The sequence below is a fragment of the Manihot esculenta genome, chromosome 1, assembly GCF_001659605.2.
Source record: "Manihot esculenta cultivar AM560-2 chromosome 1, M.esculenta_v8, whole genome shotgun sequence".
NCBI classification, from domain to species: domain Eukaryota; kingdom Viridiplantae; phylum Streptophyta; class Magnoliopsida; order Malpighiales; family Euphorbiaceae; genus Manihot; species Manihot esculenta.
In genome coordinates this window covers 31,261,040-31,530,715 of record NC_035161.2, presented here as the reverse complement: position 1 = coordinate 31,530,715, position 269,676 = coordinate 31,261,040, and the positions used below count along the sequence as shown (strand labels likewise).

General features: G+C 33.1%; 28 protein-coding genes and 1 non-coding gene across 50 annotated transcripts; 14 read left to right on the top strand and 15 right to left on the bottom strand.

Moving 5' to 3' along the window:
- Nucleotides 1–4,065: 4,065 nt before the first annotated feature.
- Nucleotides 4,066–5,772, top strand: LOC110621537 (transcription factor MYB20). Its single transcript, XM_021765814.2, has 3 exons — nt 4,066–4,339; nt 4,426–4,555; nt 4,897–5,772. The coding sequence occupies exons 1-3, from the start codon at nt 4,207–4,209 to the stop codon at nt 5,537–5,539; spliced, it is 906 nt and encodes a 301-aa protein (XP_021621506.1). The 5' UTR covers nt 4,066–4,206; the 3' UTR covers nt 5,540–5,772.
- Nucleotides 5,773–24,497: 18,725 nt separating this feature from the next.
- LOC110599820 lies at nt 24,498–27,875 on the top strand. Of its 2 annotated transcripts, XM_021736402.2 has the most exons (5): nt 24,498–25,606; nt 25,729–25,787; nt 25,875–26,003; nt 26,268–26,403; nt 26,991–27,875. In XM_021736402.2, exons 1-5 carry the CDS (start codon nt 24,920–24,922, stop codon nt 27,306–27,308), a joined length of 1,329 nt encoding a protein of 442 aa, XP_021592094.1. In that variant the 5' UTR covers nt 24,498–24,919; the 3' UTR covers nt 27,309–27,875. The 2 variants fall into 2 exon arrangements, with proteins under 2 accessions (XP_021592094.1, XP_043813483.1); XM_043957548.1 differs by having other exon boundaries at nt 24,500–25,606; nt 26,268–27,132.
- A 134-nt stretch (nt 27,876–28,009) lies between these two features.
- Nucleotides 28,010–31,351, bottom strand: LOC110599827 (THO complex subunit 4D). 3 transcript variants are annotated; one of them, XM_021736415.2, is made up of 7 exons: nt 31,061–31,350; nt 29,499–30,362; nt 29,172–29,392; nt 29,025–29,093; nt 28,738–28,925; nt 28,482–28,535; nt 28,010–28,322 (listed from the first exon to the last, which is right to left on the bottom strand). In XM_021736415.2, the coding sequence occupies exons 3-7, from the start codon at nt 29,376–29,378 to the stop codon at nt 28,169–28,171; spliced, it is 672 nt and encodes a 223-aa protein (XP_021592107.1). In that variant the 5' UTR covers nt 29,379–29,392; nt 29,499–30,362; nt 31,061–31,350; the 3' UTR covers nt 28,010–28,168. The 3 variants fall into 3 exon arrangements, 2 of the variants coding, with proteins under 2 accessions (XP_021592107.1, XP_021592102.1); XM_021736410.2 differs by having other exon boundaries at nt 29,172–29,315; nt 30,124–30,362; nt 31,061–31,349; XR_006351031.1 differs by having other exon boundaries at nt 28,152–28,322; nt 28,394–28,535; nt 29,172–29,315; nt 30,124–30,362; nt 31,061–31,351.
- Nucleotides 31,352–33,250: 1,899 nt separating this feature from the next.
- LOC110599809 (psbQ-like protein 3, chloroplastic) lies at nt 33,251–34,333 on the bottom strand. Its single transcript, XM_021736390.2, has 2 exons — nt 33,771–34,333; nt 33,251–33,482 (listed from the first exon to the last, which is right to left on the bottom strand). The coding sequence occupies exons 1-2, from the start codon at nt 34,224–34,226 to the stop codon at nt 33,387–33,389; spliced, it is 552 nt and encodes a 183-aa protein (XP_021592082.1). The 5' UTR covers nt 34,227–34,333; the 3' UTR covers nt 33,251–33,386.
- A 32-nt stretch (nt 34,334–34,365) lies between these two features.
- Nucleotides 34,366–44,743, top strand: LOC110599798 (DNA repair protein RAD4). 2 transcript variants are annotated; one of them, XM_021736378.2, is made up of 13 exons: nt 34,366–34,523; nt 34,679–35,064; nt 35,165–35,257; nt 35,689–35,781; nt 35,884–35,985; nt 37,216–37,265; nt 38,596–39,363; nt 41,801–41,904; nt 42,053–42,177; nt 42,258–42,452; nt 42,557–42,709; nt 43,448–43,657; nt 44,037–44,743. In XM_021736378.2, exons 2-13 carry the CDS (start codon nt 34,711–34,713, stop codon nt 44,424–44,426), a joined length of 2,637 nt encoding a protein of 878 aa, XP_021592070.1. In that variant the 5' UTR covers nt 34,366–34,523; nt 34,679–34,710; the 3' UTR covers nt 44,427–44,743. The 2 variants fall into 2 exon arrangements, with proteins under 2 accessions (XP_021592070.1, XP_021592062.1); XM_021736370.2 differs by having other exon boundaries at nt 42,044–42,177.
- Nucleotides 44,744–45,694: 951 nt separating this feature from the next.
- LOC110622630 (HMG-Y-related protein B) lies at nt 45,695–46,754 on the bottom strand. Of its 2 annotated transcripts, none has more exons than XM_021767217.2 (2): nt 46,594–46,754; nt 45,695–46,428 (listed from the first exon to the last, which is right to left on the bottom strand). In XM_021767217.2, exons 1-2 carry the CDS (start codon nt 46,642–46,644, stop codon nt 45,919–45,921), a joined length of 561 nt encoding a protein of 186 aa, XP_021622909.1. In that variant the 5' UTR covers nt 46,645–46,754; the 3' UTR covers nt 45,695–45,918. The 2 variants fall into 2 exon arrangements, with proteins under 2 accessions (XP_021622909.1, XP_021622916.1); XM_021767224.2 differs by having other exon boundaries at nt 45,695–46,514; nt 46,594–46,749.
- Nucleotides 46,755–48,394: 1,640 nt separating this feature from the next.
- On the top strand, nt 48,395–50,356 carry LOC110599788 (galactose mutarotase). Its single transcript, XM_021736361.2, has 5 exons — nt 48,395–48,667; nt 48,772–48,821; nt 49,029–49,155; nt 49,401–49,505; nt 49,587–50,356. Exons 1-5 carry the CDS (start codon nt 48,553–48,555, stop codon nt 50,210–50,212), a joined length of 1,023 nt encoding a protein of 340 aa, XP_021592053.1. The 5' UTR covers nt 48,395–48,552; the 3' UTR covers nt 50,213–50,356.
- On the bottom strand, nt 50,290–54,374 carry LOC110599766 (myosin-binding protein 2). Of its 5 annotated transcripts, none has more exons than XM_043957530.1 (4): nt 52,813–54,374; nt 52,459–52,677; nt 50,908–52,382; nt 50,290–50,826 (listed from the first exon to the last, which is right to left on the bottom strand). In XM_043957530.1, exons 1-3 carry the CDS (start codon nt 54,044–54,046, stop codon nt 50,944–50,946), a joined length of 2,892 nt encoding a protein of 963 aa, XP_043813465.1. In that variant the 5' UTR covers nt 54,047–54,374; the 3' UTR covers nt 50,290–50,826; nt 50,908–50,943. The 5 variants fall into 5 exon arrangements, with proteins under 5 accessions (XP_043813465.1, XP_043813470.1, XP_043813466.1 ...); XM_043957535.1 differs by having other exon boundaries at nt 50,290–50,808; nt 52,459–52,617; nt 52,813–54,370; XM_043957531.1 differs by having other exon boundaries at nt 50,290–50,808; nt 52,459–52,671; nt 52,813–54,369.
- A 2,567-nt stretch (nt 54,375–56,941) lies between these two features.
- Nucleotides 56,942–66,300, bottom strand: LOC110599752 (senescence-associated protein AAF, chlorolplastic). 4 transcript variants are annotated; one of them, XR_006351019.1, is made up of 13 exons: nt 64,224–64,617; nt 62,888–63,040; nt 62,539–62,612; nt 62,014–62,090; nt 61,862–61,933; nt 59,325–59,393; nt 59,065–59,111; nt 58,803–58,932; nt 58,651–58,719; nt 58,451–58,554; nt 58,231–58,376; nt 57,819–57,894; nt 56,942–57,744 (listed from the first exon to the last, which is right to left on the bottom strand). XR_006351019.1 is itself a non-coding variant. In XM_021736327.2 (13 exons), exons 2-13 carry the CDS (start codon nt 64,565–64,567, stop codon nt 57,574–57,576), a joined length of 1,386 nt encoding a protein of 461 aa, XP_021592019.1. In that variant the 5' UTR covers nt 64,568–64,617; nt 66,145–66,300; the 3' UTR covers nt 56,942–57,573. The 4 variants fall into 4 exon arrangements, 2 of the variants coding, with proteins under 2 accessions (XP_021592019.1, XP_021592023.1); XR_006351020.1 differs by having other exon boundaries at nt 58,231–58,336; XM_021736327.2 differs by lacking the exon at nt 58,231–58,376 and adding an exon at nt 66,145–66,300.
- Nucleotides 66,301–68,230: 1,930 nt separating this feature from the next.
- LOC110615990 (protein RSI-1) lies at nt 68,231–69,028 on the bottom strand. The gene is made up of 3 exons (XM_021758280.2): nt 68,693–69,028; nt 68,571–68,592; nt 68,231–68,483 (listed from the first exon to the last, which is right to left on the bottom strand). Exons 1-3 carry the CDS (start codon nt 68,771–68,773, stop codon nt 68,302–68,304), a joined length of 285 nt encoding a protein of 94 aa, XP_021613972.1. The 5' UTR covers nt 68,774–69,028; the 3' UTR covers nt 68,231–68,301.
- Nucleotides 69,029–69,644: 616 nt separating this feature from the next.
- Nucleotides 69,645–73,671, bottom strand: LOC110615972 (probable transcription factor At5g28040). Of its 2 annotated transcripts, XM_021758250.2 has the most exons (2): nt 72,687–73,671; nt 69,645–69,818 (listed from the first exon to the last, which is right to left on the bottom strand). In XM_021758250.2, the coding sequence occupies exons 1-2, from the start codon at nt 73,643–73,645 to the stop codon at nt 69,689–69,691; spliced, it is 1,089 nt and encodes a 362-aa protein (XP_021613942.1). In that variant the 5' UTR covers nt 73,646–73,671; the 3' UTR covers nt 69,645–69,688. The 2 variants fall into 2 exon arrangements, with proteins under 2 accessions (XP_021613942.1, XP_021613958.1); XM_021758266.2 differs by lacking the exon at nt 69,645–69,818 and having other exon boundaries at nt 72,457–73,670.
- Nucleotides 73,672–86,198: 12,527 nt separating this feature from the next.
- On the top strand, nt 86,199–87,720 carry LOC110620911 (geranylgeranyl pyrophosphate synthase 7, chloroplastic). Its single transcript, XM_021764861.2, has one exon. The coding sequence runs from the start codon at nt 86,396–86,398 to the stop codon at nt 87,515–87,517; it is 1,122 nt and encodes a 373-aa protein (XP_021620553.1). The 5' UTR covers nt 86,199–86,395; the 3' UTR covers nt 87,518–87,720.
- Nucleotides 87,721–91,834: 4,114 nt separating this feature from the next.
- LOC110601236 (glutathione S-transferase DHAR3, chloroplastic) lies at nt 91,835–96,196 on the bottom strand. Its single transcript, XM_021738300.2, has 6 exons — nt 95,861–96,196; nt 95,147–95,237; nt 94,785–94,928; nt 93,672–93,789; nt 92,828–92,968; nt 91,835–92,151 (listed from the first exon to the last, which is right to left on the bottom strand). The coding sequence occupies exons 1-6, from the start codon at nt 96,096–96,098 to the stop codon at nt 92,065–92,067; spliced, it is 819 nt and encodes a 272-aa protein (XP_021593992.1). The 5' UTR covers nt 96,099–96,196; the 3' UTR covers nt 91,835–92,064.
- Nucleotides 96,197–126,369: 30,173 nt separating this feature from the next.
- On the top strand, nt 126,370–135,155 carry LOC110629882 (transcription factor MYB90). The gene is made up of 3 exons (XM_043950672.1): nt 126,370–126,502; nt 131,084–131,213; nt 134,397–135,155. The coding sequence occupies exons 1-3, from the start codon at nt 126,385–126,387 to the stop codon at nt 134,866–134,868; spliced, it is 720 nt and encodes a 239-aa protein (XP_043806607.1). The 5' UTR covers nt 126,370–126,384; the 3' UTR covers nt 134,869–135,155.
- A 2,448-nt stretch (nt 135,156–137,603) lies between these two features.
- LOC110614165 lies at nt 137,604–138,795 on the bottom strand. Its single transcript, XM_021755658.2, has 2 exons — nt 138,200–138,795; nt 137,604–137,844 (listed from the first exon to the last, which is right to left on the bottom strand). Exons 1-2 carry the CDS (start codon nt 138,459–138,461, stop codon nt 137,651–137,653), a joined length of 456 nt encoding a protein of 151 aa, XP_021611350.1. The 5' UTR covers nt 138,462–138,795; the 3' UTR covers nt 137,604–137,650.
- A 6,227-nt stretch (nt 138,796–145,022) lies between these two features.
- LOC110619472 (protein C2-DOMAIN ABA-RELATED 4) lies at nt 145,023–146,502 on the top strand. Its single transcript, XM_021762948.2, has 3 exons — nt 145,023–145,260; nt 145,791–145,886; nt 146,026–146,502. The coding sequence occupies exons 1-3, from the start codon at nt 145,150–145,152 to the stop codon at nt 146,314–146,316; spliced, it is 498 nt and encodes a 165-aa protein (XP_021618640.1). The 5' UTR covers nt 145,023–145,149; the 3' UTR covers nt 146,317–146,502.
- Nucleotides 146,503–147,779: 1,277 nt separating this feature from the next.
- On the top strand, nt 147,780–150,196 carry LOC110623713 (GDP-L-galactose phosphorylase 1). Its single transcript, XM_021768743.2, has 5 exons — nt 147,780–148,436; nt 148,580–149,007; nt 149,104–149,289; nt 149,390–149,650; nt 149,737–150,196. Exons 1-5 carry the CDS (start codon nt 148,322–148,324, stop codon nt 150,058–150,060), a joined length of 1,314 nt encoding a protein of 437 aa, XP_021624435.1. The 5' UTR covers nt 147,780–148,321; the 3' UTR covers nt 150,061–150,196.
- Nucleotides 150,197–155,414: 5,218 nt separating this feature from the next.
- On the bottom strand, nt 155,415–156,229 carry LOC110617801 (probable calcium-binding protein CML23). Its single transcript, XM_021760808.2, has one exon. The coding sequence runs from the start codon at nt 156,135–156,137 to the stop codon at nt 155,646–155,648; it is 492 nt and encodes a 163-aa protein (XP_021616500.1). The 5' UTR covers nt 156,138–156,229; the 3' UTR covers nt 155,415–155,645.
- Nucleotides 156,230–161,010: 4,781 nt separating this feature from the next.
- LOC110599718 (probable fructokinase-6, chloroplastic) lies at nt 161,011–165,664 on the top strand. The gene is made up of 7 exons (XM_021736272.2): nt 161,011–161,509; nt 162,880–163,088; nt 163,492–163,704; nt 163,823–164,020; nt 164,148–164,285; nt 164,922–165,038; nt 165,282–165,664. The coding sequence occupies exons 1-7, from the start codon at nt 161,368–161,370 to the stop codon at nt 165,414–165,416; spliced, it is 1,152 nt and encodes a 383-aa protein (XP_021591964.1). The 5' UTR covers nt 161,011–161,367; the 3' UTR covers nt 165,417–165,664.
- Nucleotides 165,665–165,814: 150 nt separating this feature from the next.
- On the top strand, nt 165,815–166,827 carry LOC110599724 (polcalcin Ole e 3). Its single transcript, XM_021736283.2, has one exon. The coding sequence runs from the start codon at nt 166,355–166,357 to the stop codon at nt 166,607–166,609; it is 255 nt and encodes an 84-aa protein (XP_021591975.1). The 5' UTR covers nt 165,815–166,354; the 3' UTR covers nt 166,610–166,827.
- Nucleotides 166,828–166,965: 138 nt separating this feature from the next.
- On the bottom strand, nt 166,966–171,211 carry LOC110599713 (probable serine/threonine-protein kinase PBL7). Its single transcript, XM_021736257.2, has 6 exons — nt 170,089–171,211; nt 169,742–169,999; nt 169,482–169,654; nt 169,315–169,394; nt 169,062–169,209; nt 166,966–167,645 (listed from the first exon to the last, which is right to left on the bottom strand). The coding sequence occupies exons 1-6, from the start codon at nt 170,624–170,626 to the stop codon at nt 167,301–167,303; spliced, it is 1,542 nt and encodes a 513-aa protein (XP_021591949.1). The 5' UTR covers nt 170,627–171,211; the 3' UTR covers nt 166,966–167,300.
- A 1,738-nt stretch (nt 171,212–172,949) lies between these two features.
- LOC110618443 (40S ribosomal protein S19-3) lies at nt 172,950–175,438 on the bottom strand. Its single transcript, XM_021761577.2, has 4 exons — nt 175,210–175,438; nt 174,298–174,388; nt 173,970–174,153; nt 172,950–173,220 (listed from the first exon to the last, which is right to left on the bottom strand). The coding sequence occupies exons 1-4, from the start codon at nt 175,291–175,293 to the stop codon at nt 173,148–173,150; spliced, it is 432 nt and encodes a 143-aa protein (XP_021617269.1). The 5' UTR covers nt 175,294–175,438; the 3' UTR covers nt 172,950–173,147.
- Nucleotides 175,439–177,746: 2,308 nt separating this feature from the next.
- On the bottom strand, nt 177,747–177,820 carry TRNAN-GUU. Its single transcript has one exon. It is a non-coding gene; the product is annotated as a tRNA-Asn (tRNA).
- A 989-nt stretch (nt 177,821–178,809) lies between these two features.
- Nucleotides 178,810–180,570, bottom strand: LOC110599704 (pentatricopeptide repeat-containing protein At1g77360, mitochondrial). The gene has a single exon (XM_021736244.2). The coding sequence runs from the start codon at nt 180,451–180,453 to the stop codon at nt 178,927–178,929; it is 1,527 nt and encodes a 508-aa protein (XP_021591936.1). The 5' UTR covers nt 180,454–180,570; the 3' UTR covers nt 178,810–178,926.
- Nucleotides 180,571–185,586: 5,016 nt separating this feature from the next.
- On the top strand, nt 185,587–192,297 carry LOC110599688 (double-stranded RNA-binding protein 4). Of its 3 annotated transcripts, XM_021736227.2 has the most exons (6): nt 185,587–185,846; nt 187,203–187,327; nt 189,533–189,795; nt 190,836–191,046; nt 191,139–191,526; nt 192,031–192,297. In XM_021736227.2, exons 3-6 carry the CDS (start codon nt 189,547–189,549, stop codon nt 192,086–192,088), a joined length of 906 nt encoding a protein of 301 aa, XP_021591919.1. In that variant the 5' UTR covers nt 185,587–185,846; nt 187,203–187,327; nt 189,533–189,546; the 3' UTR covers nt 192,089–192,297. The 3 variants fall into 3 exon arrangements, with proteins under 3 accessions (XP_021591919.1, XP_021591926.1, XP_021591909.1); XM_021736234.2 differs by lacking the exon at nt 187,203–187,327 and having other exon boundaries at nt 185,587–185,910; XM_021736217.2 differs by lacking the exon at nt 187,203–187,327 and having other exon boundaries at nt 185,588–185,846.
- A 1,021-nt stretch (nt 192,298–193,318) lies between these two features.
- Nucleotides 193,319–218,259, top strand: LOC110599660 (protease Do-like 7). Of its 3 annotated transcripts, none has more exons than XM_021736176.2 (25): nt 193,319–193,333; nt 194,119–194,527; nt 196,393–196,463; nt 197,422–197,556; nt 198,955–199,013; nt 200,709–200,745; nt 202,206–202,340; nt 206,218–206,307; nt 206,944–207,009; nt 207,206–207,262; nt 207,360–207,425; nt 208,407–208,514; nt 210,163–210,243; nt 210,382–210,431; nt 211,496–211,661; nt 211,976–212,488; nt 213,095–213,277; nt 213,356–213,461; nt 214,529–214,696; nt 214,778–214,863; nt 214,931–215,146; nt 216,060–216,275; nt 216,427–216,584; nt 217,154–217,265; nt 217,884–218,259. In XM_021736176.2, the coding sequence occupies exons 2-25, from the start codon at nt 194,236–194,238 to the stop codon at nt 218,046–218,048; spliced, it is 3,336 nt and encodes a 1,111-aa protein (XP_021591868.1). In that variant the 5' UTR covers nt 193,319–193,333; nt 194,119–194,235; the 3' UTR covers nt 218,049–218,259. The 3 variants fall into 3 exon arrangements, 2 of the variants coding, with proteins under 2 accessions (XP_021591868.1, XP_021591859.1); XR_002485593.2 differs by lacking the exon at nt 193,319–193,333 and adding an exon at nt 216,766–216,901 and having other exon boundaries at nt 194,055–194,527; nt 217,884–217,935; XM_021736167.2 differs by lacking the exon at nt 193,319–193,333 and having other exon boundaries at nt 194,057–194,527.
- A 335-nt stretch (nt 218,260–218,594) lies between these two features.
- On the top strand, nt 218,595–248,446 carry LOC110599646 (protease Do-like 7). 5 transcript variants are annotated; one of them, XM_021736142.2, is made up of 24 exons: nt 218,602–219,137; nt 220,757–220,827; nt 226,577–226,711; nt 228,577–228,635; nt 229,131–229,167; nt 229,725–229,850; nt 231,481–231,570; nt 235,801–235,866; nt 235,966–236,022; nt 236,104–236,169; nt 236,416–236,523; nt 239,555–239,635; nt 240,081–240,130; nt 240,717–240,882; nt 241,251–241,766; nt 241,946–242,128; nt 242,205–242,310; nt 242,921–243,091; nt 243,171–243,250; nt 243,459–243,686; nt 244,356–244,571; nt 244,685–244,842; nt 247,582–247,693; nt 247,861–248,446. In XM_021736142.2, the coding sequence occupies exons 1-24, from the start codon at nt 218,849–218,851 to the stop codon at nt 248,023–248,025; spliced, it is 3,336 nt and encodes a 1,111-aa protein (XP_021591834.1). In that variant the 5' UTR covers nt 218,602–218,848; the 3' UTR covers nt 248,026–248,446. The 5 variants fall into 5 exon arrangements, with proteins under 5 accessions (XP_043813411.1, XP_043813409.1, XP_021591834.1 ...); XM_021736149.2 differs by having other exon boundaries at nt 219,071–219,137; nt 226,577–226,703; XM_021736157.2 differs by lacking the exons at nt 218,602–219,137; nt 220,757–220,827 and adding an exon at nt 220,862–221,010 and having other exon boundaries at nt 226,577–226,703.
- A 13,997-nt stretch (nt 248,447–262,443) lies between these two features.
- Nucleotides 262,444–264,060, top strand: LOC110601877. The gene has a single exon (XM_021739260.2). It carries the CDS (start codon nt 263,405–263,407, stop codon nt 263,861–263,863), a length of 459 nt encoding a protein of 152 aa, XP_021594952.1. The 5' UTR covers nt 262,444–263,404; the 3' UTR covers nt 263,864–264,060.
- A 312-nt stretch (nt 264,061–264,372) lies between these two features.
- Nucleotides 264,373–266,343, bottom strand: LOC110619256 (uncharacterized protein At1g66480). The gene is made up of 2 exons (XM_021762569.2): nt 265,695–266,343; nt 264,373–264,799 (listed from the first exon to the last, which is right to left on the bottom strand). The coding sequence occupies exons 1-2, from the start codon at nt 266,289–266,291 to the stop codon at nt 264,740–264,742; spliced, it is 657 nt and encodes a 218-aa protein (XP_021618261.1). The 5' UTR covers nt 266,292–266,343; the 3' UTR covers nt 264,373–264,739.
- Nucleotides 266,344–269,676: the final 3,333 nt, after the last annotated feature.

Genomic DNA, 269,676 nt, shown 5'->3' with positions numbered 1-269,676 from the left:
AGCTGTCTATTTTTACGCCATTATCTCATGGATCCTATCTTGGTCTTACTTCTCTTATAGGCAGGAATAAGAGACATATTTTTGTTTTTTCTAAAAGATCGTATTTGGAAATATTTAAAAAGTTGAAATCAGTAGCCTAATCCATTTCTACCTATTATATGAGTGTATTTTTTATTCCTCCTTCTATTTGTGATGAGCTATAGAAAATGATGAATTCCTTTTTATAGGGTAATGGGTCTACTGAAATAAAAAGGATTCATTAGTTATCATGGGATCGCATGTGTAATTCTAAAACTGAGAGTAGTATGAGTTTTCGAAATTTACATGCTTTCAACATAACTATGTAGACTAAGCAATGTTGGCGATTAATTATAGACCCTCAATCTCTTCTAGCTCAGGTATTCAAAGCTAAATATTATCTTGCTGGGTCGTTTATGACGGCTATGTTGAGCCATAATCCAAGTTATGCATGGAGGAGCAGAGCAAGATTACTATGTTGCATAATTCATTCATGGAGATTATGGCTAAGTGTTGTGCTCTCTTATGGGCAATATGGGATAATAGGAATAAGCATTTTTAGAATCATTGCACCTTATCACCACTTCAAGTAGTTAGTTGGTCATCATCTGTCCTTAAAAAATGACTTAATGCTCGAGTTTCTAGTTTTGATCCTGCTAATGTTTTACAAGTCAGTCAAGCTCCTGTGAAATGGAGTAGGTTGCCCGTGGGTTTTTGCAAGTGTAACGTGGATGCTTCTATATTTTATGTTAATCGTTTGATGTCTTTTGGAGCTATTATAAGGAATGAAACATGTGCATTTATAATAGGTTACTTTGGCATTTTAATGGATGTATTTTCTGCATTAGTGGCCAAATCATTAGCTATGAGAGAAGTTCTATCTTGGTTGTTAACCCAATGCCTTTCATCTGTGCTGATAGAAATTAATTTAAAATTTTTATGAGATACTCTTAATTTACAGGGTACTGATTGTTTAGAGACTGATTTTATTATTTTTTATTGTAAAACCTTTTTAGACTAAAATTCTAAAATTTTCATTCGTTGAATCAGTAGGCAAGCTAATATGGTGGCTCATATGTTAGTTAGAATCTATTGCTAGTCCTACTTCACGAAATTTTCTTTGAAGTTCTTATGATGAACTTTTAATTGTCCATCACTGAATGTTTTTTTCTGAAAAAAAAATAATTGATTTAAATTAACTTATTTATTTTATATCTAATATCCTTCATTAATTTTAACAAAATTCATATTAAAAACAATTACTAATAAATATTATATAAACAACATTACTTATTTATTAATGTGGGGAGTGGATGTTTATCTCTTCAATTAAAATAAATAAATAAAACTTAACTAAATGAGACAAAAACAATGAGCCGAATGGCACGACATCATATTATAAATAGAATAGAGTTTAAATCTTCTTTGTAATTTTTTCACATGTCAAAACAAATTTATTGTGATATTTTTAATATAATAAAAAAGTAATATTTTTTAACTATTTAATTTCAAACTAGCCATTTTTCTAATTTAATATTATTTTAAAATTTTTTAATACTTTTGATTAAAATAATAAATAAATAAATTTTGAATACAAAAATTAAGAAAAATCCATAACTCGGAAAATTCAACAAGAAGACAATCCAAATACCAACAATCTTATCTAGGAATTGTTTTTTCAAGAAAAATCAAACATGCCAAGACAAAGAAAATTTAATGGAAGACTTAGAAAGTTTAAAATTAATTCAACTTTTTTTTTTTCGAAAAATTAATTTAACTATTAAATATCCTCAATCTTTTAGATTGTATGTATAAATTAAAAATAAGTTAAAATTTCAGTCTTTTCATCTTGCGACATGCATAGGTCAAAGTGATCTTAAAATTAATATACAGAGAAATAATTTATTTAATATATAATTTTAATTCCCATTAAATATTTAATTCATTTATTTTAATAGTAATTAGTTATTTTGTTAGTCAATATTTAACTATTATTATAAGTAATTTTTTATATTTATTTTTTCAATATTTTAAATAATAATATTTTAATCGAGTGAATAATTTAAAATATATATAAAATAATATTATAATAAATTGGAAATTTTCAATGTCAATATCCTTTTAAAATGAAAATTTTGATAGAAGTTCAATTTGATTAGTTTTATTGTTTGAAATTAATAAAGTATATTTTTTAATTTTAAAAACTTACTTTAAAAATTGAACATAAATAACTTTACAATAATTTATTTTTTCAGACGTGGCAACATAAACGAAAGAACACTAAAAAAAATAAAAATATACCAATGAAATATTCCATCGATAAAAATAAAAATTTCATCTGTAAAAAGAAAGTTAACGTTAAAATTATTTTAAAAAATTATATTACCGACGAGAAACTTTAGTCAGTAAATCTATTTATTATTTTGGAAAATAAATTTATAATTCGATCGTATTATTTATTTAAATATTTTAATTTTTAATTTAAATTATTAAAGAATACCAATGACATACGGTGTGTATTAGTCGATGACATTATATTTTATATATATGCACACGTGTGTATGTGTACATGTATGTTCTAATGCATGAGATATTTATTTGTTTATATGAGGATATATATATATTTTCATAATTTTTTATATTTAGATATTTAATAAAATTATTTCATTAATTAAAATAATTAAATGTTTTGAGAATAGAAAATTAATTATTTTATCAAAAAATTCATCAATTTATTTTAAATATTTATATTTATTTAATTTTATAATTTTAATTATACATTATTATTTAGTATATATAAATTTAGATATTTATATTATTTAATTTTTATGATTAAAAGTAAAAGAAATTGACTAATATTTTTTTAATAAATTATTAAATAATTTAATTTTATAAAATAAAGAGATAATTATTCGAATAATTTTAATATAAAAATAAATTAGTAAACTCTTTTTAAAATTTAAGAACTTAATAATAATTCTCTCATCAAAAATTACAACTTTAAATACTACTTTTACGGTGATCACTTTATTTATGTATTATTTTTAATTTAAAATTTTATTTTTAATTTTTAAAATTTTAATTTTAAATATTTTATTTTTTTAAGTATTTATAAGATAAATTATTTATTTATTATTTAATTATTTTTATTAAAAAGTTATAGTTATGTTTATTTTATGTTAAATTATTTAAATAAATAGAAATAAATTCTAAATTATTTAAATTAAAAAAACTCTAAAATAGATAAATTTATTTAATTTATAATATTATTTGATTATTTTAAATTTAACGTGAAAATCTTATTTTTAATATTTATATGAATAAATAAAATTAAACATCTCATTAAAAAGATAAAATTAAACCTTCTGAATTTAATTTTTAAATCCGTCACTATACTATATTACCTCTTTATATTTTCTGGTGAACTCTTTTCTCTTTGCTCATCATCCATCAGATAGTCCAATTCCAGACCCCGAACAAGACGCGCATGAGCTTTTTTTTTTTTTTTTTTTTCTTTATTGACTTGATTTTATTTTGCATGCAATTAAACCTTAAAAATAAATTTATATATAAAAAAAATTGACTTGATTTTTTTTCTTCTTTTCTTTAAACCGCGTGAACTGCTTAGATATTTTTCTGGTATTTGATTTAGCATTTGAAAAAAAAATTGTAATATTGTTGGTTTCTAATAAAAATATGTTTTCTAATAATATTTAAAATTTGCATTAATATCAAAAACTTGAAAATCTTTTAATAAAAATATGTTTTCTAATAATATTTAAAATAATATTTTTCTTGAAACTTTTCTAACTTAAGCATAATGGGAAATGTATACCAAGTATTTGGCATGCGAGTGGAGTGGGGTGGAGTAGTAGTAATCACACGCTTCTATCTAAAGCAAAGAAAGGTTGATGAGCTGGCGCTTTCTGAAGAACACCCAGCCACAAAATCGACACTTTTTTTTTTCTTTAAAATAAGCAAATTAATATTCATTTTTTACAATTTTTTTAAAATAAATAGTATATATTTAGATGAGAAATGATGATTGTCCATGAAGAGGGCTGAATTTATATATAAGTAGGTAGGCAGTGACCATAATTCTACTCTCTATCTTTCAACAATCAAGTCTCTTCTCTTCCCATTAGCTTCATTCCTCGGTTTTTAGGAAATTTTTGGTGTTTGAGGAAGATGGGTAGGCAACCATGCTGTGACAAAGTTGGGTTGAAGAAGGGTCCATGGACAGCAGAGGAGGACAACAAACTCATCAACTTCATCCTCACCAATGGCCAATGCTGCTGGAGAGCTCTGCCTAAGCTTGCAGGTTTCTTCAACTCTTCTTTACTTTTGCTGCAAACAAACAAATTGGAACTTCGTTTGCTAATGGTTAATGGGTTGGTGTGGTTTCAGGATTGTTAAGGTGTGGGAAAAGTTGCAGGCTAAGATGGACCAACTATTTAAGGCCGGATTTGAAGAGAGGTCTTTTATCAGAATACGAAGAGAAAATGGTCGTTGATCTCCATGCTCAACTTGGAAACAGGTTCTTCCTTTTTTCTTCTGTTTCGAACTTCAATTCAATCTTCTGCCCTTCACTTTTGTCATCACTTATTTATTTCATTACAAGAATTGTTTTTAATTTCCTAGCCCCTTAGAAATATTTAGATGTGTCTTGTTTTCCAAGCTCTGGACATACTTCTGCAAAATGGACCATTATAGCTAGTGGCTATAATACAAGCTAGCCCCTCTTCTTTGAGGTGGTCCCAAAAGTCCCAACATCATGAATTTACCCAAAGGGTAGAGTTTTTATTTTAAAAGTATATATATGAATTTTGTTAATGATAGTGGAGAAGTTTAAAGGCTAATTTTCTTGCATGTTGGCAGATGGTCCAGGATTGCATCTCATCTACCAGGAAGAACAGATAATGAAATCAAGAATCACTGGAATACCCACATCAAGAAAAAGCTTAGAAAATTGGGCATTGATCCTCTCACCCACAAGCCACTCCCCGCCACTGAAACACCACCTCAAGAACAACAACAAGCCATGGCTGAATTACAGCAGAACAAAGAAACAAAAACATCTGCAGAATCAAGGATTACTGAAGAGGAAACTTTAGAGGAGGATAAAAGAATGACAAGCACATTTGAGACAATAGAGCCAACGAATAATAGTTTTTGCGTTGATGAAGTTCCCTTAATTGAACCCCATGAAATGTTGGTCCCTTGTACTGCTGCGTCTTCTTCATCAACAACAACGACGTCTTCATCTTCATCATCCTCCCATGGCTCAAACAATAACTTGTTCCTTGAAGGCTTTCAATTCGCAGATTTTGAGTGGCCTGATAATGCTATTGATGACTTGTGGGGTGATGACTTAAGTAGCAGTTGGGATTTGTTAATTAACGATGCTGATTCTGACAGAAAACAACTACATTCTCATGAGCTTCATCATCATCATGCTCTTATCAATCAGTGTTCAAAGATGGTTTTTGATCAAGATTCTTGGACTCATGGTATCTCGTAATTTCAAAAAAGAAAAAACAGAAAAAAAAAAAAAAAAGCTTGTGGGGCTTACTTGACACTTATAGCTTGTTTGTTAGTTGCTTCAGAGAAGATATAATAAATCAAAGGATCAGGGAAATTCCGAGCTTTGATTCCTTTTTTCTTTGCTTTGCTCATTATGGGGGAAAATATAATAAAAATGTGAAGGTGAAAACATGGGATTTTGTACATGAATTATATAATTTTCGTCTTATGTAACATGGGATTTTTTATGATTTTTTTTTTAAATAATTAAATCAACAAAAATAGTTATATATTTAAAATTATAATTTATTTTATAAAATAATAACAAAACACCTTTCATAGAAAAATATGAAAACAACATAGACAAACAGGGAAGAAGGCATCCCCACGAATACACTAATTAATTTTAGATAAAGAAATTTTTTCTAAAAAAAATAAAGTCCTTGTAGAAAATTTTTGATATATGCACTTTATAGAAAGAGAAAAACATCACTAAGGAATAGAATAGTTAAATTTATAATATATGAATATTGTAGTAAAAATTAATTAAATAAAGGACTGAGATAAACAATTTCTAATTTACGATGGAAGAAAAAAAAAAAAAAAAAAAAAAAGGAAACACACTAATCATGGGATGTTTGGCAATTAAAATGTGAACCTTCGACCTTTAAATTTAGTCGGCAAGCTTTTGCTTGTCTGATTCTGAATTTTCAACTGAAAATTAAGTTGCCATTGATTTTTTTTTTTTTCACTTTTTTAATTTGATAGTGCAAGAACATCTGGATGCAATCATGTGATTCAAATAATCAACAGGAATTTTTCTCTAAAAAATTTGAATATGTAATAATTAATCCACGTCTGTCAACGTTAAATATAAAATAAAACATTAAATAAAAAAGAAATATTTATTAAAACAGTATCATAGCTATTTTCTTTTAAATGCTAATTAATATATATAATATTCATTTAAAAATATATCTTATATTATCATATTTTTCATAACATATATGATCATAAAATTTTATTTATTAATAAGTATCAATCAATTTTTTTAAAAAAATCACTAATTAACTATATTTTCATACGATATAAAAATAAAATATATATTTTTACTTTTTTTAAAATTATTTAAAATTGAATTAAAATTTGAAATTACAAATTCAAACTTGAATGGAGTGAGTTACACTAAAAGTCCAGTAATAGTAATAAATGTTATATAAGGTGAAATGTGAAATTGTTGGCTTCACTTGGCAAGAATACCAAACATTGCTTTGTCGTGTAAGCTAAAACCGTAGGCTAATAGTAACAATGACATTACTCCAACCGTATATACATACGATTACGTAATTTCTTTTGGGCCACGCCACGTTGCTTATTACTGTTTTTTACATCCTAAATGGAATTATTTTGTTTAGTTACAACAAATCACTCAAATCGCGTTTATATATGGTAATGTTTTTCATATAAAAGTTTTTATATTTATTTTTTATTAGTATTTTAGAGCGAATTAAATTTCATTTATTTATTAATATAATATTTAAAAATTGATATAACTTCACCTTTTATAAAAGTATACTAATGTGGTATATTTATTTATTTAATTTTATGACGTATATATGAAATCATCAGGACAGAATTTGATTTTTTTTAATAAAAAAAAAATCCCGAACAGAGTCAACGAGAGCCTCTCAATCTTTCGAGAAGGTCAACGCGGACAAGTCTACAAAATCGTGACAACTTGAAATTGATCGGTAACCGTTACCGTATATTCGGTTTGAAATTGTAGGCAGGAAATTAAACTCTAAATATATTTAAATATTATTTTAGTAAAATGCGTTTGAAAATTATGCATACATACTCCCGTATAAATATACGCGGTTATTTGGTTTCTTTTTCCTCCATTTTTCAATGGAGAAAATGGATTAATTTTATAGAATAATTTTTTATATTTAAAATATTCAGATTATATTTAATAAGCTATAATATAATCTAATAAAAATTAAATTAATATTATAATTAAATTTGATTCGAAGATTAAATATTAATCATTTAAAAAATTATAAAAATATAAAATAATGTGAAACAATTGATTTTTTTAATATTTGTATGAGTATTATTTTATTATATTACCCATTTCCATTGCCATTCCTAAACTGTTACGCTGCAATGAAGAAATAAAAGAAAAAGTTAGGTCTTTTCCTTTGTGAAAGACCACCAAAAACGCGGTTAGAACATTACCAGTGCCTGTAATATGAAATTGTATAATAAAACATATATTATATAAAAATTTTAAAAAATAAATTAATTAGTATATAAAATAAAATTAAATATTAATCAATTCTTAATTTGATTGGCTAAGAGCTATATCCTTGATCTTAGGATTTTAGATTTAATTTTCTTTTAGAATGTACTGTTTATTAAAATTTTTAAATGTTAAAAAAAAATACTAACAGATTTAATATTATTGTAATAAGTATATTTGAATAAACGAGTTTTTAAATTTTACTCTTTTAATTTTTAATTTTTATAAATTAAAAATTAAAAGAAAAAAAATTAGTGGATTGAAATCTAGGGAAGTCATTTATGTGGATCAGTGTGAAACCATGAAGTTCCGACCTTATCTTGGAAATAATTTGCTATCCAGTCTTTAACTTTGTCCACCCTTCACACACTCTCTCTCTCTCTTTTATCTTCTTATTTTTTAGAGCATTTTACTATTTATTATTTTTATTTTAATAATATAATTTATTATTTTTTTATATTTAAATTATAAAAATTTATTAACAATAGGTTTTTTTATTGATCATAGAAACTACAAGTTTAAAATAATAGTAAAATTTCAATGGATAGAAATGATGCTTTTGAATTATGAAATGAATTGATTATTCAATTTTAATTATATATTTAATTTAGGACAGGAAACAAAATGGGAAAATGGGAGACAATGCCATCTAGAATCTTTAGACCATTAAACCTATGTTTTTTTTTTCTTTGTAAAATAAATAAAAATTTGAACTTCTTCCTCTTTTTAATAATTTTCTACGTATGAAAAGAATCTATGATATATTTATTAAAAGACTAAGACTTGCCGCTTTTAAAGAATTAGCATAAATGATATATGTTTATTCTCCCCAAATTCAAATTTTAAATATAAAATATTTTTAAAATTTAAAAAGAATGTATGCTTAAGGCTATTAATTCATTTATTCTTAACTTCTTTGCGTAAATGAAACCAATTAAAATACTAAAATGTTGTGAATATTAAAAATCCTTTATTAATAAAAACATATTTTAAGAAAAATATATGCTAAAACTAATTATCATTAAAATAAAAAATAAATAATGGAATTATTGGCCACGAAATTTAATATAATCTATATTATATATAAAAGTGAGAAGAGGAGAATAATGGAATTGCTCATAATACCTTAAATCTTTAAATTATTTATAATCATATTTAATTATTTAAATAGTTGATAATTTTATTTTTTAAAATTTAATTTTTTAAATAAATGATAATATTATACTTTATTTTAATTTTAATTAGTTAAAGGAAAATCTTTAAAAGATATATAAAATTTAATAATATTAAAATTTTTAAAATAAGGATATAATTATATGATAATTTTATTATTTAATTATATATATAAATATTATATATATATATAGTATATGTAAATTAGTATAAATTATTTAATATTATGCTATAATATGTGTAACAGCCCGCTTACCGGACCATCATCGGCATTAGAATCCAGATCGGCTTAAGGCCGCCGGGACCCGTAGTAAGCCTACTGTCAACTCTGTGTACCTGATAAATCCCATACATGATCATACTTAAGCTTAAAACCGTTACTTACTCTTCTTTTTTTTTTTTTTTTCTTTGTTTGACTATCTTTTCTTTTCTTATCAACTAAGCCTGGACTATGCATGCTCTGTCTGTATGCACTCGAAGAGTGATACCTGCTATGGTACCATACAGTAACTACAGAGATAGAAAGACTACCATGCACCAAGCCTAGCGCATCATAACAACATTATCTCAATCATACAATGATCATGTGCAAAGGGATAAACATACACTAGGGCCAAGCACAATTCTATAACTCAATACATAACTTGTTATTACATCATTTCTATACATTACATAAACTCTGTACTGTACATCATTATCATGTCCACTATTCTATACTATTACATATGCCTTTACCCTTGCTTTCTCTTTCTCTTTCTCTTCTCTGAGGCCCTGAAAAATGGGGTTAAGGAGAGGGATGAGCTGCTAAAGCCCAGTGAGCGGAATCTATAAAAAATCACATTTAAAACATGCTATCATATGATGCATCACTGCACAAACATTTCACATCTCGGATTGGACATGATCCCAAAACTCCCTCTGTCAGTGCCCGGCCCCCAAAGGAGCTCACACAGGTCTTTCACTAACTACTCATGGTGCCCGACCCTATAAGGGCTCTCACAGGACTCATCCAAGGTAAATGCCCGGCCCCAAAGGAGCTCACACAGGACATACAATAATGATAGACTTATGGGCTATTGAGATCGCCTCGGTCCAATCCACATATACAAGTAATAATGCAATGCATCAACTTGATGAATACTAATGCAAAGCATCCTACATACACATGGCATAATGATGCATGAATCATGCTAAAACAGTTCTTAACTTTTAAAATAAAGTTCTGTTCCACCCACCTCTGTCAACTGCTGAGCAGTCTCTGTAACTCTAACTCTGTGGGCCTCCTTGGTCTCTCGGGTCCGCACCTACACAGGTGGACTCAAATGAGGACCAAACTTACTTAAACATAACTCTTAATATCTCCCCAAAACCCCTCTAAAACATCATAGGCATGCATGGAAAAATGGGCAAAAGAAGGCTGGACTGGGCACTTTCGGCGGCCGAAACCCCTCTCCAGAGACGAAACTCAGGCATGTTCAGCGGCACCTTCGGCGGCCGAAAGTCTCGTCCAGAGACGAAACTCATGCACTTTCGGCGGCCGAACTCCCTCTTTCGGCGGCCGAAAGCCCCTTTCTCACCCAAAAGCCTAGCTTTCGGGGGCAAAGTTTGGCAGCCGAAACTGCCTCCACAAGGGGTTCGGCGGCCGAACCTTACTTCGGCGGCCGAACCTGGATTCTCCAGAAAGGCAGAATCCGAGCACAACTCATGCTCTCAGCCTCCACATCCTATCAAACACCCATAACATGCATACCAACACTTCTCAACTAACATATAACATAACTCATGCATATAGAGGCCTAAAAACTAGTTCAAGCCCCAAAAACAACAACAAAACGCATATGATCAACATATGCTCAAACTCATGCTTATACCCCAAAACATGCCATAAAACTCTCTTAAAACTTCTAAAACTTGCTTTAAACATAAGGGGAGGTGAGGATCCATGCTTACCTCTTGAAGACCTAGAGGATTGATGATCCAAGCTTGGAGATGGGGAAAAACTCAATCAAACTCTCCAAGTGCTCAACTTTGCTTCCTTTTGCTCAAATCTCTAAAACAAAGCTCAAATCAAGTTAAAACATGCAGGATTTGAGAAAAACATGAGAAATCACACCAAGGAGAGCTTGAACCTACCTTTGACCCAAAAACAGAGTGTTTCACACTCAAGTCTCGGGCAAAAGGGCTTTTGTAGTGACCAACCGACTCTTCCTTCGGCGGCCTAACGTGCATGCGAAACCATGCAACTTTCGGCGGCCGAACTTCACCTTCGGCGGCCGAACCTGACTTTTGTCCCCTTGGCCTTTTCCTTTCAAAACTCAATTTTCTTAACTCAAAACATGCAAACATGATAAAAACACTTTAAAAACCATCTTAAAAACCTTTCTCATACCCTTAGGGCAAGCTCCGACATCCTCGAATCCCGACTTCCAACGAAAAATCCGCCGGAACGTAGGAATTCCGATACCGGGGTCTAGCCGGGTATTACATTCTCCCCCCCTTAAGAACATTCGTCCCCGAATGTTCCTCTCTAACTCAAACAGAGGAAAAATATAACATAAAGCACATAAAGAATAAAAGAAGCTAACACTAACCTCAAAAGAGATGGGGGTACTGTTGGAGCATAGACTCCCGTGTCTCCCAGGTGCACTCTTCTATGTTATGGTGGTTCCAGAGGACTTTCACCATCGGGATCTCCTTGTTCCTTAGCTTTCTGATCTGGGTGTCAATGATCCGTACTGGCTGCTCTACATAGGTGAGATCTCCTAGGATCTCCACATCTGGTTCACTGAGAACCTTACTCGGATCTGACACAAACTTTCGTAGCATAGAAACATGGAAGACTGGATGGATTCTTTCCATAGACATAGGCAAATCAAGCTTATACGACACATTTCCGACCTTCTGTACAATCTCAAAAGGTCCAATGTACCGCGGAGCCAACTTACCTTTCCTCCCAAAACGAACCACCCCTTTCATTGGAGACACTTTCAACAAGACCAGATCCCCCTCCTCAAACTCTATGTGCTTTCTGCGAACGTCTGCATAGCTCTTCTGCCGACTAACAGCAGTCTTGAGCCTCTCTCTGATGATGGGCACCACCCTGTTCGTGATCTCTACTAATTCAGGCCCTGCTAGGGACCTTTCTCCAACCTCTTCCCAACAAACTGGTGACCTGCACTTCCTCCCATACAGAGCTTCATATGGGGCCATCCCTATGCTAGCATGATGACTATTGTTGTAGGCAAACTCCACTAAGGGTAGATGCTGCCTCCAAGATCCGCCAAAATCTAGCACACACATTCGAAGCATATCTTCTATGGTTTGGATGGTCCTCTCTGACTGTCCGTCAGTCAGTGGATGGAAAGCAGTGCTGAAGTCGAATCTTGTGCCCATAGCCTCTTGCAGACTTCGCCAAAACCTGGAGGTAAACTGGGGTCCTCTGTCAGACACTATAGAAACAGGAGCCCCATGTAACCTCACAACTTCCTCAACATATACCTGCGCTAGCTTGTCCACAGAGTAGCCACTCCTGACAGGAATGAAGTGAGCAGATTTAGTCAGTCTATCCACAATCACCCATATGGAGTCTAGTCTGTTGGACGTCGCCAGTAACCCCACTACAAAATCCATGGCTATGTTCTCCCATTTCCATTCTGGAATCGGCAGTGGGTTAAGCATTCCAGCTGGCTTCTGATGCTCTAGCTTCACCCTTTGACATATCTCGCAGGCTGACACAAACTGTGCCACTTCTCTCTTCATTGCTGGCCACCAATACACTCTCTTCAGATCTTGATACATCTTGGTGGCTCCAGGGTGAATGCTATATCTCGCATTATGAGCTTCCCTCATAATGTCTCCTTTCAAACTGATGTCGTCTGGTACACATAGTCTATGCCCGTAGCGGAGAATCCCTTGGTTGTCGAATCTGAACTCTTCGCTCTTGCCTGACTGAACAGTCCTGGCAATCTTGACCAACTCTGGATCCTCATGTTGTTTCTGAGCCACCTGCTCCAGAAACACGGGTGTAACTTTCATCTGTGCAATCAAAGCACCTGTACCAGTTAACTCTAACTGTAGCCCTTCCTCAACTAACCTGTAGAAGTCCTTCACCACCGGCCTCCTCTCTGCTGTAATGTGAGATAAACTGCCTAGTGATTTCCGGCTCAAGGCATCGGCTACAACATTTGCCTTTCCCGGATGATACTGGATCCTGCAATCATAATCACTAAGCAATTCCACCCACCGTCTCTGCCTCAAATTTAACTCCCTCTGACTCAGGATGTGCTGTAGGCTCTTATGATCTGTAAAGATCTCACATTTCACCCCATAGAGGTAATGCCTCCACATCTTGAGTGCAAAGATAACAGCTGCCATCTCAAGATCGTGTGTTGGATAGTTCAGCTCGTGCTTCTTCAGCTGTCTAGAAGCATAAGCTATTACTCTGTCAGTCTGCATTAACACACAACCTAATCCCACTCGGGACACATCACAGAACACTGTGAAGTCTTCATCACTAGTAGGCAGAGCTAACACCGGTGCTGAAGTTAATCTTCTCTTTAGCTCTTCGAAACTCTCTTCACATTGGTCAGACCATGTGAATCTCTGGTTCTTTCTGGTTAATCTGGTCATAGGAGCCGCTATCTTAGAGAAGTCCTGAATGAACCTCCTGTAGTAGCCTGCCAAACCCAAAAAACTCTTGACCTCTGTCACTGTGGTGGGTCTAGGCCAATTGGCTACAGCTTCTATCTTCTTGGGGTCCACTGCTATACCTTGATCTGACACTACATGCCCCAAGAATGAAATGCTCCTTAGCCAGAACTCACACTTGGAGAACTTGGCATATAAACCATGCTCTCTCAAGGTTTGCAGGACTATCCTCAGATGATGGGCATGCTCCTCTGCATTCCTGGAATACACCAAGATATCATCTATGAAGACAATAACAAAGTGATCCAGGTACTCTCTGAAAACTCGGTTCATGAGATCCATGAATGCTGCAGGGGCGTTAGTCAACCCGAACGGCATCACTAAGAACTCATAATGCCCATATCTGGTCCTGAAAGCTGTCTTAGGTACATCCTCTTCCCTGATTCTCAGCTGATGATAGCCCGATCTCAGATCTATCTTAGAAAAACAACCTGCTCCTGCTAGCTGGTCGAATAGATCATCGATCCTGGGTAGAGGATACTTATTCTTGGTAGTGACTTTGTTCAACTGCCTGTAGTCGACACAAAGTCTAAGGGATCCATCCTTCTTTCTGACAAACAACACTGGAGCACCCTAGGGTGAGGTACTTGGACGGATGAAACCCTTATCTACCAACTCCTGTAGCTGCTCTTTCAACTCTTTTAGCTCTGCTGGTGCCATCCTGTAGGGAGGAATAGAGATCGGTCTGGTACCAGGCACTAACTCTATCTCGAACTCTATTTCCCTATCAGATGGTAGTCCTGGAAGCTCATCTGGAAACACATCTGGAAACTCTCTGACTACGGGCACTGAACTGGGGTCCCTAACCTGACTGTCTAGCTCTCTCACATGAGCTAGATACCCCTGACATCCCCTCCTGAGCAACCTACGAGCCTGTAGGGCTGATATCAGACCTCTAGGCGTGCCCCTCCTGTCTCCTCTGAAGACAAACTCAGATCCATCCTCATCTCTGAACTTAACTACCTTGTCTCTGCAGTCCAAGGTAGCACCATATGCAGATAGCCAATCCATCCCTAGAATGACATCAAAATCTGTCAACTCTAGAACCACAAGGTCAGCTGGAAGGCATCTACCATCTATAAACACTGGACTATGTCGACAGACTGTCTCTGCCAACGATGGATCACACTTAGGGCCACTGACCCATAGGGGACACTCTAACCCAGACGTCATCAAACCCACTCTCTCTATGGCTCTGGGAGCAACAAAGGAATGTGAAGCACCAGGGTCTAACAAAGCATACACCTCAGAACACCCAATGAGGAGATTACCTGACACCACGGTGTTAGAAGTGTTTGCCTCCTGCTGTGTCATCGTGAAAATCCGCGCCGGAGCTGACGGACCTCCACCTCGGGGACCCGCAGATGAAGAGGCTGACCCTCTCCCTCTGCCTCTGCCCTGCGTCATAACTGAAACTGGTGGCTGTGGCATGCTAGCTGGAGCTGTCTGCTGGGATGGTGCCGTGAAAGATGCCTGAGGGCACTCACGAGCCATGTGTCCCTCCTGGCCGCACCTATAACATCCTGTAATCCCAAAGCGACAAACTCCTCTGTGCGCTTTACCGCACCTACTACACACTGGAACCTCTGAGCTTGAACTCATGCCACTGCCCAATCCCAGACCTGCTTTAATCTTGTTCCAGAACTTATTCTTCCTCGACTTCTGCGTGGAAACACTCCACTTCTTACCACTGGAAGTTGCTGCACCCTGTGAAGAGGGATCTGACTTACCCCTACCTGGGGTCTTAGAACCAGAAGACTGTGCCGGCTGCTGTTTCACTGTACCCTGTATAATGGCACTCGCCTCCATTCTCCGTGCTAAATCCACCACGGTGTGGAAACTCTCCCTCTCGGCTGCATGGATCAAGGAGGAATACCTGGAATGCAGTTTCATAGCATACCTCCTGGCCTTTTTCTGTTCAGTATCATAGGCCTGTCCTGCATACCACAGCAACTCTATAAACCTATCAGTAAACTCATCAATACTCATATCCTCTGTCTGCTTGAGCTGCTCAAACTCTATCATCTTTAGCTCTTTCGAACTATCTGGGAATGCCCATCCGGCAAACTCATTAGCAAACTCCTCCCAAGACATGTTATCCAACCTAGGGTCCACATAGACGCCAAACCATTCCTTTGCCTTCTTACATTTTAAAGTGAACCCTGCCATCTGAATGGCTCTGGTATCATCTGCCCCTAGCTCATCTGCTATCATCTTGACTGCTTTAATGTACTCAAACGGATCATCTCCGGATTGATACTTAGGAGCATCTAACTTTAGGTAATCAGTCATCTTTACCCTGCTCCTCACAGATGGGCCAGGTTGAGGTGTTTGGATAACTGGGGCTTCTGGTTGTACCACTGGTGGTGGTGGGGGAGGTGCAGAACTCTCTGGTGTAGAGTATGCTGGACTGGGGTAAAAAGGTGAGGGTGGATACATGGGATATGGTGGATATGGGGGGTAATACGGTGGATAAGGCATATATGTGGGATATGGGTGAAAACTAGGATAATCCGATGTACCTCCCATCGAATATCCTGGGCCCTGTGGGTAGGGCTGATAGTGGGGTGGATAACCATACCCCGAGGCCTGACCGCCTCCCTGTGATGATCCCACATCCTCCTCTGTAGTGCCAACACCTAACCCTCCATCCCTTCTTGGATCCACATCCATCTCTTCCCTTGTATCACTAGATCTTCTTCTCTGTTCTGGCTCCCTCCTGCTTTCATCAAAAGACCTTCTAGGGTCCCTTGATGATCTTTCTCTGCCTGCCCTTTGGGACATAGCTCTTGGCAAAGCAGGGGGACGCCCTTCCATACCCTCATTCTCGGGCGGAGCTCCAGTCAATCTAGCTGATCGACGGGTTCCTCTCATCTTAGCTTCTGAAAACATAACATGAACTTTAGCATCATAGGATCCATGTAACAACATGAACACTCAACTCATAGCATAGCATATCATAGCATAGCATTAAATGCACATGCATAAAATCATGGCATTACACATCAAGACAGGACTCAACATCCTATCCTAGTGGACATGATCTTCCTATTGTGCTTGCCCTCTAACACAACCTCTTTCCGATGTGAGATATCTCTAATCCCTGAGCCTCTTAGCTTAGCACACCGTACTCTAGAGGCCCTATGCTCTGATACCAATCTGTAACAGCCCGCTTACCGGACCATCACCGGCACTAGAATCCAGATCGGCTTAAGGCCGCCGGGACCCGTAGTAAGCCTACTGTCAACTCTGTGTACCTGATAAATCCCATACATGATCATACTTAAGCTTAAAACTGTTACTTACTCTTCCTTTTTTTTTTTTTTTCTTTGTTTGACTATCTTTTCTTTTCTCATCAACTAAGCCTGGACTATGCATGCTCTGTCTGTATGCACTCGAAGAGTGATACCTGCTATGGTACCATACAGTAACTACAGAGATAGAAAGACTACCATGCACCAAGCCTAGCGCATCATAACAACATTATCTCAATCATACAATGATCATGTGCAAAGGGATAAACATACACTAGGGCCAAGCACAATTCTATAACTCAATACATAACTTGTTATTACATCATTTCTATACATTACATAAACTCTGTACTGTACATCATTATCATGTCCACTATTCTATACTATTACATATGCCTTTACCCTTGCTTTCTCTTTCTCTTTCTCTTCTCTGAGGCCCTGAAAAATGGGGTTAGGGAGAGGGATGAGCTGCTAAAGCCCAGTGAGCGGAATCTATAAAAAATCACATTTAAAACATGCTATCATATGATGCATCACTGCACAAACATTTCACATCTCGGATTGGACATGATCCCAAAACTCCCTCTGTCAGTGCCCGGCCCCCAAAGGAGCTCACACAGGTCTTTCACTAACTACTCATGGTGCCCGACCCTATAAGGGCTCTCACAGGACTCATCCAAGGTAAATGCCCGGCCCCAAAGGAGCTCACACAGGACATACAATAATGACAGACTTATGGGCTATTGAGATCGCCTCGGTCCAATCCACATATACAAGTAATAATGCAATGCATCAACTTGATGAATACTAATGCAAAGCATCCTACATACACATGGCATAATGATGCATGAATCATGCTAAAACAGTTCTTAACTTTTAAAATAAAGTTCTGTTCCACTCACCTTTGTCAACTGCTGAGCAGTCTCTGTAACTCTAACTCTGTGGGCCTCCTTGGTCTCTCGGGTCCGCACCTACACAGGTGGACTCAAATGAGGACCAAACTTACTTAAACATAACTCTTAATATCTCCCCAAAACCCCTCTAAAACATCATAGGCATGCATGGAAAAATGGGCAAAAGAAGGCTGGACTGGGCACTTTCGGCGGCACTTTCGGCGGCCGAAACCCCTCTCCAGAGACGAAACTCAGGCATGTTCAGCGGCACCTTCGGCGGCCGAAAGTCTCGTCCAGAGACGAAACTCATGCACTTTCGGCGGCCGAACTCCCTCTTTCGGAGGCCGAAAGCCCCTTTCTCACCCAAAAGCCTAGCTTTCGGGGGCAAAGTTTGGCAGCCGAAACTGCCTCCACAAGGGGTTCGGCGGCCGAACCTTACTTCGGCGGCCGAACCTGGATTCTCCAGAAAGGCAGAATCCGAGCACAACTCATGCTCTCAGCCTCCACATCCTATCAAACACCCATAACATGCATACCAACACTTCTCAACTAACATATAACATAACTCATGCATATAGAGGCCTAAAAACTAGTTCAAGCCCCAAAAACAACAACAAAACGCATATGATCAACATATGCTCAAACTCATGCTTATACCCCAAAACATGCCATAAAACTCTCTTAAAACTTCTAAAACTTGCTTTAAACATAAGGGGAGGTGAGGATCCATGCTTACCTCTTGAAGACCTAGAGGATTGATGATCCAAGCTTGGAGATGGGGAAAAACTCAATCAAACTCTCCAAGTGCTCAACTTTGCTTCCTTTTGCTCAAATCTCTAAAACAAAGCTCAAATCAAGTTAAAACATGCAGGATTTGAGAAAAATATGAGAAATCACACCAAGGAGAGCTTGAACCTACCTTTGACCCAAAAACAGAGTGTTTCACACTCAAGTCTCGGGCAAAAGGGCTTTTGTAGTGACCAACCGACTCTTCCTTCGGCGGCCTAACGTGCATGCGAAACCATGCAACTTTCGGCGGCCGAACTTCACCTTCGGCGGCCGAACCTGACTTTTGTCCCCTTGGCCTTTTCCTTTCAAAACTCAATTTTCTTAACTCAAAACATGCAAACATGATAAAAACACTTTAAAAACCATCTTAAAAACCTTTCTCATACCCTTAGGGCAAGCTCCGACATCCTCGAATCCCGACTTCCAACGGAAAATCCGCCGGAACGTAGGAATTCCGATACCGGGGTCTAGCCGGGTATTACAATATGATAATTATAAAGTTATATCATATAATAAAATTAATGTAAAAATAAATTTTTAAATATTTATAAAAGTGTGAAATTAAATATTTTTGTAAATATATATGGATATGGTTTATTTATTAATAATTAATTAACTAAATAAATAATGATATTATTGTCATATTGTATAGGTATAAATTTGATAATTGTAGTTAGATTTTTAATTTAATTAGTTAAAATATTTTCTATTTTAATGTTAACTTTCTTTTATTAAAAAATATAATTTTGATTAATTAAATATATAATTTTATTATTAAAAAGAATTTTTGCATAATCAATAAATATATATCTCTTTATAAGTAACGTTTTCTCTTTTAAAATTAAAAAATATATTTTTCATTAATTACCTTATTGCATAAATTTAAAAATATTAATAATATTATTAATAGAGCTATATACAATTAACAATTTTAAGAATTTCTATATAAATTTTTTTTATAAATTATATAGTTAATAATTATAAAATTAATTCATTTAATATTTATTTTTAATTTGTCTATGATTCATTATATTTATTTAGAGCAAAAAATATTTATAATATAAATAAAAGTGAGATAAATATCTATTACTATTATTTTTAAAAAAATTATGAAATTTATTTTTTTTAATTATAATAACATTTAAAAATTTTAATTAGACTATTATTTAGTAGTAATAAATTTAATAATATCAAAGTTACCTTTTATTATCATGTGAAGTATTTTAAAACATAATTATATAATAATTAGAAATTGAAAATCGCTAAAATGATAAATTGTTATTTAATATAAATTAATTTAAAATAATTATATTTATATTGATTTTTATTTTGAGGAATGGATGAGATAAGTACATGAAATTAAAATTAAGATATAAAAATCTAAAAATATTTAAATAAATAGTTATCAAAATTAAGATTGAATTAATAATAATTTAATGATATATATATTTAAAATAATAAAATTTTTAAAATAATATTCTTTTGATTCTATATGAACTGTTTAGGGACTCATAATTTTTTAATTTTTGCTGACATGCATTATATTTTAATTTAGATTATTTATATATTATTAATTTTAATAAAAATATAATTTTTGATAAATATTTTAATTTTAAATTAAAAATTAAATCATTATAAAAAATATAAATAAATTGATAATATAAAATTATTAGATAATATGTTGTTTTTTTAATTATCAATTATTATGTTTGAATATTAAAGTGAAAAATTAATACTAATTATAAATAAATATTTAAATTTATGAAATTAAAATTATATAATCTATATAGATATTGTTTTTAAAATTATTAAAAATTATATTTAAATTTTAAAGGGGATGACAATTTAACCAAACTTATAAGATAAAAATTATGAATTATTAAAGTGATAATTTGATAATATAAAAAATATATATATATATATATATATATTTTATTTAAAATAATTATTAGAATAGTAATTTTTTTAGAGTTACAGAACTGAACCGAAGCAAATGGAGTGATTGGATTGGTTACTGGAGCGGTTACCGACACCATCCCCTCCCCCTCTTTTCAGTGGAATTTTTGGGGGGCCATTCTCTTCTTCTGTCCATTTTTATATATTTGCCTTTTTTTTTGTTTTCTTGCCCATCATTTAATCCTATGAATCAATGCTTCCATTGAGTGCATTTTCAATTATTCATTTCATTGCCCTTCTTCTTCTTCTAAATAACATGCATAAAAAATCCATCTCTGCCCACTTGACATGTCATCATATGGCAATGCTTTTGTCATCTCACATAAAAAATATTGATTCCTATGGATGACTATGTAAATTCTATTACATAAATTAAAAATTATTTGTTTTTATAATGGCCCATCTCACCATTTTTTTGTGTGTTTGTTGGGGGTGGAAGCCTTATCTTGTGTAACCATAAAAGCTGTGCTTTTCATAGAAATTCTTTCTTAAATTGTGCATTTTGGGTTATCAGAATCATTAATGAAAGGAAGAAGTCACTTTTTGGACCATGGAGGCTGCACCACCCTACACAGTCCACATCACCATCATCATTTCCTTTTCCTTTTTTTTTATTATTATTTTTTTTAAAGGAATTACTGTAGCTTACGAGTCTTTTCAGCTTGTTGAAGATGTATAAACAGGTTCCTTTTTGGGCGTGTTTGAAAACTTGGTCACCCCTTGTTCTCTTTTGCCTTCCTAATTATTATTGTGGACACTTTTATTTTTTAAAAAAATCTAAGGAATTCTACCATTATCTTATGTTTAGTAACCAAATGGAATTTCTACTCTTTCAAGTTTTGTAAAGCACTGCTAGTTTCTAAACTTCACATAATTACCAGGTAAAACAATAGTTTATTTCAATCCTAATTCGTCTGTATTTCTATCTTTGATAATAAAAAATAAAAAATAAAAATTGATATAATCGAATGAAAACAGTGAGATCACTATTTAAAGGTAATAACGTTTATTTAATAATTAGAAAATAACAACAAATACACAACTCATTATTCTATTCATATGTTCTTTTTTCTCAACATTTAGATCGGTACTAATTTAAAGGATTTGAAAATAAAAATTAAGATTTTATACTTTACGAGTTTTAGTTTATTTATTAATTTATTAAATTTGAATAAATTTTAATATTTAAAATTTTTAATTATGAATCAATAATCTGTAATTTATATTAACAGTTGCATAATAAGGTATAAAATAGCATTATACAAAAAGGTATAAAGATGAAGCAAAACCACAACAGTAATACAAAGGGGAAAGAAGGTTAAATAGCAGTGCTGCAATAAAGGATGAGAAGTTAGTAAGAATCTAAAGCAAAAAGTCAGTAAGAATCTAAAACAAAAAGACAGAAAATATTGTGAAAAGACAGAAAAAAAAAGTATAAAGACTACATAAAATCAATTTAGAAGGCAATCATACAGATAAAAGAATGATACTTGCTATTTATAGGTAAAATGAAATCCGCAAATTTGGAGCCTGTTAATCGCAGTAATATCCTATTAAATTTAGAAAAATAATTAATAAAGCGCAGAGTATAATGTATAAAGATAAAAGCTAAGTATGTAATTAAAAAAGAAAATGAATTGATATTAAATGATCAATTAACAATTAAATCTATTAAAAGAACTAATAATGTTCTGAAGAAGTATTAAAAAAGCAGTTAGATATCACGTTTAATAAACCACCAATAAATAATTAAAGCATCAAATAATTAAAGCCAAGTAAATTAAAAATTAATAAGATAAAGTCAAATTTCGAACACAAGTCACATGTGGAACTGCTTACAAAACAGAGTACTGATGCATAGAGACATTCGTGGAACAAATAGAGTCCAGTCAACGCTAACATTATATAGATCCATATATAAGAATACTTGGCCACTAAAAATAAAAAGAAATTCTAACTGCACCACTCAGCACACAACCATGCAAATAATTTTTCTGAAAAAAAGACAGTGATCTAAGGGATAACAATGGTAAAAAGAGAAAGACAACATCGTTCGAGCGGCCAAAGTAAAAAAAAATAAAAAGGACTAAAATACGTGACCATTAAAATGCGGAATAGATTAAGTGTTCAGTCAACATGAATTAAGACGCATGTAAGACAATGTATGGTCATTATGGTGCAAGAATCACTAGGGATTAAGAAGAGACAATAGTGAGAGAATACGTAGGAAAAACTAACGGTAGAAACGAAGACCCGTGAACAGCCACGCCCTCACAAACGGACGGCAGTGCATTGATGGGGAGAAGAGAGAAATAAGGCACAGGCTGAAAGCTGTGGCGGTGAGTAAGAAAGGGGTTTTAGAGGACGCAACGTTGAGATATTATGGAAGAGAACGCCTGATGAACAGACACATGCAAAGACGGTACTATCCTATGGGAGCGACAGGGGAGCGACCAAAGGATGACAATGCATTGACAAGAGAAGAGATAAACAATGGTAAAATAGTTAGACGTAGTCTCTCCATGAAACAGTGTCATTTTATTGCGGAGATAGATTGATAAATTGAGCAAGAAACATTGTTTATGGGCGAACAGAAGAGAAATTAAGGAATTGCAAGCTTAATTTGGGCAGGCAATGAGGGCACGTGAAAAAAAATGCAAATAAATGGTAAAAAAAGTAAAGCAATGTTCTCAGTTGCTACTGTTCATAGACCGTAGCAATTGAGAACTTATTGTTGTAGGCTGCTTAATTTTATGCAGGCTATTCATGAGAGCCAGTAGAGATGTTGATCCAAGTGATTCAGCATTGGGCCATGATTAACACAAATAGTCATAAAAAAATTGTTGTTATATTCGTTTTGAATTGAAATTGGTTCAAACCGTAAAGTCTACTGAATCAATAATTTCAAAGTGAAATCTGACCGGAACTGGCCCATCACGAGAATTAGTAGCTCAAGGCATCAGCTTCTTTCACTCCTTTGTTGGTGTTTTTAGGTATGTGGGTTATGGTTTGGGTTGGTTCTCTTTAGCTAGGAACCCATTATGTTTGGGACCATGGGCTGCGCATTATGTACTTGGACCATGAGCCGTGAAAACTTTGAAAAGAAAATTCATGCAAAAATATTAATCTTGAGCTTCAGTGTTAGCAGAGCCACTCATACTGCCTCCTAATGGATTCTGCATGTAATCAGACCCTCACATTTACTTAGGTTTCTTCTCATTGGATTTTGGAGAAATCAATTGTGTTCCGTATTTAATCTTCTAATTTAATGAAATGAATGCCCTAACTACTTTAAACAAAGCTTTTTTTGGATCGTAATGAAATTTGTATCTATTCTTACTTGTTAATCAGGGATTAAGGATTTAATTTGGAAAATTTAGTTTTCTTTAATCTACTTCGGTTTGAGTTTTATTTTTAAAAAATTCAAATTATTTGATTTGATTTTATTCTATTTTTATATTACAAAAATAATCAAATTGAATTGAATAATTTATTTGTTCCATCTAGAAGGCGACATTAATCTGTTAATGCAACTAAAAAGAAGCAGCCATGAGTCTCTGTTTTTCAGCTTTTTTAATTAATTAATTAATTAAATGAAGAAGGCGGCTGCACAATAACGCGTATGTGGTAGTTTATCTCCATTAAGAATAGATGATTCAAATATTCATAAACAGTGAAGGAAACGATACCGTTTATTTTATTTTATTTTATTTTTCCATAAATTGGAAGTTAGAGGGAAAAAAAAGTGGGGAAATTAAACGACAGTTTTATTTTCCTTCTCCCCCAACAAACAATTCCATAAATTTGAAAGTTGAAAATTTCTTTTCTTTATCATCAAGTTGAAAAGTCTTAATCCTCCAAATCAAATTCTCTTTTTTGTTTCATATAATATAATTGTAATGATTTGAATGAACATTCACAGAAACAGAAAAAGTTCAAAAGTATCATATTCTCCGTATTATTTACAACAATCTAAGAATAATTCATTGGCCAATTACAAAAATTCACAATTTTTCGCATTTTTCATCAACTTTCCTTCTCTTTCCCTCTTGCCAACTCTTTAAGCTTCTTTCCATGTGAACTGCCATTAAAGCTTCTTCCCTGATTCTTTGGCATCAACTCTTTAAGCTTAATCTGTATTTCTATCATCCCCTTTTCTCCGTGATTAAACTCAACAAATTTTCTTTGTCTTCTTATATTCTTTCTGTCTAGTCTCTATACAATCCAGAGAACAAGAACCATCTTTGTGTTGCTCTGTTTTTCAAGGATATATAGCACCCTCCAGCTTCCATTAGTAGTCCATAATGGCAGTCGCCGGTGGAGTAGAATTCGTGTTGGCTTTAGGCTGCATGCGATGGGCCTGGAAGCGCTGCATGCATGTGGGATCCGACGACAGTGCTTCCTGGGCTTCAGCCACTAAGGATGAATTCGAACCAGTTCCTCGTATCTGCAGCCGAATCCTCTCTGTCTACAAGAACGACACCGAAAATCCCCAGTCCTCATCGTCTCTCGACCCCAAGTGTCTAATCAAGCGAGTCATCTACGAGCAGACCCTCGGCCGTGCTCCTCCTTATATCATCTATCTCGACCATGAACACAAAGAAATCGTGCTTGCAATTCGTGGGTTAAACTTAATCAAGGAAAGCGACTACAAAATGCTGTTGGACAACAAACTGGGGATGCAAAAGTTCGATGGAGGATATGTTCATCATGGGTTGTTGAAATCTGCTGTGTGGTTGTTGAATGAGGAGAAAGAGACGTTGAAGGATCTGTGGGTGAACAATGGGAAGGAGTACAGTATGGTGTTTGCAGGGCATTCTTTGGGATCAGGAGTGGCCTCCTTGTTGACGATTATTGCTGTGAATCATGGAGATCAATTAGGAGGCATTCCCAGGAACAAAATCAGGTGTTATGCTGTGGCTCCAGCTCGGTGTATGTCACTTAACTTGGCGGTTAAGTATGCTGATGTGATTAACTCCATTGTTCTGCAGGTTATACTTGGATTAGACTTCAGATTGATTTTTCTGCTAACCTCAATTGTGGAATCACTCTGTTTTGGTATTTTTGGACAGCCGCCTTGACATTTGACATGATGTTTGTTATTCTTATCCAGGATGATTTCTTACCAAGAACCACTACTCCATTAGAGGATATTTTTAAATCAATCTTCTGGTTTGTAGTCTTCTCTCAGTAACTTAAAAGAATGCTACTTGTGTTTTTCATTATTATCTTTAAACGTGGTGTTTTTGCTTTGGACAGCTTGCCTTGCTTGCTATTTTTGGTTTGCTTGAGGGATACATTCGTACCGGAAGGTAGAAAGCTGAGAGATCCAAGAAGACTTTATGCACCTGGACGAATGTATCATATTGTGGAGAGAAAGTTTTGCAGGTGATATGTTTGATTAATGGACTATTGATCAGACTGCCATTTTACAGTATTTGCCTTAGAAAAGTGTGCTCTTATCTTTTAGAGCTATTAATCAATATTAACCTTAGCCATTTATACATGGGTGTTGAAGTAGACCATTTTGCAAATATGACCATAAATCAGCTGAAATGGAAGAAATAATTTATGTGACTGCCCAAATAGATGGCAACTAAGGCTTAGTTGAGCTCTGTCCTGAAATGCTGTTCCTTGTTATTGTTGTCACAGATGTGGGAGGTTTCCTCCAGAGGTCAGAACTGCCATTCCCGTAGAAGGAAGATTTGAACACATTGTCTTGTCATGTAATGCCACGTCTGATCATGCAATTATTTGGATAAAAAGTGAGACAGAGAAAGCCTTGCAGGTAAACTTTTCTCTTTAAAGTATTTTTTTTTCTTAATGTAGTTTATCTGTCATATTATATCATATAAGAGAGCAATAAAGCTGGGTCATCTTTTGTAAAATAAAGTTGTATTTACACTAACTCACCGCAAAATTCTCCTGTCATTAGCTGTTCAATTTGATCTGTATATCCAAACCTCTCTGTGTTGAACTATCGTAATTTGATAATAATATTGAGCCACCTGAGAACTATCAGGCTAAACCTACTTTTTTCACTGTGATGCCAAACCAGTGAGCTGATTTCTAGTTGGCTTTTCCTAGACGACCTGAGTTATGCCACTTGGACTATTAGACGTGTAGGCAACAGGCACCATCATCTATATTTCTTGAGTGCGTCGTTTTAGCACAGAATTTTTTTTTTTTGTGGAATAGTGCTGACTGCCTACCTCAGGTCATGAAATTAACAATGTTGCTCCTAGATATTGATTTATCATTTATGCAATTGTGTCAGTAAAGCACTGTTAGAGAAGAGGAAGGTTTCCCTATAATTTATAGGGCTTGGCATTTTTGCGTGGAAAATTTCAGTTTGAATTCATTGACCATATGCAGACAATGGTGGAAGGCAGTTCCGAGACCATTGTAACTCCTCCAAAAATACAGAAACTGCAAAGGTTACAGACACTTGAAAAAGAACACCAAGATGCAATGGAGAGAGCTGTCAGTTTAAATATTCCGCACACTGAGACAGAGGCAGAAACTCAGGATGGCAAAGAGGCAGAGTCTTCCCATGGCGACCATGAAGGTGAAAAAGCTTCAGGAACTAAATCAGAGTCCAGCAATGCAAGGTCAAAGTGGGATGAACTGCTTAATAATGTGTTGCAGAAGGATATACAGGCAGCGAAGGAAGATGCGAATTCCCCGAAATAACAGCTGCCTTATCTTCAGTGTATATATAGATTGAAAGATGGGTATTTTCTTCATTTTTCCACCCTCCTTCCTGAATGTTCAAGTCTTCTTGAAAAATTAACTTGCAAAAACCACTTGCGAGGAAACGCTTGAGATACAAAAAAGAACACACACCAGTTTACCTTTCTTGCTTCATCGTGAGCACTTTACTATTTTATCGTCTTTACTTTTAAGGTTTTTAACGCCATAATGTTCAGTTGGCAGCTAAGTTCATTTTAATCGCGTTATTCAAATGAACTAAAGAACAGCCATCAAAGGTCATACAGCCCACCTGCTACTGAACAATTAATCGTAATCTTCCATCTTCGAGTTTGAGACTTCCGCACAATTGTAGTGGTGAATTCAATTAATTTCTCATTTTGAAGAATGAAAGATTATACCTCAATTATAAAAATTCATTAATTCTTAATCTTTTTTCAAAATGAAACATTTTCATTTTTCATTAATGAACTATTGAAAAGTTCTTAATTCCAAACAAAATCTTCTCTTCCCTTCAGTGCCCTATTTATTTTATAATTCCCACATGAAGATAAGAACGCGAGATAGGAATCAGGAAGAATGATAATGTTTTGTTCTGTTGCAGTAAAGGTTTGCCAGCCTCCTATAGGTCAACCAAATTATGCATGAAATTAAGCAAAATAAAAGAGCTGTTAAAACCTAGATCCGAAAACTACTCATCAACTTCATTTACAATAAAGCTTGCAGATCTGAATTCTGAAGTAGTGAAGTTAAAAGCATTAACCAAAACAGAGACAAGTGACCACCATCAGGACCTACTTATATGGCTGATTCTAAAGTGTTTTAACTTCGCAGAGCTTCCACTAAGTTTGCGTGGCGTCAGCATGATAGTTCTCCAATTCTTTGTCAAGCTCATCTGCTGACTTCAAAAAAGGTTGCTTCCTACCCCGGCCTCGGCCACGCCCGCTCCCACGCCCACGACCTCTACCACTTCTCAAAGCCCCACGACGGTTCTGACTGCACAAAAGATCCAGCAGCACATTATCAAAAGATCATGACCATTAACAATACAGTAGAATATTCCATACCATTTTCAGCAGGTTGTGCAAAGCATCCAATGAAGCTAATAAACTATGACGCTTGATTCGTTGATTCTATATTACATACAAGCCTTACCTAGAACCATGGTTAGTTGGAGGAGCAGTGCCTCTCGTGCGACCTGGTCCAGGCCTGCATAAGCATATAGCAATGGAATTTCACCAAAATACCAAATGAAACTATATAACATATTTCAGGCATAAGCTTTAACAGTTTTGATAAAGATACACTTCCGACACAGTTATTCACATTATTTGCCTTATTATATCAATCATTTGCATTAAGCCATCAATCAAAATAGAATTGAAATAAGATATATAACTAAATCACATACGTCATAACAACTGTCCTCTTCCTCCTTCCATTTATTCCAGTTACATTGACTCTAGCTGAGAAAGGCATTTCTGCAGAGGTACCCATGATTTCAATCTTCATGGGTTTTCCATCTAACAGTACATTGTTATACTTCTTGAAAGCTGCAAAGGCATCACTTCTTCTTGTGTACACTACTTCAGCAGAACCCTGTAAACAAGCTTCAAATGTTAAGAGTCCTTTCCAAAAGAGATCATTTAAATAAAGCATTGCAGGTAATCTTAAGAAGTTACAGCACATAGAACTTACACTAGGGCGACCATTTTTGTCATAGTGAACAGCATATCTTTTCAGACCTCCAATCTCAGAGAAGAGCTCCTGAATTTCAGAAAAAAACGTTTTAGAAATACATTGAACATAGCTTCCAACATGAAAATGTTTAGCTTTAAGTTGTACCCTTATATCTTCATTGGACACTCCATAATCCAAATTTGAAACATATAACTTGGCACCACCTTCTGCTCCAGTTATCCCTGCAGCTCTAATGCTATCTTCAAGCAAATCATACTGCCAAGGTAAACTCCTGATTCTGCGTGGAGGCTGATGAAAGCAAATAGAACATGTCAACTTATGAACAATAACAAGATCACCATTCTTCAACATCAATCTCAGCAAAACTACGATAAGATTAGAGAAAATCGAGATTAGTAAAAAGCTCAAGTAACCATGTAGCCAAACTCCAGGAAACTGAGCCAACTGATGACAGAAGTAAAGAATTCAAACCACTGCATATGTGAACTGGTGTTAGATATGTGTGAGAACTCCTGTTCTGAAGTTAAGCGAAGGAAGCTCCTTTGCAAAAACACCATGAACTAGGAGAGGAACTGGGATCTCGTGTCGAAGAATTCCACGGAGCAAGAGGATCCATCACCAACTCCCCGTCTAAATAAGACGTACATCAAAACTACAGCTATATAACACGGATTACATGGGAGTCTAATAGTGAACTGGTGTTATGCTACTGGTGGTGAGAGATCCACTCCAGAATAATCAACTAATGAAGCCCCTTGGTAAGCAATGGTAATAATTAGCAATAACAACTAATGCAGACCCCAACAAAACCTTCTGCGCGATTTTGTGAGATCAGATCTGCGATAAATCCCCAATACATGTTGAATATAACCCACAAGTACTAGACAATCCCCGAGGATAATGATAAAATTGCAATGTGCAACAATGCTTTGTTGGCTGAGGCCAGAATGAGCTTCTCCATGAATGAGAACTAAATTACACAACAAATCCACTGTATTTTGATATTATCATAATTAGAGATCCTCTTGCAGTTGGATTTCTTAAGCATATCAGGTACTCAGTCACATGCATATAACATCCACAGTTTTGAGCTTGCCTTGGCAATTGTGTATTGTGATGGCCGAGCATTCACAGAAAGAGGACCTTTACGAATTGCTCCTGCCATCCTTCCACCATTGGGAGGCCCACCTGGGCCACGGCCGCGTCGGGGCCTGCCACGCCCTCTACCTCTCTCACGATTCCTTTTTATTATGTCATCAAGAGACATATCCACAGAAGTAGCCATTGAAAATGTAGCAAAAGCACAATCTTCTAAGATAAAACTGGTGAGTAGACCTGCAAATAGTCGTGAAGGATGGAATGCAAATTATTAACATCATTGCTAAATAATAATAATAATAAAATCATATAATCCCCATCAGCCTTCAAAATTCAACTTTATGTGCACAACCATATGGAGCTTATAATAAAGGATCAACATTCACCGGTACAAAAACCAAACAATACAATTAATTCCATAAAAACACTGGTAAAAATCTTCTCTACGCTTATTATCAACCGAAACATCATATAACGATAAAAGAACACAACAATTAAGTCATTGAGAAACGAATGTTACTCCCCCAACATACGACTGGTCACCAAAAAGCAGAATCACGAATTTACTACTGAATCATTAATGCCCACTAAACAATTACAAAAATTACTGTGGTACCCTAAAAACGCTAATCAAACAGTAATTACTAGACAATAAAAAACATTATACAACTAAAGTAAGAAAAATATCGTCCCGAGCTGCACTTTTCTCCGCATCCAGACATGATGATGCTTAGACATGTATTTTATATTAATATGATCCAGAAAAGGACCTTCATTGTGTGTTGAAAATAAATTTAAAATTGACATACTAAACCAACAATAAAGAAAAAGGCCCTCTTGACACGGTAATCCCAAACCAAAATCTAACCTTCCATCGCAAAATCTGCCACTAACAAATACAACACAAAAGAAGAAACCATATAAAGGGGAAATACCTGAAGTAGAAGAGAACCAATAGATCTGTGCTAGGCGGAGATAGAGAAGGCGATCTAAAGCCGAAATTCAGAGAGAGGGAGGGAGGAATTAGGGTTTGGAGAGCTAAATATAAATCAATGACAATTATTATTGGGGATTTGAGCGGCGCAAAAGAGGAAAGGTTTTGAAGGAATCAAGAGAGGAAATTCGAACAGTTAGGGTTTTTCGTTTAGGAGGCGATTGAGGATTTCCTTCTGAAAGGCGCGGAGAATTGATGCGCATCTTATAGCCCGTGTCTGCTTTTTGCCTTCGTAGCAAGGTTTTGCGCGTTTGTGCGATGTTCTGTCCATCCCAATCACATCGTTACACGTATTTTTAAATTTTCCATGCAATAATTATTTAATAAAAATAATAATTAATATTTTGTGTAAAAATACATTAGCAGGTTCTTTTAGGGGATTAAATTGCAATAATTCATCCCTCCCCAGATATGAAAATAATTTGTAATTTAATATCGCAAATAAATTCTAATATTTTTTACTGATTTTTTTTTCAACTAAATCCACAATTTTTACTTAATTATAAACAGTTTTCTTTTGGCATTTTTTGTTTATTTTTAATAGAAAATATTAATGCTAAATTTTTTAATTTTGAAAAATTATTAATAATGTCTGATGATATAAGTTTGAGTTTTGTCTTTTTCATTATTTTGATTTTACGAGCATTGTATGTGTGTAGAATAAAAAGGGATGAGTGAATAAGAAGTGATGAACGCTGGATTTCTCCACCTCGATCTGGGGTCAAACCCATGATATCAGCCCAGTACTTAAAGGTTCTCAAGTTTTCTTTATGGTCCATCCCAACCCGCCAGTCCGCCAGTCCGCCAGCCTTGAAGACCAAACTCCCACCAATCTCTTCGGGTAGGCTGGTTTAGCTCTTCCGGCCCGATGGACAGATCCTCTCTGGGCCCAGTCTTAACCTCATCTTCCGGTCCAACCCAGAACTAGGAAGGAGTTCAGCCCCTTCGCCTTGTGGAACCATCTGCATGCGCATTCGGGGAGAATTAGGGGCCGTTATGCATGGGACAGAGATCTGATTCCCTCGTACGCCCGTATCAACGCAGCAGGGACAGGTGGTCCAATGATACACGTTCTGTTAACACATCACTAGCAGACAAAAGGAAACATATAAAAGGAGAAATACTCTCTTCTATGTCTAAATTTTTTCAGTTTTACATAACTCATTATAAAATTCTATTTTTTGGATCTCAGGTCATCAAGAAGTATTTGATCTAAATTATAAGTCGGTAATTTTTAAATTTTTTTTGAAAATAGGGGGTGAGGGGAGTCGAACCTTTGACCTCACAAGGTTACAAGGATGCACTTTCCACCAGACTAAGCCTCGGAGTGCAATGTATTAAAGTTTATAACTGCAAAAAAACATAAGGTTGATATTTATTTATTTATTTATTTTGGTGTTTATAAACATGATGTTTATAATCATGATGTTTATAATTTGATCAATTAAATTATTATAGTATTTTTATTAAAAATTTAAAATTGCAACATATATTCTCATTTAATAAAAAATTTATTTATATTTTTATTAATAATTTCCATCTACTATTTTTAAGTATTTATACTGAAACAATTTAAAATTTAAAAGTGCTTATAAAATTAGCTCATAAACATTTAATGCTTATAAGATAAATTTTATAATTCGACCAAACACCTAAATCGATTATCAAATTGGTCTTATATTGCTCTTAACAAAAATCAATTATTTATAATTCAATAAAATTAAAACAATATTAACAGATTTTAAGAAAGAAATTGAAATTTAATGAAATAAAAAGGGAAACATAATTGCTAAATGGATGCAGGAGGGTAGTCACAAAAAAGTACGTTGGCTTATGCTCGGAAACAAGTTTTAAAATGTTAGTTTAGTATTTTTACTCCGTATTTAGGCTCCATTTATTTTATAAAAAATATTTTTTTATATTTTTTAATATTTAAAACATTCAAATAATTTAATTAAGAAATAATATTTTTTATCAAATAAAAAAATAAGTCATTTTAAGAAAAAATAATTTTTTTAATAAATTTTATTTTTAAAATTAAAATTAAGTAATGAAAAATAAATTATTTTATTAAAAAATACTTTTTATGAAAATATTTAATTAATCATTATTATCTGAACAACTATCGCTATTAAAATAATTAGCAGCTACTATTAGTATTGCTGAACAGAACCAGTCACAAGTACTGGTAACAACATATCAATTGTCAAATAAAGTTCTATTGATTTTGCTTTACTTCATTTACCAAAAGGGAAACATGGGACAATTTATATTCTACCCAGAATGTCATCAAGGGCTACAACAATATTTCCATAGCACTTCCAAACAAGTGAGCCATCTCTGTCCCTGGCTGCATAATCTAGCTGCAAAATTCAAACTCACATGAATTATTATTTGTCAACTGTGTCAATAACATTTGCCTTGTACAAGTAATCCAAAACTATAGTAAAAGCAAATGAACATGCAAGGAAATTTCATCAACAACCTTCACTGTCCTTCTATGCATAAGCTCCAAGAACCAAGAGCTTAGCAGTTGAAGGAAATCAATGCTTGTATTCATTTTCTTAAAATGTACTTGGTAATTGAAATTATATCAGAACAAGAATCATTCGTAACAGAAGTAATGAAGATTATGTTTTAGCAGTACTTACTCTGCTAACATTATTGAAGAGATCAGAGTAGAGCTTCCTCAGGTAAGGTCTCTCACTTCCAGGTCTGCTTTGGATTATGGTGTACAAGTCATGTTTTAAGTTAGAAGAACTGTTTCGCATTGCCTTCTGGGCTTCACGCCAAGATTCAGACTCCAACAAAGCTTTAATATCTAGCAAAGATTGTGCATGAATTCTGATCTCACTCTCTGCCTCTTCAACTGTTTGTTCAGAAGCCAAAATTTTCCAGTCTGCCCCAAATGCTATTTCTGGTTTCAGTATTGCTTCCCTTGCCAAGAGAATTGAAGCGACTGCTGCTATTGATCCTATTCTTCTACTGATACTGGTTTGGAGGATCTTCGGAGGAGACAACGTCTTCTCCTTGGTTTGAAGGGAGGGTTTTAGACAGCAGAGAAAGGTTGGTAGATTTTGCCTTGAGACTAATGGTCTTAATGCCATATTTGGGACTGAAACTGGAAAAATCTCTTGCAGTTTCTTCGCAACCCAAGAACGTTATCCATTAGATGTTCTTTTTGAGAGGAAAGAAGGAAAGAGACAAATGATCTTTTGTGGGCTATTATTATTATTTTATTTTTGTTTATGGATCAGAGATTAAAGACGTCCGCAAAATGATATGATACGGGCGCACCTACAATAGCGCACCTAGAGGCGGTATAAATAACCCCTAACAGCATTGCGCGCGCGCCCCTTCACCCTTTGCTAAATTGGGTAGCAGTGCCGATAAACGATCTGAAGGTTCTTCCTTTCTTCCCTTTGCCCTTCAATAAACCCTAATTAAAACCTCCTTTCCATGTTCACAGCTTGAGTTTTTTTCTTTTGGTTTTTGTTTTCCTCTTCTGTTTGTGTACTGCTACTGAATTTATACTCTGTTTGGTTCTGGGACTTTGCAGCGAAAGAGAAGAGCATACGGAAGGAAATTAAAATGGGTGCAGAGAGAGAAAGTCTGACTGATTTTTCGAGGGAGTCAGTAGACAAAGTTGTGAGACGTGTTAATGCGCGTGGATCATCAGGAACAAAAGGAAATGGCAAGCAAGTCGTTGTGGATACAGGGGTTACGTGGAGTGATTTGGATGGGGGAAATTTCAGGGATTCTCTGAGGAACAACGATGACGAAATAGATGATATAGATTGGGAAGATGGGTCTAATTCGCTTTTGGATTCTGCAAGCAATCATCATTTGGGTGATGATAGCACTAGGACGGTGACTATTGAATTTAGTGAGTCTCTTGATTTTGCTAAGCGGAAGCCTGTTCGTCGTGCTACATCTGAAGAAAAGGTGAACATGCATTTCTTTTGATATAATGGGACCTGGCATTCTTTGAATGAAGAAAAAGGTTAAAATTTTCCCGCTCTTCTAATGCACCCTTCTCCTGCAGGAATTGGCGGAGATTGTCCATAAGGTTCACTTGCTTTGTTTACTTGCTAGGGGCAGATTAGTTGACAGTGCTTGTGATGATCCTCTTATTCAGGTTGGTTGTTGTATCTTATATATGGAATTTTTGGTTCCAAAATAATCACTTAGCGCAAGTTGTATAAAGAAATACTTGAACTTTTACAATTGGAGAAAGGAAATTCTTCAACCAGAATAACCCTACCCTTTTGATCATTTCAAGTTCAACCTTGAACATGTTCTCATTCGCATTCATTAAAGTAAGAAACCAAAGAAACCTATGTGCTATAAACATCTCTCTAATAATTAAAATAAAAAAGAATTTAAATAATTCAAATCTTTCTATTTCAAGATTCCTTATTCAAATTCAACATAATAGTACTTTAGAGCTGTGGTAGTCTTTACAGGAAAATGAAATTGGTGTTCAGCTATTTGTAATTTTATAGTGAAATAAGCAGAAAGTGATTAAAAATATTTTCTTATATCTACAAAAATTATTGATGATGGCAGGCCTCTTTACTCTCTCTCCTACCATCACACTTGTTGAAGGTATCGGGGGTCCCAAAACTTTCTGCTAATGCTTTGTCTCCCCTTGTTAGCTGGGTAAGTTTTGTTATGTTATTCAGTAGGACCAGATTTCTGAGGATGTATTTCATTATTATCACTAGCTCTATTTTGTTTATTGTACTTGTGCAAAACTTGCAGTTTCATAATAACTTTCATGTTAGAAGCTGTGCCAGTGAGAAGAGATCATTTCAGAAAGCTTTGGCCTTTGCACTTGAAACTCGTGAGGGAACTCCAGACGAGGTAGCTTTCTGATATGTTATACAATCTTCTTCAACATTTTGGGATTTTCCATTACCACATTTGATGTAAATTTTTGTGTCTTGAATAACTGTTGCATATAGGATTTTTTTTTTCTCACTTTAAGCTTCAACCATTTTGTCTATTCCTTATATTAAAAAGAATTCTTGGAGGTTTCTAACAATGAGCTCCATTTAATTTGCTCGCTTACTTTGATTCTTCACTATATTATATGATACCTAGACAGATAACTGTACATGGGTACATGATGTTTTGTTACTTAAATTAAATCTTAATGGGAAGAATTGAAAATTTTGGAGAACAGTTGAGACTTGACTCAGACCCCAGAAACAAACCTAATGCTGAATTCCTAGTAAGATAGATCAAAAGCATTTGGCATTTGCAGGTGCAGATGCTGTTAAATCTGTAAATAAACTCAATAGCTAGAAGGGAGGTGGGGAATAATATTAATAAGAAAAGTGCAGCTACATTTCTACATAGCTAATCCATTAGAGTTATTCAAGAAGTAGCTTGTTCCATCCATTCCTGATTGCCTTCAGTTTCATAGATCCTACCTAATATTACCTAAAAGAAGAAGAGAATGAAGAAGGAAGTGATGGTGTGAAAATCCCTAGTTTGCTGAAATAGTCAAATTTCAACCAGGATAGGTTGAGTTAGATTCCTGTTAGGGAGATCTGCAGATCCTAATAAGCTCTAATATGATAGATTCAGTTCTCTGAATGCTCCATCTCATATGTTTGAACTCATAATTAATGTGACAGACAGCATGTAAAAAACTTGCAATTTTGCAACTTGTCAAGATGCCAGTGCTCTTTATCTAATGTTCATAAGCCTGTTACTTGGACTAAACTGATCTTGAATTGTGAAACAGTGAAGTAGTATATTATGAGTTGTGCGTGCAACTTCTTCTGACGGATTCCTCCAGGTTCTGCTTGATGTGCATATTTTTTGGGTTGATTTTAGTTAGTTTTCTCCAATACTTTTTTCATCTCTGTGCATGCAATTGGATTTGACATGCATTTATTGTTTCTACAGGATCCTTGGCTTGTTTCTGTAATTTTGTTATTTACATCATATAACCATCTGGTTCACTTCTCATGTATAATCAGAAAAAAAGCTGCAAGTTTAGATGCGAGTGAATCAAAGTCATGTCACATATGAGTATACTAGTCAATATTGTAATAGGTAAATCTTACTTTCTTGTTTTTGCAGATTACTGCTTTGTTTGTGGCGCTATTCAGAGCTTTGAAGCTTACAACTCGGTACAGTATTATAATAGAGCTGATAATGGTATATTGTGATAATGGTTATTATCATTTTATCTAGTTTTAATAGGTCAAATTTTTGGATTTGTGAATCAAATGTTGGCCACTCAGATGAAAATCCAGGCTGTGAAAACTTTCTCTTAGAGTTCAAATCATTACTGACTTCTTTGTTTGTTTCTGATACCATTCCTTATCTGGCCATTTCAATGGGAAGTAAGAGATCTTTGTACCTGTCATATCAACACATAAATTTGATTCACCTAAGTACTTTATTGGCTTCATGATTCTGCATCCAATTTTATGGTGCAATAGCTGCTAGGAGATCAGATAATTGGGTAATCAATATGTAATTGTGGTTGTCAATTATCGTATGGGATTTTTTTTTTAACTATTGCATACATGGAAGTAAGAAAAATAGAAAAAAAGGGGTTATTAACAATATATTTTACTCTTAGTAAATGCTTAATTATGTATAAGTTGGGAATATTTTTAGTGGTTTTACATTTTGTTTCTTTAAATATCTTCAAGAGCCTCATGATCATTTCAGATTTTTTTATGTATATCTAAATATAAGTATGTAAGAAATGAAAGCATCTAACTGTTGTTAATTTTCTATGTCATGCTACATATTTTAATGTATATAACATAGTTCTCAGGACCTGAGGTTGCTTCTTTTTTTCTTTTTTTTTTCTTACAGGATTAGGCTTTTTTTATTATTCTCTTTTTAATTTATAGGTCACTATGCCTGATTTACTGCATTTATTTTTTATTAGGTTTACCCATGATCTTGTAGAATCATGTTGGTGTACTCTACTGTGGGTGGTAATTCAGATTGGAGATTTTGTGTCACGCTGCCTGCTGTGTTTATATCCAAGTCAAATTGATTTAAAATGATCATTTACTGATATATTCTAAAGAATCATTAGGCTGTGTTCAAGTTAAATGGATTTATGTTGTGCCATATTCAGGTTTCTCTTAGTAATTTTTACATCACATTTAGATCATGTAATTATATTGTATTTGTATCTGACACTACCAACACTTTTACATGAAAAATGACTATTGTGTTCCTTAAACCTTTTTGCCAAATCTGACATTATGTGTCAATCTTGATTATAGAATATTTTTCATCTATGCTTCTTTGCTTTGCTTCTTTTTTATGAAAATATTTAGTTGTTAAAAGAGTTTATATCTACTTTTCTGTTATTTTTCTTCTAAAGGTTTTAAATTATTGTTCTGTGTTGTTTAGGAGTCATCAGTGCATTTTGTTTTATGTTGAGGGTGGATATTTAAAAACCTAAATGTTTTAAGGTATGCTTGTTTTCAGGTTTGTGTCCATTCTAGATGTTGCCTCCTTAAAACCGAGTGTTGATAGATGTGAATCCTCAAGTCAAGATAAAAGCAGAGTGCACAGTGGGATATTCAATAATTCAACGTTGATGGTAAATAGACAAAGAGAGTTTATCACTCCACCTGTTGAATCATTCTCTTACAATGAAAAAAACAATATGTGTGAAACTTCTTCAAAGCTTCCTTGGAAAAGTAAAATTAGCTATCCAAGGGGTGAGCAAACTTGTTCTAAGGATCCCCCTGACACAATTGAATTGAAAAATCAAACAACAGATACATTTTCGTGTGAGGCTCAGGATAGGGTCTCTGAATCATGCTCTAGCCCAAAATGTCAGGGTTCAAAGAGGAAGGGTGATCTTGAGTTTGAAATGCAGATTCAAATGGCCATGTTCGCAACAGGAATTACAACTCCTCAGAGTAGCATGAGATCAGATGTGAGAAGCTCGACCAGTGATTCATCAAAGATTGCTTCTCCACTTAAAAGAATTAAAACAATTGCAAGTGAAGGATCTCCCTCCCATGGAATCTCAACTGCAGTTGGATCACAAAAAATAGGATCTCCTCTGTATTGGGCAGAAGTATACTGCAGTGGAGAGAATTTGACAGGAAAGTGGGTGCATGTAGATGTGGTAAATGCTATTATAGATGGAGAACAGAAGGTTGAAGCTGCAGCTGCTGCATGTAAAACATCTTTGAGATACGTGGTTGCTTTTGCTGGGCATGGTGCCAAAGATGTAACCCGCAGGTTTTACATCCTCCAATTTCTTTGCATTTGCAATTCTAATGCATAATCACACGTATGGTTTATATATATATGATGTAGAAGCTGCAGAACAATCGAATGGGAAATGAATAAAATCCTCAAAATTCTTATTAATTCTCAATTGTCATTAATAATCATAATAAGCTCTACTAACATATGTAGATGATGTAGGTACTTATAGTATAATAAATATTCCTGCTAATATTAAGATTAAGAACTCCAAAATGAGAAACCAATTGTAATTAGGAAATTTCAAACAACAGAATTTCTAAATACTTAATTTACTACTTCCTAATTAAATTTTGTAAGTCATAGAAACATAATTTACTAATTGTACAATGAAAATTAAATCAAAATAATTCCTAAATTTAGTTGTTTGAGAATCAAGAACTTAATTTGGAGATCAATTAACTCTATCTTCTTCGACACTAGCAATAAGATTGAAACGGTGAACTTCATTCTTTCCTTTACATCTTCATGAACATTTGAACAGATAAAATCAATATTGCAATTGAAACGTTCTTCATTTCACTAGGAACAAGAGAATAGCATAAAATTTTAATTTCCTTTGTCTTCTCAATGGTCTGTGTTTTTTCCCAGGAAAGATTACTCAAAAACTTTTCTTTCTCACTCTCATCAACCTTTCCTCCGAATTGGTTGCTCCAAAATTTTCCAACTGTTCTTCTTGACTTGCTTTTTTTGAGTTGCAATGACATCTTCTTCAACCTATCCAGAGGAGTCTTGAAGGTCTGCTCACCTTTTTCTTTAGATTTTTCTTGAAGTTGAATATTTGAGCTAGCATCATAAGCTAAGTAGTTAGAATTTAATTACTGTTGAATAAATGAAGTTTTTAATATGCTTGTTGAAACATATTCCTCCTTACGTGCTTCAATTTCTCTCTCCCTAACTTGTAAAGTTGTTTGATAGTTCAAAATTCATAAAATAAGTTACAATAAGTCAGGATGAAGATATTAAACACCTCTGTGAATCCCACAAATAATGTATGTCATCTATTTGTACCTTCCTTAAATAGATTTAATCTTGTTATCATTGAATTTCATCTTTCCCATAATCTAGTTGTTAAAGAAAAGAGGTAATCTTCAAAAACACCGGATTTTTTTTTCCTGCAAATTCCTGCACCATGGGAAAGATCTGCTACTGCTTGCAAAATTGAATGTTGTGGGATTGAAAATCTGGTAACTTTTGTTGAATGTCTATGTATCTCCCATTCCTACGAAAGTTCTTTTTTTCCCATCTTTTAGGAGAACGGCTGCCGAACTTAAGATTGACATTAAGTTGGCTGTAGGATTGTCTTAACCACTAGGAAAGTTTCACTGTTGTCTTTTAGTTGTAAAGTGACTGTTTCACTAGAAAAGCTGTTTCCTTGCAAATTGCAAGTGATGTTAACTCTTTACTCTAAAATTACATTGTTGGACTCCAAGAAAATCAACAAAAAATTAACAAGCTGATTGCATTTCGGTGGTTGAAAACTGCCTCATAGTTTGAGGGAGAATTAAGAAATCTCTATCGAACCTGCTCTGATACAAAATTGATGTAGAGCCACTCAAACAATCAAAAGGGAAATGAATGAAATACTCAAAATTCTTATTAATTCTCAATTGTCAATAATAATTATAATAAGCTCTATTAAAATACCTTGATGGCATAAGTAGTTATAATATGATAACTAGTCTTCTAAACTTATAATATGATAACAAGTATTACAAGTAGTAGGATTGAAACTCCTAAATAAGAAAATACTAAACCAACCCTAGTTAGGAGTACCAAAGCAACACTAACTAGGAAATTTGAATAACTGAATTCTTAAATATTTAATATATTAAATTTTGTAAATAGTATAAACCTAAATTTCCTAATTTTACAATAAAAAGCTAAATCAAAATAATTCCTAAAATAATTTTCCTTGACTGGTACTGCATTAATAGAATATATGAACTTCATTCAGAAAGAGCATTTATGTTTTCTGTTGGTTAATTCGTTTCTTCGATTGGTAACTTTTGAACATGAGACCTACTGCAACCTTCACCATATCCTTCCCTTGTCACTTGAGCTAAAGTTTCCTAGGGCATTCATATCTAGTTATATAAACATTGATCTGCTTTAGTGAAATAGTGCACTTTGAATCTTTTAGTGTTCATGTTGCTTGATGCATGATTCACTGAGATACGGGGTTTTCTTGGAAGAAGAATGACCTGGGAAAATGACAGATTTTTGCGTTTTTCCTTTTTCTCCCTTCAACTCCCTTCGAAGGCCCTTTTTATAGAGAAGAACAACTGGACTTGCATATTTGGTGCTTGCTGTTCATAAATACTGTACATTTAGTATGGTAATATAGGGATTTGTTGGAAATCATTAGCTTGTATAATACCCATATATTACTACTATTTCACTACTGCAGATACTGTATGAAGTGGTACAAGATAGCGCCACAACGTGTTAACTCAGATTGGTGGGACGAAGTGTTGGCCCCATTGAGGGGGCTAGAGTCTGGAGCAACTGGAGGTACAATCCATTTGAAAAGTGCTCCACATTGATGCCTAAAAAAATGACTATATAAAAGAATCAAGTGTGTCTGATTATCCCACATGGGGCAGTTTTCTAATGCATGCTAACTTGTCTGAGAAATCACTCTCCTTGGAAGGGCCTGAAGTAGCTGAGAGGAACATTGATATAGAATCTTCTGAGAGGAATTCTTCTGTTGCTACTAGAAACTCTCTTGAGGATGTGGAGTTGGAAACTAGGGCACTAACTGAGCCTCTGCCCACTAATCAGCTGGTATAGTGATCAATATGGAGAATTAATACTATCTCTAAGTTGGTTTGTAAACATTATAGAACTTTTCATTTTCTTTTCAGGCCTATAAAAATCATCAACTTTATGCTATTGAAAGGTGGCTTACAAGGTGCCAGATACTGCATCCCAGAGGTCCCACTCTGGGTTTTTGTTCTGGACATCCAGTTTACCCCCGTGCTTGTGTGCAAACGCTCAAAACAAAAGAAAGATGGTTGCGTGAAGGGCTGCAGGTTAAATCCAGCGAACTTCCAGCAAAGGTTCAGCCTGGATGATTTTGCATTTGTGGTTTAGATTTATTTTTTAACTAGGTAGTTGAGTTTTCTATTGTAATTTGGTTGTAAAAGTAATTTATTTCCTACAGGTGTTGAGACAATCTGGAAAGCTTAAGAAAGTAAAACTTTTAGAAGATGATGATTATGATGGGGCCGAGCCTAGAGGAACTATTGAACTTTATGGGAAATGGCAACTAGAACCCTTGCAGCTCCCACATGCTGTAAATGGGATTGTGCCAAAGGTGAATTCACATGATGTTCCTCTAAGATACATTCCACACTTGCATTCCGCATTGCTGAAATAAGTTTGTAAATCATGGTCTTTTATCTTATCCACTTTTTTTTCATTTTCATTTTCATTTTTTTAAATTATTTTTCTGTACCCTGAGCAATCAAGTTCTTTTCTTCTGTCCTTTTCCTGGAAATTAGCATGTTTATGCATATCTAATATATATTTGATAGAAAAAGGGATTTTGGAGAATTTAAAATTGTTCGACTCTTTTCTTCCCAACATTTATTTGTTTGAATAGCACCATAAGTTCATTTTCACTAATAGTTGAATTGCTTGATTTGATATGGTATTAAGGAACTCATATAACCATGGATATGTTAGAACTTAGAAATTAAAAAATTCATTCAAGCTTAATTGTAGAAATTATCTGACAGCTTATTGCATATAGATTCTTATTTTGGTTTTGGTGTAAAGGAGTTGTGAACGGACAGTGGAGGTACGTCAATTTCGTCCAATGGCTTACTCATACTTTGTTATTTTGATAGCATTTGTCTGGATAAGCAGTGATATGACATGTAAATATGCTAGACCTTTTTGGAGCCATTTCAGAATACACAATGCACTTCAATCTAAGTTTATTTAACCAATGTGATTTAGTTTCATTTGGTTTTGTGTTTATTTATTCTAAGCATATCTGTATGCTGTATTATTAGTTATTACTTGCTGATCAATTTGAATTGGACTTCAGAATGAGCGTGGTCAAGTTGACGTGTGGTCTGAGAAGTGTGTGCCACCTGGGACAGTGCACTTGCGACTTCCAAGGGTATTTCATGTTGCTAAGAAATTGGAAATTGACTATGCACCTGCCATGGTTGGTTTTGAATTCAAAAATGGCCGATCTTTTCCTGTCTTTGAGGGCATTGTGGTGTGTGCTGAGTTCAAGGATGCCATTTTAGAGGTAAATGTACATGCTCCTTTGTGGATGATTTAGCATTTTGGACTTGAGAAGCATCAAATTGAATCAGCATGCTGTGCCTTCAGTGGGTACTTTTTCAGTTGATTTATCATCAACTTTCAGTGTATTTTTTTAATCTCAAATTTGATTGGGAAATTGAGAAGTAAGCCAAATGGTGTGAACTTATTGTATGGTTGCTTTTCTATTTCTATGATAATATCAGTAACTTTTTTCCGTAGTCTATATGTACTGCTTTAGTCTGTAGTTATTTTTTATGATCCTGATCTTTTTTCCAACCAGTGACAAGATGCAGTTTTTTTATGTGCAATTTATACCAAGTCCTGCACGAAGTAGTTCAATCTGAAAATTTATTGTTTTCCAGGCTTATGCTGAAGAAGAAGAGAGAAGAGAGACCGAAGAAAAGAAAAGATATGAAGCACAAGCTATCTCTAGGTGGTATCAACTTCTTTCGTCTGGCATAACTCGACAAAGGTTACAAAACTGTTATGCAAACAGTTCGTTGCAAATGTCAAGCAACATCCAAGATAAAAATTACAAATCAGATGTACATGATAGTAATCAACCTCGAAAGCAATCCCGGGGATGCCAAAAAGAAGACGCACAGAATACTGTATCTGAAGTTCCTCCAGTAGATCAAACTGAAGATCATGAGCATGTATTTTTGGTAGAAGAAGAGAGATTTGATGAGGAGATTTCAGTGAAGACGAAGCGGTGTCACTGTGGATTTTCGGTCCAAGTGGAGGAATTATAGCACTACCAACTTGCATCTATCACATGATGGTTCTCAGGGTACCAGTTTCAGGTATAATCTTTCAAGTTTATCAGCAAGTGAAGCCCGTTGTATTTTACTGTAGACAAGGCTTCAATATGGTGGTGTAATATTGTGCTAATCACAGGTCTTTTTTTTTTTCCCCTTCCATTTTGATCTACATATTATTTAGCAGTAGTAGCCATGCCTGACTCTTTCCAAGATCAGACAGGGCGATAGTTGTAAGTAATTTTCCAGGGACATGAGTTTTAGGAGAAATCTGCAATTATTCAATTTATAGACATATAATTATTCCCTAATCTTTCAAGACTGACGTTGTTAGAAATAATGACTGCCTAAATGGTGCTTGATGGCGGAATGGAAGTTTGATTGTAGAGAGCAATTATTACCAACGTAGATCTTTAGCATCTTAACTGTTATTAAGTGGATTAGATTGAGACACAAAACAAAACCCTGTCGTAGTCTTTAAAAAACAGTGATTTACTGGAGTGTGGCACAACTGCTAAATGCCTATAATAAGTAAAATGTTTGTATATCTTTGAGGGAATAAATAAAAATAGAAAAAGTAAAATGATGGCAAGGATACCTTTATCATTTCTTTAGTTTTTGAATTTAAAATACTCCCCTTACTTTAAATGTTTGAAATCGAAACCCCTGTTATGATGATTGGGCCATTCCAAGACATTTTGGCTCCAAGAAAAGCTACGAACTCAGTCATGGCGTTCTTTTGAAATTTTTTGTAGCACATCAAAATTTTCATCAACAAGACTACATTTTCTCTACGCTATACGATAAGAGTAAAAACATCAAATTTTATCCTTGTATAAATAAGTTAAATATAATATAATTTATACTTAAAAATCCCGATAAGCCCCTAAATTATACATTAAGTAGTTTAAAGGTAAATTTGAATAAAAAATTGAAATTTCATATATCTATCCAGCAAGAGTAAATTCAATATTTTAATAAAAAATTTTCCATCCTCCATGAACTTTATTTTATTGATGCTAGTCTTTTGCTTAAGAAAAGTTTTATCATACAATCCATGTATGTTTTGTATGGTAAAATAAGTTCCATGTAAATACTACTTAATCAATGATTAATATTTATCCGTTGTATATTGCATTTCATAATTTTTCCTATCTCGAGCTAGCCGTGAGGTGTTTCTGACTGTAACAGGAAAAACATTGATACGACCAAAACAGTTCCATCCACAGAATGCCAGAAACCTACAAAATCACATCACAGACTAAACAATGCGAAACCGTTGTTGCTGTTAGATTAAGATTATTATCTACAAACTAAATTAAGACCTAAACTCGATTCATCAACATCAACAACAACAACTACATCCATCTAATCCTACAGGCAATTACAAGCCGTGCACGCACAAACATCAACACACAACACACCAAATTCTACAACACAAGTCAGTCCAGCAACTACAACTGTCTCTCTACTGTAAGAAGGTGGCCTAGTTTTGAACACTGACTTCAGTCATGGAAGCAGGCCTCACCTTTGGAGGCCTACCCCTTGGCCTGCCAGTCGCCATTGCCATTACTATGGTAGTGGTAAACCCATTGGTTTCCTCCATGGACCGTGCAATCTTGCGTGGCCTTCCTCTTGGCTTTCCACTTCCAATAGGTGTAGGCCTTGGCTTCAGTGGCTTTGGGGGTGCATTTGGGTCTTTCGGTGGACGGCCTCTGGGTCTGGCAGTAGACACAACAATCCCTGGTGGCAATGGAACCTTAGGCTTAGGAGGCCTACCTCGGCCGCGCCTTGGAGGTGCATTGGGATCTGCCTTCATGTAGTTGTTTTTCCAAAAGATTAGCTCTCCAGTACTCTTCATTCTGTTAAGGTGGTGAGAGAGGAGAGTGGTATGGCCTGCTGGCAAGTCCCTATATTTTGATTCAATGTACTTTGATATCGATGTCTTGTTGGAGCCATTCTTCTCATCCAGCCCCGCGATTGCTGCCATAATCATCTTCAGAGAACCCCATTATTCAAATTACAAATTATACAAATTTACCAAATTTTCAACAATAAAATTCTTCTTCAAGGAAATGGGTTCTGAACAAAAAAAACAAATCAGGTAGAATGGAGAAAAATAAAGCAGAAAATCAAGTTTGTGGGAGTAATGAGAATGTACCTCAGGGTAAGAAGAAAGCGATGGAAGCTTATTACCCTCTTCAGCTGCCATAAGATTTGCAGAGAGAGAGTGCGAAAACTCCTGCAAAGTCCAAATCTTTTAATTCTTCGAAAATCCTAGAAAGCAATGTAATAAGAAACTGTTTGTTGATTCATTTGGGCAACACCATCCTCCTCCTTAAATTGGTAAAAGAATGGACGGCTACTAACTTTCTAGTCGTTGATGATCCGACGGCTATGGTTCTGTCAACATTATTCCTTCTTAGATCGATGACGTGGCATTTTCTAATCTATAATTTCTCCAAATTACAAGTTTAACCCTTCTCTTTTTTGCTGCGAGAATCTCGGCTTTATTAAAGTTTTAAAAAAAGGGAGATATATTTTAATTACACATTAATGTTATTGTTAAAATTATTACTTAGAAATATATTTTATTAACTATCTTCATGGGAGATTATCAAAAAATATTTTTAATACAATTTTAAATTTTATAATATTAAAAAATAGTTTTATTAACTGATTCTCGATCTTGAATTTAATCAATTTATTAAAAAAAATAAAAGATTTATTGAAATTTGTAATTAAATTGAAATAATAATCGTCTTGTTTGCTTTATTTGAAAATAGAACACAAAAGCTGTATAGTACTATTATATAGTATTTTTGGCTAAAGGTGAATTATACTGTTTAAAAATATTAAATTTCTTTTTTATTTAAATGTATTTTTAAATCATTATTAAAAAAATCTCTATAAATATTTAAAAGGGTAAGTGATACTCTTTTCTGTGAATATAGCCTTATTTTGACTTATATGATCTTCTAATTATTTGCAAAAGATAATTCTCTGTTTCGGTTGATTTTTTATTTTTCTGTTTCTTAAAGGTTTTAATTAAAAAAATATATAAAAATTTAATTAAATATATTTTTTCATCAATTTATTTAGAATGAAAACAAAATTTAACTTTAAATTTCTCCACAAGTATATTTAGTGCAGAAAGCGGTGGATTGTTTTCTTTCTTGATCTTTTTCCGGATTGCATGTAAATTAAAAGAGCACTTTACAGTTTGCAGTGATTTTCTTGCCAAATGCAGAGTGGTATGGTACTTCTCAGAAACGCTCACGACGCCTTTAGCTGTATCTGATCCCTTAAATGGCGAAAACTGCCTAAAGAAAATCTGTTTATCGCTTGTAGTCCATCTGTTGGTGCTTCATCTCTAAATCTGAAGACTACATGCTTGATAGTGCCTTACCTTGGTTCTTTTTTATTGGAGTTGTCTGAATCTTGCGTCACTCTTGTATTTTTAGAAGGCGATGCTTGGCTGTGCTCTCTCGTCAATTCTTCAGTATGTCTTCATGGCCTTTGGGGCATGTGTAGTCACAGATTATTTTTCTTTCTAGTATAAACGGTAGATCCCTCCACAAGTAAGAGCGGTGGCTCTAGATTTAGTATCGGATCAACCGAATTAAGTCTCTAGGGTTTGAATTTATTGGATTTTGAGGCTTTCAAGCTGAGTGGACCTCTATCTGAGTTTAATATTCTCTTCTCTTATTGTGTTTTAGAGATTCATTTTCATTTTAGACCTGTATTTATTTGTTTGCAACCTGATTAATAACTAAAAAAAATTCCTGCACAATCAAAAGGGGATTAGAGTAAATTTTAATATGTTTCAATTTTATAAATATGTTATTTAATCACTATATATGTATAATTTTTTTAAAAAATAATAATAAATTACAAAAAATTATTTTTTTATATTATATAGTTAAGGATATTAGTTGCCATATCCCTAACATTATGTAATGTAATCTTATCCAAATATGGGAAACCTCGTTAGTCAGATTTCCACAGGCTCCGCGCAACTCACAGACGTCTGCTGCTCTCCTATACATAACCATATATATTTGGGACCCAATGACGCACGATTCTCTCATTTAACTACAAATTACTGCGACTGAAGGCCATGAGTGACCAAAACCTCAATACCCATCTCTTTGAACTCAATAATGGAACCATTCGTGTTCTCCTCACCAACTATGGCGCCATCATTACTTCCCTCTTCGTCCCTGACAAACAAGGTTCCCTCTAACCTCTCAATTCTTCTTCTTTTTTTTATAATTTATTGTAGGAGAAGGTGATTTTTTTTTTGTGCTTTTCTAACCTTTTATGGATTAATCTACAGGAAAACTTGATGATGTTGTTCTTGGGTTTGACTCTGTGGAAGAATATAAGGTGAGTTCCAGTACAAGCAAAAACCAGTTCTGTACTTCCGTTTGATTTCTTAGAATATGGGTTTTCTGTTCTCTAATTACACAAATCGGGTTGAGTTCTATTTCTTGGAATTTCAAAGAAACAGCTGAATTTTCCCCTTTCTCTCTCAGTGAAGTTGCGGATTTCTTGCTGTAATTGTTTGATTAATTGAAATTTATGTTTCAACAGAAAGGCAATGCACCTTATTTTGGCTGCATTGTGGGTCGGGTCGTCAACAGAATCAAGGATGGGAAGCTCTCCCTCAATGGGGTTGATTACTCTTTAGCTGTAAACAATGGGCCAAACAGTCTCCATGGTATGGTGAAATTAATTCTTACCCCCCAAATGTTTATTTGTTTTGATCACCTTTTTGGTGTTTTTGTTTGGGAACTTGAACAAGGAGTAGATATTCTGGGGTTACTTTTATCGATTTTATTTTCTCTTCATTAAAATATTTAGAGTTTCTGCAACAATTTTAGTTCTATAGTGGTCCAACTCGAGTAAATTTTAAGTTTCAAAGTGGCTTAATAAGATTGATAGCTTCTCTGGATTGCTCTTCAGGTGGTAATAAGGGATTTGACAAAGTTGTGTGGGATGTCGTGGGACAAAACTCTGGGGAACAACCATCTATTACCTTCAAGTATGAAAGTCATGATGGGGAGGAAGGTGCACTCATTTTTCTTTATCTTGCTTTTTCTTACACTGCCATCAAACATATACTGATGCTTCAATTGTTTCTTCAACCAGGATATCCAGGAGATGTTACTGTAACTGCTACTTATACACTAAATTCTAGCAAATCATTGAGGCTTGACATGGAAGCAGTGTGTCAAAACAAAGCTACTCCAATCAACTTAGCACAGCATACCTATTGGAATTTAGCAGGTCACAACTCTGGGAATGTGCTTGAGCATGTGGTTCAGATTTGGGGATCCCAAATAACCCCTGTGGATCACAACTCAATTCCAACAGGTGAATTTTTGCCAGTAAAAGGCACAGTTTTTGACTTCACTTCAGAGAAGAAAGTTGGAAGCTCAATCAGTGGAGTCCAGGGTTTAGGGTATGACCATAACTATGTCCTTGATTGTGGAGAAGATAAAAAAGGCTTAAAACATGCAGCTAAAGTGAAGGATCCCTCTAGCTCTAGAGTGTTGAACTTATGGACAGATGCACCTGGTATGCAGTTCTACACTGCGAATTATGTGAACGGTGTTTCAGGGAAAGGTGGAGCTGTCTATGAAAAGCATTCAGGGTTATGTTTTGAGACTCAGGGCTTTCCAAATGCCATTAACCAACCAAATTTTCCTTCTATTATTGTTCAGCCTGGAAAGAAGTACAAGCACACAATGTTGTTTGAGTTTTCAGTTGAGTAGGTCTTTTATCCCTTCAATGCAAATTTCATATGTTTGCGATTTCTGCTATTGAATGTGGAAAGTTGTTGAATTCACAATTTTGTTCACAAAGTGTAAAATCAAACATAAATTTTAATGCTTACAAATATTGACACATTACTGGAATACATATGATATGCTTGACACAAAGACCAAGAGAAGGAAGAATTAACCCCTCTTCCCTTTCCCTTCCCCTTCCTCTTCCCAGTTGAAATCTTTCCCTTCCAAAGAACAAATGAATAAAGTAGAAAGAAACTGTTTTGGTTTCATGTAATGTATCCTACACACTCAAACCAGATAAATTTGTGCAATCCTGTGTCTTTTTCCTTTGGCAGGAAAAGACAGTCTGGAGTAGTTAACTGCAAAATTGGGCTTAACACTATTCTTGTAGTAAACCCAAAAGAGATCATCTGGAAATTTGTGCAGACTTCAGTATTTTAGTCTGAAAATTATCCACCAATTAAAACAAAACAGCCCAGGAATTCCCCCATTCCATAAGGAGTTTTCCTGGATTTTCGCTGATAAACTTTCTGGCCTGCATCTTAAAGTGTGGTTCTCCTCACCCATGAGAAAAGGATCTGCATTGTCAAAGCAAACTAATCAGATAGGTAGTTGAAAGTCTTCTATATTCTGCTTGGAAGACTAACATGTTAAAAGCTAAAGAAGCAAAGTCTTACCTCTCCTCTCCTGTATCTTAGTTGTTAAATGCAATTTCACCCTAGAGGATCATCACTCATATTCCTCACCCGGAGTTCCACCGCGCGAAGATCACGCAGATGTTGCAAGATCTCTTGGAGAAGATCCATTCCTTTTTCTCCCTTGTTCATTGAATTCATACAATGCTTTAGGAACTCCTTGTCTGCTTCAAGAGCTTGCAGCCTTTCGTAAACATGATCCACTTCCTCCACAAGGGATATTTTCTTGCTGTCTAAATCAAATTTGGAAACTGAAGGGTTTTCCACTTCAACAATTTCAGATGCCACATTTTCTTCAAATAACAACCCTTCATCAGCTGCATATTCATTATCAGCAGCATCCAAAAGAGGAAGGAGGCTCTTGGCCATGGAACCCATTGTTTTCCTCTCAGTATAATGTTTGTCCTTTGATAACTCATGTGAAATCCCATTTTCTTCTGGAGTGCTCAATTCGTAGCTTTCATCATATCCTTTTACACTATAGTTTAACGAATTCTCCACTGAGTTTCCCTCCTCAGAGAGTTCATTTTCTTGCAAATTCAGTAGTCTCTCCTCTAATGCCTTGAGCTGATCTAGAATGGATAGCCTCTCTTCCTCAAATTCTTCGAATGAATCATCAAGGGCACTTATTTGCTGCACACAGTCCAGTGCCATTTCTTCCAAATTTATAACCTCTTCATTGGGAGCATCATTGTTTCTGATGCCTTGGTCTCCATAGATGCTACTATCTTCATCTCTTGCTTCACGATTAAGATCAATAGATAGCTCATCAATTTCCTCGGCACTGCTACAAGTAGCAGAAGAGTTTCTACTCCTCACACTTCCATTTATGCTTCTTCTCATCATTCCTATTTTCTCTTTGGCCTCATAATCTGAAACCTTCTTAAAATATACTTCCAACTCTTTCTCAAGTTCTTGCTTCTCTCTTTCTCTCTTCATCATGAGCTCATTAAGAAGTTGTAAAGCTTCTTGGTCATATTCAGATTGTTCTTCCATCATCCTCTGGTATTGCAGTGCTTCCATTTGCATTGCTGCCTTCTCTTCTTGAAGTCTGTTTATCATAGCCATACTTTGATTTGCTGCAATTGCAGAAGCACTTCTCTCTTCCTCCAGTTCTGTATATAAAGCATTCAGAGCCTTCCGTTCGGCTTTAAGAGCTGTTTTCAGCTTCTCAACACTTTGAAGTGGATCCCCAGCTTCCATCTCACTTGTTACACTTCCATCTAAGGACTCTTCTTTCCCTGATTCTCTTTTCTCGAGCAGGAGTAGTTTCTTATGCAAGTAATGAAAACTATCAAGAGAAGTTGGCGTCTCGGGGAATTTTTCCTCCTCAGCTTCATTAGATTCTGAACGCATAGATGAATGTTGGCTTATTGCTTCTTGGTTCTTATCAGCTGATATCATTTTTTCTTCTAGTGAAGGTTTTTCTCTGTAGTTTGGACCTAGCAAAGCAAAATCTGATTTAGATATCTCCCTTTTTCTATTTTGATGAATGTTTTTTTTGTCAAATTGAGGGATTGACTATCAGCTTACCAAAGTCATTGTGCATGTATGATTCAGGAGCATTAGGAATTTCTGCACCATTGCCATTTGTAGAAGAGTGATCTTCTTGCAATTGCAAGCATGGCAATGGAGTTGATTCTTGTTCTTGGGGTAGATTGTTGGCCTGATCAGACAGTTCTTTGAAGGGCTCTGATTTGGTTTGATGATCAACGGAACTGAAGTCATTTATTTTTTCCTCCTCATCTATTTCTTTAGTTAAATATTTGAAAAATGTCGATAAATATAATTAAAAAAAATGTTAAGTGAAGTAAATATAGAAGAGAAAAACTAGGAAAAAAAAATCAATAAGCACCAAGAACTTTCACAAATAAGCAAGTATTTTACCTTGAAGGGCTTGAGGTTCATCCAAATCTGCCATTTCTACAACTTTGCCACTGATGGATAAAGTTTCAGATGCCTCACCAGCCAAGTCATTTTCTATAACTGAAGAGTTCTTACCATTATCCACATTTATTTCTATAGTCTCTTTGTCCTCTTGCAACTTGATTTGAGTTTCTTCCTGTAAAGAAGAATCAAAATGTTCATTTTGATAATCATGCTTTTCCAGATCTTCTTCCCTTAAAATGAAAGATCCCTGATTTGCAGAAGTTGATGAATCAATCAATTCAATAGGGATTAAGCGATTAGATCCACAATCCAGATTTCTCTCAAATAGAACGTCCATGATTTCAAGTGAACAGTCTTCTCCAAGACAATGCTGGACTATATTGTCACCAAAAGATCGGTGAACAAAATCCATACCATATGATTCTTGTTCTGTGATGCAAAGATTATCTGCTTTCTGATCTTCATTTGCTTCCTTTTCATCACATCGCAAGCTTGATTCGGACCCTGAACACTCGTCTTCTGCAGAATCTTTGAGGCCAAAACTTCCAACATCAGAAAGCATTTGATGTTCTTCTCCATCGTTTTTCTCAATCTCATTGCTAAACTCTGTGTAATGAGCAAAACTATCATGTTTACTTAGCAGTTTGCACTCACTTCCATTACCATCATCATCAATTCCTTCTATAATCAAATTTCCTTTCTGGGTATACCTCAGAGCCTTCCAAGAAGGCTTGAACAACAAATAAGGAGAGTAGAGATTGTTGTTAAAGATTTCGTTGCAGCAAGAACACCTGGGAACTCCGTCACCATTTTCAAGTGTATCCTTGCTCACCCAAGAAATGAAGGCAATCCTTCTATTCATGCCAACAGACTCATCATTGTGATTTGGCCGAGAGGCCAAGCAGTCCATGCACATATTCTGGGTTTCAGCCAGTCGTCGATGATTTGAGCAGTAGCCGAGCCTGGAAATCTCAGTTGCATGATTCTCACAAACAAGATCTCTATATGAGCTGGTTCTATTTCCAGGCTCCAACACATGATCAACCCTGGAACACCACAGGCAAGGTGGTTTCAGGCCAAAATAGTTGGCAAATTTGGTGATAAGGTAAGTGAAAAAAGAATTGAGGAGAAGGAGAATGATCAAGATCCATTCAAGAACTGCATAGACTAGAATTACAGTGAGTTTGTGGGCGTTTCTGTGCAGCATGGTTGCAAATTTGTTAGCAGCCATGGTTTGCTCTAGCTGCTGGTTTTCTTTGGTTATTTACAGACAAAGAAAGAGATATGAAGAGGTAATGAAGAATGTTTTCTGATGTTTTGAGTTCTGACAAAGCAACAAATAATAAGTTGTTAGAGAGGAAGAGATGCCTCTCAGAATATTGCTTTTCATCTATATTAAACAGTGTGTTAAATACATTTTATATTGTGATTTGTGACAGATAATATTTCTCTTCAGGTTTATGCTTCACCTCACAGAGGAAACCCATTCTTTATGGTTACACACCTAATTTAAAAAAATCCAAAATTTGGCCTTTTCAAAAATATTACTTAATTTTCTTAATTCTATTGTTTGTTTCTATCACAACCAAACAATAGATTTTGTAAATATTTAATTGTAATATTTAATTATATTAATAAATTTTAATTTAATGATATTAAAATCGTTTTTATGAGAGGGTGCAAGTGAATTTGTCTGCACTTCTATTATGCCATTGGAATTGGAAGATGCAGACTTTTCAATTTGGGATAACCATTTGGTTGCAAATTTGGAATTACTGCCCAAAATATCTACGGGAATAAGATTATCATCGCCACCAAACATTATTAATTTGGGCATTCTGGTCCCACTTGAATTGATTTGGGCTACACCACGCGCAAAGAATGGTCCACCACCTTTCACAGTTGGGCCCACTGCGGTGCCACTGTTAAGGCAGACATACGCTCTCATTCTTGAATTTTTTTTTTTTTTTTTTTTTTTGTTATCAATTAATCTCTGCAACTCAGAAATATGACACCAAATGCAGTATAAATTCAATTGAATAATTTAACCCAAAACCCTAATTTTAATAATACTTCTTTATTATTATAAAAATCAAATAAATTTAATATCGTCTTCTTTGTTTCATGCATCATTTTCCTACCAATTTATTGAAAGGTAATAATTAAACACATTCTTCCTTTCTAATTATAATTTGCATTTCCCCAAAATAAATAATCAAATTTAACTTCCATTGTAAAATTTTCAAAATACCCTCCGAAAACCTTATTCCCTTTCCCTTCATAGGAACTCTTATCATGTTTACTTTATTTGAAAGAAATATTCCTAATTTTTAAAGCTAAAGTTTGGGTCATAAATGAATTTTATTTTCTGGATATTTTTTTTTCCTCCTAAAAGAGTAGCATACAATTGTAATTTTTATATTAAAGTTTGAAAATTATAAATTATATTTAATGCTATTACTCGCATTTCGAAATAAAAATTGATTTTAATTATTAACCGGATAATACATTATAAAAATTACATAATAATTTAAAAGCAAGTGAGTTGCCCGTTTCCTACAATTACTCATGTCCTTGTACGTCAATCACAAGAGTTAAGGATAAGGAAGTACATCTAACAAGATTAGTCAAGTTAGTAAAGATAGAAATTCTGTTTAAGAACATTTCAACATTATTTATTTTAAATGAACTAGAGAAGTAAAACTTTAAAATCACTCTAAAAAAACTTAATCTCAATACATAAAATTTAAATTTAATAATACTCCGATTTAAAAAAAAAACAAACGATCTAATATATAAATTATTTTAAATATATTATAATATTTAGATAAATTTACTATTTAATTTTTGAATATTATTATTATTAACAAGTCAGTCTTTATATTTAAGAAATTTATTAAAATATTCTTTTTTTTTCTATTAACGAAATAGTTTTTCGTCCTTTTTTTATTAAAAATAAATAAAAAATAAGAGTAAAAATTTTTAAAATTCAATTTTATCCTCAATAAACTCCTTTATTTAATCCATGAATATTGTTATCATTAATAAGTAAGTCCATGCATTTTTAGAAATCTATTAAAATATACTTATACTTTCTTTCCATCAACGAAATAGTTTCTCCCTCCTCAAAAAAAACAAAAAAAGAGCATGTAAATTTTATTATATTTTTAACAATAAAAATTATAAAAATAAAAAATAAAAACATTTTAATAGATTTCTCAAAATCGATAAACTCAATAAAAACTAAATAATAAATTTCTCTAATATTTTTCCATTACCATTGTTCATTCTCAAGAGATTAATTTTTTGAATTCATGACTTCTCCTTACAATAATATCTTTTGTGATAATTGAATTAAAATTTGACTCTTAAAAATGTAATGACTAATAAATTCTATTTAACACTTACTAGTATTGCATAAATTATTTAATAATAAATAAAAATGAAGATGACCCAAGAATGCTTTTAAAGCATGAAATAATAGAGAGAAGAAGTATAGATTGATGAATAAGATAAGAAAATGTTTTTATTAAGAGAAGAGAATGTATGGAGCTAAATTGGAATTTTTGGTATAATGTCAAAAACACAAAGTCATGGTTATAGCATCATAATCAATTATTTCAATTAAGTTCATGCACTAAAAAATAATTTTAAAATACAAAATAAAAAATAAAAGAAGGAAAACTTGGGATTCTATTCAAAAAAATAAAAGTGAAAGGCTCTAGGAATGATGAAACATGGGTGTCAAACAGTGGCAGACATTATGTAAAGGCTATGAAGAAAGAAAAAGTGAGTGGAAAAAGAGAGGGAAAGTGGATCAAATTAAGGGAACTGTGATGGTGACCTAAGAGCCCCATTGTAATTAAAGTGGAATCATCATGGTCCCAAATCTCTGCTTTTGCTTTTTCTTTTGCTTTTCAAAAGTTCATCCCAGGCTTCAACAAATTAATCAAGGAATCTAAATTATATCAAATATTCACATTTAATTATATGAATTATATTTATGAGAAAAGGGTTACTAGACCAGAAGTCCAAAAGTGGATGAGCATGGAGCAGCCATGAAAATGGACACAGCTCCAGTTTTTCTTTTCTTTTTCCAAGGGAAAGAAGGAATTTTAGGTTTAGCATTGGGCTTTTGGTACTTTTTTTTTTGAACACTCAGAAGAAGGCTTTTGGTACTTTACTACATGATCTTTCAATGTTACATGGAACCCACCAAGTTGCAGGGCTCAAAATCTGAAGTCCAGATGTTAGCATGTGAAGATGTGATGTTGATCATGTAGGCCCATAAGATGCTGGAAGGTCTAATGGTGGACCTGGTTTTAATCCCATATGAATTTGCAATCCACTGCCATGTGGGGGCTGTTTGAACATGCTTGAATGCACTGGGCATTTGCAATTACAATTTGCAAGAGATGTAGCTTATTCATGAACCTCTAAAGTCTAATACACATGATTGAGATCATGGGGTGTGAAATTCTGAAGTCCATATGCATACATGGCCTCAAAATAATTGGGACCAGATAAGATACTTTGTTCCCTACACAAACACATCAGCTTCAGCAAATGGCAAGCAGATATGATGAGTCCTTGGGCATTACTTGAATAGAGAATAGAGGATCATAGAAATATGAGCCCTTCCCATAGCATCGATTGCTCATTACCTCTGGTGAATGGTGATTAATTGGTTAACCTGCAACTTATAAGACCTCCATATAGAAACCTATATTGTAAGTGTGTGAATATTGTCAATGCTTCTCATGCTGCATCTGTATCATTGTTGTCTTCTTGTTGATCTACTTCCTTAAAGTTATTATTCATCATAAACCTCCAACTATCTCCTTCCTCTATTTCCCACTGTTTCTTCAGCTCATAGATTGCTTTGGATGCTGCAGCAGCAATTGCTGGGTTTCTATCTTCTGCCAGTCTCTGCAAGATTCTGCCATTAGGGAAGATAATATCTACTGTTTTCTATGATTATTTATTTTCAAAAGAAGAAGCACCTGCAGTGCTCCCATGCCTGCATTTCCAAGCGTCCACATTGATGGGGCTGCTGCTAATGCATTTGCCAATGCTTTTCTGTACCACAGATAAAAACTTACAATACATAACCAAAAGACAGACGAAGCATGCAGGAACAAAAGCAATTAATTGAAGGCCAAAACTGCAGAGTTTTTAAAGGCTTCCATGTCAATGCTCTTCTAACACTTGCCCTTTCAGATCCGTCACTTGTGATAAAATGAAGCACGGATAGACACTCAGAAAACCAGAAGTGACAACATCCATGGATAAACAAGAGCCAATACATTCTTATCCAAGGAATGAGGCCATAACATAACCCAGATTGGAAAATGTAGACAATTTTTCAGCACTTCTAGTAGGCCTTTGTTACTTGATGAATTCAGGGAAACTTACTGATAATGATTGAACAAACCAAAGAATATCTTGTGGACAGTCAAAGATGATTCATTGAGGTGGTTTTGCAAGCATCAAGGAGTAAGAGCTGGAAAGAATATGAAATCTGGAACCGATTTCTAAAAGTAGGCATAAGAGCAACTCTTCTGGGAAAATTAGGAAAAATTATGCTTCTGAGATTGAATTATTCCAAAATAAAAATCGTTATCTAGTAGCTTACCTTGTATTAACATCTGGAGAACTTGAACACTCTGCCAGTAACGAAACACTACTTTTACCATCCATTGCATCAAGATCTATAAGAGTTGTAATCAACAACTCCAGCTGCTCAAGAAAAGGAAAGAGCCAATTAAAAAGCAAAAATATAAATCACAACTTCAATCAGCACATTGCATTAGGAACATAAAAATCATGTCAAACCTCTTCTGGATCAGTGTAGTCAATGCCATCAGCTTCAGAGAGTGCAGATGCCATGCTCCAGTAAGCTTCCTGCGTGTTATCAAATATAACTACATTAACTTTGTGATTCTGAGAGAATTGGGGGAGAAACTGCACCATTGGCTGAGAATAACCTGAAGAGCAGTAATGCGATCAGTAGAAACTTCTCCAGGGAAGAAATCCAAAGTCCTTCCATTTTTCTCAAGCATTATAGATCCAAGGATGTCATTAGCTGACGGTGAACCTTTTTCCCCAAGCAGAGGGCTGATATCCAATAACATGTTCAAAATTAGTGAGTCACGGTTGAATAATTTTGCAGCAATCAAGAGAATTAAAATAATAAATCAACAGATAAAAAGCACACAAAGGAGACTTGCCATCAACAACAGTACTTACAATTTGTACAACTTGCTCACCATCAAATCGTGAATATTCTTTACAAACTGCATAGCAAAAAATGAAAAACATATTTCTTTTCCCGAAAGCATCAACAAAACATAGTCAAGAAGAATTAAATACATGCTTATAACTGTATGATAATTACAACATTAAGGCTAATCACGTTGGCCGATGTTGAGAATGAAAAAATGGTCTTAAAACTACCCTACAATATTTATGTGCATAACTATTGTTGATTAATTTGACAATGGACTAACCTCCAAAGCCATTAGCGCATCTTCCATTGCTCGTTGCTTTGCACGGAAGTCAGCACGGCGCAAATCAGCCTGCAACAGTTTTCAAAGGTTCCATCAAGGTATATTATATAAGATCACAGTATCAAACAGAAGCTAGTCTGATTGCCTTGGAATGCATAAACACATAAATACACATGCATCAGAATTCAAGACAAAAACATAAACGTGAGAAATAAGAACAATGTCTTTTCTACTATTTCATTCAAATCTAGCTGTTCCTTATCTTATGCCATTTATTCAATCTCTTGACGGCTTCTTCCTCCATCCAATCTATCTTTGTACATATGCTTTAATGCAGATCATGTCTACTCTGAATACATGTCCCTTTCTTTCACCCATTGACACATCTCAGTTTCTTCTTTGCCGCCTTGAATCCTTATTCAACATGGCAATTTTTTTTCTAGCATTTCACTTTTTCTTATGTCCAATCATGGTTTTAAATAAAGGTAAACAGATGTTAAATAAAGGATTTTAGGAGTACCGATATCGCCATCACTAACAATCATTTAAAATCAACCTGGTAGTAGCCGTTACTTAAGGCAACAAAATGAGTTTTCATGATGTCTACTTATTTGTTTTAGTTTAATTCGACTAATGCTAACAATGCAAAAATGATGGATTTAATTTCTTTATTTGATATTTATATACTTATTATTAGTTGTGCATCTTAGTTTTAATTATATCTTTAGGTATTTATTTACTTCATGAACTTCACAATTTTTATAAAACAATTTGGATAGCAATGGACCATTACCATTAAGTTGGGGCCATTCTAGGCCTGGTTTCGCTATCCACGACTGCAAACACAGCCACAACTGCAATTTAAATCCACACATCGGATGCATGTGGATAATTTCTAATCAGAAAATTACTAGTTTTAGATGTGCAAACATTGACATACTGCACATGGTGACGCTCTTACAAGTTCTGTTGATCTCAATTCAACAAATTAGATAAAAAAATTTTCATGAAGTGAAGAACAAGCTCATTGATTTAGACTACAATATAAAAGATGCATTTTCATGCCTTAGAATACTTTTTGCACATATCTTATGCGACGAGTCTGCCACTTCTTCAAATATAATTGGTCTGCCAGACAGCCAAAGGCTACCTTCTTTCTACACCTAATTGAATATTTACAGAAGTGGTCAAGCTTGCATTTTTAAACTCTTGTAAGAGCAACATATATACATCAAAGCATTTTGGAAGGCATATATCAGTTTCGTTGAGAACCCATTTGTGACATACAAGTAAAACACTAGGTGGCGTAATGGTAGGATAAAACTCATATGGGCAATCTAAAATGGCAAACCTTAATAAAATTAAGTCATCTGTGTTCTTAATAGTAATTTCTAGGGCATGAAGCTAAGAAGTCGATAAAGAAAGAGAAAAGAAAATGGATTCAGCAAAGTTGCAAGGCAGAAGAGAAGCTTTTGCTCATGCCTATGGATTTTGTACATGTAGTTGGTGACATCTTTCTCAGCAAAATTCATGTTGAGGATGATATGATGATTAACCATAATGCTACATGTATAAGCTAGATGTATGGTTCATTTATATGGTACTCACTATAAAACTAGTTCATTTTCATCATAATATAGATTCTAACTAAGAAAACCAATTCCTTTGGCTTGGGAAGGACTTTTAAGTTGAGGGGAGTATATGATAGAGTTAGCAAAGTCATTAAGATGGTTTGGTCATATGCTACAAATGCAAGATCCGTCAGTCTACCATAAGTTGTTTAGTTGTGAATTATTTATTAGCAAAAAAAAAAAAAGATTTTCCATGTTTTTCTTCAATTTTTCTTTATCCCATACAGAAGACCTAAAGCGGCCAAAAAATACAAACTTAGAGAAGTAAAAGCACTTGAAGTCAACATTTTGAAATATTGTAGATGAATGGCAAACAGTCAGAATTGTCTTTGAAGTGAAAAAAAAAAAAGCCATCTTCTGAGAAGGTTTTACTCAGAACAGCCTCAACAAGAATAATAATTGACATGATTTTTAACACTGCACTCCAATCCCCTAAAGGAAGCATAAGACACTTGCTGAACAACATCAAGGGCTTAACAGTGATTGATCGTTAAAGTGCAACAAATGCCAGAAAATTAGTTCAGCTAAAAATAGGAAATGGGGAAGAAAAAAAACATTGTTCCTCTGGTCTACCTATATGACTAGAGAAAACTTGAAAGAGAGTTTAGAGCTTCACTATGCTTAATCTTAAGTTAAAGGAGAAAGAAAAGAACTGCTTAAAAATGACAGCCAAAAATTTCTATACACTGCAAGAAAATAAACGAATCAAGATTGAAATTTTAAGATTCAATTACCAATGGAAGGAGATTGAAGAATAGTCCAAAACACAAATAGCATAACATGCAAAGACAGCAAAATGGTTTCAATACTTTTGCTTGCTTTCAATATACAGCATTTTATTTTAATATCAAGTTCATTAGAAGGAGCAACACTGAAAGATTGTAGAAATAGAATGGAGAAAGGTACCTCTAAGGCTCCATCACTCCAATGCTTATCAGCAGCACTCTTTAATCTAGATTGAGCTCTGTCCTTTAAAATCTAAGGAAAATAAAATAATTTCTCAATGCAAACATTCATCTCCAAGCTAGTCAAAACTTTTTTTTTCTAGATGTACATACAGTAGCAATGTGATGAAGACGCTCAGCTTTTTCCTTCACGTTGCGGTCAATTTTCTCTGTATCCTCTCTTGCCCGAGCTATTGGGAAAGAAAGACGATATAAAAAGGGACAAAAAATCAGAGGCATAATCATATGTTTTTGAACCACGTAAAAATGGAAGAATTTATTTTGGTTCACTTTGCATATACTAAAAGCTATCCCTCCATTGTATTAATAGCTTAATATCTTAACTGAGTGTATGTGCTTCACAGTATAGGAAGCCAACCATTTCCCTTCTTGAAAAGAAAAGAAAAATTCCCCCTCCCACTAGCCAAAAGTCTAAAGTTTAAAAAAAATTAAAAAAAGAAAAAAAGATTCATCATGCAAAAAATTAATCATATGAAAGAAATAGACCCATCTCATTTACTCCATGGCACAAAAATGTTTTTCTGCTTTAATTTAATGACTAGATTCCAATTGTAAAGTTATATGGTATTTTGAATGCCCAGAGTAAGCCTTGATACCGGAAAAGATAAAAGAATGTACCATCAAGTTTAAGAAACTTTGACCCAAGAAAAGCTACATCTTTGCGTGCACGGGCATCCAAGCTCATAATTCCACTGAGAAAAAAGGAAAATCATGAAAAGAGATATCCACACATAATGAAGCACCTAAAATGTTCAAAGAGCCAAGCTGCTACTCATCAAATAACTTAGTTTTTTTTCGAAGATTAAAGTTTTCTACAGTTTTGTTAATTGGGTTAAAGGTGCTTTCAATTTTTCATAATATGTGAGGAATTTGATAATATTTCACTGTTCTAACTTGAAAGCATGCTTCAGTTCATGCATGTGATAAGCATCACTAATTACAATCAGAAGAAAATAGGGTATAATACCGTGAAAGTAAGATGATGTCATTACGGGCTCTTTCATTTACAAATTTTGCATCATTATGCACAAATTTACAAGCTTGAGCTAAGCCCTGATTTGAGTGAAAAACTTGTGCAGGCATGGCTGAGCACTCATCTTCCTCTTCTCCAATTTGCACACTGATCAAAGAACAGTATGTTTCCTCTATGAGTTCAAAGTTTAACATGGAGGTGCATGGAACAAGAAATCATTGAGAAAGGAAGCACTAGCCCTTCCAACAAAAACAAATCATCTAAAAGATTTTAACTATAGAAAATCGGTGAATTAACCAGACAACAAGAGAAAATAAGGTTTAGTAACCATTCCATGAATTGTAACATTAAGAATAGAACAAATGTAAGGCATGCAATAAATACAGTGGTAAGATTTAAATCTGCTGAGTGCACAAAGAATGGGAATAGCATTTTATTAATGTATCCCAGGCTGTTACATTTATAAGAGCACCAAAGAAAATTAAGAAACTGTGAAATAGAGATGGAATGTGGGTAAAGTTAAGTTTTCATATAATTGGAAGTTCTTGCAATCATTTTCTTAACCAAGTCATTTAAGATACCGTTGCTAATTATTCTCTTTATATCCATTTACGTTATCACTTGCAGGTGATCAAATCTCTAGTTTTTAGAGTGACATCGAAAGCACTTCAAAACCAGAGTATCATGAAAATCTCATTAAAGTAAATTTTGAGAAGCCTGAAAATTACTCTACAACATGTAAATGTGTTAACTTCTTCAACTCGCTTGAAGCGGTTTATACAGTAGTACTGTGTGAAATTAGCATACATACACTTTCTGATATAGCCAAGACTTTTTCTGCTTGGGCATTTGACGTCTAGCATGTTTAGACATGATTCCCTGTCCATTACCGATCTAAAGGCTGACAAAATTATCTCTTCCTCCTGAATATGCCCATACGTGTATCATTCATGCACATTCAGGAGGTATTTATTGCTTCAGTATTGAATCCTACTGCTTCTACATGCATAAAAGAACAAATTTGCCTCGGCATTTCTAAAATGGTACTATTCAAATATAGAATGTATCTTAAACCTATTTCAAGATTCACCACTTGTGTTGAGGCTGAGTGACAATACAATATACTGATCAATCAGGTTAAACAAGTTATTGGAATTGCCGTTTAAAACACTTATTGACCATGTAGAAAACCACGCACTGTTATTATCCACAAATCATATTACATACTTCTGGACAAGGAAAAAAATTCTAACCATAAAATTGGCAAGAAATTTGACTTGGCTGGTAAATTAAAAATCATGAACAACAATGAATATTTAAACAATCTGACCTGGACACATCCGAAAAATCACCATAAGGTCTAAGGCATTCTTTTTCTTCAGTTCCAGGAGTTCGTGTTGACAGGCATACGGTGGAAGATCTCCGAGAGACAATGAAACTAACTGGCTGTCCATGTATTCCCCGCAAATTCTCACCAGAACTGAATTTTGCTGCCAAGGGATGGGCATTGCTCGATAGCTGCAACTCAAATCCTTGATTTATAGGATGTAGCTTGCTTTGAGGCAGCGATTTGGCATAAGAAAATATAGTGCTATTTATTCTAGAGGTACTTGTCCTCTGAGTCACAAAAGCACTGCTTGAAACCTTGCTTACTTTAAGTGCCATGGTAAACATCAAAACAAGAATAAAATGAAACCAGCCAGCTTTTCCCTTAGAACAGCTCACTGCTTAAGCAAGAACAAGAACATTATTTAGTGGTCAATACTGCCTGTGTTATAAGTTTAAATAAAAAACTTTAAAAAAAAATATAAGAGAAAGGAATTCTAAAATCACTACCAAATATCCCATTAGGGGAATATGGTAAGAAAGCATCATAAGCTCCGGTTTTGCAAATTCCCTAATATATTTCCATGCTTAGAAACATGAAAATTAAAATAAAAACAATAACACCATTTATCCAACTTTTGTCAAACACATAAAACTATAGGTAGAAAGATATTGTGCTGGGAAGATTATAGATCCAGAACATTATGCAATAACAACATATAATAGCAGTTTTCAGTACAGAGGTCCCTTTACAGTTGTGATCTGAGAACGTTACACTGCACACCTCATGGATTCACAAGCACACATTTAAAATACATCATAAATGTCAAATGACACCTTTCAAGTATATTGCATCTTCCCTGAAACCTATATCTTTTTCAAGAATCTACCAATCTTTATATATTTTGTTCAAGAATCAAAATGTTTGAAAAACTCGAAAGAATTGTGTTTTGTGCCATAACCAAGTTTAATAAGCTATTTATAAATTCTCAATTTTACTAGTGCAATATGCTTTGTCTTTTACAATTCTTTAGTCCAGTGGCTGGGCCTAGAATCAGTAAAGCCATCTCACATCCTATGACCACCGACTTTTGAGTAATGGGCAGATTCAGTCACGAGCCTATATGGCTGATGAACATGTATCAGCTAAGTCCTGCAGCAGTTTCCATCCCTTCACATTTCTGTAAGTAATAATTTAAGTCATTTGATAAAGATGATTCGGACCTTGGGCACATCCTTTAGTCATGATCTCTGTCCAAATTAACAAACTAATGGTCTAAAGGCCAAAGGGAAAACGAGACATCCCAAGTTGATACCGGAAAACAAGCAATAAGGTTCCTTATTCTTTGACAGCTGATTCTTTTTTCCTTCGTTTGCTTGGGAAAGGCTAATCGTACAGTTCATTACAAAATTCAAGCTAGAAGTTGCAACTGCCTTCATGTGAAGCCTTCATCTCCTTTCCATAGGCAATTGAGTTTTGAGACACAATTATGACTTGGGGCATATAGAGACAACAAGGTTTCCCAGAATCTGTTAATGGTAAAAATGCTTTTGAAGAGCTCCTTATCATATTCCTAAGCATGAAAAAGAGCCTTTACGATTATACTAATCTCACGCAAATTCAATCTACTTGTATCTTTTTATTTCCTTTTCTCACTAGACAGTCCAAGCCTTAAGCATCCATGGACTTCATTGCAAACTGAGCATGTAAGAATCAAGATAAAGCAAGATGATCACCGCAAAATTCAAACTTCAAAGCAAAAACAACAACCAGGAACATAAACAAAAGGAACTCACCAAGGGAAAAGTGCAGAAAGACCAATCAGAAAATAACTAGGAGTGAGTTCTGAAAGCAATAATTATAAACATGAAACAACTTACAGCCACTCTGTAAATCAAGAAAAGCAGAGGAAGAGTAAACTAACCTGAAGAGAAGTAGAAGTCGAAATGGAGGCTGGTTGTGCGATTTATATATAGAAGTTTGATGCTTCTAGGGCCCAAGGAGAAGAAATTGCAGCCACAAGCGAAGGCTGTGGCCTGGTGAAGGCCAACGCTGTTGGCGATTTTATTTGGGGCATGGAATTTTATGGGTTCCTCTCCGAGAAATTATGAATTCAATTAGCTACGGTGGCCACTAGTTGTGGATTAGTCTTGCCACCTCACCCGATGTACAATTCCTCTTACACTTCTGCCCCTACTCTTTCTACACGACAAAAATCCCTATCCAATTTTTAGTAAAATCTATAATTTTTTTTACCAGATAAAATATATGATAAGTTTTTTTTTTTCAAATGTATGAAAAGTTAATATTAAATAATTTACGCAGAGCACACGCTATTTGATTTAAATTAAAAAAAATTAATTGAATTAAATTAATTTAAAATTTTAATTTAATTTTTTATTTATTTTCATTTAATTTTATTTTAATTTTAAAAATTTTAATTATTTTAATTAAATTTAATTTTAATAAAAAAATTAAAAAAATTAAACTGAATTGATTAATGATAATAATATATTATTTTTAATAATATAAAAAAATTAAATCATAATAAAATTAAAATATTTTAATTAAATTTTAAAATATTAAAAATATAGTATAAAAATAAAAAATTTATTAAAAATTAAAACTGATCAAATCAAATCGATTTGAATCGATTTGATTTAATTTAATTTCTGATTAAAATCAATTCGATTCAATTTTTATAAATATTAAAATTTTAATTTTAGACTTTATTAATTTTATTAAAGTGTGTATGGCAGATTCTTTATATTTGTTACACTCGTAATTTAACTATTAAAAATTCGAAATAATATAATACACCTCATTCGTTAAATAAAAATTTCTTGCATTTTGAAATTTGTTAAATACTAAGACAATTGCATTAAAATTAATTTATGAATAAAATTATTGAGGAAAATTTATATTATAATTATTAAGTGTTTTTATTCCAAAAAAAGAAGGGATAAATAAAATTATGAATTATCTAAAATTGCATTAAAATTAATCTATAAATAAAATAGATTAACTTATTTTGTTAAATCATTTATACTAAAATAAAAGGCTAATTTTTTAATTTAGTTTTTCAATTTTAAGCCTCACAATAAATAATCAAATCAGCTTATTTTTAAAGCTTATCAGATGGTTTCATTAGCTTATAAGTAGATAAATATTCTCAAAAAATTTCAACTCTAAGTCAATTTTTTTTATAGTTTGATAATTTTATCTTATTTTAAAAATAATATTATATCATTCTTTTGATAAGGAATTTGAATTAATTGATTGCAGCTGCTTCAAAATTTCCACAAGCATGTGCAGATGTTTTAAAATTTGTTAGTTGTTATTGTTGGAAAATTAAGCCCCACAGATGTATAAAGGACCACCTTTTTTTTAATAATTAAATTAATAAAAATGGGTAAAAAATAATGGAAATATATGGTAAAAATTAAACCTTTTTATTTTTATTGCCTTTTTTCATTTATTTTTAATTAACATTTAAATTTAATAATTTTACAACTTAAAAGACGATTTGATATAACTAATTCAGATTTTCGTAGTATTTAAAAATCATTACTTTATAATTATGATAAAGAGTCCTACTAAAAAATATTATTGAGATATCAGGGTAATTCAATTGAAGAGTAGCACTAAATTCGAAAGTTTTTGCGACAGAACTGTTATGTCGAAATCGAACATCGATGATAATATAAGTGATAAATTTGACAGTTTTTATGATGAAACTCTTATGTCGAAATCGAATATCGATAGGTGTATGAGTGAGACTTATCAATTTTTACAATGCGGTTGTAGCAATATGATAGATATATTGACGAAAGTTGTTATACCGAAATAAAATCAACGGTGATAGAGGGTGATAGACCGGAGTGTTTTAAGAAATTTTTTTAATTTTATAAAATTAACTATAATTTTTAATATTAATATTGTGGATTAATTTAGTTTTTGTTATAAGTAGTATAATTTATAAAAAGAAAACATAGTAATGGGAGAAGTAATGACAAAACTCCCCATCATAATTAAACTTTTATCTAAGACATCAAATTGAATTAAAAATTTTAAAGAGGTTTCAAGGGCACTTGGGACCTCCTTCCTTGGTCTTCCAATTATTGTAGCAAGGACAAACTTGCTTATTACCATAAGTACCAGGAGGAACACACAGGCATTTTGAGCAGCATTTTAAGCAGAAGAACATGCATGGCTTCTTGTGTGATGTTGCTGAGCATCTATACGTACATCTTGGTTTGCAATCTGTCATCACAAATTACAACATAATTTTAATTTTTTTTTTTTTACATTCTTTTAATTTCCACCTTAAAATTAAACCACCAAACATACCTGAGCCACGGAACTTAGCGCTCTGTTTCAAGGCTCATAATCAAACAACAATTCAAGTCATATTAGCGTAGTGAAGGAAAAGAATGAAAGGTGGAATTGAGAAAGAAGCTTAGCATACATACCTCAGCCATTCCAGAGAAAGAGATGAAGAGAAGCAAGGAAAGGAGCAGCAAGAATGAACTGCACTTGATGAGGGTTGCCATTTTTCTCTCTTCTCTGTTCTCACTGCTAATTGAGGAATGAATGATAGAAAAGCCAAGAGACTGATGCCTATATATTTATAGGAATTCTATTTCATTTTAGGAAATAATTAGTGACTAAATAGGATCATTTGGATATTACCATATTGAATATAGGTATTTCCGGTGATCATTAATAATATCTCACAATTATTTAAGCATAGCCCTACCATGGGTTATGGCGTAAATATTGGGGGTTAGGCACAATATCCAAGGCAAATTAAAATCATCCCACGTGAGAGTTTTTCAAAAAGTGAGCGATAAAAGCGGCGTGTCTACGGGCCTTTGGCCTTTTCTAATTTTATAAAAATAAATTTGATAATAGCTGAATATATAATAAATAAATACTTGTTAACTTTATTTTTTATATAAAATGTTAATTTTTTTATTATTTTTATATTTAATTTCTTAAATTTAATTTTATTATAGATCAAAGGACACGGTTTTTTCTTAAAGATTGAATTAGGAAAATTGTCTCATCTCATCGTTTTATTATTTTTTTTATAGTATTTTTATATTAAAAAAACGCATTTATTTTATTTTTGAGCTAAATTTAATTTAGGAAAGGTGGTGAGACCATTTGAGTGAAATGATTAATCTTGTGTGAATCACCAACCATTTTTTCTATATATCAATTAAATTAATACTAAAATACCTGCATGATTTGGCTAATTGGAAAACTAATTTCCCCTCGAAATAAAGAAAAATTATAATAAACAGAGTATTCTTAAAAAATATTTTATTTAAATTTAAATTCAAATTCAATTAATATTTCTAATGTTAAATTAATTCTAAAATTTTAAATTCATCAATTTTCAAACTTATTTATTATTTTTATTTAATAATATCCACTTCCCTATCTCTATTTTTCTCTCACCCTCATGTTTGTTTCCACTTACCTTCACCAACGGAGCAGACTATGTCCCTATGGAACTTCAGGCAGGCAGCCACCACCTTCTGATAAAATAGCCGACTTCGTCGACAGTCGACACCCAAAAATTCATATCCCCTGAACACAAAAGAACTAACTCATTTGTTTATTTAATAATGACAAAATTCACGAACAAAATAATAAATTTTCCAATTGAAAATGCAAGCAGAAACTCCTTTACCACAAAGCCCTATCAGGAAGAAAGTCGAATGCCTCCCTCTTCAGTTCATAGTTTCTTCCGCTTTGTTTTCTAAATATTCCAAGAGAAACCAGAAAGGAAGAGTATATAGAAACCCACAATTTATTGGTTAGCCTCTGTTAGCAGTTGTCGGTCTATCTGGACATTTATATTCCTTTACGCTTTCCACAGACTTTTGCAGGTTTTTTTTTAAAAAAAAAAAAAAAATTGTTGTGTTTCACTGTTTCTGCAATCTTGAACTCATCTTTTGTTTCACATGCATAACTAAAGGGAGAAGAAAGCAACAAAGCAGAGTCAGATGCAGTTGCCATTCTTCAGAAGCAGTCTGAGTTTTATAGGTCACGGATATAGGATCAGTGAGAACAGCCTGAAAAGATTGCAGCATTAGGTGCTTCCCAGATAGACCAGCCAAAAAGGCAGCCAACTGCAAAGAGACGGTATCAGCCCAAAGAAGAATCGAATCCAAATGGTTTTTGCATGCTAGAAGAAAAAGAGCAGATGCCTTAAAGCTTTGATGGATGCTTATATTTTGGATCCTCTGTATTGGGTTTTTAGTTCCCTCTCCCTCTATTGTTTCACAGGTAATGATTTCAGCCTTGGAGGCCCAAATCGCTTAGAGAAAAACCAATTAGATCAGTTGCTGAATGTGATTTCAGGCATTTAGAATTGGATTTCCTCACAATCTATTCTAAGAATTTACCAGTAAACACGTAGTAATACTCATAGAAAAAAGGATTAGGCTATAATTTTGCTCTGGCATAGCTGCATATTAATAGAACACATGTACTGAAATCTTATTTTTAAGATAATTACATGATTTTGAGACTATATCTGCAAGATCTGTTGCTTTGGAAAGGTATTACATAATTGTGAACTTGCAATATTGCAGTTTCAAGGCATTATAAGTCTTTCAATTACATTTTGGAGTTTGGTTTTTGTTTTTATATGATGTCTAAGCAATCGGATGGCTGCAACCTTCTCCAGCACAGAGCACACCCATCTTTCATGCTCGCGTAACTCTGCATTCAGATTCTTCAGATAGTACAAATTTATCTAACCTTTTAGCTTTATCAATTTTACCATAATTTAGAAATTAAATTCAATTTTATCCAATATATTGAAATTGAATATTAAAATGATAGTTTATTATAATCTAATAAAATAAATTTTAATAGGTATGATAGTTTATTATGATCTAATAAAATAAATTTTAATAGGTTTTCTTCTTTTAACAGAGATTTTTTCACGCTTCTCACCCAGAATACCTTTTCTCTCCTGAATGTGGGAGGTAGTTTTAGTTCTAACATCAGGAGAAAGCAATTCAAAGTTAAAGCACAAAGCAAGCAGGAAAATTAGAGCATAACAAGAGCAATGATACTAAATAATCTGCATATGGGATTCCTGCACGTCTTTCAGGCGATAGAGGGATTTTCAGGTATATGCGGACGTGCATTTGAACACAAATGCAACCAAGCAAAAACGACTGACCAGGAAAACGATATAAAGATCTAACCTTAAGAAGATATCTAGACATACGAAGAAAGTATTCATAGCTGGTTCTCCATATACAAATAGGCTTTCCATTCTATAACTGGATTACTAATAGAGAAATGCTGTAAAAACATCCTAGATTCTATTTGTTGTAAAATTTATGTTTTTATAGGCATAAAAGTTTGAAGCTTGAACAGATGGCACCTCAAGAGGAACTTAGGGCTTCCGTAGAGTACACGCTGGAGAGGAGACATCTGTGCTCCGTGCCATGAAGATAGAAGAGGGGTGCAGTAAGAAAATAAATTTTTAAAAAATATTAAAATTATTTTTCTTTATTTATATGAATAGTAAAATATTATTTTTATTTAATTTTGACTGACCGAGTAAAATAGCAACCAAAATATTAAGATAAAATTAGAAATTTAGTTCCAGTACAATATTTTTTTTTCCCTTTGTTGTTCTGTTTTTTTTTAGTTAAATCTAGTAAACTTTTTTGTTTGGCCTTTGCCCTCATCTATTTCACCTTTAAGGAATACCATCTTCAGACAGATCATACTCACAACTCACTCCCTAAACAATATTTAAATCATGAGCGAGTCCCATATCAAAAGGCTGCTATTACACCCACGATTCCCAGAAAAAAAAAAAAATCATTTCTATTTCTTTGTAATTAAACCTCAAAAAAAAAAATCTATTTCTATCATTCTTCAGCAACACACAAGAATCCACTAACGTTTGATTACTCAAGAAGATGACAAAAGTAAACAAATAAATGTTGAAAAGAACCAGAGTAATTGAACGTTCACCAGAGGTAGTGGGTTGCAGGCTCTTTGATAGCTACTGCTACAGGTCTTGGATAGTGGCATAGCAAAAGGGAAGCTTATAGCATTTAGTTAAGTAGAGTTGGGAAACTTGCTGAGGGGTCAATGATCAACATTACCTTTTGAATGATTAACCGCCACATATCACAAACACCAAAAAGATTTGTTAAATTCACAAGAGAAACAAGAAGGAAAAGAAACATCCTTTTAAACTTATTAATGTATCTATGCATAATCAATTACTTAAGAAAAATTAGTTACACAAAAATGTTAGAGAATACTTGAGCCCACTGACTATACATAAGGGAATATACAAGTTTTCAAAAGAACATTCAGAAACAACACGCAAAAAAGCAATGCCAGTGAGCCAATTCCCAATTACACTAAACAAGTTATGATACAGATTGCCTATTAACAGTGTTCTCGAGAACCAACCTCAAACGCCGAGCCAAAACATCCATCTCTGCAACCCTTTGCTCCCTCCACCTGCTTTCAAAATCCTTAAAATCATCCGAATATCGCAAGTTTTCTCTCGCGAGAACCATCTGAACCTCTTTGAGGCATTCATCAAACACATTCAAAACGCTTTTAGCCACGACGCTCTTCGCCAATCCAGAATCCTCTTCTCGTGCTTCAATATGATCACAATCCGGATGCATTTCACTCGTCTTTGGAACATTCCCATAATCAATATCATCCACATCCAACGGCCCAAATTCATTCACGTCATCGTCATTATTGGAGAAAACCACAGGCAAAACCGGCGAGAAACTAACCTGAACTCCAACCAAATTCGCACTAGTGCCCACATCTAAATTACTACCAGAATTGATTTTGCTACAGCCGAAAGGCGAAATGGAGGAAAATTCAGGGCTCCAGAGCTTCTTGGAGAGATCAAAAAGGGCGCAATCGTGGGGGGACAAGAGAGAAGGACTGAGGCCGCGGGCAAGGCGAGAAGAGATGACCCGAAACTTCTTGCGCAATCTGCGGAGCTTCTCGGAAAGCTGGGATCTGGAGTAGGGCTGGGACATAGTATTGGAGAAATTGTCATAAAAAATGGGCAAGTCACGAGGGAAGGAAAGGCCATGGGAGGAGGAATCGAGAAGGCCCTGGAGAAAACGGATCTCGTCGGGTTCAGTCCAGATCCGGTGGAACTTGAAAGGGGGAGGTTTGGAGTCGAAATCGAGAGCGGGCGAGGAAGAATGGAGATGAGGGGTTTTGCGTTTGACGGGAAGTTTAGAGGCAGAAGAAGAAGTAAGGGAGAGGGGTTGGGTGGGTTCAGGGCGAGGAAGTGGGGTGGAGTCCATGGGCATGGATACCGTAGCTATTTTGCTTTTAGACTCTGTGCCTGAGCCAGAGCCAGAGCCAGAGCCTGAGTTCTTGTTTCTTAACATTATGTTGGATTAAGGGAAAAATGAAAATTGAGATATGAAATACAAATTTTTTTTAAAGAGAAATTTTGGGGAGGAAAGAAAATGAAAGTTAAAGTGAATTTAGAATTTATTTCTTTTTTAATTTTGAGTTTCACTATCCATAAAAATTAGATAAAAAAAATTTTCATCCATTTTCTCATCTAATATTTTCTTTTTGAAAAGATAATTAGAGGCTGGGAGAATAAAGCCTAATGTCCAATTACAAAGTAATTAACAAAATACGGCTGAGGTTTACAAGAAAGAGGCCCATAAAAGGTCCAGTATTAAAACTCTCCAACGAAAGGATGAAGGGCCCAACCACAAGGAAAAAAAAAAACACCAAGTACCTTGCTTAAGTTATGAGAAATATATATAATAATTTCATTTCATAAATTAGATGTAAAACTGAATCGGAGAAGACCGATGTCCAAGTTCAGCTCCCTTCATGGAAGAGTTGCATGCACTCGATGTAATGGTGGAAAGTGGAAACAGACCGCCATTGATTACTACGCTTTCCACAATTCACAAATTCCAAGTCCAATATAATCTCTCACTCATAAGTCTTCTCTCTTTTTATTCTTAATTCTATTTTTAGTCGGAAATGTAGACTAGTCTTTCTTTCACACCCACCCTCATCATAGTATAATGCAACCATGTATAATTTAAGAAAATATAATAAATATAATTAAAATAATTTTTTTTCTTAACACCTCTGACAGTAAGTGTAGGTTTAGAGAAAAAAAAAAAAAAAGAATTCTTATAATTGTGAATGGATATTTTATACATGGTTTGAGAGGAAGTAATAAAAACTCAACAAACTAACAAACTGAAATTTTCTACATCATTTTAGAAGTATTCAGTAAAAGTTGCACTTATAAATAAAATGTCGTGGTTTCATTTTTTTTTTCCATGACATCATTTATTTCCCTTTGATTTTTATGCTACTCACTTTTCTTTTGCGGTGTCATTTTGTATGGAATCAACTTTTATCTCTTTAGCCCTCCGCAAGATGGAAATACCTTAATTTTAGGTAATTTCATCTTGAGGAGGAGATTTTGGAATTGCGCCGTGTTGAAGGGCTTGATAAATAGATCAACAATCTGTTGGCAGAATGGTACATGTACTATTGAAATAAAGCCTTTGGAGAGTTGATCACGACAAGGTGGCAATCGATGTCCACATGCTTCATTCTTTCGCAGAACACGGGGTTTGCTGCTATATATTGAGCTGCTTGGTTATCGCAGTGCGAAGGGATGGGGAGCTCCGGCTATATACTAAACTCCTTTTAACAGATAAGTGATCCATTAAAGTTCACATACTGTAATCGCCATCCTTCGATACTCAGCTTTTGTGAAAGATATGTTAATGGTGTTCTATTTTTTAGTTTTTCAGGATATCAATGACTCTCTAAGAAAAATACAGTAATCGGTGAGAGATTTTCTGGTCATTGGGCAAGATGCCCAATTTGCGTTAGAGAAAGCTCGGATCTTGAATTTATTTTGGGCTGAAAAAAATAAACCCCATGTTAGACAACCTTTCAAGTAATGAAGTATATGAAGGGTTGCATCCTAGTGTTGTTGGCGTAGTTGCTGTATGAATTGACTGAGTTGTTGTATTGTGTAAGAGATGTCTAGCATGGAAAAACCGAGGTAAAGTAGTTTGCCTATTAATTTTCAATACCTATCCAGGTCTATCAAAACTGGTCCAAACTCATTGTCTAATTTGAGTCCTTGTGGTCAAGAAAAGTTGGACGATTTAGCATGTGTGAATCCACTATCTTAGAGAATGTTTAACATATATTCTTTTGGTTAAGGAAAAGACCAGTTTCAGGATGAGCGACTTCCAGCCCCAGGAAATATCTAACATATCCCAAATATTTAATTGTGAAGAGTCCATCCAGGTAAGCTTTTATATTTGATATGTCTTCTTCTGATTGCCCTGTTATGAGTATATCATCAACATAAAAAAGCAAGACTAAAAATTTGTTGCTTTGTGATATTATGAATAAGCAGTGATCGAGAGTAGATTGGTTGAACCCATAGTGCTTCAAACAGTTGGTGAGTTCGTTATTTCATATTCTCCCTGCTTGTTTTAGGCCGTAGATGCTCTTAATTAGCTTACATACATGTCCTAGTTGAGCTTTATCATAACTTTCTGGTGGTAGTATATATAAGTCTTCTTTGACATGCCAGTGTAAATGGGTTGGTGTATTAGCCCGTTCTTAGCAATGGCTATGGCCATAAACATTCTTACGGTAACTAGTTTGGTATTATTGTATTTACCCTAAACCATTATCTTGGACTTTTTGTATGTCATTTTGGTTATTAATAAAAAGAGGTTTTATTATCATTATTATTTGTTTGCATGTTACATAATAATAATTAATATCATTGATTACTTATTATTATATTGATAATAATAAAATATAACTAGTATGATTATTGATTGATAATCATAAGATGATTATGTATATGTTGATATAATTCAATAATCATATATATTTGTTAGAGAACAAAGTATTGGATGGACCCGTATTGAAATTACTGCATGGGTTATTATCATAAGTGAATTTCAAAATAGTTATGTCTTAATCCTTTAATTTGAGATTGTCATAATTTCCAACATAAGGACTGTTATGTTTTGACATAATCAAACATTGTCTTTAATCGGACAATTATAAAGGTTATGATTGAGTATGATAGAAATTATGTAGAGGATATTGAACAATCAAGATAGAATTTATCCCTCTCTTTGAGAGAGATATTTTTTGGGCCCTTCGATAAGTGAGACTGAGAAATGCATGACCGTACTCAAATGAATTGATAGTGTGATCAATATCATTTGATTTTATCAGTCTACTTAGAGATCGAGAAATCACAAGTTTGAACATTATAAGTTTGATATTGATCATGACTTATGTTCAAACTAGATATCGTATAACAAAAGAATTAATACATGTTCTATTTATTAGGATTTATCGGACTATCAATCCTCATATTAATTGGTTAGTCATAATGTCTTGCTAGAGGCCGCTTATGATTTATGGGTCTTGTGGGACTGAACCTATTGCCAATTAATATGAGCCTATTGGGTCACACACAAAAGAACGTTATTGATGCGCTATATTAATGGGCTAAAAGCTCATTAGTATAATTAATAATAATAAAGATATTATTATTATTAATATTAATTATTATTATAAGATAATAATATTTAAAAGATCTACAGTCTATCTATAACTGTTATAGATAAAAGATTTTTAGTTTTGCTTATCAAAACAAACTGTCACATAAGATATTTGCGTATCTGCGAGATTGTGATAGGGGTGATAAATACAACTCTTTTGCGAAAAGAATTATGTGAAAATAAAAAGACTTAAAACGTATAAAACTCCTACTGCGAATTGTGGGGGTAATGTTTTTTTTTTTTTTGGAGAAATTGTTTTGAGCTGCAGATTGGATAAGCACATAGTTTATCCATCTTTGAGAGAGCTAGCACTCTAGAAGGGTAAAAGACGTTCGTGTGGATACCATTGAGGGTGTTCGGCTACTGGAAAAATACTATCAATGTAATCAACCCCAGGCAGTTGGTTAAAGCCTTTGGCTACCAATTTGGCTTTAAACTTATTAACGGATCTATTTGGTTTATGTTTGATCCGGTAGATCCATTTAAAAGCAATGACCTTTTTTCCTTTTGGTATAGTAGTTACGTACCAGGTGTTGTTTAGTTCTAAGGCATTCAGTTCATCTTGCATGACTTGCACCTATTTGCTGTCCCCTTTTACTTGAAGGTAGGACTTTGGTTCATGATTCATAGATACATTTGCCACAAAGCTCAAGTAATGAGGTGCAAAGATAGATTTAGAGGTAAAAAAAGATTGGTGATTAGAGAAATTACCTACGGCAGTATTGGGGGATATACCAGGATTAACATAGTATATAGAAGCTGTCACAAAATCATTTAGCCATCTGGGTCTTGTGGAAAGTCTTTCATCATCTCCTGCATTAATGATTCCATATTCCATTCTGCGTTGTTTTGGATACAGTTATCATTAGGGGTGTGCATCGGTCGGTTCGGTTCGGTACCGAATCAAACCGGCCAAAACCGATTTAACCGAATTGTTTCAAAATGTAAATCGAACCGAACCAAATAAGACCGAAAATCGAATCGAACCGAACCGAACTGGTTCGGTTCGGTTCGGTTCGAAATCAGTTTTTGAGCTTTTTTTCTAATTTCATTGAATTATATTATAATTTGAGCCTAATAAGAAATTGATTTAAACCTAATATATTTAATTAATCATAAAATCCAATCAATTAATCATAAAATCCAAATTAATCAACAATTTCTAACTTGGATTCACTCAGAGGTCTGGGTCGCGTGATTCATATATTAATCTGTTCATTTTTCCACACAGAGAAAGCAGAGGATACTTGTGCAATAACAGAAATGGAGAAAATTGATAGTCAATATAAATCAAGAACTAATTTTTCTGCCATTGAAGTTTGAATTTGGAGCTTGAGAGAAGTAAAATGACTACATTATGCAAGTGGAAATATACAACTCCAATCTGAACTAAAAAATCACTTGGAATATCAGTCGCAACATACATGCAGAAGAATTATTAGAAGCTAAACTATTAGCAAAAACAAACCAGAACTTGAAAAAAGAACAGAACTTTTAATTTCATTTAGCAAACACACCATGACTGGCCCCTGAGCTCAAACCCATCGGTCTTGACGCCATGCTTGCTTGAGCTAAGAACTCCATTACCATAATCTCGACCAACAGATTCACTCTCAGACTCCCACATGATTGTAAACTAAAATCCAACAAAACTTGGGCAAAATTTTCTCATAAAAAGTGCCTGAAAACCAGAGTTGCAGCAGAGCAACGAATAGGAGAACAATGGAAAATAAAGGGAAGAATTCCACATGGGTTGCTTGGAATCATCTGCCACTGTTGGCTTATCAAAACAACATCAAAACAACATCAAAACTTACAGTGAAAAGAGTCTCGCGAGCGACGGCTACGAGAGAGAGACGCGAGCGATGGCCGTGAGAGAGACGCGAAGGATGGAGAGAAGAGACTCTAGCTTTGGCGAGTGGGTGGCCGGTGGGTGGCTGTGGGACTGGCGATTGGGTGGGTGGGTGGCCATGGCTGCGGGACTGAAGCGACAAAGGATGGAGAGAAGAGACTGGCTTTGGCGAGTGGATGGCAGGGTGGGTGGCCGGTGGGTGGCTGTGGGACTGGTGACTGGGGTGGGTGGCTGTGGCTACGGGACTGAAGAGAGATGAAGACGCGAAGGATGGAGATTAGGGATTTGGTCTGAGAGAGATGAAGGTATCGGGTGCGCCGCGTGAAGAAGGACATGGGATGGGAAGTGAACTGAATTGATATAACCCTATAATAAAACGCTGCGTTTAAGATTAATTCGGTCGGTTCGGTTCGACCGAACTATTTTGACTCCAAAACCGAACCGAACCGATCAACCCGAAATTTTTAAAAATTAAAACCGAACCGAACCGATTTTATTTTAAAACCGAACCAAATTATTAAATTAAATCGGTTCGGTCGGTTATTTCGGTTCAAACCGAACAGTGCTCACCCCTAGTTATCATCACAATTTAGAGGTGTTTCATACATTTGTGCAGCAATATTACTCGTTCCTTTGGCCTTTTTCCGCTTGAGTTCATTGAACCAATCTGGATATCCGTTGAGCTTGAAACATGTCTCTTTTATATGTTCGGTGGCCTTACAGGAGGTGCATACTTTGTCATCTCTCTTCTTGTATTGTGTTTTTCATGCCTTCTGTTTGTTGTTTTCTGGGACTCTTGCTATCATTGCACTGTTTCTAGACTCTTCATTTGCACTTTGAGCTTCTCTCTGTTTCTCAATTCTCAAGATCATAGAACAAGATTTGTTCACACTAGGTAGGAGTTCCATAATGAGGATTTGGTTTCTCATATGATCATAAGTTTCATTTAGACCCATTAAGGATTGCATCAATTTGTGTTTACCTTTCATATTAGTAAATAGCTTTGCTGCACCGCAATCACACATAGGAATCGATTCCAAACATGTACACTCATCCCTCAGTTTCTTTAGTTTTGTATAATACATCATAAGAGGATTGTTTGCTTGACTGAAATTACTAATTTCTTTCATTAACTGGTATATAAAGGGGCCATTGTTGTCCCCAAACCTCTCTTTCAGTTCTTCCCATAATTCATAAGCATTTGTAGCATAAAGAAAGGTTTCAACTAAATCTTTTAAAATAGCATGTAGAATCCAGGATATTATCATATTATCGGCTTTCTGCCATTCTTCGTAGCTCTTGTTATTTTCCTATGGTACTTTGCATTTGCCATTTATGAAACCTAGCTTATCCTTTGCCTTTAATGCAATTATCATTGATCTACTCCATGTTAGATAATTTTTTCCATTCAAGGGTGAGCTGACAAGAATCATATTAGGGAAATCGAAATACAGTAGTTTGATCATTTTGTCTTTCTTTTCAGTGATTTTTGGTATGATTTTTTCTTTCTCCACGATGTCATTTTTTTCCCTTTGATTTTTATGCTGTTTACTTTTCTTTTGCGGTGTCATTTTGTATGGAATCAGTTTTTATCTCTTTAGCCCCCCCCACAAGATGGAGATGCCTTAATTTTGGGTAATTCCATCTTGAAGAGGAGAGTTTGGAATTGCACCGCGCTGAGGGACTTAGTGAACAGATCTACAATCTGCTGGTGGGATGGTATATGCACCGTTAGAATAAAGCCTCTGGAAAGTTGATCGCGGACAAGGTGGCAATCTATGTCCAGATGCTTCATCCTTTCATAGAATACGAGGTTGGCTACTATATGTTGAGCTGCTTGGTTATCGCAGTGCAAAGAGATGGGGAGCTCCGGCTGTATACTGAACTCCTTTAACAGATAAGTGATCCGTTAAAGTTCATATATTGTAATCGCCATGCTTCGATACTCGGCTTCTACGAAAGATCTACTAACGGTGTTTTATTTTGGTTTTTCAGGATATCAATGACTCTCCAAGAAAAATACAGTAACCGATGAGGGATTTTCTGGTCATTGGGCAAGATGCCTAGTTTGCGTTAGAGAAAACTCAGATCTTAAATTTATTTTGGGTTGGAAAAAATAAATCACGTGTTAGACAACCTTTCAAGTAACAAAGTATATGAAGGGCTACATCCCAGTGGTGTTGGCATGGTTGCTACATGAACTGACTGAGGTGTTGTATTGTGTAAGAGATGTATAGCATGGAAACACCGAGGTAAAGTAGTTTACCTATTAGTTTTCGTTACCTGTTTGGGTCTATCAAAACTAGTCCAATCTCATTGTTTAATTTGAGTCCTTGTGGTAAAGGAAAGTCGAACGATTTAGCATGCGTGAATCCAGTATCTTAGAGAATGTTTAACATATGTTCTTTTGGTTAAGGAAAATATCAGCTTCAGGACAAGCGACTTTTAACCCCAGGAAATATCTGACATACTCCAAATATTTAATTGTGAAGAGTCCATCTAGGTAAGCTTTTATGTTTGATATGTCTTCTTCTGATTGTCTTGTTATGAGTATGTCATCAACATAAAAAAGCAAGGCTACAAATTTTTCTTTTGTGATCTTATGAATAGGCAATGATCGAGAGTAGATTGGCTAAACCCGTAGTGCTTCAAACAATTGGTGAATTCTTTGTTCTACATTCTCCCTGCTTACTTTTGGCCGTAGATGCTCTTAATTAGTTTACATACATGTCCTGGTTGAGTTTTGTCATAGCTTTCTGGAAGTAACATATATAGGTCTTCTTTGATATGCCCGTGTAAATAGGTATTGTTGATATCTAAATGGTGTATTGGCCAGTTCTTAATAGTGGCTATGGCCATACACATTCTTACGGTAACCAATTTGGCTACTAGAGAAAAATTATTGGTGTAATCAACCCCAGGCAGTTAGTTAAAGCCTTTAACTATCAATATGGCTTTAAACCTATTAACGGATCCATTTGGTTTATGTTTGATCCAGTAGACCCATTTAGAAGTAATGACCCTTTTTTCCTTTTTTCCTTTTGATCCAGTAGACCCAAGTGTTGTTTAGTTCTAAGGTATTCAGTCATCTTACATGGCTTTCACCCATTTGTTGTCCCCTTTTGCTTGAAGATAGGACTTTGGTTTATGAGTCATAGATACATAGGTGAAACAAGATAGGTGATTAGAGAAATTACTTGCGATAATATTGGGGGATACACCAGGATTAACATGGCATATAGAAGCTGTCACAAAATCATTTATCCATCTAGGTCTTATGAAAAGTCTTTCATCATCTCCTGTATTAATGATTCCACATTCCAATTTGCTTTCTTTTGGACACGGTTATTATTACAATTTAGAGGTGTTTTATATACGCAGCAATATTACTCTTTCCTTTGGCCTTTTTCTCCTTGAGTTCATTGAACTAATATGAATATCCGTTGAGCTTGAAACATGTCTTTTTTACATGTCCGGTGGCCTTATAGTAGGTGCATACAATGTCATCTCTCTTCTTCTATTATGTTTTCCATGCCTTCTATTTGTTATTTTCTAGGACCCTTGCTATCATTGCATTGTTTCCAGACTCTTCATTTTCACTTTGGACTTCTCTCTGTTTCTCAATTCTCAAGATCATAGAATAAGGTTTGTTCACGCTAGGTATGGGTTCCATAATGATGATTTCATTTCTCATATGGTCATAAATTTCATTTAGGCCCATAATTCATAACCTCTCTTTCAGTTCTTTCCATAATTCATGAGCATTTGTAGCATAAAGAAAGGTTTCAGTTAAATCTTTTGAAAGAGTATTTAGAATTCAGGACATTACCATATTATCGACTTTCTACCATGAAATGTGAACAATTTTAAATTTAGATCTGATTTTAGCATAATTATTTTCATAAGATGAGATATGATACTATGAAAAAGTAACTGTAGATTTAAAGGAAAAAAATTAAACTCTTAATTGTGAATGGATGTTTATATATACGGTTTGAGAGAAAAGTAACAGAAACTCAACAAACTAGCAAATTGAAATTTTCTACATCATTCTAAAAGTATCTAGTAAAAGTTGCACTTATAAATAAAACATTGTTGTTTCACTTCTTTCACTATGACGTTGTTTTCTTTCTTTAATTTTTGTGTTGCCCACTTTTTTTTGGGCGCCTTTTTGTCTGAAATTAACTTTGATCTCATCAACCTCAATTAATATTATTCTATCATATTAAATAATTTAAATTATTTAATAAATTTTATTTTTAATATGTGTTAAATAAAAATATATTAATACATTATTAAATACTTTTATCATTATAAAAAAAATATATAATCTGAGTTGAATACATAATAAAAATAAGTGGATAATATTCCATTTGATTTAGTTTTATTCTGAATTTACTAGAAAATTGTGAGTTGTATGAATTATATAATTATTTTAACGAAAGAATTCTTATCTATAAAAGTTTCTCATATATAAACTAAATAATTTATATATATACCTAATAAATATTTTTTAATATGTTTATATAAAGAACATTTTGATGTAAGGCAAAAATATAGATAAATAAAAAATAGAAGATTGTGAATATATAATAATAATAATAAGTAAAGATCTCATCGTATTTCTTTAAAATGTTAAAATATTATTGGATTAATTAAAAAATTATAAAAACTTAACGTTAAAAAACAATTATTTCAGAATTTTGGATTAAATAAAAGTATGATAGTTAAATAAGTGCAGATTCGTTGGCTGATCGACTGTGGCAAAACTCTCCAGCTAGACATATTCCTACTTTCTGGCTGCTTCATCACTCCATTTGCCGTTGCTTAATTGCCAGCGTTGTGTTTGATAATTATTAAATTAAACAGTTGCATTTATATTAGTCTAGTTATTATGCATATATTTTTTAATGAAATATGCAAAAAAAAAATTTTTTCTGGAAGTAATAATGTAGTTGAAAATATCAATTTAATTAATTAATAAAAATTTAGAACCCCGATGCTTGTATTAATTAACACATGGAGATTGATATATATATATATAAGAAATGCACATGGAGAATGAACAGAATCAGGTTACGGATAATATTAAAAAAAAAAAAAAATCATTTACTAGATCTTGTCCAAAGTAAATAAGGGATCGTAGTAGTATTTACTTGGAGCCATAAATGCATTGATTAATTGAGAAAAAAAAAAACTCTAACCATCATTTTATTTTATCTAATATTAATAAGGGTAATATAGGAAAAAAAAATTAGTCACCTTTAAAATTTTAAAAAATTTCAGATCGAATGAAATAAAATTTTGAATAAACTGCAATTTAGTCCCTCTGGTTTAGTGAAATATAACATTTTGTTCCTCTATTTTAAAAAACCTTCAATTTAGTCACTGTGATTTTTAAAAACTATGCCATTGGTTCCTCCCGTTAGATTTTCAATTAAATCACCGTTAATTTTAATTAAAAGATTAAAATACCCATAACATAACAGCTTCTTCTACTCCTGACCTCACCCGCTTCCTCCCAAATGGCCACTTCGGTATTCAGGTCCACCACCAAGCGAACCCCATTGCGAAATCCTCTGCTTCGTCCACTGATGACTCCTCTTCTTCCAATCGGAGCCCCTCGGCTCACTGTCGCTCTCGGAGCCTTAGCCATTTCTCCCGGCCTTTGCCTCCGTCAGGGGATGACTTATCTGGCGACGCACCCCTTCCAAGAGGGAGGTTCGTCAACACTGTTAGGGGGTTCGCTTGGGAGATACAGTTCGCGCCACATGGATAAAGGGAAGACAATAGGAACTCTATGCGAGGTACGTTGTTCTGGGAGTACAAGATCTTCAATCACAACTTCGTCGCCTTCTACTGGTGGGAGTTTTAGTTGATATCTATAAAGAATGCGAAATTCGATATTACAAATTGGGAGAGAGGACGGTGCTGGGTCTGTAGCTACTGGCTTGGCCTCGTACACGTTGAAAAAGCAGTTTACCTTGCTCGTCATTGATGCTTTTAACTTCCAATTGGTTTTGGTGGAGGAGACTTTCCGCTTAAATATTCCCAAGTCTCCTGCAGTTCAGGCCCCTTTTATTTTCTTTTTTAGGTCGACCAGGAGTTCAACCTTCAAACAATATACGATGCTTGTTTTATAGTACCATTTTATATATATAGCTTTAATCATTAACCCTTCACCTTCTATTGCTCATCGGGCTGCCCTGAAAAGATGAAACGGGGGACTTCTAAATTCTAATTCTAACATGTTTTTTTTTTTCTAGCAAACAGGCATACCGCAATATTCCGTTATACACACTGTTCCAATTAAAAAAGGACTTCATTGGGCATAACACTATTCAGATGCAACTAAATTTACAAAGAGAAGCCTACAACTTGCGATGCCCATGTGCACGATTACTCGCAAATATTTTCAATTAAAGTGCAATAGGTTCATCAACGCTGAGGCTCCGAGAGCGGCGGTGAGCCGAGGAGCTCCGATAGGAAGAAGAGGATGAGCTCCGATTGGAAGAAGAGGAGTTATCAGTGGACGAAACAGAGGATTTCGCAATGGGGTTTGCTTGGTGGTGGACCTGCAAGTTATAAAGCGAGTGAGGTCAAGAGTAGAAAGGTTGTATTTTAGCAGTGGACCTGCAAGTGGCCATTTGGGAGGAAGCAGGTGAGGTCAGGAGTTGAAGAAACTGTTATAGGTATTTTCGTCTTTTATTTAAAATTAACGGTGATTCAACTGAAAATCTAACGGGAGGGACCAATGGCATAGTTTTTAAAAATCACAGTAACTAAATTGAAGGTTTTTTAAAACAGATGGACGAAATGTTGTATTTCACTAAATTAGAGGGATTAAATTGCAGTTTATCTTAAAATTTTTTTAAAAAAGTTTCAGGTTTTAGGTTGAGTAGAAAGGAGAGAGGGAGTCATTAAAAGTTTAAGTTGGTGGAAGATTGGAAGTAGAAAGATTGGTCAAGAAAGAGCAGCAGAGCCGAGAGAGATCCCAATGCACATGCAAACTAGCGCTTCTTTCCATACAAATTATTTTAGGTTCATAGATTAGCTATTGTATAACAATACTGGCTGCCATCCTTAAAAAATTGGGTTTTTTTTTTTATAAAAGAAAGAGATATATAGTAGTTCAACGAATATTAATTAATTTTATGATTTGATTGAAAATAAATATTTAATATTGAGTTTGATTATAATTTAACAGCGGTTTGAATTGAGATTCTCGGATTAAATTTAATTTGATTTGATTTTTTAGAATTTAATTAACCCACCATATCATTTCAATTTAATAAAATAGAATTAATCATTTTGGCTAAATCAATTATAATTATTAAAAAAAGTTATTTATTGATTTATTTTTCGCTTTTTTTATTTATAAAATATATTTATACATATTTTATAAATTTTATTGGATTATTATTTTATATAAAACCCGTGAAGAATCAGGCAAGTATAAATTGCACCAATGTTCAAGAATTGCACACACTAGCTAGAGTCCAAGACCAGAAAAAACGAATAATCAAAGGCATAAGTCTCAGCACCCTAACTTTGAATTCCTTCCTATCACTCTCTGCCTCTAATATAAATACAACCAATTTATTCCTCAAACCCTCATCAATCTTCATCACCAACAAGAAAATAAAAGGAGGAGGATCAATTTCTAGCCCAGAAATTGCATTTCAATTCTCACCATGGCCTTCTCTGCCACCATTCCCACATATGAGAATTCACTTCTTCTCAAGAAATCCTCCTTCAGTGGCCTCAAGAACCTCCCTAAAGCAATCCCTTGCAGCCACTTCAAGTTTCTTGTGCCGGTGAAGGCGAAAGCCGCCAACTGGGTGGTTTCAGTTTCTTGCTCCTCCGTGGCTCAACCACTTGAGGCGGCTGAACAATCTATCAATGGTATCTCGCCAAAGATTCCTCTTCCTGCATTCCCATTTCAAGAATATATGGCCACTAAGGCCAAGCATGTCAACAAGGCACTAGACGAGTCTATTCCTATGCAACATCCTTTGAAAATTCATGACGCTATGAGATATTCTCTTCTCGCCGGCGGCAAGCGTGTCCGTCCAGTCTTATGTATTGCTGCTTGTGAATTGGTGGGAGGAGATGAAGCAACAGCTATGCCAGCGGCTTGTGCAATGGAGATGATTCACACCATGTCCTTAATCCATGATGATCTTCCTTGTATGGACAACGATGATCTTCGACGAGGCAAACCCACAAACCATAAGCAGTTCGGCGAAGAAACTGCCATTCTGGCCGGCGATGCTCTGCTTTCATTCTCCTTTGAGCACGTAGCTAGAGCCACAAAGAACGTTTCACCTGACAGAGTGGTTAGAGCCATCGCCGAGCTTGGTTCAGCAGTTGGAGCAGCAGGGCTAGTGGCAGGCCAAATCGTAGACATTGAGAGCGAGGGGAAACAAGTAACTTTAGACGACTTGGAGTACATTCACATCAACAAGACGTCGAAGCTTTTAGAAGCAGCAGTTGTCTGCGGGGCGATACTTGGAGGAGCAGATGATGAAAGCGTAGAAAGAGTTAGAAAATATGCGAGGTACATAGGTTTGTTATTCCAAGTTGTGGACGATATATTGGACGTGACAAAGTCATCGGAGGAGCTCGGAAAGACGGCCGGCAAGGATCTGTTAAGCGATAAAGCAACATATCCAAAGTTGATGGGAATTGATGAGGCAAAGAAATTTGCTGCTAAGTTGGTGGATCAAGCCAATCAAGAACTTGCTTATTTTGATACCACCAAGGCTGCTCCATTATACCATTTCGCAAACTACATAGCTAGTCGACAAAATTAATTTTGTGGGTTTAATTTTATATAAAAATTACATGTATCCATCAATGTCTTCATCTGTTTGTTAAGATTATATATGTAGACATAGTTGCTGTAATAAAGGGAAGTTGTAACTATGGAGGAGAGTGGTTGAGGAGAGGATCCATCTTCTTCTTCATCATCATAATCAACGATTTCAATGGAAAATCCAATGTTTTCATTCCTTCATTTCATCATATTACCAACAATATATGTCCTTCTCACTTTGTATTTATCTTAATAAAAAAAATTTAAAATTGCTCCAAAGTAAACTTTGAAGATGAATTAGAGGTATCTGACCAACCATTTTGGATAAAAAATTTTCAAATAAAATTAAATTTAAATCACCATCAATCATAAATCATAAATATAAATATAGATTAAACTACAAATTAGTTATATTTTAAAAAAAAATTAACTACTTATTCTTTGTAATTTTAAAAAGCCTACAACTTTGATCTTTTCCATAAAAATATAAAAAATATAGTTAAGTCACTATTTTTGTATTATCTTCATGGATTAATTTATTGTATTTATTTAAATTATAAAGATTAAATTATTAAAATACATGCAATTTTAGAGATTGAAATAAAAAAATCCGATAGTGTGTCGACATCAATTTATTAATTTTTAAAAATTATAAAAATTAAATAGTTGAATTCCAAAAAATAAAACCTAATTTGCAGATTTTACTAGATTACAAGAATTAAACTTTATTATAAATTTATTTAATTTATATTGAAGCAATCACTTTAATAATAATAAAGGGTTAAGAAATGACAAGTTGCAATAACTGAAGAAACTAAAATTAAAGTCTAATAAATAATAGTTGCCTCCTCTGACTGGCGTTGGCGTCACTTCTTTCTTTTTAGTCAAGAATTAATTGCAAATATGGGATTCTTTGGAATTCATTCACTACACAAGATTTGATTTGTTGAAACACGACACGACGACCCTATTATTATTATTAACTAAAACAAAAGATTTAAGAAAATTATTAAGTTTCCATGTTCAAAGTCCAATTTATTAACTATTACTACTTACATGGAAATTATGTACACTATACGTATTCAAGTTTTCTTATTCATATTTTTTCACTTTTGGTGGCTGCTTCATCTCAAAATCAGATGGTTAGTTTATTATAAAAATAATAATAATAAAAAACAAATTATTCATAATTTTAAATTAAATTATCGAATTGGATAATAAAATAATGGATATCACAATTTCGTTTCTGAATTTTAGCATTAATAACAAGATGGTCCGTTGATTTGAAAAATATATATATATATATTTAGATGGTCCGTTGATCAATGCATCGGAGCTCTAGGACCAGATAGCTTAACCCGAAAGAAACATCCTCGATCAGGCAAAGCTCCATGCAACCGTTGCCCTTCTTCCGGCAGATCCAATGACAACTCCAAGCAGGAGCTGGTGAAAGAACTCATTCTACAAATAGTCAAAAGCTTTGAAAATGCTACTTAAGAACAAAGGACGAAGGAAATATCAGAATCTTCGAAAAGAGACATGCACTGCTATAGATCGAAAACTCAGAAAACAAACGGAAGTTATAGAGGTGAAACACATTTTTCGCCACATCAAAGAGCTCGCGAATGCATCGAGGGAAGCTGTCTTCGCCTAGATCGTCGCCAGGGAGAGGGAAAGGTGTGTTCTTCTGCGACAAATGCGCTTTCGAAGAACCGACTCTATGAACCATTGCTAACATCTCTTTCTGGTTTGAAAATACAGGATAACACAGAGTGAAGAGAAAACAGTCTCTGCAAACAGCGACTAAGAAAAAGGCAAAACAAAAAAAAAAAACACAGGTAGAGATTAAAGTTTTTCTCACTCTTAAGAGTAAATCTGTAGAAACCAAATCAAAATATTATGTATTCGCACAACCCCGTCTAGAGGAAGGGAAGAAATAAACCCATATTCTAAGCAAAAAAAAGGAAAATGATCATCCCTAAGAAGAGACAAAGGATAGCCACACAAATTGGTGGCAAAAGGAAGTGGACTATTTGCAAAAACAGATAGAGAAAGAGGGAGAAGAAGGAATAGGATAGCTTCTCTAAAATTAGTTTGTGATTGTGGGCATCAAAAGCTTGAGAAAATCCAAAAGTAAATGGTAAGATTGTTCAGGTATTGTTGATAATAATAATAATTAGTTAATTCTTGATTTATTTGCCTGTTGATTTATATATTTTTTAATTATTTTTATTTTTCATCACGTTGACTTCAATAGAAAATGAAAAAAATTATATTCTTTTTTATTTATAAAAGCCCATTTATGTTGGTACCTGTATAATCATTCCAAAGAGCTGTTGAAAATTACCTCCCTATGGCAAGAGTCACGCACCTCCACAATGGGTGTGCTTCGAATGACGTGTCACCATCTCGCGTGTTTCTCACTCCAAGTAATTGATTCAACAACGTTACATTTTTTCTTGCAATTTTTTTTTTATTTATGAATATCCCTTTTGATTTCAAAACCAATATTTTGCTAATTTTAACTTTAAAATCATCCAACACTTTCATTCAAACTATTTTTTGAGCTGTAAATTTTAGTTAATACATTTTTATTTCCTGCACTAAATTTTGTTATTATTATTACTTTTAGTTAAGTAAAGACGTATTTCAATATTTCACTGAGATTATAAAGGAAAAATTCAGATAGAGCAGTACAATCTAATAGATATTAAAACAAATTACCTCAAAGATCATCTAAATATTTTTTAGTAGAAGAAATTTCCTTATAATTGAGTGGTCGCAAATCTCAAACTTCCTCTTTATATAATATTTCAGATAGATTTTAATGGATTAATTTAGAAAACTCTAATGATAATAACATTTCCTTTAATTTTAATAGATGGTGTCATTTTGATAATAATTTTTTCTTTTAATTCTTCATATAACTCTCATAATATGTGATTTTAGAAGTAAATCTATAAAATAAAATAAAAGAGTCAGAAATTTATTGAAATTGCCTCGATGAAAACTCTCCTCCACTCAAATTAAATTTAGAAATTTAAGAGAAAAAAAAATTAATAGGAGAAGAGAAGGGGGGAGAAGAAGAAAGGGGAGGGGAGGTCCCTGCCCAAGAGTGAGGTGGAATAGAAAAGGAAGGGGTCTTTTTTTTAATTACTTTGTCGTTAAAATAAATTTACGATTTTTTTTTTATACATATTATCACATATTATACTGCCGGTGCAAGAAAATTGATAAGAAATTCCCGGTTGACATAATCTTTGGCAATGAACATAAGCTATTCAACGTGTCTCTCTATTGTGGAGTGCCATTGAATGAGAAAACGTAGGGAAATAGATAAAGGTTTTTATTTTATTTACTTATTTATTTTTCAGTAGATTTTTTTTATTATTAAAATTAGTTAAACAGAAACTATTTAAGAGACCATTTCGTTAGTAATAATAGAACCTTAGAGATGAAATTGTAAATTTCCCTTAAATATATATTTCATGACCCAATCTTTCTTCCACTATAAAATTTTTCAACACATCAGAAGTTTGAAAAGGAAATCAAATTGAAATTTGCATATATGCATTAAATATAAACAAGATACTAACCCCGGCTGCCAAAAAGTATTCAACATCACCAGCCGACTAGTTTCCCTTTTATTTATATTTTTTTCTTTTTGACATAGGCTGCTACAAAACACTACAATATTAACAGAATAAAAATAACCCACAGCTCTCAGCATATACAAGTATATTCTTATTATCATTATCGTTATTATTATTTTTCTGGCTGCCAAACTCTGTGTATATAATATTAAAATGTACGAATAAGATAATAATTCCAGCTTCATGGGGAAAAAAGAAAAATTAAAGCTTGTCTTATTTTTTTTTTCAGAAGCAAACTTACAACTCATTTACCTCCTGCACCAGTTGTGTGTTCACCCTTTTTTTTTCATTTGTCGAAAAGGTTAACACCATTTAAGAGATCATATAGACATTTTGATACAAAATCGATTTGCATAATAGGATTGCATACAAAGTTCGCATTATGAAGAGTTTTAACAGCTAACTTATGAGCTATCCCTTTGCACATTCACTGGGTGAATCAGAGTACCATATGCTGTGTAGCAATCAGCATGTCTTTACAGATGAGTTTGCTTTGCTTCTAATCCAAGGTACAACGGCACAACCACAGGGCCGCTCATTGTCTTCTCCTAGTCGGGACACAGAATAGAACATTCACCGATAATAACACAGTTGAGCATAGACCAGAAGAATGGGAAAACACAAGTAAACCAGTGGTAATCACCGATTTGCTTTTGAGGAGATGCAAAAGTTTTGCAGGTTACTATACACCATTAATCGACATACACATGATACATAAATTTGTCGAGAATTTCTTTCTCATTCATTTTATTCTTTCATACGGACATAATGGGGCTAAATGCTGCCAGACAAAAGGGGTGGCGCTTCAGCTAAATACATGTCAGAAAGGTAAATCAGATAGAGATGGTAGATACCAGTAGATTTCCTAAAGTAGAGTGGCAGTAGAGAAACTTTAACCCATGACTTTTGGACGCCAACCAGCAATGACATCCTCCGGGAGAGCTCGCGTTTTAACAAATGAATCCAATGTGAAAATTGCCTGTTTAACAATAACTCAGCATTGTTAAAAATAGAACTTGATTACATGCCTATAAAATACAAGATGATTCACATTCTTTAATGTGCAAAAGAATATCTTTTGTATAGAATTGGAATTTGAAAATAATCCAAATCGCATGGTGTGGGGAAATCATGGGTGTACAAACGTAAGTAGCAGCGAACCCATCATAGGTGACTTAATTGCTTCCCTTTCTGAAGTTAATTTACCATGAATTAGTGTCTTAATAAGAAGAATTCACCATTATCAAAGAGAAATCATCTAATATTTTACTCTCTTTAGTAAAAATATTTTATCATAAATACACCATTTGAAACCACATTTTCATTCTCTCCACAGTGATTGAACTATATTGTGACTAGGACAACCTCCACAAAATCACTGCTATGGGGGCCCCCAATCTTGAAAGGAATACCATGACAGAGTGCTAAAAGGACTATCATGATATCAATACAAACAAAACAGTATTTGCCACCTGAGGTAGGCAGAATGAGAAGGGAGGGAAGAGATAATGCCTATACTTGCTGGCCAATTACCAAGTTTACACAATCGGAAGATGCTAACTGAAGGTAAAGACAATCATCAAGATCATGTATTCTGCAAAGCAAATGCTCATATATGTACCCCAAAATCAAAGCTCAGTTCCTGTAGAATATACCTTCATGTAAGATTTGACATGAGGAAGTGACTCAGGAACCGACCATTGCTTATAATGCCCCAAAGCAATCTCTAGATGATACAGCTTTGGTCCAAGTGACAAATCAGATGCAGAAACCTTTTCTCCATTGATAAAGGGGCCCTTCAAAAAAAAAAAAAAATTAAAGATAAATACAACCACATAGTCCTGTCAAGAACTTATGAAACTTGGTAGTTTCTATGGTTACTTTGTCTAAAATAAAGTACATAAATTTTTTTCACCAAAAAAAAAGATTTACTTTACAAATTTTATTTACCTTATCCGAAATTTTACGCAAAGTGATATATATATTTTGTGAAGTATTTTATGACACTTTTTTGAAGCAAAGTAAATAAACTTTGCTTAAAAACAGAAGCAACCATAGAAGCCACCATGAAATTCCAGAGGTGAACAATGCATTAAGGGAACATTTCAAGCAACAAAAGTACATATACTGAAATTGAAGCCAAAATGTTCTTAGATTTAGTCGAACTAATAATTGGAATTTCAGTATTTCTTAGATGGGACAAATTGAGAAATTAATACCTGGCATAGGATAGGGTTGAGTTTAGAAAATTGGGGTTCTAAAATACTTACGAGAAAGGAGCTGTTGACAACAAAGAACATTTTCCATGCTAAAAAAAAAATATAAAATAAAGAGGAATATTTTCAACACAGATAAGAGAGAGATACAAAGTCTGTTGTTGTTTTTTTTTTTTGGGGGAGGGAGAAGGGGCGAGGGTGCCCTCAAACATTTCTAGTATCAGCAACCTACAGTTTAACTACAAATGCAATTAATGACTGAAAAGAGAAGATGAAATCTCACATTAGTTTTGATATAATCATTCAATGCACTTAGCTCATTGAGTAATGCCTGTTCTGTCCCATCACTTGCATCTTTGCTTTTAAGAAAACCAATAAATGTGGAGAAGATCTTTGAGCCACTACATCAAGATTCAAGAAACTTGTATAATTGAACCATATAAACTCCACCTTTACTTGATATATGTGTATATATAAACATATATTAAATATGAAACTTGTAACAACTACAACTATATGGAAATTAACAAAAAATAAAGGCCAAAAAATTACTATCCAAAGTACATGCTTTAATGTGCTTCTATATGAAAATAGAAACACGTTAAAGAAAAGGCAATCAGCTTTAGACCAATACCAAACTACTTGTAGCAACAGATTTATGCCCATAGGATCTCAGAGATTATGCAATGAAATTACATATGTTAACAACCTACAACTCTGAAATGCAAGGAAAAAACTAATAAAAGCTTAGGTCTCAATGTAAAATATGAGAAAACAAGAAAAATATAAATATTATTCATCTCGAGCTTGAGAACACATCTTTTAAATGGAAAAGGATGGTCAACAGATAGAGAGGATAGCCAGAGATGATTCTAGCAATTTCAGCATTTTACATAACCAAGTTTTTATAATCACTGAATAGCCAATGTAACTTTCGAAGTTATAAAAAGAATAGGCAAAGACAATATACAGAAACAGTTACCAAAAGCCTCGAAGCTGGGATTATAAAATTTGCAACTATATAAGAAAACATCATTTAAGACCAGCCTATCCATCAGTCTTCCCAGGTCAAAGGTCAACATGTTGACAATTCCATGTTTCGTTTCAAACAACTATGGAACATCTGTAGAGGTGTTTATTTCCCTAGATGAATATCAATTGACATTCCCACAACCATTGACCAAAACTCCTTCTCACCCCCAAAAATAAAATAAACAGGACTTGGTAGGTAGCTTAATGAAAAGATTTAAGTGCAACTGCATTGTAATTCTAAAGTATTTGTAAGTAATGCTGTACAGCATTATCATCAGGCACTTTCAGAAAAATGGAAGTACAACAATCGCTCGGCAAGAAATTATGACCAACACTGTTTTATGACACTGAATATACAACATACACTGAGGCCTTCTCAGGCGGGGTTCCCAATGGTGGATCAGGGAACTTTTCCTCTAGTGATTGTGCAATAACATCCGAGTCTGGAACCCACTTATCCTCAAGCTTTATAACAGGAACTTTACCTTCTGGGCTTAATTTCAAGAACCTGAATATCACAATGTACAAATAATAAAATAAATATTTAATATGAGCAAAGAATACTATGCTAAGCAAGTGGTGTATTTCTTAATCACTGTGATGAGATTTGAACGTATTTGTTTTGCCCAGGGTCTGTAATCAAGTACAAGGATACAACTACCTATAGTTTTAAACAATTATAAAGGATGGAAAATGAACCCAAGAAGATAGCTAAAGAATAATCACCATTCTGGCTTGTTAGCCAAATCTACCAACTTCATATCATAAGGGAGATGCTTTTCCTCCATAGTCAACAATACTCTTTGGCAAAAAGGGCCTGAAAAGAAAAGTGAATACAAATTTATATTATGATTTGTCATTGAAATTAACCCCACAATGTTAAATAGCAAAACATATTGCATGGTTGAAAACCAAAAAGATTGTAGATTATGCTGTAACCATCCCAACAACTATGCATCCATTACGATTTACAATTCTTCAACTTAAATTCTCTTTGGTCATTGATGATCATGTCACTTTTGGACAGCTATTTGCTTGTAAACGGAAATTAGACTATTAGAGACAGATTTAAAAAAAAAAAAAAAAATCAGTTCTTTTAAAGTACTTGAAATTTCATATAAGAACCTAATTTTCTTCCTCTAAGGACGTGTACGGTATGCCCCATCTTATAGTTTACACATATATTATTCATTCAAATTTTAAGGTATTTTACAACTACATTTGCTCTCTCCTTCCTCTTTCCTTCTAAATTCAAACTTGAAAAGCACAATTCCAATTTCTGAAGGACTGAAAGAATTTATCATGATTAGGCAGAAAATGGCAATTTACATAAAACATAATAATAACACACTGAAAATTAACCATAATTAACTAATTAAGACAACGAGCATTATCTGGGAAAACAAAAGAAATTATGAAAATATAAGAGAAAATTCTCACAGTCGCCGAGCCTGTTGGAGACAGTAAGGGAGGCTTTGACACAGACTTCGAGAGGGTCGGATGCAGCAGACATTGCAAAGACAGAGAGGTTTCTTCTTGTGACTGAGTGCCTTCTAAAACCGGAGTTATTCCGAGGAAGACGAAGAGTGAAACCAAGGTGGTTCTTGACTGTGGAGGAGAGAGCACAAGCTGCCGATGCTGCAAAGGCAGTAGTCGGTTGCAATCTCGTTGTCGACATGCTTGGCGTTAAAGTTTTTGAGATGAGGCTCTTTGGCGATGCGAGTGTCAGAAATGCGGAAGGGGAGAGTACACTTGGAGCCGTATCAGCAGCTACGTCTCATACGCACCGTTTTTCTGTTTTTATTTGTATTTTTTGTTCTTTTATATGGATCTGGGCCTTTAAATGAGCCCATTATGTATTACGTAACCTTTTGAAACCTCAAACCTTCACTACTGGACTTAGTAGATCGAAGTCAATAAATAGTTGATAATTTACTCTAAAATGACTTTTTTTTTTTATAATTTAGTAAGTTTTTGTTAGTGATTTGAAAAGAGTATAAATATTTTAAGAGTCAATTAAAATTAAATTTAAAAAGATTATAAATAAAAATAAAAATTTAAAAATATTTTCAACAATATTTTTTAAATACAAGCGGGTAATATATACAAGATATGAGGATATATATGAAAATTTTGCAAAGTTAGAGGGGGTGAAAGATATATTCCTGACAAAACTTATAGAAAATATAAGGATAATAAAATTTTTTTGCAAAGTTTAAGAGTCCATGTCCTCCAATTATCAACATAATTTCGCCCCTGCCAAGATCATGTTTCTTTTTTTTTTTTTTTTTTTTCTTTCTAATCATGTTATTATCTTCGTAAATATACATATAAATTACAAGCTATGGAAGGTTGAAAACTGATAAGGTTTTTTGGACTTTGATTACAACTATTTCAGTATGGGGGGCATTTCTTTATACACAGAGGTGCAAGCTTTTGCTAGTATAACCATTATATTATATACTATTTAGTAATTTTACTAAAATTGTCATAATTTTAATTTGAATTTAGTGATTACGGTTTATAAAAGAAATAACGAGTTAAATAATAAATTGAGAGGATTAGTATACGTGCGTAATGTGATACAGACCTTAAAATATAAGTATTTTATTTTAATGTGATTTTGACTCGTGCTAATAGACTAATCCTTCAAGATTTCATATCGATTATGGATGATTGGATATGAACTTATATACCACCTTGTTTTAATGTGATTTCGGAACTGCTAATAATTTGATCTTCCAAGATTTCATATCTATCATGGATGATGGATGATTGTGTGGATTTATATAACACCAAAAAGTTTTATTAAAATTGTTATAATTTTAATTTCATGTATGATGTGTATTTGAATTTTATTTTTTTAAAAAAATATATATTATATTATATAATTTTATTAAAAAAAATTATTATATTATATATAATTTCAGTTGAATTAGCTTCCATCAAATAAAGCTTGAAAAAAACTTATTAAGCCGGAGAGCCGAAGCCCAAACCAGGGCTTCAAATTAACAGAAGGTCTTCTGTGGCTGCCTTTGCATCTTGCTTAAAATTAACATCCATGCTAGTGTTGACATTATGTATGCCCGTCATTAATTAATTAATTTTCTTTAGAAAACAATAATCTTTATTCCACCAATTAGCTTTGACTATAACGAGTTCATCGCTGAAACAATTAGCGATGAATAACTTCTCGTTACTAACTTTAATATAAAACATAAATTTGATGATCGTTGGATTTCTTCACCCCGGTCTAAAGGCCAGGCCCATGAAAACAGTCCATGACCCGAAGGCTTCAATATTCCCCTCGAGAGTTAGGTCCAGCCCGCTCAGTCACAGGGCCGGACTCCGCCTAGACTCCTCAATCAAACCGGCCCAAACCTCTCGGCCCAGTAATCAGGCCCTCACCAGGCTCAACTTCAGCCCTACCATTCAACCCAGCCCGAAAAGGGGAAAATGACCAAGATGCCCCGCTGGTAGGTCCTTCCGCATGCGTATCAGAGGAGAATCATACGTATCAGAGGAGAATTAATGGCCGTTACGCATGGAGCAGGCGCCTGACACATCCGTACATACGGAGATAGGCGGCAGAAGACAGCTAGCATTGTGGCAGAGAGACAGATATATATATCACGGTAAAGGCCACGCAAAAGGGGACCCTCTTCTTCTTCCTTCTCCTTCCTGGACACCATCTTTATTCTTACTGTAACCCTTGCCTAAATACACTACTCTGAGCCATAAAATCTGACTTGAGCGTCGGAGGGCCTCTGCCGGGGCACACCCGGTAGGCCCCTGACCATTCTTTCTTATTTACAGGTCCATTCACCAGGAAGAACATGGAGAGATCCACCAGGGAGCCCAGCAAGAAGGGACCCAGAAGAAAACCAGATCTATCATGGACCAGGAAGAGGAAAATATTTATCAAATGGCGCCGTCTGTGGGAAACGAAAGAGATTTTACTATCTCTGAAGTTTCTAGATCCACCCATTGAGATCCACATGAGGTATGAAAGTTTGAGCGAATAACCCAGCTGAAAAGAAAGACCCAGCTGGTTTAAGAATATTTTGACAGTCTCTTAATCTTCATTTTCCTACCCTTGTTGTTTATTTTAACATTTATTGAATTTTATTACTACTAACTTTTTCTTTGAGATATGACGAGGTGAAACTTCAGATCGAAATGCTTATCTCTGAGTGTAGATTTTAATCTTTTTTTTAAAAAAAAAAAAAAAAAAAGAATGAGAAGTATATATATATATATATTTGTTGAAGTTGTGAGGTCGGCGTTTTCTTCCCAGGTTAGCAAGTTAAGGAGAAGATTAATAAATGAAAAATAGACAAGGTCGGACTAACATTTCAGGTCGGATAGGACATGAGGTCAAAGGATACACGATTCATAGCCATCCAACTCTGTTGCAGAGCAACGCCCCTCAAGTATCAGAGCAACCTGGAGATAATAGGAAATAATCACATATCCAGGCAAGGTGGATAAGCTCCGACGCGGTATGCCGTCCAGCTCAAAGACAAGGTGACGATCCAATGTCGCGTCCAGCCATGGGTGTCACCGGCGAAGCCCGAAACCGTGCGTTTCAACAACAGAGAAAGCTCGGTCACCTCGAGGACGGGGAAGACAACCTAGCTGAAAAGAAAGACCCAGCTGGTTCAAGAATATTTTGATAATTTTTTAGATAATTTATTTTAATATTTATTAAATTTTATTATTACTGATTTTTTCTTTGAGATTTAACGAAGTGAAACCTCATATGATGAATATATTTGTTGAAAACTGTGAGATCAACCGTACACAAATTGTAGAGATTGGATGGGCAGATCTGATGTGAAGTCCCAGGTAACAAGCTAGAAACGAGGAGCCCGCCAAAAAAAAAAAAAAAAAAAAAAAAAGGGAGGTCGGATGTTTGGAACAGTAAGAGTGGAAGGAGCTCAAAAGACGCGCCGTGGTCGGGTCGAGCTCCAACCAGTGAGGTCGGCGCGACGCAGGAATAGACCAGATAGCTAGACCTGATGATGCCAAAAGACACGTTGACTTGAAGAGTAAGTCGCTGGTCTGGTCGAGCTCCAACGAGGGAGGTCGACGCGACACGACAGGCAGACATGATGGTGCCGAAGACGCGCCAACCTGAGGAAGAAGTTGCTGCTTTGGTCGAGCTCCAACAAGTGAGGTCGGCGAGACCTTACAACAATCCGACCATGTAGGTCGGCACGGAAACGAACGAGGTCGGTGCTGCCTATTTAGTCGCCATCGATCCTGGGGTGACCGGCATCAATAGCGCTCCATGGCGCGGGTCCTTCGAATTCGATGTCTGGAGCATTACTCCCTCATCACCACCCATCTCCTCTCTGAGCAGTCACCCATCTCCTCTCTGGTTGGTCGGAATAGCAAGACAGAAAGGAACTCGGCAAATCCGCCGACCACAACGTCAAATTACTCGCCGAGGTCGGATCCGTGCTCGAGCTTAGATCTGTGATCAAGGTCGGAGCCGTGTTTGAGGTCGGGTTCATATCTCCGGTCGGACAAAATGATGTCGCCGAGCAGTTGGGGCGTGACTCATAACTATCCGACCTGGTTGGACAACAATACCCCTCAAGTATTGGTGCAACAGGGAGAAGACAGGAGATGATCAGAAACCCAAGCCGAGGGAGAAGACGAGATGATTAGAGACCCAAGCCGATCGAGGAGAGATTCGATTTGTACATACTAGCCAATTTGAAGACGAGTGAAATCGGGTGCGGCTGCCATCTGGGCTCATTGGAATCGAGCGAGTTGTGCGGCATGATAACCAACTTGGAAACTGTAGATCCCAACCGACAAATAGACGAGCTGGTTACGGCTGAGAGGGCTAACCTCTGTAGAAGAAGACCAAGCAAATCTGCATTTGCTCGGTCAGAAGGAAAGAGGTCCTTTGGGCCGGGTTTGACAAGTTAGAGGATGAGGGTGATGTGATTCGGCGAGTTCTTCTCCTGGGTTGTGTTTAATGAGGTTGGGATGTGGACAAATGACGGAATAGAGGAGGTTCGAATAGTTTGCATGGCTGGTTCTTTTAGAGCTGAAGCTAGAAGAGACGGGAAGAAAATGAAGCGAGAAAGAAGGGACTTGTTACTGAAGTGGCCACTCACTGAACTAGAGGCTTTAAATTGTTCAACGCAAGAGACAGTAGGATAGCTGAGACAGTGACAGAGAAAACGATAAAACTTTTTGTTTTCTTTTTCCTCTTTTTTACTCTTTATATGCTATTTGATTGGGGAAATGGGGGACAGAGGAAAAAGGAAAACTAATTTTATCTTGTTGGAACTGGAATTAGAGGGGAGAATATACGAAAGATAGTGATCGGCTGAGAGCCTCAAAGGCGTTGTTTGCCCTACCATTTGTTGAAGATTCAAGAAATGAGCTAAGTTCCTTGCGAATCACAGATGAACTACCAGTCCAGAGATCAGATTTTAGAACCTTTTTTCCTGTGCCGCAAAGCATTAAAAAGTTCTGATGAAGGATGGTGCTTACAGGATTATACATTATAGTAGCAGGACTGCAGGAGTGATTTCATGTAGATACTTGTGCATACACAGATGATTGCTAAGCCCCAACCAAGCATGTCCCAAACAAATGTTTTGATTTCGAGGAACCAGATTACTTGATCAAAAGGTTTGAATTTTGGGACATGCTTGATGGTTCTGGTTTTGCATTCAGAACATTTGTTCTTTCGTTGGAAAACAACCATCTCAATGCCTCAAGTTCATCTGAAGTTTTCTGGAGCTTGACAAATCTACACAAATCTTAAAGAACTCCTCCTCTCCCGGATTCTGCCCTTAAGAATTTTCAGCATAATTTGCCATGTTCTTTGGTAGTTTTGTTTGTTGATTAACCAGAGTTGTATCTAGCAGCTTGTACAGCAGAGAGGTGCTTAACATGGACTCTTGAAGGTCAGAAATCAACATCCATATTAAGTCAGCTTCCCGACGGCTGGGTCCACGTCAGCGTTGTCCGACAAGATACGTCAGCTCCTGCAAGGCAGTGTTGAATTTTGACGGTGGTAGCGGTAAATTTTCGCGTTACATGCGATGAGTGGAGGTACTATCTCTCCTATAGCTGCTCTCATATTCATCGGGAAAAGCTTTTGAGCCATAGAAATTGAGTAAAGTTACTTCATGGATGACTGACACGTAGAAATTGATTGTAGTTATATTTATTTTTGTTCAATTTAAATAAATTAATTAATACTACCAATAATTTTGTATTTTCCTTTGCTCGGATTATTGAGTTATGTTTGTCTGCTTTCACGTGAGAGCAAAAAACAGAGGTTTGGATGGTTTGCAGCACAGATTGGCGGAAGAAAAATCTAATTAATACCTTTGGAGGGTCAGTGAGCTTTCAAACTTCAGATGCTAGCCATGCCAGTAAAAATAGTGGATTAGGTGTAATGATGAAATCACCTGTTTTGCTGGCCACCTAACTTGGGTGTACAAATGCACGAACAATAGAACACTACGTACCTGGTCCCCCTGTTACTTTCTCTGTTATCAGCAGAATAAGGAATGGATCTAATTGCTGGAGGGATACAGTAACTGGTGCTGCAGTGGCTGCAGCAGGAAGGTCAGCTCCCCGTTCAGGTGCTATTGCTTCCGCTTTTCATAACTTCTGAGATAACAATGATTTATAGGCGAATCGTGCCACTCTCAAATATCTTGATAATTGCTTATTACCATGAAATTTTGTTATTAACGCTAACGCAGACATTTCTGAAGAAAAGATCACGCATTTTATAAATTGAAAAATCCTGAGAAATTTACACATGCAAAAATATTGTTCATTGCATCTCTAAAATTGCACGAGTTAAATACTTGCATGCATATGAAATATGAAATTGAGTGACACATGCGACATATTATTGGTGAATATTATTGAATTAACAACAAGCATTCTCGTTATATACGCTTTGTGCAAGCTCTTATTTTGCAGAAAAATTCAAAAAAATGAACAAGACCTCAGTTAGGCACAAAACCAGCTGAGATGACGAAGCGACAGTAAGGCCAATGAGCCTGAACCTTGCGCAAGACCTCCTAAGGGAGCAAAGAACGCCGGCGGGGCCCCGAGGTCACCCCGGAACAAAAATAACTAGGATCCCGTAAGATCTCCTAGAGCACAAACAGCCGGCGGGGCCCCGAGGTCACCCCGGAACAAAAATAACTAGGATCCCGTAAGATCTCCTAGAGCACAAACAGCCGGCGGGGCCCCGAGGTCACCCCGGAACAAAAATAACTAGGATCCCGTAAGATCTCCTAGAGCACAAACAGCTGGCGGGGCCCCGAGGTCACCCCGGAACAAAAATAACTAGGATCCCGTAAGATCTCCTAGAGCACAAACAGCCGGCGGGGCCCCGAGGTCACCCCGGAACAAAAACGGCCAGGATCCCGTAAGATCTCCTGGAGCAAAAACAGCCGGCGAGGCCCCGAGGTCATCCCGGGAAAACAAAGAAGACCGGGATCCCCTAGAACTCCCGGGAAAACAAAGAAGACTGGGATCCCCTAGAACTCCCAGAAAAACAAAACAAAAATAGCCGGCGAAGATCTCCAAGATCTCCCGGAGCAACAAAGACCAGGATTCCCAAAGATCTCGTGACAAAAGAAGACCTCACTGAGGTCCTAGCAAAGGAAGACCTCAATAAGGTCTTGACAAGAGAAGACCTCAATGAGATCTTGACAAGGAAGACCTCAATAAGGTCTTGACAAGGAAGACCTCAATCAGGTCTTGCCAAAAGAAGACCTCACTGAGGTCCTAGCAAAAGAAGACCTCAATAAGGTCTTGACAAAAGAAGACCTCACTGAGGTCCTAGCAAAGGAAGACCTCAATAAGGTCTTGACAAAAGAAGACCTCACTGAGGCCCTAGCAAAAGAAGACCTCACTAAGGTCCCACCAAGAGAAGACCTCAATGAGGCAGAAGACCTCACTGAGGTAGAAGACCTCACTGAGGTAGAAGACCTCAGAAGACCTCAATGAGGCAGAAGACCTCAATGAGGCAGAAGACCTCACTGAGGTAGAAGACCTCAGAAGACCTCACTGAGGCAGAAAACCTCACTGAGGCAGAAGACCTCACTGAGGTAGAAGGCCGGCGAAGATCTCAAAGATCTCTCGAAGCAAAAATGGCTGGAATCCCCAAGATCGTCCGGTACCACAAGCAAAAACAACTCATAAGAACATAGTTCCGATCTCACCTAAAAGATTGGGGCACGGGACCATAAATGAAAAGATAAACTCCGACCTCCCAAAGGACCTCGAATCATCAGGTAGAGAGACTTTGATCTCACACAACAGCAAAAAATGTCAAAACACCATGACAATCTCAAGAAAATGAGCTCGGTACTGGTAAACACAATAGATAGCCGGAATAAGGCTCAACATGAGAGCAAGAAATTAAGTCCGACTTCACAAAAGAGCTCGGGGCACCAAAGTGAAGAAAGTGAAAATTTCGAACTTCGGAGCTCGCGATATAGACACCCTCACAGGCTATAGGCACAAAAGCCTAAGCGAAAAGCAAAGAACCGAGCTCCCAGCTCGGATGAACTCGCAACAGGAAAACACTCAAGTAGAATAAAGCTAAATACATAAGAAATAACAGAGAACCGAGGGCAATCATAAGAGGCACCGACCTCGAGAATTGACCGCTCACACTAAACCAACTCAGCTGACCTAGAGAAAGGTCCAGGCAACAAAGAGCCCGCAAATCGCTCGAGAGAAGACAACCCATAAATACTAAGGGGCAAAAAACATACATGAGAGTCCAACGCTCAGACAAAAATAATAAAAAGGCAAGAAAGGGATACTTTCGACAAGAGCAGTTCTCAGACCACACGGTCATGAATAGAGTTTAAAGATTTATCCCCTCACCAGTCATGGAATAACTACTGAGGAGATAAAGGGGCAATTGATGATCGCTGGATTTCTTCACCCCGGTCTAAAGGCCAGGCCCATGAAAACAGTCCATGACCCGAAGGCTTCAATATTCCCCTCGAGAGTTAGGTCCAGCCCGCTCAGTCACAGGGCCGGACTCCGCCTAGACTCCTCAATCAAACCGGCCCAAACCTCTCGGCCCAGTAATCAGGCCCTCACCAGGCTCAACTTCAGCCCTACCATTCAACCCAGCCCGGAAAGGGGAAAATGACCAAGATGCCCCGCTGGTAGGTCCTTCCGCATGCGTATCAGAGGAGAATCATACGTATCAGAGGAGAATTAATGGCCGTTACGCATGGAGCAGGCGCCTGACACATCCGTACATACGGAGATAGGCGGCAGAAGACAGCTAGCATTGTGGCAGAGAGACAGATATATATATCACGGTAAAGGCCACGCAAAAGGGGACTCTCTTCTTCTTCCTTCTCCTTCCTAGACACCATCTTTATTCTTACTGTAACCCTTGCCTAAATACACTACTCTGAGCCATAAAATCTGACTTGAGCGTCGGAGGGCCTCTGCCGGGGCACACCCGGTAGGCCCCTGACCATTCTTTCTTATTTACAGGTCCATTCACCAGGAAGAACATGGAGAGATCCACCAGGGAGCCCAGCAAGAAGGGACCCAGAAGAAAACCAGATCTATCATGGACCAGGAAGAGGAAAATATTTATCAAATGGCGCCGTCTGTGGGAAACGAAAGAGATTTTACTATCTCTGAAGTTTCTAGATCCACCCATTGAGATCCACATGAGGTATGAAAGTTTGAGCGAATAACCCAGCTGAAAAGAAAGACCCAGCTGGTTTAAGAATATTTTGACAGTCTCTTAATCTTCATTTTCCTACCCTTGTTGTTTATTTTAACATTTATTGAATTTTATTACTACTAACTTTTTCTTTGAGATATGACGAGGTGAAACTTCAGATCGAAATGCTTATCTCTGAGTGTAGATTTTAATCTTTTTTTTAAAAAAAAGAAAAAAAAAAAAGAATGAGAAGTATATATATATATATATTTGTTGAAGTTGTGAGGTCGGCGTTTTCTTCCCAGGTTAGCAAGTTAAGGAGAAGATTAATAAATGAAAAATAGACAAGGTCGGACTAACATTTCAGGTCGGATAGGACATGAGGTCAAAGGATACACGATTCATAGCCATCCAACTCTGTTGCAGAGCAACGCCCCTCAAGTATCAGAGCAACCTGGAGATAATAGGAAATAATCACATATCCAGGCAAGGTGGATAAGCTCCGACGCGGTATGCCGTCCAGCTCAAAGACAAGGTGACGATCCAATGTCGCGTCCAGCCATGGGTGTCACCGGCGAAGCCCGAAACCGTGCGTTTCAACAACAGAGAAAGCTCGGTCACCTCGAGGACGGGGAAGACAACCTAGCTGAAAAGAAAGACCCAGCTGGTTCAAGAATATTTTGATAATTTTTTAGATAATTTATTTTAATATTTATTAAATTTTATTATTACTGATTTTTTCTTTGAGATTTAACGAAGTGAAACCTCATATGATGAATATATTTGTTGAAAACTGTGAGATCAACCGTACACAAATTGTAGAGATTGGATGGGCAGATCTGATGTGAAGTCCCAGGTAACAAGCTAGAAACGAGGAGCCCGCCAAAAAAAAAAAAAAAAAAAAAAAAAAGGGAGGTCGGATGTTTGGAACAGTAAGAGTGGAAGGAGCTCAAAAGACGCGCCGTGGTCGGGTCGAGCTCCAACCAGTGAGGTCGGCGCGACGCAGGAATAGACCAGATAGCTAGACCTGATGATGCCAAAAGACACGTTGACTTGAAGAGTAAGTCGCTGGTCTGGTCGAGCTCCAACGAGGGAGGTCGACGCGACACGACAGGCAGACATGATGGTGCCGAAGACGCGCCAACCTGAGGAAGAAGTTGCTGCTTTGGTCGAGCTCCAACAAGTGAGGTCGGCGAGACCTTACAACAATCCGACCATGTAGGTCGGCACGGAAACGAACGAGGTCGGTGCTGCCTATTTAGTCGCCATCGATCCTGGGGTGACCGGCATCAATAGCGCTCCATGGCGCGGGTCCTTCGAATTCGATGTCTGGAGCATTACTCCCTCATCACCACCCATCTCCTCTCTGAGCAGTCACCCATCTCCTCTCTGGTTGGTCGGAATAGCAAGACAGAAAGGAACTCGGCAAATCCGCCGACCACAACGTCAAATTACTCGCCGAGGTCGGATCCGTGCTCGAGCTTAGATCTGTGATCAAGGTCGGAGCCGTGTTTGAGGTCGGGTTCATATCTCCGGTCGGACAAAATGATGTCGCCGAGCAGTTGGGGCGTGACTCATAACTATCCGACCTGGTTGGACAACAATACCCCTCAAGTATTGGTGCAACAGGGAGAAGACAGGAGATGATCAGAAACCCAAGCCGAGGGAGAAGACGAGATGATTAGAGACCCAAGCCGATCGAGGAGAGATTCGATTTGTACATACTAGCCAATTTGAAGACGAGTGAAATCGGGTGCGGCTGCCATCTGGGCTCATTGGAATCGAGCGAGTTGTGCGGCATGATAACCAACTTGGAAACTGTAGATCCCAACCGACAAATAGACGAGCTGGTTACGGCTGAGAGGGCTAACCTCTGTAGAAGAAGACCAAGCAAATCTGCATTTGCTCGGTCAGAAGGAAAGAGGTCCTTTGGGCCGGGTTTGACAAGTTAGAGGATGAGGGTGATGTGATTCGGCGAGTTCTTCTCCTGGGTTGTGTTTAATGAGGTTGGGATGTGGACAAATGACGGAATAGAGGAGGTTCGAATAGTTTGCATGGCTGGTTCTTTTAGAGCTGAAGCTAGAAGAGACGGGAAGAAAATGAAGCGAGAAAGAAGGGACTTGTTACTGAAGTGGCCACTCACTGAACTAGAGGCTTTAAATTGTTCAACGCAAGAGACAGTAGGATAGCTGAGACAGTGACAGAGAAAACGATAAAACTTTTTGTTTTCTTTTTCCTCTTTTTTACTCTTTATATGCTATTTGATTGGGGAAATGGGGGACAGAGGAAAAAGGAAAACTAATTTTATCTTGTTGGAACTGGAATTAGAGGGGAGAATATACGAAAGATAGTGATCGGCTGAGAGCCTCAAAGGCGTTGTTTGCCCTACCATTTGTTGAAGATTCAAGAAATGAGCTAAGTTCCTTGCGAATCACAGATGAACTACCAGTCCAGAGATCAGATTTTAGAACCTTTTTTCCTGTGCCGCAAAGCATTAAAAAGTTCTGATAAAGGATGGTGCTTACAGGATTATACATTATAGTAGCAGGACTGCAGGAGTGATTTCATGTAGATACTTGTGCATACACAGATGATTGCTAAGCCCCAACCAAGCATGTCCCAAACAAATGTTTTGATTTCGAGGAACCAGATTACTTGATCAAAAGGTTTGAATTTTGGGACATGCTTGATGGTTCTGGTTTTGCATTCAGAACATTTGTTCTTTCGTTGGAAAACAACCATCTCAATGCCTCAAGTTCATCTGAAGTTTTCTGGAGCTTGACAAATCTACACAAATCTTAAAGAACTCCTCCTCTCCCGGATTCTGCCCTTAAGAATTTTCAGCATAATTTGCCATGTTCTTTGGTAGTTTTGTTTGTTGATTAACCAGAGTTGTATCTAGCAGCTTGTACAGCAGAGAGGTGCTTAACATGGACTCTTGAAGGTCAGAAATCAACATCCATATTAAGTCAGCTTCCCGACGGCTGGGTCCACGTCAGCGTTGTCCGACAAGATACGTCAGCTCCTGCAAGGCAGTGTTGAATTTTGACGGTGGTAGCGGTAAATTTTCGCGTTACATGCGATGAGTGGAGGTACTATCTCTCCTATAGCTGCTCTCATATTCATCGGGAAAAGCTTTTGAGCCATAGAAATTGAGTAAAGTTACTTCATGGATGACTGACACGTAGAAATTGATTGTAGTTATATTTATTTTTGTTCAATTTAAATAAATTAATTAATACTACCAATAATTTTGTATTTTCCTTTGCTCGGATTATTGAGTTATGTTTGTCTGCTTTCACGTGAGAGCAAAAAACAGAGGTTTGGATGGTTTGCAGCACAGATTGGCGGAAGAAAAATCTAATTAATACCTTTGGAGGGTCAGTGAGCTTTCAAACTTCAGATGCTAGCCATGCCAGTAAAAATAGCGGATTAGGTGTAATGATGAAATCACCTGTTTTGCTGGCCACCTAACTTGGGTGTACAAATGCACGAACAATAGAACACTACGTACCTGGTCCCCCTGTTACTTTCTCTGTTATCAGCAGAATAAGGAATGGATCTAATTGCTGGAGGGATACAGTAACTGGTGCTGCAGTGGCTGCAGCAGGAAGGTCAGCTCCCCGTTCAGGTGCTATTGCTTCCGCTTTTCATAACTTCTGAGATAACAATGATTTATAGGCGAATCGTGCCACTCTCAAATATCTTGATAATTGCTTATTACCATGAAATTTTGTTATTAACGCTAACGCAGACATTTCTGAAGAAAAGATCACGCATTTTATAAATTGAAAAATCCTGAGAAATTTACACATGCAAAAATATTGTTCATTGCATCTCTAAAATTGCACGAGTTAAATACTTGCATGCATATGAAATATGAAATTGAGTGACACATGCGACATATTATTGGTGAATATTATTGAATTAACAACAAGCATTCTCGTTATATACGCTTTGTGCAAGCTCTTATTTTGCAGAAAAATTCAAAAAAATGAACAAGACCTCAGTTAGGCACAAAACCAGCTGAGATGACGAAGCGACAGTAAGGCCAATGAGCCTGAACCTTGCGCAAGACCTCCTAAGGGAGCAAAGAACGCCGGCGGGGCCCCGAGGTCACCCCGGAACAAAAATAACTAGGATCCCGTAAGATCTCCTAGAGCACAAACAGCCGGCGGGGCCCCGAGGTCACCCCGGAACAAAAATAACTAGGATCCCGTAAGATCTCCTAGAGCACAAACAGCCGGCGGGGCCCCGAGGTCACCCCGGAACAAAAATAACTAGGATCCCGTAAGATCTCCTAGAGCACAAACAGCTGGCGGGGCCCCGAGGTCACCCCGGAACAAAAATAACTAGGATCCCGTAAGATCTCCTAGAGCACAAACAGCCGGCGGGGCCCCGAGGTCACCCCGGAACAAAAACGGCCAGGATCCCGTAAGATCTCCTGGAGCAAAAACAGCCGGCGAGGCCCCGAGGTCATCCCGGGAAAACAAAGAAGACCGGGATCCCCTAGAACTCCCGGGAAAACAAAGAAGACTGGGATCCCCTAGAACTCCCAGAAAAACAAAACAAAAATAGCCGGCGAAGATCTCCAAGATCTCCCGGAGCAACAAAGACCAGGATTCCCAAAGATCTCGTGACAAAAGAAGACCTCACTGAGGTCCTAGCAAAGGAAGACCTCAATAAGGTCTTGACAAGAGAAGACCTCAATGAGATCTTGACAAGGAAGACCTCAATAAGGTCTTGACAAGGAAGACCTCAATCAGGTCTTGCCAAAAGAAGACCTCACTGAGGTCCTAGCAAAAGAAGACCTCAATAAGGTCTTGACAAAAGAAGACCTCACTGAGGTCCTAGCAAAGGAAGACCTCAATAAGGTCTTGACAAAAGAAGACCTCACTGAGGCCCTAGCAAAAGAAGACCTCACTAAGGTCCCACCAAGAGAAGACCTCAATGAGGCAGAAGACCTCACTGAGGTAGAAGACCTCACTGAGGTAGAAGACCTCAGAAGACCTCAATGAGGCAGAAGACCTCACTGAGGTAGAAGACCTCAGAAGACCTCACTGAGGCAGAAAACCTCACTGAGGCAGAAGACCTCACTGAGGTAGAAGGCCGGCGAAGATCTCAAAGATCTCTCGAAGCAAAAATGGCTGGAATCCCCAAGATCGTCCGGTACCACAAGCAAAAACAACTCATAAGAACATAGTTCCGATCTCACCTAAAAGATTGGGGCACGGGACCATAAATGAAAAGATAAACTCCGACCTCCCAAAGGACCTCGAATCATCAGGTAGAGAGACTTTGATCTCACACAACAGCAAAAAATGTCAAAACACCATGACAATCTCAAGAAAATGAGCTCGGTACTGGTAAACACAATAGATAGCCGGAATAAGGCTCAACATGAGAGCAAGAAATTAAGTCCGACTTCACAAAAGAGCTCGGGGCACCAAAGTGAAGAAAGTGAAAATTTCGAACTTCGGAGCTCGCGATATAGACACCCTCACAGGCTATAGGCACAAAAGCCTAAGCGAAAAGCAAAGAACCGAGCTCCCAGCTCGGATGAACTCGCAACAGGAAAACACTCAAGTAGAATAAAGCTAAATACATAAGAAATAACAGAGAACCGAGGGCAATCATAAGAGGCACCGACCTCGAGAATTGACTGCTCACACTAAACCAACTCAGCTGACCTAGAGAAAGGTCCAGGCAACAAAGAGCCCGCAAATCGCTCGAGAGAAGACAACCCATAAATACTAAGGGGCAAAAAACATACATGAGAGTCCAACGCTCAGACAAAAATAATAAAAAGGCAAGAAAGGGATACTTTCGACAAGAGCAGTTCTCAGACCACACGGTCATGAATAGAGTTTAAAGATTTATCCCCTCACCAGTCATGGAATAACTACTGAGGAGATAAAGGGGCAATTGATGATCGCTGGATTTCTTCACCCCGGTCTAAAGGCCAGGCCCATGAAAACAGTCCATGACCCGAAGGCTTCAATATTCCCCTCGAGAGTTAGGTCCAGCCCGCTCAGTCACAGGGCCGGACTCCGCCTAGACTCCTCAATCAAACCGGCCCAAACCTCTCGGCCCAGTAATCAGGCCCTCACCAGGCTCAACTTCAGCCCTACCATTCAACCCAGCCCGGAAAGGGGAAAATGACCAAGATGCCCCGCTGGTAGGTCCTTCCGCATGCGTATCAGAGGAGAATCATACGTATCAGAGGAGAATTAATGGCCGTTACGCATGGAGCAGGCGCCTGACACATCCGTACATACGGAGATAGGCGGCAGAAGACAGCTAGCATTGTGGCAGAGAGACAGATATATATATCACGGTAAAGGCCACGCAAAAGGGGACTCTCTTCTTCTTCCTTCTCCTTCCTGGACACCATCTTTATTCTTACTGTAACCCTTGCCTAAATACACTACTCTGAGCCATAAAATCTGACTTGAGCGTCGGAGGGCCTCTGCCGGGGCACACCCGGTAGGCCCCTGACCATTCTTTCTTATTTACAGGTCCATTCACCAGGAAGAACATGGAGAGATCCACCAGGGAGCCCAGCAAGAAGGGACCCAGAAGAAAACCAGATCTATCATGGACCAGGAAGAGGAAAATATTTATCAAAATTAAATTAATATAAATTTTATTTTCTAATATTATAACAAATAAATATAAAACAGTTTTTTTACCTTTAATAAGATACAACTATTAAATCTAAAGATATTCAAATTATTAATAATTTTACATTTTTATGAGTATGTTAATATGTTAATTTAGAATTTTATATGTATGAATAAATGCAAGTTTTATAATTGTAATTCAATTTAATGTTAATTTATTTTTTTAGTTTTTATAAATCCCTGATGTATGACTGAAAATCAATAAGTTTATGTAAAATTAAATATTAAAATTATTAATTATAAAATATTTATTATATTAGTATAATAAATATTAATTGCATGATAATCTTCTTACAAACTTAGCTTAGATATACAAAAAAAAGTAAAAAAATAGAAGACTAAATTTAATTTTATTATATAAAAAAATTAAAAAATAATATATAAATAAATAATTAATATGTATAATAGTATAAATTACAAAATTAAATTGGTTGCTTGAAACTAATTAAAACTCGTAGAGGTAAGTTGGTACATGAAGAAGGAAGATGAAAATTATATATGGAAGGGAAAAAAAAAAAAAGAAAATACAAAGTGATAAATGAGATATGATGAGGAAAAGAGAATGAAAGATTTTCAAAAAATCGTTGGTGAAATATTAATTGCAGTGCCTAATCAAATAATAAAATTAGAGGGTCCATTATGAAAACCGAGCCTCAAACTTCAACAAAACTCACTTCACCTCATTAATTTTATCGTTATCTAATTGACCTTCTTCCACAATTTTATTCCACTCTAGAAACAGAAAGGATCTTTATTATAAATTATTAAAAATAAATAAATAAAATTTTAACGTGATTAACAAATCAATTTTTATATTTAAATTTTTAAATTTTATAACAATTTAAATTAAAAATTTTTATATTAAAAACCTATGATATTATTGATTAAATTAAAAATTTCTATAAAAAAACGCTTGTACATAATAAATATATATTACTCAACTTCTTTCAAACATTTTATCAAACAATACATATGCATTAGCTTTACTTTTCTTAAAATAAAAAACTTCTTCATAAAAAACTGAAAAATCTGCCGTTAATTCTTAAATTAATACGAAAACCATCAATCTAGTAGAAAAGTTTATCATAATGCACTCAATAAGGAGGTTTATAACATACTAATAAGGGGATTTCATTTTGGATCAAGAAATTGATATTCAAAATAGTGATTAAGAAAAAATAGATGGATGATGGTGATGGTAATTCAATAAAGCTATAGCTTTAATTAGAAAATGGCCATCTCGTTCCAATGTGAAGGAGAAAGAGAATCCATTTTAATTTTGGCAAGCTTGTGTAATCTAGTTTGCTCGTAAGCTTCTAATTAGGCATTTTTGACAATCTCTCTTAGTTTTATATACAGGATCACGACATTCAAAAAAATACAGAACAAAAATACATAGAAAGAAGTGAGAGGAAAAGAAGCAAAGGAAAGTAAGGTATGTTGATCTCTTTTCCGTATCTAAAGAAAAAAGAGAGAGACCATTTTAAAATTTCTGATGGATGATCTTAGCTTGGAAGAGAATCTGCAAACATGTTATTGAGATTAATCCATAAGAGGAGACAATCCATGTGCTATTGTCAAACATGTATGCTATGATTAGGAGCCAGGAAAATATATCTTCTATTAGAAAAGATATGAAAAGGATTTTATAATTTTATTTTAATTGTCTAAATTATTTTAGATATTATTTATATTACAATAAATGTTAAAAAACTGAATTTTATGTTACGAAGCCGTTGGCCTGTCATTTCTCTTATTTCCATCTCATGCATCTATATGCTGTCCAATCAAATACTCTTTCCGAAAAAGACATTTCTTTTTCATAGGATCGACTAAAGATTTTCCATAAAAAGAACATATATATTTTTGGGAAACTTACTTTTTAGTCCTTGAACTTTAACGTAATTAACACTTTTATCCCTCTATTTTGGCGACCCAACACTTAAGTCTCTCATTTTATTTTCTGTCCAAATTCGTAGTCATTCAGTCCAAAATAGCCGTTTGGGACACGTGAATTGACAAAATTAACCCTCACTAAACCCAAACCCAAATGCCTCTTCTTCTTCTCCTTCTTCTTCCTACCCTTTTCTGTAACTTCTTCTTCTTCTTCTTCTTCTTTCTGCTTCTTCTTCTTCTTCTTCTTCTTTCTTCTTCTTCTTCTTCTTCTTCTTCTTCTTCTTCTTCTTCTTCTTCTTCTTCTTCTTCCTACCCTCTTTTCTGCAACTTCTTCTTCTTCTTCTTCTTCTTTTTATTCTTCTTCTTCTTCCTACCCTTTTTGCAACTTCTTTTTTTTCTTCTTCTTCTTTCTTCTTCTTCTTCCTACCTTTTCTGCAACTTCTTCTTCTTCCTACCTTTTCTGCAACTTCTTCTTCTTCCTACTCTTTCTGTAACTTCTTCTTCTTCTACTGGAGAAAATATGAAAGAGAAAAAAAAAAGAATTTCACATTAAGAGAAGGGTATTTCTGGAAAAAATTATCACCTCACACTTTTGACTCTTTGACCAAACGGTTTAAATGGACGGAAGGACTACGAATTTGGACGGAAGAGAAAGTGAGGGACTTAAGTATTGGGTCGCCAAAATAGAAGGACAGAAGTGTTAATTACGTTAAACCTCAAGGAGTAAGAAGTAATTTTCCCTATATTTTTTTATTGAAAGCATTCAATAGGCAAGAGAGCTGTCATATATATTATTTTCAATACTTTGTTGTAACTTTTAAAAATAAAAATTATTAATACTTCAAAAATTTAATAATATTAATAAAATTCTTAAAATATTTTAAAGAGATTAATTTTTTTTCTTTTAAAAAATTATAGTTAATTTTTTTTAATGCTTCAAATAAAATAATAAAAGATGTTTATATAAAAAAAGCAAAAATGTTCACTTTAAAAAAATTTAAAAAATTATAAAATGAAGAAAATAGTAATTACATAAAAATAAATAAAATAATGCATTGATTTATCGGTAGAGTTGATGATATATTAGATTTTAAATTTAATAGATTTAGGATAAGATTTGAATCTAAATATAATAAATGAATGTGTCACATATTTTAAGCCATCCAAATAAATTAGACTATGCATTAAATTTTAAATTTATTTGTAGGGTAGAGGTGCCAATCCGTACAAATGTCAAACCGTTGAGGGATGATATCACCTCACTTAATTATATATTTGATTATAATTTTATTAATAAAATTATTATTATTATATATAATTTTATTTTAAAAATAATATAAAATATATTTTTTATATTTTAATTAATTAAAATTTAGTTTGACTAAGGCTTTGGATACAATACAAATCAAATTACGAATTACTTAAGAAAATGCTATTGAAAATATGAAGACAATCCTTAATCCTAACAACAGCAAGTAATTGTAGAAAAACTCTCTCCCTCTGCAAGTTTAAAGAGAGAAAAATTCTCTAGAAAATTTTTGGTGGTTTTCTTCCTTTCTTGGTTTCAATAAGGCGTATATTTGGCTTGCTTCCTCTACATTCGAGTAGAGAAAGTCCAGGCTAGTAGTGGCTTCCCTCTTCTCCGTCGATGTGGTTGTCCAATTTTATGGGTGGTTGGCTAGATATAGGAGATGCATGGAGAGAGTTCTAGAGTCGACCCGGTGGAGTTACGAGTTGTGGTGTCTTCTTAAACTGGTCTTTTGGGTCAACAGATTTAAGAGCAATATAGTTATAGGATCCAATAGAAGCGGTAAGTCAATCCTCCACAGGTAAAAGAGATTGTGATGCCATGCCCTGGTGTTTCTCTACAGTCACTTTGGATGATTGCATGTGAGGTGTTCTTTGTTTTAAAGAGCCAACTTTTCTGCTTCTCCATAGTCAATGACCTCTTCTGATCCCTATCAATGAAGGGCCCGAGTCTCTTAGGTTAGGCTTTCGGAACTTTAAAATCAGGTTGATTGACTTGCTGATATCCTCAAATATATGCAATCATCTCAAGTGATATGATAAAATAATAAATAAAGTATTGTATTTAATAGATTGAAAGATTCAGTGTATATAAATTTAATTAATTATTATTTAGATTATTGATGATAATTATAAAATTAAAATAAATAAAATAATATGATTTAAAAATAATTAATATTACATACTAGAATAATTAATATTACATACTAGAATACATTAATTTCACTTAGGTCTAATTTAATTAATTCATTCGATTAATAATCCAATTTTATTATCAAAAATAAAGTCAACGATTCTAAAATAATCGACACTCTTTTCGAATAAAACTAAGTTAATTAAGTAAAAATTATCAATATAATATTTTTTAAGTTATTAATATTTATGTGATATATTCGTGATTCTGAAATATTCCTCTAAAAATTAATCTCAAATAAAATCATTCATGCATTCATAATCCTACTTAAAAATATTAATCTCAAAAATTGAATAATTGTGTAGACAACTCATATATATAAATTAAACACAAAGTTTCCTAATAAAAAATTTTAGTTGTTTATAATAAAAAATCAACAACGAAATTATTTAAAATTATCATAAACTAATTTTAAAAAATAAATCAAAAGAATCAAGGAAGATGGTAAATTTTGTGGATTCCTTCTTCTAGATTTTAAATTTTTATTTTTTTTTCCCTCTTTATCGCATAAAAATATTCAAAAGTGAATAAAAAATCTCTATCCTTAAAATTGAAATATTTATAGTCTTTTGAGATTCGTCACTCATTAACCTAGTAATAAACTTAGAATTCTGCATTTATTTATAGAAATATTAGGTAAAATGTGAAAACACAAGACTGCTATATGTTTTCTTTGCTTGAAAATTGTTCTTGCATATCTTCGTTAGCGAAATACGGGGCAACCTTAAGGAACATCAGGTTGTCCCACATTCTTCTCTGCTTCAGTAAAAAAAGCTGTGAAATTGTTCAAGTCTTTACGAACATGTCTTCTATATGTCATAATTGATTTTAACTTATAAAATATAATAAAAATAAAGAAAAATATCAAATAAAAGCATAAAACTGAAAATCATAGAATTAAACATAAAATATCCAATAAATAAAAAATTAATAAAATTAAATAAATATAATTATAAAAATATATAAATAATCAATGCAAATTATTATTATGTGATTGATTTATATAATTCCTAAGCAGAGATAGACGTATTCTTGCAACCTGTTGCCCAAATTGGCTTTAATATAAATCACAGTTGTATACTGAAAAGAGCAAGTGAATTTCTATCAATCAAATTTGGATATTCTTGAGATTAAGGAAAGTTGATCCGATGAATGAGGAGAGAAAGAGCATGCATCATAAAAATAGCGAATGATCTCTCCTCATAACCATTGATAATAATGTGATTCACACTGCAGGTGGTCACTGATTGCTGGTAGACTGCCAGGAAGAACAGCAAACGATGTAAAGAACTACTGGAACACCCACCTGAAGAAAGACGCTTCTGCGAGGATAAATGCGAAGGAAGATAGTACACCAATGATAAAGGCCAACATAATAAAGCCTCGTCCTTTGAACTTATCCAGAAAGGATTTTTGGTCCAGTAGTGGAAAAACCCTTGTTACTTTTAACTACCCATGTTCCAGTAAATGACAATAACAACACTCTTTGCAAGCCTTGCATGCCATTGCCACCATCGAATGATCATGTAAAGTGGTGGGAGAGCTTGTTAAAAGAGAATGAAGTGAACCAAAAAGACACCAGTTGTGATAGTGGTTCAGGAGAGACTCACATCAGTAGACTTTCCGGAGAAGAAATGAATGCAGCAGCTGTGCAAGTGGGCGTGACAAAGGTGGGAGACGTGGGTTTCAACAAGGAAGGACATATCTGGGGCAGTAATTTCTACTTCGATGTGGGCCTTTGGGATCTCTTTGACACGCATGTTAATATACCATGAATCAAAAGTCCTTCCTACTTCTTCTTCTTCTCCTTTTTTTCTTTTCCTTTTGATAAAAAAGGTCCTTCCTACTTATCAAAAAGTGCCTTTGGGATCTTCCTTTTCTTGTTGTGACTTCATCCCATGTGTGATAGGTTTTGCATGTTCATGTAATTTTAGTTATGTTTAGAAGTTTCTGCTATTTTATTTTAGAAAATAAAATAATATAATATATTCTATAATATTTCCTTTTAATGCTAACAAAATAAATAATTATTAAAACACATATATAATATTTATCATAATTGCCTTTAATTTTCTCATATGCATTAAACTGCAATTTTTGTAAAAGCAATTTAGATTTATTTTTGTCATTAATTAGGTCTTTACATAATTTATGCATATATGTAAAACCAGCTTATATCTAAATCTTTAAAAAGAATATTTTAAATACATTAATCATAAAGGCCAATAATTAAAGTGTTTTAATTTTACTAATAAAATTATAATTAGTTCAAATTTCTCCTCATAAAAAATTAAGGCAGTTGTGATGTTTATATTGTATATTAGAGCGAATTTTTTTATAAATATATATCACGATAATTACGATATCATAATACTTCAACGAATACTATTGTAAAATTTTATTTAAATTTCACTTTTATTATAAGATTAAATTTTGTATAACTTTGTCTTCCTGCAATTATTATTATACTAATTTACTGTATTTATAGTCTTAAAATATATATATATATATATATATTTTGATAACCTCCAGATCTTTTCTAGCCCAAGAATAAGGTTGGGTCCAAAAGAAGGCCATAGGTCCAAAATCCATCCGATCATACGCTCGAGAGACAGCTCGACTTTACGAGCCTGGCCGGCAACCCAGGGTGATCCGGATCAAATACGAGCACAAGCCCCATAAGGGAGTTGGCCCAATCATTCACTAGCCCCATTCGCATGAGCTCTGGAGAGCATTAAATGGCCGTTACGCATGGAGCAGGTGCCTGACACAACCGTACGTACTGGCCTAAATGAAAAGGACAGGAAGCACTATATACCGGAGGGTCTTCTCCTTCAAGGGGCATGCTCTCTCTCTCCGGCTCCTTCTTCCTTAACTCCATTTTTCTTATCTTCTCTTTGCAACTCTTGCTTATCCACACTACTCTAGCTCGTAAATCTGACTTGAACGTCGGAGGGCCCCGCCGGGACATCCCCGGTGAACCCTGACCCCTTTTTTTCTTGATTTGCAGGTCCTTTCCTCAAAGAAAACATAGAGAGACGCATTTGACAAACCCATCAGAGAGCCCAAAAAGGAATCAGATCCATATAACAGGGGACGAGAGAGAACCAGATCTATTGGATATGAAGTCCAGAAAAATTGAGAGTTATCATATATATATATATTACAACCTTAAAATACACATATTTTACTGGTAAAAAAAAAAAAATATATATATATATATATATAGCACGAAAAGTGATAAAATAAAATTACAACTTGCGACTTACGATTTTCGATAAATTATAAATTAATATTTTTTATTAAAAATAATGTTTCGTAGTTTGACAATTTTAATTTATTTATTAGAAAATTTCATATGGTAAAGATGTTAAATTTAACAGAGGAAAGTAGTGGTGGGATATAATTAAATTAATTTTTATAGGATAGATTTGTTAAAAAAAATTAGGATAGGATGATTAAAAGGAGAAAAATTTAGGATTTTTTTACTATTATTCTTTTTTATTATGAAATAATTTCATATTCCACATTTTATTCCATCAACAATTATTTTATTATTAGTTTTTTTTTTTTTTTTTATCTATAGGTGGCCATCCATAAGAATGTTTGTTTTTCCTCAAAGTTGATGCCTGATCTAAGTTGAAACTGGTAACTCTAACTTCTTCTAGTTTGACTGCCTTAAATCCAGGCCCATAATTTAAAATATTTTTAAAAAAAATATTTTTAACAAAATAATCAGACAATATGGCTTTATTACTATATATAATTTAATTTAGGAATAATTATTATTGTATTTCTATAATTTAATCTAACTAATTAAAATATTTTTATATTTTATAAATTAAATTAAAATATTTCTGACCACCATTTAAATTTAGGCATTTTAACTGTTAATTAATTTTACAAAATCTTTTAATTATAAAATTACCCTCTACAGTCTCCTTATTCTATCTCAATCTTAAAAATTCCAGAGCCTCAAACTCTTGAGATTCATTCATGGTGGATTGTAGAAGGAGTCTTTGACTTCCCTAGAGCACCGAAAATTCCAAAATCTCAAACCCAAGCATCGAAGCTGTCTTGACTTTCAAGTGAGTAAGTTTATCATTCACTGCATAGTTGCAGTCTTGACTTCACCATCACATGGGACATACACCTACGATATATGGCTTGTCTTTGACAGGTGCGTTGATGGCTTTAAGCTTGTTGTCACCAACCCATTGCTTCTACAGCTCCATTAACATAGGAGAAGCAGCAGATAGAGCTACTTCATGCATATTCATTTAAACTTCTGGAGTTTGCTTGTGAAATAAAGGGTCATTGGAACCACCAAGAAATGAACAAAACTCTTTTCTTTGTGTAAACTCATTTTGAACTCTAATGATAAATAAATTTAACTACTTTGTCTAAACACTTCTCGCGATCCTTTTGAAACTGCATGATCCTTTCTAAAATTATTCACAATGCGAACAAGATCTCTAGATTTTGGTTGTGATTCAAACTGATCAATGAGAATTTTCAGAACCCATTTGCAAGTGGACTATATTTATACTAGCCGAGTGCTGGGGTTTAGGTTCTTTGGATTAAGATTTATAAAGAAATAAAATAACTACAAACAAATAAAAAAAAAGTTTATAACGATTAGGTTCAAATTTCAGCAAAGAATGAATGTGAATATTGAGGGAGAGAAAGAAGGTGGAGACAGGAAAGGAAGGTGTAGTTTTACGGAGGAGAGAGAGACAAGGGTAAGAAGACAATGACTTTTACTTACTGACAAGGGTAAGAAGAGAGAGACAAGGGTAAGAAGATGATAATAATCATCCTTTATTTTATCGATTGAATCGAAATAAAAAAAATATCAATTACAGCTATTCGAATTTAAATCTATTAAATGAGTGATATTTGTTTAGGCGACAAAATACATCAGATTTTAAATGTTAACGGGAGATAGAGAATCATGAGATGACCACACTGTCTGTCTTTTCAGTAGTGGAAAAGGCCACCTTCCCATCATTGATGGGCAGGCGAAGGAGATTCGGCTCTTAGAATACAAGTGGAGAAGGAAGGCACCTGGAAATTATTATTATTATTATTATTATTATCAGACCAGACAATAAAATAATATGTATAATTATTTCATGTCTAATAATATATGAGAGATTTATAATTTAATTTTTAAATATTGTCATTAATAAATCAGTTTCTGTACTTTTAAAAATATATTAAAAATATAATAAGCCATCAATAAAGAGAAAAATTACTCTATTATTTTTCTCCTCCTCCTCTTCCTCCTCCTCTTCCTCCTCCTCTTTATCAATTCTTGCTTCTTTTTCTGCTTCTTCTTTTGTTTTTGCTTCTCCTTCTGCTCCTGCTTTTTTTTTTTTTCTGCTTCTTCTTCTTCTTCTTCTTTTGCTTCTTTTTCTTCTTTTGAGGAGGAAAAGAAAAGAAAAGACAGGGACTATTTCGTTGATAAAAAGAAATGATAAGAATATTTTAATAGATGTGTGATAAAAATAAATAATAAGAATATTTTAATAGATATGAGAAAAGATAGGGACTATTTTATTGACAAGCAGAAACGATAAAGATGTTTTAATAGATTTTTAAAAATATAAGGAGGAACGATTTTATTGACGGAAAGAAACGATGAGGAAGGATTATTTCGTTGATGGAAAAAAAAAAGATAAGGACATTTTAATAGATATGAGAAAAGATAGAGACTATTTTATTGACGAAAAAAACGATAAGGACATTTTAATAGATGTGGAAAAAGATAAAAACATTTTAATAGATTTTTTAAAATATAAGGACTAACTTATTAATAATAACAATATCCAATAACTAAATAAAAAAATTTATTTGAGAATAAAATTAGATTTTAAAAATTTTATCTCTCATCTTTTATCTAATTTTAACGGAAAAGAGGACGGAAGGACTATTTTATTGACGAAAAGAAAATATAAAAATATTTTAATAAATTTCTAAAAATATAAAAATTAACTTATTAATAATAATAATATTCAAAAACTAAATTATAAATCTCTCAAAATATAATCAATAAAATTTACCTCATTCTGATTCTGTCTTTTTTGTATATACCTTTTCTCTTTTCAGAGTCCTCATTCAAATATGGACTATAGCATTTTGCTGCCTTCAAGATTTTACATGACGACAAAATGAAAAAATGAAGACAATCCTAAATCCTAGAATTAAGTAAATTGTTATTAATTACATTCCGTTATACAAGATTGATGTGATTAGAGTAATTTAAGTGTATAAAAATTTGAAATTGAACTCTTCTCAACAAACAATTAATGTTTTTTATTTTATCATAACGCTTGCCTAATTATGGCCCTTGCATTAATTGCCAAATGACTGAATCATTTTCTTCATTTGGTGGGAAGAAGATAGCCACCTCTTCACGTGTTGACTTTTTTTTATTAAATGCTTCAAATCATGTCTTGTGGGCCTTTATGTCGGAGGGACCCATGTAAAACTTCTTCTTCACTTCATTATATGGAGGGCTCCACCATTTTAATTGCTTGACAATATTCAAACCATTCCCTTAATAGAATCTTGATTAATACGTTTGATTTTTTTTGTACGGATCTTCTGAAGAAGTTGTTGCGTCATTCTCCACGTAATTCTGATTTAAGTAATATCTTATATCAATGTACTTCAATCTTGAATTGCAAGATGAATACCAATCTAACTATTATAAAATAATTGATATTTTTTTTTTAAAGTTAAGTTCATTAAAAAATTTCTTCATTTATAACAACTGATTACATGCTTCAATAGTTGTAATAATCAATATTTGAATAATAAAAAAAACAACACACTTAACCGCTATGAAACTAATCCCCTTACAATATAATTAAATACCTAACACAAACTTTCTTAAGTGATATTATTTACCATATCTACGTATATTAGTCAGCTAATACATATTTACTACTTCCACTTTACTGTAGTTCAGTATTCCATTCTTGATTCGAAAGAAATCGACTCACTACTCACTCACTTCACGAATATGATGCATTACATATGTTGTTGTTCCTGTGGATGAATGTTGGATGAATGTTGGATGATCCTTAGCCCTTGACAGAGAGCAGATACAGAGTTATGGCATGAGATAGCCATACCAGGTCGCCCCTGGATAGTCCAGGTCGCTCCTAGTACTATGAGTGAGACAGCTGAGCTGTCAAATCAGAGTTAAGTGTAGACCAGGTGAGACCTTGTCTCCTTGGCACAGTTGGTCATATTATGATATCAGAGAGATAAGTGTAGACCAGGTGATGACATAGTCTCCTTGGCACAGTTGGCATTATTATAACATGTAGTTGAGGGTTATTGGTGACAACTTCATCCTTGAGATGATATGTTTGTGATGTGATGCATTTCATGAGAGCATGTAATGAATGAACTGTTTTTATTGTTCCTCCTCACTGGGCTCTAGAGCTCATCCCACTCCCTTAACCCCAGTTTTGTAGGTTCTGAGATAGCTATGGGAAATCAAAGTCAACAAGAGTACAGAGGAAAGTTATGCATGAATGTATGTTGTAATAGCATAGTGGACATGATGTAATTAAAAGCTTAGTTGTAGTGTCATGTATAGCTATGTACTGTCAGATACTGGATAGACTTGTGCTTTCCCTAGTGTCATTGCTATAGTGTGATGTATGATTAATCCCTTGTACATGAATCCTGTTTTACGTTTCTTGATGAGAAATGTGTGAGTTAGGCTTATTGTATGGCTTCATTGAGATACCAGTGGGATGTGTTACAGATTAAAAGGGTTTCAATCCCTTAAACCACAGCAGATAGTAGTCCCTGGTATAGACCCTGAGGGCCATTTCAGATTGATATATCTGAGTAGCAGTAGTTAAGCCTACAGAGTTTTACAGGATTGTTGAGTCGTTTTGTTTCATGTATGGGATTTATCAGGTACACAGAGAGTATAGTTGGCTTGCTACGGGTCCCGGCGGCCTTAAGCCAATCTGGATCCTAGTGCCAGTGATGGTTCGGGCCGTTACAGAGGGGTACCGGTTTCCGGGTCGTTACATACAAGCTTTTTTTTCAACTTGCAAATATAATGCTTTTCTTATTTCTTCTTGAAAACCTTTTGATTGCTCCATATATATCTTTTCTTCTAAATTTCCATAAAAAAAATGCCAGTTTTTACATTTATTTATTCAATCTCTAAATAGTTGCTAAACCTATTACTGTTTAAATGGATGTCATCTTTATTACTGGTGAGAATATTTCTTTAAAATCAATACCCTTTCTTTAGTTGAAATCCTTAATAATCAATCTGACTTTGAATTGAGAATGCAGACGATATTCATTATGCTTGATCTTGAATACCTATTTATTCTTTAAGACTCTATTACGTTTAAGCAGCTTCACCGGCTCAAATATTTTATCCTCATGCAAGGACTTCATCTCAATTTGCATGGCTTTAAGCCCAAAACCAAATTGAAGAATCGTACCAAACTAAATCGAAAAATCGTCCCAATCAAACTGAAACTGAATAAAAATCGTCCCAATCAAACTAAACTAAATAAAAATCAATAGTGTAGGAACTGAATCATACCAAACTGAATTTATTTATATATTTGATTTTGATTCTGATTTTTTTCAAGAATCATACCGAAATCGTATTCAACTTGTACCAAAAATAAAATTATATATACAGTTGCAATATTATTTAATTATTAAATTTTTTTATCATTTTATTTAGACAATTTAATTAGTTACTATAATTTATTATATTTAAATAGATTATATATATATATAATATACTAATACAATTATATTAGAATATAAATTATTAAAATAATCATATATGTATATATGTATTTACTTATAATTGTTATTATTTATATATATATATATATATATATATATATATATATATATATATATATATAACAATATAAAATTATTATATCTTTTAGTTATTGATTAATTATTAAATATTTATTATAGTATAATTTAATTAATTTTATTAGTTAATTAAAGTTCGTCCATTCTAAATAAATTATATATATATTATATCTCAATATTAAATAGAATTATATTAATAAAATATAAATTATTAAAATAATAATTTGTTCTATTTAAATAGTTAATAAATTATTTAATTATTTAATTCGTTAATTATATTTTATTCTATTTAAATTAATTATATTATATATTATCTTAAAATTAATAGAATTTATATTAATGAAATATAAATTATTAAAATTAATTATATGTATATCTACTTGTAATTATTATTATTACTCTATATATATAATATCATTAACTAGATTATATATATTAATAAAATATAATTTAATAAAATTAGAAAAAGATTTTTTTAAGGTTCGTGATATTTAAAAAAATTAATTAGTAAAAAATAAATTATTTTAAAGAAATAACCTTTTTAACCTTTAATTGGATTTTGATTAACCTTTAAACCCCTAACCATTTGCTTTCATCGATTAAATAATCGGGTCGGAATATTAAAACAATTGATTAATTGGGTTGTGAATTGAATCAATTGAAATAAACAAAAACCAAACAATTAAATCGAATTAAATTGAGAAATAAAAAAATTAAATTAAAATAAAATTTTAAATTTTAAATATAAACTGAATTCAAACTGATTAATTGAAAAGTTAAATTAAAAAATCAAATCAAATTAATTCATATAAAATATAGCTATAGAATTTTTTAAATTTCTGACATATAATTAAAAATTTTACCATGCGTATAGCTTGTGTAAGTATTTTCAAACTTCTGTGTCGGATAGATCAATATTGTTGTAGTGTTTGGTGGAAAGATAGCCACGTCTTAGCTTGTTGAGTTTTGTTTTTTTCTAAAAAAACAAAAAAAATACTTCAAAGCATGCATGGAGGCCCCCCAAGTTGGAGGGTCTTAGCTTGTTGAGTTTTGTTTTTTTTTCTAAAAAAACAAAAAAAAAACTTCGAAGCATGCATGGAGGCCCCCCAAGTTGGAGGGACGTAACACTCAAAAAGAGAACCTGGCTAGTGAAGTAGATACTTTAAAATTTTAATATTTAAAAAAGAGTAGGTTAAGTATGAATTTATTTTTTAAGTATATAATTTGACACTCCAAAATGAAAACATTACATTTAACAGGTGGTGAGTTACAGAGCAACATCACGTCAAGGAATCGTTTAATTTCTAATTAATCATTTTTAATAATGAGCATAATCATTTATATAGTTGCATTTATTATGAAACAGCTAGCTAGTAAATCAAGTAACTGTTTACAAAATCAAAGTATCTGTTTACAAAATCAAAGTATCTCTATTAGCATATCAAAATAGGCAGTGTGTGGAGTGGAGATAATGCACGTCAATGTCCTTTAATTGAAGCTCATCAGGAAATGGTGATCACAGCCACCATGCATATATCTATATATACCCACCCAACTTGGACATCTAATTAATATGGAGGGATTGTTTGGAGTGAGAAAAGGTGCCTGGACTCCCGAAGAAGACAATCTTCTCAGGAAGTGCGTCGACAAGTATGGGGAAGGAAAATGGCACCAAGTTCCTCTTAAAGCGGGTATGTATTTTTTTTTCATACGATTATAATACGATCCTCGTCGTATGTATAGTAAAATTTTAAAATAATGATAGTTTAATTTTAATAAATATCTTAATAATAAATTAGATTATACTTTTTTAAATAATTATTTTATAATTTTAAGAAATAACTTAATTTTAAACACAGTAATAGTTTAATTATTTTGTAAATACTTTAAGGATTATAATAATGATATGTAAATTCAAGATAATTATGAAAATTAATAATTTGGATAATATTAAAATTTATAATTTTCATTATAGATTTCTTTTTTTAAACAATGATTATAGGATAATGAATTGATAATACAGTATAAGGATATAATATATGATTATTCAATTTTTAAGAGAGGAGATTAAAATATTAGAATAATTATCATTATATTAAATAATTTAATAATTAAAAATTAATATTATACCTATTTTAATAATATAAAAAATTTATTAATTACAATAATATGTAAGGAGTGGTTAATTAACTGTTAAAATTAATAACTTGATAATATTAAAATGTTAAATTATTAATTATCAAAATTATGAATTATCAATAATTATCACAATTTTTTTTGAAAATGATTATACACTACAAAATTTTATTGGAATAGTAATGGATATTAATTAATAATGAATTTAAATCCATTATAAATTTATAATGGATTAGTTTTCGCTATTAATTTTTATTATTTAGTAATATATTAACAAATTCGTTATTAAATCTGCTATTTAATAAAATTATTTATAAATTTAATAATTAATTTTAAAATTCGTTATAAATTCATTACTAAATTATCTAAAAATTAATAACGAATCTCAATTTTATTACTAAATCGATTACTAAAAAAATAAAATAAATAAATAAAATAATAACGAATTTAATAACGAAATGTAATCTATTATATAATTAGTAATTAGTAATGGGTGTTATTATTTTTTTAACAAAAAATCAGCTTTTTATTTTTTAAAATATCATATTTTCTTTTTAAATTAGTAACAAATATAATCTGTTACTAAATCTATTACTAATTCAAAAATTAGTGACGTATTCTATAATCTGTTACTAAATTTTAAAGAATAAAATATCGCGTTTTTATTTTAAAATATCACACATTTATCTTAAAATTTTACATTTTTTATTTTTAATTTAATAATAGAACAAAATTATTATTGAATCGATTACTAATCTAAAAATTATTAACAAATTAAGAAATTTATTACAAAAATTTAAAGAATAATACCGCTTTTTTATTTTAATTCGCTCGCATTTTTTTTTTAAATTTAGTACGGATTCAATCCGTTACTAATTTGCATATTTATACACTCACCCATTTTATCCCCCTTCATTTCATTTTTTTTTCTCTATTTTATATCCCTTCATTTCATTCATTTTTTTCTCTTCTTTCCTCCTTATTCCTTCATTTTTCCCTTATCTTATTTTTTAATTATTGACTCCATTTTCTTGCATTTTCTTCAATTCTCTTTCCTTTCCTTCAATTTTCTCTTCAATTTTCTTTCATTATTAATCTTTCTTTTATCTCTTAATTTTTATTTCATTTTCTTTATTTTCTCTCCTATTTTTTCTTTTATTTTCTTCTATTTTCTTTCATTTTCTTCCATTTTCTTTTATTTTCTCCCCTACTTTCTATCATTTTCACTTATTTTTTCTTTCATTATTCATTCATTTGTTTTCCTTTCTCTCATGTATACTCTAACTTTTTTCTTTCATTTTTTTCTATATCTTCATTTTCCCTTTATTTTTCTCTTTTTTCTTTCTTTTTTCTTATTTTCTTTGATTTTCCACTTTTTCCTTATTTTTCTCTTTATTTTTATCATTATTTTCTTTTATTTTCTTTCTTTCCTTATTTTCTCTTTTGTATCTCATTTTTTTTCCATTATCTCACATTTTTTCATTTTTTTAAAATTTTCTCATGTAATTTTATAATAAATTTCTCATAAAATTTAAAATATTAAAGTTAATATTTAATATAAAATACAATGAAAAAATTAATATTTTATCATAATTAAATTATTATTTAATGTAAAATATAATGAAACAAATTAATGATTTAATATAATTTTTTAAATATTTTTTTAAAAATTAACAATTGATTTAATAACATAATATATATTTAATATATTTTTTATTTTTTATTTTATTAAATTAGTAACATACGGATTTCTATCCATTACTAAATTTAGTAACATATTTAATTTATATATATATATATTAAATTTTTATTAAATTAGTAATAAATTTTAAATCCGTTACTGAATCCATTATAAATTAGTAATAAATTGCTAATCAGTTACTATTGTATTAATAACAGGATTCATACTAACGGATGTAAATCCGATATTAAACAGGTTAGTAATAAATTTTTTACTGATTAATAATGAAAAAATCTGTTACTAATCCGAAAAAATCTTGCAGGCAGTATAATAAAGTTATAAAGTTATGATATATTTTAAATTTTTAAATTAATTATATGTTGAAATATTAAAGTAATTATCATAATATTAAATTATTTGATAGAAAAGTTAAATTTTTGAAAGAATTATAGGATAATGAAGTGATATATACTTTATCCATAAGATAATGAAGTAGATAATCGACTAAAATTTAAAATAAAAATATAATATTATTTAAAAAATATTTATTTTATTGATTAGATGAGTTTTTGATATTTAAATTAAAATTTATTTTATTAATAGATAGGATTTTAAATTTAATTTTATGATAGTTATCATTTTTTTAAAAATTTTAATTGAATTAAAAATTATGATATACAATGATAATTTGTTCATTCTTTTTTGGCTGAAAAAAATTAATTCAACAAATATTTTTTTGGAAATAAATATTAATTCAATAAATATTTAAAACTATATTGTGTATATGCATATACATATTTATAATCTACACTTACATAAAAGTGGAAAACAGAATATATTTTCCTCAAATACTTTTTTTTTTATTTTTTATAATAATTTTTGAATTTAATAGTGGATAAAAGTTTTATTTGTTAAATTAATTTTAAAAGGTAGATTCTATTTGTTTACGAAAAATAATTTATTTTTAAAATATATTTTTTATAAAAATATTTATGTAAAAAATATTTTTTATAGAAAATATTTTCAAACGATATAATTTATTTTTTATTTTTTAATTTTAATTTAAAAAATAAATTTTATTAATAAATTTATATATAAAAATCTTAATAAATATTTTCATAAAAAATAATTTATTGAAAATTTTTTTTAAATGATATTTTTTATTTTAAAAAATATTTCAATTGATTAAATATTTTAAGTATTTTAAATATCAAAAAATATAAAAAAAATATTTTTTTTCATAAAATAATTTCCGTAAAACAATCAGAGCCTTAAATAAAGTATTTTAAATTATACAAATTTATTAATATTAAAAACTTTAAATTGTATTCCAAAAATTTTAAATGGAATAGATCTTTTTTATTTAAATTTAAAATTTATCATATTTCTATTAAAATTTAATAGTAAATATATTAAAATTATATTATTAAGTGTATAAGAAGTTTCGTAGATTGCGATTTTATTTTGATAAATTTCATGGATATAAAAATAAATATTTATTTTAAAAATTGTTAAAGTGATTAATAAATTATTTTATATCATTAAATTGTTATTTTTAAAATGAAAATTAGGAATTGGAGAATAAAATTTAAGATATTTCAGATTTACAGATTTAATTAGATACACTTATTATAAAATTAAATCTGCCATATATCATTAATTATATATATTTTAAAATTTTTAATAAATATATATTAAAAATATAAATAATATTTTTTTAATAAAATGAGGTTTAATAGTTTAAATTTGAAAATATAAAGATAAAGAATGAAATTTAAAATGATAATGATTATTTAGTCAGGAACGAATCTGCAATTCAAGTATAATAAAATTTATTTCCTACTCCTTATAATAAGTTATAAAACTCCAAATTTTAACTCATAATTTCTTTCTAAAATTTATAAAACTCCAAATTTTAATTTTATAATTTCTTTCTATTTCTTAAAAATAATATCTTCCAACAGCAAAGTTTAATTAATTTTATTATAAATTAACCAATAAAAATTAAATACAAGACCTCTCATATTTATTTCAATGCATTTATAGTGTAATATATGAAATATTATTTTATTTAAATTAAATTTTAAATAAATTTTATAAACTTTGCATCAAATATTTATTATTATCATTGTTAAAATTTATTGCTAATAGATAATAACAAGTTGAATTTATTAGTATTAAATAATGATTTTATTATATTTAATAATAATTTAAATTTATTAGTTCAACTTAACAAAGGTAATTCACAACATCATTCTATTTATTAAATATTGTAATAAAATATCAAATAATTTTAATAAATATATTTAAATATTAAATCTTTGTTTACAAAACATGAAATTAAAATATTAATTATATTTTAAAAATAATATTAAGATATTAATTACATAATAGTTAGAAATGTTTAAAATTCTCCATTTACAAAAATTTAATTATATATAAATTGAATTTGCAGGGTTGAATCGATGCAGAAAAAGTTGTAGATTGAGGTGGTTGAATTATCTGAAACCAAATATCAAAAAAGGAGAGTTTGAAGCAGATGAGGTGGACTTGATTATAAGGCTTCATAAGCTGCTAGGCAACAGGCAAGTCCATGAATTTTTATTAATATTAATAATTTGGGATAAATTGATAATATTAAACTTTTTTTTAATTTTGTAATGTTAACAAATACCTAAATTTAATTCTGTTTTCTTTTATTTCTATATCTTTTTTAATATAATGTTAATATTAGATAAAGTTTCAAACTCCTTTTTATTTGTGTTATTTTATTAATTAAATTGTGACTCATTAAATAACAATATTAATTTAAAATAATTAAAATAAAAATAATTATGAATATTAAGTATTAATATAAATATTTATGCATTTTATATGTATTGATTCATTACTTTACATAGATATAATTATTACAAAAAAACCTTAATAAATAAAATTAAAAAAAAATAAATTAGGTACTGAAATTCAACATTGTAACTTATGAAGTATTTGTATGAAATAAAATCAAATGAAAATTTATTATAACTAAAGATTGATATTCTATTTTTTTTTTATAATGTATTATGTTAATGAAAAATAACTGTATATTAAAATATTCTCGTAAAGTGTTTTAAGCAATTAATATTTAAATATTAAAATCATAAAATATTAATATTTAAACTTATAATTAATTAGTTTTAAATTTAAAAAAATCAATTAGTCCAATTAAAATAAAGAAAAATAAGTGAAAAATTCAAAAAATTATAGATATTAGAAAAATAGAATCCTAAACAAGGACACTGCTACTTTGTCTTCGTTTTAGCTTTAATTATATATAGATAGATTCTAAATTTTATAGACTTTTTAAAATATTTTCATTATCAATTCCATCCTCAAATATTTATTTTCGACTTTAAAGTAAACCGAGAAGAATAATTAATAATAGACAAAATTACTATAGAGTACTCAGTTTTAATAAAATTTATTATTTAATTTTTATAAATTTTAAATTTAATTAAAATATTTCTGTATTTTCAAAATATAACAGTTATGTTGTTCTGATAATAACCGTTAAAATATTCTGTTAAATATGGTGAAAGGTCTTAAATACTCTCATTTAATTTCTAAATATAAAGACCATTCTCTCTCTCCCTTCCTCTCTCTATGATTCTCTCATCTCACATGAGTTGGTGCAATACTGTGCTCGTCGGACCTCTGCTTATCAGAGTGGATTCAAGCTGCGATGTCGGGGTTGGTGTATAGGTGATGATGAAAGAGTCGAAACACGGAAGTGACCTACGATGTTATGCTCATCGGATCTCTATTCATCGGAGTAGATTCAAGCTGCGATGTCAGGAGTTGGTGTATAGATAATAATGAAGGCGCTGAAACATGGGGTGAGCTGCGATGTTGTGCTCATCAAACCTCTATTCATCGGAGTAGATTCAAACTGCGATGCGCTAGGTCGACGGGTACCACGGGTACTATGTATTCTAAAATTAGTTTAGATTTCAAAAAATTTTATGGTCGTCGAAGATTTTATGATAATTGAAAATTTTATGGTAATTAAAGATTTTATGGTTATTAAATATTTTATTTATGAGATTTAAATATAATATTAAATCTAAACGTTATGATTTTATTATATTATTTCAAGATTTTTATAACCATACATAACGGTCGGTTTTTCCCTTATAAATAACATCCATCTTTGCAAAGATATTGACTCTCATTTTTTGATCTTATTCTTTCTTTTCTCTATGTTTTCTACTAGATTATAAATCAGAGATAAATTCTTATTGTCCTGATTTTGGAAATTAGATTTCCTTAAAGACAGTTTTCAACACGACAACTATGTAGGCGATGATAAAGGCGCCAAAACACAGGAGTGAGCTGTGATATTGTACTCGTCGGATCTCTATTTATCGAAGTAGATTTAAGCTGTGATACTGGGTCGACAGATACACTAAAACACGAGAATGAGTTGCGATATTGTAGATTCAAACTGCGATGCTGGGATCGATAGATACTATATAGGCGATGATGAAGGCGCTGAAATACGAGACTAAATTGCGATGTTGGATTTGTGCCTTTGTGTGCTATGTTTTATGGGCAACAGCGTCGAAATTGAGAGGGAAAGACAGATTTGTTGAGGACGTGAGAACGGTTAGACAAGGTGAAGTGCAACTAGATTGTTTTGTGTAGTGGATTCATCAGTATCAACTAAAGATTCTTCATCGCATCAAAGTTTTAGCTCCATAAAGGTAGCTTTTTCGTTTCTATGGTAGTCTACTCTTACTACCATTCATCGTGCCACAATTTGAGTTCTTCGAATATGTTGATTTCTGAGTTAGATAAATTAGTGATATTGATTTTTTTTTGAATAAATTTGGTTTTGATAGATAGATTATATTAATTTTGTGAAATGAATCTGTATTTGTGGATAAATGAATATGAGTATTGAATGAATTTAGGTATCAAGATTAGTTTTTGCAAGATCACTAAAATTAATTTTATATCTTCCAAGTATTTTCTCTCGTTTGATTATTAAATTTATCATTTAACTATCGAAATTATTAATAGAAAGACATACAGTTGAATTTTGAAAATATGAAATCCATTTTAATTGGATCTAAAAATTATGAGATCAACTAATAAATTTCATTAAATCTTAGTAACCTTATGGTAATTTTTTCTTAAAAATATTTTATTATAATAAAAGGAATCAAAATTTATGTAGGTTTTACTATAAAAATAACAAAATTAAGAAAAAAATCTTTAAAATATAAAATTTGCAGCTATATAAATTTAAAGTAACAATATATAAATTATTGCATATTCTTATTATAAAATTATTATTTCTAATATATAATAAGTACAAATATTATTGTTAAATTTTTTTTTTATTAATTTTCAAATTTTCATTGTTTCTATATCGCTTTATATATAGCTAGGCTGTAAAAATGTTATTGATGCTGTAAAATTCTTACAACTAATTAATTTTAATATTTATTGCAGTGTTTTGGTATGAAGAAGTTTTTATACGATTTTTTATTTTTGAAGTTTATGTTAAATTAAACTACTGTGAGATTTTATCTGAAGATATCAAAATTATACTCGTTTTTTTTTTTTTCAGATGAGTTACAAATTACTTGATGCTACTCATAAAATAATATAAATAAAATTTTGGTTATTCTTTAGATTAAGGAAACTTGATCGGATGAATGACGAGAGAAAGAGCGCATGATCTCTCCTCACAACCATTGCTAATGATATGATTCACAGTGCAGGTGGGCACTCATTGCTGGTAGAATACCAGGAAGAACAGCGAATGATGTAAAGAACTACTGGAACACCCACCTGCGGAAGAAGGAGGCTTCTGCGAGGATAAATGCCAAGAAACATAGTACACCAACAATGACAAAGGCCAGCATAATAAAGCCTCGTCCTTTTAACTTACCCAAAAAGGTTTTCTGGTCCAGTAATGGAAAAACCCCTGTTACTTTAACTACCCATGTTCCCGTAATTGACAATAACAACACTCTTTGCAAGCCCTGCATGCCATCGCCACCATTGGATGATCATCTAAATGGGTGGTTGGAGAGTTTGTTTAATGACAATGAAGTGAAGCAAAAAGACACCAGCTGTGCTAGTGGGTCAGGACTCAGGAGAGACTCACAACAGTGGGCTTTTCGGAGAAGAAATGAATGCAGCAGCTGTGCATGTGGGCGTCACAGAGGTAGGAGACGTGGATTTCAATGAGGAAGAACATATTTGGGGGAGCAATTTCTGCTTCGATGGTGGCCTTTGGGATCTCTTGGACACGTATTAACACGCCATGAACCACAGGTCCTTACTTTTTTGTCTTTTTTTTTTTTTTCCTTTTTCGAAAGGTCCTTCCTGCTTATGTCGTCCTTAATGTGATCTGTATATTAGGACCACCCCCCTAAAGCGGTGTTTTGTGACTTCATCCCATGTGTCCTAGTTATTGTGATAGGTTTCTTACTTACGTTTAGATGTTTCTATTACTATTTTATTTCACATAAATAAAATAATTTATTAAATATTAACAGTTAATATTGGTTCAGTTAGATTTAAAATTAAAATAAAATTAAAATTAAAATTTAAAATTTAAATATTTATAAAAATTAAATTAAATTAAAAGAAAAATTTATCTGAATCGAATTAATATGATTCCGTTTGATTTAATTTAATTATTTAATGTACTTTTTAATTTTATAATTTGTTTATAATATATCATTAATATATTTTGTAATATATAAAATACCAATAATTTGGATTTGGAGTTTACGAGGGAAAACAGTGTTTTGTTTTATAATTTTATAGGTGATTAAAAACAATTTTGAAAATTATTTTAAATATCTTTTAATAAATATATTATAGAACTTGGTTATATTTACTAAAATTAATGGTAATTTGAAAAGAAACTTGAATAGAAAAATCAATTTATATATAAAAAGTGAGAGATTAAATTATTTAAATTTGAAAAATACAAGAAATAAGTTGTATATTTCACCAAAACTCAAAAACTATATATTATAATTTATTCAAATTTTCTAATTTCATTAGTCATTTTTATAATTATAATAAAATGAAATTTATCTTTATAATATAAAAAATTAAAAATTTAACTATGTTTGTGAATTCTTTAGATTATACACGCATTAAGGTTTTTTTTTTAACAAATAGACAGGCAAATAATTATGTTTTTTTTTTTTTTTTTTTAATCATGTCGAGGTTTACATTAACAAGAGGCAAATGTAAAAATGAATTTATGATAGCAAAAATGAATTTATGAGCTCAAAAATGAGCATCAAGATAATTATTTTGATAATTATTGCAAAGAAATCTCTTATAAGAGCATCAAGATATCTCTTAGTGGATGGCCATCTTTGGACAGAAATATTAAGTGATGTATAAGAGATGGCCATCTTCGGACAGAAATATTAAGTGACGTTCTGACATCCAGAATTGTGGCTGGAGAAAAATTATGTTACTTCCTTTCTATCTCTTTTCCTTTTGTATATTAGTTGACGTTTAACCGCTTCTCTGCTATAGTATCACCTACTGTCACTTAAATCTGTATGCATAGACATGTTAAGACCCCTCTTCATATCAGGCGGCCATTTAATTCATCCCGGCACATGTATGGGTAGGGCTGCGAGGTGATTTAGTATGCTCTTCTACCTCATGTTACGTCACTGGGCTAGACTTCCTTCTGATGGGCCTGCGCGTGTGGTCTGTCCGGCCTGATTCTCGTCACCGGGATGAGACTCGTTGCTTGGGGCTGGCTTATTTTGAAATGGGTCTAATAGGTTTGTGGCCCGTGCTTTTCTTCTAAGTCTGGTTTGTCTCCTAAATGTAGAAAGTCCGGTGATCTATCATTAAGTGATTTTTTTAAAAAAAATAACTAGAAAATAATTGTTGATGGAATGAAATTGTGGAGTATGAAATTATTTTATAGTAAAAGAGATAACAGTAAAAAAAATACCTAAACTTTTTTATTTTTAATAATTCAACCCTAAACTATTTTGTTAATAAATCTATCCTAAACTATGCAACTTAATTTAATTAATTGTATGGAGCTCATATTTTAATATTGATTCAATGTGCATTTCGCTCTATCATTCAAATCATTTAAAAGTCAAAATAAAAACCACAAGAATATGCTCAAAATCTGAAAAAGAAAAAGAAAAAGAAAATCAACATGTGAAAAAGAAAAGAAGAAGAAAATCAACATAGCATGGAAGTTTATGCAGGAAAAGTGTTAAAGCTAACAGGAAAAGCAATTAACGTTCTGGTAAAATTAAATTATCATATAGAGTTTAGAAATTTTTTTTAAAAAGAAAAAAAGAGTAGAATTGTTAAAACTCAAAAATTATGAATTTTTTTACCATTATTTCTAATAAAAATAATTAATTTAAAATCTACCGAAAATTAGGTGCCTTCTTACATTCTTATTGCATTATAGTTAAAGTAAATACATGCACAAGCATAGTACTACCTTTGAACCTGATATTGATATAAATGAGATGTTTATATCTTTAATTCACTACGAATTTTAGTTAAACAAATAGATATAGATTTATTTACGTAACCATATTAATTTTATTTATTTTTGCAATCAGAACAGAACTCAATAAGTAAATAAATAATAATTTGAGAACATGCAAGAAATAATCTTAAATAATTATCAACATGTCCTTATTCTTTTATAAATATATACCTATAAATTACAAGGAATGAAATGTTGAAGCTGAAGCTAAGGTTTTTTCACTTTGATTACAACTATTTCAGTGAATAAATTATTGTCTTATGGGTGGCATTTCCTATATATATTACAGGCATGCTTTGTTGCTAGTGTAACTATTATATTATATAGTTTCACATTATAGGATTGAAATATATATAAATTTTTATGAGTTTGACATCATTCACACAAGGCTGGGAAGGCAGGTGAGATCCACGGATGATCATTTGTACTGAAATTGAGAATATATAACAAAAACAAAGATGGATGATCTCATGAAAAAGGATGTCTGCAGTGAGACAAGATCTTCAAACTAAAGGACTTGTTGAGCCAGGCCTTCCAACCAGATGCTTTGTGTGCGATCATTTCAGACCTCCCTTCTGTCATCTGTGGTTGCCTTTGCTTCTTGCACAGCACAAAGTTCCTTCCTCCTCCACATCTTCCTATTGGCTCCTGAGGGTTCAGTGCTACAGCCCAACAAATTCCCAGTTAAATGTTAAGATCACTTCAAAGTAACAATCTTTCTCTTTATTTTATTGTTATATATGGTAGCGTGTTGGCATTATATACGCCAGTCATTTATTAATTTGCTATAGAAAACAATAACCTTAATTGCAGCAATGAGCTTTGACTAATGAGTTCAGAACTCTAAAGGAACCCAAAAAAAAAAAAGAACGCAAGAACCTCAAGAACATGAAAGAAAATCAACACCTATTAATGATATCAAGAATAACTCAAGCACCATGAACAACCGAACTTCAAAGAAAATATATTCAATGGAGAAACAAAAGCAAAAATTAGCATTTTGGAGAAATCGATTACCATCAGAACCAGTATTTGCAGAGTAGAGAAGGAAGCTGTTGACATCAAATCCAAGAACAGGAAGGCGACCTTCTCGAGAATAAGTCTTCAAAGTAGTGTCAATAACCCCAGAAACAAGATCATCTTCATTCACCAAAAACCTTATCGGCCCTGCACTCCCAATAACATTGATAGTTATCAAAAACCTCTTCTTCCTTTCATCACCCTTCTTCTTAATTTGCCTGTGCAACATCAATTTCTCACTCACGCTTCTCTTCATCATCTTCTCCAATGTTTCAAGTTGGGTCTTTGAGAAAAGATAATTTCTCGATTGATTTATATATTTAGCTACCAAAAGAGGCAAAAGAAGGATAGCTAGCTAGTTAGCAAGTCAGGGGTCAAGGCCAAGGCAACGGTAGTACCAGGCTTGTTTGGAGGAGCCAAAGGAGGAGAGAGCGTGAAGGAGACGCTCTATTGGGTTGTGATGAGAAAGTAGAGTAAGAAGAAAGTGCATCAAAGCGTCGGCTGTTTCGACCATTCAAAGAAAGGTTTGAGTATGGACAGAGACAAAAAGGGATTAGGTTTTCTCTTGGAATATTTGCATGCAAAAGGGCAGCGTGTTTAGAGTTTATATTGGAGCTTAGGAATAGAGACACAATTAATCGTCAGATGTTTGGTAATGCGTTCAGCCTTTTCTGTACGGTGGTTAGGGTTTTTCTTTGGACTTCTCTAAACAAGAAACAACCTATTCACTGAGGCAGTTAGACACTCTGTGGTTGACTAATTTTATTTTATTTTTAAAATAAAAGCAATTAAAATAATTTTAAATTAATAATTTTTTTTGAAACAAATTAATGATAATTATTGCTCCGCTCGTGAAAATAATAATTATTAGGATATATATGTGTGTGTTGAGTTTAAAAAGGAAAGCATCTCTTTATTAGTAAGAATTATTGAAATTTATGGTAAGGTGTGTTGGAATTAAACAAAAAATGAGTTGGTTAATATTTGGAAAAAAAATTCATTTTTATGGAAATATATTGAATGATGATAGCCAGACAAATTCAACAGAGTCGGCTAAAATAAGAATATTGCGAATGAAAATAAAAATAGGTAATAAACCGAATAAAAGAAGAAAAATTTTACTCACCAAATTATACAGTGCTTTTTTTTTGTATATCTAAATTCTTTTTTTGAATCAACGTAATATATTAATAATAATAGAAAATGAAAACTTATTACTAGAATTATATTTCATTTGTAATTTTTGCAGACAAAAATAAATATGGTAGGGTAGATGAGATGGGGAGGTTTCCTTTTTTTGGAAAAATGGCAAGTGTGCTCAGGATTCTAAAAAGTTTAGTATGAGAAAATAGGCAATTTAAGTCGAGCTTGCTACATAAATTAATTGGTAAGTGAGGAAAAAATATTAGGGGAATAATGTAGAATCCCTCAAAATATTAGCGAATTACGATATTTGAGAGTCCACTGAATTAAAATAAAAGGAATGATTTGGTTCGATTGTGTTCATCATTTCTTAGCTACCTCTCTTCATGTCACGCTCAACATAACATTTGCTTCTAATTTTCAGCAAATCACAATATTCAAAAAATAATTATCAATCAATAATAAATTCTTTCTCAAATTTTAAACAAGCTAATCTAAATAATAAAAATTCCGAAAAGAGATCTCGGATCTTAGATATAACTAATACACAATATCCAAAATGAGATGAAAACAGCCAACAATTCTCAAACCCAATAGCAAGTCTCAAATCAAATAATAAACATGCAGTAGAAAATGAGATGAAGCACCAACGAAGAGAAAAATTCAGTGTAGATGAGTTTAAATCTAGAGCCCTTGGGTCAACGATGAGGTGAGATCGAGATATGCCAATGAGTTTCATAAGGGATGATTTTACGACGCACTGAGGGACAACGATGGTGATGAAACTGATTGCGCAGAGAGAAAGTAATGGTGATGGCGGTGAAGGACAGAGAGAAGATGATGTTGAATCGATGATGTGATGTATGATGACATAGAGAGATGCAAATCAGTGATGTGTGAATGGATAGTGAAATCTAAATAGAGATTGAGAGATCTGGGAGATGCGGGAGAAGTGTTCTCGTAAGAGAAAGTTAGAAAGAGAAATTCTCTGGAGTGAAGACTAAACGAAATGAAGTTTGGAATTGGATTTGGTTAAAAAAATCATCTAAAACTCATTAAAAAATAATAAAAAAAAATACTTCATAGGCTGCCGCTTGGACACAATCACATTTTACCTAAATTTTTTTTTAATTTGAATAAAACTTTTTTAAATGTTAAATTTTTAGTTTATAATATCAAAATTAAAAGTTTAGGATTAAAATTCAAAAACATACAAAAATTAAAAATTTTAATCTTAAATATTTATTTAAAATCGAATTATATAAATATAAGATATAATAATTATAGTGAATTTTATAGTAGAACTATTATGTCTTAGACTTGTTGATGCTTGATATTCGTTAGGGTTTTGACGAGATAAACACCAAATTACAGCCCAAAGGAGAAACCTTTTATAGGATATGTCAACAAAAGTGAACTCTAAAAAATATCAACATAATTTTTTTTATTAATAATTATATTTTTTAATTATACTTAATTTTAATTGAAATTTAAATAAAAAAATCATTCAGTCTGGAAACGATTTTAATATTAATAAATTAAAATTCATTGGTTATTAATAATTATGTTTACTTATATGTTGATTTTTGAGTTATGCTAACATGTTATAACAGTGATACTAAACAATTTTTCCAAACAATACATATAATTATTTCATACCACACGAGACACATATAATTTACTTGTAGAAAATTGTCTAAGACTTTAATGGTTCAGAAAAGCATGTAGGTCATATTTATTATTTTTTAAAAAAGTTATTCGATATTTAAAATTTATTAATTTAATTAATCTTGATGACCATTGAAAAGTTCTCAATCGCGGCTCATCGAAGCCCACATATCCTCTGCGCTAACAGGTCAGGCCCTTTGAATCTTGATACCGGGCCCCTCCGAATTTCTCAACCAGGCCAGCCTCGCCTTCACTGCATCTCGGGCCGATCTCCTTTGGGCCCAGCTTTGCTCCTCATTCTCTTGTCTGACCCGGAACCAGGAAGTAGATCCGCCTGTCCCTCTTGTGGATCCATCCGCATACGCGTCCTAAAAGAATCAGAGACCGTTACGCATGGAGCAGAAATCTGATTTTTTCGTACGTCCATATGAACGTAGCAGGGTCAGATGGACCAATGATATGCATTCTATTAGTACGTCACTAGCGGACAAAATGAAACATATAAGAGGAGAAGTACTCTTCTCTAGGTCTAAACTTTTCCAGATTAAACCCTATTTTCTGGACCTCAGATCATCAAATCTGAATTCGTGAACTCTAAAATTTTTAATTATAAAAAAATTCACGCTATTCCATATTACTTCAGGGTTAAGTCATATTTATTATTTCAGAATAACTATTTACGCTAAATTCTTCAAAAAAAATTAAGCATTAATAATTAACTTTTATTTTATTTTTATCTAAGGCGGGATATTCCTTGCTCACTAATAAGCTAGAAGTCCAACTCAAATTAAATTATGGACTTTTTAGAAAAAGACTATAAGAAGTCTAGCAAAGGCCCAATAACAAGACGATCCTAATCTTAGTTAAAAAAAATATATATTTCTATTTCTACCTAATAAAAAATTTTTTAATTTTAAAAAATATATTAATATGTTTCTAAAATTTTAAAAATATATTAATTAATTATTTTATTAATTTTAATTATTAAATATTTTACTATTTAATTTATATAATATGAATAAAATTATTATTTAATTATTTAATTTTATAAAAATATCTATTATTTAATTTTTCTATATTAAAAATATTTTATGATATTTGATCGTTAAAATTAATATATAGACTAATTAATAAATTTTTTAAAATTTAAATATGTCTTAATATATATTTTTTAAAATAAAAAATTTAAAAAAATTACTTTTTAATTTTCAAAATTTAAGGTAATTAACACTTATATTTTTCTATTTTGATAATCCAATACTTAAATTTCTTATTTTCTATTTCATTCAAACTCGTGTTCTTCCATTCAAAATATTCTTTTAGTCGAGAGATAATATTTTTTTTCAAAAATACTCTTAATAAACTTGTTAAAACGCTCACACTCTGTGGCATTATTTTTCTTTTTTTTTCATTTTCATCTTTCTTATGGCAAAAGCATCAATTTTCAATTTGATTTAGTTCACGAAATTCAAAGAAGTTATTCGTGTTTATAGCGAACGGAGTATTTTTGTGTAGGAAAATTTTTCTCTTTGCAATGCAATATACTACAAGGAAGTGTTTTCATTGTTTATTGATGCCTTTTATTGAAAATGATGAGTAAACCTAATAAAATCCTTGCAGTATTTTTGCAATAATGGGAGGCTCGTGGATGCATCAAGGTGGATATATATTATAGCATCAGAAATTAAATTCCCCTCTTCACTTTTAGAGAAATTTACGCAGGGATTTTGCCAAAGTTGAACAGATAAGGCTGTGAAATTTATTAAAATCATAGTTATGTCTAGTGAGGTTCCGGCTGTTATTTTTTATATCATTATTTGAGGTATGTAATAGAAAAATTAATAATTACCATTGATCTCCTGGAAGATATGAGCCAAAGTGGTTGCCCTTCTGATGACTTGTAATATAATAATTCATTCTGTGTTTGATGATGGAAATTTTGATCAAGCTGTTCAATTTTGGAAGGAGCAATTAAGGTGGGGATGTCCTCCATATCTAATAACCCACACAGCTCACATTGAGCTCATCTGCAAGTATTGGGGAACTATTCAGACCATGCAAGTATAGAGGATGTAGCAATCGAGGGACCTTATCCTAATTTTGTCACTTACAATTCATCGATTAATTTGGCTTGTAAACTTGGTAAGTATAGATGTGATGGATTCAGTGATTTTTAAAAAAAATTAAGGAAATGGGAGACCATACATAAATCACAAAGAGAGAAGTTTCAAGAGAAAAACAAGGTTTTAAAAGAGACAGAGAAGTTTTGATCGGAGACGGAGAAAGTGCAAGAGAAGAACAAAGCTGAGAGAGGGAAAAGTTTTGATAGAGACGCAGAGAACGCGAGAGAGATGGAGAAGAAAAAGGAATAGAGTTTCATGGTTTTGAAATAGAGGGATTTTAGTTAATTTTATCAATTCACGTGTCCAAAATGGCTATTTTGGAAGGAAAGAATAGAGTTTAGACAGAATTAAAAGTGAGGGATTTAAGTGTTTGATCGTTAAAATAGATGACCAAATATGTTAATTAGTTAAATTTTGGAAACTAAAAAATATTTTTTTATGAAATTTTTTATACAATGGCAAATAAATAATAACTTTTTCTAAAGAGAAAAGGCATTATCTTGCTATAGACGGGGATATGAGGAAGCCTTTAATAATAAATTAAAAAAAAATGGACGAATCTCGCACATCAAGAACTAAGTTTAAATAAACTTCACTATGTGATGTTTCACTTGTAAGAAGTAAAGTCAACCATCCATAATTTAATAAAATTTGAAATCCTGTGAATAAAAGTGCAACATTGAATTTACATATCCTATAATTTGGCCAATATTATTTCAAGACATCTAACCACAAGAAATCTGAGCTAAGTGAATAGACGCTATGGATAGGTTACCAGCATCAACAGATTTCGGGCGTTGAAGATGAGTCATCCAGAACCAACAAGTAGGCTGGAATGCTCAAAGTCCAAGATGCCCAACGTCGAGCCGCAAACACCCACAATCCACAAACCAAAAAGGAAACAAATTATTAATGTCCTAATGTAGCATCAATCAACCAAGGAAACAAATTATTAAACGTCCTAATGAAGCATCAATGAAGGATCCCAATCAAATCCACAGCTTCCAATGGAAGCAATCTAGACGTGCAGGCCAAACTTGAAAGAACCTATGTGAAAATTATACCGTTGGGGCACTCCTTGCATGCAAACATAAACACAAGACGATTAAAAAATCCTAGCGCAATAGATATAAGTGATTTAATATATAATTGAACACAATTAAAAAGACTTTACATCAATAAAAGATATTATTTAATTGAATTCGATAAAAAGAGAATGATGTAATTTTCATCGTATTAATATTATAATTTTGAATTTTATAAAAAATTTAGATTGAATTCAAATTATGAAAAAAAAGCTTAATTTATGCTTAAAATAGATATTTATAATTAAAATAAATATTTATGCAAAAATCATTGTATTTGGAATGCACTTAACAATAAACAGCGGCTAGTTAAAGTTCTTCACGCGGCAAAGTTTAAGCATACGGTTTTATTTAGAAGCAGGCATTGGTCAAACAAATCCGGCACTCCTTGGTCTTGCCGTCAATGTTGTCCTACCTAAATGCCATCACCAATCGCATTAAAAAAAAAAAATCCGACCCAAATGTCCAAGTACCCATTACTCGGTAAAGTCAAAAGTCCAAACTTCCACTGAAACTCGTCTAAAGCTGTAGATCTACATGTAATTTATTAATTTTCATTAAATGTTCAGTCTTAACTTTTTAATTTATTTTAATAAAATAATTATTTTTATTTTTAAAAGTTTCGTACCAATTCATTTTAACTTACAGTAATGGAGTAAAAGAAAAAGGTTAAGTATTTTATTCACTGATATAAACCCGAAAGGAAATTTAAAATATTATTCATTTTCACACCAAGCTCGCAGTCGCAGCTTCCCGACTACGACCTTTCCAAGTTGGTAGATATAAATTTAGCACTATAGATTAGTCATTCATGTCTCTTCCAATCCACTTGCCAAATCATCCACTAAGTTCTTGGTCTCCTTCGTTTTCTTGACTTTGTCTTCTTCTTTCTGCAATTTCACTTTGATCTTCAATATCATTTGTAGATATGGAAAACTTGTTGGGTCTTCTCAGAATTCATGTGCACAAAGGAGTGAATCTTGCTATCAGAGATGTCATCAGCAGTGACCCTTATGTTGTGGTCAAGATGGGCAAACAGGTAATTCAAATTTTCCTTCCCTTTGCAGTTCTGTGATTTCTTCTTCTTCCTCCTCTAATGGATGAATTCCACTTGCTTAATCGTAACAGTCCAAAGCTTTTATAATGGTGTGTTGCCATATTAATGGGTTCCTTGAGTTATGACAATTAATTATCTGGAGACATAGGATTCAGTTGTTTTTAGACTCCTTATTGCTTGATTTGGGTTTTACTTCTGTTTTTTCCTTGAAAATTATTTCCCTCTAATTACAGGGAAAGCAGTGAAGAGGATTGTTATTGTTATTCTCATCGAGATTAACACCTATCAGAAAGCTGATTTGTAGTGGAAAATAAAAAAAACGCTTATCCTTTCTTGAATTTACAATCTCTATCGTTCAATTCAAAATCTTTATCCAATTTGAAAATCCACCCAGGAAAAAAAATGCTTTGCCTACTTTGTTTATGTTTGCAATTTAGTTTATGATTAAGTTTAGTCAATTTGATTTGGCAATGTTTTTCAATATTGCAATTGATGTTCATAAAATTGTGCAGAAACTGAAGACTAGGGTGGTGCAGAAAAATGTCAATCCTGAGTGGAACGAAGACTTGACTCTTTCCATTGATAACCCAAATCTTCCAGTCAAAATTGTGAGTAATTTCAGACTTATATCAGCTGAAGTTAAGGATAATCATGTTGGTGTGATCCCAGAATGAATCCATGTTTGTCTCAGATCTTTTTTGTTGTTTTGTGGAGTTAATTTGTGAAGAATTACTTGTTGTAATCCAGGGAGTTTATGACAAGGACACATTCAGCCGAGATGACAAGATGGGAGATGCAGAGTTTGATATCAGTCCATTTCTGGAAGCTGTAAAGATGCGGCTGGAGAGTCTCCCCAGCGGAACCATAATAACAAGAATCCCACCAAGCAGGCAAAATTGCTTAGCTGAAGAAAGCCACATTATCTGGGTTAATGGGAAGGTGGTTCAAAACATAGCTCTTAGACTGCGAAATGTGGAGTCTGGGGAAGTGGAACTCCAGCTTCAGTGGATTGATATTCCAGGTTCCAGGGGTCTGTAGATTCCACTTACCTAGAGCTATCTGTTTATTATTCTGTTTGAGTGTAGAATAGATTTCATGAATGAGATAAGTTGGCTGTAGACTGATTTCTTTATGCAGTAATTGGACCTTTGTAATGAAACTGATGCAATTGGATTGAAACATGATATTACATATGCAATAAGATTGAACTAATAAATGTTGTAATGGGCGATGTGATTTTTTTAATTTAATTTCTTAATTTGAAGATCGGTAAGCATTGAAATGAAGTGGGAAAAGTTAGAAAAAAAAAAAAGGTATGTTTCATTTTTATTGTTAGAAAAAACCAAAGTTAGAAAAAAAAGTTTCTTAATTTCATTTTTATTTCTTTGGGATCTAAAATATTTATTTTTAATTTTTTAAATTTTTTCTTTTCAAAATATTTATAAAAATAAGCTATTCATTTATTATTTAATTTATTTTTATACACTATTTTATTATTAAAAAATAATATTTTTTTAATTACTCTACTCAGATTTAAATATCAAATATCAAATTTTATTTTTAATATGCATTTGAGTAAAATTAGTTTTTTCGAACCATTATAATTTGATTCAGAGCTCTATGTTGCATGGATAAATCGAATGAAATATGTGAAAAATAATAAGGCCCAATCTGATCAGAAAATAAAGATTCATAATATTCTAAGTGTATAAATTTATTTAATATAATTTTAACATGTATGTAATTTAAAATTTTAAAAAAAATTATTTAAAACATAGTGAAATTTACCTATTAATTTAAAATTTTAATTTTTTTATTGATTAAATATACAAATTAACTTGTATATTCAAATATGTGTAAAAATTTTCTGAAAGACTCTCATAAAAAAATAAAATAAAATAAACGTGTGCGCTATTCCTATGAAAATCAAAAAATTATATCTAAAAAATTAAATTTTGATATTTTTAATGTATATTGAATATGAATATATTAATAAATTTTATTATTTAAAAAAGAAAGTGATTTAATTTTAAATAGATAATAAAAATAAATTTATTTTTTTAGAATAAATAAAACATTAAATTTATTTAAAAATATTTAGTTTATCGGTTAATAACTGATAAACATCTTAATAGCTAAACTAATCTATTTCATAATTTTTGAAAATATAATTAATAAAAAGCTGAAAAGAGAATTATCAAGTATATGTATTTCAGATTAATTCTAATTTTAAAGTTGTTTTTATTTAATGATAACTGTTTTTATTTTATATTTATTTATATTATATTATATTTAAATTTATTAATTATAATTTTTAAAATTAAAATATTTATTTTAATAAATTTTTAAAAATTAAAAATGCTATAATAATTAAATTAATTATAATATTTATTATTATATAATAAAAATTATATATGAAAAAAATAATTATGTTTTAAAAATGTATTTTTAATTTTTATATTTATTATATAATAAATTAATATTTTTACATTTATTTCGCCTCGTGTTAAAAGAAAAAAGCGAGGGATTTTTGCATTTACCAGTATTGCCCTCCGATGTAAATCTAATATGCCGCGAAAAGGCCAAAAGTAAATATCGTGATAAAATAAAGTGGAGGGTAATATCGACAAATTGAGATTTGCTGATCTATTCCCTACGAGACTTTCAATTTGAAACTTCCAAAGGCACCGCCATCACCATGCCTAAGAACGCCAAATATAGCCAAGAATTGCAGAGGGCCACAGAGAAATATTTGGACCTGCAACTGCCATTGGTATTTCTATTTGGGATCTCTTATATTTCATCTTTCAGTCTTTCTCCAAATCAACACCCTTTTCTCCGCTTCTTTGTTTGGAATTGGAATCCGCCACCGCCACCAAGATTACCAAAGAAACACAGGAAACCGTGCGGACAAGAAAACCTGTCGAACACCTTTACCACACGGCGGCCGGGTAGCGCTTCTTTCTAACGGTGTGCGGTTCTTCTATCACGACATCCTCTTCCTACATTATACAGTAGTAGTATTATTGATCATAAGACGAAGATGCTGCTGACAATTAAGAAGGTTCCGACGGTCGTTTCAAATTATCAGGAGGAGAGTTCCGAAACAAGCTTTGAAGGGTGTGGCCGACATTGCCTTGGAAAGTGCTGCTTGCCTGGTAATTCTACTTTCTTGGTTTTCTTTCCCATGGGTTTTCGCTTTGATTAATCTGGTTGTTCTTCTTCTATGCATTGATTTAATTGCTATAGACGTGAAAATGGAAGCACAGATACCTGAAAGTTTTAGTGGTCTATTTTTCAGGGTCGAGTGTGCCTTTGTATTCGTTCAAAATAGATAGAGAGAATTCAAAGGAAAATGGGGAGGTGAACTCAGCCAAGGAGCAGCCTCAAGTGTGTTTCCTGCACAATCTGTTGCTGGGTCAATGGGAGGATCGAATGAGTCGTGGCCTTTTCCGCTATGATGTGACCAGTTGTGCGACAAGGATCATTCCTGGGAGATGGGGCTTTATTGCACAACTTAACGAGGGACGCCATCTCAAGAAAAGACCAACAGAATTCAGGGTTGACAAGGTACTTCAGGCCTTCGATGAGACTAAGTTCAATTTCACGAAAATTGGACAAGAAGAAGTTCTTTTCAGGTTCGAACCAGGCAATGACCTCAAAAGCGAGTTCGTTCCAACTGCACCTCCCACTGCTGATTCCACTTCTCCCAGCGTTGTTGCTATCAATGTAAGCAATTTTTTTTTTCTATGCCTAATTAGTTCTGTGAATTTTACGAGATTCTTCATTTTTGGTTTACCATTTTGCTACTCTTGTGTGATCAAGGTGAGCCCAATTGAGTTTGGACATGTTCTGTTGATACCTCGAGTGCTTGATTGCTTGCCTCAGAGGATTGATCATGAGAGCTTCTTGCTTGCTCTTCATATGGCTAAAGAAGCATCAAATCCTTTCTTTAGAATTGGTTACAATAGTTTGGGTGCTTTCGCCACCATTAATCATCTGCATTTCCAGGTAATAATTTTGTTTATCCCATTGTCCTTTTTCTCATGCATCATTTCCATTGTCGATTACTCGGCCCTTATTGCCTCCTGAAATTTGGTAATATTTGCAGGCATATTATTTGGCAGTGCCCTTCCCAGTTGAGAAGTCTCCAACCAAAAGAATAAAAACAGTGAAGGGCATGCAAGATCGAGGAGTGATAGTATCTCGCCTTTCAAATTTCCCTGTTCGAGGATTTGTCTTCGAAGGCGGAAATACAATGCAATGTCTGTCCGACTCTGTTGCTAGTGCTTGCATTTACCTACAGAACAACAATATACCCTACAATGTGCTCATTGCTGACTCTGGAAATAAAATCTTTCTGTTCCCACAAGTAAGTCTTTTCCTCTTATTATTAAACTTATGAAAAAATAAGAAAAAAAGATCTGATCAAGTGCTTAATTACTTGTGAATGTTCAGTGTTTTGCTGAGAAACAAGCGCTTGGAAAAGTAAGCCAGGAGCTTCTGGAGACTCTCGTTAATCCAGCTGTTTGGGAGATCGCTGGACATATAGTGCTCAAAAGGAGACAGGATTTTGAAAATGCATCGGAAGCATCTGCATGGCGACTTCTTTCCGATGTTTCTCTATCTGAAGAGAGATTTCGTCAGGTGAAGGCTTATGTCTTAGAAGCAGCAGGCTTTCAGGAGACGAGTAATACAGATCAGGAGGATGATTCTACCTACGACCAACTTTCTCCAAGAGCTATTTCACATTTACCTAAGGATTGTGTGGTTATTCATTGACATTCTTCTGCAATATCGGATTCCAGATTTAGATCATATACATGGTAAGAGCTTGATGTTACTTAGACCCGGCACAGTCCCGTTTGTCCCGTGAGTCGGGCCGGTCAACGGATTTCGGTTCTTGAACCGAATTGAAATGGGATGTTAGGGGCCGATACCGGTTCTTCCTTGTTGAACTAGAACCCTTATCAAGCCCCACTTAAAATTTTGTTTTTATTTTTTTTGAAAAAATTTATATTGGTAGATTTGGTCTGTTATTTTTTAATGTACATAAATAATTGATGTATTATAAAATCTGATTTATAACCATAACCACCATTTTTAAGCTAACTCAATGATGGAATAAGAAATTAGTAAATAAATTTCTATTTATGAGAAAAAAATTAAATCATTCTATGAAAAATAAATTTTTAAAAAACATTTTTTTATATTTTGAGAATATTAATATTTCTATATATAAATTTATTTTTTATTTTATTTTTAAAATTAAAATTAAATAATAAAAATAAATTATTTTTATTGAAAAATATTTTTTTTAAGAGAAATTATTTTTTACCAACAAACAGAACGGAACGGAAGAAGCGTTCAATACACATAGAAAGAATCCTTCTAGATGGGCCTTATAAAAGATCACATTCATGGGTTTTACAATACATTCAATCAAAAACTTTAGTACAAAGAATTCATTAGTTCTTTTTATTTATATCCTTTTACCAATCCTATCTATTTTCGATGTGCAAGCTCTAATATTCGCATATGTCTAACAATTATTCAAAAGTAGAAGCTAATTTCTACACTTAACTGAGAATTAATCAAGATGAATTAACTGCACCCAAGATGAGAGTGGAAAATCAAAGATTCGAAGGGTTAAAATGTTGAATCTCAAATATGAAGATTTAAAGACACCAAATAGTCAGATATATTCTTTTTAATGGATTTTTAATCATGATGAATATTGTTAAATTTAAGGCCCTATTCGAAGTAGGAATGTTATTAAAGAAATTTTTTCATAAATAAAGTAGAAATATTCTTCAATACAACGATGGATTATTTTCTATAAATACTCATTTTAGTGTTATTTCTAAAATGATTGATTCCTAATTGTGGGTAACCTATGTAAAACTTGTTATGGATGGTTTTTTTTTTATAAAAAAAAAAAAAAAAAAAAAATTGTAACTTCCAATATGCAAAACCAGTGGTATTAAAGTCAATGGTCAACAGAGACCATTGTGGAGACAGTAGCCAGTGATTTCCATGGTGCTCTATCTTAGGATGGTAATTTTACAAGGTGTGAATATGACAAGAAAAATTAACTGTTACAGTTGAAATTTATTTATATTTATATCAAAATTGTGTCAATATAAATCCACATAATAATAATTATATAAAGTTATGAATTAATTTGTTAATTCGATTTAATATATTTATAATTTATTTTATTATTCATATCATATATTATGATCTACTGATTTGTTTTATTTATCAATTTACAATTATATTAATTTAAAAAATATGTTATTCAATATAATTAATTAATTTTTTATAAATGATTTTTTATTTTGTTTATTAAAAATTTACTTAATATATATATATATACAATATTATATTATTTTGTAAATTTTTTGTTTAATTATTACTTTATTAAATATTAAAATTTCACATTTTAATATTAAATAATTAAATTTTATATTTTGATATATTATTAAATTTATGAATATTAAAAATAAATATATAAATTTTATATAATATACTATTTTAAAATATTAAATTTAAAATTAAATATATTAAACTGTGTTAATGAATTTATTGTATGACAATATTAATAAATTTATTCGTGTTAAATTACAATAAATAAATATGTGATGATTCAATATAATTAAATTAATTATATTATATAGTATATATAATAAAAAAGTTATATTAATATTTAAATTTTTGATATTATTCATTAATTGTGTTCGTGTTCCTTAATATTTAATTATGTTCATATCGAATTGAATTGTGGATACCAACACGACCCGCAATCCCAAATTGCTGCTCTTATCTACCCTGCATGAAAGAGCAATAGACTTTTATCAAGCCCAGAGTAGTGAGACACTCTTTTTAAAGAGAACGTGTACATGTGATCGCCCTAATATTGTCAAAAATATGAAGTTTTAGAAATATTATATTACAAGATTCATAAATAGCAACTCTCTTTAGCCTACATTTAATACGAAGTTAACAAAATAAAATTAATTATTAATAGTAGATCTTTTTATGGTGTAATAATTAACTCTTAAAATATATATTTTTTATAATAGTTAGTTTAATATTGAAAATGAGATTAGATATTAATTTTTTTATATTTAATATAACAAAATGAAAAGTAAAATAAATTAAAAGGTTAAAATTTAATCTATTTAACTTGATATAATGTTGTATTAAGAGTGGTAATATAATAAATATGTATTAACAATATGATATATTAATTTAGTATAAATTTTAATTCAAAACCAAATATAATAAACTTGAATTAATTATTAGCAGATTCTCAAACAGTGGACTTGTGAAATTTAGCTACAAAGGAAAAAAATTTATCAAATTTAGATAGATAATGATCTAATTTTGATGAGAAGAAGTCAAGTGTATGTACTAAAGATAGGGAATGTCAGGATAATGTTGTTAAAGGAGTACCATGATATGTTATGGACTGGATATTCTGATTAGCAGCGCACACTATCTCTACTAAAACATGGCTATTATTGGCCTCACATGGAAAATGATGTTAAAGAGTATACAAAAGACTTACTTGATGTGCCAACAAAATAAAGTGAATATATAGAAATCGGCAGATGTTCTACAGCCTCTACCAATTTCAAGTAGATCTTGGAAGAGTATTTCCTTGAATTTCATTGCTGGCATATCAAAAGTGGAAAGTATGATCACATCTTGGTAGTTATAGATCGGTTTTCAAAATATGCCGCTTTCGTACCAATGTCAAGATATTGTTCAGCTAAAAAAACAACTAAAACTTTCTTGAAAAAAATTATGAAGTACTGAGGTGTTTCTAAAAGTATTGTTAGTGACAGAAATAAGCAATTCATAGGTACCTTTTAGTTTGAGTCTTTTAACATCTTAGGTACAAAACTAAATATATCAACAAGTTTTCATCCTCAAACTGACAGACAGACAGAGCGATTCAATCAGTTGTGGGAGGAGTACTTCTGACACTTTGTCAGTACCAACCAAAAGAACTAGGTATATCAACAAGTTTTCATCCTCAAACTGACAGACAGACAGAGCGATTCAATCAGTTGTGGGAGGAGTACTTCTGACACTTTGTCAGTACCAACCAAAAGAACTAGGTCTTGTCGCGTGATGTTACACAATTTTATTTTAATTCCTTAAAAAGCTCTGCTATTAACAAAAGCTCTTTTGAGATTGTTATAGGTCAACAATTATTGGCATCTCATATATTCAATGTGTCATACACAGGGAGAAACCCCAAAGTATATCAATTCACAAAGGTATGAAAACGAAATGCAGATATTGCACGAATTTAATTAAAGAAGGCATCCAAGCACATGAAGAAGATGGCTGATGAATATTGAAGGCTTCAACAATTTATAGTGGGAGACTTAGTGATGGTCAAGCCACCACTACTAGATCAACTACGATTCCTCTGCAACTGAGACCGAAGACTAGTGTGCAAATATGAAGGGCCAATTTCAATTATTGTCAGAGTCAGGCTAGTTGCATATAAAGTTGAGCCACCACAATGGATGAAGATCTATTAAGTACTTCATGTGTGCAAACTAAAGTCATACCATGTAGATAAGTCAAATGACAGTAGAAACAAACCCTCAAGACAAGTCGCTTCACAAGCAGCACTAATGCATCAAGGCGTTGAAGAAATCTTAACTGAATAAATTATTAAGACCACCAAACATTTTCCTTACAAAAAATACCTTATCAAATAGAAAGTCTGAGTGTCGAAAAAACTAGTTGGGAGAAAGAGTTAAGTCTCCAACAGCACTCACATAAAAGTAAAGAGTTCCGACAAGTTCAGTCAACGAGAACGTCGACAGTTTAAGTGGAGGAGAGTATTAAGAGTCTAAAATCTTGAGGAACTAAAATATAATTATTCTAATATGAAATTTTTCAGAAATTAAATGGATAGAAATTAATATAAAATAATAGTATCAAAATGATCATGTCAATTCATTTTCATGTATTTATTAAGAGGTGTCACCTCAGATATGTTAATGCCTCCTCTTGCCATAACTTAACTTGTTCGTAAAGCTCTTTAAAGAAGAGTGACTAATTGGTCACCAGGGCTTATTGAATTCCAATATTGTGCCTCCACTCTTTCCACTCTTTATAGACATTCCCCTCATCTATAAATGGTGTAAAAATTATTATTTTAAATTGTGTAATAATTATTTTATTTTTAAAATAAAATGAGTATATTTTCTATTAGAATCTTTATGCCTGCATGTTATATTTATATTGCTTATATTATTAAGCGTATTTAATATATATATCCACTTGATATATATATATATATATATATATATATTAATCGCTTTTATAATATACTAATCATTTGGTGTTAATGAATATGTTTCGTTGTGCACTTTAATATATAATAATTTTAAATTAAATATCACACGGTCTGAAGTGCCAAAACTTGATCCGTGATATTTGGTATTAATATATAACATATGTAACCTCACCAAACGTAGCCCTTAATGAATCTTTAATAATAATAATAAAAAGAAGTGTTAGCGTGTAAAGCTAAAGTCACATCACTTCGAACTGCAGCATTGAATATGACCAACATGAAGGGGGGAAAGAGAGTTAACCAGAAGATCCAGAAAAATACAAAATCGACAAACGCGTCATCATGTGATCATTTGAGGTCAAAAACCTGAAAAAGCACTTCCCTCTTTTTCTTTCCTTCGAGATTGGGCAACAATACTGATCAACTACTTATTTCGCACGGCAATCATGGCCGCACCTCACCGTACATCCCGCGTGATTCACATATTTTTCTCTGCAACTCGACACCACCCATTTCCACCTTCTCTACCTAAATTTAATCCATCCAACACCTTAAAACTATTTCTCATATTTCATATTCCATGGACCACATCTCTCTCGCCCAATTTTTCCTTTTATCATCCTCCTCATAATAATGCTTATTATTCCTCATAAATCATTATTAACATTGACCCCAGTATGAAGTCAATAATAAGCCAACAGATTCACCAAACACTCAAATGTAGCTTTGAATTAAAAAAATGAATTATTTATTTTTATTTAAAATTTTAATATATATATATATATATAATATAAATTTAAAATAAATATTTAACTAAATAATTATTAAATTCATTGTCCATAAGAAAGGAAATAGTATCGACAGTTACGTACGGAAATCAAGTTCTTTTCCTACTCCTAATTTCCCTAATATTTCTGCCATGTTTTTTCCCGAATTCAAGGCAGAAAAAATACTGGAACTACCATAAAACGGTCCAAAATAAAGCCGTATCTACACATGCAAATTAAGCCAAATAACCGTTGTTTTAATCTTTAGTACCTTACAGTAATCCGTTAGTCATCATCTTCTTGAACTCCTCGAAATTGACATTGCCGTCGCCGTCTTGGTCGACCTGACGAATCATCTTAGTACAATCGCCCAACGTGCATTTAAGCCCAATCATCCTCATAACCTTGTGCAATTCATTCGCCGAAATCAATCCGTTTTTGTCAATATCGTACAAATCAAAAGCGTCCTTCAGCTCCTTGTTCCCATCGCCGCTCTGCGTCTTTCCATCGGCGTCGCAGTCCGTTCCTCCTCTCTGGATGAAGTCGACAAACTCATCGAGGTCAATGTAGCCGTCCCCGTCCTTGTCAAACTCCTGCATCATGCAGCGGACCTCCTCGGTTGATATTGTGGTGCCGAGCTCACCTAGGCTGTCTATAACCTCTGAGGACGAGATCTTTCCATCGCCGTTTTTGTCGAACTTGTTGAATATTCTTTGTATTTCGTCCATAGAGCCGATGAGATTCGTAGGCCCTGATCTCGCCATTGCAGAGAGGAAGACAAAATCAAAAGGAAGAGGAAGAAGATAGGAAAAGCAAGAGTTTGCTTGCTATTTGGGCTAGAGTGTGTCTTGTGCGTGTGTTTCTATATATAGAGAGAGGTGTCTGCGAGTCAACACGGTTTAGACGCGTCAAGAAGGTTAATTTTCTATATCAACTTGATGTCTAGTATAAGCTGGCCCGTGATTGGCTGGAAAAGGAGGTGATGGATAAAAGAACCTCTAGTATTTTGACACGTAGATTCCGAAAGTGAATATTCGTTGCGATTGCAAGTATTTCCTTATGTGTATAAATAGATATTAAATTGACGATGGTATCAGTTTTGCGCGTGAAATAAATTAGACTTGAATGTAAATCCCAATGGGAGTGGGGCCATTGAATAATACTTATATACGAAATTTAATTTATATATTTTAATAATATTTAACACTGTATAGATTATAATAAATATATTAAATTAAATTTTAAAAGGAGAATTTACAGATTAAATGCTAAAATATTGGTATTCAAAGATTAGTACTGATACGAAACTACGTGAATCATATTTTATGATACGTACATCTGATATGATATTGGACTTTTAATGACTCAAATCCCATGGTCTAACAATAAATTTTTATTCTCACGAGATATTTATAGTTGTGGATTGTTTAATTGAAATGGATATATTTTATGATATAAATTATTTTTAAAAAATAAATATTAAATTATAAATGATTCCATATTATATTTTTTACTTACATTATATGATACATATGCAATTGTTATTATTTAAGTTAAATGATATATAAGTTGGTTGAAGTGATTATTAAGCTCAACGAATGATTAGGTTTATAATATATTCATATGTTTATAGTCAATAATTTGGATAATTGCTTAATTTTTGATTGAGCAGAGAAGTGATCAAATGACTGAGTTGAGGGTTCTTGCTTTAATTGCTGGATCTGAAATGGAGTGTTTTTTCAGCTGCTTTGGCAGGGCGTGGGAACTGGGGATTGTACTTTAAAGTGGAAGGAACATAATGGTAAGGTTAGGGCTGGAAACGCGTTACCGCTGGAGTAAAGCATGAGGCATGTTAGCTGCATTTAAAATAACAGGCATCGGGCAGACAAGATGCGTGCTGCACACTGCTGTTGCTTTGATATTTTAGTTCTTGTTTGATTTAAAATCTTCTACTCTCTGATAAATATATTTTTTTAATAAATATATTTTTAAGAAATTTACTTTTTATATTTGATATATAAAATAATTTTCAATAAATTAAAATTATTTTTAAATAGTAAAAGTCAATAAGCTATACAATAAATTAAGAGATAAATTAATAAATTCAATTTAATTTAATTAAAAAAGTATAATTTACCAAACTCCACATAGATAAATTTTCTTGCATGAGGAAAATATAGTATAAAAATAAATACAAAATGTTAATGTTTGAGAGCCACAAGCAAAAATATAGTATAAAAATAAATACGAAATAACTGATACAATCCAATATCGGAGGAAAATATCATTTTCACTTTTAGAAAAGGTTTTTTTTTTTTTTTTTTTTTTTGGTGTTTGTATCTCTCAGAGCCGATGGTTCCTACTTCTTCCTCATATGGATAAATTGCATATAATTAGGTCAAATTTTTTCTTTAAATATTTGTCTCATAGAAAATTCGTTAGTTTTACTAGAAAAATAAGTATATCAAAATTTCCTCTATAAAAAAAATATAGAAAAATATATATTTTTTTTAAATTGATATTAGTGAAGCAAAATAATTAAATTAATATTTTCCTTCAACCTATTAACTATAAGTTAATTATGCGGGTAATGTATCCTATATGAATATAATTATAATTTAAAATGTTATTTCCCAATAAATCAATATTTTTTAAAATAAATAACAACAATATCATTTAAATTAACATTATCAATTATTGTGATAAATATACTCTTAATTCTTCGATTAAATAAATAACTCCACTGTCACCAAACATTTGATAATTTGTTTTTACAAGCTGCAATACTACTTTTTTAGGAACTAAGTCACTAGGTATCAATGGAGGAATAAATCATACTACAAGTTTACTTGTAGAGTCTCCAACAAAAAAAACAAAAAAAATCAATAATTCAATTGTATTTAGAAGTCTATTGAATAAAAAAAATAATATTCTATCAAAAAATAACAATAAGACTTCACGAAAGGAAAAAACATAAAATATGAAAATTCAATATTTGAAGAGAAATTGAATATATTAGAAATATTTTTGATATTTATTCAAGAAAAACATAAAATTATTCAGAAAAAAACAAGAGTTTATTGATAGTAATTTTAAAAATATTTCAACTTCGATGTAAAAAGGATGGAGTAGAAAGAGGGAAGAAAGAATAAAATGTTTTAAAATATTTGAAAGTGATTAGGAGAAAACCTTTATAATTTTTATTATTTAACTACTCAAATTTCAATAATGTTATTTTAATTAATCTATCACTAAATATTAAAAGAATAAATAGATTATGTCAGAAAAAAGCTTTTAGTTCTGAAATTTCAAATTTGAGCCCTGCTTCTCCTTTCCGCTGTGTAATCCGTCCTTATAAAATTGAAATGCTTAAAAAAAAGCATGGTCAGAAAAAAGAAAAAAAAAAAGGAGAATGGAAAGCCTTGAAGTAAACGACGGCTCTGAAAAAGACATGCCGCGTTTGGACCTTAAATTTCGCAATAACTTGATCGACAAAGTCGTTTTAACCTTTTTTCCGGCTCTGTGATTGGAAGTTTTAGTCGTTATGGTAGTTTGTCAAGGAAGGAGATGGAACAAAACGGGTTGGAAGAAAAATCAGAGGAAAATTTTGTAGGAAGGACGAATTCTATTTTAAGTTGAGATTGGAACTTGAAGATGAAAGCTTAAAAAAATTATACTTTTACTATTATTGAAAAATAATTTATTTGCTTTAAAATTTTTATAATTAAAAATATTAATTTAAATTTTAAAAAATAATCGTTAATATTGTTTTTTAAAATATATTTGAAGAGATAACTCTATCAGTCTATCCTAATTTCAAATAGATTAAAAATGAGCTGAACCGGGCTTTCTAACCAGTTATTTTAAAAATATGTTTATTTATATATATATATATTATTTTAAAAATAATTTGTAATATTATTTGATTAATATATTTTACCAAAACGCGGCGTTTGTAGATGCACAAAGAAAAGGTGCACATACGAGAGCATAGAATAATTTCTGGTCATGATTTGCGTTGCGTTTGTAGATAGTTGCTACTTGTGAACCTAAATCCATTTCTCTAGCTACAATAATATCAAACTCGTCAAAAGCTGTCCACCACAATCTCCTTCTTCCGAACCCCACACGCCTAATAATGGCAATTCAGCACATAGCTCCTCTATAGCTACTCTCCAAGTAAGCCAAGCCATCTGCATAAGCCACAATGCCACCACCTTTGAGCTTTGACACACCCCCATCATCATTCCATAACACGCCATTCGACTACTGGAGCTTTTCAATGGACTATATCCGATTCGAGAATATATAAGCGAAGAGCTGACGTGAAGTATTCCCCCATTTTATTTTATGTTTTCTGAAAAAAAAAAAAAAAAAAAAAGAAGAACGGGAAGAGGCATGTCGGTCTATATTTCTAACAGAGATTCAAATTCCAGATTTAACACCATAGTTTTTCCCATTATTTACTTGTTGGAATATAATTAAAGAAAAAGGTCATCTTTTATCAACTTGGAATAAAATGACTATAAAGTAGGTTTATATGATATTATTTAATAATACTGAAATTATTCTTTATAATGTTTTTTATTATTTGTAGAATCTCATTTGTTTATACAAAATGTTTTTTTATGAAAAATATTTTATGTTAAATTTATTTTTTATAGAAAACATTTTTTAAAAGAAAATAACTTATTTTCAGTATTTAGTTATAATATTAAAAAATATTAATAAAGTTGTATATAAACATATTAATAAAATTCTAAAAAGTGACTTTAAAAATAAAAAATATTTTCGTTAACAAATACCAGTAAAATAGTTTTTTTTATTATCTACTTTTAATTTAAAAAATGCAGATTCAAAAAAAATTGTAAAACAATTGGAAGCTTAAAATTAAAAAAAAAACAAATTTGAACTTTAGAGTTCAATATATTATTATTATTATTATTATTCAAATTTCATCTTCTTTAAAATCTTGATAAGACTATAATGGATTAATAATTCAGAGATTCTTCCCTCCCTTTTAATGAAAAAAAAAAAAAGGAATTCAATTTTTTTATATAAAGAAAAAAGTTTATTTTTTCAGAAAAATCCTTTAAGCTTTGTTTTTAAAATTATTACTCTCAATTGTTTCAAAAATTAACATTTTTATTTCTTATACCATCACGAGTGAGAAATGTAAATAATAATTGGACTAAAATGTAAATAAATTTTAAAATTTAAAGACCAAATACAGTCAACTTTAGAAAAAGAAAAGACTAAAATATTTTTAAGACAAATCTCAAAAAATATTTTCACAATTAACCCCAAATTTATTGCTGTCAACATGTACTTCATTAAACATAACCTATTGATTTAAAGGCCTAAAATTATTTTTTTAATTTATTGAATTAAAATTAATTTTACTTTTTTCATTCGTCTTAAATAGTAATTTTTTTAAAATATGGTAACTTATTTATTTATAAATAATATAAAAATAAATTTATTGACCAATTTAATTAGTTGAAGCTTGCACATAAATAACATGGGAAAATTGATGCAGCACACGTATAATCATCAATATATTTTTATAAATAAAATTTATCATATTTTAATTAGTATGGTGTATGCACCGGCATGGGTATAATTTGCCGTAGGCAATAGCAGCAGGCCGAGGCGAAGTTAGTTTGGTTGCCAACAAAGGCACCAACAAAGTGAGACAACTAATAAACTGCTTTTACCTTCTCTTGCTTCCTCCGCTGCTTTCACAGTTCTATCCTACTCTGCCTCCTCGTACACACGCTCCCTCCCCTCCCCTCTCTCCAATCCATACCCAATTTCACCCTTTTTTTTTTGTTTTTTTCTTTCCATTTCTCTGTCAATCCCAATGTTGTTGATATTTTCCCCTTCCCCTACCCATTAATTCTAACGCCACAGGACGTTTTTGCTATTTGGGTACCTTTCAAGTTTGCTGCTTTTGGCCGATCAATTTCTTTTCTAACATTTGATTTCAAGAGCATGGCTCTTCATTCGACTGCCTTTTGCTTTAGTGGTGTGGGTTTCTCTTCTCGTCATTCGGTTACTTTCAGACGTGGGAATGTTAGAGCCTCTGGTTTCTCTTTGCCTCCTCTTGTTTCCATTCAGAGATCAAATTTGCAATGTATGTGTTGCTATTTTCTTCAAATTTCTAGTCCCCTTTCTTTTCTTCAATTTGATGCTTTTATGTTCTCCTTACGTAACGGGTACTGCACAATCTTATCTGAAAATACACTAGTATAGGGAGAGTTACTCCAGACTGTTTAAATTTGGTTGAAAATTTATATCAGTCATCTGCTTTAATTTTTTGAACGGGTTGCCTTTCTTGCTGTGAGCTTACTTGTTTTGTGATAGGTTGTTGGTTTCCCTTGTTAAGGAGAGGAAGTGAGTGATGGGTGGGGGGTTTAGTAGGTAACAAGTACCAAGTACTAAGTAGCAATCTTGAGTAAAAGAATATATGTATGTCTTCTCAGTGTACAGTCTCCATGCTCTATGGCTGCAAGAAATGCCTCTTGCAGAAAAGCTTAATGCAAGTTGATGACTGATGATCGTCATCATTCAATGATTTTGAGTGAAAAGATGCAAAAATGAAATATAAGAATTGATCTAGGATCTTGCCATCAAATCAATCATGAATCTACTTTTTTGGTCTAGATTAATTAAGAACTATAATCAGGTCAAGTTCATGTCCAACAATCACCCACTTTTAGTTCCATAAATCTTCTTTTTACTTGACAAAAATCGTGTTCCAAATCAATGAGAATCTTGATGAGCATTTACTTTAGATTCAAAAAATTACTTGCGTGATGATGATATATCCCTTAATGATATTATCAGCACTTCTCTATCAAAGGGCTGATTTATGTTGTGAGTACCAAAGATAGGCTCCATTGCAGAGCTGAAAATACCAAGTCAAAGTCTTTCATTCCCTTTCTGTATGAAGATTTTGTAGCAACTGCAAAAAACTTCGCGTGGAATTTGTTTGGCAAGGTATAAACAATCAATTTGCCCCTTGAACTTGTCATCAAGGGGCAAATAACCCCAAATTTAATTTTATGAGTGAATTAGCTTTTATGTTTTCAGTTTTTGGGGCAACTAAGTTGCTGAGCTGATTGAAAACCCAAAATACATGCTCAATTTGGTTAGAATCAGGACTTAATTACCCTAAAAAAATAAAACTTATGTGCTAGTTTTCCTATGAAATTAATTTGAGGATGATTTGCACTCTGATGACAAGTTCATGGGGCAAATAACAACTTTATCCATGTTTTCCTATCTGAGCCTTTAGAGACCTTATAAATTTTTCTAGGTTGTGGTTATATTTTATGCAGTGAAGTCTAATCTCAGCTCGTTTTGAGATTCTCTCTTTTGGCATGCTACTCTGTTGCTAGAACCTTGAAGTGCATATCCTTGATTAATGATTCGTTTTCTCCTTGTTTCCAACTTTCTGCAGCTGTTAACTTTTTCTTACTTGTTTTAACTCCTATGTCTTAGGTAAAGCATTTTCAGGTGATGGGTTAAATGCAGCAAAGGACTCCTCCCTGGTGGTTTGTTTTGGGGAAATGCTGATTGATTTTGTTCCAACCACCAATGGGCTTTCATTGTCTGAAGCACCTGCATTCAAAAAGGCTCCAGGAGGTGCACCAGCAAATGTTGCAGTTGGTATTGCTCGTCTAGGTGGCTCCTCAGCTTTTATCGGAAAGGTACCACTATAACTATATTCATACTATCTGCTAGTCAGTTTCATAAATGTAAGAAATTTTTTATATCAAGTTTCTAAATTCTAAAATTGACATCTGATCTTAAAGTTGAATGACCATTGATTATTTACAGCTGCTGGTAAAACGTGATTAGTTAAGCTGACCTATATGCAAAAGCCAGGAATATCAAGTATTTTTGTACTCAATCAATGACACTTTTTTTCTGGGATCATATCATTGAACTTAGCACAGCTTAACAAAATATCAATTTAATCTACATTTCTTCTGAAATTCAGTAGTTTCACTAATTTTGTAGCATCAAGCCCATCTTGAATTGTTTTCAATTCAAAAAAAAAAAAAATCTCATTTACCTCTGGGAGCTTAAAATTCTGTGCAACATGCACAGGTTGGTGAAGATGAATTTGGATACATGCTTGCCAATATATTAAAGGAGAATAATGTGAACAATGAAGGGATGCGATTTGATCCTGGTGCACGAACTGCTTTAGCATTTGTTACATTGAGAAATGATGGAGAACGTGAATTCATGTTTTACCGAAACCCAAGTGCTGACATGTTGCTTCAAGAAGATGAACTTGATTTTGATTTGATCAGGAAGGTATGCGATGGTTTTTGCTTCTTTTGGAATTTTTTACTTGCCATTATTTGGCCTTGGCAGAGCAAAATCTCAACTTTTAAAACTTTGATTTATTTCTCCTGTTTTCTTTCCATGGCAGGCAAAAATATTTCATTATGGCTCTATAAGTCTCATAACAGAGCCATGCAAGTCAGCACACATGGCAGCGGCAAAAGCAGCAAAGGATGCTGGTGTCCTCCTGTCCTATGATCCTAACCTGAGGCTTCCACTTTGGGCATCTGCTGAGAGTGCCAGAGAAGGCATTCTGAGCATTTGGGAACTTGCTGATATTATTAAGGTAAGTAACCTATAAATGTAGATTAAGAACCTTGTCCTTGTTATTAATCATTTTCCATGCCCTTTTCTAGGGCCATGGCATTTTGTAGATAGATATACAATTCTACTGACTTAATTATATCTTTCAGATAAGTGAAGAAGAGATATCTTTCTTAACTAAAGGGGAGGATCCATATGATGATGCTGTTGTTAGGAAGCTGTTCCATCCAAATCTTAAAATGCTTCTTGTCACTGAGGGTGCAGATGGTTGCAGGTATTACACTAAGGTACGTAAAACTGCTGTAACGTTGTGTTGAGTTGGAAGAAAATGTGAATGATGGACTCTTTTATGAGCAAGTATATTCTTTGAGGAAAACACGTTTTTCTTCCCAAATTCAGAAAAACAAAGGCAAAAAGAGAGAATTAAATTTTATTCCAGAATTTTGAAGCAAAAGTAGTCAAAAAGCCTGATAACTGAATATCCTTGCCTGTTATGGGACTTCCCTTTACTTCCTGGATTGTTACTCAAAGTGATTGAAATAACTAGGCTAAGTTTAAGGCATCAACCCTCAAATTACTCAACTAATATGAAAATTATTGGCGATCTTGCAAGTTGGTTTTATGAATTGAATCCTCAATAATTTGGATAACGAGTTTAAAAAATTGCAAAGTGTTCATTTTCTCATCAACTCTACCATCAAATTGGAATTTTGCAAACTCTTTACTGCTTTCAGAAGTTATCTTGGTAATGGATGTCTAGGGAGCCTCTTTCTAATCACTTATCCAGAGGATTTGAGTCATAAATTGGGAGTATTTTGCTAAAAAAGATATTGTAGTTTGTATAGTAAATGAATCTGACATGATTTTGATAATTCCATTTATTGACAGTTTTATATCCAAATTGCACATGATGTACTTGGCAGGAGTTCAGCGGGAGAGTCAAGGGATTAAAGGCGGATGCAGTGGACACTACAGGTGCTGGGGATGCTTTTGTGGCTGGAATATTGTCACAGCTAGCTGAGGATCTGTCCTTGCTTGAGGTAGTTTCATTAAGAATTTAAGATGCAAAATGTTATTATTGCTTCGTATCAATCCACAATACATGTTTGCACAAATATCCATGTATCCACATTACTAAAACATTGAATTATCCACATGGTTTGATAATGAATACAATAGCAAAGCTTATGAACGTGTGGAATGGGCTTTTATTGGACAATTACAGGTTGCAACTAGTACCTTTAGCATTAATACATCTAACTTCAACTTGTTTAATCTCGTAGAATGAGAAGCAATTAAGAGAAGCTCTCAAGTTCGCTAATGCTTGCGGTGCATTGACTGTGATGGAGAGAGGTGCAATTCCGGCTTTGCCAACCAGAGAAGTTGTGGAGAATGCCATCCTCAAGTCCGTAGCATAGGACTTCCCAGAAGATGTCTGCAATCCTAGTTTTATGGGAATTCTTTTTGATGAGTGATAATGCTGGTGCTGGAAGCCAGCATAAGATATAGTTTGCTTAAATAATTCCAACATTTCCCAGTCAGTGCTGCTGTAAGTTTTTTAATAATTTATTGAGTGTAATTATTTTGACTCGGGAGATTGTAACAACCCCATGTGTTTCTTATTCTGAGAAACGACACCCACAAGCTATGATTACTAATTTTGTGATGTCTTTTGTCCTTATTCTGCAAATTTTCTTTCTGTTTTTCTTTTCCTTGAAACTTGCCAGTGATGGGTTTCAGGTGTTGATCTATTCAACCAAATGTAAATCTTAAATTTTTACCAATCGCAATAAAAGAAATGTCCAAAATCAATTGTTATTTCATTAATCAAGCTACTAATGGACCATGAAGCGTGTAGTTGCCACTCAATCTTAAAACCGAAGCCCTGATCTTGGGCATTGTATTTAGACATGAAACTTGTACTGGTTTTTCCAAATATTCCAAAACAAAATATTATCCTTCATCATTTAATCTATCCATAAAAAAGTAACAGAGATAATTCATTGTGTTGGATCATGAGGCAAACTAATGTAATAACTCATTTATCCGTTAATACTATTATTTTATAAACTTGCTTCATCATTCACATGTTTTACTAAATTTTCTGAAAAATTGTTAGAATAATTGGTCCAATTCAACTTACAACACTAGTGAGCAAAAACGGTTGAGAAGTTTGAGGTTATCCATTCCTATTTTTTGCATCCGATTTCAAATGCTGACCTTACATACGAAACTCTATCTCTTTTAGAAACCAAATTCTTACTGATCTCTCAATCATTCACAGAGTAATTCACTAAAACAAAAAAGAAAAAAAAACAAAACCAAATTACACATTCACCACTTGGACCTTAAAACCATGGCTGATGAAGCTCAGGAGAAGGCTGAACATGATCGCATTTTCAAGCGCTTCGACTTGAACGGAGACGGCAGGATCTCTGCCGCAGAGCTAGGTGACTGCTTGAAGACCCTTGGTTCAGTCACCCCGGATGAGATCCAGCGTATGATGGCAGAGATTGATACTGATGGTGATGGATACATATCATATGAAGAATTCACAGATTTTGCCATGGCCAACCGTGGCCTAATGAAGGATGTGGCCAAGATATTCTAATGTCACTATTAACCCATCAACTTCTTTCCTCTATATTCAATGTCTTGTGTTCTCACTAGGAAGTTGTGATTCATTCCTGGATTCTGATAGGAACACAGGACTCCCACATTGCTTTTCATTTTGACAATGTTGTTCTGGTAGTTAAACTGTAACTACTCGTCTTGTCTTGTCTTCTAAATTTTTCTATATTTGAATTCCTTTTTTTTTTTTTTTATCTCCTCAGCTATCTGATTTGATGTTGTAGCAAGAAAGCAGTTATATGACTAAATGAGACATTGCATTCACATGCCTTCCTGTCTTATATCCTGAAAAATACAGGTCCTTTAACGTTCCATCTGTATGATCATATGCGTGTATGCAAAATCTCATCTTATCAAGAAAGAATCCACTCGGTGCACATAAAAATGGTGCACTTCTGTCCCACAAATACATTCACAGGATACACTGCGCTGCAGGAATCCTTTGGAGAGAGGAAACAAACCAAAAAAAAGCCTAAACATTAAACGAAAATCTAGCACACTCTTCCCCTGAGGTATGGTATCTATATACACAGTTTCTCACTTCTTTTCCTATTTACAATTTTCACCACCTCTTCTATTCTGATTAGTAGCACTCTTCTGCAAGCAAGCAACAAAATGAGAGAACCAAAAGGAGGGGGGGGGGGGGATGAGAGAGTTAAATGGGCCAGGTGTCAACGACAATAAAGGTGATCTTCATCTTCAAACTCTGAAACTCCTAGCATTGCCAAAGCTAAGTGATTACTCATCTCACTTTTTGTCTGTTGTAGCTGAGGGTAGCAATCTATAATCCCAGAGAAATTGGACTTCTTCTTATTGTAGTAGACTGGCTCTTCTTCTCCTCTCAATATAGCAATAATTTGTGCAATGCCTGGTCGTCGAGATTCCTCATTACTTATGCAGGCAGCAGCAGCTTGAATCATCTGGGTTATTTGAGTTGTCTTTCTCAAAGTGCATTTAAGACGCGGATCAAGCAACTCTTCAATTGCTCCTTTTCCCTTGTTCAAAAGAGGTTTAGCCTGCAAAAGAAATGAATCGTTAATAATGTCTTTATTATAACCTTGTCATGAGTACAGTTATATTACAAAATAACAGCATAAATGCTATGGTGTCGTGAACCAACAGCTTATTAAATAGTGGCAAGCTTTAATTATAAGAGAACAAGTTACTCAAGATGCATCTATGTTGTGATTATTTTAGCAGCCAATTTCTTAAAGCTTTAAAAAAGCTAAGGTTCCACATCATCGAAACCAGATACTGTTCCTGCAACAACCGTGGCTAGCCAAGTCCAACGTTATTTCAGCCGACATGATTTTGCAGTTATTGAATCAATTCACAATACCCATAAAAAAAAAAACCCATAGTGCAGGTATTTATTCTAATATCTCATAGCACAGAGATTAGCGGATAATCCACGGTAGGCATACATGTCATGATCCTTGACTTCTGAGAAATGAGAAGTTTTTCTCAGTAATGAAAGTTTTCTTGTAAAATTTCCCCCATTTGCTACTTTCTCATGTCAAAATGCTGATATCTTCATAATGAAGTAAAATTCTATTAAGAGTGATATTGTTTCTGTAGCAAAGGCAAATGAAAGTGAGACTTCATTGCTCTTAGTAGAATTTGGAAGCCAAAATGAGGATATTATGATTCTAAAACCAGAAGGAAAGAAAAAAAAAACATTTCTTTCACACAGTAGATCAACAATACTGATAAATTGCAAGAGTAATTTTATTCAAAAAAAAAATGCAAGAGTAATTAAGGAAGGCCTTTGTTACTTCAGCTTTAGTGAAAGATATCACAAATTGAATGCTGAGAAAAAAAGGTGGATAAGTAAAAACAAAGAAATCTAACATTAACATGGTTCGTCCTACAACTAGTCCACTTACCTAAGAAGTTCTATCTATTTCCAAACGACACCAAAAAAAGAACCATAACCATACCATCCATCATATACCACAATGCTCCATCTGGGATTGTGGTTAGGAGGCCAGAAGACTTGTCTTGAAAAAAGAAAAAAAAATGATTTTGTTGAAAAATGTTCAGTTGTGTTGGAGTTCTTATGACTTAAAATTTTTCATATTTAAACCAAATTCGAATACCCTAACAAACATATTTAAGGAGGTATTTTTCTCGTTATCAACTCCACTACCAATGCTCAACAGGCCTTAGATGGAACAATCTAGAAACACTTCTGTAATATTTGCACTTGTTCAGTTTAACGAGTCCACAGATTCCAGCAATCACCATCAAAATGTAATTAACACTTGGACATCAACAACATAAATATGCGGTTGCAGATTTAGGCATTGTCCAATCTTAAGGTAACACTATTACCAGTGTTCTTCATTGAAACTTCAATGTGACCATTCATTCAAGCATTATAAAGTCAAAACGGCTGCTGAAAATGTAAAAGAATTAGTTCAATAACCTACCCAGAGTACCAAATTCTCTTCACCAGGGGGCCGTTTTGCTTCAATTGGTTTCCTTCCTGTTATTAGCTCCAGGAGGACCACTCCAAAAGCATACACATCAGTCTTATCGGATACCTTCCCATGCTGGAAATACTCAGGAGCCAGGTAACTGTGGATTGAAATTTTATATCAACAGATGAAAGGAATAGAAATGTTGGCGGAAAAACTAAATATGGAATATGTATTCTTTTCTCATAAGTCTCCTAAATCATACCCAAAAGTTCCCTTGACAGTTTTGCAAAGAAAAGGCACTGAGGGTGCAGAGGTCCAAGTAGCCAATCCAAAATCACACAACTGTAAACCCCATCATCAAAAGAAATCAACAACAGAACATGAATAGGAGTGATCAATGATTGTAACCCATAAAGCAATTTCCCTTACCTTGGGTATTTTCTTGGAAGAAAGGAGTATATTTGAGGGTTTAATGTCTCTGTGAACAACACATCTCTCAGTTCCATTATGCAAATAAGCAATTGCCTGAGCAATCCCCAGTGCCACCTTATACCTCACCGACCAAGGAAGTGCTGAACCACCTTTTACTCCTCTCTTCTTCTCTGCAAATGGGTATCCAATAAATCACTGAAATTCTATAAAATTTTATCAAATTTGAAGATGCTAATGAAAAAAATAATAGTAAATACCATGCAAATGGCGCTCTAAGCTCCCACCAGAGACATACTTGTACACCAAGAACAAACCCTCCTCCGGATCAATACAAAAACCAACAAGGGGCACAATATTTGGATTGTGAAGAGAGCTGGCAATCATCAATTCTCTGCAAAAAGCCTTTGGAGATTCCTTATCTTCCTTGTCTAATCTCTTAATAGCCACAGCTGTCCTCAAGAGTCCAACTCTACCCCTAAAAACAAAGCTCAAAGCTCCTCTTCCCAAAACTTTATCTACAAATTGAGAATAGGAAAGAAAAAACAACTCAAGAAAGATGCCAAGATAAAACTCAAAACAGAAGAAAGAGGGAGCAATTTTGTACCTTTCGAGAAATTACAGGTAGCAGCAAGAATTTCATTGTAACTAAATCTGACCAAAGAATTTGCCACTGGGTAGATACTTCGCTCAAGAGACTGAATTCTCCTCCATTTGAGTTCTTTTGCTCTAGTCTCGTTCAACCCATTGTCCAAATTCACCATTAAAACAGTTGCAGAAGCTGAAGAATTCACGTTCATAGACTCAAGCTCGACCTGAGAGCAGAAACTGAACCTGAAAGATGAATGAACTGATTGTGGATCAGCATTTGTTAACTCAGCACCACCACATCCACCAGATTCTGCCAGTAACCATGCCTTATTGTGCTCCAAATTTGCATTCTTGATTTTGCTGCTCTTGTTGCTTTCACTTGGGAGAAAACAGGCCAAGCCAAGTTGCCCAACCATCTTTCTCAAACTAGTTCTTATCTGGAGCTCATTATGGTCACAGTAGTGATCTGTGTCTGTGGAGGAACAAGCGCAGAGAGGTCTCATACTATTTGGAGGCTCCCTTGTGTCTGAACAGCTGCCTTGAAAGAAACCCATTATTGAAAGCAGATCTCAAAGAGAGCACAGAAACCCAGAAACCAGAAAAAGAGAGGATATAAAAAAGTGAAAGCTGCTTTGCTTCAAGGATGGGAGAGAATATCTCAACAGGGAGAGAAATGAGAAATGAACCAAAGTTTATGGGTTATGCTTATATAAAAACCATGTATGTGTAGGTAGATGCTGGTTAGTTTAGTGTGGCAGATGATTACAGGGGGAAGGTAGAAATGTATGGTCCCTAAACAAAAATCCATAAAAAATTTAAATTTAATTGAAGGTATTATTATTTAAAACAAAGGGAAAAAACAGGGTTGAGTTGATTTGTAGAGAAAGGAGAGATTCCTGCTGCCAATATTGAAGTGGACAAACAGAACCCACAAGAGGAGACGTTCTTTGCATAATTTGGATTAGTTGAATAAGAAAAAACTAAAAAGTAAGGTGGAGACAGAGAGATGACTATTTATTTAATTGTGTATATTGAGATAATTGTGGATTGTACAGAAGGAAAAAAAAGAAAAGAAAAGAAAAGAAAAGAAAAGGTGGAAGCTTGTGGCTTGATGGGGTTTCTGAGAAAGTTATTAAGAGACAAGAATATTTATATTTAATTAGGATTTAGGATAACAAATCGTGCAAAGATCACAATGTAGTTTGGTCACCATCCAACACCTTCCAACTCCCAACAACCTCTTCCGGCAACCCAGCTTGCGTAGTTAGTTTGTCTTCAGCCGACCTTCGACTTCTAACATGAATGAGTCATGTGCAGTGTCCCAAGGAAAATACAGGTAGATTTATGAGTTGCATCAGCCAATCTTTTACTTAAATTGGTTACAGTATAAGGGTTGAGTCCATTTGTGCTGTTTAAAACGATGTAATTCTGCCTCGGTTTAATTTCACACACCTCCTCCACACACGGAGAAAAAAAAAAAAAAAAAGCAAATTTGCAAGATTGGTGGTGAGGATGGTAATGGCGAGAATCACATTAAATTTTAATAGCAACAATACAATTGCTACGCCCTTAAATATTGACATTCTTAATGGCAACCGTGATACTGATGACAACATTTACAACTCTGGTAATGCCGATTGCAGTAAAGTGGCTGGTGGTAGTGACAATAACTGTCATAAAATAGTATGATATAAAAATTTATAAATCACTGAGTATATTTAAAACGATTTTTTTTTTTTTGTTATGAAATTGTTGGGGCGAATATTTTAAGTTTGCTGATTCTAAAAATAAAATAAAAATGGTTTATGAAACTTTATTTTGATAGAAAGAAAAAAACCATTTACATTATATGAAAATATAAGTGTGACCACGTTATTGGCCTTATTAGCATGCATTACACTTTGACATCAAGCCCCTTAGATTAATACCATTGATGTTTTGGCCAAACGTATGGAAAAAGTGACACGTAAATGATGATTTAGCATTTATGATTCATATTATTATTATTATTAGGTATACACACACGCTAATAAGTCTGTAACACAACACCTCACCTCATGCTTCCAGAGCTCAACTTTTTGAAAATAATATTTAGCTTTCACTTGCATAGACACAGAGACAGACACAGCTCTTTTGCAGCTTTGATGCTGCTCTCCTTTTTCCTTTGAATGCAATATTTTGCTTATTATTAGAAAATAGAAAACATAAATTGTAGTATACAGAATATATATCTGTAAGCATGCCTCATGAGTGATTTCTGCAAATTCATTGTGAGATTAAGTTCATCATCACCATCCAAAATATATATACGCATATATCGTTCTGGTCGGTGTTCTTCACAAGTCAAATTAAATCAAGAGAATTGATAGCGAATCAATTTAGATTTAAAGTTTAAATTTAAGGAAAAAAAATTCGATTTACCTCCTATGTGTACATATATTTTAAAGATAAACTTTAAAATTGAAAACTATCATGACTCTTATTATAACAACTAATTTAGTAGAATATTTCAAAATAATTAAATAACTTCGGTACCAATTGAGAAACCAATAGATAGGAAGGATTAAATGCAGACTTAAGCCTTGTGGTTATTTTCTGGAAACCTTGTTTCAACACTTGGTTAAAGAAAAATAGCATCCATTGCAATCTTCACAAACCCTAACCAATAAGCTCCCAAGCTACCAACGATACAGCCTTTTGCTCAGTTACTGATGAATATGCCTCCAAACTCGGTATTTGGTATTTCGGTTATTACACAAATCAAGATTTCAAATGTTTACACCTCCAATAATAACACCAGTAATTTGCCTAAGTGAGTTGAAAGACATCATGGAAGGATCACAATAGCATCTCTTCGTCACAAAATTTAGGACCATGTGACGACGTAATCTCAAAATGTCATATATAAAATGCCAAAAGGAAGGAACCATGTTCATCTCAAATACACATGAAACGCAAAAAATGTCACAACTTGTAATCTGATTGCACAAGTAACATTTCTTCAACAGATAAAAACAGAAAGCTAAAACTACCAAAATAAACTGCTTTCTGTAGCACAAGCCAATGTTCGGTTGATCAAGGGGCAACCACAATCCGCCCAGCCACTTGGTCAAGATCCCGTTGACCACTTGAAGTGATTCTCCTCCCACTACCACAACAGCAAGTATATGCTCATCAGTAAATAATATAATAATTAATCAAAATCATTGTTGCATTATGAGAGTATTTCGCTTAACTTGTAAAAAAATCAGCTTAAACACCCAAGTACTTACAAGTTGATTTACATTTATAAGCAGTAAAAAATTTTAAAAATTTGGCTGACAAGTACATGTTTGGTAAAAAGCATCTTATAAGCATATTTACAGGTGAAATTACTATAAAAAAGTATTAAATAAAGTATGGTGGATTTTCAAATAAGGGAACTACTTGATCAAACTAGCTTACAAAATTACTGCTTATAAATACTAAATTGAAAAGTTGCTCTCCTCCCACCTTTTTTTTCTAAATATATCTATAAGTTAGAAAAACTTAAAAACAAACAGATAAGCCAACATTTAGAACTTATAAACTTATGTTTAGAATTATAAGGTGGTTTGACCAACTTTATTTAGAGCTTATGGGCCCGTATGTGAGCACATTTAACCAGCTTATACATTAAGACAAAATACCCCTTGTAAAAAAATTATATTCATTAACCTTATTAAGAATATCACTCCAGGACCGCAGACAATTAAATGAAAGAGAAGGACAGGTGAAACAGATGAAATTCCACAAAGATTTAAATTAAATGCAAAACAAAATCCATCTTCAACAAACAGTAGAAATTTGAGAAAAAAATCAGCAAACCTATAGTTTGATGCAAGTTGTAATGAAGCCTATAAGAAAATCAGCACTCACCCTTTGGGATCAACGTCAACAATGTTCATATTCTGCAATTGCTGAAGAATGTGACGAGCAATAGCCCCACTGCTCTTGCAGAAATGGGGTGGACGACTTCCATTTCTCTTGCTCCCACCATAAATCCTACGGAAGGCACCCACACCAAGGCCTCCCCTCAAATAAATCTTCCTAGCCATGGAAGCTGCAACAAGATAAAATATCAAATATACAAAGAAGTCTAAGAAGTGACATGCATAAACAGATTTATAACCATATACCCAGTGTAGGTGCATGTGTGGAATGAGAAAGAGAGAGAGAGAGTGAGAAAGAGAAAAGAAAGTCCCACCAGCTCTAACATAGTACCAGTCTGGGTCATAAGGTGCAAGTTCCTTCAGTGTACCGGTCTTCACGATATCAGTCCAGTGAGGCAACTCAATCTGTAAACCCACAACACCATGAAATATCAATAAAGATCGTATAGTGTAATGCAAAAACAAAACAGTTACATATATAATGTGTCAACAGAAAATTCAAACAAATATAGGTCATTCTCTTTTGTCATGAACATAAAAAAAGTTGTCATCAGAATAACCAATTCACCTTAAAAATCTCCCACACCCACATCACCAATGAACTAAAATTTTCAAGATAAGCAAGGATCATCCATTAAAGATGGATGGAAGTCAAAAGCACAATCTATAGAATTTTGCTATCCTTCAAGAATTAGGAACACAAATGTCTTCCAAAAACACTGAAGAACATAGCCCTCAATTTCCGAGAGTGCATCCTCCTCCTAACTGTTGTTTCAGACCTCATCATATGGCAGGCAGCTGAGATCCATGTACAATGTGATTTTTTATGATAAAAATTTTGCCTAAATGCAGTGAAGAGTGAACATAAAGGAGATGGGGCATATTTCCGTTCACCTTATGTTCTTAACCTTAAACCCTGAAGAATATAGTTCATTAACGCTCAAGGCACAGTTCTACCTGACATCATCAATTAACAACCCACTCCATTCTCACAACACAGTTCATGAACCCACAAGGTGTCGGCATAATTTTCGCATCTCACATATGGAACATAACTTAGTATCTATCAATGAATAAAAGAACATAGAGTGACCCGCAAACACAGATATGACAGCGCAGCACTTAAAACACAGCAATTCCAAAATAAAATCTAATTGGTAAAAACCCTAAAAAATATACATTACAGATAGAATGGACGGAAATAAGAGCAATAGAAGAAGCTATACCTTGCCAGATCGTTTGAGGTGAGCAGCGTAAGCCTTGACGAACTCGTGAGGAGAAACGTCCTTGACAGTCTTAGCGGTCGCCATTTTTCAAGTAAAAGCCAGAGGCCTCCTTTTATTCAAGCAGAAGGCTCTATCTGCAGAGATAAATGCAAAGAGAAGGGCTCCGTCTCTCAGTATCACTAGGGTTTTGCGACTCTGGTTTATCTATTTATGTATTGCGGCAATAACTAGGGTTCGTTTTCTTTTGTACGGTTGGACCAGCCCGGTTACAGGCTCATACTTCGAGTGTTTGGGTCGCCCATAAAAACTTGGCTTATGCAGTAATTTTCACGTGTAATCCTTCGACTTTAATCATAATTTTAATTTGACCATTTCGTTTTAATTTTTTTTTAAAACTGACTTAATTTTGATTTAATTATCATAAAACTCGCGAGTTAGCAAATTTACAATATAAATTTTAAATAATATTTAAATTAAAATTTTGTGATTAAATTGAAAATATGATAAAATTGAGAAATTACGAAATTGAAATTACTTTGAATGGGCACACTTTAAATACAAGAGAAGATATTGCGTAAATTTTTTAAAGATTTTTTCTCTCGATAATTTTATATAATTCAATTTTTAGCCTTTATTTACTTGTAAAAAATAATTCATATAAAAAAATATACAAAAATATTTTCTATAAGAATTAATTTTCAAAATTTGGTTACACATTTAAAAAATAAAAATATCAATAAGATTTTAAAAAGTTTGTAAAATAACTTACATTATTGAAATAGAAAATCATTTTTTTAAATAATTTAATATTTCCTTTAATTATAAAAATATTTTTCATCATCTATTTTTAAGTAATCTGAATATAAAAAACAATAACATTATTTTTGTAAAAAAATATTTTGCATAAAACAAATGTAGCCTTGGTAAAATACTAATTTCATTTTCTGCCATTTATCAAATAATATAGAAAAATATTTTATTTAAAGTGGAAACTTTTATAGTGCAGATGTTGATAATAAGCTCGGAATTGATGAATATGATAATAATTAATATTCTTTAATTGATTGAACTTATGAAATTCATTAGGAGTAATTTGCTTTTCTTTTTTTTTTTGGCCTTTTTTTGCTTTTAGTTGAAAAAAAAAAAAAAAAGAAAAGGCTAAGAGTGTGAGGCTTGAGCATAAATATTAGAAAGACAGAATTTTAACATAATTGAAGCTTTGTGAATATCATAAAGAGCTGATTCTGACTCATTAAAGAGCTCATCAAGCCAATAAGAAGCTAAGTCAGGTAAAGCTAAATTAGCCTAACCAGCTGGTGGCATTTTTATTTATTTATTTATTTTTTTACATTATACACAAAATTATAATGAGACATTTTAGAAAATGTGATCTTGACCCACGGCGAGAAGGCAAGTGGGCACCTCTTCCTCCCAAGCAAGAAGGCAATATTTCGTGTTGCTTCTTGAGGTAGCACAGCAAATGGAGGAGCATGTGGTGGTGAGAATCGAACGAGCTTAGCCGGCCGATGCCATTGAATAAAAACTTTGACCTAAATCAAAATGCACATGGACTTACATGCTTTGATTCTTTAAATCGGGTGTAATATGCACATTATGCGTGTTAGTATAAATATCATATTGGACTCTGACTATTTCCAAATTTAAAAACTTTATATTTCAAATTTGTTTATCGTTTAAAAAATAGCAAGAAATTGCTTAATTCAAGTAATTAGAGAATAATTAGATTTAGATGAGTATAACGATATTTAATCAAAGTCATGATATAATTTTGAAAGGTACTGTCTATTTGTTTGCTTAAAATTATATAGGTTTTTATTCAAAAATTAAATTGATAATGTAAAATCGCAATGAGAATGAGTCGAGTAATGTTAAAAATAATAATAATAAAAAGTAAAATTCTTGCATAGTCAATAGATTTTAATAGCCATTTTAAAAATTAAAAAATTTCAAATAAAATTAATTTAAAAAATAATAAAAATTGTTTTTCTGCAAATCGAAAGATATGACTATGAAAAATTCTGTCGATATCGTAGGTTTACTAAAACATAACCATTTGTATCATTTTTAAATTATATAAAAATGCTATGGGGAATTGATCTATGATGGAAGCAGTTAGAAAATGCATGAGTAATTTGAAATATTTATATCAAATTAAGATTACAATCCTTAATTCTTTTAGCATATGCGTATAGCAATATTGCATTAAAACACCAGTCAATGTTTATGCTTAATATTTAACAAATGGTTCTTTTAAAGATTATAAGAACTTACGCAAAGGTTAACACCTATACTATATTTTTGGAAATTATCATGAATATGATTCCATTTTCAAGTCACATGTAATTAGAATTATTCCTAAAATTATTCCTGAATAAGAAATTAATCTCGTGCCTTATCTCCTAAATATTTTTTTTCTCCAACAATTTTTAAGATAACATTTTCAAGTCAGATGTAAATAGAGTTATTCCCAAAATTATTCCTGAATAAGGAATTAATATCTGAAAAATGAACAAATTCGCTAGAAGGAGGGCTTGAACCTCCGACCTTGTGGTTAACAGCCACACGCTCTAACCGACTGAGCTATTCCAGCTTGACATTTGCTTACGTAACAGATTTATTATTTCAAAAATAAATCGGGAATAGAAAAGGAAAGCTCCACTACTACGAGCCACAACGTAAAAATGGAAGACAAATTGATTCGATCAAAGTTACCGAGTCCTTTGAAAAGCAAATATGCAAAAATAGTATAAGCTATTGGTGAATGTAAAGTAAAATCCCGGCAGCAAGCCGTAGTTTTCCATGAAGCTGAGACCCATGCACAAACATGGGCAGGACTATGCAGCATGAAGCCGTTAACACAGAAGAGAGGTTGTTTACATTCCATCTCGATTCAACTTAACGGAGTCTGACTTCAAGTTAGCTGTCGCAAGCTATTTCACTCTATATTTTTCTTTGGAGAAAAAATCAGCATTTGGACTGAGCTTTTTAATATCAATTACGATAGCAAATCAGGTTTAGATTCTCACTCCTTCACCTTCAGTCATCATTTTTGGCCTATTCCCCCTTTCTTCTCCGGTATCCACTCTCCACTACTTAAACCTGGTCACTTCTTAATGCTATGGCAGCCACAACTTTTGTATCTCTACGTTGGATGTGGCAAACCATTTCTACAAATACTCAACTTGATAAGAAAGAATTGTTAGGTTCTAAAACTTCAACGAAAATCGAAAGATGAGAAAACAGCAAAATAAAACTGTGTCAAGGAAAGGATTTGAACGAGGACAAGTATTACCACTGTCTAACACTATCTTGGTAAGGAAATGGAGATGAGTAGCAAGAAGCGACCTTAAACATAGATTCAAAAATATAATAAGTGCAATAATGGTATTGTATAGACTTCCTATTTCTAATGTGGTTGCATTCACAATGAAGGGCTGCATCATCAACAAAGGAACAATCCATAAGCAAATTCATGTTGCAATTCAAAAGTATAAACAGCTAGAAGAACATCTGACCACAAGTTGAACCAAATAGAGAATCATAAAACAAAATAAGCCAATAGATCATTAAAACCATGTAGTCCGGAAAAAAAAAATCCATTTTTCTCAAATGAAAAGAATACATAAACTGTACACAGAATCTGTAACATCCAGCAGTGAACTATAACACTGTTTGTGTTCTTTAGATACACTAGATCTAACATACTGAATGTGCTTTGCACTTTTTTAGAAGTGCCTCGTACACAAAATCCTTTCTTGCTTGAACAAGGCACTGTTTCAATTTTGCCAATGAGGAAGAGGTGACCTTAATTCCTTTTTCAATCATACCTTCAGCATATTTTACTGCTTCAGGATCCATTTGGAAATCACAAAGCCCAACAACCAATATATTTCCTGTCTCCTCCAACTCCTTTTCATAATTCTCTATCATATATTTCCAGACTTTGATCGCCATATAAGGTTCCTTTGAATGAATATATACCCTAACAGCTGCACTGCAATTTGCTTGATTAGGAATGCACTCATTTTTAATCATTTCATTGAACATAACTGAAGCCTCCTTCAACTTCCTACTCTTAATCAAGAACTGAAACATCAAGTTATAGGTTAGACTATCAGGAAAGGCTCCATTATAAACCATATCATCCAGAAACCTTTGTGCCATATCAGTATTGCTAGCATAACAATGCAAAGTTATCATCATATTATACAGCTCGGTATCAGGCATAAACCTATTTCTCGCCACCATTGCCTCCCAAATTAATCCAGCTCTTTTAACATCGCTTAACTTCAAGCACTCCTCCAGTGCTACTCTAAAAAATCTCATTCCTGGAGAACACCTCCTCTCCTTCATTATCTGCAAAAACTCAATGGCCTCATTCAACCCATCACAGCCCATTAGCAAAGTACACAAAAATGTATCATAAGCTGGAACATTAACAGGATCCCAACCAATCTCTCTCACCATCTCGCCAAAAGTTTGTCGGGCACTAACCACATTCATTTCCTTTTCCCACCCCTCCAGAAGAATTGCGTAAGTATCAGCATCAGGCCTAATGACATTCCTTGCCACATGCAAAAACTCAACAGCAGCAACAATCTTTCCGTCTCTACAAATAGCACTCAATAACGAATTCAAAGCAACGACATCTCGAGCACATCCATATTGATCCATAACCTCAAAAGTCATAATTGCTTCTTGAACTCTACCAGCAATTACATAACTACCAAATACGGAAGCAAAAGTAGCTAAAGAAACCAACCCTTCTCGTCTCATAGACTTAATGGCATCCCACATAGCATCAAACAAAGAATTCTTACCTAAAAGGTCCACAACGAGATTCCAAGAGTAAGGGCTGTGATTATCTTGGAGCTGAAAACCGGCCCAGCGGAAGAACTTAACGGCGGGGCCAGGGAATGAGTAAGAAAGCTTGAGAACTTGCTCGACATCGGACTGAGAGACACGAACACCGGCGTCGTCAAAGACGGCTTCGACAGAGGAAGAAGGGGTGTTGGCGATGATTTCGCAGAGGAGCTTAACTTTGGGAGGGAGATTAGGGGTGTCTAGATAGGAAGGGAAGGTTGGGCGTTTAGTTTGGGGATTCGAAGAGGATTGTAGATTGGATGTTGTTGTGGAGGAGGAAGGTGAGCTCTGGTGTTTCTTGTTGGCGTCTTGGCGGTGGTCGTGGAATTGTCTCCGCTTGTTACTGCCCATGAGAAGCATCAGACGGAGTACTGGATAATTTGGCAGAGAATTGGGGAAGAAAACCCTAATTGAACATCGAGAAAGAAAAATAACTTTTTAAGGAATTTACTCTCTGCTGTGAGGGGGAGTAATAGAATTTGGATATACGTTGAATTAAGTCTCCATATTTTTATTTAAGGATCAATTAAGGGGTTAATTAATATAATATTATTTTTTAATAATAAAAAATTTATACGATCAAATTTCATTTTTATAATTTTAAAAATTATTTATTATATTTATATATTTTATAAATTTGTATGGTAATTAAAATTTTAAATTATAAAAATAATATTTTATTACTAAAAAAATATTATTATTAAAAAATATATCATATTATATTATAATTTATTTAACAATTAATAAGAATTTGATTGGTTCAAAATTTTAAATTAGTCTTATTTATTCCTCATAAAAAAATATAAAAATTTAATTAATCTTATTTTCAGTAAAATTTAGATTTCATTATTTTATAAAAATATTTTTCATTTTTTACGCTTAAAATATTAAAAAAATTTAATTAATAAAAAATATTTTTCTAATCAAATAAAAGATAAATTATTTTAAAAAATCTCTTAAAAAAGTCGTTTTCTATCCATTAAAAACATTATTAAAATCTCTAAATATAAATTTATTAATAAATTTAATTTTTTAAATTAAAATTAAATAATTAAAATAAATTATCTCATAAATATTTTTCAAAAAAATATTTTCAATAAACGTTTAATTTTGCTTATAAAATTAGTTTATAATAAATTATTTGATCAATTCTATTTATAAGTACCCAAATCAAAAATTGATTATCATACTATTTGTGACTGATAACCTAACTAAAATAAAAGTTCTTGATTTACAGAGATGGGCAATTGTGTATTACACACTATTTGTGGTGGCAAAAAAACAAAAAACCCCTCATTCTTTTTTTAGAGAGAAATTTTCTCAATGACTATAGATTACCATTTTTAGGTGCTTTTTTTTTTGCTATTTCATAGACCTTTTTCTGCCTTTCGGAACAGAGGAAGGTCGGCTTTCCTTTATCGGTCGGAGTTGTACATACTTTTATTCTTTTATTACGTGTTTTTTGGATGGTCTTGAATTGAAATTTATGGGAGAGTACTTATTTTTTTACTGGCTTGTTTTCTTTGCATTGTTGCTCTCATTGTTGTGTGCATGAAGATGATTTTTTGGTTTCAAGGAGGTTTTTGGACTCTGAGACATGATACTTCAGTTTGTAGTTTTTCTTTTTCTTGTCTTGAAAAACTTTGTTTAGGCAATAAGAGTTTAGATCTGAGTTTCAATGGATCATCTCTATGGGAGTGCAGATGACTCATGGTTACTTGTTTAATTGGTTCACCAAATAGCTCATCTCCTCCACTCATCGCTAATGATGTCGTTCTGAGTTTATTCTCTTGCCTCTTTCCTTGCATACTGGTTTTGAGGTGTTTTTTTCATCCCAAATCGATAATGACTTCATTTTTCTCTAAATTTGATGATTAGTGTTTGGCAGTGGTTCGTGGAGCTGAGTCTCGAAAAGCGTAAGTGGGTCGCCAAATAGTACACCTCTTTCAGCGGTATTTTCTTCCATTTATAGATGACCTTGATTTGGGAGCTAGTACAACTCTTTCAGAAGTTGTTTGTATTAAGTCGATGCCTTCTAATCTAGTTTTCTTTGTTTCATTTGGGAGTTGATATGGTTTTGGGTTGCTTGTGTCCCTTTATTTCTTAAAGAGCTTCGTTTAGAGTTTTATAGCCTTACAATTATGTTTTTGGAGTTTTTTTTGGCAACGCGTGTCTTTAGATAATGGACAATATCTCAAAGTTCAGAAGTTTGTTTTGCTTTAGATGAGTTTCTTCCAACTAGGTCAAAGCCGAATTAAGGGTGTGTTACTAGGATTGGACTGACTTGTATTATTTTCTTTTTTTGGCCCTAAGTGTTATGTTGTTTGTGGTGTTATTGTAGGGTTTGGAAATTTGTTCAATATTTAATGAAATCATCTCTACGTTCTGAAAAAAATAAAAAGATATAAGCTCGCCAATATGGCAGTGAGTAAAGATTTTGGTTTATCACTTGTGTGATTAGGCTTCTGTTAAAATCATGAGTTTTTATTATCGATTTTATTTAAAATTAAATTAAATTAAATAAATTAAAAATTAAAATTTTAATATTTATAAAAATTAAATTAATTTTAAATAAAATCAATTTAAATAAAATCAATTTGATTTGATTGATTAGTCTTTTTAGTAATTATTTTATTTTAATATTTTAAAATTTAATTAAAATATTATAATTATAATTATAATTTAATTTATCTACATTATAAAAAATAATATATTATTATCACTAATTATTAATTGATTTAATTTGATTTATTTATTTAAAATTAAATTAAATTGAAATAATTAATTTTTTTAAAAATAAAAAATTAAATAAATTGAAATAAATAAAAAATTAAATTAAATTCCTAAATTAATTTAATTTAGTAAATTTTTTAATTTAAATTGAAAACTGCTAGCTGGCTAATTCAATTTTTTAGGCATTACCTCTTATCCTTCCACATTAGCTTTTTATTGCTGTTTCAGTCGAGAATGCTATTATTTTTAAGTATTCAAAATTAATTAAAATAATAGAAAAAATTTCACATAAATAAAATTTTATGAGTTGAGTAAATTTATCTATATAAAATATTAAATATGAATATTTAAGATTTTTTTTAAAATTTAAATAATTAATTAGCTAATGATTAAATTTATTTATTTTTATAAATTTATAATTTCTTATTTTTTAAATTTAAATAATTCATGAAGTAATTTAAATATTACTCATAAAACTATTTTCTTAAAAATTTAAATTTCATTTCTCTAAATTAAAACAATTTAGTATGTGTTTCGTATTTGATATATAGAGATAAACAAAAAATCATTCTCACGCATTAATAATAAAAATAATGTATATAAATAAATTAAATAATAAGTGAATAGTTTATTTTATAAATATTATAAAAAATAAAATATTTAGAATTAAAATTTTAAACATTAAAAATAAATTTTTTAAATTATAAAAAAATAAAATTAAAAAGAGATAAATGGGTGAGGGTGATCGCTGTAAAAATGATATTAGAAATCAATGAGTTTTATTTATGACAAAATTATTATAAAATCTATGAATTTTTTAAAAAATTATTACTACGTTTCTATATTAAAATTATTCTATAAAAAATATGTATTATAAAATTAAATTATTTAATCATTTATTAATTATTTGTTATATTTTATATTATATTTTATTATAACTCGTCAATTTATTTTAATTTTAAAATAAATGGACTAATATATGATTAAATAATATAAATATTTAAAATTATATTTTTTAACACAAGGTTAAATAATTTAATTTTATAAAATATAAAAGTTTTTAATTAACTAATTTTTAAACAGAGACGAATCAATATATTTCCTAAAAATTAAAAAGATCCAATGTAGTTCCGCCTCTGGTTTGGAGTGTCCGGAGCCAAAAAGATATATTATTACTATTTCTATATGGTTCAAATATACACCATCTCTTGCTCCCCTTCCCTGAGCCATATTCGGTTCAAACTGAAAAAATCGATTAAACTGAATTAATTTAAAATTTTAGTTTAATTTTTTATACATTTTGATTCGATTCGATTTTTAATTTCAAAAATTTTAATTATTTCTATTCGGTTCGATTTTAATAAAAAAAATCGAAAAAACCAAACTGAATTGATTAGTGATAATAATATATTTTTTCAATAATACAGAAAAATTAAATCATATTAAAATTAAAATATTTTAATTAAATTTTAAAATATTAAAAATAAAGTGTAAAAAATAAAAAAATTATTAAAAATTGAAACTGATCAAACCGAACCGAATCAGACCGGTTCGGTTCGATTCAATTTTTATAAACACTAAAATTTCGATTTTCGATTTATTCAGTTCGATTCGATTTTAAACCGAACCGACCGAATGCTCACCCCTACCCCTTCCGTTGGATTATGTTTTTTTTTACTATACTATTATTTTTTTCAATAATATATATATTTTTTATTACTACGTGATCTTTCAATATATTTTATATACTATAAATATTATTTGCACTAAATTAATAATTTCTAGTCATATTAAGAAAATGTTATGATAGTATTATTTATATTAAAATTCATAGACTTATTATAATATGATTATTTATCTTTTAGAAAATTAATTTAATTAAAAAAGTATTTAGAAAAACAATAGCTCAAAAGAAAAAATATTTATTTTAAAATTAAAATTAAAAGAAAAAAAACAGTCATACACATAAAATTAATAAGTATTTAGATTTGAATAAATAAAAAATATAAAAGTGTCAACTTGATTAAATGTTTTAATTTAACTATTTTTTAATTTTTAAATATAATTATATCCAATTGTAATGAAGTTTTCGGGAACTGTAGATAGAATAGATAGGGCAGAGAGAAGGCGGAGACAATGGGAATGGAAAGGAGAAGGGTCGCGAGGGTCTTCTAATTCTGGTTTTTTTGAGTTTTGTCGTTTACGATTTTTGTTTGCTCTTAGTCTCAGAAGAGTTTGTTTTCTCTTGCCTTTAAGCAAAGAAATTTTGTTTGGTGCTGCCATCCCTTTCAAATTTTTTCTCGCCTGGTAGTTTTTTTTTTTTTTTTTTTTTTTTATATATATATTTTAATTATTTTATTTTTATTGTTGTTGATTTAATTTTTTGTGCAAATTTTAATGCTGGATTTAACGGTAATATATAATTAAAAAATCTGATTCTAAGAACTTTAATTTTAACTTTCATTATTTAAATATGATGTCGGCAATCCAAAATCACACTAATACGTCCTGATTAACATTTTTATAGATTTTTTTTTGAATTAAGCTCTATAATGTCTTCTCTCCTAGAGGCTCTTTGTAATTATGTTATATGAATTTTAGAAATGGGTAAAATAGAAAATACTTTTTAAACATTTTAATTTATTTTTTAAGAAAATGTTTTAAATATGCCATAAGACATTATCTAAACAAATTTCAATTTAAAAAATGATCAAAATAATTTAATTAAACTACCACACGAGTAAAAGATGATCATCAGAAGAATAAAATATCAAAAATTACCCAAACCTCCCTCTACAACACATTTACTCACTGTTGAGAACCTGGAACTGGAAACGCACACCCGCCGCCCCGCCATTTCCTTTGCCACTGCGTGGCGCTGCTGCTCTTTCTCAGTCCCGTAGGTGTCTTGCCGCTGTAGCCCTTTCATCGCAGCTCTGCTCTCTCGATTCTGCTCCTGTCTCGGCGCTTCCGCCCCTCCTCCGTCGCCGCTGCTTCTGTATCTTACGGTCCCGACGCAGGTTTGTTTGAATAGTTGAGATTTGTTGCTGGATGGATTTCGGTCTCTGTTCTGTTGCTGAAATGGTTTGTCTCCACGGTCTCTCGACTTTTGGATGTAGTTGTATTATGTTTCTGAAATGCTGAGCTTGTGTGTATGTGTTGACATGATATAGAGGAAGAGTTTAGAGAATTATATCTCAGCGATTAGAGGTTGAATTGGGTGATTGTGGTTGGAATGATAGAAAATAATTAGCTTCAAGGAAAACCTTAAAATTAGAACTCTCATGGAAAAATATAATATAATACAAAATTGACTGCCGATGTCCTATTTAGTATTTGTACTAATTAGCACAGATAGTTTATCTTAGACACTTCTTTTGGCATGGCTCATTAAAAAAAAATCATATGAATTGTTATAAAATTATGTAATAGTTCTGCTTTTAAAATGATTTCTTTTTTTAAAGTTGGAAAGAGTTAAATTCTTTCCTTCCAAATAAGAGAATTGTTAAAATAGAAATCAATTAAATTGAATTATTGTTAATTCTTGATTCGCTTTGGAGGGAGAAGGATAATTATTCCTAATTAATTAATAAATACTTAACTACTAAATAAAGGGGGAAGACTTAAATAGGAAACTTATAAAAAGAATTAAAAATGAAAACTTAAATAGGGATCTTAAATTAATTTGGATGCTCCTGCATCATGCGAATGTGATTTTCTGATCTGCAACACATATGTGATTTGCCTTTAGACTTAAATAGGAAACTTATAAAAAGAATTAAAAATGAAAACTTAAATAGGAATCTTAAATTAATTTGGATTCTCCTGCATCATGTGAATGTGATTTTCTGATCTGCAACACATGTGTGATTTGCCTTTTACATGTTATGCTGAAATGATCACAAAATTTTCATATTGGCTTATTTTTGAAGCTAGATATATTTACTATTTGGTTTTCTTTTCTCCTTTGCTGATTGAGATTCTGCTTGAGTTCAAACTTGTAATTTGACATATAGTTAATCGGGTTCGTGTGCATTCTGAGTGTGTTTGGTTAGTATACAGATACAGTGAAATATAATTTCTAAATAGGTTTGGAATGAGTTCGGATAATATATATTATATATATATATTAATAGGTTCAGCCGTTCAGATTTGGGTATTCTAAATTTTATAGGTAGTATAATTTATATGAAAAAGAGGTTAAAAGAGACAAAAACCCTAAAGGACATATATTGAGGCATCAAACACATATCAATTATCTAAAGGACTTAAAGATGAACAGATTATATCTCTCATTTCACTCACCTATTACTCTTCTGATTGCTGATGGATGAATATAATTCACTGCCGATACTCCTAATTGAGCATCTTCACAGCTCCAACTCTTGAATACACCTCCATCTCAACATACGCCAGCTCCCTCTCCTGCTTCGTCTTCGATTTGGCATCCGACTTAAAGTACTGCAGTTCATACCATCTCTTTGTATTCAGTCACATAAAGGTTTTAAAGTTTATCATTTTCTATTTTTGTTCTCTTACTTTCCTTTTCTTTATTTCTTTGTCTGGAAACTTAGAGAGAAGTTTTATTTTTTGGGTTGAAGATGATGATTTTATAATTTTGTTTTTTTAGCTATGATTTGCTAATAAAATAAAAAAAAAGTTCCCTTTCTTTTTCTGTTTCCAGCTACTGAAATTTGGCTTCACCATTTTATAAATTTGGGTACTTTCTTTTTCTTATTTGCTGGTGGCTTACCCTATCAGGACTGTTAATTTATGTCCTCTGGTGCTTTCCCCTTGAAAGCAAATGAGAAGCACTATTTTTTCTGTGATTTTCTTGCTCAATGCATGCGTCAGTTTGTAAAAAAAAAAAAAAAAAAAATCCTTTTTTTAGTATCTTTCTCATGGTTGAAGACACCCATGACAATAGACGACGTATGCATAGTTGGCAAATCGATAATCGAAATTTTCATTTTGTAAATCGAGAATTGAATCAAATTGTAAGATTCGGAAAATTTTTTATAAATGAATTAAAAATAATATATGTTCTACAGATTAAGTATAAGAGTATCGTAATCACATATTTTAATAAATATATAATAATCATTTGTCTAATTAAATGTATTCTATAAATAGAATAATATACTACAAAAGAAAGTGTTGTTACCTATACATATTATAGGACACCTTTTATTGTGTTATGCTAGAGAAGTAATTATACATTTCTAGTACAACTATAATTAGAGAAGTAAATGAACTTTAAAAAAAAAAAGAAGAGGGAAAGGGAAGTAATAGGGGATGGAAGAAAAATAGGTAAGAAAAAGATTTATGTGCACTTCTTATAGAAAAAATAAATGAATTCTAAAACTAACAACCTTTTAAAAAAGTTGAAAAACAAAAAGAAACTTTGATGTCACGTTCGATTTAGAATAAAAAAACAGATGTTTAAAATTAGACAGAAATAAACTCAGAAAACAGAGAGGAAAAGATGAAGAGAAAATAAATATCAAACTTCAATAGAAAAACAGAGTAATACAAAAAAAAAAAAACTTTTTCTTCTCTTTCTTTTCATCTTTCAAGAATACTTTTATAGAAAATACACTTCTCTCTCTCTTACATTTTTACAACACAATATCTTCATTTTTATAGGTAAAGAAGAAACCTTACAAAGTTTGATAAGTCCATACTTAGATATGGTTGCATTTCTTGTCTTACACACAAAGATTTCTCTTTGTTTAATTTGTCACCAAATACATCCAATCAAATAAACTTGTTGCAGCAAAATGTCGAGTAAAAACTCGATCATTTCATATTGATTCACCTTATTCGCTACTAATTCTTTCAATTTAGTCACAATTCAAATATATTTGCAATTTGCACTATAGATACGAATCGCTTGGATGTAGAATCGAATCGAGTATTGTAAGATCTTAATAAAAAATCGTAAGATTCAAGTACATTTAAGATTCGAATTGATATAGTGGAAATGATTTGAATAGTAAGATTCTAACAATAATGGATGAATGGGGATTTTTAATACCCAAGAGTATCTATCATAGGAGATGGAACATCGCGTGGTTAAATAGTACAGTATTTGATGCCATTTACCATAGAGAACATAGTGGGAAAAGAGTTGATAACAAAGCATTGAATAGGGATATATTAAAGAATTAACAAATCGACTACGCTATTAAAAAGGAAAGTGGCCTATAATTTGAGACAAACTAAAAAGGAAACTAAGCCTATTTAGTATCATTTATTGTTTTAGAACTATTCTAGTTTATTTAAATGGCGTTTATCAAATTTATGGGTACGCACCCACTAATGTGCAATTTACATCTTGTTTCTTGACTTCATAAATGATCACATGCATATGACATTAGCTGTTTCAAGTTTGTTGATTGTTACTGTATCTCTGATTACAATTGCTTTCCTTTTTTTCTTTATGATTTAACTTGTTGAAATGATGTTTAGTTTGGCAAGCTTGAGTATGAAGTCGGCTGTCATTGATTGTCAATTTCGTTTATTTGATTTCAAGTGTTGCATGCTTTTAATGCTTTCAAACAAATGTTTTAATCACTTTGTGCATTGGCACGTTCACACAAATTATCAAGTTAGTTGACTGACATTACATCATCTGTATATTAATGTTTCTTTGTTCTGTTAATCCTATGAGTTGGGATTGATCATTCTTATAAATTATGTTTAGGCATTTCTGAGTATATGATGCATAAGAATAGATTACAAGAGTATACACAAAGATCATCCTTGCAACTTCCAATATATTCTACCATCAATGAAGGGTATCAACATGCACCAAAGTTTAGATCAACTGTGTTGGTGGATGGAGTGCAATACACTTCTCCGAACACTTTTTTGCATAGGAAGGAAGCAGAACAAGATGTTGCAAGACTTGCATTTTCATGCATAGTTAAAAAGATAAAGGATGAAGGATGCCCACTTGTTCGTGAGGTTTGTCATTATTATTTTAATTTTGTCAAGTGCCGCATTTTGCTTTTTGGTGTTTTCATGCATGCTAATAACACTAAGATATATATTGGTTTGGTGACTTAAGCTGGTTGTATCATTTCCAAATTTTAGTTATTTTTGTGACTATCTAAATTGAAATTTCTATGTTTAAAAATAAATAAGTATACCATTGTGGTCAGAAATACATGTTTTGAGATTTTCCCGACTAAGGATTAGGGAGTTTGGCCTCTGACATAAATATTTTATTGAAAGATAACCATTATGTTTCAGAATCTGATTGACACATGAAGTACCTTTGGTGGTTCTAGTCGCCTTGCTTATCAAACTTTAGTGTTTTATGCTTAGTTTATAATATAGACCATTATATAATGTGTGTTTAACCAAAATATCGCGTTAACCCCTTGTTTAGATTGGAGGAAAATAAGTGAGGAAATAAACTTTCTCTTGTTTGGTTGAGGAGGAAAATAAAATTTCTCTTGTTTGGTTGAGGAGGAAAAATAACAAGAGGAAAGAAATAATTTTTGTTATCCCTCTTTCGTCGGTCTCTCCAATTTGGAGATAAAATGACAATTCAGAGGGAAAAGTTACTATTAACCATGAAATTACAATTCTAACCTTATTAACTTATTGAAACTTGAGAGAACTTTTAAGGGGTAAAATTGTAAAGTTATATGTCATTCTCTTTCCTCTCTATATTTTCCTCTCTTTTCAAACAAGGTAAAATATATTTTTTTTTATTTTCCTTCCTTTATTTTGCTCTCATCCAAACGAGAAAAGGGAAAGTAATGTAGATAATTACAATTTTATTTTACCTTATTTTCTTTCCTCCCTCATATGTTAACCAAATAAAGTGTATCCCTATTCAAAATCATTTCCATAATTATTGTTAAACAATTGAGACTGATATGACCATTGCTTTTTGGCTGTTACTAATTTGTTTCAAAATTTTGTATATTGATGCTCATAATGTTCTTAGGCATCTTACTATTTCCCCGTTGTGTTTCCATTTTCTTAAAAAGCAGGATACAGTGTTTTGTAAGTCCATCTTAAATGAATTTGCTAGTAAGATGCAACTGCAAAAGCCTACATACAACACTTGGCAACCACAAGGGCTGCTTCCAGTTTTTTTATCTTCTTTGATTTTTAATGGCTTAACTTATACTGGTGAGATTGGTAGAACCAAGAAAGAGGCTGAACAATTGGCAGCCCGTGCTGTAATTCTCTCTCTTATGGGTATTCTTATCTATTAATCAACTACTTGCACTTTTAATTCCTTCTTGGATTGTATTCTTTTGTTGTGTTTGACTAAATGAAAGATTACACAGGGAGTTCTGAGTTGGGGACAATTATTTCTGAAATTGTGAAGTCTAAAGGCAAATTATATGCTGCATTGCATAAACTTAAGGACTCAAACCATACCCAAGGTGGCATTGTACCTATCTTGAGTGAGGGTAAAGAAGATGGAGCTGTCACAGTTAGTAATAATGTGAAAAGTGTGATTCCACAGGCAGTTTCAGTGATGCATCCTCCCCACCATGAATTTGTCATACCAAAACTAGAACCAGTACCAGTACCAACCTGTGAACCAAATGAACTTCCAGTTGCATTTGTGCGTCCAGTTATAGGACAATCTTTGGATGCTGGTTCTAGTTCTGGGAAAAAACGGAAAAAGAACAAGAAAAAGGCCAACAAGAAAGTTCGAACTGAATCCAAGTAAGTTTTAATTCCTTGATCTGCATCTTATTTATATGCTTCCTTCTTATGTATTTTTCAATGTTCTATTTGGTGTGGATCATTTCTATTGCGATGTTAAACGCTTCTTTTTGAGGTTTGACAACTTCCATTGGTAGCATGTGTGGTTTTTGGTTGTATTTTTTATTTTCTATGTTTTGATTTGGGTGGGTTGTTCCTGAGGGGCTTGAGAAAGATTGCTTTATCATGCATATTAGAAAACTGGCTACTAAGAGTATTTTTTTCGGGATACATACAAAACATTAGTACATGAGTCTGGGGTGGTTAATTTTGGGATTGAAAGAGCAATTTGATTTAGGCATTTGCTGGTTAGTTTGCAACATGCAAAGAAAAAAAATTTACAATCTTATTTATTAATAAATATGCAGGTTGGTTGAGTTTGGCAGTATATTTGGACTGAAATCAACACTATTCATGTGATGATAAGGATGTATGCTAAAGCTTTCCTTTTTATGTGATCTGTAGGTCAGCCATTGCTGCAATGCCTTTGAGTCAAGCCTCACCTCATCCAGTAGCTTCGTGAAAAGCCCACACTTCTATGGTTTTGTTGGCTGTAGCTGAAACCTCTCTTGGATATTTGTAGTTAAATCTCTCCTTGTGTGTGTTTTGTTCTTTTGTGCTAAAAATTGACAAAGTCTGATGTGGATGGAATCCTAACGATGTATGGACATGAGCAAAATTTTAACCATGTAAGTTTTTCTTTGATTTTTAATGTATTGTTCATCAAAATTATTATTTTCTGGTTTTTTTTTGCCCTTTTAGTATTAATACTTCCAGCTAGAATTAGCCAATCTGAAATGGCACCTACAAGATACGTTGTTGATTATTTTTAAAGTTCATGGATATTTATGTTTTTTAGTTATATTATGATTATAATCATAAAATAACACAAATAACCGCTTGGGAAAAAGAATGAATACCTTTGTAGAAGTATTATTAATATTGAGAAAAGGATGGCCAAGTACCCTGCGAAGAATAGGTCAATACACTAAATTGAATTGAAAAAAAAAAAAAGTTAAATGATAAATTATAAGGTGGTTTTTAGAATTTTATTTATGTTATGTAACATAACCACAAGATTTTATAATATAACAAGATAATTCGAGCCATGCTGCAGGATCATTTTTTAAAATATGAAACACTAATATACTATTTAAAAGAGAAATCCACCGCAACGATTAATAACAAATATTTTTTTTTTCCTTCTTTTACTTTGTGCCCGAGTAATTATATAAATAAAAGTTATTAGATAAAAAATAAATAATTATATAAATAAAAGTTATTAAATAAAAATAAATAAATATATACATGTACAACACTGCCTACATGCATATTCTGATCACTTTTTTATCCCAAATTTCAGAAGAATAATCCACTTGACTGGGTTTCACTTTATGCATGCTTAGAAAAAGAACAAAGACAATGTTGTTAAACTTGGTTTATTTCATATCTTGAAATCCAAATGGTGACCTTGGCGAGCCTTTGCAATAGCAAATTTTTATTTTTTAATTAAAATAATTACATTAGGATATCTATGACCTAATTAATTAAATTATTTTTATATTTTATAAATTACATTAAATATCTCTATAATTTATTTTTATTAAATATGGAGGAAAATCATTCAATTTAGCAATGACTCATCCTCTTAAAATTTCCTGATTTCATAATTATTCTTCTATCCACCACTCTTCTTCCTCAACACCTCTCCCTCCCTCAGTCCATTGGCATCCTTTTTTCTTTCCTCAAAATTTACACAATTCAACAGGTAAGGTAAGGTATAGGTTTATAAAACTCATCGCAATGAATAGAAAGTTTATACGAAGTTCTATGAATCCCAATAAAAAATTGGAATACAACCACGAAAGCTTCAAATAATTCAAAAGAGAGGTCAAAGTTATTACTCCACGAAAAACAATTTAATTATATTTTCCGGTTTCTACATCATTTTATTCAGATTTTAAATTAATATTCAACAAAGAGACCTTTTGTTATTGCATAGCTGAAGAGTAGCTTGTCTGAAAACAAACAGTAAATCAGAAGAAGACATTAAATTATACATTTATTTTAGATTGAGTTGTTTGAATTGCAATTTGTTGCCTTTAGCTTCCTGATATTTAGAATACGTGTTGTAAAATTGGATTGGGTTCCTGATGATATTCATGAAATACTCTTGCAGCTTGTCCAGTGTTTGGTTTTAGTGCTAGATAAAATTTCCTGTTGGGCAAAGCAAATTCTTAAACGAAAAAAGCATGTTTCATAAAGTAGAAATTTTTTTCCGAGCTGCTTGAGGAGAGGAGCGAAAGAGGGAAGAGAGAGTGAGGTGCTTGACGAAGAAGAATAGTGTTGGGTATTTTTAGAATTAAAAAAATTTAATACTTTAACTAACAGCTAAACTGATGCTTGTCCTTTATAATTAAAGAAAATAAATTATATAAATATTTTAATATAATTTATAAAATATAGAGATAATTTAATTAGTTACGTCAGAGTTAGTTAGGTCATACTGTAAGCATGAGTAATTTATCCCTTTGTAATTTCTATTGGTTGAAGCCGGCGACGAAGACTAATATCCAAAATAGAAATTATGAAAACAAGACTCTGAAGTCCCAAGTCAAACCAATTTTTTCTCTGAGAAGAAAAGAGATTGAAGTTTCGCATTCACTTTCAATGGAGAAATTGGAATCGGAGATGGAGTCTATGGGTCTGCAATCGAGTGACGATGACCTCGACCAAGCGGAGGATTTGTGCAGGGAGACCGACGTTCCGTTTCAAGAGAAGGTGGATACCGCCGATAGTTGGAGAGAGACTATCAACAAGGTAGTTCCCGCCGTAGTGGTGCTGCGAGTTACTGCCTGTCGTTCCTTCGACACCGAACTTCCCTCCTCTGGCTCCGCCACTGGCTTCGTCGTCGATAAGCAACGTGGCATCATCCTCACCAATCGCCATGTCGTTAAGCCTGGTGCGTTACTAGTGATTCCTGTTATTTATTATCATTTATTATGTTTGAGCTTTTTTTTAGCGAGTCTCAAAATTAACACATATTCTCTAGTTTTTCAGATTCGCTATTTAAAATATCTTATCAAAAATATATTTTGGTAAGATATTTTAACAAATAAAATACATCTGTATATATATATATATATATTCCAATAATAGAAAAGTAATTCATCTCAAAGATAAATTACTGTTGTTGAATTATGTTACAATACAAAGGTCAAACATCAAAATGTTGAACAAACAAGTTAAGATATCAACTGAACTTTTTTCGGTTTTAGAGTTCAGAGTATTAAATTTTATATTCAGCCATCCATGTATATTTCCAAAATCACTAGTAACTTTTCAAATTAAAAAAATTATTGTCATGTATGGACAGCGGGACTTCTAGTTTCATTGCAATTGATATTTTAAAAAATCGCAGGGCATATATTAATTTCGATATAACATAGGGACAAAAAGATATTTATCTTTTTAATATAACCTGCTTGTATTTTGATTATATATACTATATATTCTCTCAAATGAAATATATTTTTAAACATACAAAGGGATGTTTTAGAACAAAAACTTAAAATGACATTATTATTATAATATAAAAATTAGCTCCATGTGAGAATTTATCAAAAAATTTATGTTAGTGGGATGATATATATGCATGCTGGTGTTCATAATTTTAACTATATTTTCAAATGGAAAAGATACATTGAAATACAACTGTCATTAGTCATAACAGTTTTTCCAATATTTTTTTTTTGTATTTTGTACTATTATTAACATTTTCTTTGTTAATTTGCTTTCAAATATTGAAGGAAAAGAAATTTTAACTAAGCATTTGATCAAAGTTAATCTCATTTCAAATGTATTTTTATACAGATTTTATTTAATTAGCATTATAAAAAAAATTTAATTTTTAATATAGTAATAATTAATTAGCAATTTTTATTAATGAAACTTGAACTCGGTCCCACTCTTTTAAGGTATGTTAATGTAAACTACTAAGTGAGTACTCAAGGATTTTTTTTCATAAAAATAATGACATAAGAATTGATAGTATGAATTAAGATTATGGACATAGGAAAATATTAATAAACAATTTAAATCTTAAGTGACTTCCATGGTTATTAAAGTAACAATTATTGTATTACTAAAACTAATTAAACTTCATGAAAATTTTATATTTTACTTCAAATTTTTTGTCAAGTGAATATAATTTTTGTAATTAATCATATTATAGAAATTATAGGATATTAGTGGAAAAATAATAATAATTCAGAACATAATTTTTTCGTAAATTTTTTAAAGAAATTAAAAGTCTATGATATTTCTACTTTTATATTTGATAAATTTATTTGATATTTGTCTTTTACATTTTGGAACTCATTTGGGAATTTTCCAGCTTTTTAAGGGCATTTTCCGATTAATTTTTAAGAGGCTGGTTAGTATTTTGCTCTATTTTATGTTAGTAAAATGTTACTCCTAGCCTTAACTGAGATTTTCCAAATATTTTATTCCATACAGTATAGACAAATTGAGGCACCTTATCTGCTAGGAATTATATTAATTGATTCAAACCTGTATGAAGTTTATTTTGTTTTGTTTCTAAAAATGTTAAATAACAGTTTTTGCTCACTTCATTTGCCTTCCAATTTTTCAAGAAAATATTGGAAAAGAAAACAGCTTAAAATTTTTGTGCCCAGTATATGTAGGGAGTTTGTGATCAAATGGTCCATTCTATTATGTAATTTGTTTTTAAAATCGAAAAAGTAGGTTGATGATCTTATTGTGATTTTTTCGTTTAACATCTATACTTTTTTTCTGGTGTTATAGGCCCAATAGTTGCACAGGCCATATTTGTAAACCATGAAGAAATTCCTGTGTATCCTATATACCGAGATCCAGTGAGTTACTCTTTTTGTTTCATTTGCCTTTTACAAATCATTGAACAAAAGTTCGTTGAATATTTACTGTGTCAGGTGAAAAAGGATAAAATTTTAGCATGAAGAAAAAAAACAATCAACAGTGGATGGCAATAAACTTTATTACACATTAATAGAAAAAAGATCAGGTGTGCCTTGAATTATTTAATAACTTAACCTAGAGTTTTTGAAAGGAAAATATTGATTAGTTGTCAATATATATTTGTGGCACTATCTTTAGTTGGACATAAGGTACAATTTGAAGTACATTTCTTTCAAGGTCAAGGACAAGAACCCAACTAGAAGCACTTTAAGTATCTTATGGTGAAAAGTTAAGCATTGGCAAACATTTTTATCAATTAACTGAAAAAAGACAGTTTGTTGCTTGGAATTTTATGTTATTGTTCTCACAAGCAACTTTTGATGAAAGGTCTTTACGTCTGGTTGTTATATTACCGCTTTACGAGGTCCTTGTATATCGGTTCAAACACTTTGCCCCAAAGTGGGGGACTATGTAATAAAGCATGTCAATATTTTTTTTGGTAATGTTAAGATCACCTGCTATTTGGTCTTGGGAATCATGGCATGCAGAATTAGTTTCTTAAGTCTAAATATCATGGACAATGCAGATAGTACTAAATACATCATGATTGTAAGATTACTTGCTTGCTGATCTTAGTTGCAGATATGTGCATATACTGCTTAACTTTGCTGCATTTATTTGTATGATATGTTTGTTTCCAAACACTTTTTCACTTTTCCCTAGGTATATTTTGGTTTCTTTCATTATGATCCTGGTGCAATACAATTCCTGAACTGTGAGGAGATTCCTCTTGTCCAGAGGCTGCTTGTGTTGGACCAGGAATCAGGGTTGTTGGACTTGGTTGCTTTTATTTGTATGATATGTTTGTTCCCAAACCCTATGTGACTTTTCCCCTAGGTCCATGATTTTGGCTTCTTTCGTTATGATCCTGGTGCAATACAATTTCTGAACTATGAGGAGATTCCTCTTGCCCCTGAGGCTGCTTGTGTTGGACTGGAAATCAGAATTGTTGGCAATGATAGTAATGAGAAGGTATTTACTTCAGTCTTTATGGATCCCTCTCCCCTTCTCCCTTCATATCAATCTTCATACTTTATTACTCATTGCAAAGCTTGACATGGATGTGCGATTTCAAATGGGCAGTGGACACATGTTTTGACTTTTTGAGGACAAAAATTGCACTTGCAATTACATGGGTTTCTGTTATTGCTCAGAACATTTGTTCTGCATTACTAGAGGAAAGGACTGAAATGTGGGGCATGATAGACAATTCTCCTAATTGGAGGAAGAAGACAGTTGTTGCATTTCTATTGTAGTGGGTGTAAAGTTGGAGCCAATAATTAACTTTGCCTGTGTTTTTTCACATCTTAATGACTATATTTGTCAAACCAGTACCAGTCTTTCCATCCTTTTATAGTCTATGTATTTGTGTACAGTAATGGCTAGAACTATTGGTTTTTGCGTAACATCTTCATATCAGAAATTCCTCTTTGATTGTTCCATTTGATTGCTTACTATTTGTCAAGGCCACATCAGGGCATCCACCATTTACAAAATCAGACATCAGGATGCATGTTGATAATCTGAAGTTACTTAAAGCTGATTCTCAATTAAATCTCTAAAGATGGCACTAAATTTAATAGTTTTCCAACCCAATCCTCATTTTTGTAGTTCAACTTGCAAAGTTTGGCTAGTTAAATATGTTATGGCTACAAAGTCATGCAAAAAATATCAAGAGAATAAAAAGAAAACTACGAAGTTGGTGCAACTGTTTCCAAGATAGCAAATGACTCGTACATTGTAGAACAAAATAGAAAAATAGAACAGAGTAAGAGCATGCATTGGATGATATATCAAAGGGATGGAAGAATGGGCAAAAAAGAGCAGCTCAGGAAAGCAAAAGGAGTATGGAAACAGTGAAGAAACCTTTGGAGGAGAATATGCAGCTGTTCACTATTCTTCAGTTCAGGCCATTGGGACTTGGTAATAGCATGCACAAGAAGCACTTATATGGGCACACTGAACAGGAAATAGGCCTCCCAAAAGAATGATGTCCTGAATAACATTAAATTATCTAAATAGTAGCGCTGTTTATTATTTTAACTGAAAACATTGACATTAACTTAGCTGCAATCTAGTTTTGGTCATTGTTAACATGTAAGATAAATCTTTATCACTTGTAGAGAAGGCTAAATTATGCGAAATAAAAATGTTATAAACTTTGTTGTTTCCTGATTGCAACCTGAATTAAGATGAAATATAAGAATTTCATCTCACCCAAATTCTGTTTCTGTTTGTGTTGGTGGCTCTCTTTCCTTTGTGCAGTTTATTTCCCTGAACCATTTGAAAGTGATACAAAAATCTGGCTTACTCTTTCAGTATATGATACTTCTGTCTAGTGAATTTTCAATTGATCTCTTTAAATCACAGGTATCGATTTTGGCTGGTACTCTTGCTCGTTTGGATCGAGATGCTCCTACATATAGAAAGTACAATACTTTTATTAACTTCTTCTGAGACCTTTACTTTGAGTAAAATATGCATTTTATTATGTGATTCTAAGCAAGCGATGCTGCGATGGTTATATGGATTATTTCTAATTAAATAATTTATTTTCTCATAGTTGAATTCAGCTTTCTTACCATATTTCATGATATTAAGCCTATGTCTTCAAGTGCATCACTCTTTCATGTTTCATGATATTAAGCCAACATATGTCTCCTACATCAGATTTTGTTGTTACGATTATAGATTTATCAGTGGCATAAATCTGCATACACCTATTGGGTGTATATAGATTGCATTAAGTAGTTTTTTTGATACAATTGGCTCCGACTGAAACTAGTAATTATTGCGTTACCTGATTGGATGAAGGGTCATTATCCATGGCGCTGTAACAAAGAGATTGCAGGTTAGAAATCTAAGTGTCATGTGAAAAAAAAATATGTACAGTTGGATTGTCTGTAGAGTTCCTTTCTTGTCGTCCTGTCTTGTGGGACTATAACTGGGTAGGGCTCTTTTTGCAAACTAACTGCTCCCTAAACAGCACACTATATAGGGTGTGATTTAATTTATTTTATTTAAGATTTTTGTATTTCTTTTAAAAAAATTAACGAATTGTAAATTGAGTACATGATTGGTTCCGTTCTTTTTGCAGTCAATGTATCTATGACGCATATGTGCTTATTTCTATTTGTAATTTGTTAGGGTTTCGGGAAATGGATCTAGTTATGGGGTGAGTGGGTGGAGTTGAGGGATCAATGGCTGATGGAGAGAAAATCTTTTTCTTTTTTCGACTTTTGATGATAATAACACAAGCTTATTAAGAGAGAACTTGTAAATCTCTTGAGTTAAGTACTCAATAACTTTTGAAAAATTAATCATGTCTCCTTTATTGACTCAACTGAGCTTAAATACAAAGAGCAGAGATAACCTCTTCCTATGAACAAGGAAAGTTATTAGCATGGTAAGAACATGGAGGACCACCTCCTACAACTAAGGAAAGTGGAAGAAAACAAAAAAAAACACCAACAACACAACTAACAACACTACTAACACTAACAACACTATTAACACATAGGAGACAACACTACTAGCAAGTAGGACATCATGGGCACATGATACTAGTTTTTCTCAACTGCATTAGTGACTTGTTTGGCATGCATTCCCTTCTTCTTTCCATGAGTAAATCTCTTGTAAATCTGGAGAGGATTGCTAACATAATTCATACCCTAAGGATTGAGTTTTGAGTCATCATATTTATGATTGCTCGCCTTTGGCCTTTGTAACACTAGAAATTGAATTTCCACTGGTTTTAAATAAAATCATAGGCATTTACATTCAACAGGAATGCAGGATAATTTTCTGCTTTTCTTGTATATATTTACATATATACATATCTTAATTTTGCAATGAGGATAATGATGAAGTATCCTCAGATTAGTTACACGAGTTCACTTTCCTCTTGTTTTGGTAACCTTGGAATATAGATGTGATATTAAAGTTCTTAGCTTCTGGGCATGACTTTTATTGAAGCCTTTCCTTGTCAACAAGCTGCAAGTGTATGATTAGTCACTTCCTTTTATAGTAGTTGGTCTCACATGTAGAACACTTCTCTCCAGTTAAGTGTCAGTTATTCTTACATTTCATTGCAGTGGTTAATGGTGACTTTTCATTTGGTGCAGGGATGGTTATAATGACTTCAACACATTCTACATTCAAGTAAGTAGTAGTTCTTTGTGTTGCTAAATGAAGAATGTAGAGGACCTTCTGACACATGGGTGCGTTAATAAGATTGTGACTGGGTTAATTTCCACAATTCGTGCTTGCCTATCTATGTAGCACTCTGGGTGGGAAAAGATAGGTTTTTCCAGCAAGACTTCCATGGAAAAAAACAATCTGGAGGTGGTTGTGGAGAAGAATTTGGCTTATGGTTGGCTTGGAGTTGGAGGACGGAATTTTCATAAAGAGTCTACATTACATACTGTTCGGAATTTGGGGGGAAATATTCTCAAGGGATATTAACTAAAGGAGGACAATGAGTGTAGCTTTTTGTGCAAGCTATATGTTATACTCAGAAACATTCAAAAGATACATATCCAATTCTTCTCATATCTAGCAAGTATAGTTTAATGGTAGTTGCTATTTCATAGTAATAGAAAAATAACTTTATGTTGAAAAGTCCCAACATTCAGTCTAACCCAAGAGATCAATATCATTGCGACAGTAGTACAGGCTAACACATTTTACGTTATTAGTTCTGCTATATCGCTTGAGTACCATGTATGCTACAGCTAACAAACATGGAAAGTGTCCTTTTCCACCGAAAGTATCGTAGTTTATTCCAAATAGATCAGAAAAGGGGCAATATAAAAAGAGAGCAGCATAAGCTTGCTACTATTCTAACAACACATGCATTTAAGGAGTTAACATTGTAGCAAGTCTTCCCATCCACAAAAGAAAATATATAGTTTATTTAATTTTGTAGCAATTACCCAAGGGAAACATTCACCTTTAAAATATAATTTTTCTATAGAAGTATAGATGTTAAATAGAATTATTGTATGGCCTTGTATGATTTTTGGATTCTAGTATTCTGCAGATGATACCTTAAGTTTCCAGTAGAATGGTTTACATAGTATAGAAATTTGTTGAGGTATTATGATTTGTTACTGCCATCACAAGTTGGCCATAATTTTTTTTTTCCTAGTATATCACGTCCTTATGTTTCAATGTTTATGCATATGAAATTTCCTTGTGTTTCAATGTTTATGCATATGAAAATAGCTTAAACTTTTGGATTAGACTTTAGTGTTTTACTTTTCAAATGTCTTTTCTAGTTTTGACAAGAATGTAAAAATGGAATTTCATATTTCAAGAATGGAAGAAAGTGTTTTAGTTTTGAATAAGTTTTTTTGACAAATGTTTTCTTTAAAGGCTGCCTAATAATTTTGGCTTGAAATTCATGCTTTTGTAAATTCTGGACATTTTGGATGATCAATATGCATGTTGTAATGTATTAACTTTGTCACTGGACTGGACATACTAATAACGAAGGAGGCCTGTTATCTTGCTTTTAATAAACTTGTACCTGCACGGTTTGTTTCATTTAGTACTAAGTGTGGTTGCTAGAATTTGATTAATAGTAGAGCGCTCTTTTTCTGTTTTCATATTATTTTCAGGCAGCTTCTGGAACTAGAGGTGGTTCTAGTGGTTCACCAGTGATTGATCGGCAAGGCAAGGCAGTGGCTCTGAATGGTGGGGGCAAGAACAACAGGTCATCAAGTTCATCTGCGTTCTTTTTACCATTAGAGCGGGTAAGAATTTTATTTTATTTTTTCTACATGTTGGTTTCATCATTAAAGGCTTATAACACTTGTAGTTGGTGAAATAATCTCAGAAGGACAATTTGAGTTGCTCAATGAGTGAACCGCTCAAAGATTAGAAATAAAATTAAGATGTCTTGATTATTCTAACTTAAGATAAGCATGAATTGAAGATGTTTACTTTTGTTGTTAGTTTTTGTTGGAATTAACTAGATGAAGTAAAAATTTTCAGTTGAAAATGTGCTGTATCCTCTAGTGTGCAGTTTTGCCTAGCAATATAATTATACGCAAACAAATCGGACGGATGCGAGCTTGGCAACTGGAGAGAATGTATCGAATAGTCAACTCCATAAGTTTTGTGCATAACCTTTGGCACTAAACGGGCCTTGAGGCGAGCAATAGATCCATCAGGGTTTACTTTTACTGCAAAACACCCATTTGCACCCAATAGCCCGCTTTCCTGGGGCAGGACATTCAACTCCCAAGTACCCATTAGTGTTCAAGGGCCATCATTTCCTCTTCCATCTGCAGCCGCAATCAGGATGGACAAAGCCTCAATAACGTTTTGGGAATTGAAATAGAATCTAAAGGCAGTGACAAAACAACGGAGAAGAGGAGGATAATTGATCATAAGAGACACAAGATGAAATAGGATAAGTGCAAGTACGTTTACCTTTGCGAAGAGCAATGGGCAAATCCAAATCAGACGGTGAAGGATCAGTGGGAGCAGGATCTGTCGACGAAGAAGCAGGTAGCGGAACGGAGTCAGAGTCCTCTAGCGTCTGGAAATAAGGTTTAGGAGTTTATCTCAAATGTTCATGAGCATCTGAATGTTTGTAAAGATGTAACACTTTTAATTATTTTTCTTCTCTTCTATTTCTTTCCTTCCCTTCCTTCTTTTTCTTATTATAAAAACTTAACAACAATCATTACATCATATATATATATGAAAAATTTGACATGAACTCTGGTTTTGGGCAAATTCAAATAAAACTAGAAGACAGATAAAAGACCGCTTTTACTTTACCATTTGGACAATTTCAATTGAATGTTATGCCTTTTGGATGAAAAATGCTCCTTTTGAACTTTAGAAGACTATGAATGACATTTTTTTTCCAACCCTGTTCACAGTGCTGCATTATTTGCTTTGATGATGTTCTTAAAGAACATGGACCAACATTTAAACCTTTGCATACCTCCATTTCAGTAATCCACAAAAATACTTTAGCTATATCTAAATCTAAGATAGCCCTTCTTTTTAAACTAGGAATATATTTTTAGGACATCATATCATACAAGGCACAATCACCCCAAGTGAGGTCCATCCAGTTTGCTGATAAATTACTTGATTATGTGTGTGTGTATATATATATATGTATACAATATTATTTTATTTACGTGTGTTGCATGCTATCTATACCCGTTGCTTATAATAAACAATAAAATTAATAGAAGAAATCCTACTCAAACAACAGTTAAGAACAAAAAACATATTAATTAATACTAAACATCCAAATATTATTAGTAAAATAAAAAAAATAAAAGTATAAATTTCCCTAACTATTCTTATGGATTTAATGTCATCAATTTATCAGATCAATATAATTATATAAATTATAATAGTATAATCATACAAAATATTCACTTAAGTTTTAAATACCTATAAAAATTTGATTACATCACATGAAAGTCTACAATGTAGAAGAGAGTGTCAAATATTCATATAATATTGAGAAAGTTGCAATTGATAAATCACTATATAAATTTTAAATTTTTTAGAAGAAAATTTTTGAAATATAGCAATGGAACCAATCAATTTAAAAGAGAACAATCCAGTAAAATTTCGTTTTAAACATTTTATAAATTCAAAGCAACATGAAATCTATAAAATTAATAGAAAATCAATCTAATTAAATGAAAAATCACAAATTAAAAATAACATGTTTTATTAAATTAATAAAATAAATAGGTTTAGAAAATAAAATATTAACAAAAAAAAAAGTACTTTTGAGTTTCACTAATTTTTTAAAATATCAAAGTTATAAATAAAAGTGATTTTTTTAATATTAGTTATTTTTTTAAAAATAAATTGACAATTTTGTTTTAAAAACATGAAAATACTTTTCTTAAAAAAATAAATTTTATCTTTTAGTCATTTTCTTAGAAAATTTTACTTTAAAAGTAATAATAAATTATCAAATGGTGTTTAAATATAAGTAGGATTAATAACTTTAAATTTATCTAAACTCTAAAACTAATTTAAATAATAAAATATATAATTGTAAAATGTTAAAAATAAAGCGCATTTTTGGTAATCACATTATTCTTTCCCTTTCCACTTATATATATGTATATATATGTATTGATATGGACAAGTACCGAGTCATATCATATATATATGTATTATTTTCACTTGATTTTTCGAAGTTGCATCAACTCTTATGGTTCAATCTATTCTTTATTTAAAAAATGAGGATTTTGATTCTTAACTTGACAACAATGGTTGTAATAAGCAATAAATCAATAAAAAATGTTGCTGTTATAAAAAAATGAGAAAGTTGTTGCCATAGTGCCATCTTGAGAAGCAAAGAAGCGAAGAAGAGGAGACAATAGGAGGAGGAGAGAATAAAAGAAGAGAAAAAAAAGGATATGCTGCTGTGCCAAGTCCAATAGGGAGAGAAGAGAGGAAGCAAAAGAGAGAGGAAGAAGGAGAAGAGGAAAGAAAGAGGGAGAAGAGGAGAGAAAAATTGAAAAAGAGAAAGAACTTGTCGTTGGTTTAGATCTAGTAGGGGGAGAAACGAGGAAGAGAGAAAGAAAGAAGGAGAAAAATAGAAAAAATGGAAGAAGGATAAAAACAGAAAAAATGGGGAGGGGAGAGACATACCTAGTTTCTTGTGTTAGGAGAGCAAGAAAGAGGAAGAATATTGTGTTTTAGCTGTTGTGGGAGCGTTGTCTACTATTTGAAAGAGATACAAAGAAGCTAGAGTTTCTCCTTTATTGTTTAAAAAAGCATTTAAGAAAATTACCAAGTGCTTTAGTGAGGCATTGCTTACTCTTTCCCGGTTCAATGATCTGAGGAGGCCGTTCTGTGCAGGAAGCCTTATCTTATTTGAGCCGAGGGATGATGCCTCACCTAGCACCTTTTTGCACCTTTAACAACTTTGGTGATTATTAATAAGTGTGATGATCAATATGGACATAAATGAAAAATTTTAATATAATGTAATAAATCTCGCAGTTTATTTTTTTTAATGGGTTAAATAATTATACATTAAAGATAGAAGCAAGCACTAATCATATTTTAAAGTTATTTTTGGTTTAAATGGGTTTATTTTATTTCCAAAGAAAGGATAACTTTTGTTATTAAAAGTTTTAATAGGAAATTTAGTGTAATTATTAAAAGAATTACATTGTCCTAAAAAAAAAAATCCAAAAAGACTGCTCGAAGAATACTTTAAAAGATAGTAAAATAATACTCACTATATGTCTCAATTGTCAACAACTCTTACTTTTGAATTTTAACGAAAGAAGTTGGTATAACGACTAAAAGGTTGATCAACTAACTATTGTCCCTTCAATATTTGAACTAAGCACTTTAAAATGTGGTATTTGAAAATTACATGTGTTGTAGTCATGCAATTTTGTAATACCGAGGAAACCAGACTCTATAATTGCTGCTTTGAAGAATATCTCGTGCTCATAGAGTTCGGTGATCCTAATGGTTTATTGTTTAATTAATAATGATTTTAATTCTACAGTCTGTTATATATTTGTTGAAGGTTGGTTGTTTTAACATATGAAACCTTTACTTTAGTTGGGCTTTCGACGTGCATGAAATTTTTTTTTATTGTGAGGTTTTGAACCGCAGGTTGTTAGGACATTGAAACTTATCCAGAAGGGTAAGGATTCTAATATGAGTAGATGGGGCACAGTGTTTATATCTCGTGGTACACTTCAGGTTCGTTGTTATTGCCTAGTTATTATTCTTTAGACTTTTTGTGCATTATATGTTGTAATTGCTAAAAAATTTTGGTCAAAGGAGGGGATATTTATATTGTCAATAAACTTTTAGGTTGGGTGTTCTTCAACATGATATCCATGTCCCTTTGGTTTAAGGTTAATAATTCAACTATTATCAACCGTAATGTTGCTAATTGAATTCAGCGGTATGTGCTTGTCTACACTTCAAGCCTAGTGGGCTTTTTTGTAAATTCATCTTAGAGGTATAACCGTGTAAGACCTACTTTTAGACCTTCAAATACAGACTAACTTTTAAGATGATAAAATGAGTTGTTCTCTAGTATTTCCCAAAGCATCTGAAAGAGATTAGGGGAAAATGTGACACAATTGAACATTCTTATATAAAATTATCCTCCAGACTAGCAAGGTAAGGTTTCATGTGCATCATAAAAATGGTTATCAACAATGAGCTTTTTAAGTAATTTTTTTTTGTAGCTTTTGGTTATAATTAACAAATATTGAATTATGGGTTTCAATAATATGGATAATGCTAATTGTATTTTTACTTGTGCATTTGTTTGTAATGTTTGAGAATTTCTTTTTGCACGACATGACATTGTAGCTTTTAATATAGGTGACTTTTCGCTATAAAGGATTTGATGAGGTTCGTCGACTTGGTCTCAAACGTGAAACAGAGCAGGTATCTAGTTCATTGTCTTGGATGATTGTTAAGGATAATCTTAATGTTTTGTTCTATCATTTGAGTAGCATCAATGTTAAGGCATACTTCTCTACTAAGTAAATTGTAATGCTTATTCTTCATTTTGTAATGAATCTTGATGGATGATTGTTAGGAATTATGGTTAATGGCTTATTTTGCTATTGGCTTATTATAGATGGTACGGCAAGCTTCTCCAACCGGTGAAACTGGAATGCTTGTTGTTCACTCTGTGGTAAGAAAACTGTTGTGTTTTCCATAGTGTAAATTATAAGTTAAAAAATTGTTAGATTTAGTAATTCTTTTTCCTCCTATGATCTTGGATTGTTCAGGTGCCAGGTGGTCCATCTCATACAAAGTTGGAGCCAGGGGATGTGCTAGTTCTTGTGAATGGAGAAGTAAGTTTTGGCTTTAAGTACATAGTTTATGTAGACTCTTGATTAATTGCAGCAAACAATTTTCTAAATGACTTCAAATGTGAGCAATATTTTTTGTATTAGTTCTGTAAGAATTGCATTATAAATGACAAAACTCTTGTATGTAAGATTCATAATATTCTCTCTCCTTGTATCTTCTTTTTCCATTTTCCTTTTTGTTTTCTAGTTTTTCTTTTTTTTTTTTTGGTTGAGTTCGAAGTCAATAGCTTTGTAATGTCATCGGGAGTCATGGTCAGTATCATGCTCAATTATAGTTTATTGTGATTTGTTCCTTTATAATGCAATTAATATGGCTGATCGAGTGAGTAATATCTTCATTATTGTTGTGAAAAACCTTGAGGTTTGCCTTTTATTTGTTCATTCATTTGGTGTTTATGATATAAGTTGACATTGTTATGAGACTATGTGTTTGTTATTTTAGATTAATAAAAAGCTCTTTAACATTTTAGCACATACTACATGTGAGCACTTGCGGATGAATGCACCCTTAACCACTTCCACAGAATGCTACTGATAGGAAATTTTTTTTCAACGCATTCACCCTTTAACAAATTTTTATTATTCTACAGTAGATGTAATTCTTAAGTGATACTGCGTGACAACAAATGGTAAAGGATTTCTTGCTCAAGGTGAAAGTTTAGCAGTATTTTTCTCAATTATGTGTGATGTAGTGTTATGAGAATTAGCTTTGAGAATTACAAAGATGAACAATGTGCAACAGTGTACTAAACAGAGGCAAGATTGAATCGGTCCATCATTGTCAAAATTGTCAATCTAGGTTGGTTTCTAAATGATCAGTGGGTGTCTGAAGCATGTCACTTGATTTTGTCAGTTTCCACATATCCAAATAATGGATTAGTTGACTGTATTGCATGATATTTGTTCCAAATGAATTCTTTGGTTATTTGTCCTCTTAATGGAGTTGTAATGTGGATAATGCAGGTAACCACTCAATTTTTGAAATTGGAGACATTGCTTGATGACAATGTTGACCATGAGGTTGAATTACAGATTGAAAGAGGTGGCACTTCTTTGACAATAAACATAGTGGTAAGATTTTACTTTTGGATTTATTTATTTATTTATTTTTATTAAGAACTCAAATTGGTTTGATCATTGTAATTTCATCATATGGAAATGGTTTGAGTAGCTATTTGTAATAGAAATCTCTCTTTATATGCACCAGACTTGAGTTGGACAATTGGTGTCAAATGTAACAGTTTACTTTGTGCCTGAATTTCTTTAAATGACTTCCTCAACATGTATTGATATATATTGTAAACAGAAAATTTAAGTAGCAGCTATAAAGTTATTTTGTGTTGGTTCAAGGGCTATTGGGACAGCATATATAAGAGGTGTTTGTTTAAGGCCTATACCGACATGTACAAGTAAGAGTGTTGGTGGAAGCAATGTAATTATTTCTACTAACAAATTGGATTCTTTTGTTTTTGGTATATCAGAAAATAATAGGAATTGGATTTTAATGGATAGAATTGCAGGATATACTTTGTGTTGGATTTAATACTAATGATCAAATGAAAAATACCTCAAAAGTTCATGGTCATACTTTTTGTTTTTCCCTTTTCACTTTTGTTGTTGTTGTTATTATTTGGTATTCTTTCCGCTTTCCATTTGAGGCAAGACTGTTGTGAAATGAGAATTAGCCATTGCTTTTATTTATAAATCCCAAGTTCCTTATAAAACATTTACTGAAATTTATTGGGACAAATTGTTCATCTGATGCATGGATGTTATGGTATACTGTTGGTAACGTATTCAACATAAACCATAGAGAAACATTCTTTAGATATTTCTCAAAAAATTTAAAATTTAAAATTTTTTAAAAATTATATTTGGAATGTCAGTACCTTCCTCTAAAAGTTTTTCATAGTGTCCTCAAAACATATTTACTAAAACATTTTATGCCTAATGAAGAAGAACAAAGAATTAATAACCAACTTGTGAAATTAAAATAATGAAATATTTTACAGAACGTTCTCTCTTTCTCTTTCTCAACTACTTTAATCTTGTCTTTTATAGATCTGCTCACTAGGAATATGATAAATGTTCAAATTGAAATATTTTAAACCTTGTCATTTCTAAAAACATATTGTCGACAAAAATATTTTTAATATTCATATTGAGTAGTTGTAAAGTTAGAATAATAAAGAAGAAAGAAGAAAATAACAATTGATGATTTATGTGTATTTAGTACGTATTTATTTAATTGTATTGCTACAGCTGTATTTAATTGTATTTTATTCCTCATAATACATAAGCTTCCTTATTTATAATGGAAGACCCAAAATATATATAATATGGTACCATAGTAAAGGGATTCTCCAACTAAATGGAAATGTATAAAATCCCCCTAAATAGGAATTTGTAAAGTACTTGTTGACTTTGCATAACATTCCCAGATTCCCTCTTAAGTTGAAACATGAGATTCTCATCAACCAACAAGTAGGATAGTTATATAAATGTCCTGTAAAGTATTGTCATATCCTAACCGTAACCATATATAGTATTTTAAATTTTGATATATTATCATGTTTTGCTTTGTATCCCATATCAATATCAATACTTTGTAGGTTCAAGTGTAATCATAGCTACTTAAATTAATTCTTTTCCAAGAATCACTTTGATTGGTTTGTATTGCCTTACATCAATATATGCAAACCTTATCTATTTCCTTCAGGTTCAAGATTTACACTCAATAACTCCTAACCACTTCTTAGAAGTAAGTGGAGCAGTAATACACCCTTTGTCTTATCAACAGGTGGGTAAATTTTGTTTCTTTAATTTCAAATAGCTTTCCTCATTAGAGCAACTAAAGTACTGCCTTTTTTTTCCGAGAAAAAAAAATTACTTTTATATCATTTTAGGCATCTTAACAAGTGGACTTTTGTTTAAACAGGCCAGAAACTTCCGCTTCCATTGTGGTCTTGTATATGTTTCAGATCCTGGGTCAGTTGAGATCACTTGACATTTTAATTTTATTTTATATTTTTTAGTACAATATCTTGTATTTATTGCCCATAAATATTTTCTGGCTTAAAATTTATGATCTATGACCAAAACCTTTAAGTTTTAAGATATCCAGAGAGAATTGATTACTTATGGAGGATTCTCAAATCTCAATACCTTGGAAATGTTCAAAAACAGAAAATCTTTGGACCTGAAGTTTTTTTGCTGTCAAAGTTTTAAACTATACAAGCTTTCTGTCACTAGAAGAATTCCCAATGTCTATCATTTAAATGAAGATATGAGTCAATATTTCCTTTTGTTTTACTGTAGTTTGGGAATGGAGTTTTCAATTTAAAACAATGTTGATGATTTTGATTCTTTTGCTATTACACAAGTAATTTTTCTTTTTACATGTGAAAACAGTGTACTTATCTTTGCCAAAATAAATAAATAAATAAAAGAAACAAGTACCCATAAGATACAGTAAAACATGAGGAATTTCTGTCTTCAGTGTTCACTGGTGTGCTTTTCTAACTGATTGGACTTCTAAGATTTAATCACACTATTTAAAATCCCAGGGGAGCAATCCCTTTTGCTTTTTTTTTTTTGGTGAATAAAATGGAAAGAAATGAATTTGTGAGCTTTCAAAATATTCGTTGGTTTGGCCAAAGAAAAATGGTTACGCACTTTAGTTTTGGATACAAGGATCCTTTAGCTGCAATTATTTTACTTTTCTAAAGGTTGTTGACCTTCTCAGAAAAAAATATTTGAACTGTGCATTCCTATCATACATTGGACTGACACTGATAGCCTTAGGTGTCTTTTAATATTACTTTTTGCGTTTATTTATAATTACAAGGGAAAGCACTACAACAAACAGGTCTCCAAATAAATTTTACAGACAGAGAAAGGGAAAAAAACACACGCAAGAAAAGCAACTTAGATGTGGTATAAACTTGTCTTGCTTGATGAATGGAATAGCTAATTGATTTGGATGGGCTAGTGAGGTTGTTAGACCTGTCTGGACCTGTTTACTAAATGTTACTATTATCAACCTATTGCAGATACATGCTATTTAGAGCGGGAGTTCCTCGGCATGCCATCATTACGAAGTTTGCTGATGTGGAGATTTTGCAACTTGAAGAACTAATCTCAGTTTTTTCTAAGTTGTCTAGGGGTGCTCGAGTGCCATTAGAGTATATCTCCTACAAGGACCGTCATCGAACAAAGGTGTACTATACTTCTATAACATTAACATGTCACCTGGGGGATGTGTTTTTGTAGCACAGAGTTCTGGTATGCTGTTTTAGGTTTAAGATGTCACAACACTGTATATTGACCTAGCAGTAGTAATTGGCTGGTTCAAAAGATATGGGTTTTCCTGAAGATAATAATAGAAACATGGATAATAATCTAACATTGTGTGTTCCAAATATATATGTGCATATGTAGACCCTTCTATTTTCTGTACTAATTGATTTAGTTCCGGAGATAAGTACTTCCCTCTTCTGTTTTTTTATCCTTTTTCTTATGTAATTCTGCAGTCTGTCCTTGTCACAATGGACCGCCATGAATGGTATGATATTCCAAAGATATATACTCGCGATGATAGTTCCGGTTTATGGATAGCAAGACCGGCTATTCCTCTCAATTCCCTGCTACTTGCATCTTGTGTTAGTGATCTTGGACAAGGGTTAAAAAATGAGATGTCTGAATTAAGCTGTGAATATACTGTTGTGGAAAACATGCCTCAAGTTAACGATATGGAGTTAACTAACAGTATTACTAGCATGGATGCCAATTATGATCATGATTCTAAGGGAGCCTATTTTGGAGATGAAAATGATGTTTCCACAAAGACACAAGTACTGGGGGATTTGTCTAGAAGTGGAATTGGTTTGGTCGACAGTTCCTCGTGCGAAATTGGAGAAATTAAGTTGGAGGATCCAATGATCATGGAAAGTGCAAACTCAAGCCCCCATGAATCTACCACAAAAGCTGCAACTAATGGTCTATTTCCAGAATGTGTGATAGAGCCTTCTCTTGTAATGCTTGAGGTAATATGTGAAAGTTTTAAGCTTTTGTTAATTGCCTTCAGAACTATATTCTCAGAGTATCTATTTATGTTGCAGCTTTATTAACATTTTTTTCTCAATTAAAACAAAACTTTGCTAGTAAGTGACATTGCTTACAGTTTCTGTGCCAGTCTTAAATCTTATTTACAAGATCAGACATATAGTATTAAGAACAACTACATTAATACTCTGCATCTAGAGTTTATTTGTTTTAACTATTTTCTCTCTTTTTTTTAAGAAAAAAGAAAAAAAAAATGCAGGTTAACTTTACTCCAAGATAAGGTTCCTAGTGCGGTATTATATGATGGCATCTCTATGGTTGCATAGTGGAATTCTGCTACAGAACCAGTCCTCCTCTTAAAACCTGTTAGCCTGTTTTATTTGGAAAATGGAGAGAAAAATGAGAGAAATGTAGCCAAAAGTTTGCTATCAGATGCTTATTTTTAACTTTCCTGTAATCGTACTTCCGATTAAACATTAGAGTATATAGGATACTCCAAAGAGTATCTTTGTTCCTTCAGTGTATACTCTAAGTTGGTTCTTATTAAATCTATTTCATTAGTGAAAAAATGGTTCTTCTGTTTGCAGGTTAATGTACCTCCATCTTGTTTGCTTGATGGTGTCCATACACAACATTTCTTTGGAACTGGTGTAATTGTTCACCATTCTCAAGAAATGGGATTGGTTGCGGTTGACAAGAACACAGTTGCAATATCCGCATCAGATGTGATGCTATCCTTTGCTGCATATCCTATTGAAATTCCAGGAGAGGTAAACTTTTGCCGAGTAGGCATATTGGAATTTGGAAGCCATTTTATGCCACTTAAATTACTGCCTATTTCATGGCAGGTGGTTTTTCTTCATCCTGTCTACAATTATGCTCTTGTGGCATATAACCCCTCCGCTTTGGGAGCTTTAGGTGCTTCTATGGTCCATGCTGCTGAACTCCTTCCCAGTAAGTTTGACTTTATATATCTGGTCTTATTTTACTATTGTTATTTCCTATACGAAAATATTATAAGAAGCAAGAAGTATACAACATGGAGGCTTTGATTATTCAGGGCCTATTATTTAGTGAAAGTAGCATGTCATTTACTTATTTCCGCTGTGGAGTGATTGAGGAGGACTTAGTGTTTAAATTAGCCTGCTAGAGCTGCACTTCTAGTTCTTTGAGCATGGTTTGTTCAAGTGAAGTAAAGTTCATCCCAAGTGTAAAGAATTTAGCTCGAGTGTAGATCACTGAGCCCACTAGTCAGGGTCAAGCCGAACTTGACCCATTTCAGTTTTCAAAATTAGTCTGGTTCAGTCTCGACCAGAGCAGCATGTTGTAATTTGTATAATCGTTATTATATGGCTACCTTAAAGCTCTGGAAATCAACCAGCCAACAAGGAAATAGGCTTGCTTTTTTAACTGTAGTAACTGTGCGCTGATGTGAAGGCAATGCAAAGCAACAGTAAGGCCACCTTTATCTTTTCCAGTAAGGCATTTCTGGAATCAGTGCAGTCGCTACTCGCTTGTTCTATGTTTCATATATTAAGGAAAATGATCTGGGGAGGCATGGTGACTGGTGGATATGCTGGACTTTTATGAAGGAAGAATCTTCCCTCAGTTGTTATCTTACAGATGATCTTCTAGAAAAACAGATTCACTATCCCAACAGTTGACCACTACCATGTAACCATCATAACAAATATATCAAGAAAATAAATGAGCTCTGGTGAGGTTGTAGAGTAGGCCCAGGAATTTAAGTTTGAGCCATGAGTTTCTGAAGGTTGCTTCATAAAAAGGGTGACCCAGTGCTCGAAGCATCTAACACTTGTGAGGTCTAGGGGGAGAGTTGATGTAAGTAGCCTGGCTGGTGCTTTGCAGATGCACTATTTCCATCATTTGCAGCCTTATCTGTTTATTCATGTGCCCATGTGGTTTTAGCTCTTTTTCTTATAATAGTTTCGCTTTCACCAAACTGATTGCTTTGCTACATTCAATTTGTTTATTTAAAAATTCTAGTTGTACTATTGCAGAACCTGAACTATCTCGTGGAGATACAGTATATCTCGTGGGGTTAAGGAGTCTAAAAGCAATATCTAGGAAGTCAACTGTGACAAACCCATGTCTCTCATTACATGTCAGCTCAAGTGATCCTCCATGTTATAGGGCAACAAATATGGAAGTGATTGAGCTTGATTCTGGTAAGAGAGTAGATCTCAATGGCCCAAGCTTTGTTGGTTTATATGCAATTCATGCTGATCTCACGTTATGCTATATTCCAGATTTTGGAAATGCATTTACCGGAGTTCTAAGTAATGAGCATGGGAAGGTTCAAGCTATATGGGCAAGCTTTTCAAGTTCAGCTAAGGTTCTCACTGTTTATTCAGTTCTCATAGTTTTCTTTTATATGCTACAACTTCAATCTTTATTTTCAGCCAAAATCTGGTGGCAGTCTTCCATTTGTTAGAGGTATTCCAATCTATATGGTCAGCCAAGTACTTGACAAGATCATATCTGGTGGGGACGGACCTTCTCTTCTAATAAATGGTGTCAAAAGGCCAAGGCCACTTGTTAGGACCTTAGAGGTTGAACTTATTCCTAGATTGCTTTCAAAGGCTCGGAGTTTCGGTCTGAATGATGATTGGATCCAAGTATGCTTCATTTTTCTTCTACAATATTTTTATTTGTTTTCTCTTTGCTGGTGTGGTGTCCATGCATTCTCTTCATAGCCTTTGGTCTTCTTTTGCATGTACAAATTAATTTTGCCTGTCATTTTTGTTTCTCTTGCTTGAAAATAAACATTTTTTATTTGAGGGTAAATAACAATCACTTTGTTTGGGCTCTTAAAGCATTGAGTTTAAGATGTACATGATCAGCAAAGAAAAAATGACTGTAGGAGTATAAATTGGTTGGTGTTCACAACGTAATATGACATGGAAACTGTTGCTTTTTCTTGGTTTCAAGTTCTTTCTAGCTGAATGCGTATTGTCACATTCAGCCATTTATTATTCCTGTTGCCTCAATAGAATTTGAAGCACTCAAAAATCACTTCAATATATCCTAATAATTAGGAGCAATATGTGCATATGAATTCAGAAAGCTCTTGTTGTTACTGAGATGCAACCCAACATGTGATGCGTACTGGTTGGGCTCTTTTCAAATTTCAGCATTGTAATGCTAGGTAGCTGTTCATAATGGTCAATCCATGGCTGAGAGTTGTTTGTTTTTGACAGTAATGGTTCCCTTCCAAAGTACACTAAAGTACTTACGATTATAAATGCAATATTATCATGCAAGCGTGGGACTGGCAATCTCAACTTGACAATGATTGGTGATAGAACATGGGTGCAAGAATAGAAGGATTCAAGGCAATCAAAATTCTTCATAAAACAGCCTAAGACCTATAGTCGAAGGATGATCCATGCATCAATATCCCAAACATTTATATTACATCAACAGTTCAACACTTCCATCTACAAACATTTAGAATGAGGCTTGCATAACAAAGTTGTAGGGAAAGACTTCATCATCATTGTAGTTACTATTGGTTGTTATTTTCTGTAGGCTCTTGTCAAGAAAGATCCAATAAAGCAACAAGTTTTACGTGTTAAAGGTTGTTTAGCTGGATCTAAGGCTGAGAACCTATTAAAGCAAGGTGACATGGTGCTGGCCATCAATAAAGAGCCAGTTACTTGCTTCCAGGACATAGAGAATGCTTGCAAGGCATTAGAGAAGTGTGGTGACAATGATGGGAAGCTTAGCTTGACCATATTTCGACAGGTAAGCAAACACCAATGGCACATGCACGATCTTTTTTAATCATTGATACTAATTTTGGTGTATTGGAAAATGTAGTTGATATGATATATGCTTTCTGATATTTTGTTAATGGGTAAGTTAATTTGACACTCTGATCTGCATGGTTTGTTAGGGACATGAAGTTGACCTTCTTGTAGGAACAGATATTAGAGATGGGAATGGCACAACAAGAATGCTAAATTGGTGTGGGTGTATTTTGCAATATCCTCATCCAGCAGTGCGTGCTCTTGGGTTTCTTCCTGAGGAAGGGCATGGTGTCTATGTTACAAAGTAAGAATCTGTGTTTTTATCACAAAATTTCAGGCTGTTGGTTTTGAGATAACAACTAGTGTCATGCTAGGATTTGCTCTGTTTTTGAACACATTTATTAGGCCAGCATACACAATTTTTCTAAATAGATTTACATGCCTACTCAGTAACATGGACCTAAAGGTTGACAAACTGTTTGTAGCTAAAGGCAGAACAGATAATTGAGGATGCTAAGTTTTTGAAGCTAGTCACACGTAGTTGACATAGAGTGGGTTGTGCTGGATAAATGGCCATTCAGGCTTGTGCAATCCTAGGTGATACCTTCAGTTTCAGGGAAGGTCATTTTACTACATATCAACATTCTCCATGCTTCAATCATAGTTCATTAATTTGGTACAAGTATCTTTTTTGATTGAAAAATATTAATCTTAACATAAATCACCAATGACAAGTATTATTTCATATGAATCGACTCTTTACAGATAACAATTTATAGCTGTGGGCCTGTGGCGCTGTCTCAAATGATAATCAATCATTTCGAGAATGCTCTATTTATTGTATAAATTTCACATTTCATCAATTTTTATTAGGTCGTATCGTGGGAGCCCCGCAGATAGATATGGTCTATGTTCTCTTCGTTGGATAGTTGAAATCAATGGAAGACCAACTCCTGATTTGGATACATTTGTTAGCGTGACAAAGGTATAATTTTTCATATTATAGATACTATATATTTCTATATCTGCAAACGTAAATGCATCTCTGTCTGTCTTTATATTTTGTACTTATATGAGCATACTAACTCACCGCATTCGTGGAAATTTCAATTGTGATTCCGGATATTTTATTTTAGTGGCTACTTTGTATTTCCTATTATTGTCTGGAATGCAGCGTGGAAGGTTGCCTTAATTTGAAAAAGATGAACAAAAGAATCATTAATGGGGGAGGAAGAAACGAAAGAAATATGAAAAAGAATAAAAAAAAAAACTTATCAAGATTGCCTCCATTTTGAATAAAGAGCTCTTGATTTGATCTTTTAAATTAATCAGAAACACACTTTTGGCTGGTTGATTCATAAACGGAGAAAACGAATGAAAAATTATCCAACAATGTTGAGAGACAAAACGGCAATCAATAATTGGGGTTTTCCTTTTTATACTTTTGTCTTTTTCAAATATTGTTTTGGAATTATCTGAAAAAGAATAATGATAATTAATTGTGATATTCTTTTATTACTTAATAATCTCAAATACTTGGTGCATCTTGCATGCATCAAGTGCTAATTAGCTATGGTTGTGTGCACCACTCTGTATCTAACAGGAATTAGGAAGCGAGGAATTTGTTCGTATAAGAACGATTAAGTTGAATGGGAGGCCGCAGGTACTAACACTGAAGCAAGACTTGCACTACTGGCCTACATGGGAATTGAGGTTTGATCCAGACACTGCAATTTGGCGTAGAAAGATCATCAAGGCACTGCAGTAATGTATAGTGAAGAGCGTTTGATCTTATCATGTAAAAAATTTTTCGTGGAAACAACTCTATATGTTGCATTAAAAAATAGAGAGGATTGTCCATTTTGAAACCTTTGAAAAGCCAAGCACCATTTTAGCTATTGTAACAAGTTTATACTCCAAAACATAAAACGATGCTATAATTCAAAAAAACACCTTGAGATTTGCATTCGTCTATTGAATATGGGAAGTTTTTTTTTTCTATTTTTTGGAGGAGTTGAATATGGGAAGCTTCTTTATTAAGCCAATATACAGCGGTACGAGAGCTTAAACTGAAGTTTGTATCCGGCAAAAAGAATACACAAGAACTGAAGCTTGTATAATTTATAAAATTTATTAAAAAGCGCTAAATAATTATATTTTATAAAATTTAAATATTAAATAATTATAATTTATAAAATTTAAATATTAAATAATTATAATAAAAAGTTTAAGATCAAAAGTCAACTGCACTGACATTTTGTATAATGGTTTATATAAAAATTTCACTCCATTATTAAGGAAAAAAGGAAAAAAATAGTTTTCGTGAGCGAGTGCACATGCACGGATTACGCTAACTGTATTCTATCATTTGCCTCTTAGCACTGACAAACAGACACACCGCAGACACGCACTCTCTTTGCTGCACAACAGACTTCCGGCCCTCACTCATCGACTCTCTCTCTCTCTCTCTCCCCTACACTTACACGCTTCTTGCGTCTCTCATCCACCCCCATAGCGCTTTCTCTCACTTTCCCAAGAAAATTTGCAGAGAGACAGTAAGCGGCGGCGATGGGGGACCCCCTGGAGAAATTGGGATCCGAGACTGCCATGGTTGGCCTCGAATCCACCATCAAGGAGGACCTCTGCATGGAGATCGACCCACCTTTTCGGGAGAGCGTGGCCTCTGCTGAGGACTGGCGGAGGGCTCTAAACAAGGTGGTTCCTGCCGTTGTTGTTCTGCGGACAACTGCTTGCCGCGCATTTGATACTGAGTCCGCTGGTGCTAGTTATGCTACCGGGTTTGTGGTGGATAAGCGTCGGGGAATCATTCTCACCAATCGCCACGTCGTCAAGCCTGGTAGGCTTATTTGTTTGTGAAATTATTAGCATTGATTGGTTTATGTAAATATATGGATTATTTGAGGTTCAATTGATCTTTGCTCGTTCGGTTGATGAAACTGTTGCATTTTGGGTTTGTTTGTAGTGTGAAAGCCACAAACTTTGTGACACGTATTTCACCTGTTGCTTGAGGAAATGAAGGAATTCAGGTCGTTTGGGTTAGTACCCTAGGAAAAGAAACTTTTTAATGTGTAACTTGATTGGTTCTTAAGGAAATAGGGAAATGAAGGAGTTGGATTTTTTTTCCTCCAGTTCTAAAACAATTAGCGCTAATGGTTGGAGTGGCAAATTACAGTTTAAACTGGAAGTTTAAATGCTGTGGATCTTTTTCGCTCCCACTTCCTTTCCCGTTCCTTGCCTTTTTGTCTGGAATAACAAAATCGATAGATGAGTGCCTACTTCGAGTGCTTTACACTTGAGTAATGAAGAATAGTTGCCACATGCTTTGTTATACACTCACCCATAATTGGCATTCATCTATTGATTTGGTATAATACACTATTGTAGGGTAAGGGTTACATCCCCCTACTTGTTGGAGTGTTTATGTTTAAGTTGTCATTGAACACAGCATTCTAACTGGCATGCTTCAGAAATAGTTTTAGTTCAACCAAAAAAAGTAAAGGTTACCCCCCCTCCTTCTTTCTGGGTTATGAACTTTGCAGGTTTGATATTCTGGTGCTGCCATTTGGTTACCCCAATGCTGAAGTTTTTTAACTGCCTTGATGTCATTTTGAATATTTTTGTGTTCTGACTAGAATATTTCACTATTGGGTTACTATAAGATATTGGCATGTTTTGCAACACTTTTGGTTATGTTTTTGTTAGCAAATTATAATTATAAATTTATAAACATTCCTTCATAGGTTAGAGTGAGATGAATCGACTTGTACTATGGGGGATATGTTGCAGGTGATTGGTTTGTGATTATCAGTTGATACTGAATTGAATGGACTGGTGGGCGAAGTAAAATTTCTTTTGGATTTCAAAAAAACGATTTGAAAAAAAAAAATCTCGCTCGCATTGGATAGTTATTTTAGTTCAGAAAACACAAGGAGTAACTTTTGCTATTATGTCATGGTAATTTTCAGTTAATTTTTTATGATGCTATTAGAATGTGAACGATAATTTTTGTGGATGCATAAAAAAGGAAAAAAAAAACTATATGTTTTTGGAATTTATATACGGATATACATACACATATGCACATGTAGATATGAGGGCATGTATTTCTGAACAGCTTATGAGAATGTTGTTTGGTAATTTGTCTAAGCATTGTTCTTTGAATATATATATATATATATATATATATAACAGCTTTGTACATTTTGTATATAGATAATCAACAATAGAGGAACTGGCACAATGATTAACTTTTTTTATGTACCAAAAAAAAAAAAGAGAAAAGAAAGAAAAACCACAAATGATGAAGGATTTAATTTTTCTTTTTGCCAGCAAGCATGGGGATTTGACTGTAATCCTTATCAATTGGAACCTTCAAATACTTAGGTTGAAAATTTATAGCCTCACTTGAAGCCTTCTTTAAATTGTTTTAATTTTTCTTGTATTTTTTGTTTGCAGGACCTGTAGTTGCAGAGGCTATGTTTCTAAACCGTGAGGAAATTCCTGTGTATCCTATTTATAGAGATCCTGTAAGTGCAACTCTTTTCTTTTTTAAAATTTATTTACTAGAATATATTGTGATCTGACACGCATTTTCCCACTGTTGGACAAACCATGAGCAAAATTTTCTCTGGCATGCAAAAAAATAGTTTTGGAAAGAGGAAGAATCTGATATGATATGAGGAAATTTCCTTCAGAAGTATTTTGTGAAGGTGATTTTCTGTAGTTATTATTTATTAGGTTTGTCTTTTTCTTTTTGAAAAGGATAAGCATTTACTCTTAAAATGAACCTCTGGAGGGGGGTGTAATCTGCATGCCTAAGGAATTACTAAAGAAGCATTAGAAATTTAAGTTAAAACAAAAGGAAGGAAAATATGGACTTAGAAATCCAAACGTATCTATATCTACTAAACTTTGTTTGACATGCTAAACATTGAAGGTATTGATAACAGGAAAAATAGGTTAACTTAAAATCCTTCTTTTAATCTCTAGTTTCAAGCATGCAATCTATCAAATGCTAGGTGATTTCTTTCTGACCTTACTTTGTAAAATCAACGAAGTATTACTCTTTGTACCAAACCTTCTTACAAATCTTCAAAAACACAAAACATGAAAAAAGGCTCAGTAACTCTCCTTGGCATCACTTGATTGATCTTTTTGGTCCTGAATAAGAATCGTGCATCTATGCAATGCAATAAAAAGTTGTCCACTGTCTATGCCATTAGAAAGCATTGAATAGCTGATAATCCATGCAGATCAGTGTCGTTGAAGGTGCCATGCACATTTGAATGCCAAAGAGAGTAATTGAATAGTTGTAGCGTAGATAAGAAAATATTTGATCAGATTGTAGTTGAATTACGTCTTGACCCTTCTATATCAAATAAGTTGTTTGCTCCTGGATCAGAAGGATTTCCAACTCATAGTGAGGGTAAAACAGAAAAGGTATAGATCATCCTGTTAATTTTTTGGCAGAGACTTAAATTTTTATAAATTTGTGCCTACATAGGTCTTATGAGATCATGTTGCAATGATAATAAGAACATGATTTTATCAAACACTAACTTAACCTCAATATTATAAGCATAAAGCATCACAGTGTTTTATAGTTTTTGTTTCATCCTTGATATAATATTTGGATAATTTACACAGACGATACACCAACTAATATACATAGACTTTAATTTGTAATATAAAATCCCTTAACTTCTGTTTATGTAACATAAAACATCATTTCAACTATATAATAGCAGGTTTCGAGATTACTTTGCTCATGCGATACTTATTAAATTTTTTAAAAAATATATTCTCTCTCATGTGTAATATTTAATTAATTTTTTTTAAAAAAATCATCAAAGAATTTGTTTCTTTAAATATTAAAAAAATTAATTAAATATTAGAGATGAGAGAGAAAAAAATATTTTTTATTTAACAAGTGCTACATCAGCATAATAACCTAGAAACATGCTATATCAGCTGAAATGGGGTTTTATATTATCTAAATAGAAGTTGAAGGGGTTTTATATTACAAAATGAAGTTTATATACTTTACTGTTATAAGCACCTAAGTTGGTGTACCATTTATGTAAATTATCCTATAATATTTCTACGAGATGAAGCTCATAATAGTTAAAAGTATAAAGGATATGATGTTTATTACTGTCATAAATTTCTAAATAATATTATTAATTCTCTTTCCATCTTGTGGCTATTTGGTCTAGTATGTATTTGAGCTTCGCTCCTTTGTAAGGAAGCAGTGGGGTAGTTGGGTGTGCTGATATATGAAATTCAACTGATTATCATAAAATATGTTGGGTTAAACAAAAAAATATTGCTGCACCCCTTGTACCATATGCGTATGGTGTTGTTTAACTGCATTGCAAAACATGAGATCACTGGTGGAGATCTAACTTCCTTATGTTCTTCCATGAAACATGATTAATTGTCACTCATGCAACATAAAACGATAAGTTATCTTATAACTCCAGACTTTTATTGCTAACAGTTTGCCAATTATTACATATTCCTGTAGTAGTACTTAAGTGGTAAGATGAGATAACATTAAAGATAAAATAACTAAGAGAAGTCAGAGAGCTGCTAAAGATGCATTTCAACAAGTTCAGTGGAAAGCACTTATGACTTGCATAACCAAAAGAAAAAAGAAAGGTTAGAAGAAAAAAAAATTCCAGATACTTTGGAGATGTTTTTTTTTTGAGATGGAGAATATTGATGGGAGAAAGGGGTTTCAAATCCTCTAGAATTGTGCATTCTTTGTCGTAATCTGGAGTATTTGGATGGAGAAAAAGGTCCACATTTTCAAGTGCCAGTTTTGTTGTCAAATCTATCAGTGGTAGTAGTTTTCTTGATTTCTTTGCGGACTTCTATTTTGGGGCTTTTGGATGACGGTGCTATTTCAGTATGACTAAAAGGTGACACTTTATTCACTTTTTGTTCATATGTTTTGCTTAGTTAGGATGATACCTAATCCTCCAAGTTGTCAACCTTTTTCTTTCTCCATTGTGATATTTTGTTTCTTGTAATGTAAGGTGTCTGTTATGGTCCCGGGTTGTGGGTCTAGTTATGGGTCGGTGGGTTAAGGGTATGGCAGGAGTTTGAGTGTTTGGGTTAAGAGTCTTTTTACGACTTCTGGTCATTAACAATTCAAGCTCTAAAAGAGGGGGCCTGGAACCTCTGAGACTTAAAGCGCTCAAGACTTAATTGATTTTGGAAGCTTGTACTCTTCATTAATGTTATTGCTTAAATACAGAAAGGAAGTATAACTGCTTCCTACATTAAAGGAGCACTACTTCAACATGGAGGAACACTCTCCTCAACTAACAACATGAAATAGAAAGTGCTTCCTACATCAAAGGAGCACTACTTCAACATGGAGAAACACCCTCCTCAACTAACAACATGAAATAGAAAGTGGAGGAATACCCTCCTACAAACAGGGAACAATTTAACTAAAAGATATAAAAAATAATTGAATTATTTGACTAATTTAGAGGCTCAATATGTGGCTACTTTGACTTGGGTCCATGATCCATGACTGAATTGGGTATAGACTTGCAGTGGTTTGGTAACATTACTTCCCGCCCCCAAAGGAAGCTTGTCCTCAAGCTGAAAATCTGGATATTTGGCGGAGAATGCCTGCACCTTCTCCCATGAAGCATCGGCAGGAGAAGAATGACTCTAGTGGATGAGAACCTCATGACTTCCTCCTTTAATAGGGTGGTCTAGAATGGCCCAAGACAGGAATTCAAAGTGGTCGTAATGCGTCCGAAAAGTTGTTTTCTCGACATCAGAAGGATGCATACCCACTTGAAAATAACCAGAAAGTAGATCCAATTTTGTGAAGTATCTAGCACCACCTAGTTCTTCTAATAACTCATTTATCACAGGAATTGGAAATTTGTCTTTAGTGGTTTTGGCGTTTAATTCTCTGTAATGGACACATAAATGCCAAGAACCGTCTGCCTTTGGTACTACGATCACCGGAGAAGAGAATGGTGATCGGCTTGGGCGGATTATGCCTTGTTGCAACATGGCCGCACACTGCTTTTCGATTTCATCCTTCTGTCCTTGTGGACAGCGGTATAGTCGAACAACCACCGGTTTTGCTCCTGGTTCCAAAGGAATACGGTGGTCATATGCTCTGCTATGAGGTAAGCCGGTTGGTGCACTGAATAAAGAGGCAAATTCTGCCAACAATTTCTGTAGTTGAATTTCGGAATCTGGGGAAAGCAGCACACTGTGGAGATCAGACGGCTTTTTATAGGAAATTGAAGTCACGCCCTGCAATTCGATTAAGGTTCCCTGTTGAAAGAAAAACATTCTCATGACAGCAAAATCCCGTAGAATGGGTCCCAAAGTCTGAAGCTTAACTGGGCTGTCAAGCTGCTCCCCATTGGTGACATTAACTTTTAAGCCATACTGCCCGTTTACTTCAGCACCAAGTTCCTCGACTTTTGCTGCAGACACAAAACTGTGAGTGCTGCCAGAATCAATTAGAATTAAGACTTGTCCCCCCTTCCAATATTCCTGTAGTCGCATGGATTGAGGATTTCGAATTCCAGTGATGGCGTTCAATGAAAACTCTAGTTGTTCCAGCTCCGGATCAGAATTTGTGTCCTCTATTTTTTTGGTCTCCAAGTCTATCCAGAAAAGCTTTTTACATTGGTGGCCGCGAACAAACTGTTCATCATAGTTAAAACACAGTCCCTTTTTCCGTCTTTCTTCCATCTCCTCACGGTTCAGTCGCTTCACCAATCTGTTGGTACGAGGTGCAGATGTGAAGGCAGCGCAACGAGTGTCTCTCACAGCCGAAGAACTTGGGAAAAGTTTCCGTTCATACATCCGGGAGATGCTCATTGCATTCACCAAATCTTTTGGATGATGCAGCTCGACCTCAACAGCAATGGAGTCCTGCAATCCACTGAGGTACAACTGGACCTTTTGATCCTGCGTGAGGGTGCCAGTGCGTGACACCAAGGCTTCGAAACGGTTCTGATATTCTGCAACAGAACCAGTTTGCTTTAGCTTCGCCAATTCACTTAATTTGTTGCTGCGGATTGGAGGTCCAAAACGAAGATTACACTGATGTGTGAACTCATCCCAATTGGGATCTGGAATGTCATCCAGCAGCTGCATATACCATAGCTGAGCAATTCCCTCCAAATGGTACGAAGCTAAACTCACCTTCTCCTCTTCGGGTGTTTGTTGGTGCCTAAAAAAGTGTTGGCATCGGGCAAGCCACCCCAAAGGGTCTTCCAGCCCATCATAACGAGGAAAATCAAGCTTTGTGAATTTCGGTACTATCGAACTTCCTCTAGAACTTTCGGAAACCGAAGCACCCGAAATTCCCTTATCTCTCCTTGATTTTGCTTGACTGCCAGTGCTGCTAGATTGCAACCCTTTCTTAGTCGATTCCAATTCCTGAGACATTGCATCCAATTTGGCGTGCAATTGCTCAACTTTTTCATTTCGGTCTTTGTTTGCTTGTTGCTCAGCCAACAACAATTCAAAGAGCTTGGCAAGTTGATCTTGAACAGAGTCCCCCATAACTGCTGGCTCTGATACCAAACTGTTATGGTCCCGGGTTGTGGATCTAGTTATGGGTCGGTGGGTTAAGGGTATGGCAGGAGTTTGAGTGTTTGGGTTAAGAGTCTTTTTACGACTTCTGGTCATTAACAATTCAAGCTCTAAAAGAGGGAGCCCGGAACCTCTGAGACTTAAAGCGCTCAAGATTTAATTGATTTTGGAAGCTTGTACTCTTCATTAATGTTATTGCTTAAATACAGAAAGGAAGTATAACTGCTTCCTACATTAAAGGAGCACTACTTCAACATGGAGGAACACTCTCCGCAACTAACAACATGAAATAGAAAGTGCTTCCTACATCAAAGGAGCACTACTTCAACATGGAGAAACACCCTCCTCAACTAACAACATGAAATAGAAAGTGGAGGAATACCCTCCTACAAACAGGGAACAATTTAACTAAAAGATATAAAAAATAACTGAATTATTTGACTAATTTAGAGGCTCAATATGTGGCTGCTTTGACTTGGGTCCATGATCCATGACTGAATTGGGTATAGACTTGCAGTGGTTTGGTAACAGTGTCATAGCTATGCATTTTTGTTGGACATCCCTTGTAGAATGAGTAGGGCAGTTGTAGAACAAATTTGCACCCATGCTTACATTTGGGTCTTCCATTAATGCATATATGTGTGTAAGGTCTGGTTGTTTGGTTTTAACTTCTTGCATCTTTTCCAGGTTCATGATTTTGGCTTCTTCCGTTATGATCCTGGTGCAATACAGTTCCTGAACTATGAGGAAATTCCTCTTGCCCCTGAGGCTGCCTGTGTTGGACTTGAAATCAGGGTTGTTGGTAATGATAGTGGTGAGAAGGTATTTTGTTGCATGAAATATTAAGTTTTTCTAATTTTGGGTGCTTTGTTACATCTCCAAGTGAAGGATTTTGTAATTCACATCTCCAGTTGAGGGCTCAAAAGGTGGTCTTTCAAAACCTTAACTTGTATACCATAAGGTGGTGGGTGTAAAAAACTTATATACCAAAAGATGGTGCTTTTAGCCAGAGGCAACTCAAAATTGCGTTTGGCTATTTTTTAGTAAAAGAAAATAATTTGTCAATGCTGGACGTGACTCAATTGCGTCCAATTTGACTTAAAAAAAGAAAAGAAAACATGACATGTTAATTTTTTTTATTTTAAATATATATATTATAATATTTTAAAATTAATAATTAATATATTAAAATTTTTATAAATTTATCACAGGTATTAAATTCTATTAATAATTTATTAATTTAATTATTTTTTAATATATTAAATTTATTAAGTTAATTTTTTATTAAACTATAAAATAAAAATATTAAATAAATAAATCTACTTGTCTAGTTATGAATTTAGTCATGAACTTCTAGAATAGTTTTCTATGAATAGTTAAAAAAATTGTTGCATTATTATTTTGTCTTCTCTAATTAAAAAGCTATACATGTGGATGACTTTTTACAAATTGGTGCAACACAAACACAAAGATATAAAGAATAGATTTTGATGAATTAGATCTTATTAGAATTTATAGTTACAATTTATATTTTTTGTAAATTCAGTAATAACTTTATCACATTCTTAATAAAATATAATAATAATTAATGTAATTATAAGATTTATTTATAATTAATACATATCTAGAGTCAAAAGCATATTAATTTATTGGTAAAAAAAATGTCACCACTATATTGCAATCATTGCAGCATATGCACACGTATCATTAATATTTTAAAATATATTTAAATATAATGTTTAATAAATTAAATTATTTTTATTAAGTTATAAAATGAAAATATAATAAATATTTTTATGTTAAATAATTAAGAATTTTTTTTTTAATATTTTAAATTGTAACAATATGTAAAAAATTATAACCATAAATCCTAATAATATAGGTAGTAGAAAGTTATATGAATAACTCCTTTTTGTATATGTACTACACTAATTTGTAAAAAAATCATCCACTTATACAACCCTTTTAGTAGAGACAATGGCTCATTTTTTTAGTGAGCTGTTTGTAAAATACTACTCTAGGAGTTTGTGATTAAATTCGTAATTAGATTAGATAAGTTAAATTTATTTTTCTAATATTTTTATTTTATAACTCAATAAAAAAATTTAATTTGATAAATTTTCAAATTATATGTCCAATAAAATATAATAGAATAAAATGACAACTTGAGTAAAAAGATGGAGATTATTATATAAAAATTTTAATATCTTAATTATTTAAAAAATTATTTTAATATATAGATTTAAATTTTAAAATTAAAAAAAATAAAAGACTTGAACATATCTCGTCAGCACAGGCAGCACTGGACATCTCCCTCAAATTGGGCTGGACGCCACAGCCCTGATTTTTATTTTTTATTTAATTCAGACCGAGTGGCATACAGTCTGACATCTTTTTTCATATAGAAAAATAGCCAGACGTGATTTTATTGCATTAAAAAACACTACATTTTAGTAAATAAGTTTCAACTCTCTACCTTGGTATATAAGTTTTTGAAAGACCATCTTTTGGTCAAAAGCCCCCCAATTGATAATGAGTCTTTCTTACTTGGTGTTCAGTCTTTGTGTCTCATTTTCTCTAGGCCTTGGCACTATTTCATCACTGTAACCAGCTTGCAGTTTTAACTTTTGTGTTCCTCCTTTGTGTCCCTGTCAATATTCCCTTGTTGATTTGGCATGAACTTGCAGGTTTCTATTTTGGCTGGTACTCTTGCTCGTTTGGATAGAGACGCACCTCACTACAAAAAGTATGTAACATTGAATTTGTTGTCTTTGAATGTCCCCTCATAGAATGGTACATATTTGCAGTAATAAGTTAAATGAATTAGGTGCAACATCATTGCTTCCATCAATGATTATTGCACATATGATACTCAACTGTGGCCCTTTTTTCTACTTTGAATTGCTTATTCCCTTTTTCCTAACGTAAATATAATGCATTGATAATTTGTTCCTAAATATAATTTATATCTTCTATTTAAAAATGATATAGAGGATGATTTGTATGAAGTATGGGAGTGGATACCAAACAGTTGTTCTGACCATATCAGTTATTTCAAATTTATATTGTAACTGATATGATTATGCCCAATTTAATGGTAGAGCCTTCTTTAGCTAATTGTGTCCATCTTATTGTGCTGCTCAGTTTCAATAGGAAAAAAAACATCTGTTTTTTTCTTTAATGGGCTACATTTTGCCCATCTTGTTATAACTGTGTTAACTTTCAATGCTTCTTGGTGTAGGGATGGGTATAATGATTTCAATACATTCTACATGCAAGTAAGCAGCTCAATTCTGGATACTAGCAATCACATAGAGAATTTCCAAATAGTTTAATACATGTGTCACCTATTATTTCATTTTCTTGTGTCGTGCAACCATGGGACTTGAGTTCCTCAACTATGGATTTCTCATGGGTGGTGGCAAGTGAGCTACATTAAATTATAGTATTTTTTTTATTCAGCATAAGGCTATGGATATTATTCATGAGTGAGTAGCTTTAGTCAAAATGGTAGTTTCTCTCTCTCTCTCTCTCTCTCTCTCTCTCTCACTCTATTGGATATTTGCATGCTTTGCAGTGTTAAGAGTTCATAAATCTGCCATTTGCCTTGTTACATAATGCTTGTGCACTTTTTTTTCTTTTTTTTTTTTTTTCTGGCGGGGTGGAGTGGTGGTTCTGTAGACCATTTTCAGATTCTGAATATAGTGTCACATCCTTAATTTGTTTAGAACACTGCATTCTACTAACCACATGCCCAAGGTTGTTAATTAATGGCTTGTTTTTCTGGTACCTTGCAACTTGTCCATTCTTACTTAACTTGTTTATTTACTTTTAGGCTGCATCTGGGACTAAGGGTGGTTCAAGTGGTTCCCCAGTGATTGATTGGCAAGGCAGGGCAGTGGCCTTGAATGCTGGCAGCAAGTCTTCTAGTGCTTCTGCATTTTTCTTACCTTTAGAACAAGTGAGTGTCTTTATTCTTGTCATCTTTATTTGCTTATCCTATATGAATGCTTGGATGATTAACTAAAGTGGGCTGTAATTGTTTTAAGTCTTCTACTGCATATCCCAAGTATACTTGTTTGTGTATCTTAGGATAAGGAACAACGGCCTGTTGGCCTTGGACTTTAAACTTCTGCCTTAGGTATGTTGTAAGCGCTGTTTTCATTGATTGAATTGATAGTATCCTTTGTCTCATAAAGTGTTAAGAAAGGAAATCTTTTGGATCTTTCTCACATTAATTTGCTATGGGTTACGGCTTAATAATTATTGCATTTTCATCTATATATCTGGGTTGTTTGCTTTAACGTGGCATGGAAGTCTGATTTGTGAAATTCTCATATTAGGTATATGTCTCCTTTTTGTGTAAATACATTATCTCATTTGTAATTTCATTTGATTTCATTTAAATTGATCTTTCATGTGAAGGAGATATTGGCTGGAATTTCACTTTCTTAGCTACTAAAATGTGATGTGGCTTTAATATGATGTATATATCTTCTGCTTAGTTTGAGCCTTTAGATTGAAACTTGGGAGTGTTAACAAAAAAATTTGATAGAATAAGGGTGCAGCCTTATATACATAGGAAATGCACAAAGAATGCACACGAAAGCACTACCCCTCTAGAAACGTGAGAAATTATAAGGGATTGTGTGGCATGCTCTAATGACTCTTTATTTTGCCCTGCCGTACATGTGTCGACGTGACTCTTCATGGGATACGGCATGGATTATGTGTTCGACACATTGTGCACCACTTGTGTGACATATTCCATGCATAGTAAATAGGGCATTCTTTTCTCTTAAGATGAAGCTTGTGTAGTTAGATAAAAATAGTTATTTGGTTGTATTTTGGATGATGTATTTGGTGTATTTGATAATCTATTTAGACTATAACTATTACTATATAGCTTTATATTTTTTATTCTAGTTTATTTTATATTATATAAAGAATCCAAGCACCGTGTCTAAATTTAGATCCATTTCTCCATATTTTCTATTCAGAAAGTTGATAAATCAGACATAGGGATATGCATCCATTTTGACACCTGTATCCGAGTCCAAGTAACATAGGTGGCATGAATAGATTGAGCTGTATCATTTGATTAGTTGTCATGAATCTTCTGAGGTGTGCTCTCAGCCATGTATAGGTGGCTGAAACTATAACTAGTTTTGATTTATGGCACAGATAATGAACGGCCAACTCTAACAATCCTTGGCCAATGAGTCTTTCACTTCTCTGAGTTCCAAGTTGATTTCCCTTTTGTCTTCTTTTTGATTGTGTTAGATTCAGAGACAACTCTTTAATTTTATTTAAAATAATGGGGATTTAAGTATCATAGAGAAACTAAACACACCATCTGATGCACAAGCCAATAAAGGTAACAACTGATAAGAGAAGTTAAAACCAGTGTATATAAAGAACAAAAAGTGAAATTGGCCATGGAATATGCAAAAAAGTAACTTTTTTTTAAAATGCAGATGGGTACATTAATGCCTTTTCTCCAAGCCTGATTGGATTTTACTTTCTTGTCAAACTTTCAATTTCAGCTGAACAGTCGAGACATTTTTGAATCAGTGTAATTTAATTTGCAGGTTGTTAGAGCTCTAAGATTTCTCCAGAAGGGAAGAGACTCTTATACAAATACATGGGAGGCTGTGCATATACCTCGTGGTACGCTCCAGGTTTGTTGTTAATGTTATCCTTTGAGAATTCTAGTCAATTAGATATTTTGAACATGTTATGTTCATTTTGTTAAACAAAAGCTTAAAGGTTGAAAATTTTGCTGGATGTTGGGCTTGATTTCTGTTATTCCTAATTTTATGTCATAGTGAATGATACAATAACTGCTACTTCCAAATTGCTGAAATATATTCACACGTTTTACCTCCTTAATTGAAAATTTGTCTGGCAGTGGTAGGACTATGAACTTTCTGTTGTTAGGCATTTGATTTTGACTAATATTTTGCCAATTAATACATTCTATTTGTGCTATTCACAAGCATGTACTTTATTCTTATTAGCACCTTTTCAACTTGTTTGTGTATTGTGTAACCATGTTAGTACATAACTCCTGGTTTCTGATAAGGTGAATGGGTCTTCTTTATAATTCAAAACATGCTTAACTAGGGTTTTAAATAACGGACTTGGAACTGGAAATGGTATCATGGATGCAGACCATATGCCTGCCAATACCATGAACTATTCAAAGAATTTTCAGAAATTAATGCAAGACTAAAAACTAAAAGTCAATCTAAATGCATTAATAAATTAATTTGATAAACAACTAAAGAAACTTTTTCTTTAACAATGAAATATCTCTTAAGCAATTGATTTTTAAATCTTGAAAATAAAAATCATGCCTATATAAATTAGCAGCAACCTTTTTATTTACATAAATGGACTGAAATCACTAAATTAAATAAGCACTTAAACATATTCTGCTGACTGTGAGCTTCAAGTCAGTGGGGGTTTATCAATGAATATCTTATCACTCAGGTTAAAATCTGTTACCTGAAAGATAATACTGTATTTTACTTTACATGCTTGACAGCAGCAAAAAGAGGCCCCAGCTCATCAGCACCAATGACTGAAAAGTAATTGACTGTGCGGTTGTCGAAGCCGGTAAAAAATAACCTTTTTGGTTATCAACAATTTTACAACGGTAGATAGTGGCAAAATGATCGAATCCACAGGGAATTGATACTTACCTATTTTCCTTATTAAGACCAAGTAAACAAACTGAAAGTAAAATAAAAGGGAAGTTTTGAGATTGATGAATTAAACTAATATTGAAAGCAATAAAGTAAAGCAAATAATTAAAGTAAAGAAATTCAATTATGAGAAAAGCTCTAGTTGAAGAATTGGATCCACTTCAGTTATTGGAATTAATCATTAAAACTTAGGTTCTTTTGTTTGATTCAATAAATTAGTTATGGAGATGGAAGACGCTTCTTACCACCATATCCCTCCTTAAGCATAAATCAATTAGGGAACGTCCTCTAATTAATTACTAATCAACAAGTTGCCAAGGAACGTCCTTGGGCCTTTGGCATCTAACAACTGTCAATTGCATAAAGAAATAGAGAGACCTAATTCTAGCTACCCAAACGCATGGTGATATTGCTAGATCATGCAATTTCCTTAGTTTTTACACCAAGAGTTACTTGTGTTTGAATAATTCAAGCAATTACGGACTTAAAACTATCCAAACTAACAAATTATTACCTTGCAACCAAGAATCAATTGGCCCTATTGATCTAAACCACAAAGCAACAATGGAATTAAGCATGAAATTGCATAAATATTGAAAAACAAAAGATAAACAATGTATGTTCAAATCTCTCAATCCATAAAACAACGAAAGTTTCAACCAATCTTCAACTAGAAAAAAAAGGATTCAGCCACTCATGGCTGAAACAAAACCCAAAAATAAAGAAAGGAAGAAGAAGAGATGGTGCCACTTGCAATCCCGAATGTGTGTCCAAGGGAGTGTAGAAAAAGCATGGGGAGGCTCCTTATGTGTCTTTTTATAGTTGAAAGTGTTGCCCTAGATCTCCTTGATGAGGTAGAGCCTTCTTTTGAATTTTGAATTTTGATTACTTGGGGGGCAAGTATGTCTTGATTACTTAGGGGGCAAGTATGTCTTCTTGAGATTTGGCTTCCTAAACAAGCTGAATTTTGAATTTTGAATTTTGAATGCACATCTTCTTGAGATTTGGCTTCTTGAATAAGGGAAATATTTCTTAAAGATTTGAAATTTGAAATTTGAATTCCAAATTACTCTGCTGAATGTACTTTCCTTATTTACCACTTTCCTTATTTATCTTCACTTCAGCTGCAACTTGACTTAGGCAACAAGCTTACTCTCCTTTATCTCTTTTTAGGCAGTTTTAAGGGCAATTTCACCAAATTATCTCTTTACACCATTTTCTGCAAAATAAGATCAAAACCACAAAATTAGACAGAAAAAGTGTAAATTAACATCAATACATCATGATAAAATGGTTTAAATTTGGACTGATCAGTAACAAATTAAAATGGATTTATTGGTTACGAGACCATGTTTATGGATGCGATCTAAAAGCTTAAATTAGTTGCTGGCGACTTCCATATACCTTGTGAGGAGATAATGATAATGCACTAGATGAATACGGGACTACTTAAATAATATGGATACCTGATATATGTCATTGAATTTTCAAGAAATTTCTTGTGGTAAAAATCAGTGGTGGGTGGATGAGAGTAGCTGGTTGAAAGAGCTTTTTATTTAATGATATAGATGATAGATCTTTGATTGGGGAGTAGTAGTGGTGAGGTTTTTCGAGCTTATGAAAGATTATTAAACCCGATTATTGCTTTGTTAGAGCAGTATCCTTGAGTCCAAGGGTTGCGTTGCAACTTTACCAGTGAAGCAAGTGACATTAATCTGACTTTATGCAAATTTTACTTTTTTTTGTATTTATATTCTATTATACAAATGTAATAGTGTGAGTGAGGAAGATGTCAACTATAGGATTAAAGAAGGTTGGATGAAATGGAGACATTTTGATGTGGGTCTTTGTTATCATAAAATCCCATATACATTGAGTGGGGAACTCTTTAAGATTGTAATTGAGTAGGTATTATGTGTGGCAGTAAGTTATGGGAAGTGAAGAAATGACATGTATACAAAACAAGTGCAGAAGATACGGGGATGCTAAGAGGGATGTATGGAAGTACGAGGACTGAATGAGGAATGCGCACATTTCTAGTACAGTGCGATATGCAACCATTGAAGATAAGTCTAGAGAAGGTTGAAGGAAATTTTTTGAGCATGTCTATCATAGATGATAGACCAATACATGCACTTATGTGGTATTTATAGCATATTGAAGTCACAAGGATGAAGATGAAAGGTAGACTAGGATGTTGTGGTGTTTTTTATCTAAGGATTTAGCAATCCTATAAAACAGAGTGGAAAGAAGGAAAATGATTCATATGGCTGATGCTCACTAGATTGGTTTAAGATTAGTCGAGTTAATTAGATTATAATTTTTCCGTTTTTAGCTATTATTTTGACTGACTCTAACTTTCCTATGAACCTTTAGATTCAATCCATCCAGAACTCCAATGAACTGACCACATGTAAATAGTGCCGATAATGAGAAAAGGTAATTTGTTTTGATGTTCATGACTTCACATCATGTATGTTTATTTGGGAACAAGACATATGGTTGTTAAATTTCTGTACCTGGATCGTTTCTTTTTCCTTTTCTGATGGAAAATTCCCCTATTGGCCAAGTCAATGCATCTAATTGAGAGGAGAAAATCATAATGATTAAACAAAAAATTGTTGTAAAAAGTTGCTTATTGTGGAGACAGAGTAGTGTTTCTGCACGCTAAATGTGTGTACCTGTGCACGCATATATTTCAGTCTTGATGTTCATGGACATGTTATATGTTTAAAGATGTATGGCTGTTAAATTTCTGCACCCAGGTCCTTTCTTTTTCCTTTTTCTGTTGAACCCATATTGGTCAACACATATGAATGAGAATGAAAATCATAATGATAAAGCAAGAAATTGTTGTAAGAAGCTGTTCCTTGGCCAACATGTACAAATGAGAAGAGAAATCATAATGATAAAACAGGAAATTGTTGTAAAAAGCTGTTACTTGTGGAGATAGAGTAGTGCTTATGCATTCACATTGCGCATGGGTATGCAATCATGCATTTCAGTTATTGCTTTCACATTCCAAACACAAACGTAAGTACATATAATTGTGGCAATCATTTTGTTTTGTGCAATGAAAAGTTTTAGTATGAATGTTTTGTGATAATCAAATGGTGGCTCTACTCAATTTCATGTGGCATTTGTGCGTGATGCTGGATGAATTATTATTTTATGATTGGGCATCAGGTTTTTGTGATATAGGTTACATTTCTCCATAAAGGATTTGATGAGACAAGGCGACTTGGTCTTCAAAGTGAAACTGAACAGGTATCCAGTTCTTAAGTTTATCTGCTCTTTTGTTGTAATGGATGAAATTTATTAATCACTGTGGTTCCCAAGTACCTAATGTTCCTTTTACTGCTTTAGATGGTTCGGCATGCATCTCCACCAGGGGAAACTGGAATGCTTGTTGTTGACTCTGTGGTGAGCATGCGCTTTATAATCTCTAAATTGTTGAATCAAAGAACAAAATGGAACTGTAGATAATGTCCCACATTTTTTCAGGTGCCAGGTGGCCCAGCGCATACACAGTTGGAGCCAGGTGATGTGCTTATTCGTGTGAATGGCGAAGTAAGTTATGGATTTAGTCAAATTGTGCTTGGTGTTTTATTGCAACTATAATAGGCTAGATGACTTAAGGGTATTTCTAATTACTGGGTTGCTGGGATAATCGTAAAACTTGTCAACTGAAATCATTGCTGTCTCCCATTTCACCTTAATTCTGTCTGTGTTAGTGCCTCAGGCTTTCATGCAGATTCAATTTTTGCAGTCTTCCTTACCTACCATATCTTGTAATACCTTTGAATCCTATTGCAGGTAACTACACAATTTCTGAAACTGGAGACTTTGCTTGATGATTGTGTTAACCATGAAATTGAGTTACAAATTGAAAGAGGTGGCACATCCTTGACCGTAAAATTGGTGGTAAGACCTTTCTTTTTTGTCTTTTGGCCGTCACTGTTTCTTTCTTCTTTTATAAATGCTCAAAATGCTGAATATAGAAGAGTAATGTTTAAATAGTTATCATGATTGATCACTTCTTCTGGGGGGGTAATTTTCATCCAATATCACTTAACTTTTAGTGTATTTTCAATTGGGTCACTCAACTTTATTTTATTTCTTAAAACTAATCGATCTTTAATTTATTTTCATTAAACCCCTTTTCACTTGCTACTACAGGTTCAGTTTAACATAAATAAAAAATATATTTCTCTTTTTCTCATCATCCATTTTTCATTTTAATTCTCTCTTCCCAATTTCATTTTACTTCTCTTTTTTATGTATTTACTCACACAACTTATTGATTATTTTATTTTAATAATTTAATTAATATATTTTAATAATTTAATTAAAATATTTTTGTATTTTATTTTTGAATCACACTAAAAAAATTTATTAATAATAAAAATATGAATTAGATACAATTTTATTTTAAACATCAATTATTAATTTTTAGATATTAATTTAGATAATTTTGTAGATGAAGTTTTATCATTTAAGCAACATTATTGTGCATATTATTTATTAAGTTATTTTAATTATATAATATTTTTATATTTAAAATAACAATATAGGATTTTATTAAAAATAAATTGTTTATTAATTATCGTTTTATTTTAGATAAATGAAGAGGTTTTTTCATTTTACTTCTCTTTTTTATATATTTACTCACACAACTTATTGATTATTTTATTTTAATAATTTAATTAATGTATTTTTTATATTTTATTTTTGAATCACACTAAAAAGATTTATTAGTAATAAAAATATTAATTAGATACAATACAATAAGTGATGATTATTAGAAGGTGGTGTTACTTTTAACTTCTGTTTTGTTAATCAATGTACAAGGAGTATTGATTTAAGAAAAAAGAATGCTCTTTTATTATAGGTAGTTATAATGATTTTAGATAACTCTAAATTTCTCCTTTTTTTTTATATATTGCAAAATGAAATGGTATATTAAGAAAATAGCAATAATAGGTAATAAGGAGTTTAATGGGAGTTTAATTGAAATTTGAGGAGTTTTAAGAAAGAAATTAAAGTGACCAAAATGAAAACACACTAAAAGTTGAGTGACTTTGGGTGAAAATTACCTCTGGAATCCAGTAACTTCAATTTTTTCTTGATCCTCATGCAGTATCATGTTAAATGGACTTGCATGATCATTAATTTTAGTGAGACTTCTCGGGAATTGATACCCTTGTTTTTCAGGGTTAGATGTCATTTGTATTCTTCAATTTTCATTACCCAGTGTAGTAGGGGCTAATAATAAACCCAGAATCCCTCAACTTGTGTTCTCAATTTGATACCTTAATTTCAATTTTTTTGCTTATAACTCCAACTTTATTTGTATCATTAAACTCATTCTTACTTACTATAACAAGTTTCAAGGTTAACTACCTTTTTATAACTCCAACTTTATTTGTATCATTGAGACTTTCCGGAAATTGATACCTTTTTATTATTTTTAATTATAAACTTTTAATTTTTTAAATAGTTACTTTTCTTACCCACGCATTTTTTTATGAAACTTAAATCTTAAAAATAAATATTCAATGTTAACTAAATTGTAATAATCCATAAATTTTTTAAATAAATATTATTCATTTAATTTAATTGTACTTTGTTAAATACTACTGTTGTTATTTTAGTATTATGATTATTATAAGCTACCATTATAAAAAAAATTTAACTGTTTATCTAATTAAAATATTATTTAATTTTGATATTAAAGTTATTAAATAAATAATAAAAAAGGAACTAATTTTGATTCCCTAGCTATTTTTGCTCTATCCTTGATTTACTGCTTCAGCAAGGGTTGGTGATTAGCTTGGTCAAAGTAGTTCCCCCAAGTTGAAACGTGTTGCAACATGGTTGGACACTGGACAGTGACTAAAATGGTCGGAACAATCAAATCTCTCATTATGATCATGTTTGGGTTTATGGGACCAAAAAGTTAGGGTTTTAAGCTAGTTGGTTAGATTTTAATAAAATAAATTTTGAAAAAAATTGATTGTTAAACCTGGTAATGTGTATTTTTTATGAAAGAGAAAAAATAAAGAATAAATTTGGTGAAGGATGGGAGGAAATAAATTTTCTTTTTATTATCTTCAAAATCTGCAATAGCAGATAAAGGAGTTTTAAATATTTAAATCAAAGTTGAAGGAATTTTGAGAAATGAATTGAAGTTGAATGAACAAATTGAAGCACAATCAAAGTTGAGGGACTGCAACTCTGCAAGTGAAAATTACCTGTATGGTAGGATAGTGTGTGTCAGTGAACACTCATTATTATATATTTATAGGGGGAAACTAAATGTCATCGAGTAAATCAATTACTAATGACCATAGCAGAAGGATGCCTGCTATGGTGCATGATAAGTTATTCAAATGTATTAATGATGGAACTGCAATGTTGATAATTTTTAAATATTTAATATCTTTTTAGTTGTCAGGACAGCTTGTGTGTCAAGGGACTAATAGAAAATGTGAGTTGTTTAAAATAGTAGGAGAATACCTGCCAAGTAAGGTGCAGATGAAGTTGATGTCATTAAAGAAGGGTCATTTTAAATGGACAAAGCGCAATGAAAGTCATTCTTCAATCATCGTTTTGGTGAATAGGTTTCTTTGACAATAAATTTTTGGTTGGACATGTGGATTTATTTGCTTGTTTGCTTGCTTACAATTGATTCATCATGCACATTGTTATCCAAATTTTGGCATGCATGAAATTCTGTAAGGTGTTTAATGATTGTACAGTTGTTTATTGACATGGTTGTAACAAAGGACTAGACAGAAATTTGTCTGTTTGCTTTGCTTTAGAGTATCAGTTGATTCAGTTCTAATGTGGCAGCTGAATTTTCCTTGAGGCTGCTAGTTTGTTATTTTCTTCAAAAAGCTGTAATCTTTTCTCCTTCTTAAAATGTAACATTTATAGCCTATTTATGCTTCAGGTTCAGGATTTACATTCTATAACTCCTGACTATTTCTTAGAAGTAAGTGGTGCAGTGATACATCCTCTGTCTTACCAACAGGTATGTTGGATTTTCTACCTTTTTCTTTGAAAGTGACTTTTTTATTATTATATATTACCTCTGATTTTCTTATTCCTCAAAGTACGGTAAGATTCAACATGTCATACTGGCTTAGCTTGTTTTGACAGTTGAGGAGCTGATGTATGGTATTTGACTTACATTTTGTGTTGCATCTCTATCTTGCATGTTTTTGGAGTACATATAAACTATACTGGCAAACTTTTGTTGCTGCTGTTGTATGTTTAAATTTTATCTTCTAATCCTACTATTTTTTCTTGAAGCCTTATGTTTTCTCCAAATATTCTTTTTCCTTGACTTGGTTAACTCATTCTTCCACCAGACTTAACGATAAAGACAGTTAAAGTTGTCTGTGTGGTTTATTTTGCTTTCTACTTGAGCTCGTTTTTGCCAACCTCTTGAATTTGTCGCCTTTTGTTTGAAACAGGCTAGAAATTTCCGTTTCCAGTGTGGTCTGGTGTACGTTTCAGAACCTGGGTAGGTTTATTGTTTAAAAGTTTTTCAATTGGTAATTGAGTGGGCTGGCATTTATTTTACTTCTGTGTATGCTGTGGTTAATTTCTACATTTTTGTTTGTGATTGTTCCTTATTTATATTTATTGCGAGAAGACCTTAATTATGGTAATATATTGCCAGAAATTTCTGATGAATGATTTACTGGAAGGAAATTTCTACTATTAAGTTTCAAAAACTAAATTTAGGCTTTCTAGTTGCAGTCCTAGGGTGGAGAAGATCATGTTCATTCATGATTTTTTATTGAAATATCTTGGGAGTGTAAGGTTGATATATATCCCCAGAATGACAGTAAACTGAAGTGGTGGCGATTTGGTATCACATCACCTCTCAAAAAGTTTTGCCCTGAATAAGACAGAATTGAGAAGAAAGATTGATTGTAATAGACCTCAACTAGTTGGGAGCGCTTACTTTGGATTTGAAGTTTTCAGTTGGTTTACTGTTTTCTTTTTAGTTGATTTAAGTTGGGATGACTCACATACCTTCTGTATTGAATTAATTTCACATGCCCTTTCTATTGAATTAATCTGTTATATTTTGCATGCTGCAGATATATGCTATTTCGAGCTGGAGTTCCTCGCCATGCAATCATCAAGAAGTTCGCTAATGAGGAGATATCACAGCTTGATGAACTAATCTCTGCTCTGTCTAAGCTATCTAGGGGTGCTAGAGTGCCATTAGAATACATAAGCTACATGGATCGTCATCGAAGGAAGGTATGCGATGGCTGTGTCAACATTTTGCACCACATAAATTTTTTTGTGCGAGTAACTGGTAGTTCATTGCTCCTTTTCTTTTGCACAAGCACTTATTGTGATGCATCCCTTCGACTCTTGGCAGTCATAACAAATGTCTGCTCAAGTGTTAAATTTAAATGTGTGTTCAAAGCACCGAGTTAAATTTAAATGTGAATGTCTGCTCAAGTGTTGTATCACTGTAATGTTGTTGTGGATATCCATAACAAATGTAAATTGGATTTTTGGCTGCTAAGCAATTGCCCTTGTCCAGTGCATTATCCTGTTTGGATCTGACTAATTCAAATTTGGATATTGGTTGATTTTTGTGGATCTTATGGTGCTTGCAGTCTGTACTGGTTACAGTTGATCGCCATGAATGGTATGCCCCTCCACAGATATACACTCGTGATGACAGCTACGGTTTGTGGACAGCAAAGCTTGCTATTCAATCCGAGTCCTGGAGACTATCATCTTCCATTAATGATATTGGACAAGGCCTAACTAGCCAAACTGTTTTGCTGGGTGGAGAAGTAACTCAGATAGAAAACGTAAATCAAGAGGACAACCCAGAAATGGCTGATGCTTTTACCACTATAGAAACCAGTTCTGAACATTCTTCTGGGGAACCACATTCTCGGTATGAATCTGATGTTGGAACAAAGAAACGAAGGGTATCAGATTTGTCTGCCAATGGAACTGCTGTTGCTGATGGTTCCATACAACATGAAACTGGAGAATTGAAGTTGGAGAATCCAAGTCTCATGGAGAATGAAGTTTTAAGAGAATATCAAGGTGCAATAGCACCAGCAGTTAATGCTTCGTTTGCAGAAAGTGTGATAGAGCCCACACTTGTATTGTTTGAGGTAAAAATCTTATCAGTTTCACATTATAGTTATCCTCAATCAACTGCACACTTTTGTTGTTTCCTTTATTGTTTTCTATTAGTCCCTCCATCACATAATTTTTGTCTTACTTATGAAAGATTATTTTACATGTGAAAAATCATTTCCTCAACATAACTTGCTGATCTTTATACTCTCAGGTTCATGTTCCACCATCAATTATGATTGATGGTGTCCATTCACAACATTTCTTTGGGACTGGTGTTATTATATATCATTCTCAAGATATGGGATTGGTTGCAGTTGATAGGAATACAGTTGCAATATCTGCATCAGATGTGATGCTGTCCTTTGCTGCTTTTCCCATTGAAATTCCTGGGGAGGTAATTTTTTAACAAGTAAATAATTCAAATGAGAAATTATATATTGTTCTGCGTAAATCATACGTTTTATTTCCAGGTGGTTTTTCTTCATCCTGTTCACAATTATGCTCTCATTGCTTATGACCCGTTGGCCCTAGGAGCTGCTGGTGCCTCAATGGTTCGAGCTGCTGAATTGCTACCTGGTAGGGTCAGCTTTCTGCATTTATAGGGCTAAATAAGTCGCTAACTTTTTCGTGTTGTATAACTTAGGTTCTGCTGGTTTCAAGGTAAATATTTTCCAAGAAACATTTTATACGCATTTTCTAACTATTGGAGCACTCAGAGAAATTGGTCAAAGGAGAGTAATTCATTTTTAAGGAAAATGACTTCTTTTTTTGAAAAAAGAAAAAATTATTTTAAAATTTTGAGAATCTTGTTAACACCACTAGACTTTCTATATATGAAACTTATTAACATTCTTTGTTTTCTAATATTACAAACAAATAATGGAAAATAATTTATTTTCTTGGAAAACAATTTTCTACATCCAAGTTGTTTTTTGCGAAACAAATGGAGCCTTAGATTCCAAGAGAAGCTTGGTATTTTTGGTGGATCCATTTTGCCATCTTTGTTTTCTTAGTTAGGGCATCTTTGGTTTGTTGATTGGCAAAATTTTTATTTCAATGTGGAATTCTTTTTCTTCCGTACTGTTTTTTTTTTAAATTTTTCCATGTATTCTTTTCTCAAGTGCACTAGAGTTGTTTTCTGTAAAAATGCTTGCTTTTGGGGACTGATGCTTATGATCTTGAACAGAGCCGGCATTGCGACGTGGGGATTCGGTCTATCTTGTGGGGCTAAGTAGAAGCCTGCAAGCAACATCTAGGAAATCCATTGTAACCAACCCTTTTGCTGCCTTGAATATTGGCTCAGCTGATTGCCCACGTTATAGAGCAACAAATATGGAAGTCATTGAACTTGATACTGGTGATGGTTTACATCATAATCAGCCAAAAACTAGCATTGACTTTTTTTGTCCTTACTGTTTTCTTCTGCACTGTTTCAGATTTTGGGAGCACATTCTCAGGTGTGCTAGCTGATGAGCATGGAAGGGTTCAAGCTATCTGGGGAAGCTTTTCAACTCAGGTATAAACTATTAATTTAATTCCTGTTGGCTGCTTCCAATTTTGGATAATTATTCAGTAGAACCATTGTGTACAACAATTACACTCTCACTGTTGGTCTTGGTGGAATCCACTTTGATCAACGTTCAAATTAAAACCATTGTAATACAATGATTGAATTAAATAAACTCCTCTTTTCTTCTACTTTAATGCACTATTCCCCTTTCCAGTTGAAATATGGTTTCAGTACCTCAGAAGATCACCAATTTGTTAGAGGGATCCCCATTTATACAATCAGTCAGGTTCTTGACAAAATTGTACATGGTGCAAATGGCCCACCTCTTCTCATAAATTGTGTCAGAAGGCCAATGCCACTTGTCAGAATCTTGGAGGTTGAGCTTTATCCTACTTTGCTTTCAAAGGCACGGAGTTTTGGTTTGAGCGATAACTGGGTCCAAGTATGTGTTCTCAGCATCTAACTCACTTTCTTGTGAAATGTGAATATTTTTCCTTTTTAATTGCTTTAGAAGTAATGTTCAATAAATATTGTCTTTCAATTTCCTCCTTTATTTCCTTGTGAATAATTTCACAGGATTTAAATGGAAAGGGTGTTGATATTTTGATCTCAGTACCGTTTTTCGTAGAACATCAAGTTCTAGACAGTCATAGGCTGAAATGATAAAAATTGATGTCTTCATATTTAGAGTAAATATTGATGTCTAGGTGCATAGACTTGGAATTTGATCACTTCTATAGTTGGTTAACTGAATAATGTTTCTTATGTTTGCAATTTCTTCCATATCCTTTGGAGAAGCACAAAAACTTGAGTATGCTGGTTTATACTAAGTGCGTGTCTGACTAATTATATCTTTTACTTTATGTGAACAAAACATCTCACAGCTTGAATTTATAGCTGAAGCTTGCTTGTTTTGACAGATACTGCATTAATGCACTAGCAGTTGTGATACTACTGGGGCTTTTTGTTAACTTACCATTCAACTATTTATTGATGACTTTTCTCTTTTGTTTTTGAGATGGACAAGTGTTATTGGAACTTCATGTACATGTTTATTAAAGTATAGGACATGGCTGCCTTGTCAATTACTAGTGGTTAATATAACTTATAGGCTCTGGTCAAGAAGGATCCAGTTAGACGACAAGTTTTGCGTGTCAAAGGTTGCTTGGCTGGATCAAAAGCTGAAAATCTATTAGAACAAGGGGACATGGTTTTGGCAGTCAACAAAGACCCTGTAACTTGCTTCCGTGATATAGAAAATGCTTGCCAAGCTTTAGATAAGAGCAGCGACAGTGAAGGGAAACTTAGCATGACCATTTTTCGACAGGCAAGGATATGTCTATCCTTATATTTTCTTCTTTCTTTTGACAATCTAATCAACATTGATACAGCTATATTGTTAATAAGTGTAATGAAGTGACCATGTGCTGTTTTTTGCAGGGACGTGAAATTGATCTTCTTGTGGGAACAGATGTTAGGGATGGGAATGGTACAACACGTGTAATAAATTGGTGTGGTTGCATTGTTCAGGATCCTCATCCAGCAGTTCGTGCTCTTGGGTTTCTTCCTGAGGAGGGTCATGGTGTATATGTGGCTCGGTAAGAATTTCTGCAGTTGCAAATATGTTCAAGCTTTTTTTGGATTTAAGAATTGAGAGAACAATGGGAATGGAATTTGGCCTTACCTGGTGGGAGGGGAATAGGGGAGAGCATTTGGTCGGTTTTGAAACCGAACTAAAATTGATAAACCAAAAAACTAATCTAATGAAAAATGCTAGCCAAAACCAAACTGAAATAATAGAAGAATCTAGTCGAACTTTGCTAGTTTGGTTCAGTTCAGAACCCCGCCATCAGTTTGAGAGAAACACCCATACATCATTATTCCCCTGCCTCACAATTCCAAATTCCAAGTACCTAAAGCCATAGGAAAATTTTTGACAGTTTTAGCAAGTCAATAATCCTAAATTAAATCAATATAATCCTAACATAATTAATCAATCAATAATCCCAAATTATCAACACCCAAGTTTAGTAGAAGAAAGTCATAACGACAATTCAATCAACAAAAATTCCATATCTCAATAACCAAATTGACAAGAAGAAATTCACATGAACATATTCAATGAAAACAAGCAGCAACAACTCAATGCTCATCGATGGGTCTTTCATGGTGTGATACTCATGGAATATGAGGTGAGACGACAAGAGATAGAGGTGGGTCTCTCCTTTGATGCTCAGCAAATTCCTTCATACATGCAGATGCAGGCTTGTTGGCCGCGTGAAGTAAGAAAAAGATAGGTGGGTTTGAGGAGGAAGCCATTCACAACAAAAAGATCAAAAAGCATACAGGTTTTAGTGATATGGAGTTTGAGAGGTGTGCCGCATGCAGAAGAAGAAGGAAAATGAAGAAGAAGCATGTGAAGAAGGTGGGCAATGTGAGATACCTTCATCATGTTGTGAATAAACCAGGCAGAGAAGTTTTTTTTTTTTTTTTTTTTTGTGTGTGTGTGTGTGTGTGTGAGAGAGAGAGAGAGAGAGAGAGAGAGAGAGAGAGAGAGAGAGGAGATAAGAGGGATTTGAGAATTGAGAGAACTAGAGCCGGCTGCTTTGTGAAGCTTTACACTATGTTTGGATTAATGGAAGGGAAAAAGATGGCAAGGAGAGGTAAGGGTAAAGAGGGTTACAATAAAAAAAATTTGCGTATTTGGAATGGGTGAATTAATGAAAAGGTAAAGAGGGATAATGTATATTTTTTATATTTGGAAAGAGGTGAAGGAAGGGGATAAAACCACTTACCCTCACCTACTCCTCCTTGCACCCCAATTTGGAGTATAAGAAAATTTGGAATTTGAAGGGTAAAGGAGGTAAGGCTTCCCAAATAAGGGTACATAATTTACTTACCCCTCCTTATCTTTATGTACCCTTTCCTTACCCTCATCCAAACAGAGCCTTAAGAGTAAGGCGGCATTGTAAAAAGCAACCAAGGCTGATCACTCATTTTATTTAAAGCGAGAAAACAAACTGAACCAAGCTAGTTCATTTTTTTGGTAAATGGGTTCAATTTTGGTTCTTATTTTAAGGAATTTTTGGTTTGGTTATTAAGGTTTAAAAACTAAAGTAACCAAATTGAACAGATTTTGCCACCTTAATGCTATACTACATTGTTTCACTAGCCTCCAAACCTAAGTTTTTAAGCATATTTTTCTCATTTGCCCTGTTCTGTTGACTCCCCTTCTTTCTCTCCAATCTTTTTCTGCCCTTTTCTTCTTCTTCATCCTGCCTTTGGTTCCTCTCCCGAATGACCGATAATGGGCCCATCATGCCACCTGCTACCATCAAAACTCATGAGTGGATGTAGCATTCAACTGCCATGTCAACTCACGAGTGGATCTAGCGACGGTGACAGACTGAGCGAAATAAATTCTGCAATACAACAAAAATATGAACTTGGTGCATCCATCACATGATGCACCAAGTTCATATTTTTGTTGTATTGCAGAATTGATTTCGCTTCTATTATGAAAATATACAATAGATTGATGTTTGTTTTGGGTCGAGGATTAAATTATTGTTTTTCTTAGCACCTAGGTAATTGTTCATGGGTATTAATAGTATTGATTTGCTATATTTCTTTGCATCTGGTTACAGTCGCATATGGCTGGGATGAGAAGGAAGATGTTCATAAATATTTTTGGCTTCTGGTATTGTAGCATAGATGTGAATCATATCATCATGTTTTTTGGGCTGCTGGGAACTGTTGCCTTGTTGGTTGGAAATATATGAACTGTTAAATGGCTGCTCGAAATAGAAGTGGCTAGCTGGAAGCAATCAGTTTTAAACTGAACCAATCCTTTTTTTTCCAGGCCTCTTTTTCATTTTTTTTTTTTAATTTTTTCCTGGTACAAGCAACACAGATTGTAATGGATTGCAAGGGCAAAAGGTTTAATGGAAAGCAACATAAATTGAAGTGTTGGCATTATCTTTTATTTTGTAAATTTGTTTTTTCAAATATCTGTTGGTGAATTATCAGCTTCCATGAAAGCCTATCTTTTCTAATAGGGAGAACTGGATAATGAGAGTAATGTTGGCTTAGGATCGGCTTTCCATGTGTCAATTATCTTTCAAACTGAGCGTCAGCCCACACAACTGGTAGCTGATTGTTACTTTTTCTTGCGCCTTTGTAGACCCTTCTTTTTCTCTTCTCCAGGAATAAATATTAAGAGGCAACTCTAAAGTATATATCAACTTATATCTGTTCATTGATCTGAGGACAGCTCATATGTCATGTCTGAAAATTTCAGCTTATTGAATAATTTGAAGTTCCTTGATATTTTTCAGGTGGTGTCATGGAAGTCCTGTGCACAGATATGGTCTTTATGCTCTTCAATGGATAGTTGAAATTAATGGGAGATCAACGCCTGATTTAGATGCTTTCATTAATGTGACAAAGGTATGTCTGCCTACTGTTTGGATGTAACAGTACAGAATTTATAGCTCAAATGTTGTAGCAAGACAGACTAGTCTTTTTCTTTCTTTCCTTATTTTGCTTGTTTAGATTACTGCATAAATATGGAGTTAGTTACTGATGGTTGTACTGATGCTGCTATAATTTATCAGGAATTAGGGCATGGGGAATTTGTCCGTGTAAGGACCGTCCACTTGAATGGGAAGCCTCGAGTCTTGACACTGAAGCAAGATCTACATTACTGGCCTACATGGGAACTGAGATTTGACCCCAATACTGCATTATGGAGTAGGCAAACAATCAAAGCTTTGGACTAAAAGTAGACAATAAAGGATTGCTCTAGTTGCGCCTGTTTATTTTTGGAACAAGCTATTGCTGATTTTAAGAATTTTCGGAGTATCCAAAGCTGGGCAATACAGGTTTAGGCTTCTGTTGGCTGTATTTCTAGAGTTGGTGATGTACCATATAGGTTTCACATTTACAATCACTGTTGACACATATTAGTAGTAGTATATGTTAAGAGTATTGAATGCTGAGGGGGATAATAGAGCTAGAGCATTTAGGCCTTTTTTTTCAGATATATTTGGTAGTGAGAATATGCAAGTTACGCCAAAGATATTTAGGGAACATTTCTCAACAACCTTTAGTGTCTTGCGTTTGGTTTTCTGTATGTTTTGGTTGTTACCTGATACAATTTAATTTGAAGCTTAAATAAATATTTGGTAAACTCAAAATTCAGAGAACATTACATCTATTATTTATATTATTAGTGTGTTTTGTCCTTGTGCATGACTCCATCTGTTATGCAAGAGGTGGAAAACGTAGTGCTTTTGAAGTGCTTGTGCTGAACTGCTGATGGAGGTGAAAAGGAAAGGCAAGACGTTATGTTGTATCATTTGTATTGGGTAATGATTAATAATGTTGCCATTTGGCTAAAGATGGTGCAAGAAAGACTATACATGGTATTGTTATTGGGGCATGGTGTTCTTTTATTAAGATTGGAGAGGCACGAGCTGTATTAGCAGCGATCAGATCATATCCAAGATTAGATTAAATTGGCATATGATGAGGATTTTATTTTATCGAATCTAAAATTGATTTTGTTACTGTGAAGGATGTCTTTGATGTCATTTGTAGTGTACCGTGGAAAATTAGAGTTTTGACTGTTTTATTCTCGCATTATTGATATTTATTCTCGCATTATTTTAGATATAATAGCGAAGCTTTGTTTGAAGAATTTATTATTACAAGATTGACAATAATATCTGTTGGTATATTTACTTTCCTTACTGTAATAAAGTTTTATTGGGAGTAAAAAGCCATTTGCATATAATGCAAATGAAAATTTGTAAATAAAAAAAAATTAAAAAAAATAAAAGAAAGAAAGATGAGTTGATAATAGACTCTGGAAACTGTTAAGCTGGAACGTGAAGGGGCACTAACGGTGAAAGCGGTCTGTTGAACTGAAATTAACCCTGGATTGGAAAAAACACTAGTAGTGAAAATACCATTGAAGACGAAAACGAGGGAAGTGAATGAAATTAAATATCTCAGTAGTTCTAACCGTAAACAATGGATACTGAGTGTTGAAACAACATTAGGATTAGGACTTTTAATTTAATTAGTTAAGTTATATTGATTTTCTATTTAAATTTAAATTTCATCCTTAATTTTTATATTGATAATTATATTACTTTTTATTATTAAAAGTCTAATATAGTTAAATTAACTAAATAAAAGAGAAAAATGTTAAAAACGTGGGTTAAGATTAAATCTGTGATAAAATTATTATCATATAAAAATATATTTTGATTTAAAAAGCTTTGTTAATAAATTTTATAAACTATATATGGTTAGTCATGCACAGTAATTCTTTCAATAAATTTTAATTATTATGTATTTAATTAATTATACAAAATTATTTCACTTTATTAATTTAATAAATATATTTAACTTGAATTACTTGTATAACCTATAATTTGATTAAATCTATATTAATTCAAATTTAATCTATTCAATTTAATAGAATTTATATTGTTCTCCATTCTTTTTAATATGCATAAATAGAATATTTTATGAAAAATTAAAAAATAAGATATTTTATAATTAATTGTATCAGTGTAAAAACTTGGAAGTGATATTTTGAGATTGAAAAATATCAAATATAAATTTAGTTTGTAAACTCGTTTCGAAATTCTAAGATCTACTGTGGAGTGTTTTCACTATATATATGTGAGAGAGAAAAGGGTAGGAATAATAAGATCTTAAAGGTATCTACATAATTTTCTTTTTATTTTAATTGGATAAAAAATATTATAAGAATTATTATTATCATTTTAAAATTATTTTAATGTAGCCTATTTTAATTTTTTGAGTTTTTATTTTGTTCATATATGTAATATTTTATACGTATGACTACTAATAAATTTTTAACAATTAAATTATATACGTGCATATGAAAGAGGATCGTTTAAATAAATATAATTTTATTCAAAATTAATGAATTAAATTTAATAAGATTAGAGTAAAAACTATTATTACAATTATGTATATAATTTTATGTTGTGTTTAGCTGCAAAGTCAATCATCTCTTGTGTCTCTTTCATTCCCCCAATGCCACTACCACCCACCATCTTCCTCCCTACATTCAATATATAATAGTTTAAAATTGTTAACTCTTTATTTTTTTTTTTTTTTTAACTTCAATTATGGGTGAGAGGGTAGAATTAAAGACAATTAGTTTACCTGTAATCAAAGGGAAGACTGGTAGCTCATGTGGCTTCTGTGGTGCACCAACCAAAATTAACTTTCCATGAGACTTCAATAGATTAATCAAAGGTAAAATAGGATGCATTGCAGATACTCTATGAATTATACCATGCCCAGCGAAGCCTATAAAATCAACAATTCGAATTTTATAAGAAAGCAATAGAATTCTTTCTTCTCTGATGATGCTCACAGTTGGCTTTTGGAGAATTTGCAGAATAAGTCGAAAGCAGTCCAGGAAGTACAATGGCGTGTGTTGTTTGGTGTTATTTGTAGGAAAATATGGAGTAGGAGAAACGAGTTTGTCTTCAAAGGCAGTTAGCCTATCCTCTGCATATTTTGCATATGGCTATTTACCAGGCTAAAGAGTTTTAAGTTGTCTACGACAGCATGATTGGACAAAAGAAGACAAATGATTCTAGATGGATTGCTTGGATGAAAGCAAAAGAAAATTTTCTAAAGATCAATGTCAAAGGAGCATGGTACGCCCATACTAGCGTGGATGTGGAGGAAGTTTGATTCTAGACTACAACGGCACTTAAATTCAAGGTTTCACGACCATTTTTGGAAATACTAGCATCCTAAGAGCTGAACTAAAGGCATTATATGATGGCAAATGATATACTGTTTACATTCCAAACGGGGTAATTTTCACTCGATAATACAGATGATAATGCAGATGACAATTGAACTGAAAAACTACTAAAATTCATTGAAAATTTTTGAAAGTGTTTAAGGTCTTTTAATAAGATTTTTTTATTTATTTTTTCTCACTCACAGTTTCTTTCAAAATGATTGTTTTATCTCACTCACAGTTTCTTTCAAAATGAAAACTCTGATACTAATCATAAAAATCAGTAGCAGAATAAACTTAAAAAAATAAAAAATCTATAAAATAAATTCTTTTTATTAAAAGACTTAATTTTTATAGAAACTAAACAGTACAAAATAAGTGAAAATTTACATAAAATGAAAATTAATTAAATAATTATAACTAAATACATTACGCAACTAACTTGACCTAATATATAATTTAAATACAAAAATTTAATATATAAAAAATAATTAAATTAATTTTCTAGATGCATTTCACATAATCTAATACAAACAATAGGTTGATGACTTCAAATCAATAATTATAATTTGTTTCATTCCCTTACTAAAAATATTGAATTTTTTTAAAAAAAAAAAAAAATAAACACACGCATACACATAGATCAGTAATAAAACTATGACAAATTTATCAAAAGATCCTAACGCTAACCCGCATTAGTAAGGTGGTTTGTATTGATCCATCACGTCCTATTATAGGTCTAATGTGCGCACTTAGAGACAAGTGGCATATATAATTAAACCACAATAGGACTTACTTAAACGAATCAACTAAGCCCAAGTCTTTATCCTCTGCTGTAAAGTTCATACCATTAATAAGAGGAATTCCTTAGTTACCACTTGTATAATAAAACCACAAGAAAATTAACGTCAATTGTTAAAAGCAGAACTAATATTGTTTCAACATTAAAAAAAATTATAGGAACTAATGAAATTGCCACAATAACAAATTCTTATGCCTAAGTTTGCATGATAAACAACTAATTTAATTATAAAAAATAATCCTTAATTAAAAATGTGTCGGCCTTTCATTATCACTGATAGTGATTCGCTCCAGCAATGCTGAAGATGCGAGGCAGAAGCTACAGTAACCGTTGAATTAAAGCCAAAGATAAAGTTGAAGAAAAAAAAATTCTTAAAGAGACATTTCCTTCTCATAAACTTTTACATTCATGGAAATGAAATATAAATCTTACAAAAGTTAAGAAAAAGCAACTGCTGTCTGCTGCCATAGGAATGTACATAGTCAGGACTCAGAAGCTTCCTACTGCAATAATTATCTTTCTTCTAAGAAGAATGTCCACGCTAAAGACTCCGGCTTGAAATTAGAACAGTGAGAAGAAAAATAACACCAAAATAAAGCATGGGACGGTGATGAGCTTTTCTCCCTTGAGACGTATTGCTACTGAAAATTCTGCCGGCGGAGGATACTTGTAATACCACGGAAAGTAGGGCAATATTGGGTTAGGAGGTGGTGGTGCATACCAAAACGGAGGAATATTTGGTATGCCTCCACCGGTTGGTGGTGGATAGTAGAATGACGGTGGTACCGGCACCTGTGGCGGTGAAGGGGGAGGTGGGCATTGTGCAGTGGGCATGGGAGGTGGTTGACAAGAGTAGGGACATGCAAAATTATTAGGCGGAGGCGGCGAGGAGTATATTGTAGTTTGGCTAGGGACTGTAACTTGGGACAGCAATTTGGATGGTGAACTCAACAACAATATTACGACCAAAAATATTGGTTGGATGAAATTTTTGGCCATTGGAGGATAATTATGTGGCCTTAGAAAGACGAGGAAGGAGAAAATGAGAGAAGATTTATGTTAAGAGGAAGGCAACCCATATGGGTATGGTGTATGTGGTGAGCTATTGAAAGGATTTTTAAGATTTTGATCGCAGAAGTTGGTGTGAGTGAGTGAGTGAATTATTATTGGGAACTTTGAAAGCAACCTCTATATTCGTTTTTGTTTAAATAAAAAATGGCTACTTTTAAAATTTTCTTTTGGAGGTAGCGACACACTAGGGAGGGTTTATTTGGCCCACTTGGCATTATTTTAGACAATTATAATTGAGTTATCAGTTAATTAAGCTGCTTGTTTTTTTTTTTTAAAAAAAAATCAATCATTGGCTTTTATATTAGACCTTGCTCAAAGTGCCACTAATAATTGGGTGCATGCATAAGGTTAGATTAATGATGCACATTGTTGTCTTCTAATCAATGAATGATTATATCTCGTCACATGCAGCCAATCATATTTTAATTTTTGTTATGTTTTAGATGATTAATTAATTATTTTTGTTTAAAAAAGAAGCAAAGGAGCTATTCATTCTTCCAACCGACAATAGCAAGTAATTTTGTCCATTAAAAAAAAAGAAGAAATTAACTCATCCATCTTGAAAGAGAAGGATAATGAAATTAGTTGAAATTTTCATGTAGATGCCGATAATAAAACTAATATTCATACAGATTGGTGGTCATGGTTACAACAATACCAAAAGATTCCTACAGTGATGCCGACAAGGACATGGGAAAAAAGAAACAATTAAGGGAAAATGACTAATGCGTCCTAATCTTCGTCGTTGAGCAAAGGCTCTCATCAATTTGAAAGAAACCCTTTCGCTCTTTTACCTATTAAATGCAAATTCAGAGCATAATTTAAATTTCATAAGCAAAAGGTTAACAAATGTGAAAGATCTTATGCTACAGCCTTAAAAATTTCATTGTGCTTATATCGAAATCAAGGTTTGAAATATTTCCGTGATGAAGTTCATAGGCCAGGCTTAAGACAAATAGGAAGGTGAAGGCGGGTGTGGCTCTGGGCCATGGGCGTAATGGGTGGATGAGAGCCCTGCTATTAAATCCACCGGATTTGTAGCTCAGTAATCATATATGATAGAGAAGTTCATTTATATCTCTACCTGCAGTGGCCAACAGGCTCACCACTAACTCAAGTCAAGTCATTACCTGACCCATCATCTCCAGAGGCATTTGCCCCATCTATAAATGCACCCATAACCAGCAAGATAAAATCCGATCACTTTTCTTTAATTAATAATTCATTTCAAGCTATTCACGGCCTTGAATCATAAAATCAACCCCCACCCATCCTCAATTGGTTTAACATTTCTAAATTAAATGGTTGAAGGAAATTTTAATTAGTCTATCCATTAGACCTAGAGTTGAAAAGAAAATTGAGGAAAAAGGTATAACTAATTAATTATGATAAATTGACCAGTATTTATTTGTAGAAAATCTTATGTAATTGACTGATGAATTAAGTTTTGGAAAGCCATGTGAGATTTTGATTAGTTGCATTTTCATTAAATTAAATATCAAGAAATATCATACCTTTGATAGTGTAATTAGGCCAAGTGCAGGCAACAAGCGCATATATTTATTTATTTTTTTTCTTTAAAAAAAAAACTACAACTACAAGGTCAATTTATTAATTGCAGAGTTGATGATACATAATTAATAAAAATAAATTATGTCCAACTCCTGCTTCAAGCCTTCAACCAAGTCTTTATTTTCTTCTCTTAAATTACCATCTGGATTCGTCTACAATTCACTTAACTAGCTTAACATATGTAAATGTAATTTTTTTTTTCTGAAAGGAATGTTATTGATATTAAACAATATTGTGAGCTAAAACCAAGAAGAAAGTCTAATAAAGAGAGAGCACTATAACCTTAACCACAAATTGATATGAAGTGATAATCAAATTATCATCAAGTGTAGAGCTCCACATCCAGCCAAAAGCAGCAACCCTGTTACAACATTCTTTCTAGCACCGCCGTAATAATCCCAATTATCATAAGGATCAACTACATACAAATTCCCAGGAACACAAGTCACGTAAATACACCTTGGCGGAGGCGGCGGCGGCGGCGGAGGCAGAGGAGGGCAGTATGTGGTCTCTGGTGGGGGAGGTGGAGGAGGCGGTGGAGGAGGAGGAAGGGCACAGGGATTCACACAAGGGCATGATCCACACTTTATTCCAGTATCTGGTTCTTGTGGCAGTGGCTCCAATGTTTGGTCTAGCTTCTTGGTCACATTAGCAGCAGCGCTTGGAACTGCAAACAAAATGAAGAAAAAAGGTAGCGCCATGAGAAGGCTTTGAGGATTCATGCAGAAGTTAATTTTAGTAGCTAGTATGAAGCTGGAAAGAAGAGAGGAAATTTGAGCATCACGTGGGGGAAGAATGCATGGATCGAATTGGACAGTGCAGAATGGCAGAGGAACTGAGATAGAGCTATAAATTAATGTGGTTAGGTAACTTCAGTTATTTCGAGAAACGCAAAGTTGATAAACATGAGAGAGGCTTGATATGCTGTAAGACTTTGTCAATGGGCTTGCAATGTTTTGAAAGCGAATTGCATGTGGATGCTGTAAATGTAGAAACCCCCCTACATGTCTTTTCTTCCATCATCATTTTTGGCAAATTATTGATAATTCTGGAATAATCACCTTCACTTTCTTATACCAATATATAAATCCAATTATATCATAATAAGTTATTATATGAATAAAATTTTAATACTTTAATAATTACGAAAAAGAATATTAATTAATTTGAAATACAAAGTGTTACTCCTATGATTAATTAAGTATGATTATTTAATTTAATAAAAATATTTAAAATAAAAATAAATGAAATCATAATATTATTTTCATGAAAAAGTGTGAAAGTAGCTTAGCGTGCTATCACTTTCCAACCAACCTATGAAGCACCGGAAGCAAAGTAAGAATCTGATGAGCAATTTTTTGAGCATTTTGCCTTTTTATAATCTTATCCCATCAAAAGACGAAAGTAAGCAATAGATCAGTTTTTTTTTTTTTTTTTTTCAATTAGACGAGCCAATATTTGATGTGAAATTTGTTTATATTTACATTTAATTAATAGAAAATTACTATATTATAAGATCAGTTATCAGGTGAGCGCTTTCATTATTTCAAATAGAATGCACCATATTTTAGATAATGTGATTTTATAGATTAGTTGGATGTATTTAGATGTAGGTAAGACTTACCCTAAATGATACCATTTTCTTTTTCTACTATGAGAGGCAGAGAATCATATGCCCTTAGCAAAAAGATGAAGAAAGCAAAACCTTTTTCTCTTTTTATTCAAGGCAATACACCATTCTTTAGTGGCAGAATGAATTCTCTCAACCAGGAATGATGAGTGATGGTCAAGTATTTACAACAGTTCATGCAAAACTTTTTTTTGGTTTTAATGGATATTGCCAAATCTAATAGATTAAAATAATTGACCCAACCGGGAAAATAATCAACTCTATTAATACACTAAAAATAAAATTAAGCGTAAAATTAAAAATATAATCAATTACATTAAATTAAACTAAAATAATTTGATTCAATTTAATTTTTCCCTCGTGAAGTTTGACCCCTAATCATGGGAAGGAGGATGGCCAGTGTTTTGAGTTCCTCCCACAATGTTATGGGGCCCTAAAATTAAGTTTTGCATACCTAAGCCAACCCAAATGCGGCCATAATAGCCCCGAATTAAACCAATCTTTATTGATAGGCCCATGGGGTTTGATGAGAGTGGAAGGAGGAGAAATTGTGTCATCACTCCAGAACACGCCTCCCGTGTTCCTCCCATTCTCGGGTGACAACGCGTATCACTGTCACGGACTCCACAGCCCAACCAACCATGCTCCTCACCTTCTCTTCTCATCTTTATAAACACACACGAATGAAAGGAAGGTGTTGATATGTAGTATACATATAAAAGTAACCTCTCGCAGATCACATGTGACCTTTAGTTACAAGAGAATAGGAAAAATGGCGAAAAAGATTTTATAAAATTGAATTAATTCATGTATTCCTCAATGATAAACAGAGGCATAGTACTCTGTTTAAATAGATTACAAAAATAACTAAATAGCTAGAAGTACGGCACAATATATTGTTAGACTACCATATGTAACAGAACGTATAACTCGTAGAACTCTAAATTACTGAAAATCAGCAGAATCAATTACCAACCTTATCTCTCCAGGCTCAAGTCCTGTAGTCAACCTTATTACTCCAAGGGGTGAACACATCCTTATCACTCCCTTGGTCAATATCCCCCCTCAAACTATGTCGAGGTTGGAGATATAGTTTGTGTCGAAAGAACGCAAGACGAGCCTTAGGAACTGATTTAGTGAATACATCAGCTAGCTGACAAGTGGAAGGAATACGTTGAGTAATAAGAGCCCCTTGAGCTACCCGCTCTCTTACATAGTGGTAATCCAACGCAATATGTTTACTTCGAGCGTGAAATACTGGATTGACTGTGAGGAATAGAGCACTGACATTGTCTGCAAAAAGTTTCGGTGGGTGTGGAGGAAAAATCCGAAGATCAGATAGAATATATCCAAGCCATGTAAGCTCAGCTGCTATATGAGCCATGGCACGGTACTCAGCCTCTGTACTGGACAGAGCAACTGTGGACTGCTTCTTCGCACACCAGGAAATGATATTCGAGCCTAGGAACGTGCAATAGCCTGTAGTTGACCGTCGCGTCGTCGGACAGCCTGCCCAATCTGCATCAGAAAAGGCAGAAAGAGCAAGTGTAGTATCGGAACGAAGATTGAGACCATAATGTATCGTGCCCTTTAAATAACGCAAGATGCGACGAACATATTTCAGATGAGCATGAGTAGGTGAATGCATGAATTGGGACACAAAATTTACACTAAAAGACAAGTCAGGTCTGGTTAAAGTGAGGTATTGCAAGGACCCGACAATGCCCCGAAAAGATGTTGGATCGGAAAGTGGTTCAGAATCAATTGGCGGATTGTGTTTAAGGTCTAATGGAGTGGGCATTGGCTGACAATCAACCATCTGGGCACGCTCCAAAATGGAGTAGGCATAATGCGTCTGTGATAAATGAAGTCCAGTGGCTGTAGTATCCACTTTAACACCCAAGAAATGATGGATTGGTCCCAAGTCTTTCATGGAGAATTCTGCGTGTAACACCTGAATAAAATTATCAACAAGAGCTACAGACGAACCCGTGAGTAGCATATCGTCAACATAAACCAAAAGCACTAATATCTTATTAGAACAATAAAAAACAAATAATGAAAGATCCGCCAAACTGCAAAAGAAACCATAAGCAATGAGAAACTTACTTAACCGGTCAAACCAGGCACGAGGAGCCTGCTTGAGTCCATAGAGAGCTCGTTTTAACTTACACACATGCGATGGCTTGTCCGGATTTTTCATCCCTGGTGGTTGCTCCATGAACAAATCCTCAGTAACATAACCGTGCAAAAAAGCATTTGTAACATCTAACTGCCTTATTGGCCATTTTTTAACTAAAGCAACAGTTAAAACAGTACGAATCGTGCCAGGTTTAATAACGGGTGAATAAGTTTCAGTGTAGTCGACGCCATCCAGTTGATGGAATCCTTTGGCTACTAACCGAGCCTTTAGTCGGTCTAACGTGCCATCTGGTTTAATTTTGGCTTTAAACACCCATTTACAACCTATTATATACAACCCATCCCTGTAAGGAACAAGGTCCCAAGTATTATTCATGTGTAAAGCATCTATTTCAGTAACCATGGCTTGACGCCAATCATCATGTGCAAGTGCTGCCTTAACAGTCTTAGGCTCTCTAGGAATAGAGTTCAACAAGGTAACAGACAACGCATAGCGCGGATTTGGTTTGACAATTCCTAATTGTGACTGTGTGACCATAGTGTGTCTAGGAGCTGAGTTAATGATAGTCATACCTGCTGGGACTGCAACTGCAGTATCATCGGAGGGAGCAGCAGCATAACATTGTATATCGACAGAAGCTGGTGCAGGAGATTGGTGGCTGCCTAGTGCTACATTTGAAACTTCGTCGATATGCTCAGTCTCTGTTGCACTTGAATGGAAGTCTGGACTGGCAGGTACAGCAGGAGCAACGATAGCTAAAGGAATAGTCTCTGCTGCCGTAACCGGGTCTGAGACATCTGAGTCTAATAGCAACTGCGGTTCTGCTGCAGATAAACCAGCAGTCACTGCTGCTGTAACCAGTTCTGAGGCAACTGAATCTAGCAGCAAACGTGGTTCTGCAGTCGGTAAACCTGCAATATTTAGAGATTCCTGCACAAAACTAGGAGAAACATCTGAAGGAGCATCATTATTAGGGGCAGAAAGAGTATTAAAAGCACTATCAACATGTAACTCATGAGTAGCGTCAGTTGTATCACTAGAAGAAGGGAAAGGAGTAATCTCATTCAAAACATTTTGTGGAGGAAGATCAGAAGTGCCAGGTGATTCTGCAAGACCCTGCACACATGAAACTGTTAAAATAGGACTAGACTCGTTGTCTGAAGTTGCCTCGTCTACACTAGAAGTGGAACTTGAATTAACCCAAGGATTCATAACCTGTGACACATATAACGAATCCGTAACAAAAGACTTATAAGAAAATATTTATTCATCAAAACTTACATGCCTGGAAATAATAAATTTCCTTGTTGTCGGATTATAGCACTTATACCCCTTGTGTCTATCACTATAGCCAACAAACACGCAAAGACAAGACTTTGGATCAAATTTGTGACGTTTAGTATCCCAAATATAAGGAAAACATTTAGACCCAAACACACGCAAGGAACTATAGTCAAAATCATACCCATTCAACATGTAAAACGGTGTGTTATGTTGTAAAGAATCAGAAGGTAAGTGATTAAGTAAAAACACAGCAGTTTGAAACGCTTCAACCCATAAAAATAAAGGTAAATGACCATGAAATAACATAGTCATACCTAACTCGCGAATGACTCGATGACGCCGTTCTACCATGCCTGTTTGTTCAGGTGTATATGGACACGAAATTTGATGTTTTATACCATTAGCAAGAAAATGAGATGACAAAGCAGAATTAACAAATTCACCCCCTCCATCTGAATGAAAAACTTTAATATTTTTGCCAAATTGTCTAAACACAAACTTCTCAAAAGCAAGAAAGGTAGCAAAGAAATCAGACTTTTGTTTTAATGGAATGATCCAACAATATTTGGTAAAATCGTCAACAAAGCATGCATAATATCTAAATTTTTCAATCGACAAAACAGGGGCAGGACCCCACAGATCACAATGAATTTTATCAAAAGCACATGAACTATAATGAACAGAACTGCTAAAAGGAAATCTACTTAATTTTCCTAACTGGCAACTATCACACAGATTTTTTATTTGAACAGAACCTCTAACATCTATTAACCTCTTATTACTTAAAGTAGAAACTGCGGATGCTTGAGGATGTCCTAAACGCTGGTGCCAAATAACTGTTGTGCCTACTTTAAAACGGTTGGAAAAATAAGCTTTGGGAGCTGCAGACAAGGTATAAAGATTATGCTTCTTTGGTCCTGCTAGTAGGATTTGTCTCGTTTTCCGGTCCTTCACACAAACAGACTTATTAGAAAACTCACAATTAACAGGAAAATCATCAGCTATTTGGCTAATGGAAAGCAAATTCTGTTTTAAATCAGGTACAACTAAAACATCAGAAACAGGCAAACAATGCTTTTGCTTAATGCTAGTACTACCTATACCATTTATAGACAAGGAAGACCCATCACCAATAGCAATAGAATCCATACCAGAATACTCTTTAAAATTGTCTAAAATAAATTTGTTACCTGTCATGTGATGAGACGTACCTGAGTCGGCAATCCAGTCAGCATCTACTACTCCGTTGTCCAGAGTAAGTGCAACAAGAGCTTGAGGTAGATTTTCTTGAGGTGATTTAGGAATCCACCAGCAAATTTTGGCGATATGCCCAGGTTTGCCACAGTATTGGCAGACTTCATCTTTGTAAAGTTCACGTTCTTCTGCAGTCATACGTCGGTGCCCAGAGGGAGGTGTACGACGTTGAGTAGTTGAGTTTCCTCTTCCCTGATTCTGACCACGAGGTTGTTGCGCTTGGAAGCCTCGTCCTTGAGAAGTAAAATTTGAGCGCCGACTAGAATTGGAATTTGGTTGTCTTTGTTGATTTCCATATAATGCAACGTGGGACGAAATTTGACCCATAGAGGCATCAGACTGACTCATAAACCAAGTTCTTCGTTGCTCTAAACTATTCAATTGAGAGATCAGTTCTGTAAAAGTCAGTCTTGGAGACTTAAGCATGGTAGTAGTAAAATCTTCGAACTGAGGCCCCAGACTTGTAAGAAGGCAGAATACCTTTTCGTTGTCTGGAACTGTTTTCCCAATCGCGGCAAGGTTATCGCAGATTTCTTTGAAAAGCCGCAGATGTTCTGTTATCGTTTTACTTTCATCTTTGCGAAAGTAGGATAGTTGTTGTCGTAGATTAAACTCTCTCTTCTGGGAGTCTTGAGCATAAGCATCTTTCAGAGCTTCCCAAACAGTCTTTACTGTTTCCAGACCGATAACGAGCCCTAGAGATTCTTCGCTTAGGGTTCCATAAATCCACCCACGAAGTAATCGATCTGATTTCTGCCACGCTTTGAAATTATCAGAAAGCTGAGGCTGATAATTTTCGGGAATTGGTGAGGGAGCAGCCACAAATTTTTGGTCTTCTGGAAATTCTGTCGTCAGATGATCGGACAGATCTTGGCTCTCAGCTAGGCTCAGCAACTGAGCCCTCCATAAGGGGTAATTCGTTTGTTTTAGCTTTAAGGTAACAAAATTTGTAACATTTAAGGAAGAGGAAGCCATTTCGTGAGAAGAGAAAAAAAAAACTTTTGGAGAAGAAGAAGGCGGATACGAACCTGCTCTGATACCAACAAGAGAATAGGAAAAATGGCGAAAAAGATTTTATAAAAATGAATTAATTCATGTATTCCTTAATGATAAATAGAGGCATAGTACTCTGTTTAAATAGATTACAAAAATAACTAAATAGCTAGAAGTACGGCACAATATATTGTTAGACTACCATATGTAACAGAACGTATAACTCGTAGAACTCTAAATTACTGAAAATCAATTACCAACCTTATCTCTCTAGGCTCAAGTCCTGTAGTCAGCCTTATTACTCCAAGGGGTGAACACATCCTTATCACTCCCTTGGTCAATATAGTTAACATCATCAATCTATCGTACGAGCTACTTTCTTGGTTTCCCCCTTTATTTCAATCTCTATAAATCTGTGTTGTTTTGTCTCCCTGTCAGCCTTGTCTTTAATTTTACAAGATATGGCTGCCTTCCAATATGCCTCCAGTGTGGGACGACAGCCAACCCTTGCCGATGCAAGATGGTGGGCCCAACTCTTTGTTTCTTGGCGTTTGCTGCGGCAGCAATCGTGAAATGGCCGGTTGGGTCCTTTGTTTAAGTAAATATATGCTTATACAGAATAGATATTATAAATATATATATATTTTTTAATTCAGATAAATAAAAGAAGACTAAGAAATTGCTAAACCCAAATCAACCCAAGTCACTAGGCCTAACTTTTATACCCAACAAACTAAAACTCAGAACGATAAATGGTAGAAATTGAAAGCAGCTTCACCACCATTAACGACGGAGCCATCCGTACGTGTCAAGTTTGAGAAAGGACCCAGGGGGAAGCTTCCAGTTAATCCAGCGATCAACACGGGGTTGAATACGCGGGGAAATGTTGGATTTTCTTCCAGCAGAAGGAATTCACGGCCCTTACCAATCACTTGCTGGTCTCAAGGCTTGAAAGAAGTCATATGGTAAAGTTACTATATCTTCTTCCCAAAGAAAATTATGTTCGAGCTCAGGCCATTGGTTGGTCTGCACTACAGTTCACGGGTAGATGTAAATGACGTATATAGACACTAATATTGTTTTTTTTTTCTTTAAGATATTAATTTTTTTTATTTAGTTGCAAAATTAAACGTCTCCAAATCATCAATTATTTATGAGTTTGAATTTTTAATTTATATATTTATTTTCATGCCTAATTAGTATTCATGGAAATATTGTTTCAGAAAAACTGAATAATTAGGGATATATGCTCTTTGCTTAGAAGCCTCTACAACTATATAATCCTTTAAATCCAAAACAAGCAAAGGTGGCCTGGTTTATCAATAAAATTCAAAACACTGCAAGCCAGGGAAGGGACCATTCATCAAAAACTCATAAACAGTAATTAAAAACAAAAACAAAACAAATATCATATTGCACGACTGACTAATAGCGACTATGAACCTCCAACGACGACCCAAAAAGCAGTCACCGGTCAAGTCATATCTCAACGTATAGTAAACGTCGACCTACTTAATTGTATATATGTATGCATGCCATTATCATCTATCCCAACAAATTAACCCTTAATTAATATATCTCTTCCTTTAAGTTCTCCCGCTTCAGCCATGGCAAGGAAAATCTTTGTTACGCTTTTTATTCCTAAGCAAAATCTTCCATTCTCAGCAACCCTTGTCTGCTCTTCTCTTGTCTTCGTCATAACAGTGTTCAGTTTGTTTTCTATAGTCATATTTCTGTGTTCTTCGCACAAGACCAAGAAATTAGATAGAGCGAAGGATCAGGAATCCAGTGAGAAAAAACTTCTGTCAAAGATTAATAGTGGCATCAGCAGTAAGGCTCATTCTATGGTGAAAATGATTTCATGGAGAAAGATGCAACAAGCTGATGATGATGATCTTGACGATTATGAAAGTGAAGAAGCAATTTGGAGGAAGACGATCATGAAGGGTGAACGGTGTCGTCCGCTTGATTTCTCTGGGAAGATTGAGTATGATGCTCAAGGAAATCTTGTGCCTCAATCAAGATGTTTAGATCAGAATGGTAAAATCATTTCTTTCAAAAATTGATGACAAGCTTTTTTTTGTTTGTTTGTTTGTAAGCTTGTATAGAGAGATAATATATATAACTGAGTTTCTTGTAGAGATGCCATCAATTTTGCTTTTGTTTTTCCTTTTACTTTTTCGCCTGTAATTTTGCGAGAGTTCATCCGTTCATCAATTAAGGGAAGCTCATTTTAATATAAAAGTTTTATTTTTGTATTTGAGAATATGATTTATTTCTTTATATAAATAGTATGTGATTCGAAAATGTTAAATTCTCTTTAATTTTTACATTTACTTTTAAAAGAAAATCTACTAAAAAATAAAACTAAGCAAAAGCAGATTTAACTTTTTAGTTTACTATACTCTTTTTTCTTTTTTAATACTTTTTTAAGTTAAATTTTTTAAAATTTAAACAAGAAAATTGATAGAAATTATCGCATTTTAAATTTAATAAATATTTAGGTGGTGAAAAATTACTTATAAATTATTATTATTAGTATTAGTATTTTAAATTGGGTGGTTTATCGACAATCTTATGAAATTAATATTCTTATACTAACTAATAAGGGAGTACAAAGCCAAGATGAGAGGATACAAAAGAGTCATTGCCCATGACAGGCAGCATACTAACTAATACATCAGCTACATGACCAAATGCTCCAATGAAAATATTATCTTGTAATTTGAGAACCAATATCAAAAATGGCCATCACAAGAAGAATACAACCCACTACTTTTCCAACTACCAACACGATGGGGACACTTGATTTCTAGATAAATTTGGTCCAATACCCATTTTCAAAAATAGATTTCTCAACATTTTTATATATCTGCTTCTTATTTATAAATGCACATAGCCTTAAAATTTGCTTAAATCTGCCTTTCTCTTGTTGATCAGTGCTAGTGGGAGGCTAAGGCTAACTGGATTTCCCCTTCGTCTGGTACAAAACTCACTCTCTTCTGCAAATTTTTTATAAAAAAACAGAGCAGGATTAGCATAATGCAGCTTCGTAAATTAATACTTGTAGTAGTAATTATTAATTAGGAAATTTTCCCTAAAGTAAGAGCACAAAATTTAATGTTTTTAATTTGTAGGGTCAGTTTCTGGCATCAAATTCAAAGCACAATCAAGTATAGAAAATTTTGGGGCTATTTTCCAACTGCAGGGATTGTGTCCCACTTGCCGCTGTGTAACTATAAAACTAATAACATCCACAGTTCCCTACCATAAATTAGCCCCTTGAATTTGACTTCATTATCCTCATTGCTTTGTAAGTCAAATTTGGGTTCATGTTTCTGTTTTCATGGAGGAATATGGATGAAGAGTAGGAATTCTGTCATCTTCATTCTTGAATATCCAGCCAGAATGTTTGCCATTTGTGAAAAATCCACAAATGACTAATTAAACCCACATTTCTTAGCTACTATTTAGTTCAATTTCTTACTTTAATAAAAAAATGGATTCTATATTTGCATCAATTATCAAAATAATAAGTAATTTATCGCTGAAATCATATTCAGAATTTTGAATTTTCGACTTTAAATTAATTATATTTAAAAATAAGTTTTTTTCATTATGGGGATCTCTTTCCTCAAGATTTTCAGTTCTGATGTGTAAAAGCAGACCTAACGTTGATTTAGAAAGTTGGTAGTGAGCTCAGAGCATTAATTAAGAATCTAATTGAATTTGAGTAAGACTTAAGAAAAAATAATTAATCCTCCAATTGCTTAAATCTTCCCATAATTGAGGGCCATGCCCATGCATATATATAAATAAATATAATAGAAGCAAGCAACTCATGACATGGAATTAAATTGATTAAATTCAAAGAAAAAAATCCAATCAGTTCCATACCTCACGTGGTTTAAGATTCTCTCCTATGCTACCAAGCTCCGGCCTCCATTGAACTTGCCGCCGGTTCAAATCACCACGTTTAACTTCATCGGAATCTTCCATGAAAAGATCAACAATCTTTTCAGCCATCTCTACTTCATCTTTGCTCTCTTCCACCAGCTTTTCAACTTGAGCCTTTGGAAGCCTCATTTTGACGCGAACTGGAGCAGACCCATTAGGAACTTGGCTAGATAACGGCCTCGCAATTGCGAGATCGGAAACTGATCTCCGAGAAAGCATCAGGAATTCAAGCCTGTCCTTAGCACTCATCTGAATTCCTGAGCGAACCCTCCTGGGGGTCCTACTAGGCTCTTTATTCTCTTCAGGAAACTTTGGCAATTCTACCAGAAAATATATTCGCTTTGGCTTCAGTTCCTGTTCAGGCTCTAATGCTTTAGCTCGGATTCCGAAATGCTTAACGGCCTCCGAATCCAGCAGTACGTGCCCCGGATAGTCCTTGACGACTTCCCGAGCGGTCACCGGAGTTTTTAACTTGAACGTTTCGCCATCAATCTTCATCACCTTTGCCTTCCTGCCTCTGCCTATACTGTTTCCCATCTCTCTTTCGCTCAAAAATGGCTAGCGGGACAATGAGAAAAAAAAAACATTGTCGCATATACGACATTTATATACGTGTGATAGGAGATCTCTTGTCTAGTTTTGGTTGGGGAGAGAGAGATGCTAAAAAAGTTACTACAGTAATAAAAAAAAAGTTTGGTGTGGCGTGTGAATACGTGGAAATTCTCTTAATTTCTTTGAGATTTCTAATTAAGAACGTCATAGTCAACATGTGAAAGCTATATAAATCCTATTACGACAAAGTTCAATCTGTTGGAGTTAAAAGAAAAAAATCAATATTTTATATATTTATAATTAGTTTATTAATCATTAATTGCAAAATTAATTAAGCTGTATTTTAGTATATGTAAGAATTTGAAATTTTCAACCTGTGTTTTCTCAAACTTAATCATTTATATTTTAATAATAACAATAATATATAAATATTAAATTATGATCTTAATCTATTTACATCCGAATTTAAATAATTAAATATAAATTAATTATATTATGATTAATTTTTAATAAAAAAATAAAAATTAATCATATAGTACTATAATTTTTTCTAATTATTCTCTAATATTTTATAAATGAGTAAAGTTAAATGAGAGTATTTTTATCACTTTATAAAAATTTGAAGTTGAATCAGTATTTCAAGTATATTTAATAATAAATTAAATTATTTGTTATTTATTTTTATAAATGATCAATAATATAATTAATTTATATTTACATGATATAATTTTTATAAATTTAGCTATTCAATAAATATGAAATAATATTAAGACGTAATTATATATTTTTAAGTAAGTAAATTTGTCATAATTAATCCATGGTAAGGTGATGAAACAAGTGTCTGTAAATAATTGGGTGGAATGTTGATAAAGGAAACGTTATTATCAACTTTTTATAATCCCAATTCCATTAAGCAAAGCTAGATAGATTATTAAATTCTTTTTCTATCTTTTCATGCAAAAAGAGAAATAATAGGGTCATGGGGCTAAAGAGGTGTGTATGGTTGGACACACCAAGGATGGATAAGGATTAGGATTGTGACAAAAAATTTAGTTTTATATTAAATTTATATTAAGCTATTCGATTTAAATTAAAAAATTGATTCAATTAAATTAATTTAAAATTTTAATTTAATTTTTTTTAATTTAATTTTAAAATTTTAATTATTTTAATTCAGTTCGATTTTAATAAAATAAATTAAAAAATTGAATTTAACTGATTAGTGATAATAATATATTATTTTTAATAGGGTAATTTACGATTTAGTCCCTGGATATTGCCATTATTAACAAGTCAGTCCCTGTATTTTCAGAAACCTATTAAAACATCCTTATATTTTCTCTCCGTCAACGAAATAGTCATTCTGTCTATTTTTTCCGTTAAAAATATAGTAAAATACTAAATTACCCCCAATTATTTTTCTCCTCCTCCTCCTTCCTTTTCTTCTTCATCAATTCTTCTTCCTTTTGCTTCTTATTCTTCTTCTGCTTCTTCTCCTTTTTCTTCTTTTGCTTCTTTTTCTTCTTTTTCTTCTTTATCTTCTTCTTCTTCTTCTCATTCTTCTCCTTCTTCTTCTTCTTTTTCTTCTTTTTCTTCTTTCTCTCCTTCTTCTTCTTCTTCTCCTTCTTCTTCTTCTTCTTCTTCTCCTCCTTCTTCTTTTTCTTCTTTCTCTTCTTCTTCTTCTTCTTCTTCTTCTTCTTCTTTTTCGGAGTCGGAAGAGGAGGAGGAGGAGGAGGAGGAAGAGGAAAGAAAAGATAGGGACTATTTTGTTGATAAAAAGAAACAATAAGGATGTTTTAATAGATCTGAAAAAAGATAGGGACTATTTCGTTGACAAAAAGAAACAATAAGGACGTTTTAATATATTTCTAAAAATATAGGGAGAGACGATTTCGTTGACAGAAAGAAACGATGAGGAGGGACTATTTCGTTGACTTAAATAAACGATAAGGATGTTTTAATAGATGTGAGAAAAGATGTGGACTATTTCATTGATGGAAAAAAATAATAAGGACGTTTTAATATATATGAAAAAAGATAAAAGTATTTTAATAGATTTTTGAAAATGTAAGGACTAACTTGTTAATAATTACAATATACAAGGACTAAATAAATGGTTTTATTTGAGGGTAAAATTGGATTTTAAAATTTTTCTCTCTCCTCCTTTATCTAATTTTAATGGAAAATAGGACGGAAGGACTATTTCGTTGACGGAAATAAAATATAAGGGCGTTTTAATAGGTTTTTGAAAATACAGGAACTGACTTGTTAATAATGACAATACCCAGAGACTAAATCGTAAATTACCCTTTTTAATAATATAAAAAGATTAGATTATATCAATGTTAAAATATTTCAATTAAATTTTAAAATACTAAAAATAAAGTGTAAAAAATAAAAAATTTATTAAAAATCTAAACCGATCAAATCAAATCGAATTAGATTGATTTAATTCAGTTTAATTTCTGATTAAAATCGATTCGATTTTCATAAATACTAAAATTTTAATTTTCAATTTATTCGGTTTAATTTAATTTTGAATTTAATCGATCGAATACTCGTATTCACCCTTAATGATAACCTAAGACTTTGAGACAAATAAGATATTCATCCGTTTAGTTTAGTTGGGTGATTAATAATATATTTAATTAAATTTTAAGAAATTTCAATAATTTATTTATTTATAACTCTTATAGTATTCGATATTTTTTTTTTTTCAATACATGGGGAAACCTACTTTACATCATATTTAATTGATCATTTATAGCATATCATACGCTTTGTATTTTATTTTAGAAGTTTTTATTGCTTTATTTATTATTTTAAAATTAAAAAGTATTAACTATTTTTTAATTTTCACTTTATATATTATTATTCCTAATTAATGTTTTTATCTCTTCATTTGTTAATATTATCTTTTAAAATGAAAAATATATTAAGAGTACTATAATCAATTGTTATTTTTTTATAAAAATGATTATCCAATTTACTTATATAAATATTAGAAATTCAAATTTCTAATATGGCAAATATTTTTTACCTAAAATGATGAGTTGTTACCTTTTTTTTACCATTTGACTTCGATTAAAATATAATATTTTATTGATAATTTTAGTTCTTAATTATTTAAAAGATAATTTCTTTTTAATAAATCTCTTAAATCACAGTATCAATTCAATTAGTAATTATAAAAATACTAAAATTAACAAATAAATAAATATCTTAATTCACTTATTAAAAAGCAAAATTTAATACAATTTCCAAAATATCCCAAACTATTACTGTGCGCTAAGAAGTAATTATTTCGAATTTATGATGTCATTAATCAAAATAACTTTGATTGAAAATAATTTAATTTTTAATTAATTTG

Coding starts and splice junctions, on each gene's coding strand:
- LOC110621537 (XM_021765814.2), top strand. CDS start 4,207: ATGGGTAGGCAACCATGCTGTGACAAAGTTGGGTTGAAGAAGGGTCCA. Junction 4,340..4,425: donor AGCTCTGCCTAAGCTTGCAG/GTTTCTTCAACT, acceptor GTGTGGTTTCAG/GATTGTTAAGGTGTGGGAAA. Junction 4,556..4,896: donor CATGCTCAACTTGGAAACAG/GTTCTTCCTTTT, acceptor GCATGTTGGCAG/ATGGTCCAGGATTGCATCTC.
- LOC110599820 (XM_021736402.2), top strand. CDS start 24,920: ATGGCAGTCGCCGGTGGAGTAGAATTCGTGTTGGCTTTAGGCTGCATG. Junction 25,607..25,728: donor TTAACTCCATTGTTCTGCAG/GTTATACTTGGA, acceptor ATTCTTATCCAG/GATGATTTCTTACCAAGAAC. Junction 25,788..25,874: donor ATTTTTAAATCAATCTTCTG/GTTTGTAGTCTT, acceptor TGCTTTGGACAG/CTTGCCTTGCTTGCTATTTT.
- LOC110599827 (XM_021736410.2), bottom strand. CDS start 30,312: ATGGCTACTTCTGTGGATATGTCTCTTGATGACATAATAAAAAGGAAT. Junction 29,316..30,123: donor CACAATACACAATTGCCAAG/GCAAGCTCAAAA, acceptor TGCTTTCATCAG/CCTCCACGCAGAATCAGGAG. Junction 28,323..28,481: donor CCAACTAACCATGGTTCTAG/GTAAGGCTTGTA, acceptor TCTTTTGTGCAG/TCAGAACCGTCGTGGGGCTT.
- LOC110599809 (XM_021736390.2), bottom strand. CDS start 34,226: ATGGCATTAAGACCATTAGTCTCAAGGCAAAATCTACCAACCTTTCTC. Junction 33,483..33,770: donor TCTTCAATAATGTTAGCAGA/GTAAGTACTGCT, acceptor TGAATTTTGCAG/CTAGATTATGCAGCCAGGGA.
- LOC110599798 (XM_021736370.2), top strand. CDS start 34,711: ATGGGTGCAGAGAGAGAAAGTCTGACTGATTTTTCGAGGGAGTCAGTA. Junction 35,986..37,215: donor GTGAGGGAACTCCAGACGAG/GTAGCTTTCTGA, acceptor TTGTTTTTGCAG/ATTACTGCTTTGTTTGTGGC. Junction 42,178..42,257: donor CTCTGCCCACTAATCAGCTG/GTATAGTGATCA, acceptor TTTTCTTTTCAG/GCCTATAAAAATCATCAACT.
- LOC110622630 (XM_021767217.2), bottom strand. CDS start 46,644: ATGGCAGCTGAAGAGGGTAATAAGCTTCCATCGCTTTCTTCTTACCCT. Junction 46,429..46,593: donor CGCTTTCTTCTTACCCTGAG/GTACATTCTCAT, acceptor GGTTCTCTGAAG/ATGATTATGGCAGCAATCGC.
- LOC110599788 (XM_021736361.2), top strand. CDS start 48,553: ATGAGTGACCAAAACCTCAATACCCATCTCTTTGAACTCAATAATGGA. Junction 48,822..49,028: donor ACTCTGTGGAAGAATATAAG/GTGAGTTCCAGT, acceptor ATGTTTCAACAG/AAAGGCAATGCACCTTATTT. Junction 49,156..49,400: donor TGGGCCAAACAGTCTCCATG/GTATGGTGAAAT, acceptor ATTGCTCTTCAG/GTGGTAATAAGGGATTTGAC.
- LOC110599766 (XM_043957530.1), bottom strand. CDS start 54,046: ATGGCTGCTAACAAATTTGCAACCATGCTGCACAGAAACGCCCACAAA. Junction 52,678..52,812: donor TGAACCTCAAGCCCTTCAAG/GTAAAATACTTG, acceptor ATTTAACTAAAG/AAATAGATGAGGAGGAAAAA. Junction 52,383..52,458: donor ATACATGCACAATGACTTTG/GTAAGCTGATAG, acceptor TATCTAAATCAG/ATTTTGCTTTGCTAGGTCCA.
- LOC110599752 (XM_021736327.2), bottom strand. CDS start 64,567: ATGTTTACCATGGCACTTAAAGTAAGCAAGGTTTCAAGCAGTGCTTTT. Junction 61,934..62,013: donor GTCTTCATCACATTGCTACT/GTATGTACATCT, acceptor TATTTTCCTTAG/ATTTTAAAGGACAGAGCTCA. Junction 59,394..61,861: donor GGAGTGATGGAGCCTTAGAG/GTACCTTTCTCC, acceptor AAACTGTTGCAG/GCTGATTTGCGCCGTGCTGA.
- LOC110615990 (XM_021758280.2), bottom strand. CDS start 68,773: ATGGCAACCCTCATCAAGTGCAGTTCATTCTTGCTGCTCCTTTCCTTG. Junction 68,593..68,692: donor CTTTCTCTGGAATGGCTGAG/GTATGTATGCTA, acceptor GCCTTGAAACAG/AGCGCTAAGTTCCGTGGCTC. Junction 68,484..68,570: donor CGCTAAGTTCCGTGGCTCAG/GTATGTTTGGTG, acceptor TTGTGATGACAG/ATTGCAAACCAAGATGTACG.
- LOC110615972 (XM_021758250.2), bottom strand. CDS start 73,645: ATGTTAAGAAACAAGAACTCAGGCTCTGGCTCTGGCTCTGGCTCAGGC. Junction 69,819..72,686: donor GTTTTGGCTCGGCGTTTGAG/GTTGGTTCTCGA, acceptor TTTTGTGTTCAG/GGGATATGAATTTTTGGGTG.
- LOC110620911 (XM_021764861.2), top strand. CDS start 86,396: ATGGCCTTCTCTGCCACCATTCCCACATATGAGAATTCACTTCTTCTC.
- LOC110601236 (XM_021738300.2), bottom strand. CDS start 96,098: ATGTCGACAACGAGATTGCAACCGACTACTGCCTTTGCAGCATCGGCA. Junction 92,969..93,671: donor ATGATTATATCAAAACTAAT/GTGAGATTTCAT, acceptor TTTTTTTTGAAG/GGCCCCTTTATCAATGGAGA. Junction 92,152..92,827: donor ATGTCAAATCTTACATGAAG/GTATATTCTACA, acceptor ATTGTTAAACAG/GCAATTTTCACATTGGATTC.
- LOC110629882 (XM_043950672.1), top strand. CDS start 126,385: ATGGAGGGATTGTTTGGAGTGAGAAAAGGTGCCTGGACTCCCGAAGAA. Junction 126,503..131,083: donor CCAAGTTCCTCTTAAAGCGG/GTATGTATTTTT, acceptor TTGAATTTGCAG/GGTTGAATCGATGCAGAAAA. Junction 131,214..134,396: donor CATAAGCTGCTAGGCAACAG/GCAAGTCCATGA, acceptor TTCACAGTGCAG/GTGGGCACTCATTGCTGGTA.
- LOC110614165 (XM_021755658.2), bottom strand. CDS start 138,461: ATGATGAAGAGAAGCGTGAGTGAGAAATTGATGTTGCACAGGCAAATT. Junction 137,845..138,199: donor TGCAAATACTGGTTCTGATG/GTAATCGATTTC, acceptor GTTGGGCTGTAG/CACTGAACCCTCAGGAGCCA.
- LOC110619472 (XM_021762948.2), top strand. CDS start 145,150: ATGGAAAACTTGTTGGGTCTTCTCAGAATTCATGTGCACAAAGGAGTG. Junction 145,261..145,790: donor TGGTCAAGATGGGCAAACAG/GTAATTCAAATT, acceptor AAAATTGTGCAG/AAACTGAAGACTAGGGTGGT. Junction 145,887..146,025: donor CAAATCTTCCAGTCAAAATT/GTGAGTAATTTC, acceptor GTTGTAATCCAG/GGAGTTTATGACAAGGACAC.
- LOC110623713 (XM_021768743.2), top strand. CDS start 148,322: ATGCTGCTGACAATTAAGAAGGTTCCGACGGTCGTTTCAAATTATCAG. Junction 148,437..148,579: donor TGGAAAGTGCTGCTTGCCTG/GTAATTCTACTT, acceptor TCTATTTTTCAG/GGTCGAGTGTGCCTTTGTAT. Junction 149,290..149,389: donor TTAATCATCTGCATTTCCAG/GTAATAATTTTG, acceptor TAATATTTGCAG/GCATATTATTTGGCAGTGCC.
- LOC110617801 (XM_021760808.2), bottom strand. CDS start 156,137: ATGGCGAGATCAGGGCCTACGAATCTCATCGGCTCTATGGACGAAATA.
- LOC110599718 (XM_021736272.2), top strand. CDS start 161,368: ATGGCTCTTCATTCGACTGCCTTTTGCTTTAGTGGTGTGGGTTTCTCT. Junction 164,021..164,147: donor AACTTGCTGATATTATTAAG/GTAAGTAACCTA, acceptor TATATCTTTCAG/ATAAGTGAAGAAGAGATATC. Junction 165,039..165,281: donor AGGATCTGTCCTTGCTTGAG/GTAGTTTCATTA, acceptor TTAATCTCGTAG/AATGAGAAGCAATTAAGAGA.
- LOC110599724 (XM_021736283.2), top strand. CDS start 166,355: ATGGCTGATGAAGCTCAGGAGAAGGCTGAACATGATCGCATTTTCAAG.
- LOC110599713 (XM_021736257.2), bottom strand. CDS start 170,626: ATGGGTTTCTTTCAAGGCAGCTGTTCAGACACAAGGGAGCCTCCAAAT. Junction 169,655..169,741: donor CTTAGAGCGCCATTTGCATG/GTATTTACTATT, acceptor ACCCATTTGCAG/AGAAGAAGAGAGGAGTAAAA. Junction 167,646..169,061: donor AAGAGAATTTGGTACTCTGG/GTAGGTTATTGA, acceptor TTTCTTTTGCAG/GCTAAACCTCTTTTGAACAA.
- LOC110618443 (XM_021761577.2), bottom strand. CDS start 175,293: ATGGCGACCGCTAAGACTGTCAAGGACGTTTCTCCTCACGAGTTCGTC. Junction 174,389..175,209: donor ACCTCAAACGATCTGGCAAG/GTATAGCTTCTT, acceptor GTGGGTTTACAG/ATTGAGTTGCCTCACTGGAC. Junction 173,221..173,969: donor GTTGACGTTGATCCCAAAGG/GTGAGTGCTGAT, acceptor CTGTTGTGGTAG/TGGGAGGAGAATCACTTCAA.
- LOC110599704 (XM_021736244.2), bottom strand. CDS start 180,453: ATGCTTCTCATGGGCAGTAACAAGCGGAGACAATTCCACGACCACCGC.
- LOC110599688 (XM_021736227.2), top strand. CDS start 189,547: ATGATGCATAAGAATAGATTACAAGAGTATACACAAAGATCATCCTTG. Junction 189,796..190,835: donor GATGCCCACTTGTTCGTGAG/GTTTGTCATTAT, acceptor CTTAAAAAGCAG/GATACAGTGTTTTGTAAGTC. Junction 191,527..192,030: donor AAAGTTCGAACTGAATCCAA/GTAAGTTTTAAT, acceptor TGTGATCTGTAG/GTCAGCCATTGCTGCAATGC.
- LOC110599660 (XM_021736167.2), top strand. CDS start 194,080: ATGAGTAATTTATCCCTTTGTAATTTCTATTGGTTGAAGCCGGCGACG. Junction 194,528..196,392: donor TCGCCATGTCGTTAAGCCTG/GTGCGTTACTAG, acceptor CTGGTGTTATAG/GCCCAATAGTTGCACAGGCC. Junction 199,014..200,708: donor GATGCTCCTACATATAGAAA/GTACAATACTTT, acceptor CATTTGGTGCAG/GGATGGTTATAATGACTTCA.
- LOC110599646 (XM_021736142.2), top strand. CDS start 218,849: ATGGGGGACCCCCTGGAGAAATTGGGATCCGAGACTGCCATGGTTGGC. Junction 242,311..242,920: donor AGCTGCTGAATTGCTACCTG/GTAGGGTCAGCT, acceptor GATCTTGAACAG/AGCCGGCATTGCGACGTGGG. Junction 244,572..244,684: donor GCATGACCATTTTTCGACAG/GCAAGGATATGT, acceptor TGTTTTTTGCAG/GGACGTGAAATTGATCTTCT.
- LOC110601877 (XM_021739260.2), top strand. CDS start 263,405: ATGGCAAGGAAAATCTTTGTTACGCTTTTTATTCCTAAGCAAAATCTT.
- LOC110619256 (XM_021762569.2), bottom strand. CDS start 266,291: ATGGGAAACAGTATAGGCAGAGGCAGGAAGGCAAAGGTGATGAAGATT. Junction 264,800..265,694: donor AGAATCTTAAACCACGTGAG/GTATGGAACTGA, acceptor AAAAATTTGCAG/AAGAGAGTGAGTTTTGTACC.